The 247,158-nt window shown below is 42.5% G+C and overlaps 1 protein-coding gene across 6 annotated transcripts; it reads left to right on the plus strand.

Annotated features, from left to right (window-relative positions):
- The first annotated feature begins 34,720 nt into the window (after nucleotides 1-34,720).
- On the plus strand, nucleotides 34,721-230,873 carry AIG1 (androgen induced 1). Of its 6 annotated transcripts, XM_073337498.1 has the most exons (6): nucleotides 34,744-35,066; nucleotides 83,913-84,068; nucleotides 99,780-99,881; nucleotides 215,439-215,554; nucleotides 226,563-226,726; nucleotides 230,241-230,873. In XM_073337498.1, the coding sequence occupies exons 1-6, from the start codon at nucleotides 34,926-34,928 to the stop codon at nucleotides 230,276-230,278; spliced, it is 717 nt and encodes a 238-aa protein (XP_073193599.1). In that variant the 5' UTR covers nucleotides 34,744-34,925; the 3' UTR covers nucleotides 230,279-230,873. The 6 variants fall into 6 exon arrangements, 3 of the variants coding, with proteins under 3 accessions (XP_073193597.1, XP_073193599.1, XP_073193598.1); XR_012158065.1 differs by lacking the exons at nucleotides 226,563-226,726; nucleotides 230,241-230,873 and adding an exon at nucleotides 107,198-107,307 and having other exon boundaries at nucleotides 34,726-35,066; nucleotides 215,439-215,525; XR_012158066.1 differs by lacking the exons at nucleotides 215,439-215,554; nucleotides 226,563-226,726; nucleotides 230,241-230,873 and adding exons at nucleotides 107,198-107,307; nucleotides 120,376-121,750 and having other exon boundaries at nucleotides 34,726-35,066.
- The last annotated feature ends 16,285 nt before the right edge of the window (nucleotides 230,874-247,158 follow it).

The raw sequence follows: 247,158 nt of genomic DNA on the forward strand, positions 1-247,158 counted from the left end.
GGCTCCCTGCTTTCAATGTTAGAGATGGCAGGTGACATTCAACTTAAAGAATACTGGATGTCATACATGTGAACTTGTTAGCAATATTTCCTTTCAAGGCTGTTGCTCTGAGTTCAGAGGCCTGCAGGCTGCAGCAGACAGTGAAAAGGCTGAGACAGGACAAGTGCTCCACTTGTGCCCAATATGGTCTCTGTGGTTTGCTGTTAGCTTAAGTGGTGACCCTGCCAGCCAGTGAGGATTCAGAACGTTTTATATCAGCTGCTATTGCTCTCATGTTCTAGGGAGTAAAGGGGGATATGAAGGGCAGGAATAAGAGGGTGGTGCCAATTCATTCTATGCTAGAATATCTGTGCCCACCTCTTTTTTAAATACAGTTTGTCTCCAATAAGCACATAACTCAGGGGAAAATATTCTGTGGAAGTACTATGTAAAGCAAGAAGGAAACAAAGTGATTTAACTTTATGTTCATTCCACTATTTTTGTTACTACTTCATAAAATAAAACCTTTAGTGTTCCAAACCAGTAATTAAGTATCGAGAAATAATATCAAAATAAAGCCATATATTTAAATAAAATTCTCTACCTGTATAGTAATATCTTTGATAATTAAACCAGTATGGATATTACAAATCAGTTATTTCTCACCATTTGTGCTCTTGATTTTACCTTTTTGCTCAGAGTAAAACTAAGCTGGCTAGTTTCACTTTTGTTTCTAGGTACTAGCACAATCATCTTAATTGTTTGGCTTCACGGTGCTTGAGCAGAATGTTTATTTTTTTTAAGTATTATTTATTCTAATTTTCATACTGACAACTTTTTATTCATATTAGGTTTTGTAAACCAATAATGAAAATTCAGGTCCATGCAAAATTGACATTTTTTCAGTGTTGCCAACTTGCAATGTTATCACAAATCTTGCAAAATTTAGTGATTTTCTTAAATCCCCAGCTACTGGAGTCATATGATTAAATGAGAATCTCAGCTTTCATTTAAAAACGTTTCTAGCCTTTTTAATTGCAAAGAAAAGTGAATCCTGAAGACTTAAATACCGGAAGGCAAATAAAAAGAACCCAGAGTTTTTTATGTTTAAAGTCTCATGATTTTTAAGCCAATGTCATGAAGGTCTCTTTCAGTTCTGGATCCAAAGCTGTTTTTGACAAGCTGCAGAGCCTATATTTGCAGGGACCCCAATTTGGGAGGGTAGCAGAGAGAGGTCTGTGCATGCTTGCTCCATTCCTCACTCCCTCTTCGCACACCATGTTAGGAGGGAGTTTGACTGCATGCGTCTTGACAGAGCCAACACCAGGAGAGGGCAGGTGGAAACACTGTCTTGGGTTGGTACTGCAGCCACCTGGCCTAATCTACATTGAAAATTAAATTGACATAGCTATAGCACTCAGGGGTGTGAAAAATCCACACCCTTGAGTACAGTAGCTATGCCAACCTAACCACGGTGCAGGCACCGTGAGGTTGACCAAAGTATGCTTCTGTTGACCTAGCTACCATCTCTGGGGGAGGTGATGTTCCTACACTGGCAGAAAAACCTCTTCCGCCATGTAGGCTACATATACATTACAGGGTTATACCAGTACAGCTATAGCACTTTAGCTATGCCACAGTAGTCCCCGTAGTCTCGTGGCCTGAGATGCCAGAGCAGATTCTTTCATAAACTGCAACTAGCAGTTTCATGCAGAAGCAGTAGGGGCATCTGAGTCACCCACTCTCTCTCCTTTCCAGGCTCTGTGACAACATTACCTTTACATTTTTACCATTTGGTTTTTAGACAAAGAAGTTGAGTCAAGAAGTAAAAGAATTCCAAAGGGTCAGATTTGCAATTTTAAATTATTTAAAATTCACAGTCTCACTAGGATCATTCGTTCTTGTCTGTGTGGAAAGCACTGAGTACATCATAGCTGTTGCTACAGTGAAAATAGAATTACTATTATTAATCAGCAGCATTGTACACAATTTATTAAACATTGCAATTTATATTAAAATCTGTTCTGCTCTTGGAGCTTACATCATTTATTAGCTTTGAAAACTGCTGCCGCTCCCATAACCAGACAATAGAAAATGACATATTTTTCTTACTCTAGTACAATTGAGTTGAAATGTAAAGTAACTTTTAAAAATAGTTAACACATTTAAAGAAATACATTCTTTCACTGAGAAAAATTACCTGACCTCTGTGGTCTTACCCTGTGCACTTGAAGACCAGACTACTTTGTCAGCAAGCTACTATTAGAGAAATAACAGTATTAGTACAATTACTCCATTTGTAGAAAGGAGCTGATGATATGTACCTGCTTCAACATAGTTACTGTGTGGCTAAACAAATCCAAATGTATCAACTTATCTGATGGCCTCAAAAGGAAGAGGTGCAAATTATTAGTAGTTTTATTATTAGTCCTCAACGAACTGTGTTTTTTCTTGGGGACTGGATGGTTCAGGAAACTAATGGGATATGAAACCTTTTGTTAATAGGAATCCAAATCAATAAACCAATATTAATAGAAATAGCTTTATATTATTATTTTAATGTATTATGTATTGTTTGTGTTTATACTTCCTTCTCTTTTCCTTCACTCCTTTCTTCCCATTCAGTTGACTATATTTTGGTGTATCTTATCCTCCTCCTTTTTCTGTTTTCCCACTCAGGGTTCCCTCAAACCCACACAATCCACTCACACTCACTTCCCCCCACACCCACATATCCGTTCACACACTGTCCCTAAGGCCTATAAAAGGCACCTACTCACACAACTGGGGATGTCTTTCCGATGCTGGGGGTGGAGAGGGGGAGGGATAGTATGTAGTTCCTGTCTCTATAAGAGAAGGGGCTGCTGTAGCCTTTTCTTTTTCTCCTTGAGGAGAGAAGCATTGAGCTGGATCTTAGGCTCAGGGCACTGGTCTGCACTCTGTTTACTGTGCTTAGTTTAGTCTTAGACCAGGCAGTGACCTGGGCTGCAATCAGGCACTCATCATGGGTTCTGCTGGAGATGAGGACAAAGGGGAGGGAGCTGCAGTTGGAAGTGGGGAGAAAGGAAGGAGCAGAATCAGTCAGTAGCTGCTCTGAGGACAGAAACAGGGAGGAGAGGGCACTAGAATCCTGGGAAGGGCAGAGGGAAGGAGCTGCCAAAAGGAAAGTAATTGTTTATATTTGTCTCCCACCTGCCATAGGTAGCAGCAGGGTCTCTCCACGCAGCATTGCTTGCTCAAGTGACTGGGGGTATTTTTATTCATATAAACATGTAATCTTTTTATGAATGCTTATAAACTCTTGTGTATAGTTATATCTATTGGCAGTGAGTTCCACTAGTCAATTATTCATGATGTTAAAAAATGTTTCCCTTTATCAGTTTTAGATGTGTTGCTTTTCATTTTGATTGAATGCCATCTTGTTCTTGTATTAAGAGAAGATAAACAGATGCTCCCAATTTACCTTCTCTAGCCCATTCATTATTTTAAGCAACTCTATTATATCCTTTCTTACCTATGCACTCGCTAATCTAAATAGTACTAATTTTTCCTCATATGGAAGTTTTGCCATGACTTTTCCACATAAGAGGATGTAGTCACAATGAAGCAGATCTTTATGCAAGACATTACTTGGAGCTCACCCTCAAACAGTGTGGAAGAGGACGAAAGTGAAGGTATTTAGCTTCCCACTGTGTGTAAATAATAGTGGAAGAGGGCTTAGTAGAAGAGATGTGCTTCTTAGCGTATGCGCAACGTACCTCAGATGGCACGTGACCAGGATTCATCACCAAATTTGGGCTGCTGGTTGGATCATTAGCTTCCCCGGCCTGGGTGGGGGACTGACTGGGAGTGCGATGTGAATGCTGATCCATGCGCCCAAGGGACGTGCTCTTCTTATGGTAAAGAATTAATGGAACCACTTCCTGGAGGAAAATGTTTCTCTGAGCTGTTTATTCAAAAATATGATTTCCTTTTGCAAAATCTATATCTTTACTTAAAAACATATCCAGGGGCAGAACTAACTTGTTATGTATGAATATCTGTAACTTGATAGTAACACATCACCATTTGACGTGGTGATTAGGAAAAAAATGAGGGGCAGAGATTTTTGAAAACTGTAATTATAGATATTGGTCCTTTCAGGACTTTTTAAGGCCCATGAATATTGGAAAAATTTTGAATAATGTAACTTTTACTCTTCACATTTTTTCTTAGCTAATTAGCAAGCTGGATAGGAGAATGTGCAGGCAGCATTGTTTATTCTGCCAAGCCATTAAGAGCACTTCTAATTTAAAATAAATTAATCCCTTGAGTGCCACCCTCATCTTGTCTTTGATCTTGCGTTTTAATATCAGAATCAGATTAGTTTTTTTTTAAATCCTTACTTTCGGGCTGTCAAGTTTCCTTCCCCACTCTGAACTCTAGGGTACAGATGTGGGGACCTGCATGAAAAACCCCCTAAGCTTATTTTTACCAGCTTAGGTTAAAACTTCCCAAAGGTACAAACTATTTAACCTTTTGTCCCTGGATTTTATTGCTGCCACCACCAAGCGTTTAACAAATATAACAGGGAAAGAGCCTGCTTGGAAACTTCTTTCCCCCTCAAAATGCCCCCAAGCCCTACACCCCCTTTCCTGGGGAAGGCTTGATAAATTCCAATTTGCAAAGGTGAACACAGACCCAAACCCTTGGATCTTAAGAACAATGAAAAAGCAATCAGGTTCTTAAAAGAAGAATTTTAATTAAAGAAAAAGTAAAAAAGAGTCACCTCTGTAAAATCAGGATTGTAAATACCTTACAGGGTAATCCGATTCAAAACATAGAGAATCCCTCTAGGCAAAACCTTAAGTTACAAAAAGACACAAAAACAGGAATATACATTCCATTCAGCACAACTTATTTTATCAGCCTTTAAACAAAACAGAATCTAACGCATATCTAATTAGATTGCTTATTAACTCTTTACAGGAGTTCTGACCTGCATTCCTGCTCTGGTCCCGGCAAAAGCAATACACAGATAGAGAGAACCCTTTGTTTCCCCTCTCTCCAGCTTTGAAAGTATCTTGTCTCCTCATTGGTCATTTTGGTCAGCTGCCAGAGAGGTTATCTTAGCTTCTTAACCCTTCACAGGTGAAAGGGTTTTTCCTCTGGCCAGCAGGGATTTAAAGGTGTTTACCCTTCCCTTTATATTTATGACACAGGCATTAAAAAAATTTCCCCTGTCAACATCCACACTATGCTAACAGGCACAGGTCACTTCTCTCTCTCTTTTTCTTTTCAAATGAAACAGTTCTCAAATTTATTTTGCAAATCGTATTCAATCATTTTTTTCAGTTCTTCTTAGCACAGATGAAGTAAGAGCTTGCCAAAAGCATAGCATGATTTAACAACATCTGAGTTATATAACCTTAACAATTAAATGGATTTATTTTTTAAAGCTTAACTACTTACATTCTCATTAGTACCTGATATCCTCTCATTAGTAGCCTTCTCAAACAGCCAACTTCAATTTTTAGAATATCTTCATTCCAAAGGATCCCAGAGGTCTTTTTATCTAGAGAGAGAATTTCACTTATTTTGGGGTGGAACATTGCACACAGTAATACTGCCTGACAATTTGAGGATAGGTGAAGAGGAATACCATACCCACTTGAAATGGCAGGGGGCATTTAGAGAGGAAAAATTAAAATTGCCCAAACAAATCAGCTGAATTTTCACCATATTACTGAGGCTAACACCATTACTCTTCTGAAACATGACATGGGTCTCTTAACGAGCACATGTGGTTCGGACCTTGGTTTTACATTTCATGATATTTCCCACAGCACAATGCCCATTAATACTCTGCTGGTGCATTGGTTCAGTACTGTCTCAGAGGGAAGTGTGCCACCTACTGAATGACCTATGCTACTTGCTACAGCAGAAGAGGGCTTTCTTTGAAGGTAGCCCATCCAAGCACCGACCAGGCCTTCACACTGCTTAGTTTGTGAAAGCTAATAAACTCAACCAAACCTGCAATAGGCATCTCTACCAAATGAACAAAGGTATTACAGACTGACTCAGTCCTTCACTTGTAGCAGTTGTAGTAATAGTGTAGCTTGAAATAAAATGAAATTCTTGTTTCTGAAAGCCAATATAAAAGTTGTGCCTTCTAACATTGCTGCTGCTGCAGCTGCAAGTGTGCTAAGTCTCAAAAATGAATTCTGTAACTGCAAAAAACTCAAATACTAAAATTCCACTATGCTTTCCACATCAACTGGATGTGCTGGTGTACCGACCTTGAAGGTATTTGCTAGCTATGTGTCCTAACAAATTAGGGAACACCCTCTCTTGCTTCATTGTCAGATAGTAGTTCCCTTTGTGTACTTTCTTCAGTTACTCATTTGATTGGGCAAGAACAGAGGAAACTCCCCTCAAGTGCTGTCATAATCTGTTAAAGGCACCTAGAAAGTTTCCTGTGGTTACCTGCATCTTATGTTATCAGGTTACTCTGCAGAATGTGTCATGCTGGACTCAGAGTAGCAGCCGTGTTAGTCTATATCTGCAAAAAGAAAAGGAGTACTTGTGGAAATTTGTTAGTCTCTAAGGTGCCACAAGTACTCCTTTTCTTCATTCTGGACTATTACTGAAACATTATAATGACATCTTGAAAAAAAAACTTGGCACATATTTAATGATGGTTTATTATCCTTTTAGCAGCTTGTACTTATTTGACCTTTTACTTATATAAAGTACAGTAGGATTTTAAGGTCCTTGTACCATCAGTAGATTTAAATATATAATTAAATAGCAGATTTTAGTTCCATTTGGAGGACCGGATGATTCAAGATATTCGTTATGGGAACCTTTCACTTCTAAGTCATCGATCCAAATCCAGTTCAAATATGTGGTGGCAAACCTTGAGCATATAAATCCTGATTCATTGAAATTCTTGGTTATCAGGACATAAGTCTTTAAGAGATGGTCACACATCTGTTAGTTTAAAAAGGAGCAAACTTTTTCATAAAAGTTCTACATCTACATTTTGAAAATATAAGAAATTTTTACCAGCTCTCTGCAGCAAATAAGTCTTCATATGTTAATCGTCCTTTAATATATGACAGTCTTTCACCATAATTAAGGAATAAAGACACCAGTATTAAAATGGTGGAAATTTGTTAAAATATATTTCAATTCAAAAATAGCTTTTTTCAAAAATATAAGCATTTGTGAAAACATTTTAGCTTTTTCAAAATTTTCTATTCTGCTACATTTTTCAGCAGAAGCTTTTGATGAAAAATTCAGCTTTTGCTTCCAATTATTTTTTTATTCTGAGAGTATAACAAGAGATACAGTTGCAAAATATATTTTACATTCCCTTCTTTTGAAACAGAAACATTAAAATAAATCTGGCATTTTTTTTTAAAAAAACCTGTAATTGTGTAGGTTTCAGAGTAGCAGCCGTGTTAGTCTGTATCCGCAAAAAGAAAAGGAGTACTTGTGGCACTTTAGAGACTAATCAATTTATTTGAGCATAAGCTTTCCTGAGCTACAGCTCACTTCATCAGATGCATTCAGTGGAAAATGCAATGGGGAGATTTACATACATAGAGAACATGAAACAATGGGTGTTACCATACACACTGTAAGGAGAGTGATCACTTAAGGTGAGCTATTACCAGCAGGAGAGCCGGGGGGGGGGGGAACCTTTTGTAGTGATAATCAAGGTGGGCCATTTCCAGCAGTTGACAAGAACATCTGAGGAAAGGGGGTGGGGTGGGGGTGGGGGGAGGAAATAAACATGGGGAAATAGTTACACAAAGTAAAACTATTTCCTCATGTTTATCCCCTCCCCCACAATGTTCCTCAGATGTTCTTGTCAACTGCTGGAAATGGCCCACCTTGATTATCACTATAAAAGGCTTTCTCCCCCCTCTCCACTCCCCCCCCCCCCGGCTCTCCTGCTGGTATTAGCTCATCTTAAGTGATCACTCTCCTTACAGTGTGTATGGTAACACCCATTGTTTCATGTTCTCTATGTATATAAATCTCCCCACTGTATTTTCCACTGAATGCATCCAATGAAATGAGCTGTAGCTCACGAAAGCTTATGCTCAGATAAATGTGTTAGTCTCTAAGGTGCCACAAGTACTCTTTTTTTTTTGTAAATGTGTATTGATTTTGCTAGGAATTGGCCAATTCTAGTATTTAAAACACCAATGTAAAAATCTCTTTTCTGAATGCCAGAGGTTTATAAATGTGAAATATTAAGGACAACAAACTTCTGTATTAGTTGAAAATATTTTGGACTTGTTATGATAGTTTTAAAACATATTGTATCTCCACTTAGAAGTCCATAATATATTTTGTAGTTTATAATCCATACATCATTCAGCTGTAATAAACTGATATGGAAAAGAAATGAATCAATCAATCAATCATATTCAAGAAGTACATTTCTAATCTACTGATACATGACAGTTGCTAATTAAGTAGCAATCTGCTCCTTATAAAGATAAAATATGTTTTAAAACTACATATTTTAATAATAGTTTTTAAATGTTAAAAATATTGTACACTGTAATGGAAACAACACTTCTCTAATGAAGTATTCAACATCACTTAGGACCTGATTCAATGGGAGTTGGATATGGTCTTTATAGTGCAGTCAATTTAGCAAAGCCCCAATTCAACGAAGTACTAAAGTACTTATTTCTAGTCTAGTGCTAAAAACACTTGCTATTGGTATAATGATTATGTCCAATAAAGGAATTACTAGGCAGTCTGTTCTGCTTTGGACAACTAGAACAGGTCACATAACGGACCCTAACATGTTATATGTTCATTCAGTGTAGACGTACTCAAGCTCCTGTGTACTCTGGGTCAGGATCCTTTGCCACTGCAGCTCTCTGGTGCAACAGGCTGGAAATTATGTGACAGCTTCATTTAAATTATTATTTTTAAATGAACAACAAAATGAGGGTGGACGTCATGGCAAATTGTTTGGAATGCACAGGACCCTGGAATGTTTGTGTAGATCAGATACCAGAACTAGTGAAAAGCAGAGAAGAAAATAGGCATAAAATTATAGAAATTTTCCCCCAACTTCCACTTACTGTCAAGGTTCCTTCCCCACTCTGAAATCTAGGGTACAGATGTGGGGACCTGCATGAAAAACCCCCCAAGCTTATTTTTACCAGCTTAGGTTAAAACTTCCCCAAGGTACAAACTATTTTACCTTTTTCCCTTGGACTTTATTGCTGCCACCACCAAGCGTCTAACAGATATATAACAGGGAAAGAGCCCGCTTGGAAACGTCTTTCCCCCCAAAATCCTCCCCAAACCCTACACCCCCTTTCCTGGGGAAGTCTTGATGAAAATCCTCACCAATTTGCATAGGTGAACACAGACCCAAACCCTTGGATCTTAAGAACAATGAAAAAGCAATCAGGATCTTAAAAGAAGAATTTTAATTAAAGAAAAAGTAAAAGAATCACCTCTGTAAAATCAGGATGGTAAATACCTTACAGGGTAATCCGATTCAAAACATAGAGAATCCCTCTAGGCAAAACCTTAAGTTACAAAAAGACACAAAAACAGGAATATACATTCCATTCAGCACAGCTTATTTACTAGCCATTTAAACAAAAGGAAATCTAACACATTTCTAGCTAGATTACTTACTAACAAGTTCTAATACTCCATTCCTGTTCTGTTCCTGGCAAAAGCATCACACAGAGCGAGCGAGCCTTTGTTTCTCCACCCCCCCCCAGCTTTGAAAATATCTTGTCTCCTCATTGATCATTTTGGTCAGGTGCCAGCGAGGTTATCCTAGCTTCTTAACCCTTTACAGCTGAAAGGATTTTTCCTCTGGCCAGGAGGGATTTTAAAGGTGTTTTCCCCCAATTTTCACTTACATTTCAACATTTTTGAAATTCTCCCAGCATTATCAAATACAGACCACATTCAGAACAGAGCATGAATGTGGAAGCCTCCATACATATACAAAAATCAAATGGGCATAATTTTGTGTCATTTTCTCTGCACTGGTCATGCAAAGAGGTCTGTTAAATTTTTTTGGCTAAGTGCTTTTATCTTCAAAAGAGCAGAATGGGGTTTTTAGTCTGAGAACAAAAATAAACTAGAGGCTATAGGCCAAATACTGCATTGACTTATGATCCCTGCAATCCATCTTAAATTAATTGAAATGCCTGGTGTGTAAATCAGCACAGAATTTGGCCACAAGCTCTAACTTTAAAAAAAAAACTTTCAGTGCACTGATTAGATGAAAAGTGGGAGTTACTGTGAAAAATAAATCAATCATTTAAACCATTAGCTCAAGGCACATCTGCAGTCAAATAAAAGGAAATAAGATACTAAATTTTATCAGCAGAGATATAACACAAAAGAGGTGACTGTTAGAAGAATACATTTTGCCTGACAATCATATCTGGGCAATCCTACTGACTTCAACCCAACAGGATTTCAGTGAGGTTGTATCCGGGTAAGCAAAGGCAGTAATATGGCTGAGTGTCATAGAATCATAGAATATCAGGGTTGGAAGGGACCTTAAGAGGTCATCTAGTCCAACCCCCTGCTCAAAGCAGGACCAATCCCCAACTAAATCATCCCAGCCAGGGCTTTGTCAAGCCTGAACTTGAAAACCTCTAAGGAAGGAGATTCCACCACCTCCCTAGGTAACCCATTCCAGTGCTTCACCACCCTCCTAGTGAAAAAGCTTTTCCTAACATCCAACTTAAACCTTCCCCACTGCAACTTGAGACCATTACTCCTTGTTCTGTCATCTGCTACCACTGAGAACAGTCTAGATCTATCCTCTTTGGAACCTCCCTTCAGGTAGTTGAAAGCGGCTGTCAAATTCCCCCTTATTCTTCTCTTCTGCAGACTGAACAATCCCAGTTCCGTCAGCCTCTCCTCATAAGTCATGTGCTCCAGCCCCCTAATCATTTTTGTTGCCCTCCACTGGACTCTTTCCAATTTTTCCACATCCTTCTTGTAGTGTAGTGTGGGTCAATAAGGTCTAAGATACTCTGTGCTATACAAGTTACCATAACGGAAGAAGGATATTGGTGAATTGTAAGACACCACAAAGTGTGTTTGTCTTCACTGCAATATAAAACTCACAGCACCAAATCTCAGAGCCAGGGTCAATTGACTCAAGCTGTAGGGCTAAAAGGGTATCTTTACAGTTCGATAAAAGTCTGGGCTCAGACTCAGGCGTGAGCCCAACCTCCACCCCTTCCATCTACACAAGAATCTCTCAGACTCAGACCTAGGATTCTAGGACCTTGCGGGGATAGAGGATCCAAGCCCAAGTCATGCCAAGACCCAAGGTTCAAGCCCTGTTGCTTTGCAATGTAGATTCAGTCCCCTCAACTTGGGTCGTGGGAGTCTGCCAAAAGTATCCCAAAATCCCATAGACCAACTTCCTTTGTCCTCTCTGTCCCAAGATTCTCCAATTGACTCAAGTGAAAATGGAAGCCACCCATCCCCAGCAGTTCAGTGAGTCAGTCCTTCCATTATCTTCTGATCACCTACCTGCAAACTCACCGTCAGAGAGCCTTTTGTGTTTGCAATGGAGACTGACCACAACAAGCCTTTTGCAAAGTGTGCTGCTTCTTGGTCACAGGAGCACAACCAGATTTTGGTGAATCTTTGGTTCAAGGCCAACAAGGCCAGTGGACTTTAGTAAGAGTACCAGGAATGACCACACATACCAGCAAATAGCCAAGAAGTTTGCAGCATTACAAATTGAATGTAAAAAAACTGTCCAGTGACCAGTGCAGAGAGTGGGTTCAGCGACTCAGGAGTGAGTACCAGAAGACCAGGGACCAAGGATTAGAACTGCACCTTGGGCAACAAACTGATATTGTGCCCGTTTTATGAGGAGTTTCACAGAGCCAACCATGGTGCATGATGACCTAGTCAGCCTGGATGGTGCCATGCTGACCCTAGAATCCAGCAGGGAGACTAATGGGAGCCAGCAGAAGACACTGAGTGAGGACCATGAAGTCACTCTGTTGCTGAAAACCAGTCCCAGAGCACACTTTAGAACAGGATCAGCACCAAATACTGGGTCCACACTCAGAGGTGCTATTTGATGCACCCCCTGAGGACCATCCTGCTGCTGAGCCTGAAGCAGACATGGAAGGGATGGAAACTGCCCCCGAGCCCAGCAAGTTTCTGGCTCCACATTAATGTTTATTGATACAGTAATGGGAGGGATTTCCACTCTGAACCAATGCAAAAGTTATGAGAAGCCTTGGCTAGCAGTGTATATCCGCTAATGGCAGATTGTATCCCAATGCCTTAGCATCCCTCCTCCCCTTCACCTGCACCACCTGGAGTTCAAAATGGTGACCAGGAAAAGCAAACAGTGAAGGACACCCTTAAAGAGTACTTTTACTGGAAAGGCACACATTTTTGCAAGGGCCATTCCTATTTCTTAAAAATAATAACATGACATTACCATGCTTTGAAGACTGCCACTCTGTAAGCACTTAACAGACTCTGGAGTCATGTGGAAACAGTGAATTCTGTGTGGGTTTGGGGAAGTGTTTTTCATTTCCAAATCTTGTCCATTTCAGCTACAGGTAGTCCATCCACTCCAGAAGTGATCAAATCATTTGTTCCAAGTACAACTGCAGTTTGAATTTCTGTCCAGTAATGTGCATAGGGTGGGGAGGAGAAAGACTGTGGAGTTGTGTGTTTGCATGCCGCCATTACAGGGTAAGCCATATGGAAACTAACACAACATCCTTTTGATTCCCTCATGAATTCTGACCTGATCCAATCCCAGGTGCTGATAGCTGCAAACTTTCCCTGAAGCAGGAACTCCAGATGGCTAATCACTTTGCAGGGAATGGCATATTTGCCAGGGACACTTCAGAAGCTGACCAGCCCATTCCACTCATAAATGTGCTGTTCAGTCACTATACATTTGAAAACTTTGAATAAACCGCAGGTTTCCCATCAGTAGCTTGGAATAATGACTTCCTTTGCAATCAGGCACCACAAGAACACTTATGTCTTCCAAAATGTGAAAGGCCTGAAATGATAGAAAAAGCTTTTATAGTCAGGCCATTGACCGCCATCCCCCCTGCCCCCCTCCCAAAAATTATCAATTTTTGTAAAACAAAAACAGTTTAGAATTTTTAACTTACTATTGTCTCTGTGTAACCCATGCCTGCTTGAAATGGCAGTCTGTCCCCGTCTAGTGGCAGCTAGACCAGCTAGAGATTGATGAGTCTGCTACAGCCTTGACTAAGTAGAGGCTCATGCATTAAGCTCCAGAGGTCCCAAGTTTGATCCCGGCCACCCCTGACTCAGGTCTGTTGGCGTTACATCTTGCAGCACTTTAACTGTGAATAACCAGGCTCTCTCCAGGGAGAGTCTGTGGACTGAAGCATCCCTTTCACATACTTTCATACTGAAGTTCAGTCGTGAAATGAAACATTTTATGTCCTTGAAATTCCACAAGAATTAATTCTGTACTCCTCCACTGAACTCTTTGAAACAATAACCCTCTGTGCCTCGTCCTATTGCAGGACCCTTGACCTCTACTGGCTGCTGTACCTCCACAGCTCGACCTCAGTGTAGTACTAGGCTGGCCCCACATATCTTCATGGACTGTTCCAAAAGGAAGCATTTCTGGGATGAACTTATGGTTGAAGTTCTTGATGGGGCCAATGAGCAGGTCCAGTACTGGAAACAGAGTGACTTATGACTCCAGAAAACACATGCCAAGAGACGGGAGAAAAGGCTGAGGCTCCCCGCACAGCTTGAGGACAGGGTTTCAGTGCTGGAGCAGGCACTTGCTGCGCAGTTCCTAGAACAGGAAGAGAAGCTAATGGAGGAGGAGGATGGAGCACAGTGGAGAGGGTAAACAGCTTGGAAAACTCCCAGCAGTAGGGGGTTTCTGCCACGTTTGCACTTTTTCAAGCACTTTTTTTTGTTTGTTTTGGAAATGTTCTTTTATAACTGGGTGCTTGGGTGTTGTAAGGGCAGCTGGCCTGCCTGGCAATGGGTGACTGTTGTATTGTATGAACACATGTTTACAAATAAAGATTTTTATGTCATCAAGAAAGTTTATTGCTACCACTGCATCTCATCATACAATCACGTATTTAGCTTTATTATCTCAAATACTGATCAGGAACAATTAGGAATTAGTAAGCAAACACTATTCCTCTGTACAGTTAGGTATAGCAATCCACTCTTCAATTACTTCCTTATATAAATCCATACTCTGAATCAACCTCCCCCCCATTTCATAAGTTGTCATGTCATTCATAACTACATTGCATGGCAGCCAACTCCCCTTTTCTCCCCAAGCACTGAACCCTCCCCGAATCAGTTAGCCCCATTGAAAACCCTGGCATCATGAACTTTCCAGTGCAACTCACATTGACATTCATAAATTGATCTCTACGGTTCACAATGTGCATAACAATGGAGTAGTCCTCTTTGCAGTTTATGTACTCGTGCTTCTTGAAAACGGCAAACTATGGACACACAAGTCCCACCAATGGCCCTGGCGCAGTTTGAAAACCCCATTCTCTCAAAGCCAGCAATTACCTCAGGAATATCTTTGTATGCCCGCCACCTTGGAGTAAACCAAACCCTTGACTGCCACCAAACTGCCACCAAACCTCTACCACCACTGTACACACTGTCATCTTTCCAACACCAAACTGCTTGACCACGGACCAGTAGCAGTCTGGGGTAGCCAGCTTCCAGACAGCAATCTGCTTCTGAACTGGCAAAGGTGCTCTCATGCCTTTATGCTGAAGGGTTGGGGCAAGCTGCTCACAGAGCTCCAGAAATGTAGCTTCTTCATGCAAAAGTTCTGAACCCACTGCTGGTCATCCCAAGTCCCTGTGACAATGTGATCCCACCAGTCTGTGCTTGTGGCCCAGCACCAGAGGCACCAGTCTTCATAGGGGGCTTCAGTGGCTATACGGAGTGTAACAAGCAGCACCAGCTAGTGCGAGTCTGCCATGCCAGGTTGCTCTTCCTCCTCCTCCTGCTCCATCCGAAGCTCTGTCACACACCTTTGGTGGGTCAGAAAACGTTGCCAAAATGTCCACCAGTGCCTCATGGAAGCTCTGCCTGTTTCCTGACACAGGAGTGAAAGTATAAGCAAGAGAACTTCATGAAAAGGGGTCTCCTCCATGTTGCTTGGCAGGCTGTTCAAACTTCCTGTAAGGTGCAGGGTGGGCAGGAAAGCTTTCCCACAGTGCACCACGGACAAAGGGCTAGATTGGCCACATTTGGGATGATCACTAGGGAGTCTGGGATATGGTTGGTTTGACTCAGGTCTGCGTTCTGCAGTGTAGACACCAGAGTCCCAGATTCAAGCCCAGGTTAGAAAATTCTGAATGTGCAGATGCTCAGCCCCTGGATTCCCTAACACGGGTCAGCTGACCTGAATTCCACTAACCCTGGGGTTCCATTGCAGTGCACGCTTACCCAAAATCAGAGTGTACCAGCTCAGGTTCAAGCTGGAGACAGAGCTCTGAGACCTGCCCACTTCATGGGGTTTCAGAGCCCAAGCTCCTCCTTGAGTGTCTACACTGCACTATTTAGCCCCACAGCCTGAGAGCCCTGTGAGCCTGAGTCAACTGACCTGGGCCACCCACAACAGTGCCACGGATGTTTTATTGCAGCATACTCATACCTGAAGGCATAGGTGCTGGAACTCAGGATGCTGCCGCACTCCCTGGCTTGAAGTGGTTTCCGTTACATGCAAGGTTTACAGTTTGGTTCAATGGCTCTCAGCACCCCCCTACTATACAGATTGTTCCAGCACCAAAAATCTAAGGGGTGAGAACACAAAAGGTTTCAGAGAGTTCAACTCAAGTGTAGTGCTGCTGGAATAGTTCAGAATAATACTAATTAGAGAAGTAGTGGCAGTCACCTCAGCCAGCTGGTGACCCTAACTTGCGTATGATTTGGAATCTCTATTCGTATTACCCCAATAACGCTGTTTCGCTTTATGCAGCAATTCCAGAAACTTTTCTGCTTCAGGATCTGCATTTTCAAGGAAACATAGGATGGTGTAGCAATTGGAGCTGATGCAGAAACGGATGCTGCTTTCATAGCAGGGGTAGGACTGGGCATCTGAGGAGCATATCTAGGAGTTAATCCAAAGCCCACTCAAGTCAATAGGCTTTTTTCTTTTGCCTTCAATGAGCTATGGATCAGGCTCATAGAGAGTGAGGGATCAGCAAGAAAATAAAGAAGGCTGGAATACAGAGCAGGCAAGGGAGGGTGGGACAAGTGAAGGGGGAAATGAAGGAGAGAGAAACAGAAAGTGAAGGGGCAAAGAGAGAATGGAATGAGTGGAAGCACTGAGTGAAACTAGCAAGGTAAAGGGCCCTGACTAAGGAAAGGACTTGAGCATGTATTTAAGTGACTTCCTGAATCAGGGCAAATGTGCTTCAAGTTAGGCATGTATTCAAGTACTTTCTGAACTGGGGTCCTAGTTTCTTCATCCCCTCTTCTCCTGTACTTAAAGCTGAGCATGTGCTTAAGCAGCCTTCCTGAATAGGGATGCTTAATTTCAGTGTCTTAACTATTTTTCTGAAGTAGGCAAATGTACAAATACCTTCATGCAAAAATGGCTTAAAAACAGATCCATTTGCATGACTGGAAATAAATAAGAAATAATAATAATTTGCATTTTCAGAACAAATATTTCTGAAAATTGTTTATTTCATGAAGACATGCATGACAGATGGCATGAGCAGTGGTAAGGCATTCAAAACAGTACAAAATTTCTGTGTGTTCTATCAGTTACTTCCATGCTCTGTTCCATCCATTAAACACTGCGGGTTTTTCCCCCCTTCATAAACTCGACTTAGTCTTTTAAAACAAATAGTGCTTTTGTTATGCATTGCAGACTGAAAATTCTGGTAATACGTAAAAAACCATTCTCAAATCTCCCAAGTTGATGCCAGTGGAAAGATATTGCTTGAATTATTTGCCTCCATCATCATTCAACATACAGTGCACATTTCTCATTGCTCAGGGAGAGACCATTAAATAGTACTAACCATTTAAAAACTATTAATCTGTATAGCACAGTTGGCACAAGTAATACCTTATTATTAATAAATTAAACCCACTATAAATATCCTAAATATCCAGTCAGGTTAGTAATGGAAGGCTAGAACCATCAACATGAGTTATGCCACTTGATGGAATATATTTTATATTGATATACATTAACCAGATTTTTACTGTGATGTACTATTATTTATAATTGTGATAAATTGCTATTTATAACATATAAAATAGCTACACCATTCATAAAAGTTCTTTATAATGGTTTATAGTCACTGGGATCAATAATTACCCTTTCTTTCTTGAGTTACAAGGGCTTTTTATATGTCCCAGTTCATCCAAGCAATTAATCCTTGACCACTGTGAAGTTTAACTATATTCCTGCTTTTGAACTTTACGAGCCTTAAGTTAAAAAAATGTATAAAGGTCTAACTAGAAAACATTTAGAAAAGTAGGAGACAGGATGTTAAATGGGTTTTCTCGATTCTAAGTCAATCATCATTATTACTGTTCTCTCTGAGTCAGAACACTGTTAGAGCTGACTGCCGGGGTTCATTTATTGGTCTGTTGGGACAGTCTGAGATTTAGTCTGATGTGAGAGAAAGACTTCAGTCTGCTGGAAAAATCAGAGGAGACTCATATGTGAACAGGAGAGTTTTAATGGATCTTTAAAATCATCTTTTTAAAGGAAATGTGTCTCTTGGTGAGTCAGCGTTCACAATCATGGCAGTTAGGATAACAAACTGGCCTGCATTAATCAGTAGTCATATTTAGAGGGCCTTGTACTCTTCTCCCCCAATTCCTTGCATCTGTATGTGTTTTGTGTGTGTGTATGTGCATGAATGTGCACTAACTAACCCATGCTAAATTTTAGGATTCAGCTAAATCCTTCAACCTGCATCTGCTCCTATTGAAAATGATTTTTCTAGGTGACCACCATCACTGTGGAATCTAACTGTGTCTCAGAAAGTTAATACATTGATCCCCACAACAGGGAAATATAATTATCCCAATTTTATGGATGGGAAACTGAGGCAAAGAGAAGTTGAGCTCCAGATCTTCACCTAGCATTTTGCAGTCATGCAGGGACATAAGAGGGGAGCAAACTTCCCCACTCCTCTCAGCGACCTCCCCTATACCATGGCTACAGTCACTGCGTGCCTGCTCACTTCCAACACACAATTGGCTAGAGTATGTATGGAGAGCGGCAGGGAATGGGCTGAGCCTTGACTCCACCATCCATGTGCCATCCAGTGCAGCTGAGGTGGCATGGAGCATGAAGATAAATAATCTGTCACTGTCAGGGCCAGTAGCAGATAGCTGACCTTCAGGGGCAGGAAGGGAAGTGTACCTTTCTGAGACATATAATTCCTGCTCTTCTTGTGTGTTGCCCCTTACATAGGGGGAGAAGACATTACTCAATCTAGTGCTATGGGCCTGATCCAAAACCCACTGAATTACAAGGCACGACTTCCACTGTCTTCAGCGGGCTTTGGATCATTCCCCTAATAACTTGCTAGTGTCACGCAGTAAGTGTGTGGTAGAGCCAAGCATAAAACCTCAATCTCACAAGTCCCAGGCCAGTATCTTACTCACAAGTCTAGATTTCTGCTCAAATCAATGGTAAATCTCACTGAATTCGAAGGAAACATAACTGGGTCTCTTCTGCATGATTTTCTGGTAGACTGGCAATACACAAACCAGTGCACATAAATCAGCTTAGCTGATAGCTTAGATACATGCAGGCGATTGTTTACAGTTCACATGTGTTTTGTTACATACACAGCCTGAAAGAGCCTTTGTGGTAGCAGGGATCCTAAACGCAGTAACAAAACTTGTAGAGAAAAGGGAGGCTATAAGGAACTAAGTAATTTGTAGCTCTGTGTTATAACAACAACAAGAACTAATGGCTGTTACTTAAAGTTGGCCTATTATTGCTTTTTCCAACATTCAGTTATAATAATCAGACTAAAAGTGAAGTTAGGTGTTTTATTTTGTTCTGGGTTTTTAGTTTATTTGTTTGTTTTAATTTTCATGGATCAGTTGCATAATATTATTTGAAATTCCACAAAGGAAACCCTAAGTAGAACTAATGTTAAAATGCAGTATTTTTTAAATTTAAGAACATTATTAATCTGTTTCCTTTTCTTTTATTTTGGGGGCTCCTGGATTTAGACAAATCTGATTTTGGGGTGCAGTATTTACCTTCTCCTCCACAGAATAAACAGCTCAAATGGAGAGGGTGTGCTTCTCTTACAGTCTTTTAAGCAAATAGATTTCATTGGTTAAATTAAACGGAGTACTTGTGGCACCTTAGAGACTAACCAATTTATGTGAGCATAAGCTTTCGTGAGCTACAGCTCACTTCATCGGATGCATACTGTGGAAACTGCAGAAGACATTATATACACAGAGACCATGAAACAATACCTCCTCCCACCCCACTCTCCTGCTGGTAATAACTTATCTAAAGGTTTCAGAGTAACAGCCGTGTTAGTCTGTATTCGCAAAAAGAAAAGGAGTACTTGTGGCACCTTAGAGACTAACCAATTTATTTGAGCATAAGCTTCTGTGAGCTACAGCTCACTTCATCGGATGAAGTGAGCTGTAGCTCACGGAAGCTATGCTCAAATAAATTGGTTAGTCTCTAAGGTGCCACAAGTACTCCTTTTCTTTTAGCTTATCTAAAGTGATCACTCTCCTTACAATGTGTATGATAATCAAGGTGGGCCATTTCCAGCACAAATCCAGGTTTTCTTGCCCCCCCCCCCCAACTCACTCTGCTGATGGTAATAGCCCATCCAAAGTGACCACTCTCTTTACAATGTGCATGATAATCAAGGTGGGCCATTTCCAGCACAAATCCAGGTTTTCTCACCCCCCACCCCCATACAAACTCACTCTCCTGCTGGTAATAGCTCATCCAAACTGACCACTCTCCTTACAATGTGTATGATAATCAAGGTGGGCCATTTCCAGCATAAATCCAAGTTTAACCAGAACGTCTGGGGCGGGGGGGGGGGGGGGGAGGTAGGAAAAAACAAGGGGAAATAGGCTACCTTGCATAATGACTTAGCCACTCCCAGTCTCTATTTAAGCCTAAATTAATAGTATCCAATTTGCAAATGAATTCCAATTCAGCAGTTTCTCGCTGGAGTCTGGATTTGAAGTTTTTTTGTTTTAAGATAGCGACCTTCATGTCTGTAATTGCGTGACCAGAGAGATTGAAGTGTTCTCCGACTGGTTTATGAATGTTATAATTCTTGATGTCTGATTTGCGTCCATTTATTCTTTTACGTAGAGACTGTCCAGTTTGACCAATGTACATAGCAGAGGGGCATTGCTGGCACGTGATGGCATATATCACATTGGTGGATGTGCAGGTGAAAGAGCCTCTGATAGTGTGGCTGATGTTATTAGGCCCTGTAATGGTGTCCCCTGAATAGATATGTGGGCACAGTTGGCAACAGGCTTTGTTGCAAGGATAGGTTCCTGGGTTAGTGGTTCTGTTGTGTGGTATGTGGTTGTTGTGAGTATTTGCTTCAGGTTGGGGGCCTGTCTGTAGGCAAGGACTGGCCTGTCTCCCAAGATTTGTGAGAGTGATGGGTCATCCTTCAGGATAGGTTGTAGATCCTTAATAATGCGTTGGAGGGGTTTTAGTTGGGGGCTGAAGGTGACGGCTAGTGGCGTTCTGTTATTTTCTTTGTTAGGCCTGTCCTGTAGTAGGTGACTTCTGGGAAAAAAAAAGGGGGGGGGTGAGAAAACCTGGATTTGTGCTGGAAATGGCCCACCTTGATTATCATACACATTGTAAGGAGAGTGATCACTTTAGATAAGCTATTACCAGCAGGAGAGTGGGGTGGGAGGAGGTATTGTTTCATGGTCTCTGTGTATATAATGTCTTCTGCAGTTTCCACAGTATGCATCCGATGAAGTTAGCTGTAGCTCACGAAAGCTTATGCTCAAATAAATTGGTTAGTCTCTAAGGTGCCACAAGAACTCCTTTTCTTTTTGAGAATACAGACTAACACGGCTGTTACTCTGAAACCATTGGTTAAATTGTGTGGTCATACATTCTCCTGTAAATTACTGAGATTTCTGTATTATGCTTGGGATGCAGTTATTACTGGGGCAGGAAGGGAGACAGTGGAGAATGGAGGGGGGGGCTGTTTCATTGCTTTTTTTCCATTCTTTTCATTTGTTAAATTAGAATGGGCATAAATTGGTCTATACCCCAATCTCCCTCACAAGGATTGTTCCAACTCAGCAAAGTGGAATCTTCACAAGTTTCAGCTCACAGAGTTTTCCAGCAAATCTTCCATTGTATGGGTGGGGGTGAGTGGTGAGGCAGTGGGGGATGAGTCAATGGACTTACTCCTGATTTACATCTTTGTAATTGAGAGCAAAATCTAGACTCCTATGAGTTATTCTTGAGACAGAATGAAATTCTGTTTGCAGATTATAGAGGAAGAGGAACTGATTTGTAGTGACTTAGCCAGCAGATGCTGTATTTGACCAACTAGTGAAAAAATACCTGAAGAAGAACATGGCTAAAACCTAGTTGAGCTTCACCGTCTCTGTAAAAAAAAAGATATTTAGTCAAGATGAACGAGAGGAATGGACATGGTGGATTATCTAAATAGGCAGAGATTCTGGTTTCAGTACTGTTGAACAACCGTAATGAAGCATATTTTACTGTAGTCTTGTCTAGGTCTTGCTGAGGAAGAGAAGAACGTGCTAGATATCAGTGCCATTGGTCTCATCTTGAGTCTTATTTGGGCAAGATGTCAACTGACAGGGACCTAAGTCTTTGATTATATTGTCTAATGCAAAGTCAGTGGCCAATATGGTTAATATTATCGATGTCTTGATCACAAATTAGGCCCTCACTGTGCACGTATTATTGAGAACTGGTTAAAGCTCATGGAAGAGGAAGTGTGTGAACTCCTTTTGTCTCTGTGGGAGCACAGGGGACATTTCTTCTATGCTCCAGAGAAGGGTGGAGATTGACAGACCCTCAAAGGAGGACTATGATTTGAGGAAAAGATTGGGTGAAAGTTTTTGACCGTCTATTGGACTTTTTTTTTTTTGCTTGCACTTTCATTTAACCCCCAAAAGGGGCAGGGGTATTGCTTTACTAGCAGACTAAACTACCCAACCAATGAGACAGAACTCATTTGTATGACAGAAAGGTACACCTCTGTTATAGTCCCTCACTCCAAAACAAATTTCAGCTGCATGTATCCACATTGTGGGTAAATGCTGGGATGGAGCTTAAAATGGATTTTCTTATACAGCTGCCCACTAGACCAAAGTAGCTGGTGGAAATCACAGAGTTTGCATCTAGAGTATGTTGAAGTCATTAAGACTTATTGTTCTGGGTGACTTCAATGACCACGTGGATGATGATAGCTCTTCTACTGCAGGTTAGCCTAGGATCTTGTGAATCTACTTCAGGATCTTCAGCCTACAGCACAGAAAAAAAATCTCAGATTCAAGCCAGAGTGTTTGTTGAAGCATATCAGGGAGAAAATTACTGTCTTTTCTGTTTTAGTTTCCGCTAGTGTAACTCATTTGGATTCTAGAAATACTTGGAAGATTCAGGCTATGATCTGCAAGCTTAACTCCTGTTTTACTTGGCAGATAGAGTCAGACAGGAGACATTAGCTCCGTTATTGGAGGAAAACTGTCAACACTTCTGTTCAGAAGAACAAGCTACCAGCATCTCTTAAAGAAGCTCCTGTTGGGCTTTTGCTGAAGAATCGACAACTTGAGAATCTCTCGGAGAATCTCCTCAGTCTCTGGAGTCTTCATATTTCTTTAAGCCCTGCCAATCTGGTTTTCACCACGGGCATGGCTGGCACAGGATAGCTCTGGTCCCTTTGTTCAATAATCTCCTTTTGGCAACTTCCAGTAACAAGCCAGAGTTGTGATTTAGTTCCAGTGTGCACTACTTTGAAATATTCCCCCAGAGCTTCTGTTCTAATGTCTAATATTCTTATACTAATATTTCTGCAAGATGTAAGTGTTGGCAGAAAGTAAGCAGGAGTCAATTGTATGACAAAAAATCACTTAGAAAGTAAAAAAAAAGAGTTTTTCCATTGCCTTTTATATAAAAGACAGATGGACTTGGGAAGAAAATGTAATTCTTCTTTCTGAAGCAAATATCTTTGAGAGGCACTTCTGTCTTTGAGGAACTGAGTCTGGAAGAGCTGCCACTGTGCAAATGGAACTCAAGAGCAGTGTAAAGTAGTTCCCCATTTTTCTGTTATACAATTACATGGTTAAATGTTACTGTCATAAATATAAAGGGAAGGGTAAACATCTTTAAATCCCTGCTGGCCAGAGGAAAAACCCCTTCACCTGTAAAGGGTTAAGAGGCTAAGATAACCTCGCTGGCAGCTGACCAAAATGACCAATGAGGAGACAAGACACTTTCAAAGCTGGAGGGGCGGGGGGAACAAAGGGTTCTCTCTGTCTGTGTTGCTTTTGCCGGGACCAGAGCAGGAATGCAGGTCAGAACTCCTGTAAAGAGTTAATAAGCAATCTAGTTAGATATGCGTTAGATTCTGTTTTGTTTAAATGGCTGATAAAATAAGTTGTGCTGAATGGAATGTATATTCCTGTTTTTGTGTCTTTTTGTAACTTAAGGTTTTGCCTAGAGGGATTCTCTATGTTTTGAATCGGATTACCCTGTAAGGTATTTACAATCCTGATTTTACAGAGGTGACTCTTTTTTACTTTTTCTTTAATTAAAATTCTTCTTTTAAGAACCTGATTGCTTTTTCATTGTTCTTAAGATCCAAGGGTTTGGGTCTGTGTTCACCTTTGCAAATTGGTGAGGATTTTTATCAAGCCTTCCCCAGGAAAGGGGGTGTAGGGTTTGGGGACATTTTGGGGGGGAAAGACGTTTCCAAGTGGGCTCTTTCCCAGTGGGCTCTTTCCCTGTTATATTTGTTAAACGCTTGGTGGTGGCAGCAATAAAGTCCAGGGACAAAAGGTAAAATAGTTTGTACCTTGGGGAAGTTTTAACCTAAGCTGGTAAAAATAAGCTTAGGGGGGTTTTCATGGACGTCCCCACATCTGTACCCTAGAGTTCAGAGTTGGGAAGGAACCTTGACAGTTACACTACATTTTCACTACATATAGGGCCAGATTTTCAAAAGAGCTCAGTACTGAGAAGCTTCCATTGTGATACTTACGGTCTGATTTTCAGAGAATCTCAGTACCCAAGCTGCTGAGCTTCTTGTTTATAGATGGTGAGCCCTTCTGAAAATTCTGGTGCATTGTTCTGTAGCGTAACAGAGCCTTTGATATGCTTTTACCTGAGCTATTTATACATTGACACATGTTTAAGGATTGTTTCCTCTGTTGCTGTTTTTCCACAGATTCGGGTAAACAGTATTTACACGTAGTGGGAGAGGGTATATGGTAAGTATGGAGCGGGGGGAGGACAGGTATTAATTTAATATTATTTAATTATAGGCCCCAATCTTCCCACTGTGCCCTGAGAGGATTGTTGGAGATAAGGCAAGGGAGTACAAAAATGGGCAGCACTACTTTAATGGTACCATCCCCATACAAAAGGTAAAATATACTGTCGTTGAGTATGCAGTCACCAACAGGAAGATGCCTCTCTAGTACACTGTGCCTGTAAGGTAGGAGGACAGTGCTGCTAATGTGTCTCAAAGTAGAAATGTAGGCAGGGACACAACCCAGTCCACATAAGGGATGCATTCTGACAACCATCTAGTAAAATGCTAAGGCTGGGACAGGGATCTGGGACAGGGTTAGCGTGGACTACAAGAGCCTAGGACAGGACAGTTTTTATGTCAGTGAAACAAAACGTAATTCAGAAGTGCAGCAATGACCAATATATACTGATACCATGTTGCAGTCACAAGCTTGTATCTGAAGGAACACACACAGGTAATCAATCATATGTCTGATGGGCACCTACGTCCCCTAACTTATCATTGTACCATGGAGTAACACACCTTCATGAGCCAAAAACATCCAGTGACTATACCACATTCGTCACAACAATCATGTCCATCAAATATTGTGCAAACAACATCAACATACCAAGCAACATCATGCAACAAACAGTTGGCAATGGCTGTGACATCCACATTTCCCAAAACACTAAAGATTGTCTATGCCTCATCTCCTGCATATCTCCCATGCCCTGGCCCTCCCAGCTCTTTGTTTAGGGATTGACATTTACCCTTTGCTGTGTTCATAGTTTGCTAATCTGTTATCTCTGTACTATGGCCCATTGTCACCACTGTGCACAGATAAATATAGCACACTTTTCTCTCTATTCCTGTTTTCTACTGACCACCCTGACGTGCATGACAATGGTACTCAAATAACACAGTGGAGGCTGCAGTTTGAGAAATAGATATATAGATAAAGTGTAGATATATAGATAAAGCTTTCTAGTGCATCTTTTGTATACAGCTGTTTGTGTACAGATTTTGTGCGCACATGTCTGAAAGGTTCAATCAAGAAAAAAAGGCCAATTCTGCATGATCCATACAGAAGTGGTCTCTTCCTTTGGCCAAACTTCTATTACTTTTTTACATGCCCATATTTTTGGGCAGGTGTGCATCACTAGGGCTATGCTGCTCACCATGTTTTATTAACTGGGGAAGCATGACAGTGCTGTTTGGGTTCATTGCTGTGGTGGGTGGACGTGTGAGAAACTTGCCTTCTTTTTCTTCTTGCAGAAGTCACAATTTTAACATGTTTTCTCATTGCAAAAAGCAGGACAATTAGGCCCATAATGCTGAACCAGAAAAATTCAAGTCTTCATATTAATCATATCAGATACTTTTAGTGTAAATTAGATTGAAAATTAGTCTCAGCCATCTGGAAAATGAAGTGTGTGTGTGTGTGTGTGAGAGAGAGAATATGCTTGTCAAGTGTTGCAGGGAGGGATTCTGTTACCAGAGGCCCCAGTCATACTCCCACTGGAGTTTTGCCATTTTCTTCAGTGGGAGCTTGACTGGACCCAGAGACAGAGAGAGATCCACCAACAGCTTATGCTCCTGCCAAAGGGAATATGCTTCTAGCAGCTTCTTCCCTCTTTCCTTGCAGATTCCTGCCATTATGAAATGGGAGTGGAATTCTGATCACCTGTCTCAGAATCCCTGCTCTTACTTCTCCAGGGGTGGGAAAACAGGCTTCCAATGATTTCTCTGTCTCATCCCCTGGTACAGAGCTTGGTGGCACCAGCCCACTTATGTTAAACATTGCTTGTGTGGGGAAAATTATGTTTGGTCTGCCATCTTAGCAACAAATAATCCACACAAATAATTGTTCTAAAAAAAATGTATGTTAAAAACAGCAACAGTCCTAATACACCTTTTAATTTGTACATCCTTCTGTGCTCTTGTAGAAAGACTAGCTTTATTTTCTCTCAATATATTTATGAGATGATAAAAATGAGCTAAATTAAGTATGATCAGGGAACCCCATTTGCTCTTATTGAAGCATCATACAATGAGTGCAAGAGACAGGTGGCATAAGTGCTAAAACAAGGATGGAGAGTATATGCTGCAGGGAATCAATCCACTACATTAACGGCTAACGGCACACTCAGTATTTATCCATTATTTATCACATGAGTATACACTGTCTAGACTGCAGATGTGCTTTCATAGTGGAGTTACACTGATTATTGACAATTAAAGAGTAAGGGAGCTGATCTTAACAAATTAATTGAAAATTAGTGAATTGTAAGTAACTCCACGTGGAGTATGAATTCAGTCTAAAAATACAAGTTTTTTCTGTGAAAATTAAGTGATTATGATGTATTACTTGCTGTGCAAATGTTATAATGGTAGAGTTCCTGGAATAATGCAATAACAATATATCTAGTTCAATATGTGAAAAATGGTGTGGAGCTTATGACAGAACCACAACTAATCCTGAAACTACTGGATGTTTTCTTTTGTACATATTGTTTCAGTTGAGCTGCTTTTTGGTTTTGTTTTAATATTCTGTTTGTTGTTTCCTTTTTTACTTGTTACATTCAAATGAACTGTCAACTAAGAACACTGCTGATGAGTCTAGTGAGGAATAACGTTATTCAAGATTTATTCTTTTCTAGATAAATTCTACCCATGTTCTTATGTACTATTTTTTTTCTGATGCCATGAGGACATTGGCCTTGAACAAGCAAACACTAAAGCACATGCTTAACTTTAAATATTTGGGGAGTGATCCTGCACCATTAAAAACAATGGAAGTTATGGCTCAGGCTTAAATGCTTAGCCAAATTTGGACATTAAAATTAAATAAACTACAATCAAAGTAATTTACAAAATTTTGTGGGAATATCTAAAAAAACAACTTCTCATAAAAGGTAGAGGAAATGGATGGTAGAATGAAGCAGCCTAAATGTATCTTAGAGTTAACTACCCCCAATATATAAAGCACTTAAAATTACTTCTAGGTCTGGGAATACATAGGTGTGTAGTTACCTATTTGAAATTTGTACTCATATTGGCTGATTTATTCATGTTCACCTCCAATATACCCCACATCCAACATACCAACAATTTTCCCTGTGTAAATATGCCAGTGGTGGGATCAATAAAGGCTCATTCAGGACTGTTGGCCCTTGAAGGAAACCAAATTTCCAGACTACAGAGCTATGGAAACTGCTCTTTCTTATATCAGAAGTTTGCCTATAAATGCCACCCACCCACATTAATGGCTGGGGGAAACGGATGGGGCCACCGTTGAAAGGGGAACAGTCCCCAGTAGCAAGGGAGGGAGATGTTTGCCAAGGGACAATATGTAGCTCCTCCCCCCGCAAGTCTCTGGCACTATTGGCCAGCTGGGAGAGAAGGGTGCTGATTGACCAGCATTCCCCAACTCCCAGGATTTAGCCCAGTGAAGGGCTAAACGCACTGTTCCAGCAACCCACCCTACCTACCTGAACTGGGAACGAGAATCCGGCCTATCAGATGGTGTGTGCCTAGCTGATCACCTATTTAGGGGGTCAAGAAGCAATTTTTTCTCCCAAGGGCCAATGGGCAGAGGACAAGGTAGCTTTTTGCCTTCCTCACAGCCTCTTAAGTGGGTTAAGTGTGAACACCTTTAATACCTAACTGAGGTACTGGAGTGGTGATGTTTATTCGTTCCAACTTGCGGTTGATTTCCAGTGTGGTTAAAAGAATAAAATGAAAAGTTCCCAGAGGTAAAAATACCTGTAATTTTGGTGCTGGGCCTTGGGCTAATGTCATAAGGACCTTCGTGGGTTGAGGTCAAACTTTGTGGCCCTCTAGAGCCGAGGTCCCCACCCTGCTGCACCCTCTGTCCCCCTCATGGTGGGGATGGTACTAGGACTCTGAGAGCTGAGTCCGGGGGGGGGGGAGGGGTAGGCTAAGGAGAGCAACCCCATGTTATGGGTTATATGGTAAGGAGCCCTGTAACTTTGGTCCCCGTTAATGAGGTATATGATAAGGAGGCCTCTAACTCCCACACTGGAACTACTTAAATGCCTGGTATAGAAGAGTATGGGTGATGGGCAGGTAGCGCCCCTCCCCTGTATTCAAGTTTAATAAAAGTTGCAGCCTGCCACTTAATTCCATGCATGCATCTGTGCTCATTTTGCCACTGTGTCCGCATCAAATTGACCTTTTAACTATACCAGTATATAGATTGTCAGCAAATATAATGGATGCAATTAGATAGCTATAAGTGCTAAATGACAAGAGGAAGAACAAAAAGTTCCATCAGTCTATGGACTTATTTTTACTTTTATCCCAGCCCAGCAAGCTCTGAAGCTCATAATGTAGGAACCAGGAGAAAGTTATTTTATAGCCCTCTCAATATAAACCAGTAGGGTGGGAGGATTTCTTTTAAAAAAATATGTAGAGGAGTTAATTACTAATTAAAAGTTAATTTATTCATCTATATTTGTGAAAATATAGATACTCTGGGAAACGGAATATAAAATTTTAGCACAGCTGGCTTTCACCTGAAGATCAGCCTAGACATAATCTTCTGACTTTCCCTTGCTTCTTGTCTCCAGGTATAACATTTACCACCATAGTTACCAATTCTTGACAATCACATGTCATTCCTAGCAGGCTACATGAAAAGGAGAAAGAACAGAGTGTTCCACTCTAGGACTGCTATCAGGTTCAATTAATTGATCATCAGACCACATGCATATAGAGAGTTGAGCAAAGAGTGGAGAAAGTTATTCACAAACATATTTGCTAAATCCAACTTGCAATTAAGTGTGACTGTTTCCTTTTTCACTTTTCTGTGAACATGGTGTGAATGGCTTTTGTTTGCAAGAGTGTTTCAGGAGATGCTTTCAGTTTTGTGACTGTAGATAGATGGCAGACAAGTAAAGGAGCATATTCACACCAAAGTGCTCACCCATCTCCCTCATGTATACTGGCTTTGTGTGTATAGGAATGAGACAGTTAGGAGGGGAGAGCGTAAGTGAGTCAGGAAGCCAGTGACTTGATCATTTAGTATAGGCAGCAGCAAGAAGGAAACGGTAGAGAGCAGTAGAAGGGAGGTGCTCAAGGAACATAAAGGTCTCTTGCTCTTCCATGTTCTGGGGGGCTAAAACATGTATCAAGGTGTGGCCAGATACTGCATCAGAGGAAGTGAGACACATCAGTAACTGGCACAAATAGCCTATGGAACCATCTCCACACATGGCACAGTGTCAAAAGAGTAATGACAGGGAGCCTTGGCACAGAAAAACATCAGACAGCAGGACCAGTTAGGGAGGAAAGGGATACAAGCAACAGCCACAACAGTAGCAGCAAGTTGGGTAACAGATGTACGGTCATGAGCACTATATACAAACCTCGGCAGACAGAACAGCTTCCAGCTGATGATGGAGTGACCTTTGTTGCTGCTGCCTTTATCTGGCAGGTGATACAAGCAAGAGATGTGGCTTGCTGCTAGGCAGCCACTCTTATGGAGAGAGCAGGAGCTGGCAGAGGGTGAGCAGCAATCTGTTGTTAGTTTTCAGTTGCTTTTTCTTAAGACATTTTGAAAATGTAACCAACTTAACATCCAACTTAACCAGAAACCTGAGCGCTGGAAACGTTGTTACTGTATATTTTTCCATTTCGGCTTTTCTTTGAATAGTACAGGAGTTGTCTCTGCCTCTAATCCCTTCCCCATTGTTAGTGTATATTTATACTGTACCGTACCAATGCAAAACATATTTGATTGACATCTGTGCTCTTGGGACAGATAGTGAATCCATTAATTACATTACCAGTAACATGCTCAGTCATTGCATATGTAAACAGCATCACATGAACCAAGTGTTTAGATACTGAAGAGAAAAATTAAACAAACTAAACTTTCATATAGCAGCACCATAGCCAACCTTCTCCCTCTCTCCTGCCTTCCACTTTGGGCAAACATTCACAGCATTACAGGGTGCATTTTCTTGTTTTCTTTTAAGAAAAGTAAAGAGAAAGATAACTTCTTTATATTTGATCTAATACTTAATATTAGATTTAAATGGCCCCAATTACAGTAGACTTTGAAGTCAAGTTTCATTAGGTGAATGAGGTGAGCAGCTTTGCTGATGACATTGGGACAAATCCTGCACTTTTTAATCAGACAAAAAGTACCATTACCCTTACTCAGGTAAAGATAGCAGGATTTTGTCATTAGATAAAGTATCTTTGACATGTAATAGTTCTAAAAATTGTCTTCACTGTAGCAGGCTTTTTCTGAGTGCCTTTTTCACTTCTAGTATGGCCAGCAAACACCTTTTTGTGTCCATTGTAAGAAAATCTTCCTTTCCCCACCTCCACTCATGTCAAACTGAAGTGTAGTATTCACCATTTTCCAAGAGAGTTTGCTTTGGCAGATTACATGCACTCAGCCTCAGGCACTAGAAATGGCAATATCATCAGGAGCATCAGCATGAACACATTGTGATGAGACAATTCTAATAAATTTCCTATGAATTCAAACAGTTTGTGTACTACTCACTGAGGGAGGCAAACGGAATGTAGCAGAGTACCCTGTAAATACATTTCCATTTAGACTCACCGTTCCCTAATACAGTGAAAAAAGAAAAAAAAAGAAAAGGAACTCCCTTGCCCAAATCTCAAGTCAGCATGCAAATACCATCTACTGCCAAATTCTACTGAAGAGGGTATTTTACCTTCACGACTCCTAATATTGCCTAGAAATTCACTGAATGCGCCTATAAAGAAAATCACACCAAGAACGTGGTTCTGTTAAAGCCATGTAAACACTGATTAAAACATGGAGACTAAGAAGTTACATTTGATACTGCCAAAATAGTAAAACAGCATGCTCACATTATTATTGCTGAGTGTGCAGCCTCAGAGGGCCTTGCACGTTTAACATGGAAGACCCACTGTGGCAGCACCCCCTTCCTAGAATGCATCCAGAATATCATATAATCAATGGCCCACTCAACCATTCCCTACTTTTGTTGACAAGCTTTTTAACAAAACTCTTCTAATAGATGGAACCTATCAACCGGCTCCCATGCCAGAAATAGCAACCCCCTGACTCTCCTCCCCCAGTTTCTAAATCCCTTCCCTACCCCCTGAATGACAAAAATGACCCAACACGCTGCCAAACTCTCTCACCTACAGATGAGCTACTGTGTTTGAATCATGGGAATCCAGTTGAGATCCTGCACAATACGTTTATATACCAGGCCCTCAAAACTCTAGGGCCAGCCCTATATATCATCATACTTTACATGTATATATGTATCTTTTAATGATTTGCACATTGTTTAGAAGTTACTTACATTTTAAGTGTTTTAACCATTGGTAAGTTACAGGTATACAGCAAGATAAAGGGGAAACCAGTAAAATACTCATCTTTATTGGACTGAAAAGAGAAAAGTCCATAGAAAACACTTGGAAGTCAGACTCTCAAAGATTTTGCTGCATGCTCCCTAATTGGGGAGGGGCTTAAGGACCGATGAGGAAAGCAGGGGATAGAAGATCTAAACCCTGTACAGCTCGATAATCTGTATGTAAATCTTGCAGATCCCAGGAATACTGTGCATGAAATCAATCCCCTCTATTGTACTCCCAGGGCAGCATGGCACTTGCTGAAGCCATGCTTCTATTGGTTTCCCTGTCCATACCTAAGCCAAACTCCCTTCTCAAGGGGTGTACAGACCAAGATCTTGAAGCTGCATTAATTCTCTAGAATATCTACCAGGATCCCACAGAGCATGTCACAGAGAGTGGCAGTTCCCTAAGTATCCCTTCCCACACTGCAGAGCTCAAATACCAAGGTTGCATGATGAAGAGGCCTCCGCTGATTGTTGTAAGGGCAGGGAGCATGTCACAGAGCTACTGCTTCTCCTAACCCAACACCAGTTCTCTGCTTCCCTCCAACAGTATAACTGGAAAGAGCACCAAGTCCTTATTGTTTGTTCAGGTATTGATTGTAAAGGGAGGTCTGTACACATGGTGTCTGTAGTAATAGTAGTAGTTTATCTCAGCCTGCCCAGACACAGCTGCTGCCTGTTTTCCTCCCTCAACCATAACCCTCCTGGGCTGGCGGACTCATTTGATATTTACTCCTCCATTCAAACTCATTAAGAGGCCTGCCCATTCAGGGTGAGGAAAAAGTCCAAATACAAAAACCTCTTCAGCCCTCCCCCAGCCTCAGTAGTCTCTTCTTTGTCCACCTCTGCCCGCCCACCTTCAGCTCTGCCTCTAGTCCTTTCTTCATTAGAGTCTGCCCTGAACTGACACAGGGAGTTGAAAGGGGTTTTCTCCTACCCTCTCCAGAAGTTCCTGTGGTCCCTAAGCAAAGACTGTTACCAACATGAGACCTTCAGCTCACATTATTACCCCAGGCACTGTCCTTCTCTTAATTCTCCTATCCCAGGGTCTTTTTATGACCTGCCTCTTCGCAGTCCTTTTCCTCCTGAACATCCGTCTCTTTCCCAGGTCATTCCAGGCCTCCTCTCTGGACCAGCATGGCCCAGATATATTGCCTCAACCTTAGTCTTCCCCATAGGGAGGGAAAGCTGCCTTTTTTATAGTAGCCTCTATATAGTAGCTACTATACACCACGCCACAACTCACTTTGAGGAGAACAGACAAGTTCATGAGACAGAGAAGCAAGAAAGGGGGAAAGAAAGGGCACAACAGTCCAGCCAACAACTATGTCTCCTCCAAGATTACACCTCTCACTTCCGTGGGAAAGTCTGCAAGGCATGAATTGGGATCCTCAGCCACTTAAAAACCCACCAATGAACCCCCTTGGCAGACATCATCTTTGCATCAAGGGATAGCAGAAGAGTAAAGACTTCAGTGGCACAATCAGACACTTAGAACACATTTATATTTTTAGAAGGTTCAATCTTTTGTCCATCTGTTCAACTCCAATTCTCTGCAACAGGACAATGAACAAAAAATTATTTATTTCACTCAAGCCCCCCACTACAGAAGTACCCTGTGACTCACAGACTGTTTGGAGTGGACACCTGTTTTAAATGGACCACAGGAAATGCCTGTGTTGTCTTTTCATAAATTGACCCCATATGTGGTTGGCTAAAATTTAGTCATCTGACCTGTTAAAAAAATATCTGCTGCCCACAGTCTGATGCAATTGATATCCCACAACACTTACTGGAAGGCAAACTGGGAATGTATGTAATTTATATCCTTCTCGGTGAAGGAGATCCTAGTATTTAATAAAACAGTGACTTAAGTTTAAAAACAAAACTGGTGTCACTGGTTCTCTACACTACTGAATCACATATATACATCTATTGTGCTCTAATCTCCCAGACTAAAACAAAATAAGCAATCTTTGAAACATTCAGGCAATACTGCCTGCATGGAATTACAGTTGTTCTAAAAGCAGATATGCAAAACACCATTTTATTATGGTTGGATATTTTAAAATTTGATCTGTAAACAAGAAAAATAAATCTACATGTTTAAGAGGTTCATAATTACCATTTCGTAAGACCAAAAGCAATACATACAACCATGCATTTAAAAATATGTTTGTTTATTTTACATGGACACAGGGGTACATCATCTCATATTCACAAACACTCATCCACTCTTCTTTATGTGTGGATGTGAGAGCAAGATGGTGTTAGCATGTTTGTGTGTGAACATAAAATATGAATGCATTTATTCATTTGTGTGCTTGTGTATCATTGAGCATGTGTGCACAAGTGTGTGTGTCTGTGTGTACACACAAGCTTGGGCATGCACGTGTGTGTGAGGATGTGTGCATGCATGCATGCTAGCAAGTTTCTGTATTACATGTAAGCATGTGCACGTGTGCTCAGGTGTATGCATGGGTGTACGCCGGCGTTTGTGAACAGGTGCTCAGACTCTGTAGTCAGACTGGGTCATGGAAGTGCAGGGGCAGCGTGGGTGAAAATGCAAGGCTCTACAGGATAATGACCCTGCCCATATTTATTTCTGCATGTCACCGCATGCTCGCTTTTTGTAGCGCTGGCAAGAAGAATATACAAGTCACACTCACACAGCCCCAGAGGCGGAGGGGTCACCTGCTCCAGGGGTGTCTCCGCTGAAGCAGCAGCAGCAAGCTCAGGGCAGGTTTAGTAGATTGCCATGGTAACCCCTCCTCCAGCATCTCCTCCTTTCCCCGCCCACCTTTGCTCCAGGAAGCACCCTCTTGCCTGAGGAGCTCCGGCTGAGCCGCTCTCCCCGCGGCCGGGCGCGTCTCCCGCGCACAGAACAAGGGGGAGACCCAGGCGCGCGCTCGCGCTTCCTCCCCGGGCCGACCGTCGCGCGCCGCCCGCGCGCCGCCGCGCCAGCCCCGCGCGGGAAGCGCGCCCCCGCTGCCTTGCAGCTCGCAGGCCCCGCTTGCAAAGTGGCGACATGGCGCTCGTGCCCTGCCAGGTGCTGCGAGTCGCCATCCTCCTCTCCTACTTCTCCATCCTGTGCGCGTACAACGCCATTGACATGCCAGCGCATCAGACCTATGGAGGGAGCTGGAAATTTCTGACATTCATAGACCTGGTAAGTTGCCCTCACCTTCGCCCTCCAGCCTGCGGGAGCGTCCCAGCCTAAGCTGCTCCCTCCTGTGTGTGCACTTGGTAAGTGGCTGGAGGTGCCTCCGGGAGCTCTGGCAGGAGAGTCACTGGCCAGCCTGCAATGTTCTGGCCCAGGCGTTTCAGCTCCCTTGTGCATGGGGCTCCCTAGTCCCACTTCCCCCACAAGAGCATCATAATTAGGCGACTTTGTGGGTGGGAAAAAAAGAACTTGCCCTTTTGTGACTCATTGGTTAGTCTCTAAGGTGCCACAAGTCCTCCTTTTCTTTTTGCAAATACAGACTAACACAGCGGTTACTCTGAAACCTGTCATTAAATGGGTAACATTGAAAAGAGCTGGTCACCAATAAAGCAGCAGCAATACTGGATCGATTTTTAAAAAAAACTCCTCTGGCCTGTTTATTGTTTATAGTTGAACAGGCCACAGCAGCCATGTTTGTGTCAACAGAACTGTTAAACATGGTTTTCCTAAAGCAAAATATAGGAGAATATAATGCTGACCACAAAACATACTGTCAAAATAGGAAACATGGCTTGCCACACCTGGCCACCAGAATAATCTTGAGCCTAACACGGGTGAGGTAAAAGTGCCACAAACCACACATTTGGCAACCAGATTCAGCCAGTTTTTTCCTCCAATCCCACCAGTGCACCTGTCGGTTTAGACAAGAACTGTTTCTCACTGCAGTTCAGTGCAAAGATCCAGACCTTACTATCATGCCATAAGACCATTGGGAAAACCCATATCCAGCACTTCAACCATGCTGAATCCAAAAATTGTATCCCTGAACTCCATGATCATACAGCCTAAACAGACAGATGTTAATGCACCTAGTCCACCAGGGGGAAAAAAACAGATCCTGATGTATCCAGGTGCAATACAATGACAAACCTCATATGCAGCACCTGGACCCAGTGGTTTCCCTGCTGAATCCTCAAATTAGATGACAGAATTAGACAAGGCATTATACCATTGCCAGGCCACCATAAAAGTCTAGACCCTGATGCAAGAGCACAGCAGAAACCTGTACTAGCACAATGCCATTAATTTTTGGGCTCAAACTCAAATTCTCCCAACTAAATAGAGCACAAGTGTAACTACTTCTACTACACTAGCTGCTGATAATGCTTGCTGTCTTTTAGATGGTAGAATTTTTTAATTTAGAGCCTAAAACCTATGTGATTTGCTGGGATCCAGGTGCCAGATGCAAGATTTTGTGATACTGTTACCCTAAGGTTAATCAGGATGTAGATTTTCCTGGTGGGGTAGGAGCAACTATTCCATTTTTCTATTTAAAGAAGAGAATTTTTGTGTTTAAGGCCAAGTGCCAGTTACAGGTGTTTGCAGTGCATGCTATGGCTAAATGTATTCTCAGTTTTGACAGTAGGCAGGTGTGGGCTTGACCCAAACAACTGTCTATATCTAATAAGATCTATTTTTACATATGTTAATTTTTCATTGTACTTTACAAATGCAGAACTTTTGTTTTGGGCTTTTCCTATTGAAGAGTTAGCAAGCTTATATTGTTTAAAATTTTAATATTTTAAAATTCAGCTAGAGCTTATTTAATTTTAAATTTTATTCTTTCCCACTCTCTGAACTTTCAAGCTGTGTAGTAGGGTATTGTTGAAAAAAATAGTTTACACTTATAAGATCAGAAATTCTCAGTAGAATTAAAACCAGGATATTTGAATTATAGGTCTCCCACACACACTTCCTTTAAACTTTGAGTTGTTGGCAATGCTATCTCTTAAACCATTTGCAATTAACATAATACAGTATTAAACAAAGTGAGAAGAAAGAAACTCTTTGACTTCAAGTACAAGGGAGATTATTTTGCCCTATCTGGCATTGATATAAGAGTTTCTCCAATATTCAGGTTTCCTGATCATTCATTCTCTGGACATTTTGATCACAGCGTTTAAAAAGGAATCCGTTATTAATGACACTATCTAATGATCTCAATGTGGCAAGTCTGGCTGCGTTGCTGGTTCTGTCTATAATTCCTCTATAGCAGAATTGTCCTTACTTATTATTATTTATTTGTAATACTGTAGTGCATAGAAGGTCTAATCATGGACCAGTACCTTATTGTGCTAGGGTGAGTACAAACACAGAAGAAGGATCCTCTCTAAAGAGCTTACAATCTAAGTCTCTGGGTAACACTGACTCTAGAGTGCTAAGTTGTAGAAAGCCATTTCTTGGATGTAGGATGAGCTGCAAATATGTTCTGTTCGTCCAGAATTTATTTACCTTGGGCTTGGCTTTGTAAAACCTAGAAGTTTGGCATGTATGTTATCTAACCTATATCACTATCCGATTTTGCTCTCAAGACACCAGGATACAACTCAAGAAGTGTCTTAACAGCATTCCTTTTGTCAAAGTGAAATTTATATGCATATTTTGCTCTTCTATTATGCTGTTTGACTTGTTTTAGATTTTTCCCTTTGGGATGCTGGGCTGCACTCAGTGACATGGATTAATAATCCAACTCCCACTGAAGTCAAACAGAAGTCTTTCCATTTATATTAATAGCAGTTGGATCAGACCGTAACTGACTAAAGCTAAAAGCAGACTGTCTTGGTTTTGGGTCTGCTTAACCCTTTACCTGGCTTTCTTGGCCTTACCATTATTATCTAATCCTTGGCCTAATAAAAACAACAAGTAATACCTACCTCTTATAGTTTTTCATCAGTGAATATCAAAGCACTTCGTAGTCTTTAATGTATTCATCCTCACAACGCCTCTGAGAGGTAGAGTATTATTATCCCCATTTTACAGATGGAAAATAGAGGCATAGAGAGGCAAGTGCCTAACCTGTAGTCACACAGGAAGTCTATGACAGAATAAGGAATTAAATCCACATCTTCCAAGTCTTAGGCTAGTGCCCTAACCACAGGACCATCCTTAGGTGGGTGAAGGCTATTTTTAATGTAGCAAAAGTATTACTTGTCAGTAAATAACAATTATTCCCCCAAAAATTATGGCCCACTGTAACAATTTCACATGGACTTTCCCACCATGCAGTCTGATGTGGACTTTCTCACCATCACATTCGTCTATGCATGACATGATCAAAGAGCATCAGGTAAATGTGTGGTTTTTAAATATCTAGTAAAGTAGTCAACTATAACCATGTGCTTCTGTCCCTTAGCTCATAAGGGTCACCCTTTATGGCCCACTTTCCAAATCTGACAGCAGAGAAATATTAATGGTTTCTTAAATAGGGTATGTGTCCCTGACTGCTGGTTTGGTCAAGAAACCGAATCACTTGGATTTGTCTCCTAATTCCTAGCCACCAGACAGACATCTTTAGTTGTTGACGACGTTCAGTAATATCCAAGGGGCCTAATGGTGTCTCATATAAGGATACATTTCTCCATTTCTACTGGGTTAACTGCCCTGTCTTCAGGAAATAAGATGCTATCAGAGCCAGTGAGGCTACTGTTCTCCAGAAGGAAAGTTTGGATGTTTTCAGGCACACTTGCACTATATTGTATGATGGCTTTAAGGCTTGCAGAGCTCTTTTGTAAGTTTCAGTTTCCTCAACTACTTGCAATGTCCCTGCATCAGTCACATTCAGAAAATGTCTAGACAAAATATCGGCAACAGAATCTTGGCAGGCATGTATTCTCACCGCAGATTGTACATCAACGAGCTTAGACTGAGTCTTTGACATCTCACTGGCACACAGTGCAAGCACTTGCTGTTTACGAGGGGTATGAGAGGTTTGTAGTCAGTCAGAAGTGAGGTTTGGAATCTAATCTGAACAAGAAATTTGGACATTTTTTGCATGCTGAGACTGTCGTGAGGCATTCCTTCTCAATCGGCACAAGAGTCTCAACATCAGTCAGTCACCTGGAGAAATTAGGCAACTGGCTATAGCTGGCCATAATGCCCTGGCAATAATGCTTCCTCTAACCTAGTTATTAGTATCTGCGCTTAATATGGTTGTGCATCAAATGATACTATTCGGTAGCTGAAAAGAATTTGAAGCAAAAACTAAATAGCCAAAACATTCCTATTCTCTGCTCATTAATTTGTACTTTATCCTTGCAGTAGATTTCCAGCTCTTTCCCTGCTTATAAAAATCTGTGCTTTTGGGGAAATTCATGGACTATGAAGCCCCAGAGTAATGGCCAGTTCCCATCAAAATTAACATTTATTTGTTTTGTGTCATTTAGTTAGAGGGTGGATATCTACTGCATGATCTTTCAGACTGTTCATCATAATATATCCATTTATATAGTCCGTATTTGTCTGTTTTGCCTAGCAACAAGTATACTGGTAGAATTTGGATGTCCATTCTCATATATTTCCTTAGATGTGAATTCTTAGTCTTTCCTGTCCTTGAATTTTTAATTCCTAGCAATGGAACGTTTACCTAGTTCATGGAGCAATATTGAAGGTACATTTTGACAATATACCAGTTATGCTTACCACTGCTGCTGCGAATAACCGCCTCTGCTTTAATTTCTCTTCTTGGCATGTAAAGGTAGATGCTGTTCAAAGTAAATGTGCCTCCTTATTCCTGGTGAAAACTTCTTTATAGCTACAACAACATTTTCCCTCCTTTTCAACCCCACAAACTTAATTAGGCCTCACTAAGTTACCTACAGTGGAATGGTGAAGAAGGTGGTTCAGATGGGATACATTTAAGAGCAAACATAATAAGATGTGTAAAATTTCTTGACTTGGTATCTGCCCTCCTCCACCCAGTTTAGACTTTCAGAGTTAAATATAATTTGAAAAGCTCTGTTAGATTGGAAATGGTGTTTGAATGCGTAGTAGGAAGTGGAGGTTGGCCATTTGTTATGTATAGTAGTCATTTTGATACTTCTATCTTAATAAAGATAACTGTGATTTATTAACAACATGGTCTTGAATAATGTTGAACGTGTTAAGTATATTCATAACTTATGATTCAGGGTAGCTGGAGTTAGGAAAGAACTGATTCTCTCCCACACCCCCATTCCAATGTGTAACATTGCATACATTGGCTCTGTAGTTTTGCTTTGTTTTGTCGTTCCATTCAAGAGTAAGATTTTCGGTGTCATATCTGTACCTTCTTTTACCTGCAAAACACTTAGAACACTGTGGGGCACTACAAGAAACAACGGCAATGATCTGTATAGTAAAGCATCATGTATTAGCTGCTGTTGGACTAATTAGCCAGATCAGGTGTCTGATCCTGCATGGCTATGGCAAATTTAATGTTCCTGTTACCTTACCAAACCTGGAAAAGCTCTATTCTCCTGCATCTGGCACATTTACCATTGTCTGCTTCATCAAATGTACGGGACAATCTAGATTTCTGTTGAAACAATGTTGCAGTTGAAGTGATTTGAAACTATCTTAAAGGAGTTTTGTTCTTCCCCGTTGTTGGCATGATTTGGATCTGTATTCTCAGGCACATCCTTGCCAGAGGCAATATACACCAATGCTAGCAGCCTATGTAACAAACAAGGCCACGAAATCACACTAGTGAACAGAATGACTGGCTCCTTAAGCACCTATCTATAATATGTAGGGAAAAAACTTGCATGATCATGCGGGACTTAAATCTGAGTGAAATATGCTGGAGATCTCATTACACCAGTACTGAAACATCCTTGGAATTTCTAAATATTGTGGATGAAAGTTTCCTAACTCTAAAAAGTGTTGCATCCAGCATGAGGGATTTCTATTGACAGTTGAAGAGGAATTGATCCAAGAACTATAACATAGTGATAGCTTAGGCATAAGTGATCATGACTTGATCACATTTGTAATGTGCAAAAAGAATAAAGTCCAAACTACTCACCATTTAAAAGGGCCAATTTCACAAAGCTGAAAATAATTAGGAGCCAAACCAGCTGGGAAAGAGAATTTAAAGGAAAAAATGTGAAAGAATTGGGAATTCTGTAAGAACATTTTACTAGATGCCCAAATGCCACTACCACAAGAGAGGAAGAAGGCAGCACTGGTTAAAAACCATCTTGACTTAATGAGTCAGTGAAGGCAGCTATTTAAAAAAAACAAAATATAAAAATGAAAGAAAGGGGAAGTTGATGATAATGAATATATATATATATGGGAAGCAAGGAATTGTACAAAGGGGCATAGGGCGAAATCTGTGGCCAGGAGAGTTGAGGACAAGAAGTTCAGTAGCAGAGCGGGGGTGGGGTGGGATGTGGGAGCTATCCAATTTAATAGCGACTGAATGCAGTGCATATGCTTACCTGTCTTTTGGACAGTTGGTATATGTATGCACGCAGTGCAAGCAGCTCATGGCCTCAGAGACACAGTATGGGCTCTTGAGGCCAGAGTGGCTGCACTGGAGAGGCTAAGGGAGATGTAGGGTCAATGGTGAGCTGGAGCCGGTTCGCTAGAACCAGTTGTTAAATTTAGAAGATTTATTTATAAATATATTTATAAATTTATTATTAGGGTATGTGTCACCTCAGGAAGGGATGCAGAGTTATAATTTCTAGACACCTTAAATGACTGCTTCTTGGAGTATCTTGTCCTGGAACCCACAAGGGGAAAGGCAGTTCTTGATTTTGTCTTATGTTGAGCACAGAATCTGGTCCAAGAGGTGAATATAGTTGAACCGCTTGGTAATAGCAACCATAATGTAATTAAATGTAGGTTCCTAGTAGAGGGGAAAATACCAAAGAAACCCGTTACAGTAGAACTTAACTTAAAAAGGGGAACTACACAAAAATGAGGAAGCTAGTTAAACAGAACTTAAAAAAAGAACAGTCACAAGGATGAAAAGCCTGCAAACTGCAGGAAAACTATTTAAAAACACCAAAAGAGAGGCTCAGACTAAATGTGTACTCCCCCCACTGCCCCAAAAAAAACAAACAGCGAAAGAACCAAAAAATGCCACCAGGGCTAACCAGAGTAAAAGAGGTGGTTAGAGGCAAAAATACATCCTTTTAAAAATTGGAAGTCAGATCCTACTGAGGAAAATAGAAAGGAGCATAAAATTTGGCAAGTTAAGTGTAAAAGTATAATTAGGTGGCCAAGAAAGAATTTGAAGAGCAAAATCATACAATGTAATGGGGGCTAATTTAGCTACAACTAGTCAGGAGAAAGATCTTGGAGTCATTGTGGATAGTTCTCTGAAGACGTTCATGCAGTGTGCAGCGGCAGTCAAAAAAGCAAACGGGATGTTCGGAATCATTACAAAAGGGATAGCGAATAAAACGGAAAATATCTTATTGCCCTTATATAAATCCATGGTACTCCCACATCTTGAATACTGCATACAGATGTGGTCCCTTCATCTCAAAAAAGATATACTCGCATTAGAAAAGGTTCAGAAAAGGGCAACTAAAACGATGTATGTAGTCCATTAATGGCTATTTGCCAGAATGGGTAAGGAATGGTGTCCCTTGCCTCTGTTTGTCAGAGGGTGGAGATGGATGGCAGGAGAGAGATCACTTGATCATTACCTGTTAGGTTCACTCCCTCTGGGGCATCTGGCATTGGCCACTGTTGGTAGACAGGATACTGGGCTGGATGGACCTTTGCTCTGACCCAGTATAGCCGTTCTTATGTTCTAACTAGCTGAAGAAACAAAAACTAACAGCATATTTTTTAAGTACATCAGAAGCAGGAAGCCTGCCAAACAGTCAGTTGGGCCACTGGATGATTGAGGTGCTAAGGAAGCACTCAAAGGAGACAAGGCCATTGTGAAAAAGCTAAATGAATTCTTTGTATCAGTCTTCACTACAGAGGCTGTGGGGGAGATCCCCACACCTGACCCATTCTTTTTAGGAGACAAATCTGCGGAACTGTCCCTGACTGTCAATAGAGGAGGTTTGGGAACAAATTGATAAATTAAACAATAATAATTCACCAGGACCAGATGTTGTTCACCCAGGTGTTCTGGAGGTACTCAAATGTGAAACTGCAGAACTATTAAGTATGGTACATAGCCTCTCTCTTAAATCAGCCTCTGTAACAGGTGACTGGAGGGTAGCTGCTGTAACAGATTTTTTTTAAAAAAGGCTCCAGAGGTAATGCTGGCAATAACAGACAGATAAGCCTAACTTCAGTGTTAGATAGATTTGTTGAAATTATAGTGAAGAACAAAATTATCAGACAGATAAACACAGTATGTTGGGGGAAGTAACAACATGGTTTTTACCATCAAGAAGGATCTTGGAGTAATCATGGATATCACAGAGTTCTGTAAAATCATGAATGGTATTGAGAAAGTGAATAGGGAGATGTTGTTTACCCCTTCACATAACACAAGAACTAGGGTTTACCCAGTGAAATTAATAGGCAACAGGTTTAAAACAAATAAAAGGATGTGCTTCTTCACACAATGCACAGTCAGCCTGTGGAACTCCTTGCCAGGGTATATTGTGAAGGCCAAAAGTGTAACTGGATTAAAAAAAAATTAGCTAAGTTCATGGAAGATAGGTCCATCAATGGCTATTAGCCAAAATGGTCAGGGATACGACTTCATGCTGTGGGTGTCCCTAAACCTCCAACTGCCAGAAGCTGGGAGTGAATAACGGGGTAGATCACTTGAAATTGCCCTGTTCTGTTCATTCCCCTGAAGAATCTGGCACTGGCCACTGTCAGAAGACAGGATACTGGGCTAGATGGACCATTGGTCTGACCTAATATGGCCATTCTTATGTTGTTAAGAAGGAGGTGTTTTGGGTTTGCTTGTTTTTTTAAGAATATTAGGAACAAAAATAATCCTAGCAATCCATTAGTAGGTGGGAATGGTAGAATTGTCCATAATAAGGCAGAAGTGTTCAAAAAATATTTCTGTTCTGCATATGGGAAAAAAAAACAGATGATGTAGTCGTATCAGATGATGAAATACTTTTCATTCCAATAGTAATTCAGGGAGATGTTAAATAGCAGCTACTAAAGTTAAACATTTTAAAATCAGCACATCTGGATAACTTGCACCCAAGAGTTTTAAAAGAACTAGCTGAGGATCTAGCTGGACCATTAATGTTGTTAATAACTCTGAACACTGGGGAAGTTCCAGAAGCCTGGAAGAAAACTAATGTTGTGCCAATATATAAAAAGGATAAATGGGATGACCTGGGTAATTATAGGCCTGTCAGCCTGACTTTAATCATGGGCAAAATAATGGAATGGCTGATGTGGCACTTGATTAATAAAGAATTAAAGAAGGGTAATATAATTAATACGAATCAACATGGGTTTTTGGAGAACAAATCTTGTCAAACAAACTTGGTATTTTTGATGAGATTAAAGTTTGGTTGATTAAGTATATTACATCAACCATTTTTACCATTGTCTTCTGTATGGCATTTAACTTAGCACCACATGACATTTTGGTTAAAACAGACTGCAGCGGTTCTCAAATTTTAATGGGATCGGCAGGGCTGGCTTAGACTTGCTGGGGCCAAAGCTTGAGCCACACCTCCGGGGGCTGAAGCTGAAGGCCGAGGGCTTCAGCCCTGGGCATTGGGGCTCAGCTTACAGGCCCCCTACTTAGGACTGAAGCCCTTGGGCTTGACTTTGGCCCCCCCACCTGGGGGTGGGGCTCGGGCAGGCTCAGGCTTGGCTCTCCCTCCTGGGGACATGTAGTAATTTTTGTTGTCAGAAGGGGGTCACGGTGCAATGAAGTTTGAGAACCCCTGGACTAGAACAATATAAAAAACATGGCACACATTAAGTGGGTGCAGACTGGCTGACAGGTCTCAAAACATAATTGTAAATGGGGAAGCACTAAGCAAGTGTGTTTCTGGGTGGGGAGGGATTGGTTCTTGGCCCTGTGGTATTCAACATTTTTTCATCAGTGACCTTGAAGAAGAAAAAAATCATCACTGATGAAATTTGCAGGTGACACAAAGTCTGGGGGAATCATAAATAATGAAGATGACAGATCACTGATTTGTGTGATCTGGATTGCTTGATAAGATGGGCAGAAGCAAAAAATATGCATGTTAATACTGCCAAATGTAGAGCTACCCATCTAGGAATAAGAATGGGGGCCATACTTATAGGACAGGGCCTCTATCCTAACAAGCAGTGTCTGCTGCAGTTTCCACGGTATGCATCCGATGAAGTGAGCTGTAGCTCACGAAAGCTTATGCTCAAATAAATTGGTTAGTCTCTAAGGTGCCACAAGTACTCCTTTTCTTTTTGAAAAAAACTTGGGGGTTCTGGTAGATAATCAGTTGAATATGAACACCCAGCACATAGTTGTGGGCATAAAACGCTAAAGTGACCCTTCGATGTATAACAGGATTTTTGAATAGGGAGGTTATATTATCTATATTTGGCACTGGTGCAACTGCCATTGGAATACTGTATCCAGTTCTTGTGGCCACAGCTGTCTCTGGGTCTCTCACACACACACACTAACTCTGGGTCACACACTCACTGTGTCTGGGTCACGTGCTCACACACACTCACTCTGTCTCTTTCATACTCACCTCCCAACACATACTTATATTGTTGTTGTTGTTTCTTGGTACTTCCTGCAAGGCACATATATTCTCTGTAATTTTATTCTTTCAAAGTGTGTTATTTTAGTGGTTTGACTGGTCCATGCATTTAATAATTTTTATTTCTCTTACACTTAAATCTAATTCTTTGACTAGTGAGTTCTAAAATGCCTAACCTGTCCTGGGTGGAGTAATTATCCCTATGATAACTTTTAAAAAAATATATTATAACTAGGTTTTTTGTTTCTGCTGCTGGCACACATCCACACATACCTCAGTGCACATAAAATTTATTCCACATATGGATGGAAAAAATTAGAGGGAACACTGGTCACAGTTGAAAAAAGATATTGACAAGTTGGAGAGTATTCAGAGAAGAGCCATGAATATGAATAAAGGATTAGAAAACACGCCTTATATTGATAAAAATATTGAGCTCCTTGAATCTATTTTAACAAAGAGAAGGTCTTCATCGTCATTTGCACATACTTGTAAGGGGAACAAAAAATTGATAATGCGATCTTCAGTCTAGCACACAAAGGTATAACAATCTCCAAGGGCTGGATGTTGAAGCTAGATAGATAAGATGCACTTTTTTAATGGTGAAAGTCATTTATCATTGGAACATTTACCAAGGGTTGTGGTGGATTCTCCATTACTGTTAATTTTTAAATAAAGATTGGATGCATTTTAAAAAGATATACTCTAATTCCAACAGAAATTAATTCAGGGAAGTTCTATAGCCTGTTTTATACAGGTCATCAGACTAGATTATCACAGGGGCTTAGGGTGACCAGATGTCCCTATTTGATAGGGATAGTCCTGATATTTGGGGCATTTTCTTCTGTAGGTGCCTATTACCCCCCCCAAACCCCTGTCCTGATTTTTCACACTTGCTGTCTGGTCACCCTACAGGGGCTTCTGGTTTTATAATCTATAAAATTGGCATACTGATATTTACCCACCTTTGTCAAGTGACTTGTTGGGAGAGACAGGGCAGTTTGAGATTAAAGGCATTACATAAAAGTGAACTATTATTTGTTCTTCCAAAGGATGAGTCACCAGCATGTTTACACAGCATTGTAAAGGTCCATTGCACACCCTCTTGCAAGCTCAATATAATGCTGCAGTTGAGCCCCACCTCAGTTTCCCCTGATTAGGGCAGCAATAGATTCACTTGAAGAGCATGGGCAAGAAAAGCTAACATACATTAACAAAATAGCATGTCCCCTTTTAATAAGGCTTCAGGACAGGAGCAATTATAATAAACAGTTCATAAGGTCCTTACCTCAGGGACCTGGTTGAGAACTCCTAAGCTTAACATCTCTAATACCAAGTCTCTGCATCTGGTTAAGCTGTTCTCCTGCAGCCTGAGCAAAATCCCCACCTACTATAGTTTACCATCCCCACACCCTTGCATTGGTTCCTCTTTCATATAACCCAGCTCTAGGGTGTGGCAGGGCCACTTTGATTGCACCCAGGCTCTTCCTGCTGTAGCCTCCACCCTTTTCCATAATGGGGTAATACAGTCCTTCACAATCATCCTGTTCCTACTGTAGCTGTTGAGTACACAATCAGGAGCAATGATTTAGTTGTCAGTTCACAGAGCAGGAAGCTACAGAATTGCTCTTTACGGGATAACGAAGTGAGATTTCTTAATGGTGTTTAATACATTTGAGAGAAAGAGAAATACATATGTATGGGAGCCTTTTAAAACTGTATGTTTTACAGTTTTCTTTAATCTCTCAGGTTGTAAACATGTCAGAGAAACCGTTCTGAATAGCACCCTAGACACTAATAAAAATGTAATAATTTCACTCTTGTGTTTCTTATTGTGTGTGTCATGTTTCTCTGTTACTTTTGTAAAGCTATTGTAAACCGAATACTATTTTAGGGCTACATTTAAAATTTTTATATTAATATGACTTTATTTTACAACTAGAAGTTAATATATAAAACATGTAATTTTCATAATAATTCACAAATTATGTCCGTCATGAAATTTCTAATGTGTAGTATTTTCTTTTTTTGCAGGGGTGAGATTTGAGGTTTTCTATATTATTTATAGGCATGGTAGTGGCTTTAATTCGTAACACTAGAATTCTTTCACTAATTTACCTTACATAAGTTATAGGTATGATTATATAATAGTGCTACATTATTAAATTTGGTGAGAAATCTGGAATGTTGCTAGAACAGTGTCAAGCAATGGAAACTCCATCAATGGTTTCTTGAGAAATTTCCAGTCCTCTCTGGGTTTTTTAAATGTTTCTTTTAGTGATATGGGTAGCTAAATCATTGCTATTTATATGCATGTGAAAAATTAACTTTGTTGTGCACTATATAAAATATGTCTTGTTTGAATCCAGGAATTTTGGATGCATCTAATGTATCATATGTGCATTAGGTTGTCCTTTTTGGAACTTACTCCCAACATAAAATGTTTAAATGATATATAGTTGCCATTTTAAATATATTGCTTTTATGTTCGTGAGGATACATAAGTATAATCCAGGGACAAATTTGCTGACTTGGTTTAACTCTGTTGAAGAAAGCTTGTACAATAAGATAGTTAGCTGATATAGAAAGTTGTTGGACTTTGTTTTCATTAAAAATGAAACAAGGCTCTGAGCCATTGACTTCATTGTGGCTGTCTGTCCGTGGAGTGGTTTGTATGCATGCAAAGAATTGCAGGATCAGAGACAAAATACGTGCAATCACTTATTTTATTTCTTAACCTGAAAAAGGAAATGCAACTTGATCATTAGACACCAAACATACAAATCCAGTCAAGATATTAAAAGTAAGAGTCAGATATAAAAAATAAGAGGTAGGTTAAATCTTCACTAATGTATTATTGTATGTATAATGGATATACAAAGACACAAATATACCCAAAAAACCCAATAAAATTATATCAAAATTATATAAATCATTCAGAAAAAACTTCAGGAAACCAGAATAGCAAAACATTGAAATTCCACCAAAGTATACATATGTAGGGATTTCTTTTGCTTGCTTTTTTGTTTGGGAGGGAGGAAGGAAAAGTACAGTAAAATAAAGTAAAGAGTTCAGTAAAAATAAACCATATTGCAACAGATTAAATACTAACGTGTATAATATAACAAGATAAACTATGTGCTGTACATGCAGAGAAACTGTTTTAAATCCACAAGATACTATTATGCCAAGTATTTGACTGAATGAGATAGATTTAATAAAATATCCCAAATTCCTTCCATTGCACAAAGTCTTCCTTCTTTTTCTTGCTGCAACTTTTCATATTTAATCACCACAGATATTATATTCCAACATGCAGACACTGACATTTGGATATGTTTTCAGTTCAGCTGCATTAATTTAGGTCCTGATCTTACAAGGTGTTCTGCAGGGGCGCAGGTGTTCACCCTCCTGGAGTTTCTGGTAGGATTGTGGCTGTAATCCAGTACAACTCCAACCACTAAATGCTACCTAAACCAGCATCATTGGTAGCTTTATATCTTTTCAGCAGAATTCTAGACTGTGTAATGTATAGAAGTGTAGGTGAATTCACATGATATTGGATGAATTTTTGTACCTGAAACTAGAATGCTTTAATTACTGAGCTGTACATACAATAAGGTCCCTTTATCTGAATTACTGCTCTAATAAAGATGAGTCTGGGGACTGCTCTTCTCGTTTTAACTATAGTTCAACATAGGCGCCAGCTCCGTGGGTGCTCCGGGGCATGCTCAGCACCCACAGGAAGTCCCATGGATCAACTCCTCCCCCTCCACACCAGCCCTCCCTCCTGCCTGCGGTCCCCACCAATCAGCGCCTTCCCCTCCCTCCAGTGCCTCCCACATGCCTAGGATCAGCTATTCAGCAGCATTCAGGAGGCGTGGAGGGGACAGGAAGTGGTAGGGAAGAGCAGAAGCAGGAAGAGGTGGGGTGGAGGTTTGGGGGAAAGGTGGAGTGGGGGTCGAGCATCCCCCCCACGAATGGAGAAGTCAGCACTTCTGAGTCCAGATATACCTGTGGCTTATAAGAAAGGAAAGCTGACCTGAACATGTTGGCCTGTTTTGAGTACTTAAGTGGAGCGTACGCTTTTGTTTGGGTTTCTGCCCAGGGGTGAATTTCATTCCTAGTGACTGCTTTGCCAGATCTTTCCCCACTCAGTTGCTTTTATTTTTATGGATATATCTTTTTTAGCCAGTTCTTAAGAAGTTCAGTAAGTTCAAAGTCATCATTAGTTTTTAAAGCATTGCAAAGGAATTTCATTTTGTGCTCTTTTTTTCTTTCCTATTATGAGATAAACAAAGGGTTTTCAACTCAAAATGGTGAAATTCACCACACCTGCGTAAAGCATAACTAACTTCAGTGGGTGGATTTGCTTCCTTATGTCTCCATAAAAATTCAGATGGAAACTGATCATTTTGAGAACTATTAACAAAATATCTGGCATTTGGATAGGAAGAAATTGAATCAAGGTAAAATTTCCAAGCTTGCTTCTATATGATTTAACATCAAATTGTAAATATGGTAATTTCTTCCCGCCCCTATTCATTGGATTAAGTAAGTAGGTGATCTCCAGTAGCTTTTTGCCCGCCAGTTTGGGGAGCTGTATGGTACCCTCCCTTCCACATAGTTTTCATTGTGTGGTATTCTTCTGCATCATGGAGGAGGCCTGCAACATTTCGAGGATTTATTGGAAACAAGTTAGGCTCATCTGAAATGTTTGAAAACACACACAGCCTGATTCTCATTTACACTAAGGCCACTTGATGCCACTCTAGCTTTGTAAACAGGCCCATACAGTTTTACCTTGTAGTGTTTAAGATGAGACTTCCAGGGCCTACAGTCCCTGCGCACCCAAACTTGCCATTGACTCACCTCACTGATGACTTGCGTACACAATACATTTCCAAACCCATAATTCTCAAAGGGTGTAGCTCCATCAGCACTAGCACTAGTGGAATCTATAATGCAGACAAGTTATGGGCGTTTTTACCGTCAAGTTGTCTAACAGGGTTAGTTGTCACAGACCTTACAATGCCTGCGCCTTGTCTACAATATATTTTAAAAATGGTAATAGCACAAGTGGAACTTCATCTTTTGGTGGGTAGAGGTCTGAAATGTCTTAGTGAAGACAAGGCATAGGAGTTTGCCTCAGCAAGGAATTCAGGATTGTGCTCTAAATCACCACACAAAACAAGGCACGTTTAGACTCCGTCTGCATAGGCAAACAAGGTGTGTTTTCCCAAATAAGTTAGCTCAAGTGAGTTAGATTAAGTCAATTGAAAATGACCTTAACACCTGTCTAATGCCTTTTAGATCATTTGAGCTGGTTACATGGTAGCCTAGGAGGGAGCCTAATTTGAATTTTAATGGGATTTCAGTGTCTGGATCTCTTAGATGGCTTTGAAAATCTCCGCCTATATCTTTGCATGGCTAACATTTTTCTTTTTCTAATCTGGCTGTTTATGTGCTAGCTGGTGAATTTTGTTTTCTTTTGTAATTGTGTCTTTACATGTATATAATTAGGGACCTAGAAGCCTTTTCGCATTGGCACCATATAAATAACAAATTGTTATTTATTATTACTGCTCTTCTTAATAGAGTCCACACAGGGATTAGTGGGAGTTCTACATGCAGAGCAGAGGTGGCATGTGTCCCTAAAATGTTCTTGATCAGATATAACTTTAAAACAGGGATTCTCTACTTTCTGATACTGTTGTACATTTCTGTTGCGTGGATGAATGCAAATGCTTAATAACTTGATGGCTGAATGAAAGAGTTAAAGACAACACAGAGAGCAAAATGCTCCTCTCTGGTCCAGCCCAGAATCTCTGTGAAGACCTGGGACAAAGGAATAGAACCCTACCCTGTAGAGGAGATGTGGCTTTTAATTCCCCAACTCATGGAAATGTAAATGGAATGTGAGAGTCCCACCAAAAAAGGACTGGGTTCTGTAGAGCAGTGGTTCTCAAAGTTGGTCCGCCGCTTGTTCAGGGAAAGCCCCTGGTAGGCCGGGCTGGTTGGTTTACCTGCCACGTCCGCAGGTTCGGCCAATCGCGGCTCCCACTGGCCACGGTTTGCTGCTCCAGGCAAATGGGGGCTCCAAGAAGCGGCATGGGCTGAGGGATGTGCTGGCCACCCTTCCCGCAGACCCCATTGGCCTGGAGCGGCAAACCGCGGTCAGTGGGAGCCAAGATCGGCTGAACCTGCGAACGTGGCAGGTAAACAAACCGGCCTGGCCCGCCAGGGGCTTTCCCTGAACAAGCAGAGGACCGGCTTTGAGAACCACTGCTGTAGAGGAAGCAGGAAAAAGGAGAGGAAATGGCAAATGCTGAATTGGAGGAGACTCGTTGAGAAAGGAAGGAATGGGGGTTAGGTTTACTGCCTAATTGTGCACTGATAGAGGGACACTACGAGGTATCAGTGTGAAAAGAGGGGAAAGATTAACACTTGGGATGGGGGTCAGTCAGAGGCTGTAATACGCTGATGTTTAGATCCAGTACTGATGTTGATCAACTGTGTGGGGTGTGTGTGTGGAGAAACGAAGAGTGGAGATGTGGGGTGGCCAGTATGTCGCTAAGCAGAAGCAGCCTGTTAGCCAGCTATGGCTCCCAGTGCTGGTGCTAGCCCATCGGGAGCCCTAAGTAGGAATTTCCCCCCTCTCCAATACTAAAACAGGTACATTCTTGTAATGAGAAGTGAATAGAGGGCTCCCTTGAGCTGCTCAGGGCCCTAAACAATTGCTCAGGGACTGTCTACATTGGCACTTCATCGGCAAAACTTTTGTTGTTCAGGGGTGTTAAAAAACACACACACACACCCGAACAACAAAAGTTTTACCCACGAAAAGTGCTGGTGTGAGCAGCAATTTGTCAGCAGGAGCGCTTTTCTGCCGACAAAGCCACTGCTGCTTATGGGGGGATGGAAGTTTTTTGTCAGCTCTCCTGCCGACAAACAGCAGCTATACTGCGTGTCTTTTAGCGGCACAGCCGTGTCGCTAAAAGCTGTGTAGTGTACCCATAGCCTTAGTCTGCTTATGCCTAGCACTGGCTCTGGGGGCTCCCTTCCACTTACCAGGCACACACTACCCTCCCCTTCATGTAACTTGAGCTGCTTAGCACCCTTCTACGCAATGGAGGGTGCCTACAGAATTTTGCCCTTAGTTAGAAACCATAAGCACCAGCAGATGTAAAGGTCCCCATTTGCTGTTCATTTGAGTTTACAAACAAATTAAAATTCCATGCTGTGAAAATGTGCTTGACCTTAATTTTCTTGTTATAAGTGTGTTCCAAGCACTGAAAATTTGCATGCACAGTAGACACAACTAGTTACATTCATATATATATTTTTCAGGAAATGAACCCTAGGAATGCGTGAATCACAAAGGAAACCGTTACCTTGTTGAACTATCAGATAGAAATATACTTTTAAACTTGGCATTCAAGAGTTTGAAAGAGAACTGGAATTTTTGGTGGTGCGGCATACAATATATGCATCTTTTGACAGATCATTTGACAGATCGTTACTTGGGCATGCTGCACATAACAGGAAAAGAGTTATTTTTTTAAAAAACTCTTTCTATTTGATATACGCTTTTATCCTGTGCACACCACCGTGGCATCCAGGTACCTTCCAGTAGCAAATTAAACTATTACTACTTGAAATCAATATACTAGACATATATTCAGTTGATAAAAGTTGACTGAGTGAAGCAGGGATAGAAAATTACACTGGTCTGAGGTCCAAGTCTTCCTTTAAGTCTTGGATGAGTGTCAAAAAACACTCCTTGACTGAGTGTCCAGAGACACCCTTAGGTCTTGAGCTAGCTGACCTTATCACAGCTAGAAAAGAATGCTCCTATATCAGTAGAAAGCTGGCATTTGTTTCTTGTCCTATCATATGACTACAAGATATTCAACAATAAAATCCCGCCCGCCCTGCGCCGCCCCCCACACTTAAATACCAGCATGATTTTAGAGGCTGTTCTCAAGGAATAATGTTCTACTCTGTTGGTAATATGGCATTTCAGGCTTTCTGGTAGGGTACGTTATAGTTCGTAGCTCTAGTGGTTTGAGATAGAGGCCACTGAAACAGTATTGCCATCTTCATTCAGAAATCTTGAGTTAGAGCACCCAAAATCATGAGTGGCTTAAAAATAATGAGATTTTAAAAAATAAATGGAAGAGGTATGTGATGCTGGCAGACTAGGTATCAGTTCATGCCAGAGCCCCAGGCCAATTCACTTGTGTATCAAAGTGATTGTTAAATGTATAAGAGTATATTTGGTGTTTAAACTTCATGAAAACTAGTGTGAGGTTACTTGTGGTGTTTTCACTTATCTATATACCGTTATAATTAAGGCTAAGATTTAGTCATGGGTATTTTTAGTAAAAGTCATGGACATTTCACAGGCAGTAAACAGAAATTCATGGTCCATTACCTGTCCATGACTTTTACTATAAAGAGCCCTGACTAAAACTTAGCAGCTCCTGGGGCCTCGAGGTACTGTTGCTCTGGGGGGGATCTTGGTGTGCCACTGCTTTGGGGAGCCCCAGCAGCTGACAGCTGGCCACTGCTCTGGAAGCAGGGGTTGACACCAAGGCTCCCGGGACCGCTGCTTGGTCAGCCGGGGCAGCTCCTGGGACTGCTGCTGTTCCAGGACCACTGCTGCTCTGGTGTGGCTGGCCCTAGGGTCTACCCCAGCAGCAGCCACACCAGCAGATGCAGAATTTATGGAGGTCCCGGAAATTCACGAAATCTGTGACCTCCATGATAGACTCGCAGCCTCAGTTATAATGTAGTAGTGAACATTTACATTGTATATGGCCCTATAACTAAATAACCCATCAAATGAGAAAGCAGCCTTGTGCAATGTAAATGAAGAACTTTAACAGAAAAGTGCTAATTTCAAAGCAAGTAGTCATGGTGTGTGATGACTGGAGGTCAAAGACTCCAAATGCATCCCTCACTCTCCATCATCAAATGGAAAGCTCACATTGGTAGTGACCCTGTCAGCTTGTTTTCTGCGAGAAGAAGCTATAAGGTGGATTCAAGGAAAGATCCTGCACCTCTGGACTGTTTGGACTCTTACAGGGAAGTGTACCAGATGCAAAGTGCAGATCCCCAGAGACAATCTGGTACCCTGAAAAGACTTTTGGGAAACTGGCAGTTTATTACATCACTGCCAGCATTTGGAATTACAAACTGTGACTCACCTGTTCATATATTTTACCTGCTTTAACCCCTCAATAACTCTCACTTCCTTTTCTTAGCTAATAAACCTTTAGTTGGTTTACTGTTGAATTGGCTACCAGCGTTGTCTTTGGTGTGTGATACAGAGTACCAGTTGATCTGGGGTAAGTGTCTGATCTCTTGGGACTGGGGAGCAATCTAAATGTAATATGATTTTTGGTATTTGTGACCTTTTATCACAAAGTCCAGCTGGCCTGGGTGGCAAGATAGACTGGAGAGCCTAAGGTGACTGCCTGTGATTCCATGGTAAGACTGGCATAGTGATCCAGAAGTTCACATTTGTCACTGACTTGGTGAAATCTAATTATAGAACACACCACCAGTTTGGGGTGTCTGCCATGTTTTTTGACAGTCTGCCCTGAGGTAGGCACTCACAGTTGTGAGCCACTCCATACAGCGTGACAAGGGGCTTTAATTGTCACATGGGTTATGAGCCATTAGGGGGAAGCTGCCCACCCCCAATATGTATCTGAGCATCTTGGGTTCAAAATTCAACCTGAAATGCATATGCAAAAGGTAGGCATCCCAGTGGCTGGAGGAGGATTCCACTTATCCTCTCTTTACCCTGGTGGTGGAGGAGCTTTCATTTTATCCCTGTCCATTCCCATTCCTTATCACTGTCCTGTCTCTGTCCCTTTCCTATCTCCATCCCTACCTTAACCAATCCCTCTCTCCAATCTCCTCTCTCACATCTGCCCCTATATTCACCCCATATTTTCACAGGAACCTCCTACTCTTAAGATTTCCCTACTGGTCCTTAAATTCCCCCATTCTGTTGAGTCTCCTTCTGTCCTGCATATTCTTCTGAAGTCCCAACTCCTGTACCACAATTTTTATTTACACCTCCCAGTCTCCTTTCTAAACCCTATATTCTTGTCCCCAGTCTCTGCTCTCCACCCCACATTCCTCTGCTCTCATCAGTCTTTCTCCTACCCTCCATATTCCCTGCAATCCCTCAGTCTTTTCCCCTGTCCCCGATATACCCCTTGGTCTCCACCTTCACTTGACCTCTTCAGTCTGCCTCTTTCCCCCAATTCCCCATCTGTTCACAGCACCCTATGTATCCCCCTAGCCACTGAGCAACAGCCATCTTCCCAGAGAACAGCCTGGCTTCTATCTTGTTGTAAACAAAAGGAGCTGGCAACAATTTTACTAGGAGTAGCCTCATTTCCTCATTGAGACTGCAGGGAAACTTTGGCTATCTTGTCTGAGGGCCGTCTGGCTTAACTTCCACTGAGAGTAATGGCTGGTGATGCCACTTTGCATAAGGGAAAATTTGTATGATTAAAGCTGGAATCATGTTACAAGAAAGTGTGTATGTTTGTGTGTACACACACAAACACACACACACATAAACAAATTATGAGACTTATGATAAAATTATGAGGTAGTAACCCTGCGAATCGTCTTAAAATTCAGATGCTACAACGGAAATGGTAATTAGAATGAAATGATTTTAAGTTCCAATATCTCATTGCTTGCCAGGACTACAAATACTTTGCTATACCAGTAATAAATAAATAAATAAATTCAGAATCAGCATCTGTTTTTAAGCAATCACACTTAACTAGTTACAAGGAAGAAATCAATGAGTGTTGCCAACTCTTCCAATTTTATTGTGAATGTTGCAATCTTTGATGTTTTCCTTAAAGCCCCAGCTCCTGTGTTTATTTGGTTACTGAGAATCTCAGCTTTTTTTTTTTTTAAGTAAGTTTCTAGCCCTCATTGTAGCAGAGAAAAGCTTTAAAAATGTAAACCATACAAGCCTGAGAACCAGAAGGGAAATAAAAAATGTACAATTTATTATTTTTCTAAATATCATGTGATTTTTATGTTGCCTCATGTTTTATTATTACTACTATTATTTTATTTTTTTACAAACATGTGTGGTTGTCAGTACTGAAGACAGCCCCTGAACATAATTGATGTTACAGTTGGAGAATCTGAATAACATCTAATACAGGGCAATCAGCAATCACTATTCAAACATTTTCAGTTGTTTGTGATTTTTCACATTTGTCTATTTGAGGTGAAAATACAAGTAAATGCTGACAAATGATTTTAGTGATATTTTATATTTTTATGAAATAAGAAATTGGGTTCAAAACTATGCCAAATGTTAAGGTAATTAAAATGTTCCAAGATCAGTTGCTCACAGAATTCTGCCTGGCATAAAATAATCTGTTTAGAAGTTGGAACTGAATTCAAAAGGAAAATGAGTTTCCTTTTACTTGTGTACTTGCTATCATGCAGGTTGACAGCAACAGCATTCATTGAGGGAAAAACAATGTTTTAAAATTTACAACTTAACCTGGTTTATTGATTATTATTATTAATTGAAGGGACTTCTTTTTTAATAGATACACAGATTTAAGCGCCGCGTGGATGGATGGAGGGGTGTCTTTGCAGAGAGAGCATAGTTATGGTTTAGCAAACTGGGGGTTTTCAAACTGCGGGTCATGACACAGCACTGGGACGCGGAATGTAAGGCACTGGGTCGCAGTGTTTTTGGTCAGTACCACCGACCAGGCCATTAAACGTCCTGTCAGCGGTGCTGCTCAGCTAAGGCAGGCTAGTTCCTACCTGTTCTGACACCGCGCTGTGCCCCGGAAGCAGCCAGCAGCAAGTCCAGCTCCTTGGGGAGGGGGCACAGGGCTCCACGCACCTCCCCCACCCCGAGCACTGGCTTCACACTCTCATTGGCCAGGAACCAGTCCGCGGTGCCAGGACAGGCAGGAAGCAAGCCTTAGCACCCCCGCTGCACTGCTGACCAGGAGCTGCCCGAGGTAACCCCATGCCCCTGCCCCAGCTCAGAGCCCCCTCCCACACCCTGAACCACTCATTCCCGGCCCCTCCCTGCAGCCCTCAAATTGGAACAAAAAGTTGAAATCTCAGAATTTTTCAAAAAACAAAATATTCCAAAATAATTTTGACATTACCAAAATATTTTGAATTGATTCTTAGAGTTTAAAGCCAGAAGGAACCATTCAGTCATCTGGTATGGCCTCCTGTGTATTGCAAGGCATTAAATTTCACCCAATTACTGCTGAATGGAGCTAAAAAAACTTCCAGACTTTGTGCTATATAAATGTTGAAATGATAAAATCAAAACAAAATGTTTTGTTAATTTCCACTTGAAAATTTCATTGAAATCAATATGTTCCCACAAAATGTGTAGATTTGATTGAATCAGCATTTTCTGGTAGAAAACTGTTCCTGTGGAAAAATTTTGACCAGCTCCAATTATTAATAAATATTTTAAATCCTTACCATCCTTGCCTTATTGTCCCTAAGCACACTGCCATTTTCACAGAAACATCCTGATCTTGCAAGGTGCTAATCACTCATAATATCCATTATCGTGAAGGGAAATCTGTCTGCACTGTAATTCAAACTATAGTAAAGTAAATCCCATACACATTGAATCTGATAGTGAAAGCAAAATGAGGGAGAGACGAGATAACTATCCACCCCACAAAAGGCATATGAGTATAAGCCTTTGTATTACTAGGTAGGTCCTAGATGCTGAGTGTGTGTATGATACAAGATAGATGAGAAAGTGGAGTCCTTGGAAATATTTAATTTCCTTACAGATTGGCAATTCTTGGCCAACTTCTTTTCCCTTAAGATATGATATTTTGTCTGTTTTGGGGCTTGAGCCCAATGAGTATGATTGATCAGAGTTCCAGGTGCTGTGCCAGAGAAGAGGCTCGGGTGATGTATGTCTGTGTGTAGAGCAGCCTTAGGAGAAACCTGTTTGCATTGGGCGGATCTGTCTCTGTCTCCGTGGCAAATACTCCAAAGAGGTCTTGTAGGTAAAGCAGCATTGTAAACACTGGTTAGCCAACCTCCATTCTGTCCTTTTTTGTTTGCAACTTCTAGATGGCTTTTGTATGCTGGTTTTGGATTGAACACTTTGCATTGATTTTGTGGTTGCAAACTGTACATCCTTAGTTTTACACAAAGCACCAGGGTAAAGTGACCTTTGCAAAAGACTTCTTCAAGCCTAGTAGGCGAGGCTCAATCTCCAAGACTGAGCGTAGAACAGCTCCATCTTTTATTGCTATAACCTCTCCTGATTTACTGCAGGAAATTACTGAAATGACTAAGCAGAGTACCAACACACTACATAAAATGCCAGGATGATCTCCAAATTACTATGACAAATTCCAAAGAAAAAAACCTTAGTGCCTGCATGATCAGATTATAGAAATGCAGGCCACATCTCAGTTTTCTGGAAATATTGATGAAATGAGAGAAGCAGCAACAACATCAGATGGCAAAAGATTTCATTCTGGGCTTCCCCCTAGAATCTATAAAGGCTGTGTTGGACTGGAGCAATGCTCCTGCAGTTTCTCCCAATTCCACATTAAGTACCAGTGGGCATTAAGGAGAGCTGACTGACTGGTGAGCTACAGCCTTTAACCTTTACCTTGTAAATGCTTATCTTAATGTCATCTAGTTAGTACCAAATAGTCCAAGAAGTGGATGAAAATATATGTCTGTAAGCATAGATGAAGAGTTCTTGATTTGTCTTTGAAATTAGATTAATAAATCCTATTACTATAACAATAAAAGCATATTACTAATGAACAAAACTGCTTGGCAATTCTGTTGTGCCTTTCATCCTAAGATCTCAAAGCATTTTGAAAACATTAACTAATTAAGCCTCACAACATCCCTCTGCAGAAAGGCATAATTTAAATCAATCACAGACCCAGTGGGAAAGATATTGAAATGTATTGGGCTAGAGATGTGATGAATAATACCTTTTCATATAGTCATTTCTGTCATGCTATGTGTATTTTAAGAGAGAGATCCTTTATCTGAAAAATGTACAAAGCAGCCATGGAAGGCTTTCATCCCCAGGACCTGGCTTGTAGAATGTTAGTGGAGGTTTCTTTTGAAAGTGTATAGAGTGGTATTGTCCAGGCATGTTTGAGTAGGATGTGTATTTCTTTTGGCTGCAGGGAAGTAAGGTACAGTTGTCATGCCCAGATGGAATCTTTGAAATATGCATGATAGTGGCAGCTGTGTGTGGGAAGAATGACTTGGAGTGTGTTGAGTAGGAGGCTTGTTTACTGTGTTAGTCTTCATGTAGCTACAAAGTTGAGTGGAGAGGCAAATGAGGAACACATTTCATGTCCATGCATTACTGCCTCACTATGCCAGACAATTGACTATTCTAGAAAAACATTATCCCTTTCCTTATAAAAAAAAAATTGTAAAAGGTTAGTGAATTAATTAAAGAGACTGCGGGAAAGTATTACAGGCTATTGCCTGGTACTACATCATCATTTTGGGCAAACTGTCCATCCTGGTGTAAATTCAGTTTAGCAAGGATTCACTGTAGTTTTATGGATGTCCCCATTATAAAAAAAATAATCTTCTGTCTTCACCCCCACCTTTCTGATGTTATAGGACCACACCTTTCCTTTTTATATATAATTTCATATTTATCTTATAGAGTTTTCCTGTTGAGAACTGGGTTGAGTGTACTGTGAATTCTGCATGGATGAACATATTGCTATGGTAGTTTCTTCTAATTATGAATTTCATGCATTCTAACATTTGTCAACATTTTTTTTTTTTTAGGCTCCAATCCTGTGAACACTGAAGTGCATGCATAAGTGTTTGCATGCTAGAGTTTACTACAGTTGTTAGTTGTATATTGCAAACAGTATGCAAGGAACTTTCCAGAGAGATATGATTACAAGTTCCCAGCCCCAAAGTTCTAAAAAGACAGCATATCAATCAGGGTAGGAGGATATAGGGTGCAACAAAAGTAATGTGATGGAATGGTGAAGTGGAAAAAGCATCATGTTAATTCAGTCTCTCTTGTGGGATTTTTGATTGATTGTTTTTAATTGAAAATCATAAAGATATAAATTATCTCATTAATTACCACTTTTCTGTATGAGTACAAGGGTTTATAGTTTTATTTTTTTCCTTTCAAGAATGTTTTCCAAGGGTATTTTTTAATGAATACATTCTTTCACATTCCCAAACCAGAGCATGAAATTAATATTTTCTGAATAATTTTGCTTCCCCTCTGTTATGCAGCCTAAAAAGGACTTTGATTCTATTAAAGAAAATTGGTCTGAAAAGAAAATTAGAAGAAAAGGCATATGTTGTAAATTAATTTATGCCAAGTTTTATGTCTACGTCTTCAAGAATTAGAATATTATAAATTTTCGTAGAAGGGAATACATTTGATAACAAAAGTATGTTCTTACAAGACAAGGGACAGAACTGAAACCTTGAAACAGAAGCTCTTAAAATTTTAGGATGGGGCTTGGAGTCCATTCTCCAGATCTGAATGAGCCCTGTTCAGTGATGGGTTGGATACCAAATTGGAAGATGGGTTTTACAGTTTGGGTTCAGATAAAGTTGTATATCTACTTTCATAGGATTTCAGAAATCTTCCATGTTCATCTGAACTTGAGAAATTGCTGCCATTTTAAACTGTAATCTCATGAGAAGAGTTTGCAAGACTTTGGCACAGCTGAATTTTGAACCTAAGCCTTTTCTCAGATTTGGGCCTGAATTAACGCTAATGTAAACACCCCCTTTACTGAGTACCTTGTACTCAGGTTGCTAGGACTTTGGTTGAACCATGCTTCTCATCTGTTTCCAAAGTACTAAGTACACCTAAAACATTCTGTTATTAACAACAGTGGGACATAAACAGACATGAAAAATGGAGAAAAGCAGGTGGAAGCAATCTTTGTACAGCAAAATTCTACAGATCATTTTTTCTTATGAGCTGTTTGAAGTGCTCTCCATGCTTGTATTTACTGGTATCATTCTTTAAAAGCGAACAGTGTTGGTATTTATATGTAATCTGATTTATTCATTTTATTATTTTAATACTGATTTATAGCCTGAGCTCTCAACCTTCTCTTTCTGAGGCTCCCCCAACATGCCATAAAAACTCCACGACCCACCTGTGCCACAACAACTGGTTTTCTGCATATAAAAGCCAGAGTTGGCGTTAGGGGATAGCAAGCAGGACAATTGCCTGGGGCCACGTGCCACAGGAGCCCCTGTGAAGCTAAGTTCAGCTTCAGCCTCGGATGGTGGGGCTCAGGACCCTGGACTTCAGCACCATGTGGTGCAGCTTCAACTTTCTGCCCCGGGCCCCAACAAGTCTAATACTGGCTCTGTAAAGAGTCACAGTTAGCTGTCACCAAACGTTTAATATCTCCAGTTCTCACTGTTTTCAACACTGAGATGTTAAATATATATCTCAAGGCAAATTTTCCTGGAGCTTTAAAAAGAATTGAATTGATCAAAGTGTTAGAACCATCAAAAAGGAAAATTAATAAGTGTTTGTTTCTGTGTTGGACAAACACAACATCTTTAGAATACTTCAAACAGAAGATGTTGCTGCAAATGGAGTGTGAAAAAATTATCGGTTTAATTAGTGGTAAACAATCATGGCAGCTAAAGAATTTTAGGTGTTTATACTGTTTGATTTAATAATACTCCAGATTTGCTTTTGAGAATTTCACTTGGAGAACGGTGGTTGTTTTATTGTTCTCTTAGCCTATTCAGAATTAGTGGAGAATTTAGCTTTATTAGGGTTTCAACTTCTGTAGTACCTTTCCTCAAGTTTTAGGGCCTCTACCTCATACCTGGTGTTGCCATTTACATCTCTTCAAAGTGAGCATAAAAACCGCAGTACCATTCTGATTTGCAGGTATCTTGCCCTCATTGTGCACAATTATAAATGACAACACAAGGTACAAGGCAATGGAAATTCAGGCAAGTGATTGATTTAGCCTTATAATACAACCCCATGAGTTAAGTACCCCTGTTAGTATATCACCATTTTACAATGTACAGCTGAGACACAGAGAAGATACATGATTTTCCACTTTAAGGTTAGAGTCTGTAATTGACACCAGAACTCCTGACTCTTCATTCTACCTACTGGACAATGTTTTCTCCACCATGAGAGGCAATTAAAGTATTTTATCATCTATTTATTATTTTAAAGCTGAGAGGAAAAGCAAGTGGTTGTGATTCTAAAATATGTTTATAAATATTTCAAAGAAGTGTAAGGGAGTTAGGTGCCCAGAACCTTTGAATTTCTTTTGACTTCAAGAAGCATAGTTCAGTGGTCAGAGGGCAAAATCAGAAGTACTGTTATCTATTCCACATTCTGTCCCTTGATGTGTCACTCCAGAAAAACCAGTTAAAACTCTGTGCCTCAGCTTGGGCATCTAGGAAATTGGGATAATGGTAACTATTATTATTTCATGGTGTGGTGTAATAAGGAGTAATTAATATTGGATTCTCTACTGCCTTGTACCTTGTATTATCGTGAAACTCAATGGGATTTGGTTGCCTAACTTCCTTAGGCTCCTTTGAAGAGTCCATCTGTAGTGTAAAGCTTAGTAATTAAAACACTATGTAAATATTGCTATAACATATATCAAGAGATAATTTCTACAAAACATTGCTATCCTGGAATGTTCAATATGGTATTAGTGTCTACATATTTTACCAGCTATACAATAACTGGACATCAAGGACTGAGTTAAAAACATACGTTCCTGTACAGAAGATCCAGTCATGGGCCCTGTGGACCTGTAAACCCTTAACATGGGACTTGCGTGTTAATTTGGTATCAGATCTGACTACAGAAGGTGGGATTTTCAAAAACATTCAGAGTTGGCCTAATTTTGCTCCCAATGAAGTCAGACAGCCTCTGACTTCAGTGGGAGCAGAGTTAGACCTACACTGAGTATTTTTGAAAATCCCTGACAGAGTATGTTACACTCCGAAATGAAAGCAAAAATAACTGTGGATCCAAGATTACAGCTGTGTAAGCGTGCAAGTTGGTTTTCAACACCGGATGTGTATTATGTTCTTCAACACATTTAACAGAGGTGCATGTTGAGGGCGGGGTTGTGCCCAGTCCTACCTAACTGCATTAGCAACCGGAAGAGGAAAGAGACTGCCAGGAGCCACCTTCTCCTCTCCAGCCATCTCCCATCCCCTTGTGTCCTTGTGCTGGGATAAAAAACAGTAGCTGTTCTTGCAGTTCCCTGAAGACAAGGGCAGCACAAGTCTAGTGCCACCAAAAACACTAGTCTCACCTAAGAGGGTGTGGAGTCTTCCCTCTCCATATTGGCCAGTAGAGCTAGTTCTACACAGGAATGGTAAGGAAGTACCCATTGCACTCTCCCAAACAATGCTCTAGAAACCATGGTCCCCCTGTGCTTATAGAGGCAGTGTGCCTGTCCTTAGCACAATGTTTCCAGGAGGTCCTGCTGTGGCAGCATGACTCCATGCCTCCCTTACCATGAGTTATGACTTCAAGCCACAATATAGCTGTTTCAGAATTGTCATTTACTTAAAAACTCTTTTGGTCTAGATTTTCAAAGGATGTACTTTGTATTTCAAAGGATTTTCAAATGAAGTGTTCTTTTAGGGACACAGAGACACAAAACTGCTAATTCAAAAATAATGTGCAAAAATAGAATGAGTTTGAGTTGGTCTAACATCTTCAATAACACTTTAGAAAATAATTCGCTCTTTGTCAGTGTATAGGTCCTGTAATATGTCCCTGCTTGTATCTAAGTCCCTTATACCATTAACTGCTTGAAAAACTAACAGAGCTTCTTAAGACAAGCCATTGGCCTTATATTTCCCCTTGGAAGTAGTCTTACGGTTACAAACTTGAATAAATGTGTGATGTAAAAGAGCATCATGGAGATGGCTGAATCAGAATTAGCCAGATTCTGACACCGAGGTTTCAAAAGATACAGAATCAAATACCCTCAAAGAGATATCACTGAATAACTCTTAGCACAACCTGAATGTGAACAAAGAGAGATAAGACGTACATAATACTTGAATGAAGGAGATACCTTTCTATTTCAGGTAAACAGCAAGACTGTAAAACAAATTATATTTTAAAAATACACATATAATATATTTCTGTAAACTTTGCTCTTGGTTTCACTGAGGTAAAATCAGATTTTGGCCAACACCAAGCACATCAGAACCCTTGGAAGGTCAGTTTTTTTGGCTATGTTTGAACAAACAAAATCATCAGATTTGCAAAGCAGTACTGATACAAACTTTTTAAAAATGGAGGGACCTCCTGACAACACAGTGATCTATTAATCAGACAACTGGATGGTAATCAAATAACCACTTGTCTTCACTCCTGAGCATCTGGTAATGGATACAAATCCAAATGTACAAAGATCGCTTGTACTGATATTTATGGAAGAGTTGAGCGTAGCTAGTCTTTTGTTGCCGTTGCAGACATTGCTATGATCTCCAGTTATAGGAAAGGAGAGATGTCTAGAAAAATCTTTTATTTTTTTCCTACTGAAGGTATTTTCAAAGGTATTAACAGAGTAATGAACCAAATATAGTGACTGTACATTATATACTCTTAGGACCAGGTCCTCAGCTGGTGTATATATATTGACTTAATTTGCCAGATATTGAATAAAAAGTTTAAGCAGAAGGTTGGTACATCACCAAGGCAGCAACCAGTAACAGCACATCTCTGAGTGGGTCATCATCAATCAGAATCAAACCTGGGACCTCTGGCTCTTAATACATGACGCTCTACTGCCTGAACTGAAAGAGCCAATTCTTTTAACCAGTGCTGTAGCAGGCTCATCAACCTCTAGTTGGCCTAGCCACCAGGAGAGGGGGACAGAGTGCCACACTGAGCAGGAATGGCTTACACCTGTTAATACTGCAGAAGTGGTACCATGTATGCACCCAAGTCCTCTTGTGGAATTTAAACTTATGATCTCCTCTACTAAAGCCAAAGTGCTACACATGAGCTATGGGAATACCTTTGTGTAGTTAAGATCTAGTTGTTCAGTGGAAATCACCCCAAGTCCTTCTAGCAGTACTTACGTTACACTTCTTGATAGCAAAGAAGGGATATCATAGTCCCCGCTTGTTTGGTAAGAACAGAATATTTCTCCTATATGAAAACCAAGACACAATTTTATTCTTTAATACAAGCACACTAATGCCTTTTCTTTCTGTTACTGCCTATTAGCACTTCCCCAACATGTTGACTGTTAGTAATCTCATAGTTGATCATTTTGTTTTCTGGTTATGTACTTTGCATGATACTCTTATTTGTAACCCCTCAAGGATTTGGATTTTATCATCTCTTATCTGCACATAAAGCACATATCATTTTTTCAGTATTCCTTCTTGGTGTTTTAGCAATTCATATCTAGTTGGGTCTAGTTCTAAAAGAATATATTATATTCTTGTGGGCAAATATGTAATACAATATTAACCATCAACTTCCATCATAGTAATTCATATGCAACAAAAGAGAAAGATAGAAACAGGTTTATCCTGCATTTTCAATTTCCTGAGAATATAAAGGAGTGGATTCTGTAAGATCTCAGATCTTCCTATCTGATTCTAACTGATTCATGCTCAGTTTATCACCTGTATTTTCTTATGTCCCTTTCATTTATGAATTAGATTAGGGAGATTTTATTCTAGGCTTTATCTGCATTGCCAGGGCTCATTCCCCATCTCCAAACAGCTTGTTGTTTCTGCTAAACGGAAGAGCACTGAAACAGTTGACGCTGTTCACATTTATTTTTTCATTAATAATCATCGGAGTTACCAAGCTATTGGTACAAATTGGGCATGTTGCACATAACAGAGTTACTGTGTCAAATTCTGCCCCAAGTAAGGCTGCTTCCCACCACTCCTGCTTTGTACCTCTATCTTAAATGTGGCTTAACTGGCTACATGAGGATTCCCATGTTGTAGTGAAAACCCCTGGTGACAGAGAGATAATGTAGCTAGCTCTATACCATCCCTCCTTTCAGCTCTGGCATAAGGGCTATGGCCAAGGGAAAGGATGAGGCTGTAACTCTGATTTTATGCCAGTGATTCCTGGCCCCATGGGAGTTATTGGAGCTGAACGTAATTCAGTGCAACCTAAAGACTGCTCTAGTTACACCATGGAATGTGGGAATGCAAAGTGGCTTAAATCCATAATTTGCCTCCCTGTATCCTGAGCTGCACTAGTTGAAACTCTGGTGCAGCTGAAAATATGTGACATTATTTCTTGTCTTTGTCTGCAAACTTACTAAGACAAAACTGCATTGTTTCACATTCAGAAGGTTTGTTAGCAATTAAATAGACTAGAAGTGCAATTTTGTTTTAAAAAATTTAACTTTTCAGAAGCTGATTGTACCACCAGATAATTGCTAATATAATGTAGCATTGTGTGCAGCTTTCATCCATCCCTTGTCTGGATTCAGGATGCTTAGTCATTTCTTAAATACTTTTGCAAAAATCTTCCGCCCCATGCCAGGTATCTAGTTTTTATAAGGAAAAGGTTTTTTTCCCACTTGTTATAATCTTTGCAGATTTCCTTCCTGGGCATTCACTTCAAATGCTTGATTTTTAAATTTTAAAAAATGAAGAGGAAGAGTCTGGTAATAATGTGTTCCACAATCTGTATTGCAAGTAAATTTAAAGTTTAAATGTCTCAGCTACAATGTCTTTTTCCTAAACGTGTTTTCGATTTAGAGACTTCTTGAAACTGCTTTATTTTAGATCTCAAAATATGATTCCTTAGATTGTAAGCTACTATACACCAAATACAATAGATTCATTATTCTTGTTTTGTTCCCATGTAGTAGGGCAAGCTAATACAAATGTGCCTACAGTCTGCAAATCTGTGAACTATGCTCCCTTCTCAGATTATGATCCACAATATAGTATTCCACTTCTCCCTCATAATAAAAGCATAAGCAATTCTGGCCAAATATTTCAAACATGTCCATTAATTTTGGGTGCCCAATTTGAAACTAGGATTTAAGGCCAGATTTTTCAGAAGTGGTCAGCATTTTTGAAAGTTTGGGCCCAACATATATCAAGTTCATCACACAAAGGTTGAAGATGCCCAAAGTCAAAGGCCACTCTTGCAAATGTGGCATCTGTGCCTTAGTGTGATGTGCAGTTGTACACCATTACTGGTAAATTCTGTGGTGTACTAGCATTAGTTGCAGGTTGGTATGTAATCTCACTAGTGTGAAGTCACTCCATAGAGCACACTGTACCCTATCAATCCAGATAATTGTACGTCGATGACTGTACCTATTAATTTCGGAAGCGAATCCATATGCCTTCTTCAGTTGACTGTTCTCCTGCTTGTTAATTACATATTGATATCTCAGTACTGTTGCCAGTCTGGATATGGATCTGGGTACAATACAGTATATGTGATTTCTCTTGGATGGAGATGTCCTTTTGATGGATGGAGATCAAATATCCATGCTAATATTGTTAGCTTTGCCTTTGAGACCATTGACCATGAGGTGCTGTTGACCTGCTTATGGATGACAGTGTTACTCTTAAATGGATTTATCCTTTCTCTCAGAGCAATCCTAGAGGGTGCTGCTGGGCAATAGCTCAGGTTCCTCGAGGGCTCTTTCATGTGAGGCTCTTTGGGATCCCATCTTCTCCAACATATATGTGATCCTATTTAAGAAGGCTATGGGAGAAGCATGGGTTGTCTTCAGTACTATGATGGCACTGATCTTTACGTTTCCATCACTAACTCGGATGGTGCAGTTGAGTGTTGTTCATAGTGTCTGCTTGAGATTGGGGCATGAATGATTGTGAACACGTTGAGGACTTGAGCTCTATGAAACAGAAGTGATAATGGTAGATTAAAAAAACAATGAGATGATATGGCAAAATGTCTGTTCCCCTGTTTGAGGGGTGCTGTTTGCCATTTGTTACTTGTCTTTAGACATTAGGAGTCTGGTTAGATTTCCAGTTACTAGATGATAAACCTTCTGCAGTAGCTGAGCTGTTTTTTTCCATCTGTGTTTATCAAGAAGATTGCCTGTGACCTCTTTGTGATGCAGACCTTGCTACGGTGATTTGCACCTTTTCACCTTGAGAATAGATTAATGCAATGTTCTCTACTTGGGTTCTATCTTAAATCCATTTAGAAGCTGAACCCAGTGCAGAATGCAGCAACCTGCTCGTTAGGTGAGTCTTTCCATGAAGACATTTTACGAGTGTTTCATGACCTACGGTGGCTGCTTCTGGGTTTCCTGTTTGAATTTAAGGTGTTAGGTGTTGATTTATAAAGTTTTAAATGGTCTGGGACCTACCTACTTGAGAGACAGACACTGGTTCCATGTCATATTGCTGCAGCTAAGATCAACACATGTACTTAAGATGGTATTCTCTTGATTTAAAAGGGGGCAGATGGCAGGGCATTCTCCATAAGTACTTCTTAGCTTTGAAAACTGCTCTCCTTTTTTGTCTGAAATAGCTTGAATTTGTTGTCCTCTAGGACATCTTTTTTATGGGGACCTTTAGGGAGAAGAATATTATATAAGATGAAATTTTGAGGGAGTGTGGTGTATTGATTTCTTGTTGTAAGGTTGAGCCTGCAATTATTGTAGATGGTCGGCACAATGTTACTGGCTTCTGTCTTTATGGTTGTTTTTAAATAATTGTTAAAGGGATCTAGAGTTTAAGATTAATGCCTTCTTTGTTCATTCAATAAATACATATAAATAAATGCATACAATTATCTGCAATTGTAAATAACTTGCTTCACAACCTTTTCCTTTCATAGCTTCTCACCTTAAGTGCATTATTTCAAACTGAAAAGTTTTTTTTATTTCTTTCCTTCTGTGCATTGTTTTCCAGCAACATATTTAACTGATCTGAGCAATGAGGAAGCGGTGAAAGTCAAATATCTGTGCATGTCAGTGTGGTTTTAGATATTTTATTTTTGGTTTTTAACAGTATGTAATCTGTCCATAGTAATTGTTTAACCATCTGTAATGAAGCCCATAAGTTAGCTCAGTATATGACAATGCAGTGTAAAATCAACTCACTGCATGTGTAATATTTAGAGTCCTATAAATTGGAGATGGATGAAGAGTGCTAGGTCACCTACTCCATCCTTCTACTGGTGAAGGGTTTTTTATTCTTTGGATGGCAGGTTCTGTGAGGGAGGAGGAGGAGAGGGCTGGTGTTACCTTAGAGCAACACTACCACCAGAGAAAGTGCAAAACGTACAAGTGCTTTAAAGGGAGAGGAACCCAGAATGATGTTTGGGAAATCCTTTCAGAAGTCCACTTAGACTTTTCTAATGCCCTGAATCACTGTTTTAGGGAGATGAGAGTGCCTTTTGCATACTGTACATTCTTATCTTGGGAAACTGGGAGAAGGTAACCTGCACTGTTTAAAAAAAAAAATGAAGAGATTAAAATGTATGCTACAGTAGTAGTATTGTTGTGGGGTTTTCCATGGATCATTTAATTATCCAATTAATTGAATTTACAGTATGGAAATAAATGGCATGATGGATTAGCTTTTAGCAAGATTAGTAAAGTTAAGATTAAAATACACATCACTCATTTTAGTCATATGGTTGTGGCACTTTAAAAAAAAAAAATTACCTGAAATTTTCTTGTCACCTATACATTGAGAATAAAAATGTTGCAACTATGTGTATTTGAAACATAAAAATGTTCTGTAGGTTTTTAATTTATTCTGCTGTTAAGTGTTCCACTGTAGTATTCATATCTTTCCTTTAAATTAAGTGTGTATTGTTTTTATGAGGACTATTACAACATCTGTAGTAGGATAAAAGCCGCTATTCTCACCAACAAGAAATCCCTACCTACGGCTACAGAAGCAGTCATCACATTATTTCTGTGCACTTGGGGAAGTTTATGATTGAATGTCAAGCATTTTATAGATCAAAGCAATCTTTATTTCCTATTTTCCTCAGACTGGTTAGCTAATATGATTTCAAAGAAAAGGCTATAAAATTGAAAGCTATGATCTTTTAACTTGAAGTGCGTGTGGCTTTTCTGGACTGCAATTTTATTTCAGTGTTCTGTTCTTATAAAAGGATGTTGTTCTGCCCATATTAGATTTACCGTATGAGTTATTGGCTTATTAACCCATGAAAAGGATAAGACTCTTGTTAACTTCAACCCCTTAGAAACAGATCTAGGTTAGCCTCGAAGGAGTCTTAAAAGCATGAATTCCAAGGCCACATAAGATCTAAACTATAGGCCAGATACATGGAATTTGGCATAGTGAGATGTAAATTGCCTCTCGCTATTAGGGTTGCCAGGCGTCCGGTTTTTGACTGGAATGCCCGGTCAAAAAGGGACCCTGGCAGCTCCAGTCGGCGGCCGTTAAAAGTCCAGTCAGTGGTACGGCGGGGGCCCGAGGCTAAGGCAGGCTCCCTGCCTGCCCTAGCTCTGCGCAGTTCCCGGAAGCAGCCACCAGGTCCCTGCAGCCCTTAGGTGCATGGGTGGCCGGGGAGGTTCTGCATGCTGCCCCTGCCCCCAGTGCTGACTCCGCAGCTCCCATTGGTCGGAAACCGCAACCAATGGGAGCTGCAGGGGCAGCGCCTGTGGGCGCGAAGGCAATGTGTGGAGCCTCGCTGGCTGCCCATGCTCCTAGGGGCTGCAGGAATCTGGCAGACGCTTCCTGGGAGCCACGGTAAGCACTGCTGGGACCCAGCACCCCGGTTCCTCTCCTGCACCCCAACCCCCTGCCCCAGTCTGCAGTCCCGTCCCAGAGACTGCACCCCACACCCACCCAACACCCCAACATCCTGCCCCAGCCTGGAGCCCTCTCCCACACCCTGAACCCCTCATTTCTGGCCCCACCCCGGAGCGCACACCCCCAGACTAGAGTCCACACCCCCTCCCATACCCCAATATCCTGCCCCAGCCCAGAGCTATTTCCCACACCCCCAGACCCTTATCCCCAGCCCCACCCCAGAGCCTGCATCCCCAACTGGAGCCCTCCCTCCCTCCCACACCTCAACCCCTGCCCCAGCCAGGTGAAAGTAAGTGAGTGTGGAGGAGAGCAAGCGATGGAGGGAAGGGGGATGAAGTGAGTGGGGGCAGGTCCTCAGAGAAGGGGTGAGGCAGGGGCAGGGCCTCAGGGAAGGGGTGGGAAAGGGGTGTTCAGTTTTGTGCCATTAGAAAGTTTGGCAACCCTACTCACTATACCACTAAAGCTCCTAGTGAGGAAAATGGATTAACTCCAAGGGAATACAGGCAGTGAGCCCAATTCCCAAAGTACACAAAGGTTCTTTTATGCTGCCAGAATAGTGAGTGGGCTTCCCTGAGGCCGCTTATAGCCTGCATAAAGGGTTCTATGCCACCCCTGCTCCTAGTCCCCCCATACCTCCAGCATAACAGGCATCGGGATGGGGAGTGAAGTGATGGCCTTGGTCAGAGCCTAATGCATGACAGCTCTTCTCATAGGGACTCTGGGAAGCAAAATAAACTCTGCTCAAATTTACACCAGGGACTGAGCAGGTCGGCTGCTGCCCCAGAATATGGCAACTGCAAAGGTGGCTTAAAGCCACTTGTGCACTCTTCCTCTATGTCTCTCTTCCTGGCCCAAAAGCAGGAAGGGAGGAACTGAGAATTGAGTCAGTGGCAAAGAGTGGAGAGGTGATTGGTACATAATACCAACATATCTCTCAGGCGCCTTATGCATGCTTCTTCCCATTTGTCGTTGCTTGCTTACTTCCTGGCTTACTACACTGACTCTCTATAGTAATCCTGCTACAAGGGAGTTTATGCTGTAACTTCTCCTCACCTGAGCAGATTTTCCATCTCTGGCCTGCACTCCAAAGTTCTCACCAGCATAAAGCCAGGATGAATTTGGACATACCAGTTTATTCAAAATAACTGAATTTTGTGTAGCATCTTTCATACACTCTATTGCAAAATGTTTTATGGATAGCTTAGTGGCAGATCAGGTGAAGTAAAATTAACAAGTTCTCTGTGGTGTTAGCACTGCTGGAAGTCCAAATGTTTGCTATTGTGAATCAGAGCAGAGCAATAGGGTGGAAGAGCACAGAAGGTAAGGGCAGTGTATAATTAGCATGCTCTCTGAAGCTGCCACATTTCAGACCTTGTTAATTTTAGTTTGTTGTCACGCTTGGAACAGAGAGGTCAGATAGCTGCCAAGAGCAAAGTGTCAGTACATTAAATAATGTTGGAAGATACAGGAAGACTATTCCAGACAGCAAGAGCTGCAGAGGAGAAGGATTTTGTAGCAAGGTTGCATATGGAAGGGTAGAAGAGGCCTGTGCTATTTCCACCAGCAATCAGAAATTTAGGATTGCTTCCCAGTGTGGCTAAAATACGTCTGCCCACATGTATCACGCATAAAATAAGAGAATGAATGTGTAGGAGACAGCATAGTCCCAGGGATAGGGCACTGTCTGGGAACTGGGAGACCTGGGTCTGCCACTGATTTGCTGTGTGACCTCGAGAAAGTCCCTTTATCTCTTTGTGCCTTGGCTTCATCACTGTAAAATGACGATAAAGATACCTAAGTTCCTTTATAAATCATTTGAGATCCATAGCTGGGAAATACATCATAAGACTGAAGTATTTCACCAGTTTTCTAGCCTGGGTGAATAGTTAAAAGGTTTGGATTACAATGCAATGCCATTATTTCATTTTCTTTGAAATCAGAATATTTATGAATGTAAAAAATAATTAAGAGTTTAAGAATTGTGTTCTATTTGACACCTCGGAAAAAAAAAGTAATTTAATAAAAATACAATCCTAATCAGACTTTGAACTCAATATTTTCAGGATTCCTATCATTTTTCTAAAGCAGAAATAATATCAGATCCAATAATTTTGACATCATTAAGCAAAAAACCAGGTTAGGAAAAGAACAATTCTGTCATATCAAAAGGTATTGGAATCAGACATGTTAGAAAAGGGTTAGCCATTTAAATAGTCACATTTAGCAAGGCTGATTAAGTTTCCTTATTTCAGTTTTGATTTCCCATGTGTGTGTTTGAGTTTTAGGAGAATAAACAAGTTAACACTAGTGTTAACTTTATAAGATAAATGAAGGGACATTGAAGGCAATTAGATTGTCAAACATTTTATTTATTTATTTCCTGTGAAAATGAACATTGGCATTATGGAATCATGGTCATGACCCAATAGTTAAGGTTGTAACTCAGTACGTTACAAAATGGCATCACTATCTCTCTGAGAGAACCCATTGTTAAACTCAAGGAGATCCCTAAATGTTCTTTGATCACAGCGCTGTATTGTGCCCAGGACTTTGCTTAAGTGTTTAGTTACGAGTAGAAGCATATTTGAATACAGCAGAAAATTGCTAAGCTGCCTTTTGTTACCCTGCATGCCTTCATAATCAATACCAAAAATTATTAGTCTCCTCTCCTTTGTTTTCAAGAAAGTTTTAATAGCAGAGTCCTTTACTGAAGTCTAATTACCAAGACATCTTGACTGTTAAAAAAAAAAAAAATTCTACATTTACTAACATGCTGCAAAGATCCTTCATAAATTTCCTTTGGGCTGAACAAGGGACTTAATGTTGCCTTTGGGAAGCAACTGCTCTTATGGTAGATTTGAGTCACTGTTGACTGGTGCAAACCAGAACAACCCTGAGGGCTGATTTAACTTGTCCTAGCATCTTTTGTGGGTAGAAAGAAAGGGGGAGTAAAGTTACTGATGTGCCCCCTCTGCTGCTCCAGATGCGCTGACCACTGCATGGTGGGGACAGTAATACTTACCTACTTGGCTAGGTGGTTGTGAGGATTCATTCATGTTTTTACAGTGCTTTGAAGAGACAGATGAAAATATTTCTTTGATTATTTCCAGCTTTGGGATCATGGTTTTCAGAAGACAGTGTTTTTCTTTTCCTATTTCCATAACTGTTACAACACTACTGAGATTCATCAATCTTGGTCATTTGTGAATGTAACATGAATGACACATTCAGGATTGATGAGTCACCAGTTAAAAAGTAGCTGTTTCCTTATTGATTTTTTAAAAAAAACAACTCATTTAATCATTCTCACTTTTTTCAAGTCTTTTTTTCAAGTCTGCTCTACCAAAATGATCTACACCTGGTGGCTTTCAGACAGGTTTTTTTCAATATTCAATAAGCAGATCGGTTGCAAATATTTCCAGAACATTAGGACACTTAAATTGAACTTCATGTGTCTGTTGCAGGGGGGTCCTACCAGTCAGTCTGGAAAGATTACTCTTTAATAAAATTTATTTATTTTGGGGAATAAATAGTTTACGTGTCAAGTTTTAGGAACCTTCCAGCCATCAGAAACCTTATCCTGAAGTTCAGTTTAGTACAGACAGCTGCAATGCAAGACTTTTTACCCTACTTAACTAACTATCCCAAACAGTGCCTAGAGTGCTGCCTTTCCTGCTGATTGCTGAGCACTGCTTAGGAGACACTACCAATCCTCCTGAAATGTATAAAATTAGCATTTAAGACAAAATAATGGCATAACTTTCTGTGCAGAGTATAATACTAATAAGATTAAGTTTTAGCAAAGAAAAACATAAAAGATGTAATCTAATAATACCAAAATACATTCTGAATAAACTATATTACACATGTTTGCTGACTGGATGATATAAGTTTAATTAAATTATACTGTCTTATAAACAGAATATGGTAGGTAGTAATGGCAGCTTTTGTACGTATAGTGCAAGAAAGCAAGGGGGGATTGGGGATTATTACAAAATGAATGTAGTACAAGCTACTTAAAATCAAAAAGATAAAGATGAAAATGGAATTGTAGTTTCTTAAATGCTTCTACAAGTGAAATTCATGTTTCCTCAGATATATTAGATGGGGTGAAATAGAAGGAGACAAATCTAAAATTGGGGGAAAAAAACCACCTAAGAAAACTTTCTTTTTCTGAAGGTGAGAGGTTGGAATGTGTGTGTCTGAGGGGAGTGATCCAAGTAAAAATTATTGCACTGATTTCAGAATGTGTAGTACTCTTCAGTCTCAGAATCTGGTAAAATTCTTATTTATATTGCTGTGATATACTGTATTTTGTCCATTCCATCTCTTCATGTGCTACATAGTAGAAGATTCCTGGCTGTTAGCACTTCTGAACCAGATGGCATATTCTTCTGTCATGTTGAGATCATGCTGAAAATGCCATCTATGTAAAACAGCTGAGACATAACACTTTGACATCAGGTTTTCAATAGTTACATAGCTATTGGTTTTTATCAGTTACCATTCATTTTTGGCCATTAATTTTTTTTTTGAGTTTTATTTACAGATGAGAATGAGTATATATTAAATGCATTATTAACCCCCCAACCCACCCGATTCCCCACACAAATACTGGATTTCTAAGGATTTTTGCCAGTTTACCTAACTCAAGTCCTGTCCATAGCATCAAAGAACTTTATATGGTTTTGAAAAAAATATTAACCATGTTATGGAAACTGCTTTTAAAACTACGTTAGTACAACCACACAGCTTCTCTGGTAAGTGTGTCATAACATATCCAACATGGTTCTTGAGAGGTAGTCAACTCTGGTAAGGCAGAATAGTGTTTCTGACTAAGGCCTGAATGCAGAAAAGGAAGTAGGCATCTAACTCCTTATTTTAGGCATTTGGATCCTGGTTTCAGCATCACTGCAATACACAACTCTGGCTTCCCCCACCAAATCCTCTAGGCACCGAAACTCACTTGGCACCTAAGTTTTTGTAGTAAAAGTTTCCTTAGTGCCTGTGTTTCTGCCCTGAGCATGTGCATTGCTGCCTCATTTTCAGTGACTGGACACCTATCTCCTGCTTAAGCCACAGAGCAATTCACAACCTGGGGAAGACAGGCATTTGGCTGCCTAAGGTTCATGCAGGGCCTGATGCAATAGGTGTGCTCAGAAGCAATTTACCAGATTGAGCCACTCGGGTGAGTTCACACACAACAGTTGGGGAAGCAGGGAAGAGGAGAAGGACTTCCCTCAGAGCTTTTACCCTAGTACTTAGAGCTAAACCACCTGGGTTTGGGAGACCCCTGGTTCAACTGCCTGCCCCATGTGAGGGGGTGAAGAGATTTGAACTGCAACCTGCCACCTCTCCAAAAAGTGCTCCAACCAGTGGGCTATGGGATAATCTGATGTGACTTTCCCTCAATCTCTCCTGTTGTTGTTGTTGTTGCATTCATGATAAATGACAAAAGAGTAATTGGAGCAGAGAGACTGGACTGGACCTGGTGTTTCCCACTTCCTGGGTGAGCTCTGACCATCAGGTGCTATAGAGTCATTTGAGGAATTCTCGTGCTTGTACTGTCTCCCTCTCCCTCTCCCTCTCTCTCTCTCTCTGGCCGCCCACGTGACTCTTTAAGAGAGAGAGCCAGGGAGAGGGAGGCAGCACAGAGTATGAGAATTACTCTATAATCTTGTGGTTAAAGAGAGAGAAGCCTATATAACTTAGATGGCAAAGTCCCATTTTCAGAAGTGATTTAGGCACTTAGCAGCTCAAGTTCCACTGACTTTCAGTGAGACTTAAGCTCCTATATAATAATAATGTCTTCTGCAGTTTCCACAGTATGCATCCGATGAAGTGAGCTGTAGCTCACGAAAGCTCATGCTCAAATAAATTGGTTAGTCTCTAAGGTGCCACAAGTACTCCTTTTCTTTTTGCAAATACAGACTAACACGGCTGCTACTCTGAAACCTGTCATTAAGCTCCTGTGTGCCTAAATAACTTTTGAAAGGACTTAGCTGTTTAAGTCATGTAGCCCTTGCAACACAGAGTAGAGCAACACCTAAATACCTTTAAAAATCAAAGCCTAAGACTCAATCTGGGTTCTTTCCTTCTCATTCATGAGCACTGCATGCCAGATTCTGTGCAATCTCATTGGTTTAAAATCATGCTCTCAGTTACACCGAAGGAACCCCACTAGATTTCAGTGAGCCAGATTGGCACAGTTGTGTAAAAGGTGGAGGAAGAGGGTGAAAGGAGCCAGTGGATGGTGACCTGTGTCATGTGATATGGAATTATTAATGTCTTATAACGCTGACTCATGTGATGTGACTAAATCCAGGAAATAAAGTTGAGTCTCTTTTTCCACTTCCTGTGTGTCACATTCTTATTATGGGAGCTTTGTCCATATTTGTGCATTACAGTCTATACACTAGGAGAGGACTCTCAGGATAGGATGAGGGTAGTGACAGGATTCCAGATTTTTATAAGGCTGGCCATCACTGCGGCATTTGTACACCTTCCATAAAAAATAAACACAATATATATCTCTCTACTGGCAAAAATAAGTTTTAAGGTATTGTTGGGATTTAAATAAATAGGAATGTGCGTATGTGTGTATGCATTGAGGTGTCTCTGAGCATTCCAACAATAACTCTAAAACAAAGAAATGGGTTTGGTATTTAGGTTTCCTTTGCCCTACTCTGTATTTGTATCCCTTTTGCTCTCTCTCTTACATTGTTTTTTTTTAAGAGAAGGTACTGTGTGTTATGGACCAAGTATAGGTGGTATGTCCTAGTAGTCAGAGCAGCAGTCAGGGCTAGTGGGCAGAGCAGGCATCCAGGTTGGGGAACGAAGCCAAGGGTCAGCAGCAGAGTCCACTGCCAGTTACCAGAGCCAGGCGTCAAGCCAGAGTTAGAGGCAGGAGCCAGGTGATCCTCCAATCAGAGCTCCTGTGGGTGGTGCCTTGGCCAGGGATATAGTCCTAGTAGCATCTCAGCCCACTGGGTTTCAATAGGCATTGGGTGGAGGGCAAGATGCAGCAGCTGTGTGAGGGACGCCCCGACCTTTCCCCCCCAGGCCAGACCTAGGTTCAAGACCCAAGACATCACACTGTTTTGTGTTGTAAAAGCACCTGCCACATTGTGGGACCTACTGAAAACAAATGAAAAATAATAAATCATCCAAAACACCTCTTGGCACTCCAACTGTGTGGAGGAGCATTGGCCACATCCCCAGATGGGCTCGGCTATAATAGCGTAACATTAACTACTCAGCAGATTAACTAGAATGCAGCTGCTCTTCCATCTCTGGCTCTTAATTAACAAGGCTTCTTCCCCAATCCTTGCGGGTTAGAAGAAGGTGACTTCAAGTAATTTGCAATATTTTTTGTAAGTTTTTGAATCCCTATAAATTTACTTAATTATGTATTGAGTGGTATTCTTCTTTTGTTTGAAAATTGAAAAAAAAACAACATCAAAGTTCAGTGCCCAAGTTTGTCATCCAAGATGATGGCAAATGGGAGGAAAAGGGCAACCTTCATGCCATCCTCCCTGTTAAGGGCTTTGGCATGACTAATGCCATCAACATGGCAACAGAACACTGACCAATGGCCTCATTGTGGAAAAAGCAACCCAAGCAATATGGCGCTTTTAGGGCAAACACTGAAAGAGGAAACATATATTCATACCTACATGTATGGCACTTCAAGAAGGCCTTTCTCCTGAAAAATTTAGTACTATCAAACTGTTCTTTGACATATATTTAAATAAAATTTTGTGAGTTCATGCTTACATTTTCATCATCATTTTCTTTCTTTTTAAGTTTTATTTAATTTTATATATTTATTGTCCATGAATACCATGTATTTCTCTGTGCTGTAGCTCCTGGTTCTAATATTCTCAGTACCATCCTGCAGTATTACACTCAAGCATGCATTCCCCAGTTTGTTTGCTCCCCAAGTTAACAAAGAGACAGAGATGGAAAAGGAGCTGAGAAGAATGCAACAATCATGCGGACACAGGAAATAGCGGAGGAGTCAGTAGCTGTGGAGAAGAAGGATCAATAGCTTGAGTTAGTCAAGAGTGGTAACAGCCCTAGCAAACAATTGCCACCCTAGGCTGCCTTCTGTAAACACAGAGCAGCCCAATGTCAAAACCACTTCATTACTCTTGTCTTACCTGAATGTGCTCAGGATATTTGAACTTTGGAGGATTTTGCTGTTGTAATTCACATTCCCGTGTATATAAAGATGCTAAAACAAGCATGGTCCCAGTACACCGATTCCAATCAATCGCACTTACAGTAGCCAAACAGACAAATAGTCTGGCCTAAAGTACTTCAATGTGTCTTAAATCACACTACCATGCTAACTGCTCAAGCATAAAATATGTTCACAACACCAGATTATTTTACTGATCCATTATGTCAAAAGCCTGAAAAATAGAAACAACAGTGCTCGAAGGTGACAAGGAGTGTAACAGATAATCTGAGGTAATAAATCATATTAGGGTTTTTTTTTTCCCAAACCATGGATTTGGCAAACTATAAAAAGTGTAATTTATGTGGACTGACAGATACCAGCAATTTTTGTTTTCGCATGCTGGTAGAGCTAAAATTTGGTGCTATTGTTTGGGCTGCTTGTTCTCTTAGAAGAGAGAGTAATAACAAATTCATATAAGGCTGCCTTCAAGGGACAACTTGTTCAGATACTGACAATATTTGGGAATTGCGAATGAAATGCCTAGAAGTTTGGAGATATAAATTATATTCTCAGAACAGTGAACTATAGCCACAAACTCATAATTATGAATCCCTCAAAAATACATTCCCCTTCTTTTTCACTGGAAACTTACCTGTAAGTAAACTAGGAGGTAGTATTACGTGAAAAGGTATGTTAATTTTATGCACAACCAGGGCCATTTCTGGAATGTATAAAGGCGATTTCACCCATTATGTCAATTTCTTGTTTTTGTTTCTTGATTACTATTGCATGTTTGTTTTACATAATGGACCTGTATTTATTTCTTTTTGTAAATCTGTGCTCTCTTCAAACTCTGTTCACAGGCTACCAGTATCTCTTTCTACATGGATGAGATCCAGACTTGCAAATTTAAAAAAAGAAAAAAAAAAGTTTGCCTGCATTTTGCAATTTTCACCGGGGTCCTAGTGGGGAGCCAGCTGTACTCACTCAATTAGGGTGAACTGCAAAGAAGGGGCAGACAATCCCAGTAAAGTTGGTGGATATTCCAATAAAATTTATCAAGCCAGTATAAAACAGCATCTTTATTACCTCACTGGTTACTCAGAAGTCCAAACAACACAGTTCCCTTAAAGTGATCCAGCCTTAGGCCTCCATTCAGGTACCTAAGTCAAATATGATGATTTTTGAAAATCTTCTTTCATCATATAAAAGAAAAGGTTCTACCTATCCCAAAGAATTGGACACATTACCTCCCAGACTAATGAAAGTTTCAGATCTTACCCAAATACACACTACAGCCAATTCTTATTAACTAAACTAAAATTTATTTTAAAAAAAGAGAGAGAGTATGGTTAAAAGATCAATATGCATACAGACATGAGTTCAATTAATTGAGATTCAGATTCATAGCATAGATGGTGAGCTTTGTAGTTGTAAAGAGTTCTTTCTGAAATAGTTCATAGTTTATAGTCTAACGTCCAAATATATTCAAGGTATACCAGCATAACTGGGACCTTAGTCTTGGGACTCAAACTTCCCCTGATGAAGCCTAAGCAGATCTGAGATGAACAGGATCAGGTTCCAAGGTCTTTTTATACAGTGTTCTAGCATCTACTTGACTGCACAGTCGTGGATAAACAATAGACTTTTGATGTAACTTTTCACTTTCTAAACACTACCAGTAATTAGTTACACAAATTAACAGGGGACAGTTTGCTTGTTCCTGCACCGTTCGCAGATTATTTGCTATACATATTTCAGGGAAGGGGTTGGAATGGGAGCAGGGAAGGGGTGGAAAGAGGCGGGGCAGGGCCTCATGGAAGGGGTGGAGTGGGGGCGGGGCTGGGACAGCAGGGGGGTGGGTATCAGTGATGCGGCCCTCAGGCCAATGTACTAGTCCTCATGTGGCCCTTGTGGTCATTTGAGTTTGAGACCCCTGCTGTAGAGACTCATATTTTCAGCTCTGGAGGTCCCTGGTTCAATTCCCAATTTTGGACAAAAGGGCAGTTGTCAAGATAGCACTTCTTATGCATTGTATGTAGGGAAGAAAGTGATTAGCCATAGCTCTGTGTGCTATTTGTATGGGGGAGCTGGGGAAGCTTCCTCCCTAAACTCTGAAGTATTTATTCCTGGCTCTATTCAGTAACTCTCTGTCAGGAAATGTATTTTTCCCTCCTGTCTTATATTTTTCTGTAGTTTTCATTGTTAGTTGTTAAATTTATTTGTTATACATTATCCCTCATACCACAACTTTTGAATCCTATGGATAGCTTCCTTCCCATCAGTATTTTCACAAATTCATCACTATACATTATGATAGCATTACATTTCCCCCCATGTAATTTTGTCCTCATAGCAGAATAACTGAAAGAAGCAGCTCAGTTTATGATTGATTAGGAAATGTACAATTTCAGTTCCCTTTGGAAATGTGGGTGTTTCAGGCTATATTACTTTGAATAGATCTCATTTCAGGAAATCATAGTTAGATTTGCAAACAACCTATTAGGTCACTCATCCAAACTCTGCCAGTGCAGTATTGGTCCCTACAGTATATTCTTGAATGTTTTGTCCAATCTCACTTTGAATGACTCAAGCAATAAGGCTTCCACTACTTCCTCTGGGAGACTATTCCATGGTCTAATAGATTTCACTGTTAGGAAATATTTCCTGTCACTTGGCCTACATTTTCTTATGCTCAGATTCATCTAGTTATTTGTAGTTATACTTCTCTAGACCTCCCTTAACAGGACCTTTTCCTTCCTTGATACTTATACCCTTCAGTAAATTGTAGATGGTTAACAAAAAGAAAAGGAGTACTTGTGGCACCTTAGAGACTAACCAATTTATTTGAGCATGAGCTTTCGTGAGCTACAGCTCACTTCATTGGATGCATACTGTGGAAACTGCAGAAGACATTATATACACAGAGACCATAAAACAATACCTCCTCCCACCCCACTCTCCTGCTGGTAATAGCTTATCTAAAGTGATCATCAAGTTGGGCCATTTCCAGCACAAATCCAGGTTTTCTCACCCTCCGCCCTCCCACACACAAACTCACTCTCCTGCTGGTAATAGCCCATCCAAAGTGACCACTCTCTTTAAAATGTGTATGATAATCAAGGTGGGGTTAACGGATCTCTTTGGTCATCATTTGGCCAAGGTAAAACATTTTTAGCTCTTGTAATCTTTCCGTATAAGTAGGCCATCTGATTGGTGGGGAGATTATTTTTGATTAAATGCTGTCTTAAAAGAAGCAAAGAGGAAAAAATGCATTAGCATCGTGGAGTTTCAGGGGACCCAAAATCTTATTTTTAAAATCAAAATGTTTAGGTTTTTTGAGTTTTAAGTAGAAGTGGAGAGTTTCCCCAAAGAACTTAAATTTTTTTTTCTAACTCTAACAATTTATCATGTATCATGGCTGGCATCATCAGTGCATGTTTTGGAATGTTGCTTGATCTATGTTTTGCACTAGTTTTTAAGAAAAATGTGTGCCTCTGCAGTATGTGCGGAGGGAGCTGTGGCAGCAGCAATAACACAAGCTGTTCCGTTAGTGTGGTGATGACACAGGATGCTCAGTGGGCATTTGAAGGCCTGTTTGCTAATTTACAGCCAGTAGTGAGAAAATTGAGCTTCTGGAATTCTGCAACAGCATCACCAGACAGCTCAGGTAAGATAGCCAGGTGGAGAAAAAATGGAGGGAAGGATTCTTGGGGTAGAAATAATTTTTTCATGTTGAATCCGAACAACAGACCCCTCACTTGTAAATCAGTCCCTCCAACCATTTAATCATTTATGTTGTATTTTTCTGAATTCCCTCTGACTGGTATCATAGAGTCCAGAAATATATTGTTGTCTCACTTGCTTTTTGTTTTTGTTTTTTTCTTCCATATTGCAAGTTCATATCCACTACCATCCTTGTAGGGTTTTCTAAGGTCCCTATTCTGCCAAGACTTGTGCATATATTTAATTATATTTTGCAGAATCTGTACCCAAGTAATTTTTTCCTATTTAATATAATAATGCTTAGCTCTTACATAACACTGTATAAACATGAACTAATAATCCTCATATTGGAATCTCCCTGTTGGACTGGTAACATTGAGAGGTTAAGTGACTTTCCCAAAGTGACACAATGAATCACTATCGGAGCTGAGATTTGACTTGAGGAGTTCCTTGCTGACTGTCCAGCACTATGCTCCATCTCTATGGTCCTGATTCAGTAAAACACTTAAAAACACGTATGTAACTTTAGGAACACACTTAAGTGCTTGGATGACTCAGAGTCTTTATCTGTATCTCTATTGCATCTGATGATCTGTGTATTTATAGTCTTCAAGATTGGATTTTATTTCCATGCAGGTTATCCAGGCTGTCTTTTTTGGGATCTGCGTATTGACTGATCTCTCCAGTCTTCTCACCAAAGGAAGTGACAGCCAAGAACAAGAAAGACAGTTAAAAAAGCTCATTTCCCTCCGTGACTGGATGATGGCTGTTTTAGCCTTTCCTGTTGGAGTTGTAAGTATGGTGCTAAGCAGTTAATTTCACTGCCATGCAGGTGCATCATTTAACTTGTTCATTGTTTCCTGACTGTAAAAAGATTGACATGATTAGCAAAAGGGATAAATGACTGAAAAAAGGGGGAAATGGGAGCACAGTTTTGTCACACTTTAGTTATCCTGAAGATAACTTTCAGTTACTTTTTAATTTCATTTTTTAAAAATAATCCACTGTTGAGGCATCTGGATTCATGATATAAATAAAATGTACTTACACATTAGGACGGGGTGGACAAACTACGGCCAGTGAGCCGTTTTAAGCTGGCCCACGAACTCCTGCTGGGGAGCAAGGTCTGGTGCTTGCCCCGCTCCAGCCGTGGGGTCCAGGTCGGGGGCCACACCATGTGGCTCAGCCCTGCTCCAGCCGGGGCGTGGCCCTGCTCCAGGGCGCACAGTTGGGGGCTACACCGCATGGCTCCCGGAAGCAGCTGCGTGGCCCCACTCTGAAGGTTGGGGGCCACTTCATGCACACGAGCCGGAGAAGGGATATGCCGCTGCTTCCGAGAGCTGCTTGAGGTAAGCGCCACTCAGAGCCTGCACCCCTGAGCCTCTCCCCATCCCCCAACCCCCTGCCCTGCCCTGATCTCCCTCCTGCTCTCCAAACCGCTCGATTCCAGCACGGAGCACCCTCCTGCACTACAAACCTCTCATCCACAGCCTCACCCCAGAGCCCTCACCCACAGCTAGAACTTGCACCCCTTCGTGCACCCCTGCCCCAGTCCTGATCCCCCTCCCGCCTTCCAAACCCCTCAGTCCCAGCCCAGAGCACCCTCCTACACCCTAAACTCCTCATTCCCACCCCTACCCCAGAGCCTGCACCCCCAACCAGAGCCTTCACTCCCTCCCACACCCGAACCCACATGTTGTGAGCATTCATGGTCTGCCATACAATTTCTATTCCCCAGTGTGGCCATCAGGCCAAAAAGTTTGCCCATCCCTGCATTAGGGTCTTGATCCTTTGCAAGTATGAGGTAGGTTGGCATGTAGACTGTTTGGGATTCAAGTTGGATTCTTTCTATATTGCACATCATCATCAGTGATAGAAGCTCTGCCCTCCATGGGTTTGCACAAGTGTAACTGACTGGAGTTTGCTAAGCAATTCTGTTGATGATGCAAAAGAGAGTAGAATCTAGCACTCTCCCTGTTAGCCCTTGGGCTCTTCAGAGCTAAGAGGAGTAAAAACATGTTTTTGTCATTAAGGTGCACTAGTTTCTCTCCAACACACAGAGGGGGCAGAGTAAGAAGGCATTTATGAGTACTTTTCAGAGTAAAACTGCTCTTCTGTGGCTCTTAAATCAATGGGACTTTTGCCATTGACTACAGTGGTGCAGGATTGGGCATGACGCAACTCAGATTGCCAGTGCTTTCCACCCAAAACTTGGACCAGGTTAGCAGAAGATTTGTGAACCTTACAATAAGCGCAGGCCCAAATTGTCAAGCTGTAATGAGACTGGAAATCATGCCTCATTTTTTGTTTCTTTATGAAAGTTTGCCAGTTCTAATTGCAACCTTGTGAACCACTGTTCGCCTTGTACTGTCTTCTAGCTATACTGTACTGTATGAGGTCTCATTGTCGACAATGTTTCATAACAACTAGGTATCTGTTGTAACTTTACAGTTAACACACCAATTTAAAATATCAAATTTTATATACTTCATCAGGCTTTGTTCAAATCCTTAGTGTGATATTTTACAGTCCACTCCATGAAGAAATACAGAATGCTTGTGCAAGGTTATAAAATATAAAACACATGTACAGCATTGTACAGGTGTTCCCTTCCCAGAACACCCAGTTGGTAGCCTTAAATTACTCATTAGCCATTGCTAAGGGTAACTGCTGCTATTCGTATTGGGTTAACTGGCTGCAATTTTTCTACTATGACATAAGAAACACACAGTAATAATTAATGTACTTTTAAAAAATACCTGGAAATAAACAGGCTTGCAAAATATCATTTTTTACAATTATATTTTGAGGAAGATTGGGAGTTATGTAGTAGTTGTGACTGTGACTGATAACAGATGCTTTTCCTGCTGTTGTTACTAGAAAAGAGAGAGCCCCTTAAGAACAGCATTACATTATTTTAAAGTTTTTAATTGATTCTTTTTGGGAAAAAACTCACCATATTAGCTTTTACACACATCAAGAGACACATTCTCCTGCCTTTTCTGGCTCTCTCGCCAGCAATTCAGTATCCACAATGCCACTTACGATACTATGTTTCTCTCTCCTCTGTTTTAACTCTCTGCTGGCTTTTGTGTACTCCTTCAGTACCTCCTCTCATATTCCCAGCACTGAAACTTTTTAAGACCATTTGAGGCCTCCTGTGAAGACATTAGCTACAGCTTCTGTTGGCAGTAGCTGCAGTTTCTAAGCATTCGGAGCTATATCTATTTTTTTTTCTTTCAGGCGTTACTTGTTTTGCCATCTGTGGAGGAGGAGCTAGCAAGCATTGTAAGCACTCTCTAAATGAGATGTACAAATGAGCATTCTCTAAATTAACCAGTTCCTAGGGGATATACTTCACACATGGGAACTAGCTGGTTTCCTAAGGGTTAAAACACACACAAATGTCCTGTTGTCTTGTCTTTGTTGGTTAGTTATCCTGAACTGGAAATGGCCCTTAGGGGCTGGGTGTGTGTCCCTGAGTTCTATTGTCAAAGAAACCGAGAAAATAACTAGCTAAGTATATTGTAAATATAGTCTTTCTCTCTTTTTTTTTTTCCTAAAGGTGACCTCCAGATAGGGAACAAAATGTCTTTGCTTCATTTTTTGCTCTTAATTTTGTACAAAGAAGGCCTAAAAAGATTTTGTTGTTCCCGTCTCTCCTGGCTGCTGGGAGACAAACAGTAGAGCCTCCGAATGTAACACTCAGCAGCCAGACTCAGACTTTTCTGAATGTCTGGTCCTTCACCAATCAAGAGTCCCTCCTGAAACCTGACTCTTTCTCCGATTCATCAGTTACCACTCACTGGGTATGTCTACACTACGGAATAAGGTCGAATTTATAGAAGTCGGTTTTTTAGAAATCGGTTTTATATATTCGAGTGTGTGTGTCCCCACAGAAAATGCTCTAAGTGCATTAAGTGCATTAACTCGGTGGAGTGCTTCCACAGTACTGAGGCTAGAGTCGACTTCCGGAGCGTTGCACTGTGGGTAGCTATCCCACAGTTCCCGCAGTCTCCGCTGCCCATTGGAATTCTGGGTTGAGATCCCAATGTCCGATGGGGCTAAAACATTGTCGTGGGTGGTTCTGGGTACATATCGTCAGGCCCCCGTTCCCTCCCTCCCTCCGTGAAAGCAAGGGCAGACAATCGTTTCGTGCCTTTTTTCCTGAGTTACCTGTGCAGACGCCATACCACGGCAAGCATGGAGCCCGTTCAGATAACCGTCACCGTATGTCTCCTGGGTGCTGGCAGACGCGGTACAGCATTGCTACACAGTAGCAGCAACCCATTGCCTTCTGGCAGCAGACGGTGCAATACGACTGGTAGCCGTCCTCGTCGTGTCCGAGGTGCTCCTGGCCACGTCGGCTGGGAGCTCCTGCGCAGACATGGGCGCAGGGACTAAATTTGGAGTGACTTGACCAGGTCATTCTCTTTAGTCCTGCAGTCAGTCCTATTGAACCGTCTTATGGTGAGCAGGCAGGCAATACGGATTGCTAGCAGTCGTACTGTACCATCTTCTGCCGGGCAGGCAAGAGGTGAGGATGGCTAGCAGTCGTACTGTACCATCTTCTGCCGAGCAGCCATGAGATGTGGATGGCATGCAGTCCTTCTGCACCGTCTGCTGCTAGCCAAAGATGTAAAAGATAGATGGAGTGGATCAAAACAAGAAATAGACCAGATTTGTTTTGTACTCATTTGCTTCCCCCCCTCCCCTGTCTAGGGGACTCATTCCTCTAGGTCACACTGCAGTCACTCATAGAGAAGGTGCAGCGAGGTAAATCTAGGCATGTATCAATCAGAGGCCAGACTAACCTCCTTGTTCCAATAAGAACAATAACTTAGGTGCACCATTTCTTATTGGAACCCTCCGTGAAGTCTTGCCTGAAATACTCCTTGAGGTAAAGCCACCCCCTTTGTTGATTTTAGCTCCCTGAAGCCAACCCTGTAAGCCGTCTCGTCAGTCGCCCCTCCCTCCATCAGAGCAACAGCAGACAATCGTTCCGCACCTTTTTTCTGTACGGACGCCATACCAAGGCAAGCATGGAGGCCGCTCAACTCACTTTGGCAATTAGGAGCACATTAAACACCACATGCATTATCCAGCAGTATATGCAGCACCAGAACCTGGCAAAGCGATACCGGGCGAGGAGGCGACGTCAGCGTGGTCACGTGAGTGATCAGGACATGGACACAGATTTCTCTGAAAGCATGGGCCCTGCCAATGCATGCATCATGGTGCTAATGGGGCAGGTTCATGCTGTGGAACGCCGATTCTGGGCTCGAGAAACAAGCACAGACTGGTGGGACCGCATAGTGTTGCAGGTCTGGGACGATTCCCAGTGGCTGCGAAACTTTCGCATGCGTAAGGGCACTTTCATGGAACTTTGTGACTTGCTTTCCCCTGCCCTGAAGCGCATGAATACCAAGATGAGAGCAGCCCTCACAGTTGAGAAGCGAGTGGCGATAGCCCTATGGAAGCTTGCAACGCCAGACAGCTACCGGTCAGTTGGGAATCAATTTGGAGTGGGCAAATCTACTGTTGGGGTTGCTGTGATGCAAGTAGCCCAAGCAATCAAAGATCTGCTGATATCAAGGGTAGTGACCCTGGGAAATGTGCAGGTCATAGTAGATGACTTTGCTGCAATGGGATTCCCTAACTGTGGTGGGGCCATAGACGGAACCCATATCCCTATCTTGGCACCGGAGCACCAAGCCGCCGAGTACATAAACTGCAAGGGGTACTTTTCAATAGTGCTGCAAGCTCTGGGATGCAGAGGGAAAGGTACATGACGCTCGCATCTTCAGGAACTCTGGTCTGTTTCAAAAGCTGCAGGAAGGGACTTTATTCCCAGACCAGAAAATAACTGTTGGGGATGTTGAAATGCCTATATGTATCCTTGGGGACCCAGCCTACCCCTTCATGCCATGGCTCATGAAGCCATACACAGGCAGCCTGGACAGTAGTCAGGAGCTGTTCAACTACAGGCTGAGCAAGTGCAGAATGGTGGTAGAATGTGCATTTGGACGTTTAAAGGCGCGCTGGTGCAGTTTACTGACTTGCTTAGACCTCAGCGAAACTAATATTCCCACTGTTATTACTGCTTGCTGTGTGCTCCACAATATTTGTGAGAGTAAGGGGGAGACGTTTATGGCGGGGTGGGAGGTTGAGGCAAATCGCCTGGCTGCTGGTTACGCGCAGCCAAACACCAGGGCGGTTAGAAGAGCACAGGAGGGCGCGGTTCGCATCAGAGAAGCTTTGAAAACCAGTTTCATGACTGGCCAGGCTACGGTGTGAAAGTTCTGTTTGTTTCTCCTTAATGAAACCCCCCGCCCCTTGGTTCACTCTACTTCCCTGTAAGCTAACCACCCTCCCCTCCTCCCTTCGATCACCACTTGCAGAGGCAATAAAGTCATTGTTGCTTCACATTCATGCATTCTTTATTCATTCATCACACAAATAGGGGGATGACTACCAAGGTAGCCCAGGAGGGGTGGTGGAGGAGGGAAGGAAAATGCCACACAGCACTTTAAAAGTTTGCAACTTTAAAGTTTATTGAATGCCAGCCTTCTTTTTTTTGGGCAATCCTCTGTTGCGGAGTGCCTGGTTGGCTGGTGGCCCCCCCACTGCGTTCTTGGGTGTCTGGGTGTGGAGACTATGGAACTTGGGGAGGAGGGCGGTTGGTTACACAGGGGCTGTAGTGGCAGTCTGTGCTCCAGCTGCCTTTGCTGCAGCTCAACCATACACTGGAGCATACTGGTTTGGTCCTGCAGCAGCCTCAGCATTGAATCCTGCCTCCTCTCATCACGCTGCCACCGCATTTGAGCTTCAGCCCTGTCTTCAGCCCGCCACTTAGTCTCTTCAGCCCGCCACTTACTCTCTTCAGCCCACCACCTCTCCTCCCGGTCATTTTGTGCTTTCCTGCACTCTGACATTATTTGCCTTCATGCATTCGTCTGTGCTCTGTCAGTGTGGGAGGACAGCATGAGCTCGGAGAACATTTCATCTCGAGTGTGTTTTTTTTTTCTTTCTAATCTTCACTAGCCTCTGGGAAGGAGAAGATCCTGTGATCATTGAAATACATGCAGCTGGTGGAGAAAAAAAAAAGGGACAGTGGTATTTAAAAAGACACATTTTATAAAACAGTGGCTACATTCTTTCAGGGTAAACCTTGCTGTTAACATTACATACATAGCACATGTGCTTTCGTTACAAGGTCGCATTTTGTTTCCCCCCACCCCGTGGCTACCCCCTCAACCCTCCCCGTGGCTAACAGCGGGGAACATTTCTGTTTAGCCACAGGCAAACAGCCCAATAGGAACGGGCTCCTCTGAGTGTCCGCTGAAGAAAAGCACTCTATTTCAACCAGGTAACCGTGAATTATATCTCACTCTCCTGAGGATAACACAGAGAGATAAAGAACGGATGTTGTTTGAACGCCAGCAAACATACACTGCAATGCTTTGTTGTACAATGATTCCCGAGTACGTGTTACTGGCCTGGAGTGGTAAAGTGTCCTACCATGAAGGACGCAGTAAGGCTGCCCTCCCCAGAAACCTTTTGCAAAGGCTTTGGGAGTGCATCCAGGAGAGCCGCGAATGCCAGGGCAAAGTAATCCTTTCACATGCTTGCTTTTAAACCATGTATAGTATTTTAAAAGGTACACTCACCGGAGGTCCCTTCTCCGCCTGCCGGGTCCAGGAGGCAGCCTTGGGTGGGTTCAGGGGGTACTGGCTCCAGGTCCAGGGTTAGAAACAGTTCCTGGCTGTCGGGAAAACCGGTTTCTCCGCTTGCTTGCTGTGAGCTATCTACAACCTCATCATCATCATCTTCTTCATCCCCAAAACCTGCTTCCGTGTTGCCTCCATCTCCATTGAAGGAGTCAAACAACACGGCTGGGGTAGTGGTGGCTGAACCTCCTAAAATGGCATGCAGCTCATCATAGAAGCGGCATGTTTGGGGCTCTGACCCGGAGCGGCCGTTCGCCTCTCTGGTTTTCTGGTAGGCTTGCCTCAGCTCCTTCAGTTTCACGCGGCAGTGCTTCAGGTCCCTGTTATGGCCTCTGTCCTTCATGCCCTGGGAAATTTTGACAAAGGTTTTGGCATTTCGAAAACTGGAACGGAGTTCTGATAGCACAGATTCCTCTCCCCATACAGCGATCAGATCCCGTACCTCCTGTTCGGTCCATGCTGGAGCTCTTTTGCGATTCTGGGACTCCATCATGGTCACCTCTGCTGATGAGCTCTGCATGGTCACCTGCAGCTTGCCACGCTGGCCAATCAGGAAATGAGATTCAAAAGTTCGCGGTTCTTTTCCTGTCTACCTGGCCAGTGCATCTGAGTTGAGAGCGCTGTCCAGAGCGGTCACAATGGAGAACTCTGGGATAGCTCCCAGAGGCCAATACCGTCGAATTGTGTCCACAGTACCCCAAATTCGAGCCGGCAAGATCGATTTAAGTGCTAATCCACTTGTCAGGGGTGGAGTAAGGAAATCGATTTTAAGAGCCCTTTAAGTCAAAATAAAGGGCTTCATCATGTGGACGGGTGCAGGTTTACATAGATTTAACGCTGCTAAATTCGACCTAAAGTCCTATTGTAGACCAGGGCACTGTGGTGTTAACCAGTAGGGAGAGGGATAACAAAATATAGGAAGGCAGATTCTGGCACATTCACTTGAGTGGGGCTACTTGTAGAATAAGATACTATGCAGTGTGATTAAGGGTGTGCCCACAAGTAGCTTAGGTCTAATGCCATTATTGTTCTGCAAATATATAAAATATGAAAATATGCAGTGAGGTCTTTATACGTCAGAGGCTGTAGAGAAATTATTATACAACAGAGAAAAATTAAAATTCCCTAACTTCCCCTATTCTCTCAACAGCTTCCTCCTTACAGAAAACAGTACTGGAAAGCAGGTTTCCTTGACAAGTGCCCAAACAGCTCTCTAAAGGGCTTCTCAGTGGTTTACATTAGGGGCATGTGGGAATCTCAAAATAGAAAATTAAACAGATGTGAATAAAATGCTAATTAGATTTCTGATTGAAACCAGAGTGGTCATGCTTAAAAACTTGTCAGTGGCCTTACACAGCTAAATTAATGTTACATAAATATTTTGTGTTATTCTGTGTTCTTTATACAGAATAATTCATATATTGGGATAAAGTTATTCAAGGAAGAATTGGAAAGTTTTTAAGTGCAATAACTGCAGTTCTGAGAATTATTCTAAATAATTGGCTCTCAGTTTCCTGCTTTCTAAAGTCTTCAAAATGGATTGGTCTGAAAAATAGATGAGAAAGCAGGTTTCCACTCCCAAGTCAAACAATGATGTGTGTAGTGGGGAAAAAACCCTAACAAAACACAGCTTTTTATTTATAGTGCCTCCTCATAAATAAGTATCACAGTTAAGCCATCGGGGTAGCCTGGTCAACATCCTCCTCCCTCCCCACAAAAAACAAAACCAACCTTTCCCCCCCCCCCAAGTAAAACACAACAACAGCAATGGAAACAATAGCCAGAAGATATGCAAAACCTTGCCTCTTTTGTGTTATGTTCTATATTTCTCCAGCTGCTCAAATGAAACATGAGCTGTTTTAGGAGCATAAAAAAAAAAACATACGAGCTTGTTAGATGGAACCAATAACCATCACTGACTACCTTGTTGTCCTTTTTAATAGGACTTTTAGTGATAGATTTTCTGTTTTTATTTAATGAAACCAGAAAATAATGGCCCAATTTTGCCATTCTTACTCATGGTGAGTAGCAGTTTATTCCATGAATAGTCTCATTGGACAACATTCTGATACCTTTACTCCAGTTAAGTGGTACCTTACGGTACTATTCAATGTGAATAAGTGTATAGGAACCTGATCCATTAAATTAATGGTACGGTTTGCATACTAAAGTATTGCTCAAAAGACCTCATTCCTATTTATGCGAAATTCATTTTCCACCAACCTAGCAGTAAAAAGTGGCCTTAAAGTGGCAGTAAATTAGTCTAGAGCAGTATGAAGTACCCTTAGTGAGACTATGAATGAATCTCAAAGCGAATAAGGGGATAAGTGTGGCAGAGTCTCTTCCAATGTTTTTAGTTTATCCCTCTTGTTTTCTGTTTGTTTGTCACAGATCACAAAGTCTGCCAAGTTTTCACGGCTAATTCAGTGTTTTATGTAAACTGTATATGGCAGTATCGTGTTTCTTGTAATTCACGTAGTAGAAGAAGAAGGTGAATAGGTATTTCTAGGTGATTAAAATTGTGCTTTTGTATTTTCAAGAGCTCAGCCTCTTCCTGTGTATATAAAAATACCCTTTTCCCTAATCCTTCCCATTTCAATAATCGTAAACAAACTTTCAAAGATTTATCATTTATCTTTTGGTATTCTATAGTTGGCTTTTTTTTAAAAAAATTCTTTTAGCCACACACACAGCTGACCTATTGAGTATTTGCTGGAGGAACACTGAAAAGATCACTCCTGCACAAACCTAACTAGTAGTCATTCTGTCTTAGAAGCCATGCATGGAAGAGATCTTAGGTCTTCCAGTCATTTTAAATCCTCTTCCCCTGTCTTCTAAGTCTAAGAAAATTACTGCAGATATTTGCCAGCTGTCCCCATCTAACGCCTTCCCCCTACTAGCCTATAAATGACAGGAATTGCCACACTAGAACAGACCAATGTCCTAGTCTGATATTTTGCCATCAAGAGTGGCCAATGCCAAATGCTCCAGATGAAAACTTAAAACTCTAATTGTGCAGCTCCATCCTGTGTAGGAAATTTCTTCCTGTAACAGAATGGCTTGCCCCCTATTGTCTGGAGGGCCTGGGGCTAGCTAACCTGGATTACTAAAGAGACACAGCTGGGTTGGATCAGGAACTTCCCTATAAAAGGCAGTGGGTGGCTGTAGTGGAGGGGGAAAGCTCAAGAAGCTATGACAGAGTCTGCAAAGAATGAGGAAAGGCTCCTGCAGGGAAAACCCTGACACGAGGGGATTTTCCCCAGGCATAGACATCTGGCAAAGATCCAGTCGAAGCAGGGGATAGAGTGCAAAGGCCTCAGGAAGGCCTGGGAGGAGTAAGAGAAACCTTGTGTGATGTGGACTTATGAGTGGACTTTATTTGAGATTTTGTGTTTTATTGCAATTTGTAAACCCAAACTCCAAGGAGGGGTATTTAGGACCAAGAAAATGCCTGAAGTGAAGTTTTATTTGAACTGTGCAAGAGGAAAAAATGAGGTAGGCTGCCTGTAGCATGACCCTGGGCCATGAGGGAGCAAACAGGAGGTGGTTGGCCCACTGCACTTCCTAATTCCTCAGCTCCTGCCCCTCATGACTTTCTTGATAGGCCTTTATAAAATGCATTTGGGTGGAGTGTCAACTGGTGTAAATAGGTGTAGCTCCATGGAAGTCAATGCTATGCTAGTTTACATCAGCTGGGGTTGGTCATAATGAAACTTCACATTTATATAGTGCCTTTCGTTGTGTAGGATCCCAAAGATCCTCACAAAGCATACACATATAGCACCACTTTACTACAGCCACCTCAGAGAGGAAGTCAGAAAGCTTACATCAAACTGCACAACAATGTGTGGAGAAGAAATTTTGCCCAAGGTCACAGGAGAAAATCTTTACTCTTACAAAAAGCACCAGAGGGTCTTTTTGTTCATGCAGAACAGATAAAGCATCCAGTTTTCCCTAGAAATCACTCAGGAAATGAGTGAAACTTAAATGTATGGGTTATCCAGAAACAAAAATATGCAGTAAAAAAAATTCCATTCATTTATATGGTAGTTTTTTTGGTTGGGTGCACATAAACAGCAAATTACACAGTTTTGGCCTCCCTCTGTCAGTTTCTTTGCTTCAATTTCTTTTGTTTTACTAATGCCCTTGGTGACTCAAAAGGAGAAATAATGAACAGTTTCCTGTTTCATGCTTTAAAATTTCCCCCTCAGTTGTATTTTGTGTTCTTTCTGTGTTACTTTCTGAAGCTTTAAAGCTGAGGGGGAAATTGAGTAATGTTTTTTTCTGAAGTGGAAGAAGGAAATTGTTTCTTGGGCCTTAGTAATGCTTTTGCAGCTGCTGTGTATTGTTTAGTGATATTGAGTTGCATATTACAAATCAGTTACTCCTTCTCAGAGGGAACCCAAAGCCCACTTGAAAAACCGACGTGCCCACTTGTCTAGAGTGTACATAGAATACAACGAGTAGCAAAGGAGGCTTTTATGTGCTATTTAACTTCCTCCTGACTATCCAAGTGGTATTGTCTGCAGAAGGGGAGAGAAGGAATTAACATAGGTCATAATTTTGCCATTCTTACTCATGTGGTGCAGCACCTTTGTCCACAAGTAATCTCTTACTGCTGCACAAAAATAAAGGTGGCAGACTCAAGTTGGCAGGAAGCTTAAGGGGCGCAGGCCAAAATGCAGCAATGTGACTATGACAGATATGGCAATTTCCTGCAATATCCCTGAGAAGCCTTACTGAATTAAGTTTAAGTAGCTTTGTAGTCCATTGTATTAAAAATACAAAATTTATGTATCATTGTGGGATTGTATGTAACTTCACTGTGGTGCGGGGGGTGGGATGTGGCCAATGTAAACCCTGGGATGTGTGAAGCTTCAAAGGCCCATTTTAAACAATGTGCCAGACAAGAAGGAACCTTTGTGACAAGCAAAGCTGAGTGGGTTTCCTAAGAAATACTTGGAAGGAAGTAAAATCCCACCTCCAAACCCAACTGTTTAAAGCTACACCCTATGGGGAAACCCACTGTCTGCTGATTACCTGTTACCAGAATCTGAAGATCAGAGCCCTGATTTGCATAAAGGAGGGTCTCTCAGATTCATGGAGGTGTCAGAGCTAACAGCTGTTATGAACTTGTAACCACAGAAAAAACCCTTGGTGGGATTTGAAGGGCTGGTCACCTGTCAGAGCCCTTGTTGGAGTTAGGGGTGATCTGGTAAGCTCATTAGCATATGTTTAGGTTTTCTTATTGTTTTAAATATGTTTTCTCTGTAATGCTTTTACTTTAACAATAAATGTGTTTGTTTAGACAGGACTGTGTGATAACTTACAGCTTCAGGGAATTATACTGTTTATAACCTCTGAGGAGAAAGCAAAGTGGGCCTGCTTAGGCAGTCTGCCTCGCTGGGGAACTCACAGTGTAGGTAGGAAACTGTGCGGTCTGAAGAAAAAAAAAACCTGGTCAGGAGGGAGAGAGACTTGGGCCTCTGTCCAGGAGAGGTGGTGGCAGAGGAACCGGAAGCCTAGGGTACGGGTGCCTTTGCTGGCCCACAGAGGGGGAATATGGGTGCAATTGCTCTGAACTGTGACAGTGACACCCCCATAGAGGCAGATTCTCTGCAGCATTAGCATCCGCTTTGTGCAGCAGAGTTGGGGAAAGGGAGAGAGCATCCCCGGGAGCTGATTATAGCTGCCTGGCTCTTTGCTACAACCTTGAGGCAGAGAAACTTGGGAGCAGCTCTTATTTGCACAGGTTGGCCTTGGTATTCTAGGAATAACATGGAAGTTGGGGATTGCTGAAGTGCATGGTGCTCTAGGCACTGCTTCTTCCCACTCCCATCATGCCTCTCCTGGGTCCTGAGATACTCCCTGTGCAAGGGACTGCAAGGAGGGAGGTATAGAAGCAAGTTCCAATGGCTCTTTGCCTACCTGTGCTACCCCAGTTGGGCAGGGATTGCAGTACATGTAAATGGGGAGCTCATTTTCCCCTTCCCCCTCACTGAACAGCCACATGAAATCTAGCTGAGTTTAGCCCAAATTAAATTACACTAATACCGATATAAACACTCTCTGATATTGAAGAGAATCTTAAACCTATTTAGAAATGTCAAACAATTGCTTATTAATCAAAGCAAGCCACAAGGGTGGGTAGGAAGCTATGTAAAATGTCCTAGAAATAAGATTTTTCTGTCATCCATATTAATTCATAAAAAAAGTTGGGATCAACCACTTAGAGACATTGACCGACCAATGTGAGAAGTATTCCTCCAATTAAAGAGACTTAGGTCAGTGTGGCAGCCGTTGAGTCTGAATGTCCTTCTCTTTGTTGGTTTACATTAGAACTGTAATGTTTTATTTTTTGTGTCTTTCCTTACGTCTGCCTGTGGTGGTGCTTTGCTAAGCAGCATTTACCGTCTGTAGCTCCAGATGGTTGCAACCAGCTATGTTGATTTAATTCCATCCATTGGCTGACTTTGGTTAAGAGACAGATGGTTCCTCCTCTCTTTTCTTACCTTTACCTCATTTTCCTATCATTTTACTTTGCCCCATGCAAAAATCCCAGACCCAAGTGTTTGCCAGTTTAGCTGGATTCATTCAAATATGTTTCAGCTTTACCTTTGGTACCATTGCTTAATGTAGGATTTTCTCCATACAGAGTGCTTTCGAGCCTGATTTTCATGCTACATATGTTTTGATGTCCCAATTGGTCTTAATACATTCTTAGTGACCCACTGCAATACAACATGACTTCAAGGAAGTCAAAGGAGTTGGGAAACTTTGCTTTATTTCCCGATTGTTCAACTGTTCATATTTTGGCAGATAAGTGTCAACAGGTGTGTAAAGAGCTCTGTGATGCCAATACCAATACTGGCACAGAGGAGAGACTTCTTGAAGAGCACTTTATACTTTCAGTATTTTGCAGGCTGTCCATCATAACCTATTTTTTTCCTGGCGCCTACGCACAAGTTGAAGGGTCCAAACTTCTTTTGAGCACCAAAAGCCATCATAACAGATGGGAAAGTGTGTTGGAAACTAAGGAACTATGTACTGTATGTGCGCTGAAGGAACAATTTACCAGTCTACATCATCCAAACGTCTGTCTTCCTTAAGCATACATATCTGTGGTTAGGACGAGGTGCCACCGGTAATCTGTAAGCTAAATTTTAATTTCCCAAAGCCAGAGGCATATGAAGTGAATTATGCTCATCCCATCCACTGATAATTTGCTGACCTTGAAACACCCTTGCCCCCATAAACCCCACATTCCTTGTTCCCACTCCTTAGTCCCCAAAAACCATCCCTCACCCAGCACAATTGGACACATTCCCATTGAATTCATTGAGAGCTGCACCTGCTTGCTGTAGGGCTAAATTTGGTCTAATCTATTCTGCATGGAGATCCTGTAATCTCTCCTGAAACTTACCAGTGAAAGATTCCTGGACCTGTTGTCAGTTTTTCTGTAGCAAGTGATAGCCCTTTTATCCCTACAGGACTGTGAACATAGTTTGAACTGAACTCAAATTACAAAGAAAACAGTGTAGGTTCACGGTATTTAGTTCTATGTTTTCTTTCCAACATTCAGGGTTTTATTAAGTTAAGCTAACACTAATATTTCTATATTGTGTTTATTTTAGATAGACTGCATTTTCAGGAAGGGAGAATACAAATTTAAAAAGAAAGCAGACCTTAAGAGGTTCATAATGTAAACATAGCTTCAATGGAAGCATAACCTACTTCTGTGAAATCTCCATGGCTGACAATGGAGTGTTCATAACACTCTGAATCAGGGGCAGGACTGTTAAATAGTAGAGAAAGAAAATGGAGCTAAATTAATGGTGAGCAAACCTCAAAAAATTTAGCAGTTCCAGCCTTCCAGTACTTATTGCTTTCAGTTAGGATAAAAATATTATGAGAAAAGCCTTTCAGTCTTTCTACTTTCATAGTCTTGGAGAGAAAGAGAAAATGCAGAGGTGGGTCAAAATAAAAAATGGTATAGAAAGAAGTTATCAGCTTTTTTGAACTTCAAAAGAAGTTAAAAGGTTTTGTACAAGCTTTGGCTAAAGGTTTAGGCTAGTATTTATTTTATTCAAACTCATTCTTCCATCCTCAGGTAAGGGGGGTGGGGGGAGAATGAATGCTCACTCTTTGGGCATCTAATAAGTTGTCTCTTTGACAAGAGCCAAGATGAGTTTCATATGGACAAGTGAGTAGGATGTTGGAAACCTATTTTTTTCTTTTGGACCTCTGTGCATAAATTCTGTGAATAACACTTCAAGGGTTAGATTTATTTCTTGGTTAAAGTGTTTGGTTGCGAAATGGGACATAAGAAGTGATGGCCTTCTATTCAAGGGTGAATTTCACCCCATATGAACAGAGCCCTAATACTCTTTATGTTGATATATGCTGTATCTTGTGAGATTTCACATTGTTTTCTATGCTGTTAGCGGTAAAACATAATTAATATACCACATCTACTACTAAAATATAGTACTCAATTGTAACTTGGCCCCAAGTATATAACTAAAAAAGTTATTTCTCCAATCTAAATGTCAAACACAGAAAAGAAAAATTGTAACTTTTGAGAATGTAAAGAACACTCTCGACCACACTGAAAAAAAGGAAGACTGGGTTTATGACCAATAATGTCTGTCTGCCTGTTTGTAGATCTTTAGGTAGATGTAGAGCTATGGATAACTAAAATGAAAAAAGGCAGTGAAATCAGATAATTGACCATAAGCATTTTTTAAATTGTCTTTTCTTTCCCTTCTTTCAGTTTGTTGTGACAATGTTTTGGAGCCTCTATATCTATGACAGAGAAGTGGTTTACCCAAAGCTTCTTGATAATTTTATACCCTCTTGGCTGAATCATGGAATGGTGAGTATAGTAACACATGCACTGTCTTATGTAACCAAAACTGTTAAGAGACTGGTTTCACCATGTAATGGTTCATGCATGTCTTGTACTAATGTCTGTAAAATTCTGATGAAAGAGCACACGATAATTAAGGAAGAAAGCTGAGCAAATGTAAAATCTGTACGTACTTTAGTCCCTTATTCTAGACTTGGAATAGACTTCTGCATATGCCTGGAACCTCCACACAAAAGTCAGCGAGCCTGGAGCCCAGAACTGGTATAAGTCAGCATAGTTTATGGCGCTATGCAGATTTACACTAGCTGAGAATATTACCCTTACTGGTCAAAGCGTATGATTATTAGGCCTATTGAAGGAATCAATATGATTATATCACTGTAATTTGTGATGAAACCTGTTTTAACAATATGCTGGAAAGTGAGAGAAGCTTGTTCAAGAAATTAAATTAATTTCCGTGGGCCATACGGTACCCTTGTGTATGGTTAAAAAACTAACAAAAGTGCTAGCTGCCTAAGTATACCAAAACTGTGTAGCAGAACCTACGTTAGATTATCCTTTTGAAAATGTGGACGTGTGTGTGGTTTTTAAAAAATGCTATTGGAGAAAAAATGGTGTAACTGCCACAGTACAAGGGGCATATCTTTGTTCCACCCCCTTTGCAAGAGGCAATGATATGCCTCTGAAACAGTAGGATATTCTTGCTAGCCTTCAACTAATGTGGCATTTTGTGGATGAGGTAAAGCATTTGATTAAGAGCCCACTTTGTTACCAGGCACTTACTGCAGTACATGCAATAGTGAGCTCACAGATTTCATGCTTGTTTCACACATCTTGTCTGACTGGACCTGTGTGAGATATTTTATTATACCTTTCTGTTGGCATCAGAGCATGGCAAACCATTTGGCACTGTTAATCTGTAGCTACAGCAGAGGCCATCCTTCAAGGGCTGTGCACCACATGGCCAGAGCAGATCAGAACTGCTCACAAATGTCGATCTTGATGAATTGTTTCACGTTCCAGGGGTGTACGCAAACTGGCTGTGTAGTTATTTATTGTTTCCCTAACCTGTGGGTATGGGAAGCAGCCTGGGAATCACTACTGCTAAACAGAGCTGTAACTTCTGCCAGATACTTTGCCATGTTATATGCCAGTTTTAGAGGGAATAATACGATGTAACATGCTCTCTTGCTGGTGGATCTTCCCATGTCTGTTCAGACCGCCCCCTGTCAGTTCTGAGGTCATCCACTAAGCACTCACAAAGGCTGCCAAGCTGTACATACATTCCTATTTTCCACACAGCATCATGCAAACTCTGAGGACATTCCTCCCAGGTGACATTCTGCATACTGAAAATGCCTCACTTGTGACATTTTTTCATAGACCTCCATTGTGAAGCACATGATAATGTGTGGCCCTGTGTATTCAGGAAGTCTCATCATCGAGACCACAAACCTAAAGGGCAATTCAAGCCCATGTTGTTCTGAAGAAATGTAGATTTGCTGAAACATTTGAAGAGGGGTTTTGTTTAAAATCTTTGCACATTGTAGCATTTGCTGAAATGAACTGCGTGCAAATGTCTGGGACATTTTTTATTTTCAACTGTAAGTATTGTAGAAGGCAGTTTTGAATGTCTTTTGAAGGAATTGTTTGCCTTGTCAGTCTCTATTTATCCAAGCATTACTTTGGCTGGGTCACAAGTGAGGCTTCTGGCTATTGGGCTTTTCACCGTCTTTTAATCTAATTTTATCTGATGTTTTACCCATCATATTATCTTCACCAGCTTTCATTCTAATTCATTCTGATGAATTGCCTATCAGAATATGAGATTTGGGGGATTTTCCTCTGGAGAGAAATATTTTCTGCTCTTAAAGTATATTAAGTATATTTCTCCTCAGTGTATTAGCACTTTATTTATGAGCAGGGCTATTGTTTTGACATGGGAGGTTTTAGGAAGTGTCATGAATTTGTTTTTGGTGAAAAGAGCAAAAGTCATGGCAATACAGTTTAGAAAAGTCAAAAGTTACAGGCATTATTTTGTTCCCAAATTAAAGTTTATTCTCCCAATTTTTACTACATTTTGATAACTTTTGAAGACAAGAGTTGCTTTATTGGAACCATGCTTTATAAACCAAAGCCTACATAGAAGACTTACAACCCCAAAAGAATTAAATGTGTCGGTGAAAGTCCAATAGCAGCAGTTGATGAGTTCATGCTCTCTATTGGCCTCTCATTCAGCCCAGTGGCACAGCACTCAATGCTTAACAGCTGCCTCAAATGTTAAGAACTACAGCGGGTTGGGAAATACTATGAAACTAAGCCATTTGCCATTTGGGGGAGAGGTTTTGACTTAAAATGAGAAAGCTTCAATCAAAATGAAAATTTTCCACATACACGAAAAATTGTTTGGGTTGAAAAGCCATTTTTGTTGTTGTTTTGACAACAATATTCTGACTACTCTACTTAACTCCCTGTTAACATCCTGTCAATCCACCCTTCAACTTGCAAAAATTCCTTAGTGGGAAAAGTTATGGATATGGTTGTTTTTTTTAAAACAGGAGCAATCATGACATCTATGGTTACCTTGGTAACCACACAGGGAATCAACCCTGATTCATTATGATCAGTAGTAGTATGGGCATACATCCAAATATTTCAGGATATTCTTATTTTAGATCCTAATTGGAGGAAGCTGGGGGTTCTTCTTTGGTTTAGCCCTACAGAGTGCTCCTTCTTATGTTAGTCCTACCTGCGGTTTTTAGGCCAGCCAGAAATAACTACATGTAGAGCAGCTGAAGGAGGGCCTGTTGATGCCTCCTGACAACAATAAAATGCATCTATAATTTATTATGGAGCGGTGGTAGTGGAGCTAAGATGAGGTTGGTGCTTTCATCTTATTATAAGCCTAATTTTTCTTTCTCTTTGTATCTTCCCCAAAAATGAACTTATCCCCCTGACATTTTTTGGGCAGCCTCTCATTCCAGAGTAGAGTTGTTGTTGTTGTTTTTTCTGGGAATATTACCAGATATCAGAATAGGAATAGTGTTTTGCAAATGTACCCATCTTTCAAATTGTAAACGTTTTCCTGACTGGCTTGGCCTACAGACTCTCCATTTGTTTTGTTTCCCTTTGTCTTGCTGAGACTGTTAGGGCTTTTTTGGGATGGGGGGTAAGGGGTGAATGGGGGTGAGAAGTGACTAGCCCAATGGGGAAGAATTAAAAAAATATGTAACAAATAGCTTCATAATAAAATAAACTGCACAGCAGGATAGGCAGAAAAAGGGTTAAGTAAGAGCCCATTAAAGCAGGGATAGAAGTTGAAACCTTGGGGAAGACCTTGAGAGGAAGGAGGAGTGTTTCCCTGCCCAAGTCCAGGCCAGGTGAACTGGAATCTGATGGTATTGCTCAGTGGTGCTGGAACAGTTTTATAGTGAGGATGCTGAAGGTGGAAACCATGTATTTGGGTTGTTATTACCACTTCAAACTGGGGGTACAGTAGCACCCCCAGCAACCCAAGTTCCAGCACTGATGGTATTGCTATACTGCTTAAAGAGACTTTGTGAGTGAGGGATAGTTTGCTCTTTCACTATCATTTGTTTTGCTCTTTTTTTGGAATTTTTTGAACCAGTCTGTGTCCTGACTCTGTGCACTGGATCAGGAAGAAATGCTCTGTGTAGATCTGTGTGGGCCTCAAAGTGTTAGGCTACAATATTTTGTTTCTCTCCTCCTTACCCCCCTCCCCATTGTCCTGTTATCTGCAACTACAACGTGGCTCAGCCATACAGAGCTATTTTCATTTGTATATAATGCAGTCTAGCTAACACTGTTTCTGAACAAAAATTCTTCACCCTTTAAAAAAAAAGTTAGACTTTCTAGAAATGAACGTTCACAAGAAACAGCAAATAAATATCCCACTTTTAAAAAATAATCATCAGTCACTCACCCAAACTCATTGTTGTCCCTGAAATTTGCTGTGATCAAAGTAACAAATTACTAGAAGATTATAATATCGCCTATTCTATCAAGGGATTTACATTTCTCATTTACCATAACACATAACATATATAACACCTTTAGTCTCTTAAAAAAAATCTAGATGTGTTAGATGGTACAGAATATAATTAATACATATAAACTTGCAAGGCTATGCCCTGTATGCTTATATAAGTCCACAGCATCACACGCTGATTAACATCTGCTAATTCGTCACTCATAGCAAATATTCTTCTATTCCACCAACACATCACATTATTAGAACTTATATAGAATTCAGAGATAATTTAATGTAACCTGGGACTGTATTTCTTTTAAAAAAATACAAACATCTAATAAACAATATATAAAATCATATACATCCAGCAGCATATTTCCATTGCAGAACAGAACAAGAGAACAAAGTTAAGTCTGGGTAGGCAGAAGTGAAGTGCAGTGATCGTGAATGATGAAGGATTTATATGGTAGTGGAGACCCTATTCGTTGTGTCCAAATGTTTGGGTTTAAAAAGATGAAGAATTTTTTAAAGGAAGTGTAACCAACTGTTGTTAGATATTAGCTAGACTCCAGTGAAACACACTTAACATTAACCTGTTTTTAACAATGTATTTTTTAATAAAATTTGGTATTTTGGGACACTTTACACTTAAATATGATTCAAGGTAACTATATTTTTAAGAGAAGACAAGGTAAGTGAGATCTTTTATTGGACCAATTTCTGTTGATGGAACGGACAAATAAATTTTAAGAACAATTGAAAACAATGGCAATATGATGTTTCTTTAGTTAAATTTTTAAAGCTGTACTAAACTGGCACTGTGAATTAAAACAGGAAAAAATAGTAACTGGACCAAGTTTGGTTGCCTAAAATAGCTCCGTTATCCATGCTATTTGGCATATTTAGTACAGTATTTGATTTGCCCATGCCTAAACAGTAATAATCGTTATATTGATGCTTACATCACATATACTATGGTAAAGAGGCCAGAGTACCTAGATTGTATACATTATGTATGATTTTTGTTATACACAGAAATTTGTGTAAAACAAAGACCTAACTTGAAATAGTGATCTCACCGAAGTCAATGCCATTGAGTTTGGTGGGCCAGGATTTGACCTGTTTCATTTAGTGAAGTGAATGCCACCCCTAAATAACCCAGGTTGAGTATATAGTTGTGTAAACCACAGGCTACATCTTCATTTTATACCGAGCAGATTATCTGAGAACAATGTGATTACATCAAGCAATACCTGTTTATAAATCGCTTATATCCTCTATTTATCAAATGTTTTGTAATTTTAGCAGACTGCACGACTGAACACAGCCTTGGTAGTTTGTTTAAATTAGTTCTAAAACTGAGCCCCTTCATCAGACAAGTTATTATTCAGTCTTGGGTATAGGGTCCTTCGCTCTGGATATACTTTCTATTTTTTCTCCTACATCACCAAAGATCCATATTGTTTTAAAAGTGCTTCAACCTCATGACTCTTACTGTGTCATTGCTCAGTTCTGTGGGCCTACTTTCTAATAACTCGCTTTCAGATTTGATCTCCAGTGATCTTAAGTATTGTTAATTAAAAAATAAGCTTTAGTTATTTTAAACTGTTGTGGTGCTGGGTAAAATTTGCGTCATATTGTGGCTACATGTCAGCAGTGGATGAAGTGGCACATATATATTCTATATTTCTAGGACTTGTCTTCACTGCATACATTCTTAGCTTGAGTTTTAACTCTAGGTTTGTCCCTAACTCAACTCCCATACACACAAATATCTAGCTAGGTCAGAGATGGGCAAACTGTGGCCTGTGGGACCACCCTGCCCGGCCCCTTGCCCGGGAGACTAGCCTCCAGCCCCTCCCCCACTGTTCCCCCTTCCCCACAGCCTCAGCTCACTGTGCCTCCGACGCATCACTCTGGGCAGCGAAGCAGCGAGCTCCTGGGGCAGCCCAGCTGCAGAGCCTGGCCTGACCTGGTGCTCTGTGCTGTACAGGGAAGAAATAGTTGCTCTGTGCTGCACGGCTGCCTGTCCTGGTGCAGCTGTGCTGCCAGCCACTGGTGCTCCAGGAAGCGCGGTAAGGAGGCAGGCAGCAGGGGGGCTTGAATAGAGGGCAGGGGAGTTTGGGGAGTGGTCAGGGGCTGGGGGTATGGATAAGGGTTGGAGCAGTCAGAGGGCGGAGAACAGGGTGGTTGAATGGGGGCAGGGGTCCCGGGGGAGGGGCAGTCAGGAAGAAGGGGGGGTTGGATGGGGCGGCGGGGGGCAGTCAGGGGTCAGGGAGAAGGGGTGGTTGGATGTGGTAGGGATCCTGGGGGGGCCATCAGGAAGGGCGGGGGTTGGATGAAGCAGCGGGGGGCAGTCAGGGGCAGGGGTTCCGGGGGCAGTCAAGGAGAAGGTGTGGTTGGATGGGGCAGGGGTCTTGGGGGGGCAGTCAGGAAGGAGAGGGGAGTTGGATGAGGTGGCGGGGGGCAGTTAGGAGCAGGCAGTCCGGGGTTGGTCAGGGGACAGACAGCAGGGGGTGGATGGGACAGGGGTCCCCAGGGGGCCATCAGGGAACAGGAGGGTTGGATGGGGCAGGAGTCCCGGGGGGTGGGGTGGGGGGGGCCATGTCTGGCTGTCTGGGGAGGCACAGCCTCCCCTAACCAGCCCTCCATACAATTTCAGAAACCCGATGCGGCCCTCAGGCCAAAAAGTTTGCCTGCCCCTGAGCTAGGTCCTTTTAAACAAGAGCTGGCTGGCCTGGGAAGGACAGGAGGGGAAAAGCTTGAATGCTGCTGTAGCTTGAGCTGGTAGTGCAGTGGGGATGCAGCAGTTTAAGTTACAACTCCTCCTCAAATGCTAATCCGGTCACTCCGCTAATCCGGTCACTCCGCTAATCCGGTCACTCCGCTAATCCAGTCACTCCGCTAATCCGGTCACTCCGCTAATCCAGTCAATTACGCCATGTAGCTCCACTGCTATTTTGCAGTGTCCTTACTCTCATTCTGAAGTAATTCAAGTGTTCTAACTCAAGCTCACCCTTACCGTGAAAACAAACTCTTAGGTCTAGTCTACGCTTTCAAATTAGACCAACCTAGTTATGCAACTGGACTGTGAAAAATGTCATGCCCTGTATGACATAGTTAGGTCAACCTAACTCCCAGTATGGAAACGACTAGGTCGATGGAAGAATTCTTGCTACTGCCTCTTGAAGGGTTGTATTAATTACGTTGACAGAAATGCCACTTTCATTGATGTAAGAATCTTCTACACTGGGGCACTATAACAGTACAACTATCAGCTATGCTGCTGTAGCATAGATATACCCTTAAACGTTTGAGTTTCGTCCTACAGGTTCTAAGGAGATGTAAAGTGTCCTCAACTCTCATTGGCTTCATTTAGAGCTGACGACGCTCAGTACCTTGCAGTTTGCACCTACCACATGTACAACACACACTTTAATAGTAAGTATAATAATGCAGTACTTTATACTTTGTGCTTACATAGCAACATGTGAGCAGGCCTGCATATAGAATTTGTCCAAGTTATCACATGGTTTCAACAAGAGTCCTTGTTTATTTCTAACTGAGAACATCCCAGATTCTTAAAATACTGTTTACATATATAATACACACACACATTTTCTAGGAATCTGGGATGTTCTCAGTTACATGTGTGCGTGTGTATATATATTTGAATCAATTTAATTTGTGGCAGGGAAGATAACACAAAGTAGTAAAATTTACTGAAGTGTTTAGCGGGTTCAAAGATCAGAAATGATGAGCTATCTCAGGGATCGGCAACCTTTCAGAAGTGGTGTGCTAAGTCTTCATTTATTCACTCTAATTTAAGGTTTTGCGTGCCAGTAATACATTTTAACGTTTTTAGAAGGTCTCTTTCTATACGTCTGTAATATAGAACTAAACTATTGTTGTATGTAAAGTAAAGTTTTTAAAATGTTTAAGAAGCTTCATTTAAAATTAAATTAAAATGCGGAGCCCCCCTGACCGGTGGCCAGGACCCGGGCAGTGTGAGTGCCACTGAAAATCAGCTCACGTGCCGCCTTTGACATGCATGCCATAGGTTGCCTACCCCTGAGCTATCTCAATATGAAAATACAGAAGAGAGAATCTTGTGGGAAATATGGGCTGCCTTTACGGTGCTGGAAAGTTGATTATTGTATGGATCATGTGCCAGTGTAGTTTATAATATGATATTTTCCTTTTTTATGCTTCTTATTCTTTGATGATGTTTACTGAAAACAAAAGGATTACTAGAAAGACCTCTTAGCTCCCTTTGGTTTAAGTGAAAACATACATGCCAAAAAGGGACACGTAGGAGACATGGAAAAGAATTATGGAGCAGAGCATGTCCAAATGATACATTTCCAGCCTCTCTTACAGATTCTCTCTCCTCTTCATTATTGTCAGCTCAAATTAAAGATTCAGACAATTGAAGAGTGGGATGGATCCGGTGCTGTGATGTGTCCTGTTACATTTTTTAACAAACACATCTTACAGATCTAGTGAATCTGGAGAAGCAGAGGACTAATGCCAGAAGAAAGCACTGATACTCAATTGTCTTTTTGATTCAAGAATGATTCAGGCCAATGCAGAAATAGGAAAGCCACATGAAAGATGTTTTTGATCAAAGCTCATAGTGACCTGGCCTATATAGATCAAGTAAAAGTTATTGACAAACCTACGATTCCTTAGTCACTCCATCAGGAGCTCAGAATCAAGCCAGTTGCTCAATGAGTCTCTGTGAGGAACAACTAAGAAAAAACCATGGTTTTGTTTTTCATCCATATTGTCTCTTACTAGCATGCTGCACCCAGTCCCTTTGCAGACAAGCTCTAATAGAAGACTGTGGACTAAAGTACATTTAACAATTCATACTGCTTCTTGTACAAGAACACCCCATTTATGGGCCATTTAATTCAATACTCCAATAGCTGCTAACATCTGACAGGCTTGCTGGAAGTGAATTGTAATGTGGTCTCTCTGCTCGACTGATATCTAAATCCATGGTGAGCATCTCAAGGATCCTTCAGTTTAATTAAGCTCTCTTTTATTTTTATATATATATATATATATATATATATATATATATATATGACCATCAGAGGCTGATTATAAAGATTCAGAAATGGGACCTTTAAATAATGTTTCAGAGTGTAGACACTTGACTATGACATTAATTGAAAGGTTTACTGATAGAAAGCACGGAAAGTGTACAATTTACTAATGAACCCTGTTTCACGTGGAATAAATATCCATTACTTGAACAGCTGTCTAAATGATGGAATACCAAATAAGTAGACATCATTGTGGGCCCAGGACATTTAACTAGAACACTGAAAATAACTTTCCTGGCTTTGAACACTTCTTGCATGGTTATGGTTATGCTACATCTTCTGATATATCTCTTCATTATCTGCCAGTTCCACAACTAGAACATGAATACAGTGATATCAATTATCCCCACACACTGGGAAGAAAAACAGCAATAACATAAAAACTTATCTTGGTTTTCTGTTACTTTTATGTGGAGTGCTTGGAAACTGGATGTATGTCAGAACTTGTGTCAGCATAGCATCCAGAAACTGAGAGGCTCCTGGATAAAAAATGCTGGATTATGAGAGTGACATCCCCTGACATTCTGAAAAAAGACCCTTTACCTAATACAAAAAAGCACAAGCCATTTTCTATAAAGTAGGATCTGTGCCTTAACAATACTATGCACCTGTCAAGTGAGATTACTCATTATAATGTAAGTCTGAGATAACACTCCTTGCTGGACATGTGTTGGATGCTCCTCATTATCAGTCATTTCCAGTTGGTGCATCTGTGGTCTATAGGAAACGCACACTGCCTTCTCCAAGACTTAAGTATAACAATGACAGGTCTCTGTGACAGAATGCACCCCTGTATTCACTCCCTACTAGGGATGTAAAATGTTAACCGGTTAACCGGTAAGCATTAGGCTTACTAGTTAACTGACATTAACCGTTAACCCTCTGCTGCGCTGGCTGGACCCCAGCCCTGGTCCTGCCATGCTGGACCCTGGACCTGCTGGACAGACCCCGGCCACGACACACCATACCCCAGCCATGCTGGCCAGACTCCAGCTGCGCCACGCTGGACCCCAGACCCTCAGCGCCGGACCCAGCCACACTGGCCAGACCTTGGACCTTGGCTGCGCCACGCCAGACCCCAGCTGTGCTGGCTGGCTGGCCAACTGGCCCCGGCGCCAACCAGCTGGTCAGCCAGCCAACCCCAGCCCCACGGCCAGCCAACCAGCCCCAAGAGCAACCCCAGCCTCTCTCCCTTTAATCAGTTAACCGTTTAAACGCTAGACAAGCTGACGCCTCTAGCCAGGTGTCACCAAAGCTGATGGGCAATCACATATCAAGTGGCCATCCTTTGGCAAGGAAGGGGGGCAGGAACAAACAGATCTACATCTTAGCAAAACAACAGTATGTAGCCTCTTTCGCCAACAAACCCCTTGTCTCCATCCTTACAGTGGGAATGAACTTTATCTAGGTGTAACCCTCAGGAAAATGCATTTCACAGGGTGACTGAACTATAAAAGCGAGGGGCAAGAACACACCAAGTTCTCTCTCCCTATCCATCTCTCTCTCTCTTTCACCTAAGGCAACAAAAGAAACACCCGTTAGATTTTGGAAGCAGATCCTGACCTGGGAATTTGGTCAGCAATGTTACTGGGAACATGTAGTAAGGGACTTCACTTTGAACCAAGTCTAGTTAGTTATGTTTTAGTACTAGGAAGCATTTTATCTTTATTTCTCTTGTAATCATTTCTGACTTTAATGCCTTATACTAGTACTCACTTAAAACCTATCTCCTTGTAATTAAATAAACTAGTTTTATTCTTTAATCAAAACGAATCCAGTGTTTTGGTTCAACTGGGCTTTGGGGTATAAAATCATAGACTATCAGGGTTGGAAGGGACCTCAGGAGGTCATCTAGTCCAACCCCCAAATGGTAACTCCATTTACAGTAGCAGACTGGTGAATATTGATTCCCTTAGAGGGGCAATGGACCTAAAATCTCTGAACTGTCCAGGACACTGCAGAACACATATTTTGGGAAAATTTGGGACTGGGACTGTGTTCGGGTCACCCTGAAAGTGGTAACCAAGGCTGGTGAAAGCCAGAGTGTGACTGGAGTATGTATGCTGGCAGGCAACAGCTATACACAGACACTCAAGGTCTGACCTGCATGCTGTTCGGCTGTTTGTGAGAAGCCCAGATTGGCAACTACAGCAGCAAAGCATTGTGAGGCACCCCAGGTTGCACTGCAAGGGTGACACACTGCCTCACTGGTCTGGATTGCACCCTGGAATGTCATAATCTCTCATAAAATGCATTTGATTACTTAATATCAGTTGAATGTTCCTAGATCTGATCCCTACTGAAAAGAAGTATTCTTACAAGTTAAAAGCCATATTAAGTTAGGTTTCAGAGTAGCAGCCGTGTTAGTCTGTATCCGCAAAAAGAAAAGGAGTACTTGTGGCACCTTAGAGACTAACAAATAAATTTGTTAGTCTCTAAGGTGCCACAAGTACTCCTTTTCTTTTTGCATATTAAGATCGTTTTTGTCCCCAAGTCAAATCGTTTTTGTCAAGCCACCTATCACTGCCCACACGGGAACCTAACTCATATTCTGGCAGAAAATAGGGATGAAGGTAAGAAATGTGAACACCAAGGGAAAGAAAGGAAGAGAGAAGCAAAGAGAATAGAATGAGAGAGATGTCAGGGAGGAATAGCTGACTGTGATGGAAAGACAGGCAGGGGAGGTGAATCTGATCAGGGGAACAGGGACAGATCACAAAACAAAAAGCAGATGTTGCTCCAGCGTGTGACAAAAAATAAATAAATGAAAGACAAGGAGAGGGAATGAAAATGGGAGCAGAAAACAGTGTAGACAACAGGAAGAGAGACAAAATGGTCAAAGAAGAACTGAGAGCGGGGAGAGAACTATAGAAGAAAAAAAGGAAAGAAGAGGGAAAGGAAAATGTTTCATTCATGTGTCTTACTTTGCATTGCATGCCCTCTGGGAAACATCCCACAGTTCTGTTAATTACAGGGATGGGGGAGGAAGTTGATGGTGTAATGATGCTGCTAGTGAGACTTAAGCCAACTTGCTGCTGTTACTGTTGGACATGTAAATATATTAACAGGGCATATGTATTTAATATTTGCATGGTGACAAGTCAGTTTTCCCCCCTGAATTTCAAGTATTGGTAACATTTATCTTAATGTTAATACAAAGATCTGTTTCTGCATAAACTATATCTGTGTGGTATCGGTAGACTGGTGTCAGTATCTCTGTGTATCCGTTTCTTTTTGTCCTTTAATTAGCAGTGTGATACATTATCTCAGCTCCCTAGCTAACCCTCAGAATATCATGTCTTCTTAAAAGAAACCAGTTTAGAGTAAGATCTATTTGTGCATATTGGCTAAAACACATGGTTTGTGCTGCACATTGAAATAGTCAAATAAGCTGCTTGCTAGAGGTCACTATTATGATGGAAAGTGACTCACTTTGTGACACCAGTGATAAGGAAGTCTAGTTTCAGAATTTGTAATCTTTCTGCTTTAATATTGGTTTAACATTCAGATGTATGTTGTTGACTTTGCTGTTTTTTAAAATATTGAAAGCCATGTTTTCAGAAAATTGCACATGCCGACATTTTCACAAGCATGATCATACGCACAAGTGACCAGTGAAAAGCCACAGGGTTAGAAACTCCCTCCCTCTTTGCGTTATATGCTGAGCACAGCTTGTCTGGAACCAGGGATTTGGCCCTAAAATTTGGTTGCGATAAAACCAGTACTACCACAGGACAGGATAGAAACTGGTTTACAATCTAATAGTTCACTTCCATAATTCTGATCATACATGGTCAAATGCAGAAGGCTTGGGAATGTTGATTTTAATTTTTTTAATGTTTATTTAAAACACAATTTACATCGCTGACTACATGATCTTTTGTGATCATGAGCAATTCTTTTGTAATGATTAAACTGTATAGTAGTTTTCTTAACAGGTGCATTTTTGTGATGCTAGTTCATATTTTATCTTGTTGTGATTCTCAGGAAATAAATATAAAATACTGTATAAAGGTAAAATGATTATACCATCCTGTATGTACATATGGATATGGATCTGTTCTCCCTCCTCAGCTAAAATAACAAACTTATTCTCTGGGTCCTCTGACATCAGAGATTTCTAGGACCCTTTTATATTCATATTTCAAGTATTTCTCCTTTTCCAGAGAATATAAGCAGACAATAGGATCAAAATTGAAAATGATACACTATTATGACTAATAATAGCTTATATTCAGATAGTGCCTTTCATCCACAAGAGGAACAATACAGTATATTGCAATGGAAAATTTATATGCAGTTTTTCTTGGGTTGGAGAGGAAATGGCATATACTGTGTGTAATGTACAACAGCCTGCTTTAATGAGTTTGTAAAATAATTGGAGCAGAAGTGATTATTTGAGAGTTTAATAGCTGATAGAGAAAGTATTCTAAAAGCACCCCATAAGCAAATCACTTTGGTTGTGCTTGTACTTTTACCAGTCCATACAAGCACAGGAAAAGGTAGAAATATCCTTATAGAAAAGTAGTGAATGTTGTATACATTCAGTTAATAGTATTTCAGGTATACTTTTGTATAGCTAGCGGACAAGATATTTTTACGGTAACTTTTTTGCACTCTTAGCAAAATGCAGTGTTGTGTATGCTAGAGACCAGCAGCTGACATCCATTAGCATGTAATCAGGTAAGAATAAATGTATCCATGTTATAAAAGTATAGTTGTGCTCTATTGTACTCACTGTATTGAACCCTGCTTAGTAAGCTAAAACCTGACTGCCAGTATTCACACATGTGGCAAATATGACAAAATCAGACCACAAATATTTTGCAGCATTCCATGGTATCTCATGTATTTGTTTAATTTGCTGCTATAGCAACTAGATTCCACCCCGTTAGGGTTGTGGTGGTGGTGGTGGTTTTTTCCACAGACCTATGATCTGCTTGGTTTAAGTTTGGCAGACAGTATTTCCTTCAATTGAAGACATATGCACCAACTCAGTGACCAGATTTTTACCTATTTATCATTGCTGGAGCGAGCCATTATTTCACACAGAAGCAATATCAGAAATCATTTTCTGCCATTGTCTTTGTAATAAATAATCACTTTTTAAAAGTTCTCTTTTTTGCCTTTTTAGTTTTCTAATTACTCTCTTTTCAGTTGTACTTGAAAACAGGCAGCATTTCTGCAGAAAAACACTCTAGCCAAATGATTAATGCATGGAACTAGTGCCACAGCAGTAATGCTGCATACCTGCTGATCTGCAGAAATCAAGGATTCGGGAGTGACCTTGAGACGTAGTCTTGCCTACGGTGACTGTGAGCATCAGCTGTGACCTATCTTTGGCCAGGAGCTCCATTTGCCCCCCATAACCCAATCACACCCTGTAAGATATAAGTAATAAATTCCATTTGCATTTCTAGTATCCTATAGTGGGGGGGGGGGGGGATCAGCACAAGGGAGAGAAAGGTGCCAACACCACCTTCTGGACAGCTCAAAAAGTGGTATTAGGAATGGCTTTGGCGGATGCTGTGTGCCTGTCTTTTAGAATGACCATCTTAGCTCCCTGGTGCAATGAAATGAGTGAGGAAATAAGAAAAATGGCAAAAAGCAGACCAGAAACTGCCTTATCCTATTCTTGTTACAACTACTACTTATTATATCACTTGTATTTTTGTTCAGAACAAATGATGCAATGAGTTTTAATTAATATTATTTAAATCCACAGAGCTAGCAGCCCAGCTAGCATAGGGAGCAAGGATACAGCCTGACTAGAGAAGGGAGAAGAATTGAATGCTGGTGGTGCAAAATCTGTTTCAAAACCGTCCCCTCCAACAGCACAAAGGCTCCCTGCAAGACTCCTTTCTGTAGGGAAGGAAGCAAATGCCCATATCCATATACAGCATAGCACAACTGTCTGGGAGCATTATGGTGGTCTTTTATTTTCACTTTGCTCCCAAGTATGAAAAAGCATGATGTAGCTATTAAAGGACAGGACTGAGCTCCAGGAAGCCTTGGATCTGTTCTTGACTCTGCCACTGAATCACTTGGTGATCTTGGAAAAGTCTTACTGGGCTTGAACCTGCTATGTGCTAGCACCCTGAACTCCCATTGAAGTCAGTGGGAGTTGAGAATGCTCAGCGTTTTGCAGGATCAAACCCTTAAAACTTTTTTGTCTTAGCTTGCCTGCCTGTGAAATGGAGATAATAATACTGTCATACCTACATAATGGGGTGCTGTGAGTCTTAATTAATGTCTGTAACACCCTCAGATGAAACCTAATATAAAAGTCAAAAGTACTGTTATTTTTGTAACAAGGTGTGTCAAATATTTGTCACGGATTGTGGCAGGATACCAGAACTGATGAACTAATGGTGTGATCCAGTTCCGTGTAGGGTATACATGACCTATGTTTAAAATGATAAAATTATCCATGGATTTTATACTAAGGTTAGCATTGCCAATATCTCAAAAAATGCTTCCGATTGACCTGGTCCATGTGCACTATGGCAGCAGGCTAGGATGAGTGCAGAATGGGAGTTCTTCTTCGAGTGATTGCTCATATGGATTCCAATTAGGTGTGTTTGTGCCACATGCACTGTCATCAGAAAGTTTTTCCCCTAGCAGCACCCGTCAGGTCGTCTGTGGAGCCCCCTAGAGTGGCGCCTTCATGGCGCTCAATATATGACTCTGCCGACCCGGTGCCTCCTCAGTTCCTTCTTGCTGCCAGTGACAGTCGTTGGAACTGCAGTGACTTGCTTAGCAAGCTCTCCTCGTTTTCCCTCATTTTCAGTTTAGTTTTGTTTACAGTTATTCCTAGCCTCGTTAAGTTTAGTTTTAGTGTTTTTGGTTGTTACAGCAGATAGCTGTTGGGAGGGGAGGTATTCCACTTCACGTCGACCTCATTCCCCACTGGGACTTGGGGTATGCCTAAGTTCCAAGGGTTCAAACCCTGCAAGGCCTGCAACAAGCCCAGGCCAACGGGCAACCCCCACGACACTTGCTTAAAGTGTCTGGGGGAAGCACACCAAGTGGACAAGTGCAGCATTTGTAAAGGGTTTTGCCCCAGAACAAAAAAGGAGAGAGAATTTCACCTCAGGCAGCTCCTTATGGAGAATTTCCCCTCAAGCAGCACTTTGACCGCAACCTACATCGGCACAGCAAGACTTAGCACTGAGCTCATTGGTGCGCAGCAACCTGGCAGCAGTGGTAGAAGCAGCACCACGGAAGGACTCAGGGAGAGCCCCGCAGCGGCACTGAAATTGTCAGGATTCATCCGGCACCAGTCCCATTCCCCAATGCAGAAGCAATACCAGAAGCAGGGGAGGAGTGGATCTATGATTCCAAGACCCACCCCTTTGGAGCTGGCCAGTGGGGCGCGTCCCAAAGAGGAGCACCCAGGGCCGAAGACTTTGGAGCTGGCACCATTGACCTCGGTCCTGCAAGGGGGATCATCGAGTCCAGTGCCGTTGGACTCCCCGAGCCAGGTCATTGAGGAGGTGGAATTGCCATCCACCCTGAACACCTTTGAGGCCGTGAGGAACCTCATTGCCATGATGGCACCACAGTCCCCAGTCCTTTGAGCCAAGCCTCCGGTACCACAACGTCGTAGCAACGTCTTGAGGCAAACCAGTGATGCTTCATCCCTCATCAGTGCCAGTGGAGTCCCGGCACCGCTCGGAGTCCCGGCATCGCTCACACTCACAGCAGTGGTCGCACTCGCAGCACCAGTCAGAGACACAGCACCGCTCCAGGTCATGCCAGCGCTTCCAATCACAATGTCAATCCTCATGCTGATCCCCGTTTTGCAGCAGGACCATGGCCAGCGCAGTGGCCATTTTGGACCCTGTGGGTGTACCACCAGGCCCAGGGCACCCAATCCAAAGGTGCCCATTCGGTGGCCTCTGAACCGCAGCTACCAGAGGCATCAGCCAATCGCCCCATCCCGAGGGGTGCCAAGGAGGTACCAGTCACACTACCTCCCCTGGAACCAACCCCAGCTCCTGAGCCTGATCCATGTGTGGTTGGCCCCAACAGAGAGGCAGGACAGGAGGCCCCTGGAGACTAAGAGGGTCAGGAGGACCCTGTTCCCCCATTAGCCTCCTCATCATCCTCCATGGACTAGGCTGTTGCAGGCACCTCCATCTCTGGACCACCCCCGTAGACAGCCATGCCCACCAGGACCTCCTTCTCAGGATGGTGCGAAATATGGGCCTGCAGGCTGAGGAGGTGCTAGAGTCAGAGGATCCAATGGTCACCATCCTGGCCCCGGAAGGCCCGTCACACATGGTTCTATCCCTCATCAAGACTGTACAGCCCAATGTTAAGACCATTTGGCAGACCCCAGCCTCCATCCCTCCCACCGTGAAGGGTGTGGAAAGGAAGCATTTTGTACCATCTAAGGGGTATGAATACCTCTTCACACACTCACAGCCTTGTTCATTGGTGGTGGCTGCAGTAAATGAAAGGAGAGGCAGGGACAACAAGCCCCAGTGCCTAAGTCCAAGGATGCCAAACGCCTAAATTTATTTGGACGCCAAGTGTATTCCACGGGGGGTTACAACTCAGGATGGCCAACCAGAGGCAATTCTGAGTTGATACAGCTTCAACTCCTGGAACTTGATGCTCAAGTTTAAGGAGCTGGTGCCAACTGAGTCCAGCGAGGAGTTTGGAGCAATAGTGGAGGAGGGCAAGGAGGTGGCATTGACCTCTTTACAGGCCTCGCTGGATGCTGCAGACTCAGTGGCGCTCACCTTGTCCTCCAATATTGCCATGAGGTGTAGCTCATGGCTGCAGGCCTCGGAACTCCCACCCGAGGTTCAACAGACCACGCAGGACCTGTTTGATGGGGCAGGTCTGTTTGCGGAGCAGACTGACTCTCAGCTGCATAGCCCTTGAGTCTTTCAGCCTCACGTGAAGTCCTTGGGTATGCACACCCCAGCAACCCAACGCAAACATTTCAATCCTCAGCAGCAGTGTTCCTGTCCTTCTTGGCCAAGGCAGGACTTTTAGAGAAGAAGGGGCAGAAATGGCAGACTCAAGCCTTCCCACTCCCCGCCCGGGCAGGGCCAGGGCCCTAATAAACCATCGTCAGGTTCAAAGCAGGCCTTTTGAAGGTTCGGCACAACGGCCACAATTCCAGATCCTTGAATCGTCTGTCCCACTTCTGCCATGCTTGGCCCCAAATAACTTCGGACCGCTGGGTTCTCCTTATGGTAGAAGTGGGATATTCTCTCCAGTTCTGCTCCTACCCTCCCTCCAACCCTCCTTCCCCATCCGTCTTCAGGGACCCTTCTCACGAGCAACTCCTTATCCAGGAGGTGCAGGCGCTCCTCACCATGGGAGCGGTGGAGGAGGTTTCTCTGGCAAGGGATTCTATTCCCGCTATTTCCTGATCCCCAAGGCCAACAGGGGTCTCAGACCCATTCTAGACCTGTGAGGACTCAACAAGTTCATGATAAAGTAGAAGTTCTGCATGGTCTCCCTGGGCACAATTATCCCTTCTCTGGATCCGGGAGACTGGTACTCCTCCCTCGACATGAAAGACGTGTACTTTTACATAGCTATTCGGCCTGCACACAGACAATTCCTACGGTTTGTGGTCGACCACAAACATTGTAAATTTACGGTCCTTCCATTTGGCCTCTCAACAGCCCCCCGAGTGTTCACCAAGTGCATGTTCATCGTGGCTGCTTTCCTCTGTCGGAGATAGGTGCAGGTATACCCATACCTTGACGACTGGCTGCTCAGGGGCCGCACTGGAGGCAGGTGGAGTCTCAAGTCCAATTGGTCAGATCCACATTCGAGAGACTGGGTCTCCTCCTCAACCTGAACAAGTCAACCTTGTTACTGACCCAAAGAACAGAATTCATTGGGGCGGTGTTGGACTTGGTTCAAGTAAGAACGCTTTTCCCAGAGTCCCACTTCCAAACCATGACGGACATCATTCAGGGCCTCAGGCAATACCCGACCACCACAGCAAGGGGATGCCTGGGACTCCTCGGTCACACGACAGCCTGCACTTATGTGACTTGGCGTTCCAGACTGAGGCTCAGGCCTCTATATGCATGGCTTGCTTCGGCCTATTGCCCGGGATGCGACAGCCTGAATTCAGTGATCACGATGCCGGGGCAGGTGCTCGAGTCCCTTCAGTAGTGGCTCAACCCTTGGTAGGTGTCTGAAGGAGTCCCCTTCAAGAGTCGTCAGCCCTCCTTGTCCCTGGTAACGGACACTCTGGGATGGGGAACACATTTGGGAGACCTCCAAACGCAGGGCCTTTGGTCGCAGGACTAGCTCACCCTCCATATCAATATCAAGAAGCTGAGGGCAGTGCGACTAGCATGCCAGACCTTTCAGGCCTGACTACGAGGTCAGTGTGTAGCAGTTCTGACAGACAACACCACTGCCATGTTTTACATCAACAGGCAGGATGGAGCCCGGTCTTCTCCCCTTTGTCAAGGTTAGACAGAGCCTTGTCGGCAGAGCGGTGCTCCAATCAGCGATTCCATAACTCTGACCCCAAGGCTTGGGGGTCACCTAATTGGAATTGATATGAGCAATCACTCGAAGAAGAAGAAAAAACAGTTACTCACCTTCTTGTAACTGTTGTTCTTCGAGATGTGTTGCTCATGTCCATTCCAAACCCACCCACCTTCCCCTCTGTCAGAGTAACCGCAAGAAGGAACTGAGGCGGCGCCAGGTCAGCAGGGTCATATATTAAACACCATGAAGGCACCAGTCTAGGGGGCTCCACAGCCAACCGAGTGGGTGCTGCTAGGAAAAAACTTTGCGATGACTGTGCACGCAGAGTGTGCACACCTAATTGGAGTGGATATGAACAACTCATCTCAAAGAACAACAGTTACAAGAAGGTGAGTAACCGTTTTTTCTCCCTTATCTGAGGTGGACTCAAATGCAAATTACATCCTTAACTTCACTTTCCGAGGAAGGAATTTAATTTGGTCAGTAGGACTTTTGGGGTTTTATTTTATCATCTTGAACTTTACCAGTTTTTCATAAACCCTGTATGCACTGTTCCAATCTGCTGAGTCACAGCCATACATGTTTTTGTGGCTTCTTCTGCAAATACAGTAGGCAGTGTAGAAAAGTTTTATGAACTATTTATGGGAAGGGTGAAGTATGTATCTCCATAAAACTGGTTAGAAAAGAAACTGAACATGACAGATATTTTTAAGCCACTTTATAAGATTAAGAACAGGAAAATGACATCATTTTCTGTAAGCCATTTTCTTTTATTTAAACGTAATATTGAGAATTTCTTTAATACAAAGTTTTATTGAGATTTCCATTAGCAAACATGGATAATTCATGTTGGCTGAAAATCTTTTTAAAAAGATATATGTACATATGCATATTTATGTGTGTATTCTTGGATCAGAAAATAAGGTTGAGAACATTTCAGTAGATGGAAGGCAGAGGAACTGCAGATGAAGCAGAAGAAGAAAGAGGGATGGAGGAAGAACTGAGTGTGTCAGAAGTTAAGAGAAAAGGTGATAAAGGTGCAAGTTGCTTACAGTACAAGACAGAGAGGAATCAATGAAGAGGAAACCAAATATTGAAATAAAGACGTGATCATGGTAGTCAGCTGAGAAGAGCCACAGAACATGGGACTGATAATCGTATGTCCTGTACATTGCTGAGGAGAAAGCTCAAAAGGGAAGTGAGAAATGTTTAAATTACATAGTGTATATTGAAAATTTGCCCTCTACTTTATTCTAGGCCATCATGTACAATTTTGGTTTTATTTGATTTCCTGTGAAGTGTATCATGCAGGGTCATCCTTTGCAGAGAGGTGGGTTTTTTTCTTCCCACCCTCCCTGCCTATGCAAAGCTTAAAAAAGCATGAATATGTTTTCTCTATGATCTTCATTTTGTGTTACCTGCCTCCCTGAATTCACAATCACGAATTTCCTCAGGGCTCTTGAGTCTTTTTATTTGATCTCTGCTCTCTGTCTGCCTCTAGTGTGCCCCAGAAAGCACATGGTAGCAGCACTGTGATGGAATGCACCCCTATATTCACACTCTACACACGATCGTTATAATCTTCATACCAAATATGCCTTGTGAGGTTTCATTTGAAAACTTAATAACTTTCTGGTCAATAATATCATGGTGAAATGTATCTAGCAATATATGTAAAGTTATAAATTGCTCCTGAATGATGATGGTGGCACATGTTCAAACACACATAGCCCCAGTTAGGCAGAACTGGCCAAGCAGGTCTTAAAGGATTGTGGGTTTACTTCAGTTTACGTATAAGTTGTAAACAGGGTCCTCAGACAGTGAGGGAGGGAAGACAGGAGACAAGAAAAATCTTCATTTTTGCAAACAGACGTGAGAAGAAACAGCATGGAACCGCTTTCGCTACTAGACACCATGTTGCCTCCTTTACTGTTTGAATAAACTTGACTTTGAGGGGTAACCTAGAAGAAAATGCATCTCAAAGGGGGACTGGACTATGAGAGCGAGGGGCAAAAACACCTGAAGTTCTCTCTCCCTAACCATCTCTTTTTTCACCTAAGACGACAAAGAGAAACAGCTGTTGGACTTTGGGAGTAGATCCTGGCCTGAGAGTTTGGTCAGCAGTGTTACTGGGAGCATGGTTCAAGGTGAAGTCCCTTACCACAAGTCCAGCTTAAGTTTAGAAAGCATTCTATCTTTCTTTTTCTTGTAACCATTTCTGACTTTAATGCATCATTACTTGTACTCACTTAAAATCTATCTCTTTGTGAGTAAATAAATGTGCTTTATTCTTTAATCAAAACTAGTCCAGCGTTGTGAATTGTTTGGGTAACACTATTTGGGTAGCAGACAGTTGTATGTTGATCCCCTTAGAGGGGCAATGGACCTGATATATCTGGACTATCCAGGAGAGGGCTGGACAGCACAAAACACACATTTTTGGGGGAGAAATCCAGGATGGGGGGTGTTTTGGGGTCACCCTCCAAGTACTGACCAAGGCTGCTGGAAGCCAGAGTGTGGCTGGTGTTTGATGACAGGCTGCTGGAGTCAGAGTTGCTGGACCAGGGCTGTAGCTATGCACAGACACTCAGGGTGTGACCTGCATGCTGCTTTGCTATTTGTGAGGTGCCCACATTGGGAACTACAGCAGCAAAGCATAGTGAGGCTCCCCAAGTTGCAGGACAAGTGGTGACACAACCCCTCACAGGTCTGGATTGCATCCCAGAATGTCATAAGTACCCAAAACTCTCTAAAGTCAAGCATCACTTTTTAAAACAATATTATTATTTCTATTGATTAATTTATATTAGAGTGGCAGCCAGAAGCTCAGATCAGAGCCCCATTGTGCTGGGCATTGTACGTACACTCTGCCTCAAAGACCTTACAGTCTAAATGGACAGAACAGATTAAGGGTGGGAGAAAGGAAGCATTATTATCTCTGTTTTACAGATCGGGAACTGAGGCACAGAGATTGACTTGCATGAGGTGGCACAGGGAGTTTGTGGCAGAGCTGGAATTAAATCCAGTCCTAGTCTAGTGCCTTAATGAAGAAATCTTTCTTCCTCTCCAAAGCAGGCATGGAACACAAACTCATACAGGATAGAGATTCATATGTGATTCAAACTTGGAGAGATTTTGGTAATTCTGTTCGGAGAACAAAGTGACTCAATCTCTGGGGGGTGGGGGGGGTGCAATCTTGTGGAGGGAGATTTTGGGGCAGTTGCTCCAGGTTCTTCTTCACCCTGCTTACAGTTGTCATTTTTCATTATCTTAATTTTAGTGGTGTTACTGGAAGCTGGTTCAAGGTGCACTGATTCTCGGGTTCCTAACATAGCCCTCTAGATGCTCTTTCAACTTGTTTGGCAGCTACTTCCAAAATATCTCAAGTGCACAATTTTATTTTGTACATTTTTTTTTACCAGGGGTAAATTCCCCAGGGATGCCCTCTCCTCTATGATTATTTGGGCGATGGGAGGAGAAAATCTGACCCATAAACAGAAAGGTGATGTGAGAAGGAACACTTTGAAAATGCAAACACTGTCCCAGGGGAAAGTGCTGCCTCTTCCTCTTCCCAGCTCCTTCAGACTTTCTTTGCAGTAACACTTTTTGGTGACCAGGACGTCTGGTTGAGGCACCAAGAGGAAGGGGCAGCTGTTATGATCAGTTACAGAAACACTTTTTGGTTGCACATTTTTAAAGGGACTGAGAAGCCTCTTGCATGTATTCAAGAGACACTTCAAGAGGCTTTGTGGAAGTCCAGTTAGATACATAGTTTGTGTGGGACATCAGAACAGGAAGTATAATTTAGATAACTTAAATAAAAGGTAGCATGGGTGAAACATGTTACTGACACACAAGTTGTGTAACTGATGGCCATGGAGGGGTTATATTTTCATTACTTCTCAGTATTAATTTGAACGTTGGAAGAAGGATGTGCCTGTTTAGAAGACAAAATATAATGTAATCTGATGTAGAAGCCTGCATTTACTTCCTTCAGATGAGAAATTACTGTTTGCTAGCCCTTTTTCAAATCTGATCTCTGCAGCTTAATTGGCAATAATACAAATGTTAACAGCTGTATAAGAGATGTTATTGAGTCCACAACAGTAGCCATGGTTACCTGCATACTTTCATTGCTTTATTAATGTGTAATTCATTTTTTTCTGGAAATACCATTACCAAGTAACATAATACAATACAGCCTCTTAGCGGGTATTACTGTGTAGAGAAGAGCATCTCTCAGTGAACCTGAAAGCTGTTTATATCAAACTGGATTATATACAGAACATACCACCTATATATTATAGATCCCGTAAATGCTGTATCGTAACAGAGGGAAAAGAGAATCCTACAAGTTTCAAGTGATATTACTCTAGAACTTTTCACAATAAAAGAAGAGACTACTTAATATTGTTTGGCATTAAAAAAAATGGTCTCTGATTTACACCGGTGGGCGTAGCTGATCTTGTGGTCAGAGTGCCCTTTCTCTCTGCTTCCTGCATCCAACTAGTGCTCTGAAAACTTGCACTACTGGTGAATCTCAATGAAAATAATTAGCCAGATCTAGATCCCTGCTCAATCCTTTTACTGCCAGTCTGGTACCACAGACTGGAGGGATAACTGACTTACATAGATAGCTGGCGACTCTGCTGATGTAGGGAAATCCCAGGATAGGATCACCAGTTCCTGCCCCATTTCAGCCCAGCATAGGGGCCCACTGGCATTTGGGGTGTGTGACTGGAATGCAGTCCTGGACCAATAAATTGGAATCTATAGGGCAGTTACTGCCAATATAAACTATAACACCCTTAAAGTTACTCTAATTTGTGTCAGAGTAACAGCCGTGTTAGTCTGTATTCGCAAAAAGAAAAGGAGTACTTGTGGCACCTTAGAGACAAACCAATTTATTTGAGCATGAGCTTTCGTGAGCTACAGCTCACTTCATCGGATGCATACCGTGGAAACTGCAGCAGACTTTATATACACACAGAGAATATGAAACAATACCTCCTCCCACCCCACTGTCCTGCTGGTAATAGCTTATCTAAAGTGATCATCAAGTTGGGCCATTTCCAGCACAAATCCAGGTTTTCTCGCCCTCCACCCCCCCACACAAATTCACTCTCCTGCTGGTGATAGCCCATCCAAAGTGACAACTCTCCACACAATGTGCATGACAATCAAGTTGGGCCATTTCCTGCACAAATCCAGGTTCTCTCACCCCCCCACCCCCCTCCCAAAAACCACACACACAAACTCACTATCCCGCTGGCAATAGCTCATCCAAAGTGACCACTCTCCCCACAATGCGCATGATAATCAAGGTGGGCCACCCCCAGCACAAATCCAGGCCTTCTCACCCCCCCACCTCCGTACACACACAAACTCACTTTCCTGCTGGCAATAGCTCATCCAAACTGACCACTCTCAAAGTTTAAATCCAAGTTAAACCAGAACATCCCGGGGGGTGTGTAGGAAAAAACAAGGGGAAATAGGCTACCTTGCATAATGACTTAGCCACTCCCAGTCTCTATTTAAGCCTAAATTAATAGTATCCAATTTGCAAATGAATTCCAATTCAGCAGTTTCTCGCTGGAGTCTGGATTTGAAGTTTTTTTGTTTTAAGATAGCGACCTTCATGTCTGTGATTGCGTGACCAGAGAGATTGAAGTGTTCTCCGACTGGTTTATGAATGTTATAATTCTTGACATCTGATTTGTGTCCATTTATTCTTTTACGTAGAGACTGTCCAGTTTGACCAATGTAAATGGCAGAGGGGCATTGCTGGCACACAATGGCATATATCACATTGGTGGATGTGCAGGTGAACGAGCCTCTGATAGTGTGGCTGATGTTATTAGGCCCTGTGATGGTGTCCCCTGAATAGATATGTGGACACAGTTGGCAACGGGGTTTGTTGCAAGGATAAGTTCCTGGGTTAGTGGTTCTGTTGTGTGGTATGTGGTTGTTGGTGAGTATTTGCTTCAGGTTGCGGGGCTGTCTGTAGGCAAGGACTGGCCTGTCTCCCAAGATGTCATCCCCCGGATGTTCTGGTTTAACTTGGATTTAAACTTTGAGAGTGGTCACTTTGGATGAGCTATTGCCAGCAGGAAAGTGAGTTTGTGTGTGTATGGAGGTGGGGGTGGTGGTGAGAAGGCCTGGATTTGTGCTGGGGGTGGCCCACCTTGATTATCATGCGCATTGTGGGGAGAGTGGTCACTTTGGATGAGCTATTGCCAGCGGGATAGTGAGTTTGTGTGTGTGGTTTTTGGGAGGGGGGTGGGGGGTGAGAGAACCTGGATTTGTGCAGGAAATGGCCCAACTTGATTGTCATGCACATTGTGTGGAGAGTTGTCACTTTGGATGGGCTATCACCAGCAGGAGAGTGAATTTGTGTCGGGGGGGTGGAGGGCGAGAAAACCTGGATTTGTGCTGGAAATGGCCCAACTTGATGATCACTTTAGATAAGCTATTACCAGCAGGACAGTGGGGTGGGAGGAGGTATTGTTTCATATTCTCTGTGTGTATATAAAGTCTGCTGCAGTTTCCACAGTATGCATCCGATGAAGTGAGCTGTAGCTCACGAAAGCTCATGCTCAAATAAATTGGTTAGTCTCTAAGGTGCCACAAGTACTCCTACTCTAATTTGTGCTAGAGAACAAATTCTCTCCCATCTGCCCCCACAATCAGTGGGATGGAAAGGTGGTATAAAGTTACCTAAGCCCTTTGCTCCTTGCTCTCTCACCCTCCATCCCACCCTATCATGCTGAGCATAGGTGAGGTGCACCTGAGGACCTGGCCTGTTTTTTTGCCAGATTAATGAAAAGCAAACAATTAACTGCACCAGATTTTTCAACTGCACGCTAGCTTAGCTAATAAAGATAATAATAATAAATATTTCCACTTCAGAATATCTCAAAGTGCTTTGCAAATATTAATGCATTCAACTTTACAAGAATGCTGAAGCCCATATATTCAGGATTTAGGTTGATTTGTTTGTTTTAGTGGGACGGGGTTAAATTAATCCTGAATGCATAACCAATGTAAATCAATTTAAAATAACAAGGAAATAGCACCCAAAGAGAGTGGATGGGTGTTTTGTTTCTATGGGATTGTGTGATCTGATTTCTTTCAATATAAGGTTTCTTTATACTGTTTCTACACTGTTCCATAGCATAACATAGCACACTTTGCATGCCTAACAGCATTTAATTGAACATGTATATAAACTGCATTTAAAAATACTGTTACTTGACATTTGTGTGTTTACAGTGAAATCTGGGTATTGATAGGTTGCTGCATTGGCTTGAAATAAAGACCAAATAATGCAATATTTAAATATGACACTGAAAAATTACTAGGATTGCCCGATGAAACCATGTTGAAAAGAATGTTAAAGCTTTGATGAGCCAGACCCATTTTCAGTGCATTTCCGAGGACAAGAAGCAGGATGGCATTAAGATTAAGAGTCCCATAGCAAAGCCGGCTGTTGCCACAGTCTAGCTTCTGTTGCTGCTCCAGTGCTGCCAGGTTGGAGCTATTTATAGACATTAGCCCGTATCTATCCGTGTGCATAGACATACTACTCTCTCAGAAGTTTTTGTGTTTCTACAGAAGTGACGTCTGATTTATTTTCCGGTCCTTCGCAGGGTAGTTTGTTCTGTACCATGCAAAAGGGATGAAGCTTGACACATCAAAAATCTACACACTGTACATTCTCTTGCTTTGTATGTTTCTATTGTTTATGTAAAATGAACTCCTTAATTTCTGTTTGTGTACTCTCCATCTGCAAGACATCGGGCTTAATTTAGCTCTGGGATATGCTGGCTTCAACCAACTTGAGCATAGGGCCGCTCTCAGCAGAAAATCTGCCGGGAAGAGATGATCGGGAGGGCTGGTGCCAAGAGCCTGCACACCCCACTTCTCCAGGGAGCAGCACAGCCTCTGACTAGGGAAGAGGTGTGGCCAGGAGCCCCAAGGGGTGCATTGATTGATCAAATCTCCCAGTGAGCCCCTGGCCAGGAGGCTCCCATGGAACATTAGCCAGAATTTAAACCTGCCGTCCTTGCAGTCACTGGTCGTGCAAACACTGGCCTGCTGAGGGAGTATGCCGACCTAGAGGCAAAGCTGCTCCTGATTTTCACCTGCTGTGCCAGCAGAATTGAGACAATAGCAGATGATTTCCCAGCTAAAATACCAGTTACAGATGTCACTCTTCACAAGGGACGAGAGTGTTGGTTGTAACCCATGCCTCTGAGGGAATATATTGGTGGTACGCCTGCCAGAAGGCTATAGTTTGGGGAGGAATGGAGAAGCTACAGAGTTCTGTGTAATCTACTAACTAATTTATCATTTGGAATGATAGGTCTGTTCTAAAATGTATCATGTCAGCACTTTGATTTTTCATTTAACTTGAGATAAAAATTTCAGGAATTTTTTTTTAATTTCTGTTAAATTTAGAACCTCGGGGAGGTTGGAGTTGTTTCATTTGTGGGTATGAATGAGACAGTCCTTTTTAATCAATTATATCCAATTATGAGTGATGAGGGTATTCCCACCCCCCCGTCAATTTTCTGACTTCTCGCAACTATAAACATCCCTCATATCCTTTCACACATGGATGTTGTGGTTTTTACTCCTCAATTAACCTTGGCATTAAAAATTAACAGAATGCAATAGACTAAAGAGGAAAATAAGAGCACAGTAGTTGTACCTGATTTCTTTGGTCGCAGAAATAAAAACTCACTATAGAGCACAGAAATATGCTTAACAAGAATAAGAGAAATTGAAAGACTTATAACACATATGTTAACAGGTAAACTAGTGAAGGAAAAATGGACCAAGTGGGATGAAGTGATTGAAAACAAATCATTAATATACCTTATACAAGAGTATGGCTCTTCAATGTATACTGTAACTAATATTGCCTAAGTTCAGCGGTGTTCCCTTATCTTGCATATCTAAAACCCTCCCTTGTACAAGATATTTGTATTGTGCACAAATCTATTTACCGTTAATTTTTAAAAAGTAGTAATTAAAAAGTCTATTAGTGTAGTTACAAAGGCCTGATCCTGCAGCCCAATTCACGGTACTGTGACTTTAGTGGGGTTCCCTCTGAATGCAATACGTCTGTGTATGTGGATCAACTTGCAAGACTGGGGCTGTTTGATTCTAAACATGATTTCTGTCCTTACTCAATTTCTGTAAAACAGGAAATGTCCTTACTACCAAAATAGTAGGAATTTGGAAAGGGAGAAGGGCATAAGTTGCTTGAAGAACTCTTGCTTTGGTTTTGTTACAGTGGACTAGAATTTGGACTGTCCACTTGTGACATTCCAAAAAATATGAAGATGGTTCCCTGCATTCAGAATTCCCCCTGGCATCTTCAGAATTATGCTTTAAAAAAAAAAAAAGGACTGGTGTGCAAAACTGTCTAATAATTTTCAATTTGCATTCTCTCCAAAACAGTACTACAGCTTGTCTCAATAAAAAATTAAACCTATTTTCTGAGGAATCTCAGAAGGTTTCCCTCTGGTTGTAAAGGAAAGTTTTGATTGGGGCTGTGTGTATGTGTGCGTTTATACTACCAATAAAAAGGTCTCTATTTTAATCGCCTTCATCCTTCCTGGACCCAAATATAGGATATGATGTACAGTAGGCCAAGGACAAAATATGAGGACAGCAAGAAAAATAATTTAGAGAGGTGGGATCAGATTCCTTAGCATAAATAACATTTTCTCTAACCTTCATTTCATACTTTCACACTACTGATGACAATAATTTTAATAACAGTAGTGGGCGAACACCAGGTAAATGTCTGGAGTGGATTTTTCCTTATAATGAGGTGTCTCTTCCTAACTTACATTGGCATGGATGATATTAAGGAACAAAGCATAACATATTTGTTGACCCTTTCTACTGAGTAGCTGATGGTTGATATTTGACAGTGAATCCTGCTTACCATATCTCAGGCCTGGTTTGGGCAGGCTTTGAGCTGGCTGTAGTATTTCAGTCTAATGAATCAAACGATGGTCCCAACTCTGGGTGGTGCTGAGTGCCCTCAATTCATGTTGAAAAGCATTTCACAGAATTGGGTCTATAAAGGAGAAGGGCAGGACATAGGGAAACTTAACTGGGAACTCTCTTGGCAGTCTCAGCAGAGAGGCCAAGAATTAAATTGTCAGAAAAACTGACGGGTAGATCTTCAATTGCTGTAAATTGTCAGAGCTCCATTCACTGCAGTGAGAAGAACAGGAGTACTTGTTTCACCTGTGACAGGGTCAGGCCAGATGGTTACAGAAGAGTGATCCTATTGGTATCAGGGAAGTGGGCGGGCAAAGCCCACGCACTGCTGAAGGATCCCCCCCCAGCCTAAGAGGGGGATCCACAGGACCTGGAAACCAAATGAGTACAGGGGACAACTAATGAAATAACAGGGACAGGAGTGTGATCAAAGGGTCAAATGGGGGAATGTGATAGAAGGCAGATATATTAGCCCCAGGTTAAGTAGGTCCCTTTTCCCTGGGTAAGGTAACAGGGAAGGTTCCAGAACAATCAGGAACTTCTGGAAACAAGGCAGACAGGCTGATTAGAACACCTGCAGCCAATCAAGAAGCTGCTATCAGAATCAATTAAGGGAGGCTAATCAGGGCACCTGGGTTTAAAAAGGAGCTCACTTCAGTTTGTGGTATGTGTGTGGGGAGCTGGGAGCAAGAGGCACTAGGAGCTGAGAGTGAGAAGGCTGGAGAACTGAGGTGTACTAGCATTATCAGACGCCAGGAGGGAAGGTCCTATGGTGAGGATAAAGAAGGTGTTGGGAGGAGGCCATGGAGAAGTAGCCCAGGGAGTTGTAGCTGTCGCACAGCTATTCCAGGAGGCACTATAAACAGCTGCATTCCACAGGGCCCTGGGCTGGAACTTGGAGTAGAGGGTGGGCCCGGGTTTCCCCCCAAACCTCCCAACTCCTGATCAGACACAGGAGGAGTTGACCTGGACTGTGTGTTCACGAAAACGGCCAAACTGAGGGCTGCCGTGAATCTCTGAGGGGAGCAAATCTACCAATAAGCACAAGACCCACCAAGGTAGAGGAGGAACTTTGTCACTCACCTTAGAGACTAACAAATTTATTAGAGCATAAACTTTTGTGGGCTACAGCCCACTTCATCGGATTCATAGAATGGAACATATAGTAAGAAGATAGATATACATACAGAGAAGGTGAAAGTTGCCATACAAACTGTACAAGGCTAATTAATTAAGATGAACTATTAGCAGGAGGAGGAAAAAAAACTTTTGTAGTGATAATCAAGATGGCCCATTTAGACAGTTGACAAGAAGGTGTGAGGATACTTCACATGAGGAAATAGATGCAATATGTGTAATGCAGTGGAGCTATGACAGTTTACGCCACCTGAGATGATCCCTCCAGGGTATGGTTGAGGCAGATTGTATATTAGCACCGCTCACGTTGTTGTTGTTCTGTGGATACTTCACTCCCCTGGGGTATTAATCTGGCACTTTTCACCAGTCCCAATATGACTTTCAAAAGGAAACATTTACCATTTTAAAACTGTGTCTCGGTTATTTCATTTCATTTTCTTCCTGTTGCTAACTTTTTCAGATTACAAACCATTCCCTTCCTGTATTCTTCTAAGAACAACTTGAATATTCATCAAAAGATAGTTCTACAAAGAGTTTTTGTATCAGATATGCCCTGTGATGAACCTAGATTTGGGCCTTGCGCTGGAAGGAGCAATATTAGTGTTTTAATTTTATTGCCCAAGCCTTGGTTATTTATCTTCCACGTCAGCATCTGAAAACCATGTACCCAACCTCCACTCCCCTCCTCCCCCTCCCTGTTTTTCTGGCTTCTTCTTTTTTGGAGTTGCAAGGAAGAAAAAATTCTCCTCCTCCTGGAATATTTCTTTCCCTGAAGATTTGAAGCAACACATTTATTTTCTGCTAATGGAATTCTTTCCATGGCAGCAAATTATGACTTTGCAAAAACAGAGATTGTTGTGAACTGTCAGTATCCAAGTGAAGTTGCAGCCATACAGAGTCAAGTTTGAGTTTGAATTTCAACTCCCACTGTTACCAACTCACGTGCATATACACATACTCAGCTACTTTTAAATAGAACAGTTGTAGAATAGATGGCCTAGTTAGATTATTTTTAGTTTTTGACCTTTTCAGATATGAACTACAACACATTAAAACATAATGAGGTGGCACTATTATTTATTTCATAGGACAGACCCAAGGTGAAATATCAACATGAGGAGGGAGGAAGAATAAAGACTCTGATACACTATCATTTTTAGTAACAAATGGCCCGTTCCTTTTGGTAACTCTAATTTTACATGAGGCTGATAGGGCATACCTACTGCACACTCAGAGTGTGTGGGAAAGGGTTAGCAGCCAACAGATGGGAAAAGGGTAAGGACCAACCCAGATAAATTATCAGATTTGATGATGCAAGAGAGAGATTCCAGCTGGGATTCATGTAAGAGGAAGATGTAAAGAGAAGGCTACTGGGTTGGGAGCCTGAGCACAATAAAATCCCTCTCCTTCCTGCTATTATCATAGCAGAGGCAATTGCTAAACCTGCTTGGAACAACTAACCAAGGGTTATAATAGAGTCACCATCTCTGGAAAATTTTAAATCCAGATGGGAGGTTTTTCTAAAAGCTATGCTCTAGTCCAAACAGCAATTAAATCAGGGAAGTCCTAGGGCCTGTGTTATAGAGGAGGTCGGACTAGATAATCACAGTGGTCCCTTCTGACATTATTTATGAATGTATGAACCTCGCTGATGAGAAGTGCTGGGAGGGAATTGGTGAGCTTATCTCCTGGCTACCCAGGGAGAGCTGGGATGACCTGGATAGATCTGAGTCAGGGACTGTATTAACTGTTGTTAGCGCATGGAGAAAGCCCACCTTAACCGTTGGGATTCAATTGATGGACCCTCTGGGTCTCTGCTGGGCTTGAAAGGAGCAGGAGTTTCATTAGCTTTTTGTGCTGGTCCACAATGAAGTCTTGGAAGACATTCTGAATGCTGATCCAGCTGCTTCCTTCTTTATTAAGTTTTGGGAACCTCCAGGCTCCGTAAGAGAGACTAGCTGTTTGAGCTGAAGCTGGAATCTTGCCACAAGCAAAGCACTCAATGAGTAACTTTTATATACATCATTCTACCTTTTTCTTTTTCAGACTTGTTGAGAGGTGAATGGATGATGATATACAGGATCCACTTCATATTCCTTAAATCCATTGACTTGTCTGGGTGTCTGGCTAGTTAAACTTAGCTTCCTGGTTTAGAAGTTATGTTGGAGTACTGTTAACAGTCCAGCTACAAATTCAAAGCAAATGAATATGGACCCGGCATAGTCAAACAGCGTGACCTTCCTCAGAAACACCAAACACACAGAAAATTACACCTGAAAGACATTTTTCATTGAAGTGCTTGCAGGGGGTATTCTTGACAAATTCCAATGTGCTCCTCAAGCATCCTTGTGTTCCTCAAGGAAAGTCCAGCCACCTTTTTCGTGACCCATGATAAACCCTTGTGAATAAAGATTATTGGAAAGTCTCCATTGATCAATGCCCATGCTGTTTCTTTAGATGTGATACTGTCCCTAAAACAGCAATGAGAGTAGCATGCTTTTCTGAATATCATCAATGCACACTGAAAACCCAAGGGGACATTTTTAAACCTCCAGACGGTTCAAGGTGACGGTAAAGCTCAAAATTAAGAGGAATATTTTCAACCTGAACATTTGAATTTGGCAATCAGTGTGCCATTTTAATAGTAGTAGTTTAGTTAGCTAGCCATACTTTATCTACCGTATCTGAAATGAAGATTTGTTAACTGATTTGTTCCTCTCCTACAAATTCTCTTTCTGTTACTTTTGCTGAATGTTGTGCTGCTTTCAAGGAATTTTCCTCCCCAAAGCCAGTTACAGAGAGTACAGTGCCACCAGGAAGCCTTTCTCTATTGTATGTCCAAGGACACCGGGGTACAGCTTATTCATCATTCCATCACATCCGTCTTCCAATGACTGAACTTGAGCAGAAGCATTTTAAAACAAAAAAGCCAATGTGATCAGAGCCAAATAGGCACATATGTATTTTCTGCTTAAAGACAAAAGGCAAAATGTTATGACTTTTAATGTTCATACTTTGCTATAGCAAGGTAAAAAGCCGTGTGAGGTATGTTATAATTATAAGATTGACCATAAGCATTCATCTCATCTGCCACATATATTAGTAGAGTATTTCTTTACCTAGGCTCCCACACCTGGTGGAAAGCCTAGATAAACCCAGGGTATATAATGCAGGTAGGTATTAGTATACACTAGGTATCTTTCTTTTAGACCCTGCTCCTGTTCTTCAGTAATCTTATTAGCATCACTAGCCCCAAGCATTTAAAAAAATGAGTTGGATCCCAAACATAATGACAGAGTTAAAAATAATAACTTGTAGAGCTATTTATTTGCCTCTTGGTGTCATAGTCTATAGGTTTCAGAGTAGCAGCCGTGTTAGTCTGTATTCACAAAAAGAAAAGGAGGACTTGTGGCACCTTAGAAACTAACAAATTTATTTGAGCATAAGCTTTCGTGAGCTACAGCTCACTTTATTGGATGCATCCAGTCTATAGGGTTCATTTTTTTTTCAAGCTATTCTCCACAACCATGAGGGCTAGAAACTTCTTGTGTTTTTTGTTTGTTTGGTTGGGGCAGGGGACTTGGTGTGGGGTGGTTGTTGTTTTTTTTAGTGAAAGCTGAGATTCTTGTCTAATCACATAATACCCCAGCTTCAGGATTTAAGCAAAACACCAAATATTGTGAGACTTGTAATAAAATTAGCAACATTTGATTTGTCCTTTATTATACTGAGAGCTTAATCAGGCCTGTAAATGTCAGTAAGTAAGACACGAGAAGTAATTCTTCCGTTCTACTTCATGCTGATTAGGCCTCACCGGGAGTCTTGTGTCCTGTTCTGGGTGCCACTTTTCAGGAAATGTGTGGACAAATTGGAGAAAGTCCAGAGGACAGCAACAAAAATGATTAAAGGTCTAGAAAACATGACCTATGAGGGTATATTGGGAAGGGAAATTTGTTTAGTCTGGAGAAGAGAAAACTGAGAGGGGACATGATAACAGTTTTCAAATACATAAAAGGTTGTTACAAGGAGGAGGGAGAAAAATTGTTCTCCTTTATCTCTGAGGATAGGACAAGAAGCAATGGACTTAAATTGCAGCAAGGGCGGTTTAGGTGGGACATTAAGAAAAACTTCCTGTCAGGGTGGTTAAGCACTGGAATAAATTACCCAAGGGAGTTGTGGAATTTCCATCATTGGAGATTTTTAAGAACAGGTTAGACAAACACCTGTCAGGGAAGGCCTAGATAATACTTAGTCCTGCCATGAGTGCAGGGGACTGGACTCTTCCAGTCCTGTGATTCTATGTCTGGTATGATACAGTGTTGTGGGGATATGATTCACATTTTCTCAGTTTGAAGATGTACCCTGTGCTGGAGTACAGTGTTCTTGTTATATTGGGATGAGGGGCTGGGTATTTGGGGACATGGGGGGTTGCATTAACCTAATTAATTATTTCATTGATTCTGCATGAACCTCGGAATCCATTCCTGCTGAGTGTGCTATTCCAGCCTGTAATGGACCAGTGTTCCCTGGAGGTCTTGCTTATTAAGCTATTTTAAAAACAAGCAGTACAGCCTCTCACTGGAGGGATTTCTCTCCCCAGAGCTCTTGCGGTAAAGTTTAAACAAACAAACTGAAAATTTTTGTAATATAGTTAGAGAATGGCCTGCCCACAGGGCTTCTTCCTGCCGAGTGTTCCTGGTGGGTTACCAGGCTCTTCCCAGAAGTTTGGCAGTTAAAGTCAAATTAAGCAGCGTTCTCCCTGTTTCAGGATCTAGCAGCAGTTCCAGTTCCCTCCACACTCTCCTAAGTTACTAGGAAGGAGCGACTGCTATCTTGCAGCCTCTCCAAGCATGCCTTTCTGTAGAGGTCTACAGCAGACGCTGGGATTTCATTTTCCAGGATTCGTTCTGGTTAAGTTGTAGGGGAGTCTTGCCCTGCCCACGTTCAAATCCCTGGTCCCAAGCCTTACACAGAGTCAGCGGCCTGGATACTTTCCCAAACCCCAAACTGCCACTCTGAGACCACTTCCTCTTTCAGGGTAATCAGTTCCTTTGTCCCACAGTTCTGTCTTTTTTTAAGACACTATACCTAGAAAGGAGTAATATTGCCCCAGAAACTTCCCAGCTCAGTCTTAAAGGGCCAGTATACCCCCTTACACAGCCTACTGACAGGAATAGAGACAATTGCCACTCTACTTCCCCTAAGAAAAGGTTTGGATCACTGGTTCAGAGCAGGCAGAGATCTTCTGGCCTTCCCCAGCCAACAGACCACTCCTTACTAGTCTGTTTAGAATGAATACAGAGGCAGGGAATACAGAACTCTGCATCTTCATACTTTCCAGTTTTTTTAGTTTGACCTTAACAAAAATTGTATGGCTTTCTAAATGCCCCCCAATTTCAATGTTCTTTTACAATTTTTCCCTTAAGTTACTGATATGGAATTACAACCTTAACTCCAGCTAAACAGAAGTTTTTCTTCTGGTTACTTTTGGACATTTGTGTTTTAGCTTTTTTCTTTTTTTAAAGGCCCTGGTTTGGATTTGTAAGTTCTTACGTACCCAGAAACTTTCAGTACAAGCTGAATCAGAAGTAGAATGTCTGTCTGTCTGTCTTTCATTCAGTCACATGCACATTTCACTCAGCCAATTTCTATTCTGTTAATAAAGTTTTTATATTAAAAAATGGCACTTCTTAGACATTTTGAAGAGAAAATGAAGTGTAGTATATTGTGTCTTAAGGAGTTTTAAATCTTTACTGGAATTTAGTGACCACTGGTAAATATAAAATCTGTTTGAAGTCAGGAGTAAGAATCTCAGACTGGACCGCAGGCTAGCTAGGCATCAGCTTCTAGAAAGAATGACTGAGTCAAACTACTTTTGGCACTAGTTTTAGTGTTTCATCTTTAGACATTTTTTATTAACCTTCCGTACTCTAGATGATATTAGATGAGCCAATGGGAGGATCTTGTGATCAGCAGGGTCTTATGTTTGTTGCTACAGTAGTTTGTGCAAGATAGCTTTAGAAACAACTGTAAATTATACTTCTGAAAGGGGAAATTTAATTAATTGAGTTTGTCATGTTTGTCTCCATGGAGTTTTTGTTCAACTCAGGAGTTCTGAAGATAAGGGTAAAGAAAAGCCACAGATTCAAAGTAAAGAAATCATTAAAAAATCACTCTTCATTATTTTATTGTTTAGTTTTATCCCTTCGCCAATGAAATAGCTTATATCAAGTTTCATCTAACCATATAGATGACAACGATGTGGGTTCTTGACCTGAAGGTCATGCACAGCAATCAGGGGGTCACAACCACCCTGCCCTTCCCATATTGTGAAGTGGGTGGAGGGGATTCTTCACTAGATCTGGAAGTGGGTCCTGGAGTGAAAAATAGTATGAAAAAGGTTGAGAACCACGGCTTTAAACCATGAGTTGTAGGAACTATGCCTCTAAGTCTATGTCTACACAGCAGCTGGCAGGGTGCTTCCCAGTGCAGGCAGACAGACTTGTGCTAGCTCTGCTGCAGCCAGCGTGTTAAAAATAGCAGTGCGGCTGCAGTGACACAGACATTGTCTTGGGCTAACCGCCTGAGTACATAGCTGGGGTTCGGGTGGGACGGTACCCAGGTAATTAGCTGATGCCACCCTCAATGCCACTTTGACCCCATTGCTATTTTTAGCATGCAAGCTCAAGCACACATCTGTCTACCCACGCTGGGAAGCACCCTCCCAGTTGCTGCATAGACAGAGCCTAAGAGACACAGCACACAACTTGCAGCCCAGGGAGAGCAACAAAGGTGTCTTTAAGCCACCTTTATACCCTCAATCCTGGGCTGCCCCAGAGGACCAAGAGGTCTCCAGGGTGAACAGGGCCAGGGCCCTGCATAAGTTTATGGCAGACTCTCCGTGCTGCCCTATGGATTGCAACTCTGTCCGGAATCCCAGTGTTACATGATGCCATTCCAGCCCTGGAATGCCCCCTACATAAGGACTTGTGAGGAGATCTATGGAAGAGTAGCCTGACAGCTGTTCCCCCGGTGCCTGTGCTGGGGGAATCCTTCTCTGGGAGTTTACAGAGCTTGTAGGGCCCCTCTGCCTTTTTTAGTCAGCGTGAAAAGGCTGGAGTGCGGGTGAAGATCTCACTCTCTATTTTCTTCCAAGTCATTTTGATGAAGTTAAGCAAAATCTTCGCTTTCAGAGCTTACTTCTTGGATGGCTCTTGGTGAAATAGGTCTAATTTTTAAAATATTTTTCTCAGGATAAATGTGTGTCTGTCTGGATTGTGATAGTTTATACTGGATGGTATGGAGTACTAGGTGAAACTTATAAAACATATATGAATATGGATTCCTGCCTCTGAAAAATGTTTAATAACTATGTTAATCCGTTTATCCCTTTCATGCTGAAAACATATCTTCTCAAACAAGGAAAATGTATTATGGTTTAGTTTTCTCTTGATGTAGTTTCTCATTTGATATATACGGTGAAATCCTGCCCCCACTGAAGACAATGGGAGTTTAGCCATGGACTTCAGTGCAGCCTGGATTTCACTGGTGGCTTACTTATTTTGAGCAGCATGTTCACCTATTTATTGAAAAAAATAATTTAAAAATACCATTAAAAATTACCAGAGTTTTAAAGAATCTTCTAAGGTTGTTTTGAATTAGTGATAGTTTAATAAGGCAAGGAGTAGGGGGAATAAACAGGAAGAACTGGAAATATTAGCACATAGGCAAAAATAGTAGTATTGCAAAAATAGTATGGTAGTAACGGGGGACTTTAATTACGCTGAGATCTGTGGGAAAGGTAATATGGCAAAACACAAAATTTCCAGTAAGTTCTTGGAATGCATTGGGGACACCTATTTTAGGCTTGATTCTGACCAGCAAGGAGGAATTGGTAGTGAATCTGAAGCTGGAAGACAATATGTGAGAAACAGATCATGAAATTATATATTTCATGATTCTAAGGAAAGAAAGGAGCGAGAGCATCAGAATAAGGACAATGGACTTCAAAAAAGTAGACTTTAAACTCAGAGAACTGGTAGGTAAGGTCCCATGGGAAGAAAATCTAAGGGAAAAAGGAGTTGAGGAGAGCTAGCAGTTCCTGAAGGCGACAGTATTAAAGGCACAACTGCAAACTATCCCGATGTGAAGGAGAGCTAGGAAGAATAATACGATGACAATATGGCACCAACAGGAGCTCTTTAATGACTTGAAAATAAAAAAGGACTCTTACAAAAAGTGGGAACATAGATGAATTGCTAAGGAGGAGTACAAAAGAATAGCACAACCATTTAGGGACAAAATCAGAAAGGCTAAGGCACAAAATGAGATACAGCTAGCAAGGGACATGAAAAGCAATAAGAAGAGGTTCTTTAAATACATTAGAAGCAAGAGAAAGATGAAGGAAAGTGTAGGTTCTCTATTTAGTGGGGAAAAAGAGCTAATAACTGATGACATCAAGAAGACTGAGTTGTTTAATGCATAGTTCGCTTCAGTCTTCACTAAAATGTGACCAGATAATCCACACAATTAATATTGATAAGAGGAAAGAAATGCAAGCCAAAATACAGAAAGAATAGGTTAAAGAACATTTAGATAAGTTACATATATTCAAGTCAGCAGGGCCTGATGAAATTCATCCTAGGGTACTTAAAGAACTAGCTGAAGCAATCTTTGAGAACTCATGGAGGATGGTTGAGGTCCCACAGGACTGGAGAAGGACAAACATAGTACCTATCTTTAAAAGGGGGAACAAAGAGGACCCTGGGTACTATAGATCAGTCAGCTTAACTTCAATACCTAGTACCTAGAAAGATACTAGAACAAATTATTAAACAAGCAATTTGTAAGCCATAGAGGATAACAGGTTATAATGAATAGGCAGCATGGATTTGCCAAGAACAAACCATGGCAAACCAACCTATTTTTCTCTTTTGACAGGATTAGTGGTCTAATATTACTGGATGAGGGAAGCATAGACATGATACATCTTGATTTTAGTAGGGTTTTTGACACTGTCCCTCATGACATTCTCATAAGCAAACTAGAGAAATGCAGTCTAGATTTACTGAAATTATTATAAGGTGGGTGCACAACTGGTTGAAAGACAGTACTCAAAGAGTAGTTATCAATGGTTTGCTGTCCAACTGGGAGGGCATATCTAGCGGAGTCCCACTGGGTTAGTCCTGGATCTGATACTATTCTAGATTTCATTAATGACTTTGGATAATGGAGTGGAAAGAAATCTTATAAAATTTGCAGATGAAACCAATGTGGGAGGGTTGCAAGCACTTTGGAGGACAGGATTAGAATTCCAAATGACCTGGACAAATTGGAGAATTGATCTGAATTCAACAAGATGAACTTCAATAAAGATAATTGCAAAGAAGTACACTTAGGGAGGAAAAATCAAATGCGCTACAAAATGGGGAATAACTGGTTAGGTGGTAGTGCTGCTGAAAAGGATCTGGGCTTTATATAGAGGATCTTAAATTGAATATGAGCCAACAATGTGATGAAGTTATAAACAAGGTTGCTGTCATTCTAGGGTGTATTAACAGGAGTGTTTTATGTAAGACATGGGAGGTAATTGTCCTGTTCTAGTCAGCACTGGTGAGGTCTCAGCTGGTGTACTGTGACTAGTGCTGGGCATCGTGCTTTAGGAGAGAGGTGAATGAATTGGAGAGAGTCCAGAGGAGAGCAATAAAAATGATATAAGGTTTAGAAAACCTGACTTTTGAGGAATTTTTAAAAAAACTGGTCATGTTTAGTCTTGAGAAAACAAAACTGAGCAGGGACCTATTAATACTCTTCAAATATGTTAAGGGCTATTATAAAGAGGACTGTGATCAATTGTTCTCCATGTGCTCTGAAGTTAGGACAAGAAGTAATGGGCTTAATCTGCAGCAAGAGCGATTTAGGTTAGATATTAGAAAAAACTTTCTAACTATAATGACAGGTTTCAGAGTAGCAGCCGTGTTAGTCTGTATTCACAAAAAGAAAAGGAGTACTTGTGGCACCTTAGAGACTAACAAATTTATTTGAGCATAAGCTTTCGTGAGCTACAGCTCACTTCATCGGATGCATAAGTGAGCTGTAGCTCATGAAAGCTTATGCTCAAATAAATTTGTTAGTCTCTAAGGTGCCACAAGTACTCCTTTTCTTTTTTCTAACTATAAGTGTAGCAAAGCAGTGGAATAGGCTTCCAAGGGAGGTTGTGGAATCCCCATCACTGGAGGTTTTTAAGAACGGGTTGGACAAACACCTGTCACGAATGGTTTAGGTTTACTGGATCCTGTCTGAGCACGGGGGCTGGACTTGATGACTTCTCAAGTTCCATTCCAGCCCTACGTTTCCATGAGTCTATAAGGCAGGCTATTTCTTTTCCATCTTTCTTGCCACCCGCTTCGTTGGCTTACATGCTACCTAAGGATAAATGGCACAATGGGGAATTTATCTGTGGATCTGTGTCTACAGCAAAATAATTCCAGAAATTGCTAGCATGTAGACATTTGTTTGTGCACTTTAAACATACTTGACCAAATCCTTAATTGTCAAATGCCCAGAAATGATGCATTTCTGCTGAGCAAATTATGAGAACATGTGCACGCTTTGGAGGTGATGTCCAAGGCAGGTCTTCAGGGAAATGTTGGGAGCAAAGAGTGGGCATGTTGCCTACCAATGGAGATACGGTTAATGGGTCTGTGCACCCTTCAGATAGGTTTGGGCCAGACCCCAGGTAAGAAGGGGTCACAAGGCCACATCTGCTATCCCTTCACCCCCATGGCCACAGCCCAGTTATGCAACTGATGCCCATAGAGCTCATTTTGGCACCGAAATTTTCCCCCAGGTCCACTGGCTTTTAGCATATTTTGGTTCTAAACAGGCATTTTACTTGGGCTTTGCACATGTTTTAAAGATCGGCCCTTAATCAGCTATATCAGAAAATAAATATAAATGGAGACTAATTTTTAAATATATAAATATATCCTTATGATTTCATTGTTTGATCCAGCAGGAAGAGGAGAAGATAAACCACGAGAGAGAACATTTTTGTTCATATACTAATACAACTTCCAATTTTAGATAAGGAACTAGAGGAAAATAATTGGAAGCACATGCCTAAATTGGCACTTGAGCTCAATGTTAGTTTTTTTTGACAAGACAAATTCCACACAAAAAGAGGATTTGGGCCTGTTGAAGATGTTAAGGTTTACACCTGTGATCATGTTGTAAGTGCTTCTGGTAGGCAGGGAAGGGGCAAGAGAAATTCCTTCACATTTTTGAGAAAATTAAAAGAGAAATTGAACATAGTGCATGCCTCCTGACCATGGTAATTCAAATTCCTTTGTGCTGATACATTGTGAGCTAATGCTTCTGTTTTATAGGAGGAAGGAATAATTAAAATTTAAAATGTAGTTGGAAAAAATATCCCACCTTTTATTATTTGTGTAGTGACAACATCTGAGGTAGGTGTGTTATGCTTATAATAACACGGGATCTTTATCAGGGGAAAAGGCAATATGCCGCTGTCATAAATGTAAAGGGAGGGGTGGCCACCTTTCTGTATACAGTGCTATAAAATCCCTCCTAGCCAGAGGCAACATCCTGTTAACTGTAAAGGGTTAAGAAGCTCAGCTAACCTGGCTTGCACCTGACCTAAAGGACCAATAAGGGGACAAGATACTTTCAAATCTTGGGCGGGGGAAGGCTTTTGTTTATGCTCTTTTTGTTTCTCTTCAGCTTCGAATCTGGCCAGGTCTAGTTTATTAGCTGCTTGACTGGTAGTCATTTTCCTGCTTTCTTGTGCTTAACTCTAGCTATACCCGAGAGTTAGGGGAAAAAAAACTTGTGAATTTCCCTGCAGAAGGTTAACTACCCTGTCTTTAGGTAGAGAAAACTCCAGCTCAAAAAAGAAAAATCCCTTTGTAAAAAAATTAACACCTCTGTCTCCAGGCAAATAGACAGAAAACCCTCTAGCTGCTCTCAGCTTAAAAATAAAAACCTCTTCAGGTCTGTGCTTTTGGTTCAAAATGATCTCTGGTTCAAAATGATCCCACCTCTCTGCCACCGTGTCAGGGTTCCTTCCCCACTCTGAACTCTAGGGTACAGATGTGGGGACCTGCATGAAAGACCCCCTAAGCTTATTTTTACCAGCTTAGGTTAAAAACTTCCCCAAGGTACAAACTTTGCCTTGTCCTTGAACAGTATGCTGCCACCACCAAGCGTTTTAAACAGAGAACAGGGAAAGAGATCACCTGGAGACGTCTTCCCCAAAAATATCCCCCCAAGCCTTACACCCCCTTTCCTGGGGAGGCTTGAGAATAATATCCTAACCAATTGGTTACAAAATCATCAAAGACCCAAACCCCTGGATCTTGGAACAATGGAAAAATCAGCCAGGTCCTTAAAAGAAGAATTTTATTTAAAAAAAAAAAAAAAAGAAAGGTCAAAATCATCTCTGTAAAATCAGTATAGAAAATACTTTACAAGGTATTCAGATTCAAAACACAGAGGATACCCCTCTGGGCAAAACCTTAAAGTTACAGAAAACAGGAATAAACCTCCCTCTTAACACAGGGAAAATTCACATAAAACAAAAGATAAACTAATCCGCCTTACCTGTCTTACCTATACTGGTTGCAATATTGGAGACTTGGATTAGGATGGGTTGGAGAAGATGGATTTCTGTCTGGCCCCTCTCAGTCTCAAGAGAGAACAACCACGTAAGCAAAGAGCACAAACAAAAGCCTTCCCGCCCCCAAGATTTGAAAGTATCCTGTCCCCTTATTGGTCCTTTGGGTCAGGTGCCAGCCAGGTTAGCTGAGCTTCTTAATGCTTTACGGGTAACAGGATGTTGCTCTGGCCAGGAGGGATTTTATAGCACGGTATACAGAAAGGTGGCCATCCCTCCCTTTATATTTATGACAGCCATGTTTATTGAAGATACAACAATTAGCAAATGCATTCAATCACACACCACACACACACACACTGTCCTGCCAGTCGATGTTGTAGTTACCAGTCCAGATCAATCTAGTGGCCAGCTAGGTTGATCTCAAGTAGGGAAGATCCGGGTTCTGTTGGTCACGACACGATGCTCCGGGGAAGTCTTGGCAGGACGAACCCAAAGTTTCATGGCAAGGCACCCTGTTTATATAGTGATTTTTCTTGACTGGGGCCAATGAGTTTTGCACCGTCATGCTGTAATCAATTGTTGTTTGACAAGTGCTTGTTTTTTTAAATTGTCCTTATTTATCATTTTGGTTTTTTATTAATTTTTGTAGGGCCTTATTCCATTCTGGTTTTGATTACCACTATTTTGTCCCTATTGATAGGTGCCTGTCTCATTTTTAGAGGAGTCAATCTGCCCTCCTCTGACATTTCAGTAGGGGTATGTTGCAGCCTCCTGGCGCCCTTGCGTCTGTCTCTGGTTCCTCCCTAGACTATCTGGTTCAGCAGTGGCCTTCACACTTATTTTTTAACCCACACATTCCTGTTTCACACACAAAACAGAATTAATTTACACAGAACATTTTGAACGGGAACATCAAATTGCAATGCAAAAGAAAACAATCATTGCATTCTTCTACTTATTTTAAAATGCTAACCCTACAACAAATTGATGACCCTCAAAGGATCTGTTACTGCCTTGAAATCAGTCCAGACACAGATTCTGGCTGATGTATCTCTGCCAGTGGCCCATTAAGCCATTCCTTTCTGCTATTCAAAAAGGGTGGCTGGCAGGATATGATTAAATCAAACACTAATACATTTAATACATGCTACATTATTATTCTTGATTTTTTATTTTAAATTATATAAAATACAAACATAAAATTCTGTTACTACATGTGCAACACTTAACAGTGACAGCAAGACTATAACAGGGTTAAGAAAAGAACTAGATAAGTTCATGGAGAATAGGTCCATCATGGCTATTAGCCAGAATGGGCAGGGATGGTGTCCCTAGCATCTGTTTGCCAGAAGCTGGGAATGAGCGACAGAGGATGATTACCTGTTCTGTTCATTCCCTCTGGGGCACCTGGCACTGGCCACTGTCAGAAGACAGGATACTGGGCGAGACGGACCTTTGGTGTGACCCAGTATGGCTGTTCTTATGTTCCAATTATGCTCTATAACAACCACATTAGATGGGAGGCAGAAGAAGGAGGCTAGTTCGTGCTAGACTATTAAAGGCTAAGCGGGGTTTTCTGTTACTCAGGTCAGTGGGGATGAGGTTCTTATTGTTCCAGAATTTTGACCAAAAATGACAAACTTTTCAACTAAGTTGTTTACCTTTTTTGATCAGCTTTATTGTTATCTCCTTACCCAAATCCAGTGGACCCCAGCAAAAGTTCTAGACTCTTGGCTCCCTGAGGCTGTGCTCTCTTTCTACTTATACTGACTTCCCAGTCTCCTCACACTCTGCGGCTGAGCTCCCAAACTTAGCTGGGTAAGTGTGTTGAGGGGCTTGGGAACGGCTGCTGTGATTTATTGATTCATTTATTTGCGCTGCTGTGCCATTCTCAGGCCTCTAGTAGAAGACTGACTCTGTTCCTGGAGGTGATACGCAACAGCATCTTGTCCACCCTGTCCTTTGTGAAAGTAGTTTATGCCATACCTGATTCCAAATCAGCTGTCTCTAAACCTGCCCAGAAGTAATACTCACTTCCAGAGGATGTCTCTGGTAGCGCCCGTGAACCTGTAAGAAGCATATTTACATATCTGATTCCTGGCTCTAAAACCCTTTCTGTTATTTGCATTACAGTAGTGCGTAGGAGCCTCAGTCCTGGACCAGGATCCTACTGTGCTGGGAGCCCAGCAAACAGAACAAAAACATAGTCCCTGCACCAAAGAAATTATGATCTGTATGTGTCTGCCCCTCAGCAAACAGGGTCCCTGGCAAAGGGGAATGGAGGGCTCACCAGTGTCTTCCATTCTGAAGCTGCACTTCAAAATTCGGGCTTCAGAATCAAGTGTTAAATGTAACTACCTGTCAAGTACTCACTTCTCAGACTTCTTGCGCAGCTGCCAACCGAAGGCATGGACGGGGAATTTCCTCTGAGGTGGCTACCATTGAGACGTCATTCTCTCACAGTCATTTTCCTCACCCTTTTCATCTTTCACATCCTCAGCAGCTACTTGAGGCTGCTGCATCTTGTCATGTCAGCTGCATCATCACCTCCTGTTTCATGCTATGTTTATACAAAAAAGAAGCTCTTTCCAGATTTACAAAATGACAGGCAGCAGATTTTCTGTAATATAACTGCAAACAAGGAAGGACTGGTTCTTGAACAATGTGCTTGTACTAGGAGATTTAATTTCTTGCTGATCAAGTCACAGCACCAAATGGTTGACCTACAGCATCCTGAGTATCTCTGTTTTCATGATGCAGATCATTCTTAGGAGAACCTTGTTGGCTGCTGGCCTGTCCTCTCCGTGACACCACTCACAGTTTGGCTCAGGCTCTTTTTTCAGTGCTTCAGCTTTATTTCTTCCATCTAAAAACTGGTAACAGATTCCACATCAATCATACTCCCCCCTGCCCAATACCATGAGAAACCTTGGGGTGTTCTGCAGGTGCCTACAGGTTTCCACACTACAGACCACATGCCTGAGTGTCATCCATAAACTGTGCTCTTTTCTCCCCAGCCAAGAAGCTTCCTCTCAGAGCCTTCTTGCTCCTGGCAGCTCTTCTCCATTCCTGCTGCAGGCTATCTGCCTGGGAATCCACCTGCTCCACGGTCTGAAAGAAAAAAAGAAAAGAAAAAACCTTTCTGCAATGAAAGGGAGACCCAGGTGCACTTCTACGTAGGGTGTGTCAGGCTGCAGCTCCTCTTTTGGCTCCTTCAGAACCTCTTACTGAGGCTCTGACTGCACTTTCCCTTACTTGTTTATCCTAGAACACCCTATCCATGGCCCATGAATTACATGAGACCTTGTCAACCTCTTCCTGGCACTGGCCAAGATGGCCTTCCAACACACCAGTAGGAGGAAGCTAGCCGGGGGGGTGGTGTGTGGAATGCTCTACAACTGGGCCATGTCCACTGACTCCTTAGACACCGTTATGGAGCAGTGGGAGCGCTCTGGGCTTCTCTTCTCAGTGTCCCCTTCCGGTTCCCTGATTTGTAACCTTTGGCCTCACTCCCATCCTTGTTTTCTCCTTCTTAGTCCCAAATAATCACTTGTGGCCTGAGCTCAGTGGTTCCTCCCCCACAGTTGAGGGGATGGTCCTTTAGCTATGGGCAGGCCTAAGTCCGCCATTTTCTCAGCTACCGCAATAGGTACACGAACCAACACTTTCCTGGAGTGCTTTCCCCCTCCCACCTCCTGGATCACCTACAGTAACCTTCCTGCTCCCTGCAGCTCTATTCCCAGCTGAGTTTGTGTAATCAGCTGATTTCTCACTGATCAGTTGCAGCTGAGAAGTAGTTGATCTGTCACAGGTGAAGTTGGGTCCAACCCCCCTTAAAGGGCTAGTGACACTGGGACAATCCTCATAATACAGATAACTTTTAAATGAACACAAAGATACTCTCATAATTATGTGGTGAGCTCCACAATTATCTCTTTATATTTAGATATTCAGTTTTCATTTCCTTCTCTGCTTATGCATTTACAGATCAGCGATGTCTGAAGTGGAATTCAGTTTTACTGATCACCACTTGTAATGATTGTTGGTGGCAACACAGCTGAGAACTTAGATTCCTGAAGACACTTTCCTTCCTTGTGGCCTTTTATGGCACAGCCCCACCTTAAGGGTGTCAAGTCCTATTTTATCCCATTGGAGCTATGACTCAGCAAGGTAGAATACCTCTCACAGCACGGCAGTGCACAGAAGGCATGAACTTGCTGCTACATTGTTCTTAGGAACTGCAGCAAACTCTCTACTGTGCACCTGGCTAGCTGCACGGGCAAGGGAGCATGGCAAAGAATGACTCGCACCACAGAGGGAGAAATCCATGACCTTCCCAGAGCACAAGGACTGTGCTTGTGCCCTGTTTCTGTGTAATAGTGCTGGGTGGGAAATGGTTTTCCTGTCACATGAAAATCTTGAAGAGCTAAAAAATGTTCCTGTTCCACATTGGGATGAACCTGAGACTTTTAAGTTTTCACAGGAGGGAGGGCGACCTCCCCACACATAAAATACCCAATAATCCAGTGATTAAGGTACTCTCTTTGGATGTGGGAGACAGCCTCAAGTCCTTTCTACAGACCGGGGAGCGTCCTAAATACCGGGCAATAGAGTCAGTCTCTCTTACTCGCTCTGGCCTAATGAGTATTTAATTGTTTATACATAGAACAGCTTCAACAGGACAGGAGAGACTGAGAAAGACCCATCCTCAAATAGCCTGTTGTCTGGTGGCTAGGGCACTTATATGGAAGTCTGAGGTTCAAGTCCCTGGTCTAAATTGGAGCTATTCTTTATTCTCAGGGAGTGTCTCTCTTTCTTTAGTTTTGAACAGAAATTCCATCCTTGATTCAAGAAACCTTTCCCAGTGAAAGTTTTGTTGAAACTGGTGCATTCCTGTGAAGAATTTTGGTCTCAACTAACTGATATTTTCCTTCAAAAAAAGAAGTTTCATCTGAAAATTCAGGACTAGCTCTACTGTGCAGGAGTGTGATTCTTACCACTTCCCCCTCACTTCTTTGCGCTCCAGTAGAATAGCAAGGCACAATATAGCTTCCAGTAATGTCTTTGGCCCTAGCTTATAATTATTAGTGGGGCTTTTGGCACCAAGGATCAGATAGGAAGGAATTTCTTTGATTTTCTTTGCTATTTCCAAAGGTAAGAAAAAATGTTTAAGTGCCTCTTTTCTGTAGGCAAAGCATATTTTGTTGTGTAGGGCTGCCAGTGACAGCCAATTACAACCTGACTGACCAGCTATGATACTCAAATACCTAACAAAACTTGCTCTTTCCTTACGAGATGGAGATTTTACTTGTATGCCTGGGCCTGTTATGTATATAGTTTGGGTTTTGAACCTTACATAAGTAGTAACCTTTTAATTTTTGCTTAATTCAGTAAGGTTCTTCTCTCTGATGAGATTTAAGTGTGGTGAAATTGCTCTACACTTGAGAAGATACCATAAAAACAGCACTTTAAGGAAGGAAACTTTTTCTATTTGTCACCCACCCTTTCTTTGCTAATTTAATTAAATTTTTAAAAGCTGGGTGGAAAATATATTTTCACTGCTCTTAAAAGGATTCATTCAGCCTTTCTTTAGTAGTTCAAGTGGTTGGTATTTCTGCTGGCTTCTGAAATATATTACAAGTCACAATCTGGAAAAAGTTCTTAAGCGGTTCCAAGTCTTGTTGTTGGATTTGGATACATCATTGGGTCTTACTCTCTAGCTCATCCTTAACAACTGACAAAATATTTACTCTGCTCAGTACAGAAAAGGATAACTTTTTCCAAAATATTATACAAGGCTGGAGTCTGAACACAGACAATGAGGCAAAAAATTGGACCTATCCACCAAACCATTTAGTTGAGTCATTTTCCAGAGTGCCATCAGAACTGAGCTTCATCAACTCCTTGTGCTGCACTTCTTGAAATATAGGAGAGATGAGTAGGTAGCCAGGTCCTGAATAATGTAAACAGGAGGTATCCAGGTCTGAATAATGTCAACTGTCCATGTATTTGTAGATGCATTTAACATGGGGGAGTTCATTGCTGTATGTATAAAACCTGCACTGCATAACAAAACATTTGTTTTCATTAAGCTGATCTCATATTTTCAAAGTAAACGCCTGAGTATCTAATCTCAGATGGATAGGTTGTTGCTTCTGGCCTTGTTGTCTTTCGGTCAGTTTTTGAGTGGAGGAACAGTTCTTAATCCATTTAAACCCCGGTGTAGACCTTAAAGTGGAACATCCCAGAGTACTGTTAATGTATCAATCAGGAAAAGCTATTTTTAATATTATTTCTTGCTTATTTTGAAAAATATATGGGTTAGGAAATAACTCTGACCCTAACTAAATTGTCCCCAGACAATAAGAAACAAAATTTTGCACAAATAAGCATACCAAATAGTAGGTTTTCTTCTGTATATGTGCTGTCTCAATGTGATTCTTTGCACAAGCGACTCCTAAGTAACTATCTTCCATTGTCTTTTAAACAATAGTATAATGTCATTGTTAGATCAAATAGCATGGCATATCTCCAGAAATAAGATCACACCTCATTACATACTTAAGAAATTCAGTGTACTGCCGTCAGTATTTCTGGCACATAGATTCTTTGTTTTTTGTTTGCTACATGTAGATTTCAGTATTTTTTTCCTCGCTATAAAATTCCAGAAATAACAAGCAGTTGTTCAGCTCTTGTGTTTCAGAGCCACATTATTTTTTAAGGTAATTGTTTTGTGAAAAATTTTTGTCATGGTTACCATTGCGTTTATATCCATTGATGTCATGTCACTGTTTTCCCCTGTTAGTTAAAATAATAAGCAATATCATCTTCCATCTCTCTAAGAAACAGAATGACACAGCTGAGGTGACTGCAGAGATTTGGGGGCGAGGGGTTGAGGTTTGTTTAAAAAAAATACCAACAGATTGAAATGTCTTTCCTAATCACAGTGATGTGCATCTGAGTTGTGTGTGAGTGCGCCCTACAAAGCAAGGCAGATTGTGCTGCTGTCATCTGTCCAGAGCCCCAAAGGAAGCAAATTCTTTGATTCTTGCTAACTGATCCAGATCAAAGTGTTCATAAGGGCAGGCACAAAATATCACACACTCCAAGTGGAAAAGCAAAGAGCCCCTGTTTGAATTTGTTTAGGAAACGTATGAAGATTGGTCCTCTCACTTCCCTTCTAAGCCTCTGAAGCAGTGACATGAAAGTCCTGTGAATGCTGTTACCTTGAACCTGTTTTGAGTTTATAAACATTAAAACCAATTGGCTAGCTTTTTTCACTGCTATATTCTTGAGATGTTTATGTAACCTCAGGAGGTGGAGGTGGCTTTCAGTGGTGTAACTTAGTATTTGAAGCGCTTAATTTATATTTTAGACACCAGTGATTAATTATTTATTAAATCATTGACAAATTGGAAGCATGTACAAAAGAAAAGTAAGATCACAATTCACTTAATGTAATTTTGTCAAATGGAAACCCTCTAAATATCTTGTGTGAAGATTGCTGATTTTATATGTAAATGACAAATAGGAAAAAAGTCTGTACTGTGTTTGTATCTAATGTTTCATTGCTAAATAAGAGCAACACTGCCACAAATCAATGAACATTTCCTTTTGAAACGTATACATTGCCAGTGTACATATCTGCTCTTCAAACTCATTCAGGATGAAATAACAAAGTAAATATCTGAGCTATTGTTCTTCTAGAAACCAAACTTTTCATATCGAGGAAATGTGGAATCAGATAAAGCATCATTGTCAGCCATTCAAATTAACATCAGCCACATCATTATTACTTTTGTTTTGGCATTTCTTAAAAAAGTCACAGTATATTCATGCTTAAAAAGTGTTCGGACCAGTGCAGGAGGATTTAACTACACATTCTCCTTATATAATGGAAGACTTGGGGCTAGATCTCCTACACTACTTTAAAAGGCTCAACAAATATATATGTCTCCAACACCACTTTGGAATTTTGCCAGCAAAAGTACTAAAGCTTTGATTGAAAGAGATTAACCAAAGATTTTAAAAAAACTTTTCTCATATGATTGAGCAGCCCTGGCCAGGTACGGACATATATGATTTCCTCCCTCTTATATATTTTTTTTAAATAGCAAAACTCTTTCTTTCTTTTCTTTATCAGTAGTAGTCAAAAAGGTCAGTTGAAGGTCTGCTTAAAATAAAGTTAGACATGGCCATAGGTGGCTTATTCTTTAACAAGATTGTACAAATATTTTAAAATTTGGAGAAGATGAATACATTCAGTGTATAATATTGAAAAGTAATCAATTGCTGAAAATATTCTAATTCCATATCGTAGGGGCCAAAACATGAATTTTACATGTCTGGCATTGTTTTACAATAATTCAACTTTACAATATAATATAGTTACGGTCTTTAAACTATCTCCTGGAAGTTGGACACATGGAGCAGAGCTGTATAGCAGCTGGGAGGGTCACCTCAGCTCCCCAGACGTGTCTCATCCTCACTTGGCTACTGAACACCCCGAACACTTTCTCTACTTTGGGTAGGAGACAGGAAGGCGTTGTGTAAAACCAGCTAAACCTCCCGTATGCCACGGAAGGATTCTCTTGTACCAGCCAAGCCAGTTTTGTGGCCGCTTTACACGGGCAGACCAGTGCCGAATAGCTGCAATGGGGCCAAGGTCTGGTCTTCTATATCTTTATCAAAATCAGTCATTTTAAATTAAGGGAATCAGTCTTAGATTCAATCAAATCAAAACAGACAGAATTCACTGTAATTTATGGGAATGTTTTTGAAGAAACATGATGGAATCCAAGCAGCAGCTTGGAGAGCCTCTGTTACATTTGATGCAAAGGAGCATGTGAAGGAGAGGTTAAAACAATAACTTCTCCTCCTGCCTCTTCCACTGCAGTATTCCCAGAAAGTGTGGCTACCACATATTTACAGTTCCTTTGTCTTCCAAGTTCTTCTGTCGTCTCTGAGGAGACATCATGAAAAAAAGGAAGAGAATTAGAGCTGGACTCTCCAGTCTGCTACATCCAGCTTCTGCTGTTTGAATGGCACAAAGTGGGCAGAAACTGGATGGCAAAGGCTAGTAGAGAATTCTCCTTTTGCAGGGGAAGTCTCTGGTGCTGAAAAGCAGATGGAGGCCTAACCACTTCCTACAGCAGCTGGTCTCCAAACCCTGGTGTAGGGCTTGTATCTGGATGGGTTTGGAGGGGGTATGGCAAAGCGCAGCTCTGCTGTGCTGATCTTCTGCTTGTGCAGGGTCAGTTAGGACAAGTTACCTTAGAAACTTTTGCTGGCGTAGCAATGTTGGTTAGGGGTGGCATTTTTTACACACTTCAGTAAAAGCCCTCATGTAGATGCAGTTATAGTGGCATAAAAGGGTTTTTGCTGGAAAGGCTTATTTAGCCCAGGGAATTAGTATAAAGTGCAGCTACACTAGGGGGGTAGGCCAGTGTAGTTCTACTGACTTTGCTCTACCTGCAAGTCTTTTCTCCTATAGATTACATTTTAGGAATCTTGCACCAGTGACATCAGCAGCTTTAATTTATGCTGGGGCCAGGCAGCATGGGATCATGGAGTAGTGGGTGAAATTCTGAGGCCTGTGTTGTGCAGGTCAGACTAGATGATCATAATGGTCCCTTCTGACCTAAATATCTATGAATCCATGAATCTGCAACTGGTTCCCAGCAGTCCCCTCTCTCCCCTGCTTCTGACTAGCACTTGGATGCAGTGGAAAATTGAGCCTCTAATGTTTTCTTTAAATTTAACACAATGACCCTGATCTCAGCTCAGAACTAGTGGAGGGTGACCGCAGATGATTGTGGTTTCCTTATTCAGAGCTTCATGGCTTTGATGCAAGTTATGGCAGCCCTAACATAAGCCACTGGGCTTTATATCAGTGGAGAATCAGTTATAGTGGAGCTTCACTCCACCACACACTCTTCCATCCCAGGTCCTGCCCATGGAACTCCCGTGACATGTCCCCTCCTTCCCTTTATATTGGGCGTGGTAGGAGGAACTCGTGTAGAAGACAGCAGAAAGCTCATGTGTAGAGGGGAAATATCCACTAGTTATTTGCTGGCATTTGAAGGTCAATTTGTGCTGCTAATACAGTGTATGATGCATTAATCCCACTTCCCTGTATTGTAAGTCTGAGACAACTTCTTGAAATCCTTATTTTAATGAATAAAATATTTTACTATTGTATTACTGTAATACAATTGCTGTAATTGCTGAGGCCATCTGATGAATTCCAGTTAAAGACTCAAAGGTAAATACGAGCTGTCAGATCTGAAAAGCTGAATGTTTTAGACATTAAGTATTCTGCTTTAATTCAGAAGTTTTATTCTGAATTCTTTTCATATATGGCCTTTCAGTTTTGCCAAGAGCTACTATAAATATTCACTTACAGCTTCTAAAATTGTAATCTCAACATGAAGAAGTGTGTTTGTGTGGCTCCACTGGGTTGGTTTTTTTTTGACAGTTGTTTGGCACAGCCTCTTGTAACAAGATGATAGAGACTCAAGAATAGAACCTGATCATAAGGGCTGCCATACCCTTGGCCAGTGAGGGGTCACATCACGGAAAGACTACGCAGTGGGGCCTGGTTTTCAGTCCTTCCTCAGATCTCATTAAAGTCAGTGTGAGCTGTGGGTACTTGCACCTCTGACAATCAAGCTATAATTCTTCATAAGTGGGAGGAATATCCAGAACCCTGCTACAATGTATGATTTTAGCTTAAATTAACTGGGCATAGCATGATGAAGGTTTTAGAAAGTCCACTACCTCTGTGCCCTGCATTTTGAAATGAATTCTTAAATGAGAAATCCAAAAGCGGTAGCTATGCCACTTTGTCTAGAGGAGAATTTCCATGAGAGGCTAACATTAGTCTTAAATGAGGCCTGCCCTGCACAGATTTCTGTCAGAAGCAAATATTTGAGGAGGATATTAACTCAACCCAGAACCATTTAAAATGTGTACAGGACTTCACTTACTTTGACAAAAGAAACAGTGGTGGTCCGTGAACAAAAGGAGGTGTTCGAATCAGGCAAGATTGTCAGTAACTAGTGATGTTTAAACTGAAGACTGCTCAAAATTAGCTTTTGTCCAACTCTGTCTGCATATCACCAGGATTTTTATCTGAACTCCCAGAGATGGTGGGGGAGAAAAACTTTTTTACATTTTCTTTTGCTCAAGCTGCATATCCCCAAGCCTGTCCAGGTGGAATGTAAAGCTTGCGTGCTGATTGTTGGGATAGACAATATTCAGGAAACCACATAGTACTTTTCCTATGTCCCAAACTTTTCTACTATCAAGGTCAGCCCAGCTCAGTGGAGGATGGGGGGTCTGGCTACACCGGGAAATTACACCATATTAGAACGTGTGTTAACTAAAATGGTAACTTACACAATGTTAAATGTGACAAGGACTATCATGTAGTTATCTGGTTGTGGTTAGCCCTATGGTGTTTGGAGCACAACAGTCATTGTCTATATCAAGCATTTCACCTTATATTGCTTTACATGTGTTACTTACCGTGTTTTAACACTGTAACTTACAAGTGTAGGTAAGGCCAGAGAGGCTACATTTCTGCTGAATTATTTCACCCATGTAGAAAAATTCAGGAAAAAGAACCATTTTCTCCTCATCCTTGCCTCTGTATCTCTGACTTTGGCACTAAATAGTATGCTTATTACATTTCATAACTAGTTTGGAAACTTAGTTGTCCTGACATAAGTACTCTTAGTTTTAATGGTGAAAAACCTACAATCCATTCCCCACATCCTGGTATTACTGTCTTCTGGAAATACTTCAGTTATTGCCAGCGAACTGATTTATTATTTATTATTCAGCTTCATAATGTGTTGTATCATATATCTATGCTTGTTTCATTATCAGACCTTCTCCAGAGCATGATGAGCATCTGCGGCATAGGAGATGCAGCTTAGAACAAAATGTGCTATTATTAAGGTACCATCTCTGTGTGCCAGCAGTGGCTCTATAGCTTCTTCAGCACTGGTCATCTCCTTACCTGGCAGCTTTACCTGCAAACTTCAGGGATTTCTTCCCACACTTACCTTTAATTTATCAAACCTAACTGGGACTGAGCACTGATTAGGTACTACAGGGTCGGGCTACAAGTCCCCAGAGAGAATGCTGTTGCTGTTGCGGATGGTGATTATAAAACGATGGATTCCTTGACATTGAAACAGTGATTCTGAGTGAGGATGATGGAGAAGTAGGTACTGCAGACTGATGGACACCGAAATATTTTGTGGTTGGCAAGGAGAAGGAACAGTGGACTGACCCTTTGCCCCAAGGAAATCTTACACTAAGAACTCCCCTTTAAAAGTCCAACTTTCTGTTACAAACTCACAAAATATAGATGTAGTATGAAATGGTGGGACTGATGCCAGGGGGAGTAGTAAGGTGATGGTGGTGATTCAAACACTGGTCCTGCTCATAAGAATTGGCATCATCTGTGCCCCATGTGTGACGGGTTGGATCACAGAAACCCCCTTGGGACTGCCACCTGGTGTGCCTAGACTACCTCTGAGCCTGTTTTCCCTGCCAGCTTGGGACTTCAGTCCCTTGCCTGGTTTGAGCCAAACATGCTTGCCTGCTTCAAACACAGATCCAAGTCTGAACCACATCCCCCAAAAGCTGCAGGCTTAACTGAAAACAGCTTAAGAAGTGCTCCTGTCTCCAGCGCTCAGATACCCAACTCTCAATGGGGTCCAAACCCCAAATAAATCAGTTTTACCCTGTATAAAGCTTACACAGGGTAAACTCATAAATTGTTCGCCCTCTATAACACTTATAGAGAGATAAGCACAGCTGTTTCCCCCTCCTCCCCCAGGTATTAATACATACTCTGGGTTAATTAATAAGTAAAAAGTCATTTTTATTAAATACAAAAAGTAGGATTTAAGTGGTTCCAAGTAATAACAGACAGAACAAAGTAAATTACCAAGCAAAATAAAATAAAACACTCAAGTCTAAGCCTAATACAGTAAGAAGTTGAATACAGATAAAATCTTACCCTCAGAGTTGTTTCAATAAGCTTCTTTCATAGACTGGACTTCCTAGTCTGGGCCCAATCCTTTCCCCTAATACTGTCCTTGTTCCGGCTCAGGTGGTAGCTAGGTGATTTCTCATGACTGCAGCCCCCTTTGTTCTTTTCCACCCCCTTGTATATCTTTTGCACAAGGCAGGAATCCTTTCTCCCTCTCTGGGTTCCCACCCCTCCTTCTAAATGGAAAAGCTTAAAGATGGAGTCCATTTCAGGTGACATGATCACATGTCTCTGTAAGACTTCATTACCCACTTGCCAGCACACACATATACAGGAAGATTTACAAGTAAACAGAGCCATCTACAGTCAATTGTCCTAGGTGATGGGAGCCATCAAGATTCCAAACCACCATTAATGGCCCACACTTTTGCATAATTACAATAGGACCTCAGAGTTATATTTCATATTTCTAGTTTCAGTTACAAGAGTGATACATTTATACAAATAGGATGACCACACTCAGTAGATTATAAGCTTTGTAATGATACCTTACAAGAGACTTTTTGCATGAAGCATATTCCATTTACATTATATTCACACATTAGCATATTTTCATAAAATCATATAGAGTGCAACATCACACCATGTTGATGCTGTCAGTGGGGGAGATAGGAGGGTGTGGAGAGAGCTGCCACCTGTTCAGGTTTTCTGAGGATCGTCCCTTTTTGGAGGTGGCTGTCCTGGGAAATCTGTAGGGATGCTCAGCTGGCAGCTGGCCAGTTTTATGGGCTCACCCTTATTCCAGATGTCCTGGTTTTTGTACTGCAGAATTGGCAAACCTAGGGATGGAGCACAGCGAAATCCCTCCTCTCAGCTTCATCAGCACCCGCAATGAATTGGCAGAGATTAAAAAAGCACCACCATGGGTTGTGTTTCTTAAATGAAGACTCAATGTATCATATATTTGCAAGATGTTAGCTAGAGTACTAATGCAAATAGCTCTCTGTTCAATTGTTCCACTTAATAATAGAGAGACAAGTTGGATGAGATAATATCTTTTACTGCACCGACTTCTGTTGGTGAGAGAGACAAGCTACAACAATCACTTAATAATAAAGCATCCCTTTTCAATATAAGGAGCACAAGTTGAAAAAATTGGGGCGTTTAGACCCCAGAATTATGTAGGAGTAGAAGGAAACCCACATCTTCCAAATAATTAATAATAATAATATTTTTCCAAGTTCTTTTCGTCAGGGCAAGAGCCAATGGTTCTCAGAAGATGAATAGCAACTGTAGGAACAAAACAAGTCTATATCAGTGTAACAGGTTACCCCCCCCACTTCAGGGTGTAACCTGATGTACTGGAGTCCCACTGAGCCCGCCTGTTCCACCAGCCTGGGCTCCCTCACCCTGTCCTGCTGTGCCAGGCCACCAAGCCTCCTCTAACACACACACAGGTAGGGACACGCCCAGCTGCAGAAAGACACAGACACTGAAATCAGCTCTGCATGGGAAGAATCAGCTAGGACAGTGGTTCTCAACCAGAGGTCTGGGGCCCCACAGGCAGGTTTCAGGAGGCCTGCCAAGCATGACAGGCATTAGCTTCTCTAGGGCCCAGGGCAGAAAGCCAAAGCCCCGCTGCAAGGGACTGCAGCCAAGGATACTGAGCTCCACCAACCAAGGCTGAAGCTGAAGCCTGAGCGACTTAGCTTTGCGGTGCCTCCTGTGATGTGGGGGCCTGAGCAACTGCCCTCCTTTTTTTGCTATCCCTTAATGCCGGCCCCGGCTTTTGTATGCAGAAAAACCGTTGCTGTGGCACAGGTGAGCCGTGGAGTTTGTATTGCATGTTTGGGGGGCCTCAGAAAATAAAAGATTGAGAACCCCTGAGCTGGGGATTTCCCAGGATTCAAGTGCACCCCCCACACACACCTCCCGTGGTGCAAACCCAAAATTGTATTGTCTTGTGCTGCACAGAGAACTGTATAGTGTAAAATCATGAAAATCACCACCACCACCCCCAATGTGGAGGAAGATAGGCACAGCTTTTTGCCCTCCAGTTATGAATTTCACAAACTGGGTTAGAGAAAGCAAAACAAGTTTATTAACTACAAAGAATAGATTTTAAGTGATTATAAGGGATATTAAACAAATCAAAGCAGATTACTGAGCAAATAAAACACACACTCAAATTAAACTTAATACATTAAAGAAACTGGCTACAAGTAGTAATTTCTCCCCCTAAATGTTGTTTAAAGCAGGTTGTAGAGTTTCTTGATGACAAACTGCTCTTGCTTGCAGCTTAGAACTCCAGGTGTTCCTTTCACAGGCCAGACACCTTTTCCAGCCTGGGTCCAGTTCTTTCTTCCCCAGATCAGTCTTAGGTGTTTTCAGCAGTCATCCTGGGCAGGGATTCAGTGAAGAACCGACCCTGATTAACTCACTCAGGATTTACATATGGTGGGAATCCTTTGTTTCTCAGTTTGATCCCTACCCTACTAGTGGAAAAATACTAGCAGTATTAGCAGTACAAGATGGGGTCCAGTACCAGGTGACATGATCACATGACCCTGCAATGTCAAAGAAGCATCCCAGGAAGGTGGGAGATTAGCATTTTCAAAGTCCTATTGTTCTCCCTAATGGTTCGCCCTGGTTCTCATGGGCGACTTTAATCATCCTGATATCTGCTGGGAGAGCACTACAGCTGTGCACAGACAATCCAGGAAGTTTTTGGAAAATGTAGGGGACAATTTCCTGGTGCAAGTGCTGGAGGAGCCAACTAGGGTGGAGAGCTTTTCTTGACCTGCTGCTCACAAACCAGGAAGAATTAGTAGGGGAAGCAAAAGTGGATGGGAATCTGGGAGGCAGTGACCATGAGTTGGTCGAGTTCAGGATCCTGACACAGGGAAGAAAGGGAAGCAGCAGAATACGGACCCTGGACTTCAGGAAAGCAGACTTCGACTCCCTCAGAGAACTGATGGGCAAGATCCCCTGGGGGAATAACATGAGGGGGAAAGGAGTCCAGGAGAGCTGGCTGGATTTCAAAGAATCCCTATTGAGGTTACAGGGACAAACCATCCCGATGTGTCGAAAGAATAGTAAATATGGCAGGCGACCAGCTTGGCTTAACAGTGAAATCCTTGCAGATCTTAAACATAAAAAAGAAGCTTACAAGCTGTGGAAGATTGGACAAATGACCAGGGAAGAGTATAAAAATGTTGCTCGAGCATGTAGGAATGAAATCAGGAGGGCCAAATCGCACCTGGAGCTGCAGCTAGCAAGAGATGTTAAGAGTAACAAGAAGGGTTTCTTCAGGTATGTTGGCAACAAGAAGAAAGCCAAGGAAAGTGTGGGCCCCTTACTGAATGAGGGAGGCAACCTAGTGACAGAGGATGTGGAAAAAGCTAATGTACTCAATGCTTTTTTTGCCTCTGTCTTCACGAACAAGGTCAGCTCCCAGACTACACAGCATGGGGAGTAGGTGGCCAGCGCTCTGTGGAGAAAGAAGTAGTTAGGGACTATTTAGAAAAGCTGGATGTGCACAAGTCCATGGGGCCGGATGCATTGCATCCGAGAGTGCTAAAGGAGTTGGCTGCTGTGATTGCAGAGCCATTGGCCATTATCTTTGAAAATTCATGGCGATTGGGGGAAGTCCCGGACGACTGGAAAAAGGCTAATGTAGTGCCCATCTTTAAAAAAGGGAAGAAAGAGGATCCTGGGAACTACAGGCCAGTCAGCCTCACCTCAGTCCCCGGAAAAATCATGGAGCACTTACACGAGAGAATCAAGGAATCAATCCTGAAGCACTTACACGAGAGAAAAGTGATCAGGAACAGTCAGCATGGATTCACCAAGGGAAGGTCATGCCTGACTAATCTAATCGCCTTCTGTGATGAGATTACTGGTTCTGTGGATGAAGGGAAAGCAGTGGATGTATTGTTTCTTGACTTGAGCAAAGCTTTTGACACGGTCTCCCACAGTATTCTTGTCAGCAAGTTAAAGAAGTATGGGCTGGATGAATGCACTATAAGGTGGGTAGAAAGTTGGCTAGATTGTCGGGCTCAACGGGTAGTGATCAATGGCTCCATGTCTAGATGGTAGCCAGTATCAAGTGGAGTGCCCCAAGGGTCAGTCCTGGGGCCGGTTTTGTTCAATATCTTCATGAACGATCTGGAGGATGGTGTGGATTGCACTCTCAGCAAATTTGCGGATGATACTAAACTAGGAGGAGTGGTAGATACAGTGGCAGGTAGGGATAGGATACAGAGGGACCTAGACAAATTGGAGGATTGGGCCAAAAGAAATCTGATAAGGTTCAACAAGGATAAGTGCAGGATCCTGCACTTTGGACGGAAGAATCCAATGCACCGCTACAGACTAGGGACCGAATGGCTAGGCAGCAGTTCTGCGGAAAAGGACCTAGGGGTGACAGTGGACGAGAAGCTGGATATGAGTCAACAGTGTGCCCTTGTTGCCAAGAAGGCCAATGGCATTTTGGGAGGTATAAGTAGGGGCATAGCCAGCAGATCGAGGGATGTGATTGTTCCCCTCTATTCGACTTTGGTGAGGCCTCATCTGGAGTACTGTGTCCAGTTTTGGGCCCCACACTACAAGAAGGGTGTGGAAAAATTGGAGAGAGTCCAGCGAAGGGCAACAAAAATTATTAGGAGTCTGGAACACGTGACTTATGAGGAGAGGCTGAGGGAACTGGGATTGGTTAGTCTGCAGAAGAGAAGAATGAGGGGGGATTTGATAGCTGCTTTCAAGTACCTGAGAGGTGGTTCCAAAGAGGATGGTTCTAGACTATTCTCAGTGGTAGAAGATGACAGGACAAGGAGTAATGGTCTCAAGTTGCAGTGGGGGAGGTTTAGGTTGGATATTAGGAAAAACTTTTTCACTAGGAGGGTGGTGAAACACTGGAAGGCATTACCTAGGGAGGTGGTAGAATCTCCTTCCTTAGTTTTTAAGGTCAGGCTTGTCAAAGCCCTGGCTGGGATGATTTAATTGGGGATTGGTCCTGCTTTGAGCAGGGGGTTGGACTAGATGACCTCCTGATGTCCCTTCCAACCCTGATATTCTATGATTCTATGATTCATTGTCTAAACAGCCAGACTGATTGCATTTTGTCTGGTGGGCGTTCCCCAGGTGCAAACACTTTTGTAATTGATACATAGTTAGTATTCCTAACTTCAGATACGGAAATGATACATGCATACAAATAGGATAATCACATTCCGTAAATCATGACCTTGCCAATGATATCTCACATGACCCATCTTGCATAAAATATATCTTTGTTATGCCATATTCATATCATAGCAATATATCTATGAAGAATAGGGGGCATAGTGTCACAATCAGTTTCTGTGAGGTGACAGGAAACAGAGTTTGGGATAAAATACAGACCTAAGCTGAAATCAGAGATCAAACTGAGGACAAAAGAAGGCTTAGCAAGTCAGTTAAAAAATCAAATGAGCAATATGTCAATCAGGGTTAAATTCAATAGGCAGCAAAGTCAGCAGGAGGCAGTGGAATGAAGACTTTTTGGAGATGAGAGAATGATGATGTGACAGATCTGGAGCTGCTCTGTAATAATTTATTGCTATGCTGTGTTGACCTGACTACTGGGCTGTTTACTGTATGACTATATTGGCTGAGTTTAATAGGGGGCTGTAAAGTAAAAACAAGCAGGAGGGGAAAAGCAAGTCTCAAGATAAAACACTTCACCACAGACACTTGAGGGCTGTTAAGAGAAAATGCCAGGATGGGAAAAGACCCACACAGAAATGAAGCAAGTTTAAAAAGGAAGGCTCTCTCACCAGAGGGAGGATTTATTCAGGGGAACCAGAGTGACACAGGCATCCAATGGGATGTCTAAAGTGGTTAGGCCTGTCTAGGTTACCATCAGAAATGTGTAGGCTGTTTATTTTAAAATCTTCCTCCTCCCCCCAGCCCAAATGCTTCGTTCCTACTGTTAAAATAAACAATACTTTGTTTGAAGAACTGATCCCTGTACACCACTGGTCAGTCACCTGAAGGGAAGAACTGCAGGTACTCAATCACAGCCAGACCTGCTGGGCAAGCACAGTGGATACTCAGGATATGGTAGCCCAGGGCCTGGTCTGAGACTAGGAGTATTGTGGAATTCCATCCTGGAATAGGTAAAGCCATGAGGCTTAAGACCTGAAGGGCTGTGTGCAGAGAGATCAGAAAGGTGAGAGAGGTGTAACTAGCCTTGTAACCATGACAAATGGTTTGTAGGGTAGCCTGTGTGTAGGTGGTTATGAAGAAACAACCCAAGTGTCCTGCTGGTGCAACTGGTGTCACAAAATAAGCGTGGCTGGGGCTGTAGACTTTTCTAGATGTCTTAGACAGCCACGCAGAGGGATACTTGGTCTTGATGAGAGCATAGATAGGGGAATGCATAGAGACTGCCTTCATTCAAATTAACAAACATCTGCTCTTATGCCACCACTCTATACATGTATTGGCCAAGGAGACAATTTGTGGGGATGAGTGAGGACATGGAGAATATCTTATCACGTGAAGTAATTGTCCACAATGTACCATGTTGTACCTCAGCCAGCTGTTGTCTTCCAACAAGATACATGCTGCCTTTTAGCGTACTAAAGACAGTTTAGTGACTTTGCTGTGGTGATTTAAGTGGATCGACCTACAGAGTGAGGAGAGCTTGAGTGCACAGCTACAATGCCAGTTGCCGTACCAGGTCTTTCTGTCTGCATCTTTCTTTTTGTTTTATGAAGGTGAACAGCAGTGATATTTGGCTCACACTTTACAATATATTTCCATGGTAAGTGGCAGCAGCACTGTTTTGAACCACCAGCTCCCCAAAACACAACAGTCTACTGCTAGCTGTAGATAGCGAACTTTCATTCACACTTGTCTCTCTCCCCTCAAGCACATTGTGGGTTAAATTGCATCCACTGACATAAGCAGGAGAGGCCGTGTTCCAAGTCATATTCCCCCACTGAGGAGGCAGTTGATGTTTAGGTTCACCAAGGTAAGCAGCTTAATGACATATCAGAGCTGCTGACAGTCCCACAAAAGCCATTACAGTTACAGACCTGGAGTGAATCTAGCCTGGTACAAGCTCACATCCTGTCTTCAGGCCAGCCATTGGAAGACAGGATACTATTATTTATATTATGGTAGCATCGAGAGTACCCAGTCCCATTGTGCTAGCCACTGTACAAACGCATAACAGAAGGATGATCCCTGCCCCAAAGATCTTACAGTCTAAGTAAGGATTTGAAATAATGACAAACTGATTAACACTTGAGCAGTCTGAATCTCGCTAGCTGAGATTAATGGTGCACATACACCTGGATGCTAACTTGCGGTAGGGTGTCCAGACAGGAAGTGTGAAAAATCGGGATGGGGTGGCGGTTAATAGGAGCCTAGATAAGAAAAAGACCCAAAAATCGGGAATATCCCTATAAAATTGGGACATCTGGTCACCCTAACTTGCTGTGCCAACGTTTATAGGTCCACAGAAGGCTGTAACAATCATATATATCTAGGGTTGCCAACTTTCTAATCACACAAAATCAAACACCCTAGCCTCGCCTCCCACTCACTACATTCCCCCACCCTCGGTAGCTCACTCTTCCCCCACCTTCACTAACTTTCACTGGGCTGGGGCAGGGGGTTGGGGTATGGGAGGGGGTGAGGGCTCTAACTGGGGGTGCAGGCTCTGAGGTGGAGCAAGAAATGAGGGGTTCAGGGTCCAGGAGGGGGCTCCAAGGTGGAAGTGATGCCGAGGGATTCGGAGTGCGGGAGAGGGCTGTGGGTTGAGGTAGGGGATTGGGGTGTGGGAGGGGTGAGGGCAGTGGCCTGGGGGTGCTGTCTCTGGGATGGGACCAGGGATGAGGGGTTTGGGTTGCAGGAGGGAGAGCGAGGTTTTGGGTGGGGCTCAGGGCTGGGGTAAGGGGTTGGGGCGTCAACTTGCCTCAGGTGGCTCCCAGTCAGTGGCGCAATGGGGCTAAGGTAAGCTGCCTGCCTCTCCTGGCAGTGGCATGGCACTGTGCACTCCTCGGAAGCAGCCAGCAGGTCCGTGTCCTAGGTGGCCGGGAGGGGGGTGGTGCAGGAGGCTCCATGAACCGCTCTCGCCTGCAGGCACTGCCCCCCCCCCCAGCTCCCATTGGCCGGGAAGCTGGTGCTCGGGGTGGAGGCTGCTTCCGGGGCGCAGCACAGTGCCCCAGGACAGCTAGCCTTAGAGACGCAGCACTGCCGACCGGACTTCTAACGGCCCAGTCTGCAGTGCTGACCAGAGCCGCCAGGGTCCCCTTTTGACCAGGTGTTCTGGTCGAAAACTGAACACTTGGTCACCCCATTTAATATATCCCAGGGCTCAGCATTGTCATTTGACAAAACTGTGTTCCTCCACAAGAACTTTTAGTCATATCTAGAGCTGGTAGAGTTGGCAACCTCCTGGGCTGCTTACCCTAGACTGAGGTCCAGAAAATCTGATCACCCTACCCATTAGGATGACGTAGTTCCCCTTCCTGGTTCCACTCTCTTCCCTCCACCCCTTCCCCAACCCCTCCCACAAAATGATCAAAACTTTCATAACTTCAAACTTTTGCTTTTTATGAGGACTGTGATCTGATACCTCACAGAGCGAGTGCTGTTATAAATAATGAATCATGAGACTGCAGGTTAATAGCACTGAGATGACCACAGTGCAACCAAATGTTCCACTTACTGTACATGCAGAGCAGCAAATCTATATCTGGAATTTTATAAATGCCCTTTCTAAAAAAAATTCTAAGAAAAACAAATTATCACACATCATCACCTGGCTCACTGTCAGGTGTAAGCTAGTTTGATCCTTATTTATTTTTTAATTACTGTGAAACATGCACTAAAGACTATTGAACTTTTCCAAACCTTAAAAAAACAAAAAATGATTGTGTTTCTATTTGAGGGATGGATAATGGTTCAGGTCTGGGATATTTCTTATTTTAACCAAACTTGTTCAACCCATCTCTAGTTGCTAAATTGATCACCTTGGACTCTGAAGTCAGTCTTGGTGATAGTGTCACAGTACAGAGTAACTGCACCTGTATTTCCCCCCTTCATGATCCACCAAGGGCACCCACTCCAGGCTACAGACTCCTCAGCCATCACCTCTCCTGGACAGAGACCTGTGCCTCTCCCTCATGATCAAGGTTTTTCCAGGCTGCACAGTTCCCTGCCTACAGCGTGATATTCCTGGTAAGCCAGACTGCCTAAACAGGCGAGCATCTGCACTTTGCATTCTCGTCAAAGGCTATGAACAGCGTAATGGTCCCCAGATAGAAGTTACCACACAGCTCTTTATAAGTATGCACGTTAATGACAAATGAAGTGTAAAATATAATTAGGAAGGCCAAAAAAGAATCTGAAGACCAGTTAGCCAAAGACTCAAAAAGTAATAGCAAAAAAATGTTTAAGTACATCAGAAGCAGGAAACCTGCTAAACAACCAATGGGGCCACTGGAGTAATTGAGGTGCTAAAGGAGCAGTCAAGGACGATAAGGCCATTGAGGAGAAACTAAATGAATTCTTTGCATCGGCCTTCATGGCTGAGGATGTGAGGGAGATTCCCAAACCTGAGCCATTCTTTTTAGGTGACAAATCTGAAGAACTGTCCCAGATTGGGGTGTCATTAGAGGAGGTTTTGGAATAAATTGATAAACTAAACAGTAATAAGTCACCAGGACCAGATGGTATTCACCCAAGAGTTCTGAAGGAACTCAAATGTGAAATTGCAGAACTACTAACTGTAGTCTGTAACCTAGCATTTAAATCAGCTTTTGTACCAAATGACTGGAGGATAGCTAATGTGACACCAATTTTTAAAAAGGGTTCCAGAGGTGACCCCAGCAATTACAGGCCAGTAAACCTGACTTCAGTACTGGGCAAACTGGTTGAAACTATAGTAAAGAACAAAATTGTCAGATACATGGATGAACATAATTTGTTGGGGAATAGTCAGCATGGTTTTTGTAAAGGGAAATCATCCCTCACCAATCTACTAGAATTCTTTGAGGGGGTCAACAAGCATGTGGACAAGAGGGATTCAGTGGATATAGTGTATTTAGATTTTCAGAAAGCCTTTGACAAAGTCTCTCACCAAAGGCTCTTAAGCAAAGTAAGCAGCCATGGGATAAGAGGGAAGGTTCTCTCATGGATTGGTAACTGGTTAAAAGATAGGAAACAAAGGGTAGGAATAAATGGTCAGTTTTCAGAATGGAAAGAGGTAAATAGTGGTGTCCCCCAGGGGTCTGTATTGGGCCCAGTCCTATTCAACATATTCATAAATGATCTGGAAAAAGGGATAAAGAGTGAAGTGGCAAAATTTGCAGATGATACGAAACTACTCAAGATAGTTGAGTCTCAGACAGACTGCAAAGAGCTACAAAAGGATCTCTCAGAACTGGGTGACCAGGCAACAAAATGGCAGATGAAATTCAATGTTGATAAATGCAAAGTAGTGCACATTGGAAAACATAATCCCAACTATACATATAAAATGATGGGGTCTAAATTTGCTGTGGCCACTCAAAAAAGAGATCTTGGAGTCATTGTGGATAGTTCTCTGAAAACATCCACTCAATGTGCGGCGGCAGTCAAAAAAGCAAACAGAATGTTGGGAATCATTAAGAAAGGGATAGATAATAAGACAGAAAATATCATATTTCCTCTACATAAATCCATGGTGTGCCAACATCTTGAATACTGCGTGCAGATGTGGTCGCCCCATCTCAAAAAAAATATATTGGACTTGGAAAAGGTTGAGAAAAGGGCAACAAAAATGATTGGGGTATGGAACGGCTTCCGTATGAGGAGAGATTAATAAGACTGGGACTTTCATCTTGGAAAAGAGACAGCTAAGGGGAGATATGATAGAGATCTATCAGATCATGACTGGTGTGGAGAAAGTAAATAAGGAAGGTTTCAGAGTAACAGCCGTGTTAGTCTGTATTCACAAAAAGAAAAGGAGTACTTGTGGCACCTTAGAGACTAACCAATTTATTTGAGCATGAGCTTTCGTGAGCTACAGCTCACTTCATCAGATGCATGCCGTGGAAACTGCAGCAGACTTTATATATACACAGAGACCATGAAACAATACCTCCTCCCACCCCATTGTCCAGCTGGTAATAGCTTATCTAAAGTGATCATCAGGTGGGCCATTTCCAGCACAAATCCAGGTTTTCTCACCCTCCACCCCCCCCACAAATTCACTCTCCTGCTGGTGATAGCCCATCCAAAGTGACAACTCTTTACACAATGTGCATGATAATAAAGTTGGGCCATTTCCTGCACAAATCCAGGTTCTCTCACCCCCTCCCCTGGATTTGTGCAGGAAATGGCCCAACTTTATTATCATGCACATTGTGTAAAGAGTTGTCACTTTGGATGGGCTATCACCAGCAGGAGAGTGAATTTGTGTGGGGGGGTGGAGGGTGAGAAAACCTGGATTTGTGCTGGAAATGGCCCACCTGATGATCACTTTAGATAAGCTATTACCAGCTGGACAATGGGGTGGGAGGAGGTATTTTTTCATATTCTCTGTGTATATATAAAGTCTGCTGCAGTTTCCACGGCATGCATCTGATGAAGTGAGCTGTAGCTCACGAAAGCTCATGCTCAAATAAATTGGTTAGTCTCTAAGGTGCCACAAGTACTCCTTTTCTTTTTGTAAATAAGGAAGTGTTATTTACTCCTTCTCATAACACAAGAACTAGGGGCCACCAAATGAAATAAATTGCCAGCAGGTTTAAAACAAACAAGAGGAAGTATTTTTTCACACAACACATAGTCAACCTGTGGAACTCTTTGCCAGAGGATGTTGTGAAGGCCAAGACCATAACAGGGTTCAAAAAAAAACTAGATAAATTCATGGAGGATAGGTCCATCAATAGCTATTAGCCAGGATGGGCAGTGATGGTGTTCCTAGCCTCTGTTTGCCATAAGCTGGGAATGGGTGACAGGGGATGGATCACTTGATGATTACCTGTTCTGTTCATTTCCTCTGGGGCACCTGGCATTGGCCACGGTTGGAAGACAGGATACTGGGCTAGATTGACCTTTGGTCTGATCCAACTCCAGCCTCAGGGTCTGTTAGGTGTCAATCCTTTAAAATCCACAACTGGATTTTCCCTGTGGTTACAAGGTGGTAATTGCCTCAGATTCAGAACCAAAACATCCAGGAATAGTTTAGTCATTCCTTTATACAGCATGGGCCTCTGATCTTGGCCTCGTGTACCAGGTGATCAGCAGACAATGGCCCAGTCTTCAGAATGTAGATTCAAAAGGCTGGGTTTTTGCATAAATGCTGGTGCATTTACATTCACCTCTCCCTAGATATTCCCAAAGAAATTCACTTCATGCGTTTTGTTCTGAAAGTCCATTCTTGTCTGGCACATTGTTCAATACAGTCTTTTGAACCCCCAGGTCTCACAACTGTCACATTTACCCCTTTGAGAGGGGACATACAATCCCTGCTGCAACAATACATAAACCATTCATTTAATACAATGGACCCCCAAGCTACTAAAACTTAATTCAATAAGGTCTCCGAAGGATATGGCAGGAAATTGCCATAGCTGTCATAGATAGTGCTATGCATAGTGCTGCTTCATATACAATGGCAAACTAAAAATCTTCTGCTCTGATTCTTTAAATTTCTCCCTGGTCAGGTTTCCCAACCCCATGTTCCCCTACTGTCTCTGGCTTCCCACATTGCCCCCCCCCCCACCATTTGGATTTCTGCCATTTTTCCCTCTCCTCAGGCTCTTCTATTCCCCCCTCAAGTTTACTCCTACCCATTGGTTCTCCTTCCCCCTCAGGCTTCTCCCTCCACCCTGACCTGGAATGTAGTCCCAATATGCTCACACTCTTCCGCATCACTCTAGCCATATTTCCATGGCTATCATGGGTTGGTGGGGTCTATGCTCTCGGTGGGGTCTCTGTGGTTAGAGACCTGAAGAAGATTAACTAATAGAGACACATCCTAGAGTTCTTCCCCCACAGCTCTGCACTACTCCCAAGGGGTAGAATAAAGTAGCCACTCAGAAACCATGGAGGGGAGTCTCCCAACCAATCCAGGAGATTTAATGGGCATGTCCTAACCTTCCCCACCCTTCCCTCTCTATCCACACTGCTTCCATGATTTTTTCATTTAAATAGACACAAAGTCTGGGCCTGTTACCAACATGTTAAGAACAGAATTCATTTTGCAGGTAATAGTTTTTTGTCTTCCCGCCCAAGAGCTACCGAGTGTAGAGCACCCTCCACGTTGCCAGCACAAACACCTTCATGCTACTTTGTACTCCTGTCCTGTTCCTGAATGCAGCAGCACCCCCTCTGCATATGCAGCCTTACTTTAGCTTTGAATGTGCTGCACAGCGTATTTGTTGATATTTATTATTGTTCCCTCTTGTGTACTTAACTTTGCTTTACAGAGAGATTATCTGGTCATAACTTTGATGTTTGTGTTGTCCTTGTTAGATGAGCCTGTGTGAGAGCCCAACACAGAGTCAGCCAGCTATGGATGTATGTTATTAGCTCTTCAGTGACTTACACCCCCTCTTCTCTCTTGTCCAGTCCTTCCTGAGCCAGTTGCACTGTTTGTAGGATACGTTTGAAGCTCAGCCAACCTGGCAGTCATAATTTTCCATCCATGTAGCCTCTAACAGCAGTAGGCTCTCGTTTATTTTGTCATTCTCAAGCCATCTGCTCAAGTTTTATTTTCTGCCCTAACTCCCAAGATACTAAAATTTAGATGAGAGTGGTTGGTTATTAAACAAGCCAAATGAAATATGAACTGGATTAAGTATCACAAATTTTAATATGTCTTTTGGCTAATTATAGCAGTTGAAGCAGCGACTTCTACAGCTGAGGTTGCATAATAGTTTCTATGCTAATCTGTTTTCAGTTGCTCATAATTGTTGTTAAACTTCCACCATTTGGGCTTGAAATAATCCAGGGTTGATCTCTGCCTAAAAGTATTATTTAAAAAAAACAAAAACTTAAATCATGTTTTCACTGTTTTTAGAGCATTAGGTGGGAGGCGGAAATAGATGTTTCCCAAAATAAAAGAAATCCTGCAACTTTGTTTGATCAGCTGTGCAGTCAAAATGTCTGGGGTTTGAAAAGTGAAATCTGGCATGAAAATAACCTTCTTTGAGAAGCGGTGCCTTTCATTGTTCTTGAGGAAATTGGTTTTGATTTGACCAAATTATTAGCCTTTGTAAATACTGAGTGGGTGCAGAATTGTTTTTCTTTCTTTTTTGCTAAGCTTAATTCAGGAAGGATTCACTGTGTTTGTCTGAGTGGCTAATTTAACTACACCAAGAATGCTCTGGAAGGTGGTTGGGACAGAGGATAAGCTTGCACGATTTAGACACAACTATCTTAGGCCCTTAAATAGTTATGCTTGGGAGAATTTGCAAACTCCCCTTACCATTTGCACAAGAGCCAAACAGAGCTGAGGTCCCTTTGCTCGACAGCATGGAGGGACTCTTCCTGCCTAGCATCGGCAGACCGTATAACATCTCTGTAGTTGCTCACTCTTTCCACGCTCCTTCTCCCATGGCTCAATCCTCTGCTACAGCGAGCTGAGGGGAGGAGAGAGACAAAGCTAGTGTACCAGTCCCTGGTACAGTTTGTGCTAATTTGTCCTGACATGGTTGTCCCACGAAAGGGCAGTTTTTGCCAGCGAGGATAATCAGATTGCACCTTGACTGTCCATCACATGCCCCCTGAAGCAGGCTGGGAGGGCCAGGAGGGGCTGGTGTAGAGCTGGCTTTATGTCAGCTGGGATTTCCTGATGCTGGTGATATCCTCAGCTGCCCACTTAATGTTTAGGGGAATGGCACAAAAGGACCTTGGTAGTGCTAAGGATCTGTCTCCCAGTCTCTAGTGGGTACAAGGGAGATATGAAGGTCAAAGGTCCAGACCCGGGCATGCCTGTTTGCTGTTCCTCCGGCTTGTATCTGACTCTCATCCACTCCCACTTCCACAACAACTCCGGGATGTTTAGAGAAGCAACTGCTTTGCCTGACTGTCAGTACGCCATGAGGGCATGGAAGATGAGGCCATATGGGAAAACTGGTCTAGCTCAGCCAAGAGGAATGTGAAATTTGGTATGTAGCCAAATTAAGATTCCCTTTTTGATGGTCATTTGCATGGATATGTGGGGGCAGGGTTGGGGATACGTGAGCCTGTCAAACTGACTCAGCAGTTGCACATACAAAGGCTGGCAAGGATTCTCCCAGCTCCCGTTGTCAGTTTAGTATCCCCTCCAGCCCCCAATCATCCCTATCCAGGGGCAAATAACCTTAATTGAGAAATCAGACAAACACATCCCAGGTGGTCAGATGAGGCTCACAGAAGAGGAACAGCTGAGGCACTCCATCCAGAAAATATAAGCTCTGTGTGGGGGAGAAAAAAAACACACATTGTCTCTTCCCATTCCTTTCTTGTATTGCTTCATAGCTGCAACCGCATTGACAGGGTTGGTGGTCCCACTCTTTGAACTAGCTTGTCCAACTTCCAGCACAGTGCAGAGAAAGGTGAGGCCTGCCATAGCATTGAAAATCTGCTCTCTTAACTTTGGCTTGCACTAGGCTGCTCCTCTTTTGTAGTATAACTGTGATACCGCTAGATCTACCTCGAGTTCCTAATTTTGGCCTGAATCCTCTAGTGCTGGAGGAGGACTCAATTATTTATCTATTTCTACAGCACCAAAAGTGTGGCAGGAACTTTAAAGACAAGATCCCTCCTATGAAAAGCTTACCATTTTAAACACCCCACAGCCCAAAAACCAGCAAAAAACCAGTGTACAGCAGGAGGAGGGGAATGAGTTGCAAAAGAAATCAAAGTGAGAAATAAAATTTCATATATATTATAGGTGGCACAGGGTAGTGACACCTGTGGTTAAGGTTGCCTGACACTTTGCATTATAAGACCCTGTTTTCAGTTGCTTATTACTATGCCAAACTTTTACAGCTAAATGATTAGGGGTTTGGAAGGGGTATCATATGAGGAGAGGTAAAAGAGGCTAGGACTTTTCAGCTTGGAAAAAAGTAGACGAAGGCGGGATATGATAGAGATATATAAAATCATGAGTGGTGTGGAGAAAGTGAATAAGGAAAAGTTATTTACTTGTTCCCATAATAGAAGAACTAGGGGCCACCAAATGAAATTAATGGGCAGCAGGTTTAAAACAAATAAAAGGAAGTTTTTCCACACACAGTGCATAGTCAACCTGTGGAACTCCTTGCCTGAGGAGGTTGTGAAGGCTAGGACTATAACAGGGTTTAAAAGAGAACTAGATTAATTCATGGAGGTTAAGTCCATAAATGGCTATTAGCCAGGATGGATAAGGAATGGTGTCCCTAGCCTCTGTTTGTCAGAGGGTGGAGATGGATGGCAGGAGACAGATCACTTGATCATCACCTGTTAGGTTCACTCCCTCTGGGGCACCTGGCATTGGCCACTGTTGGCAGACAGGATACTGGGCTGGATGGACCTTTGGTATGACCCAGTATGTCCATTCTTATATTCTTATGAATTTTTCCATGTCAGGTATCTACCTCAGGCAGAATTTTGTAGAAAAACTTCAGCAAAAAAAAAAAAAATCAGCCATTTCTCAGAACTAGGTTAGCCTCCTTAAAAAAAAAATACAGGTGTTTCACTGAGAAGCTCTAGCACCATCATTAGTTGGAGTAAGAACTTGAAATTTGGCAGAGTGGCATTAATTTGGCATTAGTTGGAGTGAGAACTTGAAATTGGACCTTTGTGGGTACGTCTATACCATGGCCAGTCCAGTTCAGCTGACTTGGGCTTGGGCTGCGGGGCTAAAAATTGAAGTGTAGCAGTGAAGTTTGAGACGCAACTCCCTAGCGTGGTTTCAAAACTCAGGCGCCAGCCCCTCCGCCCAAGTCCTATGAACCTGAGTCAATTGACACAGGCTCTGAGACTCAGTGCCATGTGTTTTCTTATTACAGTGTAAACATATCCTATGTCAGGGGTGTGTCTTTTGCTGTGCCAGTGAAAATCTATCCAACATTGTCCAAGTAATGAGCCTTTAAAAAATCTCAGTTCACAGAGTAGAGACTTATTAGAGTCTGTCAGCTAAATTCTCCAAAGATTATGTTTTTACTGGGTATACCCCATCCCCTTACAGTTCCAATATGCTGACCAAATTGGGCATGTGCCAACCCAACAAAGCAAATGAGCATGCTGTGGCCTGGGGCTGGAAAGGATGACCAGGACTTTCCCTGCAAGTGCTCCTTCTGGCTGATGGAGGTGATGGAGGTGTGCCAGCTGCAGGTACTGAGAGCAAGAAGACTGGCTCTCTGGTGCTCTCAGGTGCCCAGGCAGCCTGGAGCAGAAAGAAGAAACAGCCACACTGGAAGGGTGAGGAGCTGGGCTGGTCAGGGAAAGATGAGGGAGGGGACTGGGACAAGGGGCTAGAGGAGATGAGCGGGCAAGGGTGAAGGACAGGGGTGTTCACCTCAGGGTGAGAGAGCAGAGCTGGAACTGAGACAAGAAGCTGAAGGGGAGCAGTACAGAAAAACTGCAACTGCGATGAGGAGTCAAGAGGGTAGGGAGGAATGATGACTGGGACAAGGAGCTCAGTGGGAGATTGGAACCAGGATGAGGGCAGGCTGGAGGGGCCATGGACAGAAGGGGGCAGGGTTGCATGAGGTGGACAGGGTGAAGGATCTGTGCCCTCTCAAAAACGCTTCCCTGCAGAACGTGGAATGGAAACCATTATTCCTGAGTCTCAGTATTCCTTTGCTGTCAGAAAATAGCGGTGAAACCCACTGATAAGGTGTGTTTCTCCATCCACCTATAGTGGCAGGTCCACACAGAAGGTAACAGCCTTCAACTGCTACCAGTTACTCCATTAGGTCAAGTGACAGAGGACAGTGCTATAAATCTAAAGATCCCAACCCAGCAGATGACCTATGTGGGGGTCAAAATGATTCCACAAGATGGAATTTCTAAGTTTAAGAAGCTTGTATGAGCGCAAGGTGATATAATTAAGGTGGTAATTCGTAACTATTGAGTGCTTGGTTCTGCAACCTTGATGGTCTTTTACAGTAGGTTTTTTTTTTTAATTAGGGCAGGTCTACGCTTAAAATGCTGGATCAGCGGAGTTGCACCTATGCAACTGCACCACTGTAGTGCTTTAATGAAGATCTCTCCCCTTGGTGTAGTTAATTCACCTCCCCGAGAGGCAGTAGGGAGAAGCTGTCTACATGGGGGCTTAGGTCGGTATAACTACATCGAACGGGGTGTGGATTTTTCACACCCCTGAGCGATGTAGTTATACTGATGTAGGTCTATAGTTTAGAACAGACATTATATATATTACAGTGTTCCTCCCTCCACTTGTCTATTTTGTTGGCACCTATTCAAGAGGAAAAGTCTGTATATAAGTATTATTTTCATGAGTAGCATTGGCAATTATACAGGCCTCTGTTTCAGCCTTGAACAGCTTGACATCACATTCCCTTTTCCCAGAGAAGTGTAACAATGGCCTGACGAGTGGAATTGGAGGGCTGTCTGTCATTGAAAACCATGTGCTGTTCCACAAGCAAAGTAACCAACTATTTCTCTTTTGTAAATTGCATAAAATTGTAAAGAATGTTATTTGTTAACAGGTGGATTCTCCAACCAGAAACTTTTCCTTAATCTCCCTTTTTATGTTCATTCCTGTACTGTACCCCAGAACCAGAACTGTATCTACTTTTTAACCTACTGCTTCTCACTGAGGGTATGTCTACACTATGAAATTAGGTCAAATTTATAGAAGTTGATTTTTCAGAAAGCGATTTTATACAGTCGATTGTGTGTGTCCCCACACTAATGCACTAAGCGCATTAAGTCGGTGGAGTGCGTCCACAGTACCAAGGCTAGTGTCGACTTTCGGAGCGTTGCACTGTGGGTAGCTATCCCACAGTTCCTGCAGTCTTTGCCGCCCATTGGAATTCTGGGTTAAGCTCCCAATGCCTGATGGGGCAAAAACATTGTTGCGGGTGGTTTTGGGTACATGTTGTCAGTCGCCCCTCCCTCTGTGAAAGCAACAGCAGACAATCGTTTCACACCTTTTTTCTGTGTGGGCGCAATATTGCTTTCAGCAGACGGTGCAGTAGGACTGCTAACCGTCGTCGTCGTCATCCACTGCTTCCACTGCCACTCTGCTCTCCTGCTCTCCTGATTCTATGAATCTACGTCGCAGGTCCTCTATATGACTGTCGTCATCCACCGCTTCCGCTGGGACTCTGCTCTCCTGGTGGTCTCGCAGGGCCGCTTCCGCTGCAACTCTGCTCAGCTGCTCTTGTTTTGCCATACCATGGCAAGCGTGCAGCCCACTCAGCTGTTGTGTCCTGGCAGCAGACCAGTGCAGCAGGTCTACAAAACTGGTCATCCAACCACCACTTCCCCTGCAACCCTGCTCTCCTGCAGACCCCATACCATTGCAAGCATGGAGCCCGCTCAGATCACCGTGACAGTTATGAGCATTGTAAACACCTCACACATTATCACGCACTATATGCAGAACGAGAACCTGCAAAAGCAGGCGAGGAGGCGATGGCAGCGCAGTGACAAGAGTTATGAGGACATGGACACAGACTTCTCTCAAAGAATGGGCCCCGGCAATTTGGCCATCCTGGTGGCAGTGGGGCAGGCTCATGCCGTGGAATGCCGATTCTGGACCCGTGAAACAAGCACAGACTGGTGGGACCGCATAGTGTTGCAGGTCTGGGATGATTCCCAGTGGCTGTGAAACTTTCACATGTGTAAGGGCACTTTCATGGAACTTTGTGACTTGCTTTCCCCTGCCCTGAAGCACAAGAATACCAAGATGAGAGCAGCCCTCACAGTTCACAAGAGAGTGGCAATAGCCCTCTGGAAGCTTGCAACGCCAGACAGCTACCGGACAGTCGGGAATCAATTTGGAGTGGGCAAATCTACTGTGGGGGCTGCTGTGATCCAAGTAGCCAGTGCAATCACTGAGCTGCTGCTATCAAGGGTAGTGACCCTAGGAAATGTGCGGGTCATAGTGGATGGCTTTGCTGCAATGGGGTTCCCTAACTGTGGTGGGGCTATAGATGGAACGCATATCCCTATCTTGGCACCGGACCACTAGGGCAGCTAGTACATAAACCGCAAAGGGTACTTTTCAATGGTGCTGCAAGCACTGGTGGATCACAAGGGATGTTTCATCAACATCAACGTGGGATGGCTGGGAAAGGTACATGACACATGCATCTTCAGGAACTCTGGTCTGGAGTTGGACCAGAAAATAACCATTGGGGATGTTGAAATGCCTATAGTTATCCTTGGGGACCCAGCATACCCCTTAATTCCCTGGCTCATGAAGCCGCACACAGACAGCCTGGACAGTAGTCAGGAGCTTTTCAACTATAGGCTGAGCAAGTGCAGAATGGTGGTAGAATGTGCATTTGGACGTTTAAAAGCGCGCTGGCGCAGTTTACTGACTCTGTTAGACCTCAGCGAAACCAATATTCCCATTGTTATTACTGCTTGCTGTGTGCTCCACAATATCTGTGAGAGTAAGGGGGAGACGTTATGGCAGGGTGGGAAGTTGAGACAAATCACCTGGCCACTGATTATGCACAGCCAGAATCCAGGGCTGTTAGAAGAACACAGCAGGGCTCGCTGCGCATCAGAGAAGCTTTGAAAACCAGTTTCATGGCTAACCAGGCTACGGTGTGACAGTTCTGTTTGTTTCTCCTTGATGAAAACCCGCCCCCTTGGTTCACTCTGCTTCCCTGTAAGCCAACTGCTCTCCCCTCCCTGCTTCGATCACTGCTTGCAGAGGCAATAAAGTCATTGTTGTTTCAAATTCATGCATTCTTTATTAATTTGTCACAGAAATAGGGGGATAACTGCCAAGGTAGCCCAGGAGGGGTAGGAGAGGAGGGAAGGATAAGGCCACACTGCACTTCAAAACTTACTGAATGCCAGCCTTCTGTTGCTTGGGAAGTCCTCTCGGGTGGAGTGGTTGAGTGCGTGGAGCTCTTCCCCCTCCCCCTGCAGTCTCAGGCGTCTGGGTGAGGAGGCTATGGAACTTGGGGAGGAAGGCGGTTGGTTACACAGGGGCTTCAGTGGAGGTCTGTGCCTTTTCTGCACTTCAACCATACGCCGGAGCATATCAGTTTGATCCTCCAGTAGCCTCAGCATTGTATCCCGTTTCCTTTCATCATGCTCCCACCACCTTTCCTCTTGACCTCACCACCTCTGCTGTTGCTCCAGCCATCTATCCTCTCGTGCATCCCTCCTGTCCTCGCGTTCATTTTGTGCTTTCCTGGACTCTGCCATTGTCTGCCTCCACGCATTCTGCTGAGCTCTTTCAGTTTGGGTGGACTGGATGAGCTCAGAGAACATTTAATCGCGAGTGCGTTTTTTTCGCCTTCTTATCTGTGCTAGCCTCTGGAACGGAGATGCTAGTCACAGCATTGAAACATTTGCAGCTGCGGGAGGAAAAAAAGGGTGAGTAAAATTGAAAAAGACACATTGGTCATTTAAAAGGAGGGACTGATGTTTTTGGGTTAACGTGCAGCACAAACCCAACTAACCCACACACACACCTAATTCTCTGGAATGATTGCTTCACCCCTCCCCCTACCGTGTGGCTAACGGTAGGGATGATTTCTTTTCAGCCACAGGCAAACAGCCCAGCAGGAATGGCTACCTCTGATGTCCCCTTAATAAAATTCCCCTGTTTCAACTAGGTGACCATGAATGATATCACTCTCCTGAGTATGACACAGAGAGATAAAGAACGAATGTTGCTTGAATGCCAGCAAACACCAGGACCACACGCTGCCATGCTTTCTTATGCAATGATTCCAGACTACGTGCTACTGGCCTGCCATGGTAAAGTGTCCTACCATGCAGGACACAATAAGGCTGCACTCCCCAGAAACCTTTTGCAAAGGCTTTGGGAGTACCTCCAGTACAGCTTCATTGAGATGTCCCTGGAGGATTTCCACCCCATCCCCAGACACGTTAACAGACTTTTCCAGTAGATGTACTGGCTGCGAATGCATCCCAAGTCTTCAGGGCAAATTAATCATTAAACACGCTTGCTTTTAAACAGTGTATTATATTTACAAAGGTACACTCACCACAGCTGCCTTCTCTGCCTTCAAGGTCCGGGAACCCAGGTTGGGAGGGTATTGGCTCCAGGGTGATAAACAGTTCCTGGCTATTGGAGAAAACGGTTTCTCCGCTTGCCTGGTGTGTGCTATCTTCAACCTCTCCCTCCTCATCATCTTCCTCATCCCCAAAATCCTCATCCCTGTGGCATGAGACTCCCCCCTTGCAGGAGTCCACGTACAGGGGTGGGGCAGTGGTAGGGGCACCCCCTACAATTGCATGCAGCTCATCATAGAAGTGGCAAGTCTGGGACTCTGACCCTGAGTGGGTGTTTTCCTCTTGGGTTTTTTGGTAGGCTTGCATAAGCTCCTTAAGTTTCATGCGGCACTGCTGTGAGTCCCTGTGATAGCTTCTGTCCTTCATGCCCTTGGAGATTTTTTCAAATATTTTGGCATTTCATCTTTTGGAACGGAGTTCTGATAGCACAGATTCATCTCCCCATACAGCGATCAGATCCAGTACCTCCTGTTCGGACAATGCTGGAACTCTTTTGCAATTGTGGGACTCCATGGTCACCTCTGCTGATGAGCTCTGCATGGTCACCTCTGTTGATGAGCTCTGCATGGTTACCTCGGCTGATGAGCTCGCCACACTGGCAAGCAGGAAATGAAATTCAAAAGTTTGCAGGGTTTTTCCTGTCTACCTGGGCAGTGTATCCAAGTTCAGAGTGCTGTCCAGAGCTGTCACAATAGAGCACTGTGGAATAGCTCCTGGAGGCCAATACCATCGAATTGTGTCCACACTAACCCAAATTCAACCCAGCAATTTCGATTTCAGCGCTAATCCCCTCGTCGGGGAGAAGTACAGAAATCGATCTTAAGAGTCTATTAAGTCGACAAAAATGGCTTCATTGTGTGGACAGGTGCGGGGTTAAATCAATCTAATGCTGCTAAATTCGACCTAAACTCGTAGTGTAGACCAGGGCTAAGAAACCTTCTTGCTATCTATTAATGAGAAATGTAATCAAGGTAAAAAAATATATAAGCATAACAAATCTCACCTTGCAAATACATAGTACTCTGTTTAACCGGGCAGTTCCAGAACTACTGTGCAATGTATGTGATACCACAAAGGATGAAGCAGCTCTGAAAAGCTGTGAGGTAGCGGTCATGCCCTCAGGGAGTTGTTTGAATGATACAAGATTTGTAACTTGATTTGCTTGTGGGCAGCTTTGGATCGAGGACGGGTCTGAATTAGAAGTGGTTTTCAACCTGCATAGGCAGTTTCTGTTGAGCCTAGTTGTACTGAGTTCTTAATAAAGCTGTAGTTACTTTTCTAATTCACCGTCAGACTCTTCATGTGTTGGTCCAAACACAGCACAGGATTTTCAAATCTTTGTTCAGAAAAACATGATAGAGATTGAGGGTTAGATTCCCTGCCCCACTCTGTCTCCCAGCATGGGGGAAGTCCCCTGGGGTGTCAACCTTCTAGCTCACTCTCTGCTTAGGGGCCACATCATGGATATGTTAGGGATGGACTGCTCTAACCTGTGCCAGAGCTGGGCAGAGCATCATAGCTCATCTTAAGTGATCACTCTCCTTACAGTGTGTATGATAACACCCATTTTTTCATGTTCTGTGTGTATATAAATTTCCCCACTGTATTTTCCACTGAATGCATCTGAGAAGTGAGCTGTAGCTCATGAAAGCTTATGCTCAAATAAATTGGTTAGTCTCTAAGGTGCCACAAGTCCTCCTTTTCTTTTTGCGAATACAGACTAACAGGGCTGCTACTCTGATAGCTGTAACTGGCTCCCTGATGGCACTGCCTCTCTGTTGTGCAGAGCAGAAAGTTGGGGCAGCGGAAAACGTGATGCAGAATCAGGACGCCACGGCATTGTGCTCTCTCTCAATCAGCAAAGACAAATTTTGGATGAGTGTTTTAATATTTCGATTTTTCTAGCCCAGAAATGATTTAAGTTATTCACAATGAGAACGCCGATATCTCAAATAGGGTAGCTGCCACAGGTGAACTGCCAAAGGCAAAACATCCAAGTACACAAATATATGCTTAGTGACCTAATTAAACAAAATTTGTACATTCCGTTCAAAACTCTGAGAGCATTTGAATTTATTTTCTGGTTTGCATATTTATCTTGCCATTGTAACTATAAACAACTGCCCACTGAGTTTTCATTCTACAGCACCTGGTCTCATCATCCTTTTAAAATATGATTAAAAGAAGTGAGATGGTACAGGAGATCAGTGCACTTTTCACTCCCAGGGAAGAAAGTTTAAGTGTAAATTAGTCCAGTGGTCTCATCTTAGTTCTTTGTTCTATTTTTTCCACAGTATAGAACAGTACAATAAAGCACTCTGTGCTCAGTTGAGGCAAAGGACTGGAATAGTAAAAGTCAATAATATAGTAAAAGTGTTTAAAATTAAGATATTCAGCCAAATTCTTTGTCATAGTGCAATTTGTCATAATGCAATGATGCTATGCCACAACTCACATCTGAGACTGACAGCACAACATTGTGACATAAAGTTAGTTGCCAAGCAAAACTATTTATAATGCAAAATTATGCTGGGATAGTTCTTTGCAAGAAAAAGTATTGTCCTGTCAAACTCAGAATGATCCCAGAAAAAAATTGGGTCCCCATACATCGGGGAATTGCGAAGGTAAAGCTGTTTGTGAAAACGTATACAGTATCTATCTGTGTTCAGTTTGGCTCAAGTCATTGGTATTAGCACACACTCTCTCTCACACACACACTCACTCTCTCACACACACATGCACATACACACACAGAATAAAGTTAATAACTATGGAGAGAAGAGTAGCATGAAATTGACAAGGCGGGAGAGAGAATGCTGGTTACAGGACAAAGATGGAGTGGTTTGATGTGATGGGTGTATAATTAGCACAATCCAACAAAGCAGAGGCAATTGTGTCAGTTCTTTTTCTAGACAACATTTTGATTATGTGCTGTAGCCGAGTGTACTAAAATGGTATCTATTTATACATTAGTAATAAAGGGAGCACACAGCTTCCAAAGAATATGCATTCAGTTTAATATCTTTATTCTGTGAGCCTTGAACTAAATTAACTGCTGTTTGTATTGTGGCTTTGGTGGTATTTGGTACTCTAATTAGGATAGATCAGTGCACTGAAGCCAATATTCCATATGTGTTTTGGGTCTGAGTTGGGAGTGTTAAATGTTGGAACAAATTTCATCTACAAAAAAAGCTGAATCAACTGAAAATTATATTTTTAAATTAAAGGAACAGTTAGGGTTTATTTAATAAAGTGAGCGGGACAGTTCTATGGGTTACAAAATTAGGCTGAAGGTCACCCGTATTCTCTGCAAGTTTGTATGTGTGTACATGGAGCGATGGCAAGATTTGTTGATTTTTATTTATTGATTTTGCTAGCAATCTCTTAAATAGAAAAGATAGTTATGGGTGTGTTATGGGAGCCATAGATGAGAGCAAAGTGTGTGCAAATTTCAGGATGAGTATTTGTCAATCAACATACAAACCCCCTCAGTATACTGAGGGCAGTGGTGTAGTTAAATACTTCAGTATAGCCAAAACATACATACAGTAGAGTGAGTAATGGATGCAAACCTAGATGTGGAATGGAGTGTTTATAAAGGAACAGGTTGTCCCTGTACTCAAAAAGACAGGATAGATGTGTTAGGGCCAGGGGTACTCCTGAGGGAATTCTGTGCCAAAACATTAAAAATTCTGTGCACAATATTGCAATTTTTTTCATATTTTATTTGTCAAAATAACATGATATAATCATATCAGTGTTTATTATTTTGGTAATTTATTTCAAAATACCTGTCAGCAGGTATTTCTGTAAGAATACAGAGACAAAAAAATTCCTCATCTTCCCCCAGAGCCCAGAGATCCAGAGGGAGAAACAGCCTGATGTTGGTTCCTGGGCTTGTATGGCGTTTCCTATGCCTCCTTCCTTCAGGGCATGCTGAGAACTGTAGCTGCCAGGAACCCTCCAGCTACATCCTCCTCCCCCTGTCAAGCTGTCTTCTACTTGCAAGCTGTGCTCTGCTGCATCCAGTGGCCCCTAGTGGCGGCCAGTAACTCTGCAGCCCATTTCTGTGGAGGAAAAGGAAATTCTGCGCAAAAAACATTAATTTCTGCACAAATTTTGCATGCACAGTGGTGCAGAATTCCCCCAAGAGTATAGGGGGAGGAAGGGTAAAAGAAACTTCCCCACCTTCTTGCACACATCACACAAGGGCGAGGGCAATCACAGCTGCTGATACTAGGAGAGCACAAGGACTGCTCCCCTTTTGATTCAAATTATCCCACAGTGTGTGAGGAGAAGGTGGGATCATGACCCTCTTCTCTTTGCACTAGCCCACAAAGCTACCCGGTTATGCTTGGGGGAGAAGGGTGCTCCAGCCCCAGGGATGTTGCAATGTGTACACTCACTTTGCATTTTGGATTATTTGGGAAGGTATTGTGCCCTGAAGTTCTAGGTCTCCCAAAGCATCCCCGGGACCACGTTCACCTGTGGGGCAAGGAAACTACTGCACTTGAGATATTGGACTTCTCATGGTGAATGCCCCTATTCAGGCTATTCAGGCTGAACTGAAGTCCCAGGTTATGTTTAATTGATTTTTAGAAAATAATCTCTCATTAAGGGCTTGGCTCTACGGGGGGGGGGGGGGTGCTAAACCAGATTAAGTCCAATTAAACCACTTTGAAAGTGCTTACATACGCACAATGTAATTCAGTATAAAACACTAATTCTGTATTTATTGGGAACTCCAGAGTCCTCTTTCAAAGTGAACTACATTTGCTGTGAATTGAATTGGTTCAGTCTGTTGTTTATGTGCAAGTAATACTGCTGTGTACTGCTTTGGCAGTCCTGCAACAGCTATCTTACACTGCTTTGCAGGCAGCCATTAGTGACCTGTCTGTTTACTGTGTGCACCCCACTTCTCCAGTGTCAAGATGACTGGATGCCCCCTCCCCCATTTTAAAAACTGACACAGGGCCAAAATTTGACCATTTGCTCTTGGATTTGAGTGTATCAGCACGGTGCAGTAGAACTCCAGCAGCCTTACAACAGGCCTGGGGCAGTCACTTGGAGCCGTGCTGAGACCCTGGAATTTATTGCCATCTAGGGAGAAGTGACTGTGCAGGAAGATCTTGTGACCAGCCATTCGAATAAAGATCTTTTTATGGGCATCACTAAGCAGACGACTGTGAGGGGGCACAGCCGGGACACTGACCAGTGCAAAGAGCAGACAGCTCAGGATGACTTATATTCAAACCAGGGAAAGAGTCAAGTAGTGGAATTGTGACCTGTCCATTTTTTGAGGAGCTGGACAGGATTTTCCACAATTACACAGCCTCCCAACCCAAGAAGGTCGTGGACCCTGCTGCCCTCTCTCTTTCCACCCCCTCTACCCTCTGCAAGGACAACCAGCAAGTCTCACTGGAGGATGAGCAGTGGGAGGCCAGTGAAGAGCTATCTCTGGAAAGCCAGGATCTCTTCAGGCCTGAGGATCTTGAAGCCAGCCAGGTAGATGTCAAGCCCAATTCCTGTTGTGCAGCAGCTGAGTCCAATTCCTAGCCAGAAACCCAGGCCAGGAGGCATGAGGGCGTTGCACCTATTGAGGCTCTGGGGATGGGCGGGCACAAGCCCGTCCACATCTAAAGGTCCCCCCGACCCCCGAGCTTAATGGGAGGAGCCACTGGATCCAAGCATCAAAAGATTAGGGGGGACAACAAATGAAAAAACAAGGACAGGAGTGAGGGTCACTGGTTCAAAAGCAGGAGGATCCTCTCAAGGGAACTTCAGCATGTAAGTCCCTGTCTTTATTATTGTGCTATATGGGCATGCTAGCTTCTGTTCCAGGTGGCCCATGGCCACAGCCATTTTAGGCAGACGTGAGCTAGGAACCTTTCAGAGTCTCCAGCTCCCGCCTCCCTCTCTTCCTCACCCAGCCCACACTGTCCATTTGGCTCCCATGTACACATTTTCAAAATGACGGCTGCTCCAGGTGGGCAGTTGGCCTCTGTTTCATTCTAAAGCCCTGACTATCGGCTGTTTGTGAGCCCACATAACCTGCATTCTTACAGTGAATGCTTCAGACAGTCATTGCAGAACCCTGTCTGTTTTTCTCTGCTCTTTCTCCATGTCTGCAAGGGAGATCAAGCAGAATCTAACACTGAGAAATTGCTCAGTTTTGGTCTGGATATTATGGGGATAGCTGCTCAGCCATTCCCCCCGGTATAGCTTGCACCTCCTTTCCACTCCCACAGCACTTCTGGGGGGACCATCCTAATGAATAACTTCACAGCATATCTCTGTCTTACTGGTCTGCCCTTTGGCTTTTTGAATAAGGCCATTCTCTGCCTCCCAGTCACCCACTTCAGTGTAATGTCATCAAGAGTCAGGACAGCCTAAAGGGGATGTAGAGGGAATTACTATTCAGTTTACCCCCAGATACCCCACATTAATCCCTCTGACACCATATAAGCAAAAACCCAAACTGGAAACATAATTCCCAACACATCCCCTCCACCTTGCTTTTAAGGCACAACAGCAAACCCCAACAGCATATACTGCACTGGCAATAATCCCAGTACAACCCTCCTCATGCATACACCACTTAACATCTCTGAGGTTCCCTCAAGACTGGAAAGAATCTCAGAGAGGGAAAGTCAGAAATGCATATAAAAAAAAGCTATCACGGCATCTTTGGAATGTGAACAATAACCACTTGTGGGTTTTTCCTACTCCTACCCCCCAAAGCACCTGCAGCAGCCAGGGCAGGGCCTTTATCAACAGCTCGGTGTTTGGCTAACCTGAGAGGTGGAAAACAGAAAACTCGGGATGAAGTGTTTGCAGACATCACTGCCGAGACCCAAGGAAAAATGAAAATAGCAGAAAGGTGGAGGCAGCACTTGAGGACGCAGCTGGAAAAAGAAATGGAGCTCCAGAGAGATCTTTGGACTGGCCAAAGTCTGTGTCGCAGTGGCCAGGGACAGTGCGGCCATGGCAAAAGACAGCACAGTATTGGAAAAGACAGGGAGATGCAAAGGCAAACCCTAAGGAGGCAATACAGAGCCAGGAAGCTCTGCTGCAGTACATGTTCTGTAGCCCCTGAACCAGGGCTTAAATTCAGCTGGAGCTGGCTGGAGTGGAGCTCTGGTAAATATTTTCAAACCCGCAGGTCTGAAGCCTGAGCCCTGGCGTCTCCTACAGGTCTGAAGCTCCCAGCCTTGGTGCCTCTCGCGGAGCTGAAGCCCTGTGCCCCGGGAAATACTCTGTGAGAATTTAAGCTGTGCCCTGGACAATACAGGGTACTAGGAATGCCAGCAACTCCTCCACTCTGTACCCCTGGAGCTGTGCTCCTAGAGGCCTTTCCCTTCATCGAACCAGGGCACTGAGAACAGCTGAACCTGGGAGCCCAGCTCTTTTGAGCCAACTAACAACCCTGGTAACATCAAGCCTCACCGCTCAACGACAGAAGACTCAGGAACAAGAAGTGGCAGAGGGAAGGCATATATCTGTGACTTGAATCCCCCTCCCCTGGATGTGTTCTGCCCTCCATGGTACTGTACCACTGTGAATTTTTGCTTCACTCGTGCTCTAATTTAATACAGTATTTAATAATAAAAACTTGATAACATTCATTTATGAGGAGTCATCAGTGTATTCTAAGCACAGACCTGAGGAAAAATAAGGATTCCCACAATGCTGCACTTCCACCACCTAGAAACAACATTGATCCCAATCCATCCCACCCCTAGCCCGCCTGATGGCTTAGTAGCTGGACGTTCAGCTGCATAGTCTCAGGCCTGAGACTCAAAGTACGATGAATAGGCATTCCATAATAGTGTTGCCCTGGCTGTTTCCATTTTCTATTGGATGCCTTGCTGGCTGCTCAAACCACTGAGCAAGTCTCTGCACCTCCGCCTCCCACCCATTGTTAAGGCTTTCTCCCTTAGTCTCACAAATATTGTGCAAAGTACAACATGCTGCTAAATCTTTGGCACATTTTTTTCTGCTGCTTCCAACTTATTCCACAAACAGCACCACCTTCCTTTCAGATGGCCAGATGCACATTCCACTGCCATTCTGCAACTACTGAGGTGATAGTTAAACTGTTCCCTCCTTATCTCCCTTTGAATGGCATCATGACCAGCAAAGCCAGAGGATTAGTCAGGTTTCCCTGGATAACCAGAGCAATCTCCACACCATTACTGTCCATAGTGATCCTGAAGGCAAGCAGTCCGTTCTCCATTAAGATCGATAGAGCGGAGTTCCCAAAGCTCTTAGCAGCATAGACCTTTACATACTTAAATTCAAGGTGGTCTGGAAACTTGCCAGGATAATGGAGCACCATGGAGAAATACCCCTTTCAGTGTATAAATTCTGTGCCCTAGGGAAGAGGAGGCAAATAATAGGCACATGAGTCCTTATTGCTCCAATACAGTTTGGGAATGCCTTGTGGGCAAAAGCCATCAACAATCTCCTGAGCATTTCAAGCTTTACAATCTGGTACAACAGTACCTTTTCCTTGGCATCACACACTTGCGTGACAGTTGCCCCAGTGGTTGACCTCCCCAATTGTGTGGCTATCAACTGGTAGTATTTGGGTGTCGTCAGCTTCCAGATGGCAATGGCGACCCGCTTCTCCATGGATATGGGGTACTGCATGTTGATACACTGCCACTGCAGCTCCCAGGATTGAGACTCCTATCTCAAAAAAGGGTGCCTTCGCCATCCTGAAATTCTGTCTCTATTGCTGGCCATTTCAGGTCGGCAGACCAATTCTTTCCCACCAATCCACATTGGTTTCTCAAGCCCAGAAGCGGTGCTGTCCAGTGTGAAGCTGTTCCAGGAATTGCTCCTCTAGTATCAGTTGCTCTGTGTCCTCCTCTTTTTCATTCTTGTCCCACTTCCTCTGCCACCACTGAATCTGCTGCTGCTGCCAGATCTTCCACTCAGTGGTGCAGCTGGTGAAGTTCAATGCTGAATTAATCTGGCTTTAAGAGCTGAAATACACTCAAGCAGCCTCTGCGTACTTGTGATTACCAGCAGAATAGCGCAGAGTATTCTTGAGTCTATGCTGACCCACAACCATTTGAAAAGTCTGCCTGGAAAGGAAGCATGGGGTCAAGACAGTGGAAACATGGGATTTTTAAAAACTTTGAACGCAACTGGCTTCTGCTAAGCAGAGCAAGAAAAATCCCAGAGCGCATGCTGCTGAGCAGTGACGTAAAGGACCAATGGGATACCTTCTGAGAATGCCGCACACTTAGCGTGCGGCAAGCCACTGCCATGTGCACACAATGATGTGAATTGAAAGAAGGCGTAGCGTCCTGTGTGCATGCTATTACTGTGCCTTCCATGCTGAGTTAAATAATGTGTGTCAAATCACTCCGGTTTAAACCCTCCCCCTCCTCAGTGAAGACAAGCCCTAAGACATGTGTTTAAATACAGGAGTCCTTTTTTTTAACAACGTACTCTTATTGTTTAAATGTAGATCTATATTTTTAATACACAAACCAGGAAGCCTGCCACAACTCAAGCTGGACCCTTAATTCCCAGGCCCCAAGAGTTAGGACTGCCTCAGTCAAATGTCATGTGATCTCTGAAAGGCTCCTTCCTCCAATCGCTACTGCTTGCACTGACGAAAGCTCCTGGAAGGTGGGAAGTCTTTCAGATTAATTCTTCAGATGTCTCTAAGCCTGGATCTTCCTTCTTTTGATGTCCTCAGATGCTCCCTAGGACTTCTGGGGCTGTTTGAGCTCAGCCCTGAGCTGCCTGCCTGTCCCATTGGGTGCCATTTCCTCTTCAAAGAACTGTTCTGCAGCTGCTCGGTTCTGTGCAGGGAGCGGAAGCCTTTGAAATTGTTGCAGCTCCATTGCAGTCTGTTGGAGTAACCAGCATTTTAAAAAAAAAGAATAAAAAAAGCTCTCATCTGTTTAAATTAATTATACAGGCTCCAGCAAAGTTTTAAAGTCAGATAGTGAGATGAGAGCTGTTGGGTTTCTGTGTGTGTGGTTTTTAAAAAAATGATTCCTGTTCTGTGCAGCAGATTCCGCTCCCTGCTCAAAATGGAACAGCAATGATTCTTTTTAAAATAAAACTGGGACAGACGAGGAGCTTGAGGGCCAACTGGGCAGCATAAAGGCAGCATAAAGCTGTCTTTGCTCCTCTCTTTCTGGGCTGCCTCTTCTGCGCTGAAGACACTGAATAGAACCTAGCTCACGGGGTGGGGGGGCAAAAGGGCAGCTGCCCCGGGGCCAGCGATTTAAAAGGGCCTGGGGCTCCCGGCCACTGCTACTGCGGCAGCGGCCAGAGCCCCGGGCCCTTTTAAATTGCCGCCGGAGCCCCAGGAGGCACAGGCCATGCAGCGTGGATGGGCTGGCTGGAGGAGGCTGACCCGCAGCCCCACCCCTTCTGCCCGAGGCCCCGCCCCTTCCAGAGGACCAGAGCCAGGCCCCTGTACCGGTAAGTGTTTAATGTTACTTTCACCCCTGGGTGAGCCATACTGATCTTCCTCACTGATGAGTGGGGAGACACAGCTTGTGTCTGGGGAGTGGAAAGATGAATTGCTCATATGATGATAATACCCATGTAACGGGGTGCACACTGCACCGTGTAGGATTTGGCCCCTTTGGCCCGCTCCTTAAAGACTCAGGGATGCTCCAAGCTGGTGCAACACCTGTGCTCTTTATTTTGTGTCCGTTTCCCACCACCAGTTTCCCACTGTTTACAGGCTATTTACACAGCTTGGCCTCACACCGGCCTGACCAGTAACAGACTAGTAGGCTCCTTCCTCCCTCTGAGCCTGATCTTCCCCTCCTGGTCTCCACCCCACTTCCTCCACTTCTTCCCAGTCTTTTAGCTCCTGCTAAAGAGGCTGGCAGATGTGGGAAGTTCCCAGCCAAGCACTGGCTATTTACCCAGCCCCAATCCATTCCCCCTGATTGGGGCTGGGGTGACAGGAGCTGATTAAGGACTTTCCTAGCAGCGCCCTGCCTCAAACAGCTCATCAGCACCTTGGCCTTGCAGCCAGGCAGTTTGTGGCTTTAGGGTATGCTGAAAACTAAAAATTAAAAAGTGTTGGCACGCAAACCTGCTTTATTGCTTCATTCCCCTGGCTGGACGAAAGGAATGAAATAATCTTTCCCTGGATGAGGTGCAGATCAGACCAGGATGGTAGTCAGATACTATGCTGAAGAGAGCCATATGAGTACTCAGGCAGAGCAGGACATTTGTTACATCCTGAGCATCTACTCCTAGGCCGAGGATCTGAGCCAGCATGTGCCCAGCTGAGTGTGTGGGAACTTTGTGTGAAACCTATGCAAGAGAAGAGTTGGATGCTGTGGTGTCCTTGGCACTGTCTATGTGGAAGTTGCAGTCACCAAGAACAATGAACCTCGGGGGGCAGCAGCACCAGACTAAGGAAGGAGGAGGTCCATCTGTTGCTCTAAGGGTATGGAAATCACTAGGGATCTTGGTTCCTTTTGTGCTCTCCTGTCGGCATAATTACTCCACCTCCATGAGAGGCGGAAGCTATGTCGGCAGGAGAGAGCGTCTCCCACCAACATAGCACCAAAGTGGACAATGCTTAGGTCAATCTAACTCAGATTGCTGGGGGGTGTCTTTTTCACACCCCTGAGCAACATAAATTACATTGACTTAAGCGGTAGTGTAGACCAGCTGTTAGAGAGCCTAGTTTTTGCATGAAGGAAACCTGGGAATAACAGGTATTTTCTGTGTGGTTGCATATGGGTCTGAATAATAATATGGAGCAGAAGGTTTCACACACAAAATATATAAAGTATGAGGTTGAGCCAATATGCATCTAAAATAAAACAACAAATAGTTAAACAAGGAAGTAAGTCTATATATTTTATAGGTATTTATAGTGAAAAAGCCATAATGTTTATATTGTACATAAAATAATCAGTAGAGTTAAAATAACATGTTTCAGTTGCATAAGGCATTTTTTCTTAACATCCTTGTCAAGTCACATTAAAGATACCTTGCACGTTTATGACTTCTCTAAGTTTAGGATGAAGATGACAACCATCTTGAAATCTGAAGGGTCCTATATCTGTAAGATATCGTTAATATATCTTGATGTGGGCATTATAAGAAAAAATGCATCCTGAAATTAGTTTTAACTTTTTTACTGATTATTGTCTGTAAAGTTGTCAGCACTGGAAAGGTACAAGTATAGCTAGTCGGATTTTTTTTCAGAGAGAAATTGAAAATCAAAAACCAAAACATTTTCAGGTTTTTGAAACGGAATTAAAAAAGAAAAGAAAAAAACTTCAGTTTTCAATAACTGAATGAAAATTTTTACTGGAAAAAAACTCTGGCTTTCAAAGAACTGGAAAAAAAATTATTTCCGTTTCAGCATTTCAACAAAATATTTTCATGCGGAGTTTTTGCGGGGTGGAATTAAAATTTTCCATGAAAGACAACTGATAAGTTTTGACAGGTTTCAGAGTAGCGGCCGTGTTAGTCTGTATCCGCAAAAAGAAAAGGAGGACTCGTGGCACCTTAGAGACTAACAAATTTATTTGAGCATAAGCTTTCATGATGAAGTGAGCTGTAGCTCACAAAAGCTTATGCTCAAATAAATTTGTTAGTCTCTAAGGTGCCACAAGTACTCTTGTTCTTTTTGATAAGTTTTGAGCAACTCTGGCCACAGTCTCTAAGTGGTTTCATAGATATTGCAGAGGAGGTGAGATAGATGCCTACTGGACTCCACTGGTTCTTTTGCTCTTTGGGCATAAGAACAGCCAACCACCTCCACTCTGACATGAGCGAAATGATGGAAGCCATTGTAGTGCTGTGTCATTCGCTCCTTTTATGTTGTGTAATTAGGTGAGGAACACCTTGTGTTTAACAGTGTTGAGAGTAGGAGAGATGTTACTAAAGTAATCTGTGGCCTATGGGAAGGAGCACTGGGCTGAGCATCAGGAGACAAGAAGAAGGATGATCTGTAGTGAAGGCACTGGACTGGAACTTGGGTGATCTGGATTCAGTTCTAAGCTCTGCCACAGATTTACTGTGTGCACATTACTTAAGAACATAAGAACGACCATACTAAGTCAGACCAAAGGTCCATCTAGCTCAGAATACTGTCTTCCGACAGTGGCCAGTGCCAGGTGCCCCAGAAGGAATGAACAGAAGAGGTAATCATCAAGTGATTCATCCCCTGTCACCCATTCCCAGCTTCTGGCAAACAGAGGCTAGGGTCACCATCCCTGCCCATCCTGGCTAATAGCCACTGATGGACCTATCCTCCATTAACTTGTCTAGTTCTTTTTTTAACCCCGTTACAATGACTTAATCTCTCTGTACCTGAGTCTATATAGCCTTTATGTGACCTCTCTATTCTTCAGTGTCCCTATCTACTTCACAAAGCTGTTATGAAAATTGTTTATGAAATGCTTCAAGATTCTGAGGTGAAGGGTATGATAGAAGTACAAAGTATGGTGAAGGCTACAGGTAACATGGCAAAATGGTTTCACCCACAGCTTGCCTCTTTGCACAGCTTTTTGGACTGTATTGCAGGGGTCTTCCCATATTGCGCCCATCCTGCTAGGTGGGCTTGCTGACATCAGAGACCAGCTGTCCGTTTTCCATCAAGAGACTGTCAAACTCATAATCTACATGAAAGCAACATTATGTTTGCACAGTTAAAAGCTAAAAAAAGAAAGGAAATGCAAAAGATAAGCTTCATACAGCAATATACAGGCATGTTTCCTATCTAGTGTATAGTAAATCTGTATAATAAGATTCCACTAATATCACTCTGTGTGTCACTCTGAAGCTTAAAACATCTGTTGAGTCAGTGTGAAGCAATGGAAGCAGTAACTAGTGTAAGCAGTGTCAGGATGAGCTCCACCCTGACATCTGGTGGTGAGGTGTGGCAAGTTGTGGAAAAGAACTTCAGGGGCTGATCTCATTTGCATAGGCACACCCACCACTCCTAGAATGAGACCATAGCTGCCCAAATGGTCACTTTGGCTGCTGTGGGATCCCCAGTGTCTCTGTTATTGGGGCAGGAAGAATAAATTGTTATTACCCTGATTATGGGAACTGTGCTTGGAACTGTACGTGGCCTTTTGTTATGATGGAGGGATTCACCATCAACTAAGTAGCACTCGCTAGGCAAGGGTCATGGGTTCCAAAACTGTGTGAATGGAGAGAGGCTGGGGACAAGTATTAATACTTGGTGGCATGGGCCCCTTGGTGAGGGCCTTACATGCTGATTGCACTTCCTCCTCTCTCCACTGTGGAATATCAGAGCTAATTTTGATTTCATTAGAAGTCTAGTTATAGGCTGCTGAGCTCACTTTGGGCTGACAGTGCACCAGCACTGGGGCTCCCCTACTATAAGCTGAATTCACCTAAGAGCTGAATTCACCTAAGAGCTGAAATCACTGAGTGTTGTGTTAAGTAGTGGGGGAGCCTGAAGATATATTGTGGAGCAGGTTGCGGGACGGCTGGTGAAGCAGTTCGACGCGGAGCAGTGTGTGGATGGCAGGAGCTGCTTGTGGGCCGTGGAGCTGAGTGAAGGAGTTCGTGGGGCGGCTGGCGGAGCGGAGCGGAGTGGAGTGCAACTGAGCGAAGAAGTCGTGGGGCGGCTGGCGGAGCGGAGCGCAGCTGAGCGAAGGAGTTCGTGGGGCGGCTGGCGGAGCAGAGCGCAGCTGAGCGAAGGAGTTCGTGGGGCGGCTGGCGGAGCGGAGCGCAGCTGAGCGAAGGAGTTCGTGGGGCGGCTGGTGGAGCGGAGCGCAGCTGAGCGAAGGAGTTCGTGGGGCGGCTGGTGGAGCGGAGCGCAGCTGAGCGAAGGAGTTCGTGGGGCAGCTGGCGGAGCGGAGCGCCGCTATGGAGCTATGGGGCGGTCAGCTTCAGATCACGTAAGGTGCCTCTTACCCCCGTCCCATTTCCACCCAGGTTGGGAGGTAAAGCTCCGCCGATAAACTTTCGAACTCTGGGGCTGCCCTGACCAGGGACAGAGACTTTTGGGGCATTGGACTTTTGGGACTTTGGGTGATTTGGGGTTGCTGGACTCAAGAACCAAAGGGAAAAGGGCATGCCCCAATTTGCCTGGGGTGGGGTTGTTTTTGCTCATGGGTTGTGTTATGAATCCTGTTGGTGGTGTTTCCCCAACATAATGCCACAGTGTTTCTCTCTGTTATTAAAAGACTTTTGCTACACTCAGACTACGTGCTTGCGAGAGGGGAAGTATTGCCTCTTGGAGGCGCCCAGCGGGGGTGGTATATATTTGTCCCAGGTCACTGGGTGGGGGCTCGAGCCGGTTTGCATTGTGTTATTGGAATGGAACCCCTAGATATTGAACCCGGCCCTTGTTGCTGCCAACTCTGACGGGCAGAAGGGTTACACTAGCATGGTTGAGAGGTCTTTTTGTTCAGACTATCACCAGGTTCAGTGATCACTAGAATTTGCCATCTGTTACCATCCAGTTTTTAAACTCTCATTAATTTTGATTTTATGAATTACACTTGAGCAGTGTATAGATACAGTAAGGCATGAATCTATGCCATGGCAAAAGTTCTAGACCATTGTGATATCAGAAGTAACTCAACTAATCATTATCCTTACCCTACAACTAATTTAGAAGCCACAATTTCATTGTTTGTATGACGGACACTGCACTGATGGTGGATTACTTGGTCCAATGCCCATACCCATGTGCCCAACTGCCACCTGCATCGGTCAACACCAATTCTCCCAGCACAATTCCTCTAGACACAGATCAACACAGCCACCCACACACCACCGCCACCACAAGCATACACAATAACCCCAAACACACATAGTCCCTCACTGCAGCACATGCAATAACCCCAAACATCCTTCTGTAGCCTACAAGGTCTGTTGAGTCAGTGTGAAGTGCTGGAAAGAGCTACGAGAATGATTGAGAGCTCTTTTTGCTCAGAATATCACCAAGGTGCAGTCATCACTGGGATCTGTGGTCTGTTACCATCCAATTTTTATATTCTCCACAATTTTGAGCTCTTTTACACACGTGAATTTATGAATTACAGCTGTGTGACACAGGCTTTCGTTACTAGTACATAAATATGCTCAAAAACATATTAAATTGCACATTTAACAAGAAAAACAGGAAAATAAAATTCTCCTTACTATATATATATATATATATATATAGTGGCTGAATCTATTCTTTTACGGAAACCTTATCTTTCATATTTTCTGACATTTTTAATTGTAACTCTACAACCTTAAGATTGCGTTCATGAGTAGTTTGTGTTAGGTATCATAATACAGCTGGCATGGTTAACAAAAAAAATCAAATAATGCCTTAATAAAAGTTTGGATGAAAGGCAAAACACCTTCCAGCCACAATAAAAAATGCTGTTTCCCAGAAAATGTATGTACCAAGGTGTACTTGGCATATGCCCACTTACAATCATGCAGCAAATTCATAGCTTAGGAAGATGTGTCATTATCAGAATTATTCATCTATATTAAAACAAGGGCAACTGATTTCTTGAGCATACTACACTGCTTAACACTGAAATTTCTCTCATTCTAAGCATGTGTGTATGATTTAATGTGATGCCATTTGTAAGAAGTATGCCACCTTCTTGAGACCCTTGTATTTATCTGCTTTCATTTAAACCTGAAGTATTTAGAAAGTCTCCTATACTAATCCCATCCAACTTGGAAGCCACATAGCTCATGCATAAGGCTGTCAAACATGAGTAGTTTCAGATGTCAATGCACCAATGGCAGAAATCCAGCAAGAGAGATCAAGGCTTAGTCACTGAAAAATACATGCCAAAACATCTCCGATACATAGCATCGCAGCACCTCATAAGGAAAACATATCGTGAAAGGAAATCAATAACCTCTTGCAGGCAATCCGTTTCTGAAATATTCTTGATTAATTATGCCAGTGCATGTTTGGCAAAACTGCTTGATCCAGCATTAACCTAATGCTTTTTGCATGAAGCAGTGTTGTAACTGGTCTCATAAGTCAAACTTGATGGTTCAAGTCAGGCTTTAAAGGTTCAGGTTATAGATTTCTATAATGTCCCTATGTCAGACATAATTGCCTTTACTGCAGCTTGTAGACTTTTGCTGATCAATCAAAATAACATTTCTTTTAACATAAACAATGCCAGATTAAAATAATCTACAATAATTGCACTTACAACGCAAGCTAGTGGAGTGAAGTAGAGTGAAGAAGCTTGAAATACAATGGGCAGAATGTGTTGGAAATGTATAACATAGTTTATGACAAAGCACATTGCTGTATCTTTCTCACAGTGGTATCTTGCTATTTAAAATGTATAGTGCCATACACATCATGCAAAACAAATTACAAATTGGGTTGTTGTGTATATTGATGGTACTGGATTCCTATTTGCCTGCTTCTCTTTGTAATCTCAGAGGGAAAGGGCTTACAGGCTTATGTAAAATTGTCTATTATAGTGTGTATGTGTGTAATGTATAAACACATTATATATGTAGTGGCAATAGCCTTGAGATAAATTGTAGAACCATGTGATAAATTGCAGAGCCGTGTGATCGATTACATTTATGCATCTTTGGCTACCTCACCTGAACAATCCACCTCCTCAGAATCCACTTCCAAGTGTTCAGATTTCTGAGCAGCATCTAACAACCCCCACTTGTCAATTTTGGTTGGCGTATTCCTGAGATCTCATCACATGACATAATATTTAATTAAAGATTAATCTTTACTTCCTGGAGACTCCAGGGCAATCCTGGAGGGCTGCAACCCTAGCCACCACTTAAAAATGAAATTGCCAAAGAAATGTTTCTTGCCTTTCCCAAATGTGGAATTTCTGCTCCAAAATTACACTGGTCTGAGGCCCAGGACAAGCAATGTTCAGCCCTGGACTAGTCATAGGTTCAAAGTCCAGTATCTCCAAGCCAGAAACAGGAGCTTTACATCTTTGTAAAGCCAGAAATATCCTTCCCCAAATTACTAAAGCTTTGTTTTAGCCCTGGTAGATTGCAAGGACTTTAAAATGATACATTGCATGTATAAATAAGCTATTTTAGGTCATTTTAAGTGGTTTATAAAAGGTATTGATTATAATATTTCTCTCTATCAGAAACCTGTACAATTGGACTCATGGTACTCAGAGAGCCTGACTTTTCAAGGAGAGGAATACTATTTTTCATATCAGTAACATTTTCTCAAATAATCTGTAAAATATACCTACAAGGTTTATTTTAGTGAAATGTGGCCTATTAAAACGTGATGGTGCAGTGTGGTATAAAGATTCCATTGGCACTCATTTGCGCATAAAGTGACCATCCAACAGTCATGCCAATAAAACCTTTATGGTACACATAATTCAGTATATATGCACTGGGCTTGTGATTTTGGGGGCAATTGGAAGAAACAAGGAAATATTTCTCTGGATGGTCCTTTAAAAAAAAATTGGCAGCAGTTTGCAGTAGTTCCAGTATGTGTGTGTGTTGTTATAGTGGACAGGCTGTGGCTGCTCCATAGTGAAGGTTTAAATCCAACTTGCTCCCCTCCCTCAGAAATTCACAGAGGAATATCAACTTCAAAACTGGAAGATTAGGTTTGTGGATGAAATAAAATTTCTATTAAATTTGAGATCAGTTGGACAAGAGGTTCATGAATTATAATACTCATTAAGTAATAATTATGGCACTCATTAACAAGTGGCATTCGCCAAAGTTCAGAAACTCTGCTAGTGGGTTTTTTTTTTCTGCTGGTGTTTTGACATGAAGTGGAAAGTTAAATTCTGGTTCACAGGTACTTTATGGTCTCAGGGAAGAAAGGAGTAGGATCTGTTATTGGAGAAATATGTAGAGTAAATCATTTGCTTGGTTTACTATTTCCTGTACCACACAAAGGGTAATGGGGACAGACATATTACTGTTGTATCACTATATTATGTAGCACTGCAGTTTCAACTGGTGGCACAGAATTGTTGTGGGGTTTTGTTATGTTTGGGGGTGTATTGCACTAAAATAAAAATTTTGCTACACTATCTTGCATTCCACCTTGTTTCAAGCACTAGTGACAAAGATTTTCATGTGGTCCAATTATAGAGTACTATGTATACCTGGAGGAGATACTAAATTATGTAAAGAGAGGAGCTGTGACAAGTGGAAGATACAGAGAAACAGAGATAATAAACGCATCATCAGGTAATGGAGGGGGAAGAGCAGAGAAGGAGTAGCTTGGCTTGACAGAACAGGAGCTGCAAGAGAGCAGCTTGAAGCAACAGGAGCTGAAAGATGGGAGTGGAATAGCTCTGAGGGAGGTAATCAGAGCAGCCTGGGAAAACTGATGGAGGAGGATCAAGGACAGAAGGTAGATCAAAGGAACTCAGAGATGCAGAGTTCCAGAATGTCCCAAAGCTACAAACATTAGTGTCTGGAAACGGTTTTAGCCAACCTTTTGTTACCCTGTCTCCCCTCTGTATGAGAGAGAATGGTCTTGTGGTTAAGGCACTGGACTAGGACTCAGGCTTGAGGTCTGTTCTCAGCTCTGCCCCAGAGTTCCTGAGTGACTTTGGGCAAGTCATTTAATGTCCCTCTGACTCAGTTCCTCTTCTGCAAAATGGGAATGATAATACTTCCTTTCCATTCCTTATAGCAATATTATGAGGATAAGTTTATTAATATTTTTGAAGAGTTCAGATACAGCAGTGATTGGGATTATGGAAAAACTATAAATAAATAAACCTAAATAACTCCCACTAATCAACCCAGGAGTATGGTGAGAACGGACCACCATTGCTATTTTAATGTACGGTATGTACTATGTATATCAGAAACAAGGAGGCTGAGGCCGTCAACAATGGGTAGGGGTGGAGAAGCCTACTGTACAATTCCAGTTAATTCAGATGTACAATACCCTGTATATATAGCCACACAAAAGAGGAAGAGAGGGATTTACATGCAAGAGTGTTAATTTTTTTTTCCAAAGAGCATTGCACTCTCATATTGATTGAAAATTGTTTTCTCTGGCTCTTGTGGCATTGTGTAGTATGGGTCTTTGTTTAGATCACATAATACTTCTTCCTCTCTTAAACCATACAATAATACTGAATGATCTGTCTGTGGCTGCCTTGGAGTGCATCCTGTGCATCACTGTGTCTCAGTTAATAGTAATAATTTCTCATTTGCAAAAGGGAAAGTGCTGCCAGTGCTCTCGGTCTCAAAAGGTTTCAGACTCACTCAAGGATTCCAATTTATTATATGCCCAGTTCTGATACCCTGCTGTTCTCTGTGTGGATTATGCTGCCTTGGCGGAAGATGCCATCCTTCAAATGACACATAAATATTCCCTGGTCAACTGTTTCAGCTCTCATAAATTTAATAATCCTGCCCCTTGTCTTATAAGATAGCTATCTAGTTCTCCATTTATCCCAAGAACGGAACACGACGTTATTATGACAGGTTTCAGAGTAACAGCCGTGTTAGTCTGTATTCGCAAAAAGAAAAGGAGGACTTGTGGCACCTTAGAGACTAACCAATTTATTTGAGCATGAGCTTTCGTGAGCTACAGCTCTCTTCATCGGATGCATACTGTGGAAAATACAGAAGATATTCTTATACATACAAACCATGAAAAAATGGGTGTTTACCACTACAAAAGGTTTTCTCTCCCCCCACCCCACTCTCCTGCTGGTAATAGCTTATCTAAAGTGATCACTCTCCTTACAATGTGTATGATAATCAAGTTGGGCCATTTACAGTACAAATCCAGGTTTTCTCCCCACCCTCCCACAAACCCACTTTCCTGTTGGTAATAGCTTATCTAAAGTGATCACTCTCCTTACAATGTGTATGATAATCAAGGTGGGCCATTTCCAGCACAAATCCAGGGTTTAACAAGAACGTCTGAGCAACAGTGTGGGGGGGGGGGAGTAGGAAAAAACAAGGGGAAATAGGTTACCTAGCATAATGACTTAGCCACTCCCAGTCTCTATTCAAGACTAAGTTAATGGTATCCAATTTGCAAATGAATTCCAATTCAACAGTCTCTCGCTGGAGTCTGGTTTTGAAGTTTTTCTGTTGTAATATCGCAACTTTCATGTCTGTAATCGCGTGACCAGAGAGATTGAAGTGTTCTCCAACTGGTTTATGAATGTTATAATTCTTGACATCTGATTTGTGTCCATTTATTCTTTTACATAGAGACTGTCCAGTTTGACCAATGTACTTGGCAGAGGGGCATTGCTGGCACATGATGGCATATATCACATTGGTAGATGTGCAGATGAACGAGCCTCTGATAGTGTGGCTGATGTTATTAGGCCCTGTGATGGTGTTCCCTGAATAGATATGTGGGCACAGTTGGCAATGGGCTTTGTTGCAAGGATAGGTTCCTGGGTTAGTGATTCTGTTGTGTGGTATGTGGTTGCTGGTGAGTATTCGCTTCAGGTTGCGGGGCTGTCTGTAGGCAAGGACTGGCCTGTCTCCCAAGATTTGTGAGAGTGTTGGGTCATCCTTCAGGATAGGTTGTAGATCTTTAATAATGTGTTGGAGGGGTTTTAGTTGGGGGCTGAAGGTTACGGCTAGTGGTGTTCTGTTATTTTCTTTGCTAGGCCTGTCCTGTAGTAGGTGACTTCTGGGAACTCTTCTGGCTCTATCAATCTGTTTCTTCACTTCCGCAGGTGGGTATTGTAGTTGTAAGAATGCTTGATAGAGATCTTGTAGGTGTTTATCTCTGTCTGAGGGGTTGGAGCAAATGCGGTTGTATCGCAGAGCTTGGCTGTAGACAATGGATCGTGTGGTGTGGTCAGGGTGAAAGCTGGAGGCATGTAGGTAGGAATAGCCGTCAGTAGGTTTCTGGTATAGGGTGGTGTTTATGTGACCATTGTTTATTAGCACTGTAGTGTCCAGGAAGTGGATTTCCTTTGTGGACTGGACCAGGCTGAGGTTGATGATGGGATGGAAATTGTTGAAATCATGGTGGAATTCCTCAAGGGCTTCTTTTCCATGGGTCCAGATGATGAAGATGTCATCAATATAGCGCAAGTAGAGTAGGGATGTTAGGGGACGAGAGCTGAGGAAGCGTTGTTCTAAGTCAGCCATAAAAATGTTGGCATACTGTGGGGCCATGCAGGTACCCATAGCAGTGCCGCTGATTTGAAGGTATATCTTGTCCCCAAATGTAAAATAGTTATGGGTAAGGACAAAGTCACAAAGTTCAGCCACCAGGTTAGCCGTGACATTTTGAGGGATAGTGTTCTTGATGGCTTGTAGTCCATCTTGGTGTGGAATGTTGGTGTAAAGGGCTTCTACATCCATAGTGGCCAGGATGGTGTTATCAGGAAGATCACCGATGGATTGTAGTTTCCTCAGCAGAGCGCTCTCAGAAAAACTGCGGAACCACCTGATCAACATCCTCTACAGCAAACAGGGAAAGATAAAGAATGAGCTCTCAAAAATGGATACTCTCGTAAAAAAACAACCTTGCACACAAACTTCCTTGTGGCTGGATTTTACTAAAACTGGACAAGCCATTTACAACACACACTTGGCTTCTCTACAAAAGAAAAAGGACACTAAACTTTCTAAACTACTACATGCCACAAGGGGCCACAGTAATGGTTCCCTCAACCCACCCAGCAATATTGTTAACCTATCCATCTATACTCTTAGCCCAGCAGAAGCAGCTGTCCTATCTCGGGGCCTCTCCTTCTGCCCCTCCACCCCCACGAACATGATACAGTTCTGTGGTGACCTAGAATCCTATTTTCGACGTCTCCGGCTCAAGGAATATTTCCAACACACCTCTGAACAACATACTAATCCACAGAGACCTCCCTACCAACACTACAAAAAGAAGGATTCTAGGTGGACTCCTCCTGAAGGTCGAGACAGCAGACTGGACTTCTACATAGAGTGCTTCCGCCGACGTGCACGGGCTGAAATTGTGGAAAAGCAGCATCACTTACCCAACAACCTCAGCTGTGCGGAACACAATGCCATCTACAGCCTCAGAAACAACTCTGACATCATAATCAAAAAGGCTGACAAAGGAGGTGCTGTTGTCATCATTAATAGGTCGGAATATGAACAAGAGGCTGCTCGGCAGCTCTCCAACACCACTTTCTACAAGCCATTACCCTCTGATCCCACTGAGAGTTACCAAAAGAAACTACAGCATTTGCTCAAGAAACTCCCTGAAAAAGCACAAGATCAAATCCGCACAGACACACCACTGGAACCTCAACCTAGGATATTGTATCTACTACTCAAGATCCATAAACCTGGAAATCCTAGGCGCCCCATCATCTCAGGCATTGGCACCCTGACAGCAAGATTCTCTGGCTATGTAGTCTCCCTCCTCAGGCCTTATGCTACCAGCACTCCCAGCTACTTCGAGACACCACTGACTTCCTGAGGAAACTACAATCCATCGGTGATCTTCCTGATAATACCATCCTGGCCACTATGGATGTAGAAGCCCTCTACACCAACATTCCACACCAAGGTGGACTACAAGCCGTTAAGAACACTATCCCTCATAATGTCACGGCTAACCTGGTGGCTGAACTTTGTGACTTTGTCCTTACCCATAACTATTTTACATTTGGGGACAATGTATACCTTCAAATCAGCGGCACTGCTATGGGTACCCGCATGGCCCCACAGTATGCCAACATTTTTATGGCTGACTTAGAACAACGCTTCCTCAGCTCTCGTCCCCTAACACCCCTACTCTACTTGCGCTATATTGATGACATCTTCATCATCTGGACCCATGGAAAAGAAGCCCTTGAGGAATTCCACCATGATTTCAACAATTTCCATCCCATCATCAACCTCAGCCTGGTCCAGTCCACAAAGGAAATCCACTTCCTGGACACTACAGTGCTAATAAACAATGGTCACATAAACACCACCCTATACCAGAAACCTACTGACGGCTATTCCTACCTACATGCCTCCAGCTTTCACCCTGACCACACCACACGATCCATTGTCTACAGCCAAGCTCTGCGATACAACTGTATTTGTTCCAACCCCTCAGACAGAGATAAACACCTACAAGATCTCTATCAAGCATTCTTACAACTACAGTACCCACCTGCAGAAGTGAAGAAACAGATTGATAGAGCCAGAAGAGTTCCCAGAAGTCACCTACTACAGGACAGGCCTAACAAAGAAAATAACAGAACACCACTAGCCGTAACCTTCAGCCCCCAACTAAAACCCCTCCAACACATTATTAAAGATCTACAACCTATCCTGAAGGATGACCCAACACTCTCACAAATCTTGGGAGACAGGCCAGTCCTTGCCTACAGACAGCCCCGCAACCTGAAGCGAATACTCACCAGCAACCACATACCACACAACAGAATCACTAACCCAGGAACCTATCCTTGCAACAAAGCCCATTGCCAACTGTGCCCACATATCTATTCAGGGGACACCATCACAGGGCCTAATAACATCAGCCACACTATCAGAGGCTCGTTCATCTGCACATCTACCAATGTGATATATGCCATCATGTGCCAGCAATGCCCCTCTGCCAAGTACATTGGTCAAACTGGACAGTCTCTATGTAAAAGAATAAATGGACACAAATCAGATGTCAAGAATTATAACATTCATAAACCAGTCGGAGAACACTTCAATCTCTGTGGTCATGCGATTACAGACATGAAAGTTGCGATATTACAACAGAAAAACTTCAAAACCAGACTCCAGCGAGAGACTGTTGAATTGGAATTCATTTGCAAATTGGATACAATTAACTTAGTCTTGAATAGAGACTGGGAGTGGCTAAGTCATTATGCAAGGTAACCTATTTCCTCTTGTTTTTTCCTAATACCCCCCCACACACTGTTGCTCAGGGGTTCTTGTTAAACCCTGGATTTGTGCTGGAAATGACCCACCTTGATTATTATACACATTGTAAGGAGAGTGATCACTTTAGATAAGCTATTACCAGCAGGAGAGTGGGGTGGGGAGAGAGAAAACCTTTTGTAGTGGTAAACACCCATTTTTTCATGGTTTGTATGTATAAAAACATCTTCTGTATTTTCCACAGTATGCATCCAATGAAGTGAGCTGTAGCTCACGAAAGCTTATGCTCAAATAAATTAGTTAGTCTCTAAGGTGCCACAAGTACTCCTTTTCTTTTTGCTCCATTATTATGGAGAGCTATTATGCTACAAGTGTGGCTGCCTGCTATTGTGGCAATTTTTAGATATTGTATGTCATTATCCATTGCTAAGGTAAGCACACTGGCAGAGATTTTAAATGTAGTGGAAAGTAGTAGGTTATTTTGCTAATAATATTTTTCATTTCTACAACACCTTTAATCTCACAATGTTTTACATGCCAGTGGGAGTAGGGAAGGGAGGGACATGGATTGCTTCACCCACTCTGAAATGCAGCAGCTGTTTAACAGCACACAACTACATGAGAATTTAGAACAGAAAGTGAAGTATAATGCCATATCTGATAGAAATGGCAGAGAGAAATTTAGAAAAGCAGAATAATATTGGAATTTGGTCAGGACACCAAGGTTAGGAATGTAGGAATTGCCCCACACAGACCAATAGTCCATCTAGTCCAATATCCTGTCTCTGACCAGTACCAGATGCTTCAGAGGGAGGCATTAAACCCTGTTAATGGATAATAGGATGCCCATAAGGGAAGCTCACCCCACCCCAGGAGTTCTCGTGCCCTTACAGAATGTGTCATGAGATTGTATCTTCAATGACCCTAAGTGGTCAGGATCTCAGTTTTGTTTCTTATTCAAAAGACAACACCTCTGACCTCCCTTACTAGTACCATTCTGGAGCATTATTCAGTGTTGGCTGAGAAGGAAGAGCGCTAGCAGTTGAATCACAGCAAACATTTGCTGCAGCACCTCAGTGTAGCTCCGGTATGGCTACACTGCAGCTGACAGCGAATCTCCCAGTCTGACTTGCCCTAGCAACGTGGATGTTCCAGTTCAGGCTGGAATTTGAGCTCTCGAGCTCAGCTGGGGTGAAGATCCTGGTTTGGAACATCCACATGGCTATTTTTAGCATCAGAGCTTGAGTCCTGCTAGTGCAAGTCCATCTGCCCAGGCTGGGAGGCTCACTCCCAACTGCAGCGAAGACATACCCTTAGAGGTCTCCCATTCAAGCACTGCCCTGGCTCAGTATTGCTTATCTTGTGGGATCTGATGGGATCACAGCACAAGATGGTAAGTCTAGACGATGTGCTGTAGCCTGATGATTTGCATAAGTCTCATTTTCAGAAATGAAACGCTTTAGAAGCAAGTGTTCTGATTAAGCATGAAAGTGTCTGTTGCATATATAGAAATGCTACCTGTAATATGATAATTGGAATGGAAGGATGAGGGTCAGGTTTCAGGAGGGACCTAGTGTGGTGGGTACTGGAGGCTCAGGAATGCAAGCCAAGGCCAGGCTGCTATCACAGCAGCACCTAGAGCCTCAGCATGTAATGCTGGCCTCTCACAATATTCCATAACGTTCTGTTTCCTGCACTTCTGTCGGTCTGCTGCATCACTTATCGCTCATGAAGGACTGCAGCTCTTCATAGTTTTATATAGTATCCATGGATACCTACATATTGTCATCACAGGACAGAAACATAATTACTCATTAATTTTTGTAGAATCATTCAACCTTATTATTCTGTGGAGAAGCCAATACTTCAGACCCTCACAGTCTGTTGTGACAAAAGATTTATTTCTGATATCAAAGCCATTAAACTTCCTTTTTCATCACTTTATTGGCTTGTACTAAGTATTAACACTCTGCTATATACCTGTCATAATTAAACCCTTTTGCTAACAAGACAGGATGGCTCATGGGATTTCCACTGAACTAAAATAATCTTTCACCTTTAGATAGACTCATAGAATATTAGGGTAGGAAGAGACCTCAGGAGGTCATCTAGTCTAATCCGCTGCTCAAAGCAGGTGCAACATCCACTAAATCATCCCAGCCAGGGCTTTGTCAAGCCAGGCCTTAAAAACCTCTAAGGAAGGAGATTCCACCACCTCCCTAGGTAACGCATTCCAGTGTTTCACCACCCTCCTAGTGAAATAGTGTTTCCTAATATCCAACCTAGACCTCCCCCACTACAACCTGAGACCATTGTTTCTTGTTCTGTCATCTACCACCACTGAGAACAGCCGAGCTCCAACCTCTTTGGAACCCTCCTTCAGGTAATTGAAGGCTGCTATCAAATCTCCCCTCACTCTTCTCTTCTGCAGACTAAATAACCCCAGTTCCCTCAGCCTGTCCTTGTAAATCATGTGCCCCAGACCCTTACTCATTTTTGTTGCCTTCCATTGGACTCTCTCCAATTTGTCCACATACTTTCTGTAGTGGGGGGACCAAACCTGGACGCGATACTCCAGGTGTGGCCTCACCAGTGCCGAAGAGAGGGGAATAATCACTTCCCTCGGTCTGCTGGCAATGCTCCCACTAATACAGCCCAATATGCTGTTAGCCTTCTTGGCAATAAGGGCACACTGCTGACTCATATCCAGCTTCTTATCCGCTGTAATCCCCAGGTCCTTTGCTGCAGAACTGCTGCTTAGCCAGTCGGTCCCCAGCCTGTATCAGTGCATGGGATTCTTCCTTCCTAAGTGCAGGACTCTGCACTTGTCCTTGTTGAACCTCATCAGATTTCTTTTGGCCCAATCCTCCAATTTATCTAGATCATTCTGGACCCTATCCCTACCCTCCAGCATATCTACCTCTCCCCCCATCTTAGTGTCATCTGCGAGCTTGCTGAGGGTGCAATTCATTCCATCATCCAGATCATTAATAAAGATGTTGAACAAAACCAGCCCTAGGACCAACCCCTTGGGCACTCTGCTTGATACCAACTGCCAACTAGACATCAAGCTGTTGATCACTATCTGTTGAGCCCAACAATCTAGCCAGCTTTCTATCTACCTTATAGTCCATTCATCCAATCCATACTTCTTTAACTTGCTGGCAAGAATACTGTGGGAGACCGTATCAAAAACTTAGATCTTTAGTTTTGAATCTAGCCTGAGCCAGTAATAAAAATCATCATCATCTGATTGCTCTTTAGTGACTAATGTGAAATCACATGTTGGTTTCAGGCCATTTCCTGGTGAACAGGTAACTACATGACAAGAAACACCATCAGAACTTGCACCCTGTAACAGTGTGGTTTGCCATTAAGGGCTGGAGGCCTGGAGCCAGGCAACCCTGAGTACTGAAGGAACTGTTCCAGCCCACCTGTGTTGTGCTAATAGCCTTGATGGGGCCTGATGAGGGACAGTTGATTCTCCCAGTAAAGGGAAGAGAGAAGCTGTGGCAGAGACTGAGGAAAGCTTTCTGCAGGGAAGGCTTGGAGACCAGGGGAGTTGCCTTGGCTAGGAGGACTGGGAGTAGCCTTCTACGTCAGGAGGAAGACCCTGGCACCGGGGAGTTTGGAAGTCAGAGCCTGAAGGCTGAGCACCATCCAAGCAACACCTACGAATTGGTGATCTGAGATCCTGCTCTGGGAAGGAGTGCTGTGGACTTTCCTATCAAGTGTTGGGTGGGAGGAGAGAGAGACACTCTGAACCAGGCTTTGTAAAGATCAGTGGGACTCAAACCTGGGTTGGCAGAGAAACTAGGCAATTGACAACCTCACACTACCACTTGGTGGCAACTGTAATCTGGCTGCTTCCCATGACCCACAAACTGCAGTGGATGTACATGTATGGGAAATCCTTCCCAAGAGACCCAATTGGCAGTTGCTTTTGAGGCTTCTGATTGGTCTTTTGGCCCCATATAAGCCCATGGGGCATACCAGGAAGCATCCAGGAAACAACACTCATCCCCAGCGAGCTGCCACAACTGATTTTGCTTCTCTGTTCCTCTTCTCCTGAATTCCCAGCATTGACTTGGGCTCTGACTTGAATTCTGACACTTGCTCTGGATCCAGAACCTTGACACAACTCTGACCTCTTTTACTGATCTTGGCCTGGAAATTTGACCTTGAACTGCTTGATCCCTAAGTCCTGCCTCAGAACCCTGGCAGAGTTGTGGCCTAGAGGGCCAGTGTGTACCTGAAGATTAAATAAATGGACTCTAGAAGGGGAGTGTTTTAACTAACTTCAGATTGTGATCTGGACTTTTTGAGGAGGGAAACTAAAGCAGTGTGCCTGCAGACCAAGCCCAGGCCACGAGGGGATGCGTGGGTGGTAGTCGGCAGATTTGACAAGAGTACCTCCCATCAAGGAAGGTGACACTGCAGCTTAGGAAAGCAAAATGGAGGAAGCTGTTTGGCTGAACAGCAGCAGTGGATGCAGGCAGATCTGCAGGAGCAGCGACAGAAATCACAGTGGGTCACACAGTAGGCTTTGGGACCCAACAGTGCTGGCAGGAAGACCACTGCCACCTGCAAAGGAGTAATCTCTGTGTGTTGCCAGTGTGGAAGACCGGGGCACAGAAGATTTGAGTGCCCCAGGAAGCAGTCTGAGTACTTTAGTGGGGAATGAATAAGAAAGAAACAGATGCACAAAAGGGTGGGGGCCATCTGCCCAAGTGTTTGATATGGAGAGGTGGGGCGCATTAAAAGAGTTTGTACCTGGGATAATGGGGTGGAAGGGAAGGGAAAAGCCCAGCAGACCAAGAGAGAGTCAAAGAGAGAGAGGTAAAGGGGGAAGCAGTGTGTCAGCTCTGAAAAACAAGTGGAGCAGTGATAGCCACAGTGATAGCCAGAAATGGCCATGAGGAAATGTGATCAAAGCATAGAGATGTCCAGAGAATGGCATGGTCGGATTAGTGTTTGGGAGACCACAGAGACTGCAGCAAAAGTGAATGTTGCAGTCATGAGAGCAGTTCTTACGGCTGCCAAGATGTGCAGCACAACACCCAGAAAAAGGGATATAGAAAGCCTGACCTCTTTAGGGGAGAAGTATTGGCAGGAGCTAGCTGCTACGGAGGAGGTCAGGCAGCAGGCCCTGAGGCTGAGGGACAAGTTAGACAAGATTCATGAGGCAACTGTAGAAGAGAGAGAACTCACTCATTATGGAGAGCTGGAGAGCTTGCAGTCTGAGAAGCAGACTGGCAAGGGGCAAAGGAAGGAAGAACATAAGAACAGCCATACTGGATCAGACCAATGGTCCATCTAGCACAGTGTCCTGTCTTCCAACTTTGGCCAATGCCAGGTGCTTCAGAGGGAATGAACAGAACAGGCAATCATCAAGTTATCTATCCCCTGTCATCGACTCCCAGCTTCTTTCAGTCAAAGGCTTAGGGACACCCAGAGCATGGGGATGCATTCCTGACCGTTTTGGCTAGTAGCCATTGATAGACCTATCCTCCATGAACTTATCTAATTCCACAGGTTGACTGTGCATTGTGTGAAGAAATGCTTCCTTTTGTTCATTTTAAACCTGCTGCCTAATAATTTCATTGGATGACCCCTGGTTCTTGTGTTATCAGAAGGAGTAAGTAACACTTCCTTACGCATTTTCTCCACACCATTCATAATTCTATAGACGTCTATCATAGCCCCCCACCCCTCTTAGTCATCTCCTTTCCAATCTGAAAAGTCCCAGTCTTTTAATCTCTCCTCATATGGAAACTGTTCCCTACTCTTAATAATTTTTGGTGCCCTTCTCTGTACCTTTTCCAATTCTAATATATATTTTTTGAGATCGGACACCAGAACTGCAAGCAGTATTCAAATTGTGGGCTTACCATGGATTTATATAATAGCATTGTAGTTTCTGTCTTATTATTGATCCCTTTCCCAGTGGTTTCTAACATTCTGTTTGCTTTCTTGACTGCCACTGCACATTGAGTAAATGTTTTCAGAGTACTATCCACAATGTTTCCAAGATCTCTTTCTTGAGTAGTAACAGCGACTTTAGACCCCATCATTTTATATGTATAGCTGGGATTATGTTTTCCAATGTGCATTACTTTGCATTTATCATCACTGAATTTCATCTGCCCTTTTGTTGCCCAGTCACCCAGTTTTGTGAGATCCCCTGCAAGGTATGGCAGAAAGCTTGCATCAGGATTGGCAAGACTCTGGGAGGAATCTTGGGAAGCAGGTGTGAGATCAGGAGACACTGGGAACCCAAACTGAGTTCCAGGGGGATGAAGTCAGAACCCAGATAACACATGCAAGGAGGTGGGGTGCCCAAACAGTGAGCCTTGGGGAAAACAAAGGAAGCGTAGGTAGCTCAAGTTCCTTGTAAGGGTGCATGGGACCTGGCCACCCCTGGGGGGCAGGAACAGGGGAAGAGTATCCCCTAAGGTAGAACTTTCCCTGGGGTGGGCAACGTTCTAAGGGGGGATTGTAACAGGATGGCTTGCCCTAAAGGGCTGGAGGCCTGGGGCCAGCCAACCCTGATTTACTAAAGGACCTCTCAAGCCTACCTGCACTGCATCAACTGTTTTGATGGGGCCTAATAGAAGACAGCTGATTCCCCCATAAAAGTCCCCACAAAGTTGGGGGGCTCAAGAAGCTGTGTCAGAGACTGCAGGGAATAAGTAAAAGCTTCTGCATGGAAGACCTGAGACAAGGGGAGTTGCCTCAGCTAGGAGGATTGGGAGTAGCCTGCTAAGGCAGGAGAAAGACCCTGTGACCAGGGCAGTTTTGAATTCAGTGCCTGAAGGCTGAACTCCAGCCAGGTAAAGCCTGGGAGATGGTGAACTGAGATTCTTCTTTATGAAGGAGATTTGGAAACCCTTTACCAAGGGGGTGAAGAGAGATAGAGAGAGATGCTGAACTGGGGTTGAGGCCTGAAGGACCAGTTTGTGCAGTATCTTTAAATAAATTGGACCCAAGAAAGGGGAGTGTTTTAACTAACTCTGGATTGTGATCTGGAGTTTTTGAGGAGTCCAAGGGGAGAAAATGAGGCAGGATGCCTGGGGAGTGACTTCCGGCCATGAGGGGGTGCTTGGGTGGCAGTCATCCCTTACACACCCTTACTGAGCATCTCAGAAGCACAAATGGACTGTTGAACTGAACCAACTTCTCACTTCTAGAGTGACTCAAGGTGATCATTTCAGGATTGGGATTGGGTCAGACTGGCGAGGAAGGTTACATTACAATGTTAGGTGCTGTACCTGCCCTGAGGAAAGAAGATGTTAATATGCAGGTCTGACAGTTCAGCCAGTATCTTTTTAAAAACTACCTAAAATTCATTTTAAAACACAATTTTGAGTGCGGGGGATGGGAAGTTAAGCAAGGTACTGATGAAAATAGTGTTAAAACAGTACTGACTGGTGGGAAGGCAAAATGTAATCAGGCTTTCAACACCAGAGTATTTAATTTTTTTTAAAAAGTCTATTACAGACTCATTCTTAATGTACCTGATTTGCATAAAACCTTTTATTCTGAATACCTCTAGTAGTATATAACTAAAAGTGGGAAGTATAGTACATCAAGTCTAAATTTGCTGGGCTGACAGTTCAGATGTGCCTATTTGTAATATGATTTTTTCCATCTAAAATTTCACTAGGGTCATATGTACACACGCAGAGCAAACCCCCATGAGGGGGATGGGCAGAACTTTTAAAAATATCCTTTAAAAAGGCATTAATAAATATGCATTTTTAGCATATGTCTCAGTACAGCTCTGTCTCTCTCAGAAGCGAGTACGGTGGTTAGGGGCATTGCTCCACCTTGCAGCTGTAAGGGAAAATTATTGCAGTCTGTGCTCACATAAGCATGTTAAAAAGTCAGTCTTTTTAAAAAGAGTGAGGTGGTGAGGTTTGGTGTTTAATATCCATCAGTGATTTCCGTATGTAAGATGACCTGCAAACTCAGCCTGGGCTCTGACAGTTGAGGTTTTGCTTTCTCTGCATTATTTCCAGTAGTAAAGGTTCTGCAGGCCAAGTTACCCTTAGTTACATCTGTGAAACGCCACTCTCTTTTAATTGTACCCTCAGTGACACCTGTGCAACCTCTTTGCCTTCAGTAGGTTTGCACAGATGTAACTGAAACTTAGGGCATTTCTATGCTAGAATGGCAAGGATACGGTGAAGCAGCTGTGATGCTGTTGGCCATAGTGTAGACACTTCCTACACTGATGGAAGGGGTTTTTCCATTGATGTAATTAATCCATCTCTCTGAGAGGTGGAAGCAAGGTCAACAGAAGAATTTTTCCAACAAACCTAGCTGCCAGGGGTTAGGCTGACCTAACTACAGCCTAAGGGTGAGACATTTTTCACAGCCCTGAGTGACGTAGTTAGGTCAATCCAATTTTAAGTGTAGATCAGGCCTTAGGGGAGAACTCTGATGCACAAGATGGAATAAAACCTGTAGTCCCACAGAGAGCAGTGCCAGCTCTTCGGAGTTAGCAGGGATAAAAAGCAGAAAAAGCTTTTTGTTATTATTATGCAATAGATCTGTTGAGTAAAATTGTGCCATTAATTTTTACATAGCCATTTTGCAGAGTACACCACCCTTTAGGGTATGCTATTATTTTTGTGGTAAACGCTTTATTTTCTTAGGTTTACAACCTGATCATTTTAATTCGCATTGGATCGAGAGCTGATAGGCACAAGTTCTCAGCCCATAAGCTGGATGTTCCTTCTAAATTTTGCCAAACTGTGTAGCTATGTATTATTTGTTTAGATGGCAACAGAGTGCTATGAGCTGTACAAAACACAGTGATAGCCATGGTCCCCACTACATTAAAACTAGAGTGAAAAAGAGAAGTGCAAAACAATACAGATACATTAATGTCCAGAGTAGTTGGCACTGCATTTTTTAAGGTGTGAACCACAATACTTCTAGCTGAGGTGGGAGGCTTAGCTAAAGTGTGTTTTAAAGAATGATTTGAATTAAGGTCAGGATGATTGCCTGTCTGACAAGGTGTGAGAGTGAGTCACAGCTGAGAGGGGCAGCATGGCAGAAAGTCCAAAAGTGGGAGAAGCGTACAAAACAGAGCAATAAGGTAGCAGGGAGTGGCAGAGCAAGAGGGGGAATAGGAAGAAGTGGGGACAGAGGTGCAGACAGGGCCACAAGATTTAACTTGATATAGCAAGTGAGAGAGAGTCAATGCACAGATTCAAAGGGCCTGTCTACACAGCGAAGAAAAACCCATGGCTGGCCAATGCCAGCCAAGTAGGGCTTGCGGGGCTCGGGCTGCAGGGCTGTTTCACCATTGCCTAGACTTCCAGGCATGGGCTGGAGCCTGAGCTCTGGGACCCTCCCACCTCACAGGGTCCTAGAACCCAGGGTACAGCCTGAGCCCAGAAGTTTACACAGCAATGAAACAGCCCCGCGGCCCAAACCCCGTGAGCTTGAGTTGGCTGGCATGGGCCAGCCATGGGTTTTTCCCTGCTGTGTAGACAGGCCCAAAGAGTGGAGTCAAAATGAAAGATGATTAAGGCACAGATGAACTACAGAGCCATACGTATCTGTGCAAGGGAAAAAATGAAGTTCCCCTGACCTTTTTCATTTGTGTACCTCAAAATTAAGGACCATCCTGAAGACCTGGAGCAGCAGCCACTGGAACTGGGGATAATGACATCTGCCATGTAACAGTTACTAACCTGATGTAATGCTAACCCATGTCTCTCTGGGCTAGAGCCCAGAACTAAAGATCAGTTTGTTCAACATTCCTGTGTGTCATACTGTTATTACCTGGTGTCAAAAGAAACATTGATCTTTGTGCTTTCTCCCATGCTGCCCCTCACGCTTGGGAGACACTCCCATAAGCATCCACAAAACTTCCTTCAAACCCCTCCTTAAAACTCTACTTTGCTGTGAGGTCCACACAAAAAAACTTGACAACAGTTAGACTGCTGGTGTGCTGACAAATATTGTCTCATTGTTTCCTTGGTGTCTCTCATCTGTCTCTATCCACCTGTTCTCTCACATCTTATGCGTAGGTTGTAAGCTCCTTGGGGCAGGGACTGTCTTTTTGTTTTATTTGTACAACATCTACCACAACGGGGTCCTGGTTCATGGTTGGGGCTTCTAAGTGCTACAAGAATACAAATAATTATCCATTATAAACCTGATTTCAATGCATTATTATTTATTAAGACTTGGTGAACAGATCAGAAAGAACTGATAACTTGGACAGAATCAAGGGGGTTTTGGAGGCGAACATATTTACTGACCCTTGGTTCCAAAATAGATTATTGAGCCTGGGCTGGAGTTGTTTGCACAGCTTCAGCTACACCACAGTAGCCCAGGCATATGAAGCTGGATACCAGAACTGTATCTAAAGGGTTTCACAGATAGACCCCAAACCTCCAAGTGAACATTAGGGTTGCTTTGCTGCAAACCCATGTCAGTGCACTCTGAAGGTTTTTCACAGTTAATAGACCTTAAGATAGTAGTGGGTGCGACTATAATAGACCACATGTAAAACATACTTGCATTCCCTTGGTGCTGATTTATATTGTTTAAAGGGATGGGGGCGGAACAAGCTGTTAAAAGATGAAGAAATTGAAAGCTCTCCTAACTGCTATATTATCCACCTGACATTCTCTAAATGCCAGTCATTAATTACTAGTGTATTGAAAAATCAGAACACTTATCCAATCCAGATTATGTTACATCTGTGAGCCAGAGAAATTTCCATTGTCTTTGTCTTTCTCATCTAAATAAAAAAAAATGTTATGGTTGTTAAAGAAGAGTAGGTCTACGAAAGGCTGTTCTGTTTTATCTCATTAAGGCCTGTTATCCCCACAAAGATAGATTTTAGCATCTCTGTCCCTCCCACCATAATACTGGTTAACATTTTAAGGCGTTCACAGTGTAATTATTAAATTCCAAATTCAGCCCTCAATCTGCAGCTTCTGCCGAAGTCAACAAATGAGGGCTGCACATGCACATCTGCTGGCAGAATTTGGCCATAAGCAACAACATTCTTGTCTTATTCCTGAGCCAGTATTAAGAAAGGATTGAAACTGGTTTGTGATTTAGACTGCTCCTGCAATCCTGACACCTGTAGACCTCTCCTTCAGCTCAGTGGGAGATTGGTGTACAGATCCACGGCAGGTCTTCAGTGCAATGTATTCTGCTGGAGTCACCAGTAAGATCACTTCTGCCTGAGCTGTATGTTCAAAAATGAAAGTTTTAATCCAAAACTTTATTTTGAGATGGAATTGCTCCTCATTTCTGTACATTTTCATACCTAACATTTTAAAATCTGTACATCGAGTTATGTATAGCTTTGGGCCAGGGGGAGGACACCCTTTTTCACTCTGCTGATATTCATTGGAAGAGGAGATCATTTTGGAAGGTGCAGCACAAGAAAGCTATAAGGTGGAATGATAAAATAAGGACTGTCCCTTCTAAACATGAACAGGTGCTATATAGGCATTGTTAGAACGCTAGCCTTGGTGCCTTTTATCTGAGGATATCAATTAATTTTACCAAGATTAACAAATTAAGACTCATGACACCTCTGTAAGAAAGGTAATTATCCCTAGTTTTACCCCTATTTTTGGGTCCCCAGATTGAGACACATTAGGTCTGTTTCAGAGGTGCTAAACACTTGCAGCTTCCATTGATTCACTTGGAGTTGTGGGTGCTCTGTGCCTCTAACAATCAGATTCTGAAGTTGGGTATCCGAAAATAGTGGACACATTTGACCTAAGTGATGTGGCAAAGGTCATACAGCAATTGTGGAGCAGAACTGGGAGTACAATCCAGTTCTCCTAGTTCCAGGTCCTGTCCCTTAATCACAAAATGATCCTTCACTGCAACCCTCAGGCAAAACAAAGTGTATGTTCTGCTCGCTATTTCCTACACTGCCCTCAGTGATCAGGCATTAAAAGGCCAATTTAAGTAATAGGGTTTAAATTTGATCGGCTTTATATGCTCATGGTTTTGTCTTTTTCCATACCTATAAAGAGATTACCTCAGAATTTTGTTTTTCTCATGAGAAGTCTTTGCTATTAAGTTTCCTGTTGTAGAACAAGTGTTGAAATGCAATGAGAATCATTTGTATCACCTGGCTTTCTCCTGTTGCGTTTTGTTTTTTTCTTAGCATACAACAGTTTTGCCCTTTATATTAATCGAGATGAGAACAACACATCATCAGTATCCCAGCAGGAGCTGTGGACTGGCTGCAGTATGCACCTTCTCTGTTGGCTATATATTATGGTAAGGACTGTACATGCTGTGTTTTCATATTGTATTGGGGGTTTGTACTGCTAAATTTGGGCACATATTTCATTATGGATATAATCACTAACAGATTCCCACTGCATGTCTCGTTTGGTCCAAGACCTGGGCTTTGTCTGGCTTCCCCAGATGCTGATATTTTTAGAAAGTATATGCCAAACCTCACACAACAGGAATTTGTTGAACAATCCCATGTAAGCAGTGATCTTTCCAAAGCTACATTTTTCAACCTTTTTTCAAACTAAATGTTTTTCTTGGACCCTGGTTTTCTTGCTTAGGGTTTTTTATTCTATCAAACAAAAATTGAGAATAGGCAAATGATTTCCTTCAACAGCATTTTAAGCCCCTTCAGAAAAAATAACGCTTTTTTCTTTTTCTTTTTTTTTAGTTCACTCATTCTTGTGTTAGAAATCAATTACAGAAATCCAAACATTCTGTAATTTATTTCTAATGAAAATATTTGGGAAAATGTTTAAGTAAAGAAAGCATAAGCAACACTAAACTTGGTCTTTGGGGAGTTTTCCAATTGAAAAAAACCTGACTTATCTGACAGAGCAACTTTACCCATCGGACTTTTTTTATTTTTTTACCCTGCAATTATTTAGTCATTCTGGCTTTCTCCCCTCCTCCCTCCCCCCCGCATCCTTGTTTGGTTAAAAAGTCTGTCTGTCCGTCCCCCCCCATCCCCCTTCACACACGCGTGAGCGCACATACTCTCTCTCTCTCTCCCTCCCTCTCCCACCCTTGAGGCCCTTTATGATCTCCTGTTTACCTCTCTTCCTACTCCCTTCCTCTGAGGCTTTCCATCACAACAGCCTTCCCATAGCCTAAGAGAACGGGATACAGCTCCTTCCAGAACTCAGGAATACTACTTTTTCCACCAACCAAAGGGGGCCACTAGTTCGAAAGCAACATAGGGTCTGAAAAGTGCTACCTCTTCAGTGCTCCCTGCCTTTATATGGGCCAAGGAAAAAGGGGGCATTATACCCATGTATAGATACTACACCCACACAGTGATCATGTAATAACCAAAATCAAGGAGATCTGAGTCAAATTTTGTGGCTGGATTTCAAAAGGATCAGAATAATTTTATTGTTAATAATATTTGTAATTGTGCTTGGTGAGATACAGATAAACAAATCTCGTGCATCGGGGCATAAACTGATTTCTCTAGGGGAAAAGAAGGATTTTTTTTTCACCTCTACCAAAAAATGCACAATTAGCTAGGTGTGTTATGGGTATTTTTTCACTTTCCTCTGAACAATACACAGCAGCAGGATACCAGACTTAATAAATCAGTGGGCTGATTTAGTACAGCAACTTGTCTTTTTTCCAAAATGGTCCCTTCTGGTCTCGGAGTCTATGACTCTGTGAAAATCATGTGATGAGGCCCATGGAAAATTATTCCACAGGAATGGAAAAGTTGAAGCAGCCCACTTGTGTAAGTGGGAATAAATTTGAGTAGTGTCTTAAGAGCTTTTTAAGGCATCGTTACAAAATCAGTATGAAAAGATTGTTTTACATGTGTTTTTTTCCCTCTCAAGTGAATTGCAAACATAAATTGACACTGACTCAAGGGGATACATTATCTTGCAACTTCTACAGGGCCACATCACATCCTCCATATCAGTTATTTTCATTACATTTATATGTGTAAAGAGTCTGATGGAAATTGCTATTGCACAGCATACACCTGTCATTCCAAGTACTCGGTAATTTATTTCTTAAAACAACTAAGAACGCTGTATAGGGCTTGCTCCTTCCCAGCACAGGTATCTGCATCCTGCATCTAGAAGCACAAGATAAAAGGAGATGAACAGGACAGGGAACACAGGGGAAACTGATTCTGCATTAAGAGATGTACACTGCTACCCATTCACTTTGTTATTCCTGCCTACATATTTCAGTGCTATCATAATATACTAAGCCCTGCTATAGTGTTTTTCATTCATAGATCTCAAAATGCTTTACAGAAACCAGTATCATAATTCCCATTTTACAGCTGAGGGAAACTGAGGCACAGGAAGGGAAGTGACTTGCCCAAGGTCATGCAGCAAAGCAGTGGTAGAGGAGGGACTTGAATCCAGCTCCCTTATATTCCAGTTTTTTGCCCTGTCTACTATACCACACTGCTGCCTTTTCCTCAGTGAGCTGCCTTCAGCATTGTTGATCGTTTAGGTGTGATTCATAACTGTGTAGGACTGGAAGGGACCTCGAGTGGGCATCTAGTCCAGTCTCCTGCCCTGATGCAGGACCAAGTATAACTAAACCATCCCTGAAAAGCATTTGTCTAACATGTTCTTTAAAATCGCCTGCGATGGAGATTCTACAACCTCCCTTGGAAGCCTCTTCCAGTACTTATCTATACTTATAGTTAGAAGACGTTTCCTGATATCCAACCTCAATCTCTCTTGTTACAGACTGAGCTGACCATTTCCTGTCCTACCTTTAGTGGACATGGACAGCAATTGATCTCTGCCCTCTTTATAGCAACCTTTAACATATTTCAAGGATGCTATCAGATCCCACTTCAGTTTTCCTGGCTCAAGACTAAACGTGCCCAGTTTGTTCTTTTAACCTTTCCTCATAGGTCAAGTTTTCTGAATCTTTTATCATTTTGTTTCTCTCCTCTGGACTCTCTCAAATTTTTCCACATCTTTCCTAGAGTGTGATGCCTAGAACTGGACACAGCGCTTCAGCTGAGACCTCACCAGTGCCAAATAGAGTAGGACAAGTACCTGCCATGTCTTACATAGGACACTCCTGTTAATACATACCAGCATATTAGCCTTTTTTAGCCTTTCCATTTGTGATCTAATATAACCCCCACATCCCCTTCAGCCGTACTACTGACTTGCCAGTTATTCCCCCTTTTGTACTTGGCCATTTGATTTTTTTTTCCTTCCTAAGTGTAGTATTTTGCATTTGTCTTTATTGACTTTCGGTATGTTGATTTCTGACAAAATTCTCTCCTTTGTCAGGTCATTTTGAATTCTAATCCTGTCCTCCACAGTGCTTCCCATCCCTCCCAGCTTGGGATCATATGTAAGATTTATAAGCATACTCTTCAGTCCATTATTGATTTACCTACAGACTGTACCAAGAGTGGATAGGGCTGCTCTCAGCTAACTCCATTTCTTCCTTGCTGAGCATTCCCAAAAGGGAGTTGGGGCAATTGCTTCTCCTCTGTAAGGACATGCATGTGGGGTTCTGCAGGATTGCCTTTTGTTTCCTCTCATGTTCATGGCCTATAAGGGTCAGTGGGAGGATTAGTGAGGCAGCATGGTCTGTTGTGTGTTCAGCCTGCGGATAACACCTAGTTCTATATCTCTGAATCTCCCCAGTGCTACTGAAGGTTCTACCCAGTGTGTGGCTGAGACTGGAATATAGATTCAGGATCATTGGGTTAAGTTCAATCCAAACAGAACTGAAGTGATGATGGTAGGCTTAGGCTGGAAGGAACAACCAGAAAATATGAAAAAGGATTGTATCTGCCCCTTTTAGCAAGGGTATGCCCATGTTTCATAACAAGAATTTACCAACTTGAGGTAGTGCTGGATTCCCCACCTGTTGGTAAGTGACCATATGCAAACCCTAACCAGGAATGCTTTTATTCATCTGTCTTGCCAGGAGGTTGTATTGATTTCATTTGGAGATGGGCTTTGGGATCCAACTACTGATCCATGCCTGTGTCACCTCAAGCTTAGTGCATTCGATTTGAGGCTGCACCTGGAAAATAAAACTAGAGCAGAATGCAACAGCCTGCTCATTAAGCAGTGTTTCTTGCTGGGAGCACACACCACCATTGCCCCAGGACCTGGTTGGACTCCCTGTTAGAGCTTACGAGATTGTTTTTTGACTTATAAAGCTCATGGCCTGCCTGCTTGAGAGACTGCCTCTCTCCCTGTGCCATCCTGCCATATTTGAGATGAGGAGAGGCAGATGCGGTAGAAGCTGGTGCCACGGTGGTTTGTCCTCAGGTTTTAAATGTACTCTCTGTGTGGGTCTGACCTAGCCCAGATCTTTTGACCTTCCTGACACACTGCAATGACACACTGGAGCCTTCCTGACACACACCTTCCACACACCTTCCTGACACACACCTTCCACACACCTTCCTGACACACTGGAGCCAGCTGTTTGGGGAGAAAGGGGTACATTGGGGATAGTGTTTAGGTTTGACTTTATTTGGAATTAGTTATTTTCTGGTTTTGGGGTGAGGGGAAGCAGGTGTTTCTATTTGTCATGTGTCTGTATTTCATGTATGGAAAGGTACTAGGGTGCTGAAAGAGGTGCTTTTCCCTCTTAATTAGTGCATAAAAATTAAAAAAATAAGTAGCAACAGAGAGGAGCAGAACCAAGGTATATGCTGGAGATTACATTGAAGCCCATTTCTCTTCCCCCCACAACCCGTCACCCCTTTATTTTCTCGTTCACCCTGCATTCATGAAAGGATTAGAGTAGGCACACAAACTGCAGAGAGTCACACCATCTCTGTGGAAGGACAAGCCTTAGGTTTTAATTAACTTTTCTCGTGGCCATGCACGGCAGTCTCTCAGATTTGCACCAGGGGACAATAGTCTTGCACTGCATGCTGCCCACCTTACTTGGACTTTCAGGATCAAGGCCTTGGTATCATGTGAAATGACAGTTTGCTTTATTGATAATGGGATTGAAAGGATCACACTTTATTTTCATTAGTGCTAGAAAACTGTCCTGAGTACACCCCAACTACCCAAAAACAAACAAACAAAACAAACCGCATAGGCACTGGGTCTATGAATTTGATTGTCATGGCAGATAAAATAGCAAGATATTGTTTTGCTCACTGTAGCAATCATTGTCTCATGGCAACTACTGTCTGAGCGATATGTGGCCATAGAAGAAATGAAGCCAAAGGAGTATAGTTAAAAGATGTTTGTGTTCCTTCTGCTGCTGAGATATACTGGATGCCAAAGAGCCACTCCCAAGGATGTGACTGCGCTTTAGTCATATGGGGTAGGTGTCTGGTAGTAAAGCACTTGGTCAGTCCTCTTGTTCCTACATTTGCTACAGTGGGAGTTGCCCCCACCTGTGCCAGGGCTGAACATGGGTTCATTTTATCACTACTTAATAAAACAATTCAGGCAGGGCAGGTCCAATCAAACTGATTTAGAAAAACGTGTGGATTTTCTTACAGCCAGCTTTAGGGAGGTCTGTTAATTTGATAAGGGGAGGAAGGAAAGTTTGCATAGTGTAGTATATGGTGTGATGATTGTATGCATTTTTTAAAAAAGTAAGTCCCTAGGCGTTTGGTAGTGTGATAATAAATCAAGACAAATAGTGTTGGATATATGCAAAAGAAAAATTAAATTTACAGTCATTTATCAGAGGCATCCCATGTGTTCTCATGCATCTCACCCCCCCCCCCCCCCGTAGTGATCTCCATCTTCCGTGTGCTGGCCATTTTATACTTCCATTCACTACAGCCTACCTTTATTTTTAAATCCCATGTACACTGAAGTTCACACTACTTTCTTCCAAAATGAACAGGGAAGAAGAAATCAGTATGGATCAAATTTGCAAAAAATACATTCCTGGCTAAAATCTCTAGCAGCTTTCTGTCAGTCTATTTACCCTGCATCACAGAACTCAGAAATAGACTAGACCTACTATGGGTCATTGAGTTCATGCCCCTGAAAGTGCAGGGTTGTTCCCTACACTATAATCTTGAGTGATTCATTCATTCTGGTTTTGTCTTCCTCACCTCCTCTGGGAGACATTCCACAGCCTGCAATGTTGTTGTCGCTGTATTGGTCCCAGGATATTAGAGACAAGCAGGGGTGAGGGAATATCTTTTATTGAACCAACTTCTGTTGGTGAAACAGACAAGCTTTCAAACTTACGCTGAGCTCTTTTTCAGGTAACACCTTTTTCAGGTAACCAGGGTCACATCATTCAATATGTCAAGAATTTTTTTCGGGTAGATATGTACAGAGTGTCACACACTACATGCTTGGGCTCAGTTGGTTTACCTCAGTTAGCCCTAGAAGTAATAGAGATACAGAGTTTTGCAATGCATCTTCCACTTCCTCAAGCAAGCTCGTTTTGTAAAGCAAATGCTAGAAGAATGGCAGAGAGGAAGAGTCAGTATTTTGGTAAGAAGGAGCTAAAGGCTCAACTGCAATAGTAGCAGTTTAAAAAAAGGGGGGGGGGCGTCAATGTTTTGAACCTCAGAACAGAGCTGTTCTCCCTCCAAAAATGTTTATTTGAAAAAGAGCTACATTTTTCTAATTTTCTTTTTACCTGTTTTCAAGCCAGCTATTGAGCAGGTTGAAAAATTTCAAATGTTTCATTAAAGTAATGACAAATATTTTGTAAGAAATTTCTTGAGAAGTGTCTTTTCAACCAGCTGAACTCAGTAATAATGACAGGATGTTATTTGGGACCTTTCGGATATTCATCTTAAAAAAAAAAAAAAAAAGCTGGGTAGTAGGAATGATACCGGTGCTGTCACAGAATCAGAGGGAGAGCAGAGGTTCTAACCCTCTGGACTTTTAAGGTAAAAATATTAAACATTGCATACATGAATATAAACCATTTAATGAAGATTGCACCTCTGGGTGTATTTTAAAACTAAGTTGACTTTGTCTACTGCAAAGTTAGCTGGTCCAGTTTTAGTTTAATCCCCCCGCCACCCGCCACACACACAATATTTATATCTCAACTTGCAACTTTTTTAACCTGTACAATAGTAGGCTCTTAAATTGGCTCTGGTTTTGCAATCCAAAGTGTGTCTTAATGCATGTTCCCCTGTGCTTAGCTAATAATGAGGTTGAACAAGAATAATGATTGCTAGAATTGCCGTGTTGAAGGCATTCATTAAAGTTAATAATCAGTAGTCTTGTATCGAAGACTTATACCTACAGTTGATCAGCCCTTTATTGTGCAGTGTTGAGTTAGTGAGTTCATTCCTACTTGAATACAAACCAACAAAGGACCTCAGGTAATGTTTCCATGGTAGCAGTCCTACTTTTGCTACTGGCATTTGTAATATAGACAATGCAGCAATACTCGCTGTGTCATTGCTCAGTGGGAAGAAGTACAATGTTAGTAATTCCAGCATAGTAAACTGGGTTGCGGGGTTGATTTTCAGTGAGGTCAGGATGGCTAGGCAGGTGTGCTTTTGAACTTTGTTTCTTAAGCAGCACTTGTTTTACCTTGTTCTTGTCATATTAGTTCCAGTTAGTGACCTATTGCTCTGGCGACAGCCACATAAAGTTGGATCCACAAAGGGACTTAAGCCAGGATGCTGCATTCAACAAGCCATAGATGACATTCAAGAATTCTTTAGTGACTCACTTGGGTTTAGACAATATTTTTGGTGTCCAAAATAAATTCATTCTAGGAAGTGTCACTTCTCCTTGGTTCATGAACCAATCATTCAAGTGCACCGCAGTAGATCAAAGACCCTTTTGAGTATTCCTCCTCTAAAGGTGCTGTAAACTGGTGGGCAGTTTCACCAGTCAGGGAAGGGAAATAAAGCTCCAAGCACTGGTCTTTTTAAGGCTTTTTCCTCAAGGTTTGTTTTACAGTCCACCGAATGATCACAAAACTAAAAGTGGAAAAAATACTGAACACTAATTCCCATAGGGTTTCTCTGCTTTGACTCAGCCAAAAGGGGAGAGGACATACCATTCCCCTTTGACCTAGCTCCCCTTCCTTTAACCCCAGCAGCCGTGTGACAAGCTGGGACCTGTTAGTCATTTTACAGTCTTTAGCACTTTTACCTTTTCACAGGTACATTCTGGCACAGTACAAGATCTGTAGAATACAAGCTATCCACAAGTATGGAGGGACTCTTTCACATGTGGACTCTTTCAGAGAGGTAGGAGGGGGGCTAGGGTCAGCAGCCAGTCACAGTTATCTCACAGATTAGCCTACTGCCAACATTTTAATTCCTACATGAAGTTTCTAGTAATTTGGGATTTGACTGTATAATAAAAGCTTCTATAAGAAGCCGCTGAAGGAGGGTATGGTAACCACGTACAGGACCAAGGTAAGGAGACCACTTGGAATGGATGGAGCTCAGGTTTTTTTTAAGGCCAGAGAGGTCCAGTGTGATCATCTAGTATGGCCAGCTGCATAACACAGGCCATGGAATTTCACCCAGCGAATTTGAAGCAGAGAGTTTTCACAATTTCTGCAAGAGATTTCCCAGAACTTGAACCCATGAGCCCTCCCATACACAGTCAGAACACTACCACTACTCTAGCAATCTAATCCCATAGGGCATTTCCATAATCCTTCCTCAAGGTGACAAAGGCCCTTATTAGTCTGCAGTTTTCCCACTCTTAGACTGGGATCTGGGTACAATACCCCACCTATGCCAACCACTTTCTACCATATAAGTCCAATAGGACACCGGCATCTCTTTCCCTCAGGAGCCCGTGACCAGAGATATAGTGCCCCAAAGCCTTCCAAAAACAAGTAGGTTTATTAACAAATGGAACAGAGCAATAGAGAAAAGGATTCCACAACAAACGGCCTTATCATTCCAGGCTGACCCAGGGCACCCCCTTGTAGGCAGGCACGGTGTTGTGGGTGAGCTCTTACCCAGGATATCAGCAAGTCCTGACAGACTTCAGTGCTAAAGAACACCTTCTTGTGGAGGGTCTCATTTATTGACAGAAAAGCTTACACAAAAACCGAACTTTCACCTGCCACATCTCAGCTGGGTGACCCAGTCATTCTTCATCCATCTGTCCTCAACCTGAGTCTGGTGCTCTCCTCTACCTAGGTTGTTTTACAGGGGTTCTCTCCATTCCAGTCTTTGTCCCTGATGTTAGGCATCTTGCCCCTACTGGAGAAGGATCCCTGACAGAGAAGAATCTGGGGAGATCCATCCTCTGCAACTCTTCTCCAGGGACAGCAGGTGATCCTTGCCAGACTGGGCTTCAAGAGAGTATCTGGGAGACCCTCTGGCTGAGATCAGACCCTCTTGGATGCCTGCCAACTCTAGCCGTGAGTCTGTGAGGATCCTTTCTCTAGGAGCACCTTTTAATCGGTCCCCATTTTGATGTGTTCCCTGGAGAGTTCACCCTCTAGGCTCCCTGATCAGCACTCTTACGAGCTCCTCTCCCCCCAGCAGTTTCTCCCCATAACTGAGTTTGGGTAACCTTTTTTATTTACTAATCAGTCACCTGGGGCAGGCGGCTACCCCCAAGGAGGCCTTCATAAGGCAGTCGCACACTGGGTAGGCCCTAACTCCCCATAAAGGGAAGGTGCCCCATGACAAGCCTACATACATGTTTAGTCTTATCTAAACTTGTGATTCCCTAAAAGCCAAGTTAGATGGGCTTCCCTCTTGTGTTACAGGAAGAGAAAAGAACTAATGTACATTCTTTTAGGAAGCCAAAAGACTGTTGGGATCCTGCCTCATCTCCAATTGCTTTCCACTGTGTGACTCCCCCTACCACTAGTCTGTTCCCTCCCCTTTCAGGAAAGCTCCCTTTCCTCAGAGCCCCACAGTCCGTGTGTGAGCCTAAGCCCAGTTACCATATCACTCTAACTTTTGATATGGGGCCTAAGTGTGTCATCTTCTCTTTCCTTCCAACTGTTTTCCCTCCCACCCCCAGTCAGCCAGCCCAGCCATCTAAGGAACGCTCCTATGATGGCTGCTCCATTCTTCGGCAGTTAGACCATTCACCCTTAATGACTTACAATCACTTGTCTTATGACTGTGGGGGGAATATGCTAAAACTCTCTGTTCCCTTCTGACATTACAGCCCACCATCTTAGAAATACAATACAACACGCCATATTTTACAGATCAACATTCACCACCAAGCACCTTCACATTTGTTACAGTAATACCCTGAGGAAAAGCCAGGTACTTATGCGGAGTTCTTTGGAAACTGTGCTAAGGTTGACAAACTCTGTTTCTTGGGTCAAGAGACCAGTCACCTGAAATGCCAATGAGTGTGAAGAATCTCTGCCTTGAATGGTCCTTTACAATATGTGCTAAGTATTTATACTGAACAATCTGTTCCACCTTGCATTTTGCGGGGAGGCTGGGAATTCATTTCCCAGACCTGAAGAAGAGCTCTGTGTGGATTGAAAGCTTGTCTCTCTCACCACCAGAAGTTGGTCCACCCACCTTGTCTCTTCTGAGAATCTGAGTCCCTCCAACAATTCATCAGTGTTTTGGGAGTTGAGTAAAACCTCACAGAAACTGGTGGATGTAACCACTGCCCTTCATTTACAATAAACAATCAAGCTCCTTTATGGAACCAGATAGCTGAAACAATAGAAGCCACCATCCAAAACACAGGCACATGGCAAGGCTTGACTAGAAGCTGAACCATGTAACTCGAGGGGTTTCCCTGGGGACTGGTATAGCAAATGCGGGTGTGGGGGATGCGTCATTGATGAGTTGATCTGTGTGTGTCTGGTTCTGACTGAGAGAATCAGCAGAAACACGCAGAAAGAGCAAGGAAGCCCCGGACACAGCCAGAAGAGTTGTGGTAGCATGACTTTAGGTAAGGCGGGGGAGAGGGGAAGGAACTAAAAGAGAGTTTTCAGGTAAAGTGCTGGTTCAAAGGCTTGGAACTGAAATTGAACAAACTGTCTCCTGTTGGTTTATGCCTCCTGTGTTCAGGGAAACAGGACTTTGTAAATAAGCAGGATTGCATCAGAGAAATACCCGGTCCAGCCTCAATTCCTCCTCCTAATAGAAACAACCTGATAACCAATTTTCAGGGTTTAACTACTCAATTCAAAAGGGGTAACAATATTCTTGTAAAACTGTTTCAGTTTCATCATCGTGTCACCCCTATTCCAGGAGGACATCGTCTCAAGTGATCCTACGAATCAAACATTCAATTGTACCTTGTTCTTTGGAAAAATTGACTCATTGATAGGTTAGAGTAACTACACACAGTAGCCAGAGTTGCTTTAAAACCAGTACATAAGCAATATCTTCACTGGTCTTTTGATTCCATTTCAGGGTGTGCTGGATCCATCAAGTAACAGGGGTCTGGGTGTACCCTCTCCTGGATTACATCAGCCCAGGTGCCAAGATAATTTTCTTTGTAACGGTCACCCTAGTACTTAACATTTTCTACTTGCTGGGAGAGGTCCTGAATAACTACATTTGGGATACACAAAAATGTAAGTATTGTTTTCAGGAGACTAACCAATAGGATTACTCTCTTAGGGCTTGATCCTGTTCCTATTGAAGTTAATGGAAGTTTTAGGATTAAAACATGGGGGAATTGACAAGATTTCATTGTAACTTTTTTTTCTTCCTCTTAAAAAAAGTCAAATGAATGAAATGTCTGCCAGGTAACATGATTAGCTATGAATATGTATTCACTTTTATAACTTCTAATACTAATTTAAGAGCTGTTGGCAATTACCTGAAAGATTTACAACCCACTCTGTTTTATTAGCTGAGGAACCAGTAAAATCTAGCTAGAATAAAGTGCCATTCTATGGAAATTGTTATGCTTGAGGTTAGGAAGAGAGATTGTTTTTAAAGGTATTTTCAAGCATAAGGTACTCATCTATTTATAAATCAATTTGTCCTATGAAATTAAATATGTCCATATCCAACGGTCCAAGTAATAGGGATAACAGACAACCATGCTGCAGAATTCTACAGAATCAATATCATTAGCCTATTTAGATTACCCATCACTTGCAACTAGGCATATAAAATGAGAGGCACAAAACTTAGTGGATTCCTCATAAATAACTGTTAGATTTTTTTCCCTCCAAACCATCCAAATAGATGAAGTTACCCCCACGCCAAGTCCTCAGCAGATCATGATTTGAACAACTTATAAAGTTCTTCCCCTGCTTGTGGCACACGAAGAATTCTCCAAAAAAAAAGGGTCCTGTTTCCTCTCATTCCCCTGAGCAAGGGAGTCAAGAGTCCAAAAGGAAGAAGAAAGACAAAGGTGGTCAGTCTCTTAGGCAGTCTTTTTGGTTACTCCTTTGGAGTTTCGCTTATTTGCAGGTATAGTGTCTTGTTATGGCCTGCCTCCAGCCCCTCCTTTAGGGATACCCCCACTTCATATCTGGTTCATACAGTCTTAAGGGCAGTCAGCTCTGTAGCTATGTTCCTGGTTGCTGCTGTGTTCCTGTAGCCAGCAGTTTTCACACCTCCCCTTCATGTGGAAGTCTTTTCCTTAAGCTTCTTCCGTCAGGCAGAGCAAGCCCTACAGGTGCACCTGATTGGTGTTGGCTAAACTCAGAAGAGCTCCTTAGCCTCCTCTCTACCAGAGTGAGGGTGTGCCCTCTCACATAATCCAGATGGCCTTAATCATCCTGCTGGAACAGCGCCAAATTGGGTGAAATCCTTGCCTCATTGGAGTCAATCGGCATTTTGTCATTAACGTCAGTGGGGCCAGAATGTCACCCTTAACTTCTAATTAGAATCTGAAACAAAACCTGCTTTTCTGTGTGCCTCATGTGTCCCTTTTCAGTATTAGAGTCCAGACATCAGGCACCTCTTTTCTTAACTGTAGAGCATCTGGTCATTTGGCACTGCATTTATGGCTGGTCCTGAACCTGTAATTCAATTTCATGTTAATGGCTATTTAAACCACTTACCTTTTCTTCTGATAATGCAGGAAAGGTCCTTTAAAGAAAGGTTATCCAAAAGATGATGGCTTCACTGTGAATAAATTCCATATGATATAAAACATAATAATAATATGATAAAGCAGCACATGTTCTTATTGAATCCACAAGCAAGTCGCTCAAGGAAAATCTCCCTCACTGTTCCATAGTATGTATAATAGAAACTTTATCTCCTTTGGTTCCTCATCCCAGAAGAATTGAGGTTAATGTTGCCATAGGCTCAATAGGCTCAGCAAGGCCTTTAGCTACTCTTCAATTTTCCCCCCAGTTGGTTGGGAGACATTGACCCAAATTCTTTTGGTTCAGCGACATGCAAGCCAGCAAATGGCATGAGTCACCTGCTATGTGGCCAGGTATGAAGCGTGGTATATAAATCAGACCTAAAGTGTATGATAGGAACCCCACAACCATAAAAAATGAAAAATTATAACTATGTGTAAGATTTGGAGCAAAAAATATTTGGAAACCAAACCTTTAAAAGGGGCCTTCAGATTAAAACAATCTGACTTGAGAAGGTTTCATTTATTTCTGTGAGCTTTTTCCTCTGGAGGTGCATTAAGAAAAAAACCCACTACTGACTAAATGATTTTGTACTTAGTTTTTCCAACCTAAACCACAAACATGATAGGGAAGGAAAAAATTGCCTTTTCCTCAGGCCTTCTCTCAGTGCTGAAGATACCTGCATTCCTGCCGAATTAATTGATCCATCTGCAGTAGAATACCTCAGAAGAAAGGAAAGAGGCTCTTTTCAAAAGACACATACAATGCTTTAATTAAAACCACTGGGTAAGTTCCTCGCAGCAGAGGACACAAGGGACCTGAGGTTGGCTCTAGAGCAGATTCTTAGGCCAATAGTGTTCTTTTGGAGCCAGCCCATTTGTTTTGTTTTTCAGACCTTTGACTATGGCAATCACATGGTTGCTGGCAAACCAAAAATACAACGCCCATTGTGTTCAGACTGCTGGCAATGTCTGGAGCCATTTGTGTCCTTATGGCTTCTTTCAGTAAAGTCTCCTCTGTAGATGCTTTCCTCCTACCCCCATCTGGGTATTAAAAGGTACATTTTCAGAAGGGCCCATGGGAAGAACTAACATCCGCACACATATTCCATTAGTAGGTAATATCATCTATGGTCGGATTTCCCTTTTGCTGCTTTCAGAATGACTTTTCATCGGCCTTATATCCTGAGAAATCTTTCTTCTGTGATTTGCAACAGTCCAGGAAACCTCCAAAAGAAACATTTTCAGACTATCTTTGATATCTTGGGCAGGGAGGTTTAGTCAGAAGAAACAAAATGGACAAAAGAACTACACTTTTGCTAGATTCTAATAATAAATTAATTGCCCAGGAGCAAGCATCTGAAAGAGCTGACTTTTCATCACCAGGAGAACAGCCTGTTGCCGCACCCAGCTGCCTTTCAGCACAGACGACAGAGAGCAGTTCTGCAGCAAAGACAAATCTTCTAAAGAGAATATGTACTGTGCTCATGCTACCTAGATTACTAAAAGGAATGGACATTAATGAGAAAAAAAACTCTATTAGCAATCATTGATTCTTTGTGCACTGTCAGGAAAAATGACTTCTACTTATGATTTTTTTTTTTTAAATCTGACAATGGAAAGAAAGGGGGAAAAAACCTAAATGGAATTATCAATAATAGTTTTGAAAATGTACTTTAAAAAAATGTCAGTGGCTTAGCTTCAGCTAATGGTAGCCATAATAAAATCTGCTCTGTTTTGTTTGTATGTAAGCAATTGGAACCCCAGGAGACAATTATCTTCATTCTCCTGAAACAGTCAGAGGCAGAGCATGCTCTAGGTTCAGATTAAGATTCTGAAAAGGGTCCTGGGGAAGGAAAGGGTTAGGGAGGTCATTACCAGACAACTGCTGGTTTCAGGTGTATAGATGTTCTTTTCCTTCACAGAAGGTCAGGTAACATGACAGAGGCTGCTAGCAAAGAAGAAGAAAGATTAATGTATTAGGTTTCCAAGTAAATGATCAGTTTTTCATCACTCAGGTGTTTTCCATATTGTTTCAGGTATAGAAGAAGGAAAAGAAAAGCCTAAAATGGACTGAAAATTGAATGCAACAAAGAGAGTTTGCTTTTTGCTCCACGGAAAACTTTTCAGCTTGAACAGATGCTGGCAGGGAAAGGAATCTCTTGGAAAAAAGTTTATATGGACCATGTACCCCAAGGATGCTTTCACTTTTATTTAGAGGAGAATTGATTTTAGCTAAAAACATTAAATATTTGTACATATCATATCCATGGAGATATGTAAATTAATTATCTCCACAATGCTCTCAACACGTATATCGGTGTAAATGTATTTCCATTTATTGTGAGAGGAATGATAGGTCCATTTGTGTATCATTTTCAGAAAGAGGTTAAGCAGATAGGCCTACTGTGGATAAATGTAATAATCCTGTATATTTTAGAGTATACTGTAAAGATCTATTAAAAGACCACTACACAAGCTTACCTGAAGAAATAATCTAATCAAACTATGATATATTAATGTACCAGCGTATAACACTTGCCTTAAGTAGGCAATGTTAATAGTAATTATATCAATTGAATCAAACCCTAATTGTAATTAGAACCTATGTGCATATGATGGAACTTTTCTTAAATACAAAAGCACATAAATAAAGACCACAATATGCCCAGTTTTCTGTTTCTGAATGCTGCTTCTCAGAATTCCAAATGGATAGATGCAGCATGTACTGTATAATCTATTTCCAGTTTTTGTTATGTCGATATACTAAGCCAGGCAGGGAGCCAGAACCCCAGAGGACAGCAGGATTCTCAACAGGAAGTGGGGAGCCTGGGTGGCAGCATAAGCCAGGAGCCTGTGTGGCAGCCCTGCTTGGAGCGGAGACCTGGCAGCAGCCCAGTTGGGGAGCTGGGCTTTCTTGTCAATTTCACGGCTCCAGTGCAGACGTGAAATTTACAAGACAGCCAACAGTCGATGTAAGTAACTCAGTGTCTATATTGATACTGCATCCTCCTAACTACACCGACATAAGCCCTACGCCTCTCATGGAGGTGGAGTTATTATGTTGGTATAGTAGGGCACTTACATCAGCTACAGTGTGTACACTGACATAGTTAGGTCAACATAAGCTGCCTTACGTCGACCTAGCTGTGTAGTGTAGACCAGGGCTTACTCAGGCCAGGTCTACACTACAGACCTATATCATTATAATTATATCACTTGTGTGTGAAAAATCCACTGTAGCACTGTTCGTGAAGCCAGCCCCCAAGAGTGTTGCAACTAACTACAATGTGGAACTGATTGTTTAGCATAAGAAGTTAACATATATTCTAAGGAACCATTCAAGGTGAAGTGGCCCTGTGGCAGGATGGACTAGGTCCGGAGGCCCCCTGCTGAAGGCCTCATGGCCCTGCATTACCCTGTCCCACAATAGAGTAGTGAGAAGTCCTCCAGGCAGCCTAGAGTGGCTGCAGAAGAGCAGCCAATCAGAAAGGCTGCTGGAGTGACCAATAAGGGGCCAGAAGGGCCAGATAAAAGGCAAGCAGCAGAGCTTCTAGTTGTTGTGTAGAGCTTGACAAGGGAGGACTGGATGCCTGGCTAGTTAGAGGAACAGCAGGACTGTGGCTAGCTTGCTGCAGAGAGCTCAACAGACAGAACTGAGCCCATAGGAGGGTGCTAGAATAGCAGCAGAGCCATTGAAAGGTCACTGTGGGAAGGCTTAGCCCACGGGACTGAGCATAAAACCTGGCCAGACCAGATGAGGGTACCAAGATGGGCCCTGCTGGTCTGGTAGCAGTCTGAGCCCTGGGAGTGCCTCTGAAAAGGACACCCGTTGAAGGTACCAAGATGGGCCCCGGCTGGGTGCCTGAAGAAGGCAGTGCCTCTGGTAAGAAGCCTAAGAGCTACGGCCCCATACCAGGGCTGTGATAAGGACTCTGAACTGTATACCCTGGGACAGTGTGTGTGCAGCTTGGCTGGAGGGCTGAGCTGCTGAAGACTGGCTGAGAGAACCAGAGGCCGGGGGTGCTTGTGAGAGGCAGGTGCCACCTTGATGTAAGACCAAAAAAGAAAAATGGTAAGACAAAAATATCACACCACACAAGGACCTAACCGAGAGGAAAGGGGGCCATCCATGAGAGGGGAGTGTCCTCTCCCCTGTGAAAAGACTATATTTGCAGGCACTATCAGCCAGAGAAAGAGGGAATGCATGAGAGGCGGGTGCTGACCCTGTTACGTGCCCTTAACACTTCTACTGTCCTAGGGACAAAAAAGGGAGGTTGGTAGGTCACATATTGTTTAATAAGCTGTAAATCCAATGGCTTTATAAGACCATGTTTTTAGTGTCTAGCAAATTTATGAATTTAAGCATCAGGCCTGTCTTTTGAAGGTGTTCTGCAGGTTTCCTTTGGGGACAAGGACTGAGAGGTCAGATCTGGATTGATTGCTCTGTGAAAAGTGTTCATCCATGGGTGGTGTTGTATTTTTGTCTTATCATTTTTTTAATGTGAGTTCATTCAAGAGCATAGGGATTGTCTGGTTTCACCCACATAGTTGCTATTGGGGCATTTAGTGAACTGGATGAGGTATATCACATGTTGTGATAGGCATGTGTAGGACCCATAGATCTTGAAAGGTGTGTTGTGGGGGGTGTTGATCATTGTAGCAGTGGAGATGTGTCTGCAGGTTTTGTATGTGGTGTTCTGGCAGGGTCTGGTGCCGCTTTGAGTTGGTGTGTCTGGTCTGTGGGGAGCTTGTGTCTGATGATGAGGTTGGGGGTTGTTTGAAGACCTAGATAACTTGTCCCTTTCTGTGGAACCCTCCTTAATGACTGCATTTGCCAGTGTTACATATTACTGTTAAGAATAAATTCTAATATAGGGGGAGTTGGTAGTGACCACCTACATTTAGATTTCCTAACACTTTCCAGCCAATCCACAAGCCAGGTGACTCTTGGGGCAGGTATATAAATGCCACAGGAGGACCAGCAGCTTACCTTGCTCAGTGTCACTCCGGGGCTTGCAACTCTCTCCTCCCCAAGTCTTAGTCTGCTCCAGCCCTGGTCCTGCTCCAGCCTTGCTGTCTCTCCAGCCCACCTCTGGACTCATGATTCTGGCTCTGACTCCAGACACTAGGGCCAACTGCCATGGCTCCAGCCACTAGGTCAGACTATCCCCATCATGGTTGCTGACAGAGATCAATGCTGTTAAATGAGTTAGATATCTAAATGCACAGTTAGGCACCTAAATCAAAGTGACCTTACTTTCAAAGGTGCTGAGTACATACAACTAGTATTGTTTGCTGTTGGGTCTGTAAGCATCAGCACCTCTGGAAATCAGTACACTCAGAATTAGGTGTCAAATATGGATTTAGCCACTCAAGTTTGAAAATGTTGGCCAGTAGCAATACATGCAGTGGAGACTGTAATAGGTTACAATTGATTTGGAAAATGCATAGTAGTCTGGCGAAGTCTGAACTCGGTTTATCCCCATTATCTCAAAGCTAAATCCATATTTGAGTACTCCTGTGTACTTTGGGTCATAGGCTTTAAAGAACAGAAATAGAGGGCAATTTAATTCTAGCCTTTAATACAAGACCTATGTTGCAAAATCTTTGCTGCCTAAAGTACCCAGGTGTAGAGTACAACTGAATACAAGATATTTTTTTTCCTTCAGAAATAGATTTCATAATTCTTCTATAAATGGGCAGCAGGTATCCTAGGCCAGGGCAGGCTATGCCTCCACTGACCCAGGCCATGGCCCTGCCCATGTTGTGCCCTGAGGCTCCACCCTCTCTCTCTACCTCAAGCCAGCTGGTGCTCAGCTCCAGCTGGCAGCCCTGAGCTTGAGCCTGCCATGCCTCAGGGGCAGCTCTGGGGCAGGCTGGGGGGGTTAGGCCAGCGGCTCGGCCCAGCACTGTGGGGGCGGCTGCTGGGCACCAGAGCCAGCCCAGCACTCGGTGTGGGTGGTGGCTTGGCTCATTCCAGGTCTGGATCTGGCCACCAGAACTGAGAGCAGGGATCCTGACTCTCCATGCCCTCACTGGTGCCTAGACAGCATGGAGAAGGAAGCTACCTTAATTGAATGCAGAGGGAATAAGAGCTGGACTGGGGGGAAGGGAATTAAGTTGGGACAAGGAGTCAGGGGATGGAGGGAAGACTGGGACTGGAGGCTGGCGGGATTGGAGGGAAACTGGATCTGGAAGTTGGACGGAGTGACTGCAACTAACTTGGCAAGGAGACTGGGAGCTGTGGGAAGATGCTGTGGCCTTTTCTAAATCTTAAGTGCTTGACTTTTCAACCTTAATGTTCTTTTAACATGGTCTGCTTCTCTACTACAGAAGAGAAAAAACTGAGATTTTTCAAGGCTGACTAAGTAGATTTGGGCCACACAACTCACATGACTTTCAATGGAAGTTCTGTGACTAAATCCCCTAGGTGGCTTTGAAAAATCTCATCCCTAATTTCTGTGTGCAGCTGGAAGTATGTACTATAAGCAGGTATGTACAATATTCGTATTCCTTTAAATATTACTATGAGATTGCCACACATCTGCTAATTGCTACCAAAATGTGAAGCTTCAGTAATTTGTGAACTCCTGGGAGATAGAAACCCATTTTACTGTCTCTCCATGTCACCCATTGTCTAACCTTTGAGGGTAACATTGTCAAATGTTTACCCCAGTTTGTCACATCTTTTCCCTCACCCTTACACTCCTCCCTTTTTGACCTTTTGATCTTTGTCATGTCAACGTTCAGCTTGCTGGCAAGAGGCTTCCGTTCTGGACATGAGTAACACTAGTGGCACTGATGCCAATGCATGCCAAAGCCATGAGAGGTGACCAGTGATGGGACAGGCTCTTAAATGACAGTTCAGAACAATAGTGCATAAGGTTTCTGCTTTTCCCTTGGCTTTCTCTTTTAAATTTGCACTGAGACTCTTCCAGACTACACATATCAAGATGGATCAGCATGGAGAGAGACCTCAAAGGCACACTCTGGTGTCCTTCCGTGGCTATCCTACCTCGTTAATTGGTGTTAGGTTCCACAAAGTAGAATGTGAGAAAGCAAATCGACTTGAAGATTCTCTCAACTTCACATATCATTGCAAGGCATCAGGTTACAGTGATTGTGGGAAATCTGGCCTTATTTGGGTTAAATACACAAACTCTAATGTGTGCATTGGCGTGTTGTGCTATAAATGCAGTTTCTGAAATGTGAGACAGTGTGAAACAATGTGTCTTATTGTACCCTCTGCTACAGCACAGGTGCAAGTGCTAATGCAAGAAAGCATTCTGCCAAAGGTATATACAGAATAGTGTATAATGGGCCAGATTCACTGCCTTGCCTCAGCTGCTTTGTGCTGCTCCAGTGACTCCATGCAGTTTAGCTAGCCATTGAAGCTAGGTTCACACGTGCTTTGCCTCACTGGAGTGAGATAAAATAACTGGCGGGTACCACTAAATTTGTCCCAACACATTATGTGTATGTGTAAAAATGTATATGTCACTAGTATGAGATGCATGCCTACAGGTAATGACAGAGGCAGGGTGTGTGCATAGCTTTAATTAGTGCAAAACTCACAGCACATAACATTTACATTTTTAATTGAGTTAAACAAACTCCTATAGTTGCAACAATTACTTTGGTGCTCACAAACCGGGAAGAATTAGTAGGGGAAGCAAAAGTGGATGGGAACCTGGGAGGCAGTGACCATGAGTTGGTCGAGTTCAGGATCCTGACACAGGGAAGAAAGGGAAGCAGCAGAATACGGACCCTGGACTTCAGAAAAGCAGACTTTGACTCCCTCAGGGAACTTATGGGTAGGATCCCCTGGGGGAATAACATGAGGGGGAAAGGAGTCCAGGAGAGCTGGCTGTATTTCAAAGAATCCCTATTGAGGTTACAGGGACAAACCATCCCGATGTGTAGAAAGAATAGTAAATATGGCAGGCGACCAGCTTGGCTTAACAGTGAAATCCTTGCAGATCTTAAACATAAAAAAGACGCTTACAAGCTGTGGAAGATTGGACGGATGACCAGGGAAAAGTATAAAAATGTTGCTCGGGCATGTAGGAATGAAATCAGGAGGGCCAAATCGCACCTGGAGCTGCAGCTAGCAAGAGATGTTAAGAGTAACAAGAAGGGTTTCTTCAGGTATGTTGGCAACAAGAAGAAAGCCAAGGAAAGTGTGGGCCCCTTACTGAATGAGGGAGGCAACCTAGTGACAGAGGATGTGGAAAAAGCTAATGTACTCAATGCTTTTTTTGCCTCTGTCTTCACGAACAAGGTCAGCTCCCAGACTTCTGCGCTGGGCAACACAGCATGGGAAGGAGATGACCAGCCTTCTATGGAGAAAAGTGGTTAGGGACTATTTAGAAAAGCTGGATGTGCACAAGTCCATGGGGCCGGATGCATTTCATCCGAGAGTGCTAAAGGAGTGGGTGGCTGTGATTGCAGAGCCATTGGCCATTATCTTTGAAAACTCATGGCAATCAGGGGAAGTCCTGGACGGCTGGAAAAAGGCTAATGTAGTGCCCATCTTTAAAAAAGGGAAGAAGGAGGATCCTGAGAACTACAGGCCAGTCAGCCTCACCTCAGTCCCCGGAAAAATCATGGAGCAGGTCCTCAAGGAATCAATCCTGAAGCACTTACACGAGAGAAAAGTGATCAGGAACAGTCAGCATGGATTCACCAAGGGAAGGTCATGCCTGACTAATCTAATCACCTTCTATGATGAGATTACTGGTTCTGTGGATGAAGGGAAAGCAGTGGATGTATTATTTCTTGACTTGAGCAAAGCTTTTGACACTGTATCCCACGGTATTCTTGTCAGCAAGTTAAAGAAGTATGGCCTGGATGAATGCACTATAAGGTGGGTAGAAAGTTGGCTAGATTGTCGGGCTCAACGGGTAGTGATCAATGGCTCCATGTCTAGATGGCAGCCGGTATCGAGTGGAGTGCCCCAAGGGTCAGTCCTGGGGCCAGTTTTGTTCAATATCTTCATAAATGATCTGGAGGATGGTGTGGATTCCACTCTCAGCAAATTTACGGATGATACTAAACTAGGAGGAGCGGTAGATACGGTGGCAGGTAGGGATAGGATACAGAGGGACCCAGACAAATTGGAGGATTGGGCCAAAAGATATTTGAGGTTCAACAAGGATAAGTGCAGGGTCCTGCACTTAGGACGGAAGAATCCAATGCACCACTACAGACTAGGGACCAAATGGCTAGGCAGCAGTTCTGCAGAAAAGGACCTAGGGGTGACAGTGGACAAGAAGCTGGATATGAGTCAACAGTGTGCCCTTGTTGCCAAGAAGGCCAATGGCATTTTGGGATGTATAAGTAGGGGCATAGCCAGCAGATCGAGGGACCTGATCGTTCCCCTGTATTCGACATTGGTGAGGCCTCATCTGGAGTACTGTGTCCAGTTTTGGGCCCCACACTACAAGAAGGGTGTGGAAAGTCCAGCGAAGGGCAACAAAAATGATTAGGGGTCTGGAACACATGACTTATGAGGAGAGGCTGAGGGAACTGGGATTGTTTAGTCTGCAGAAGAGAAGAATGAGGGGGGATTTGATAGCTGCTTTCAACTACCTGAAAGGGGGTTCCAAAGAGGATGGTTCTAGACTATTCTCAGTGGTAGAAGATGACGGGACAAGGAGTAGTGGTCTCAAGTTGCAGTGGGGGAGGTTTAGGTTGGATATTAGGAAAAACTTTTCCACTAGGAGGGTGGTGAAGCACTGGAATGGGTTACCTAGGGAGGTGGTAGAATCTCCTTCCTTAGTTTTTAAGGTCAGGCTTGTCAAAGCCCTGTCTGGGATGATTTAATTGGGGATTGGTCCTGCTTTGAGCAGGGGGTTGGACTAGATGACCTCCTGAGGTCCCTTCCAACCCTGATATTCTATGGTGGGTGGATAAAGACCATGGAACTAGAAGGTAAAGCTACCCAAGTGTCTACCTGTCTAAGGCCTTGATTCAGGAAAGCACATAGGCTTGCCTCCAATGGAACTTGACCACATGCATAAGTGCTGCCCAGAAGAGGGATGTTTTCCTCAATCATGGCCTAAGTGAGCCTTCAGGCCCCAACTTTTCTGTAATGCTAATAATAACAGGCGGTAATAAAAAAAACTTCAAGACATTGCATTTTATCAAAATAGGTCTGTGACCATAGCTGAATATTCTAATTTGTACTATTAGTAACACTAACAAGAATAGTGCAGTACAATATACAGACCGTAAACAGCAAAGATTTTATATAATAGTCTCCAAAGTAAGCTATTCTATTTTTAACCGCAAAACACTCTCCGTTTTGTTCAAGTGATAGATGGAAATCAATTGATTTAATTTCACCATAGAGGTAAGTTGTAGTCTTAGTCCCTTAAATCAGTGTTACTGACAGTGGTGGTCCGCGGACCGGAACCATCAGCTGCTGGTCTGCGCACACATTGGGGGGAAAAATTGCCGGTCCCCCACATCAGATAGCTTGAGAAGCACTGCCTTAAGTGCCTTTTTGTCTTTTTCAGACCACAGCTGTAAAGCCACAATTACATTTTGAACCTCAACACACTAAATGCTACTATAGCAATGAAGAAACTAAGCCACGTATTTCTTTGCCCAGCAAATGATGCATCTGCTGTAGCTTAAAATAAAATAAAACCATGCAAAAGAAAGAGCAGCTTGTTCATATAAATCCTATTGTAGCTAGCCATGGTCTCCAAGTTCAAAATTTTATAGATCATATGCATATTAAAAAGTAAACATTTACTGGGATTTTGCATAAATATTGTACCTCTGTGGTGTACATTCTAAATATAGAGAATATTGTGGTAAAATCAGCACCATGATATAATATTTGTTTACCTTTTAACATATAAATAGTACCCACTGTATGTATGTAGATACTATATATAAAAGTTAAACAGCCACAAATATATATAAAATGGACCAGATTCTGTCTCAGTTACACTGATGCAAATCTGGCCTTTTATGGAGACATACAGAGAAATATAGCTAGATGTTAGACGCACAGTTACATGGTTAAAATGAAAAGGAATCCAGAAGTGTGGGGGGGGAGATGAAGTTTCCCTACCTTATCTTTAACTCTACCATATAGCAAATATGCAGTATTTTTTGTTCCTATTTCTCTTGTTAAATGTGATGCTGAAAAACTTCAGATTTTGTCAGTAGCATCTGAGCACTCTCATTTGGGATTACCTGCGTATGCATTATAAGGTCTATTTGTGTTGAACAGGCTGTGCAACTTCACTGAGTTAATGATGCTGAAGGAAATTTACCTTCTGCATTTCTGGACTTTTTGTTTTATTTTTACTCTGTGTACATAACATTACCTGAATAGTTTTCTACATTTAATTTTCTTGGTTTATTTATTAAGTGAAAATAAAATAACTTACTTAGCAATGGTCCCAATTTGGCTTTTAAATTGACACCTAATCAATGTGAATAGAGTAGGAGAGTTAGGCATTTACAACTTTTCTGCTGTTATTTGTCTGGAAACAGTTTTCTATAGAGTTGGGTTAATAGGACAGCAGTAATATCCACCTCTAGATCAAGAAAAGGCTATTAAGTGCATAATACTGAGAGATCAAAGAGGCAGCAAAAATTATAATAATGAAGAACTTCAACTACCTGCATATTATCTGGTCAAATGTCACAATGGGGCAAGGTTTTTCTTGACATATTGAATGATTGCTTCTTGGAACAGCTAGTTCTAGAGCACACAACAGGAGAGACTATTTTCAGTTTAAAATTAAGTAAAATGCAGGAATTGGTTCAAGAAGTAATTATAGATGAGTCATTAAGCAACAGTGACCACAGTGTAATTAAATTCAACATCCTTGGGGAAGGAAAGGTATCAAAATTTAGTACAGTGACACTATACTTAAAGGAGGGGAAGGGAAGAGGAAGCTAATTGAAAAGTCAAGAATAAAAATATTTAAAATCTTTATTTGTGCATGGCTGTGTGAGGAACCAATAAGTTTGAGGGCTTGTCTTCACTGCAAAGTTAACCTAAAGTCAAATGTTGCCCACAGTTCCTAACACATCCTCCACAGTGCTCCTCCTCTGATGGTTAGGCTTTGTTGGTACCTCCACCAATTGTCCCATCCTGTCAGCAGTGTCATTATGTATTTGTTACACTCAGGTTTAATGCTTGCCTCTGACACATTTTGCAGAAACAATTCTACTCTCTTCAGTCTGTGAACAGGATTAACTAGAACCTTTTGCATATGATCCTGCCTGATAAGATAACGACTGACTTCTATCAGATATTCAGTGAAAGTTGGGATATCAGCTGTGAGCCTTAACCTAATTGGAATTGAGAGATGAGTTGTTGTATGCAGAGGATTTACATCCAAAATGGAAGAGTTAGCAAATATTCCACTACCACCAAGCATACACCATCAAGGGCCTGGAGAGGTGATTATTCCTTTTATGGTCCCTCTTCTTTTTCCTTGACCAGGTACAGTGTGTGGTATTACTCAAAGTCTGGGGCAGAGCTGGTGTGTAGCCTAGAGATCTTCCTACACTTACATAGCACTTGGTGTATCTATTTGTATTTTGCTTGCCTTTCCCCATGGGTCCCATGACTACTCCTGTTACTTGAGTACTCGCATCATATCCCGCTGAATTGGGCAGCTGAAACATGCAACCTACTTCAGCCCATTCCACCACTGGCCCACCTGAGCCTGTCCATGTAATACAGGTTTTGTTGCTGCGTCAGTCGCCAGGCTGCCATCTAATCCACCTGGCTTCATTCAGTGCTGTATCACCTATGGTATCACTTCTCAGCTCTATACTCAAAATCCAGGAGGCAGCTGTTTCCTCCGTGCGAGGTCCCAGATCTTTACTTATAACCCTGATCTCCTCGGGAGAGTACAGTTTAGTAATGGTCTGGGACGTTACTTTGGTCTCGGTGTTCTCCCCATGTCCAACCTCCATTCAGTGTAGGGTTACTGGGGCCATGGGGAGGTTACCTCTTCTAGGATCTAACAAGGCCAACTGCTGTTTTAAAGGGGTGTAAGGAGGTGAGCCAAAAGTAGCAATGGATCTATGACCCACTGTCCATCGTCCTGATCATCCTGCCTGGAGTCCAAATCATCATCATCGTTGTCATAAGGGTTTTCATCCCCTGATCCTGAGGGCAACATAAGAGGGCAAGGAGCATGTACCACACTAACAGCTTGGGCTGCCTGAAGTTGCTGCTGCAACAATGATATTTCCAGCCTACATCCAGCATGATCAACCATGGCACCATGTACCTGTGTGTCAAACACTACAACAATGGCAGCCTGTGCTGTAGTATGCCTCTGTTCTAGGCAGTGGTTCTGTTCTGTCAGCTTCTCGATTTCCTCACAACAATAGCTGTTATTCTCTGCCAACTGCCCGATCTTTAGGGCATCTTTAAGTGCACTGCCCTGCAAAACAGGATTTTCTCCCTCTAGCTGTTTACAATGCTCCTGACTGGCAGCCACTTGTTTCAGCAACTGCAGTATTTGCTCCAGAGCATCACCTAGACACTGGGAGTCTTCTTTTGGCAGCTATATGAAGTCCTTTAAGGCAACTCATATTTTTATTCTAATTGGTGGGCTTAGGAAGACTCCCCGAGTCTTTTTCCCAAACATTTATCCCACTGATCACATAGTTGACCAAACAGGTCACTTGTAGGCAAGTTTCCCAGCCACCACACCGAGCCTCTGCTCTAGTGGATGTGGTCCTATAACCACTTTTCCTTGGTCTTAAAGAAATGTAAGGTACCAGTCAAAACAAAGGTTTGTCCTAAGCCTCACTCCTAATCCACCCTGGACAGTGTGGGGAAGGCTGCAACCCTTCACCCAAGCAAGCCTATAGTACTATCAGTTGACTGACATGTAGTCTCTTAGCCTGTGGGTCCCTTTTCGGGCGCCAATTTGTTACCCTGCTATTAAGGGTATGGTTCTGGGCCACACAGCCTTAGGTAGGAGACTACGAGACCTGCTCCATAAAACACATGTAGTTTATTGAACAGTACTGTTGCACATAGCACATTTGTACTATTGTGTATATGTCTGGTTTAACTTAATCCTGTCTGAACTGGAGGGGTCCTAGTAGCAAGAACAAAGCTAGGGGTTTCCTGTCTGCTGTCCTCTGATGTCTGAGGGGAATTAAACAACTCCCCTCTCTGCCTAGAGCCAGGTTTATTTTCAAGTTTGCACATGTGCAGTGGGGTTGTTTACCTCAGACTGTAAAAGGTGAGACAGACTTTTCCCATTTTTCTGCCAAAACAGAACAGTAACCAACTACCAATCATAACTGTTGTCTATGAATTCTGTGCATGGCAGGACTGCACTGTCTCTCACTAGCTATGGTCTCTGCACATAGTCCACGGCCACAGTTAACTTAATCTACAGCCCTAGCATCATGCGTTCGGCTTGTCGTCCCATAAAGTTGGTCATGAATCTCCCTCAGTAGTTGACCAAGGCCTGCAGAACAGTGGAGTAGCATCCTTTTCAGTTTACTTAATCATGTGCATGTTGGAGGGGGAAGGCAGCTAATGGGTACAATTTGGGAAGTCCATTCACTGAAAGCCTTTTATTATTTCAGAGACATTTTCAATCTTAACCACCTGCAGGTGAACCAAAGCTATAATTGCCTTGCAAACCTCCATCACCGCAGCACTGACTGTGTTTACTTCCTGACGGCAAACTGCTCAGCCACTAATCTATAACAGTCCAAGGTGGCCAGCTTCCAGATGGTAACAGCAGCAATGCTTCTGGACCAGAACAGTCTCATCTGGGTATTCCAGCATGGAAAGGCTAGGGCAAGCTCCTTACTTAGCTCCAGCAAGGTGGCCTTCCTCATTCAAAAGTTCTGAGCCTGCTGCTGGCAGGGCTGGATTATGGCATTCTGAGGCCCTAAGCTATGTCAAATGAAAGAGGCATGATACCATAAAAAACGAATTTATTATTTTCACAGAAAGGACATTCAATATATAAACATTTGCATATATACAAAGGCAAAATTGTAAAAACAGAATAATCGTCATTTTTCACCAGCCCTCTCTGTAACGATGACATCATGACAGAAATAAATTTTAGATAAATTCTTTGAACTAATTGTATATGTCAGTAAAGTAGAAGTAAACAATGCAATATAAAAAAATACAGTAAAAATACAATTTACTAGAAGAGTTCTCAGGAAATGTTTCTTCTCTGTTGGGGCATCTAAATTGTGGAATTCCTTTTCTGAATACGCAATGAGACTCTTAGAAGATATAAGATGGCAATAGAGGATACAAGAGGCAACAGAAGATATAGGATGCTGATAACTCACAAGTTTAAAGCTCAACTATTAGTTATATTGATATGAATTATACCCAAGTAATAAGTAAACAATTAGAAAATTGTATGCAGGTTATACTTTTCCAATAAATTGATTTGTTTTGTTTTTATAGAAGGTTATGCTGAATTACCTACTATTGGTGCTAAAATTAGTAGCAGACGGCTTTTATTGTGTCAAAGTTTGACTCAGACTCACAATTTATCAGACCACTCTGTTTTATTAGCAAAGCTGCTCTGCTAATACATTTAGAAGTGAGAATTTAGATTCTGATGCCTGCTTCTTGAGACGTGCTGGCTCTATCTTAATTGCTTCTCCATTCAAAAGCTAACTGTCCATACGTGTGCTCCCTCAGATACTTTGTAACATGTTTTGGCATGCCCTCTCATATACAATGTATCCAGCATGTCCCCTTATACAACGTTATACAATGTTATACTTCCACAATTGAAACCAGTAAAATTAATTTTATATTATAAATATTGAGATTTATATATCTATACAACAAACATTTGTATTTAAATATGCCAGGGTTTCTCAAACTTCATTGCACTGTGACCCCCTTCTGACAACAATAATTACTACAAGACCCCAGGAAAAGGGACTGATGCCTGAGCCCCCCACTCTGGAGGGTGCTGAAGCTTGAGGGCTTCAGCTCTGGCTGGTGGGGCTTGGACTTTGGCTTCAGCTCTGGGCCCAGCAAGTTTAACAGCCCTGGCAACACCATTCAAACGTGGTTGTGACCCACTTTGGGGTCCCAACCCACAGTTTGGGAGCCGCTGATATATGCCAAAAACCTGTGGTGTTTTCCCAGGATATTTCTGTGAAAGTTTGGTGCTATTTTGTCTATGTTCTCACAGAAAAATGAGAGAGGAGATATCCTTTTTTTACACTATTAATAAGGAAAATTATCCTTTTCATACGAATAAATGAAAAAAAGTTTGAATTTTGTTAGGGAAATACAAAGTTTATCCAGACTATTTACAAATGTTTATTCCAATTTAATATTCGCTACAAAACAATTAATTGTTGGGCTTTTTTCTTTTGCCATACTATAAAAATACAATGCATTACGCATATGGCATGGTATTTATGTCTATATAAGAATTTTGACGTCTCATACTACCGATAGTAAAATATCTTGCATGCTCCAAACCCACCAAGCAGAAAATCCCAGTCTTTTTTCTAGGCAGACATCTCTTTGCATTCGCTTCTCTATCCTGTCTCCCCCAGGAGCACTAATCTTGAGTAAACCTCTCCGACACACAGAATGACCACAAGCTCTATGAGCAAAAGAGAATGGTAATCTCTCGACAGGCATTGAGAAAGTGAGGAAAAACTAGCCTATATTCAAGTAAATATAATGAATAGTATAGGCTTTAATAGCCTATAAATCATATATGCACATAGTTTGAAATAACTTGCTCACCAAGTACTCAGAATATTTAGATTATTCTGAAAAAAGAAGAGGAGGACTTGTGGCACCATAGAGACTAACAAATTTATTTGAGCATAAGCTTTCGTGAGCTACAGCTCACTTCATCGGATATTATTCTGGTATATCTTCCTTCACTTCTCTCAAAACTCTCTCTTTATCCTTTCGTCAGCACTCTGGTATTTACTGTGAAGGTTCCCGAAACTGATGGAGAGACGCCAACACAAATTTATCCTCCAAGATCCACTCGATCCAAGTCTATAAGACTATCACCTGCAAACTCTATCATGTGAAGCATGCATAGCACATAAAGCAGAACGTGGCATGCGCACGGACACACTGTATGGATCAAAAGAAGAAAGACCACACTAACCCTAACATACAACTATGAGCTTGGCAGGGTTGCTTCATGACCGCTGCTGTCTCTGACCTCACATTTTTCCTGACTTTTATCGGCAAAGAGATTATTTTATTTATTTAAATAAGTTTTGAAGGCACAGTCAGAATTTTACCAGTAGCAGCTGGCCAACAAAACGCTGCCTTAGGAGACTGATAGTATTTCTAAAAGTACAAGTGCTAAATGTAAGTACAGTTATTGTGTTTTTTCTCAGCCCTGGCCTTCCACCTGTCAATGAACAAGTAGTGAAGGGTTAGAGTATTTGTGTAGCCAGATGTGTATATTTTTGTCATATTTGAATGAAAATGTCTGTATAGAGAGACTCTCTTTCCCAGATCTCCTTTATTTATCAGCTGATTTTGATTAAAATTTTAAATGGACTCTTTTCTTTAGAGACCCTAAGCTGTAATTTAGTTTATACTTTAATCAGGCGCTGGCTGCTGGTCATCCCAGTTCTGCCTGACAATGTAGTCCCATCACTCAGTGCTTGTGGTTCTGGTCCAGAACATCCAGTCAGCACAGGGAGATTTCTCAGCTATGAAAATCTGTGTGAGCTGTCTCCACTCCACACAATCTGCATGCAGACATGGTACGAGTCTCCTTACTAAAGCATATTACTGCCTTGTAGGAGTGAGAAGCCACTGCCAAAAGAACCTCCACTACATCTTTTACTCCATATACACCTCATGTTCCTAAAATGAGTACTAATGTGTTGCTGGTACCATTAGTACTAAAGTGATGCTGGTAAACCAGCTACCTGCGCTTGCCAAGGCTGTAGGTGTCAGTAAAGCACTTACGAATTCATAGCTGGAAACCAGACCAGCTCACCTGTATGTTAATATTGTTAAAGATGGGTGTTGAATTTTGTAAGAATGTGTTTAGACTCTGGCCTGGTCTACACTATGAACTTAATTTAATGGAAGCCACCTTACGTCAACCTAATAATGTATGTGTCTATACTAACAAGTCCCTTCTGCCAACCTAACTCACCTGTAATGCCAACTTCATTACTCTACCTCTGTGAGAAGTGTAGCACTTAATTCAGTGCTGATGGGTCGACAGAGAGCTAGTGTAGATGAAGTGTTGTGTAATTTGACTGAATTGGCTTCCAGGAGGTGTCCAACAATGCTCCGGTGTGACCGCTCTGGAGATCATTTTAAACTCTGCTGCACAGCAACCAGATTCACAGGAAACAGCCCCTCCCCTGTTAAAGCCCCAGAAACTTTTCAATTGCCATTTCCTGTTTAATCAGTGTGGAGAGCTCGCAGACCAGTTGATCATGATGATGACTCAACACCCCAAATGCGCTCCAGCCTGGAGTACATAGGAGATGGTGGATCTTACTGGTCTGTGGGGAGAAGGGTCTGAGCAGTCACACCTCCGATTCTGCTGAAGAAACATAAGACACCTACGTAAAGATTGCGAGGGGTAACAATGAGGAGGACATTCAGGAGGAGGAGGAGAAGGAGAAGAATGGAAGACAGGTAAGCAGTGGATCCATTCTCCCAGAGAGCCAGGAGCTGTTTTTAACCCCAGAGCCCAGCTGGTCCCCGGACAGCATGGTGGTTGACTGTAATGCAGGGAAGGCACCTCTGGTGAGTACACATTTCTAATCTAACTGTAGGGGTTACATGCTCTGATATTTTGTTTAATCTGAACAAAAAATGAGATGCAATGGGTGTTTGCTCCAGCTAAGCCGAGGGTGCTCCCCAAAAAGAACTGCTTATGTGCACAGACAAATCCTCCATGGAGAGCTCTAGGAAACTTCCATGTAGTTACTCTACAATCCTTT

The sequence above is a fragment of the Lepidochelys kempii genome, chromosome 3, assembly GCF_965140265.1.
Source record: "Lepidochelys kempii isolate rLepKem1 chromosome 3, rLepKem1.hap2, whole genome shotgun sequence".
Classification (NCBI taxonomy): domain Eukaryota; kingdom Metazoa; phylum Chordata; order Testudines; family Cheloniidae; genus Lepidochelys; species Lepidochelys kempii.

What these genes read in the sequence shown, in the direction of transcription:
- AIG1 (XM_073337498.1), top strand. Translation starts at nt 34,926, where the DNA reads ATGGCGCTCGTGCCCTGCCAGGTGCTGCGAGTCGCCATCCTCCTCTCC. An exon ending in TAGCCTTTCCTGTTGGAGTT is followed by an intron (nt 84,069 to 99,779) that starts GTAAGTATGGTG and finishes CCCTTCTTTCAG; the next exon opens with TTTGTTGTGACAATGTTTTG. An exon ending in CATTTGGGATACACAAAAAT is followed by an intron (nt 226,727 to 230,240) that starts GTAAGTATTGTT and finishes ATATTGTTTCAG; the next exon opens with GTATAGAAGAAGGAAAAGAA.